Source organism: Vidua macroura, chromosome 3 (genome assembly GCF_024509145.1).
Source record: "Vidua macroura isolate BioBank_ID:100142 chromosome 3, ASM2450914v1, whole genome shotgun sequence".
Classification (NCBI taxonomy): Eukaryota; Metazoa; Chordata; class Aves; order Passeriformes; family Viduidae; genus Vidua; species Vidua macroura.
In genome coordinates this window covers 85137299-85379002 of record NC_071573.1, presented here as the reverse complement: position 1 = coordinate 85379002, position 241704 = coordinate 85137299, and the positions used below count along the sequence as shown (strand labels likewise).

Below are 241704 nucleotides of genomic sequence, written 5' to 3'. Positions count from 1 at the left end.
TGGGTAAGTTTTTTTGATGTAGATAATATTGTACCAAAACTTGAGTTGATTCTGATGTCAGAAGATTGTAGTTAGAGCTGGATTTTTTTGGTTGCCTTTTAAAGTTAAAAACATGGAAAAGATGATGAATATAAAAACTAGTCTTAATGAAGCAATTATGGCAAAATAGAAAAGCATTAAAATGGAAAGTAAGCCACTTTCCCCCCTGTCCCTGTCTGTTGAAGTGAAGATTTGCCAGCTTTCCAGTGTGCTGTGGGATGTGCTGCTCTGAGCAGTGTTTCTCTCCGTTGTTGGTAACTGCATGGTGTATGGTGCATGGGTTTTTTTTGAGGACAGCTGGCTGTCTCAGCTACCAAAGAATGAAAAAAACTCTCAGAAAAATACAGCACGTTAGACCAAATGTCTATTAACTTCATGCCATGTGAAGTTCATGAGGTTTCCATCATTGAAGATAATCAAGAACTTGCTTCGACATGGTCCCCGGTGACCTGCTGTAGTTGACCATGCCTGAGCAGGGTGAGGTCGGACAAAGGACCTCAAGCAGTCCTTCTGAAGCTCAAGGATTCTGTGATTCTCTAAAATTAAATCCAATAGAATTTACCCAAATCAGGGCATGTCTGTATGTGTTAGTTTTCCTAGGTCTCTGTCTTCTTAAATGAGGAATTCTTCATGAAATTGTCAAAATAATTTCCTGGATTTTTATTTTCATTCAGATATGTCATCAGGATAACAATATTTAAAGTGTTACAGTTCCATGTAAATATTTCAACATCCTCATTATTGTAATGCTTCACTATCAGGTACACAGAATGCTTTGTTTCTTGGGAACTTCCATTAGTATCTCTTAGAGCCCTGTTAAATAAGTATTGTACTTTGAATTCACATAATGCATAATCATTTTACTCAGCCAGATTCACATTCAGCCAGAGGTTCATAAACCATTTTTACTGTTGACTGGATGTCACAGTCAACAGTGTCAAGAGTGATAGACAACATCATTAGCAGTGGTCTTGACAGCAACTAATACTCTTGGCATGGGAAGTGATCATGTCTGTGCCAGGCTGCTTGCCAGTCTGAAGTCATTAATGGTATGTGTACTCAGAACAGCGACTCTAATGGCCTTTTCTTAAGGTCTGCATTATGGTAAATCCCATTGCTGTAATTCTAGTCCTCCTACCAGACCTCCTAACTGGCACAACTTGGAAACATAGTACAAATATAAGTGGTGGCCTCAAATGTTAGTTTCTTTTTAAGATAAATACTTTAATAATGCAAACCATTTTTACATTCATTATTACTGTTGTAGATTTTATTACATGAACCAAGCATATTTTAGGGGGACCTTAACTGCCCTTAGGAGCTTTCATCTTTTTGAAGTTACAGCAAATAAAGCACTTACCACTTCTGAAACCACATGTATAGATAGATCTCTGTTTCTGCTTCTAATATAACATGACAGACAATGCAAGGAAAAGTCAGTGTCTGAAAACTCATAACTCTGCAGGTGGTTTTGGAGTGTCATCCCTTTTCTTGTCATCTGAACTTTCTTCTTCTTCGTGCTGATAAAAAGTACTTTTAGTGAGCTTGTATACTGAGAAAAGCATCTGTAATAAATTGAATGGTAATCCTTTGTATCTTCGTCTTTCACCACTAACTATTGAAAGATTAGAGGTGACTAGTTTCTTGTTTTTAGAGAACAAAATTATTTTTAGAATAACTGAATCACTATTTCTCTCCCAAACCATAGGGCTTTAAAAAATTTCTCTATATTAGCACTGACAGCTGCTGTATTTATGTAGGTCATTTATTTGTGTCTTTACTTCTCCATCTCAAAAGGAGAAATGGAATAAATGTATCATAGAAGTAGGAATCTCCACCAGGAAACTCTAATCAGAGTTGAGTCTTTGAGTGAAGGCACCCAACTTTCTTCAAGCTGAACAAACAAAGTGATAGCAGTAAACTTCCCAGTTAGCTAAATTTATTGTTTGACTAGGCCAGACTCAGATAATCTAAAATAAGATAATTGTTTTAACTGGGGGAAACTCTGATCTGCCAGGTGAATCTTATTTGAGCCTCTTAAAAAGGTCCAACTTCAGAATTTTCCTGAGCCATGAAAATCATGCAGTTTCCTCTTGTCTCCAGAGCAGTGCCCTTCCTTCCAGTCCATCAGAGGTTTGCCTTGGAAGTCTCCCTGGCAGCTTTTCAAATTTAGATTTCTTCAGTGCCCTCCCTTTCTGATGGTCCATGGCAGGAGCTGCCAGTGCAGAGGAACTCTAAGGAGCAAAGCAGTCTCTTGTGTGGCCCTAGGGAAGTAGGTAGATCAACACAATGGGGTGGCTTTCCTCCTCTTCTTCACTTGCTTCCTTTCTGGGTTAAACACATACAGGGTAGGTACATGATGAACTGAAAACAAACTAAATAATTCTACCATCTGCTACAAGCCATCAAAACAGAAGTAGGATAAAATATGAATTCATAATAGCTTTAAAAATATAGTGCAATTTAGAGAGTAAGCAGGTGAATGTTTATGTAACTTAGCTTGCCATGGGAAAACTAAGTCAAGTATTTTTGACGTGTTAATGGTTTTACAGCTTCTTAAATAGAAATGGAGAAATTTATCCAGATACCATTTCAAATAGTCACTGTCATCATAGAGCTAGGGAAGGCTCTGTAGGTGCCTTTCTTCCTGAATAGATACAACTTCTGTAAATTGCAGCATATAGGTATTGCTGCTCTCTTTTCTTCCATAAATTGGTGGGTTTAATTAATCTTTTTGTTTCTGGTCGAGTTGCTTCTCTTTTGGCTGACTTCACTCCCTGTAGGAGCCTTTCTGTCCAGTGGTGCAGAAAACCATGTCTGTGATAAGAAGCTTGATGAATCACAAACAGGAATAATTTATACAGAGAATTGTGCTTGTATTATACAGGATATGCAAATGAAATGGGTCATGGGACAATGATTTTTGTAGTGGGACTTAGTACAGACACTCAGATGCAAGGCCTGGAGATCAAACATGATCTACAGTGGTGGGGGATATTGATTTTTTGGTTATGTGTTTACTTATGATAAGCTTGGCTATCTTTTAGAAAGTTTCTAAGGGACTAAGGGTGTTTATGAGCAGTGTAGTAACCAAAGGACTAGCTATTCACCAGACTCTTCTACATGCCTTTTTTTTTAAAAAAAAAATATTTTACAGGGCAATGATTTTTAGTTTTCTCTGCAATTTGTGTGTGTGTGTGTAAAATTTCTTTGGATTGCTTCTGAAGAAAACACAAATTTTGGCAAAGAACAACTTCTAGGTTTTCTTAGCTAAAATGTTAGGATAAATAGTGTTGAACAAAAAACATCTGTTCTTCAAGAGTGAAAGCTGTTCTTCACAATACGGGAGTTTTCTGTGGGCTTTGCCTTTCAAGTGTGAGATGCTTCTGGAATTCAGGCCATGGTTTCACAGTAGGCAAGAACAGGATAAGGAGAATTCTTGATCTTAAGTCATTGCATTAATACAAATTAATGTGGAAATTGGCTCCTTTGTATTACAGCACAATTTCAGAATCAGTAGCTTATGGAATGTACTTACTAAATAATGTCTGTCTAGTTGAATAGATTTAATTGTGCTTCACTGAGAAGGATCCTCTTTGAGGATTTCTTTCTTATCAATAACATTTGTATTTAGAAATATGTATATGTGCAAAAAGATTTAAAGTAATACTCTAAACTGCTAACCTAAAATTAAGAGTGTGGATATGGAAAAAAAATATTCATAAAGTACATCAGATGGGCTATTTATTGCATTATGATAATTCAGAACATATTTTTCATGGATTGAAAACCATTTTGAGAAAGCCAGGTGGTGCTAAAGTTGGGACTCGAGTCAAGAGACATCATACTTGCAAATGAGGGAAACGGTGATAAGTAACACAATGTACTGTTGGTAAGAATTGTTGACCCAATCTGCTCTGTGCTCTTCGAGTCATCCATTAGGTCTTCAAACTACAGCATGTTTCTCTTATAGCACATAAAGTGTTTTTTTGCCTGTTAACTGTTTGTTAATAAAGAATTAAGAGTCTAATAGTATAAGCCTAGAATGATGCCCTTTCTTATGATTTCAAGGAAAGACTATTTTAGTACTCCAATGGAAGGAATTTCTTTCTTGCCCTGATTGGAGGTGGTTTGTCCTCAATAGAGGGGTTTACAGATGTGCCAAAGTTGGTCTCCAATTCTATCAGTTCCAGCAGTCAGCTGAAGGATGGACACAACATTTGTGCACTCAGCTAAATATGACCGGAGCACATCCTTTTAGCTGTGCATATCCTCCTTTGTTTTTTGTTGTATATTGCAGTACTTCCTGCTGCAGTCTACAGCAGAGTTCAGTCTTTTCAACTATTTTGCAAAGAAAATGCCAGCATACTAAGCAATTGCCTTGCAATGTGCAGTATAGAAAACTGAATGTTGGTGTTAATAAATGTTGCCTGTGAGCCTTGGCAGTCCAGTGCTGTCAATTTTCTAGTAAACAGGAACCCAATGTAAATGATACTCGGGTTATTTTCAGCTACATCATTCAGCAAAGCTAGTGAGTAGTTAACCTTAAGGTATTTTTCCTAAGTCTCTCCCAAGCAGTTAGTGTTGCATGTTCAGTGCTGTCTCTTTGTACACCGGGTGCTGGTCCAGTGCTGTTTAACCTCATCATTAACGAGCTGAACTGCAAGACAAAATGAACCTGTAGCATGTTCACAGGTAGCACAGAACTGGAAGGAATAGCTGATGCATGAGATGAGTGTGTTGCAATTCAGAAGGACCTGAACAGGCTTGAGAACTGGGCAGACAGAAAATTTATGAAGTTCAACAAAGGAACACACAGTCTTGCATCTAGAGAGTAGTAACTATAGGCACTGGTACAGGCTAGGGAATGAACATCTTGAAGGCAGTCTTCCAGAAGAGGACCTGGAGACTTCATCCTTGGAAACCTGCACTAACTGACCCTGCTTGAGCATCAAGGTTGGACAAGAAAATCTCAAGATATCCCTACCAACCAAAATGATTTTGCATGAGAACCAAAACATATTACACATACTATTGAAGTGATATATTCAAGAGACAGAGAAGTAACAGAAAATGAAAGGGAGATTTTTAGATTTGATCTTAATAAAGTTTAAATTTACCATTTGGTAAAATGGAGGCTTTGAAGATGACTTCATTTCCTCCCCCGCGCTCCTGGAATCTTTTGCCTGGGGTCACTTGCATTTTCTCTGTCCAAGGGTTTCTTGCCACTGCTGGTGCAGCCATCCTTTATCCTTTATCCATCAACATTTCTTTGACAAGTGATTTCTTCTCATCTGAAGTTACCAGACTTGCTTGGCCTTTGGGTTTTGATGGGAGCTTCTAGATTCTGGTTTTTTTTATTTGTTTTGCATCCTTACTGATTCTAAACAGCTAAACAAAGTTTCTGTAATAAATTGGAAGGACCAGTTGTGGTTCTCTCCTGACCTTCCAGCTCAAATACTTTTTGCCTTCTGGTCCTGACCTTTTTCCCACTTTGTGATGGGAGACCTGGCAGAACTGAAAGAAGGTATCTTTGGGGTGAGGGAGGGAAACACAAAGCGAGACTTGGACACTGTGATTTGAGAGACAGATGGACTTAGGTGAAGGGGAATTGAAGTTAGGAGAATTTGTTAGTGGAATACACAAGACAGAGACATTTTAGGCTGGTCAGTAGACTTAGGGAAGATGTAGCAAGGTAGAGCTGTGGGACATTTGTATTTGCATAACATTGGTATATGTAATTTTATGTGAATTTTCTCTCAGACTTTGCAATGGTTTGCTAAGAGTAGGTGTATTCTACAGCCCTACCAAGAATATGCAGGGAAATCTTAAGAAAATAATGATTAAAAAAAAGCGGGAAGGAAAGTTGAAAAATTAAATAGAAGGTGGAAAAGCATAGCAGAATAAGCAATAGGGAAGAAATAGCACAACTGAAAATCAAAGGGATAATTAATGGAAGAAGAAGATGTCAGTAACTGGATACTGTGTGGGAAAGAGTTGGAAAAAAGCAGCTGCCATCTCTGTCTGTGAGAGAATCATGTTGAAAACTGCTCAGTTATGTGATTGCAGTTCCTCACTGTAGACATTTTCTGAAAAAAAATTGCTACTCCTAACATTTTAGAAGGTGTTATGGAAGGCTGCTAGGTTTTGAAAAAAGAATTTAAAAATAGTGGCAAAGTTTCCTGATTTATCTCAATTTACAAAGATTAGTCAGTTTTGAATGTGTGATCTATGTATGCATATTACCTGAAAAAATAATAGTCATTAACAAGTTCTTTTTTAGTCATTTATTTGCGCTACAGCGTTCTCTTCCACCAGGGTGTTGCAACATGCTGATTTTCCCTGGGGAGAGACTAGTGAAGTGAGAAAACTGGCCTTTTATATTAAAAAAAAAAAAAAAAAAAATCAATTTGTAAGCCTCTCATGTAAGTTTTCTGGTTTTGTAACAGTCTCAGTAGCAAAGGGCTGGAGTTTAACTCTTTAATACGTAAAGGTACCTGGATAAAGAGTAATGTTGTTTCTCCCAGAGGAACCACATGTAAATTCAGTGCACTTTTTCTTTAAAAATATTCTTAATAAGTGATCATGCATATGTGGATCAACGTGAAGAACTGTGTATTGATGTTAATTTCAAATTCAATTATTCCTTTTATTTTTCTTGCTTTTAGATGTGACTGATTGCCAAACTCTGTAATGTGTGTACTGATGTAATGAATATTTTTCTAGGTTCCGTGGGGTTTTCTTAGTAAGCTGACATAGATCTTTGTTAATGGGAAAACATTTAAATCCTTGAGAAGAATTTAGCCTCTTACAACAACCAAGTCTGGTATGATGTAGTGCCGCTGTTGGCATCCACTTGTATTTTCCATCATCAATTTATCTCATCATCATGTATTTTCTCTTTGTCAGTTGTTGATGATGATGCACTGTGTGATCAATACTAGGGCACTACATTTTTCTGTGCAGAGTTGAGAAAAGTAAAGATTTGTGTAACACTTAATTTTTAGCTGGTATTATTTACTGAAAATGTTTCAATGCCTTCAGAGAGCTGATGCTCAAGAAAAGAAAAACATAAGTGGTATAATATTTATTTCCACTAGCATTGCTTCTATTTTTGGAAGCAAGTTTCATAGAACTCATTTTACTGGAAAAGAATACAAATTATTGCCCCACTCCTCACCACTGCTCCTCTGTCATTTTTTTCCTCTCTTCCCATCCTGCTCTTAAAATTAGACTTCCAAGAAGTCTTTTAAAAAGCAGCCACTGGGGGACACGTTCATTATATCTGCTCCTCTTCTTGCTTATTGAGCCTTAAGTTAGATGATTAAAGTTGGGACAGCAGTTGCAAGCAATTGAATTGATGAGTTGGAGGAAAAGCTAGCAGGTGAATTCAGCAGGGTGTTCTTTTTATGATGTAGTTCCTTGATTACCAAGAAAACAATGCATTATATTTTTTGCACATAGTTGATCGAGATAGTAACATGAGCCCATTTCTAACCCATTAATCTGTAGAAAATCTGAAGCATGAAGAGTGGAAGTAGGTGGATGATGCTTTGCTCCTTGAGAATTTGGTTTACAGCCTATGAAGGTGATGTAGAAGGTGAAGTTGGTAGTTTGATTATATGAATGTTATTGACTATTCAATTTTCATAAAATTATCAATTCTATAACACTTGGAAAAAAAAACCCTAAACAAAGCTCTTGTCTTCCAGGCTGCATTTTTATCCATCATCCCACATAAATTATTCTGGATCGAATTAATAATGTAGATATTTGGTGTTTGAAAACAGAAGATGTATGCTGTGAATTAAAAAAATATGAAGGTAGTTATGTCAAAATAAGATGTTCACACAAGGCAAAATTTTGTTTCTTTTCAAAGGAAAGAGAAGTTGCTGCTACTGTTTTATAAATAATAAAAGGTTCTGTTTGCCAGAAATAGTCTTATGTAAGTAGGCCTAGCTATTCTGTGTATGGAATCAGACAGATTTTTGGTTTCTAAGTTATACCATTGCTAGTAAAAGTGGCTTCACATCTTTCCAGTATGGTTTGGATGGTGTAATGACATCAAACTGTAGGCATTCCTATTTGTGTTTGCGTACACAATGAAATTAAGAAGCAATGGATGTATACAAGTAGCATCAGGGCTGTGATGAAGTGCTCTTAAAATAAGCATGCACAAGTAGAACTGTCTGGAGATATAAAATATTCAACGGGTTGAATTAATGACCGAGAAAAATGGTTTGATGTTTTGGAAGTTTCTTTTTTAAAAAAGAATCAATTATGTATTAATATGAAGCTGTTTGATTAGCTGTCGGCAGCGGGTGTTCTCGCTGTGCCTGAGGCTGGGCCAGCTTACCCCAGGCTGGGGCACAGGATGGCAGCTCCTCGGGGTGCACGGTCCCTCAGAGGTGTGAGGAGGGCATGTCTGCTGTGCTGCAGCCCAGGGGGCTCTCCTGGGATCGTGGTGCAGGCAGCCCTAAGGTGGCCAGTGCCAGGATTTCCCTGGGCTGACTGCAAGAGGTGTTTTCCTGCTAGCCTAAAGCCAGCGCAGCCCCCGAATCCTCCTTCACAGTGACCTCTGAAATGCATAAAGATGGAACTGTGTGTTGTCATTTAAAAGTAACTTCTATTAGGAAAAAAATTTAAAAATAGATTTCGAAGGAAATAAAAATCATTACTCATCAAAAATAAGCTGTAATAGAAGATGTTCTGACATTCATTCAAAATGCTTTTTAAGGACTTTTTCTGCAACTTTGTATGAAACCCCATCTCTCCCCAAGTTCATTGTAAAATAAAACCTTAGCCAAAAGAAAGTTTCCATGTGTTTTCTCTGTGTGTGTGTATATATATAGCTAGTTAATGGTCTGTGCAAATAAGGACTGTACTTATTGCCTAAATGATCCATCTTGTTGATACTGCTGTGGAGCCTTATCTGTTGTTATCAGAGCTGAGCTCTGGAGGCTGGATGCTCATTTTGGTGAAATCTCAGCTGCCTTTTTTTCTAATAAATTTTTTTCTCCTTCTGACAGAACCCAGATCACACTTAAAGGGTTCAGTCAAAAATTCACCAAGTCAGTGTTAATGTGAACTCCTCTCACATGAATCTGCAAATGGTTTCCTTTTTCTTTGGTTCCTGTGTTTAAGACCAGTCCCAGAGAATGGTCTAAATATAGGTCTAAGGATCATAGAGTTCTGGATTAGCAAATGTCATGAAAGTGCCTCTGAAGTTCTGATCTTTCTGGGATATATATGTAAAATTAAAGTGTGAATTTTCTGGATTAAATTTTCCAGCTTCTAAAGGGATTGTTTCTTTAGTTTAAATTTTCTCCGTGGGAGCTGCCATTTTATTGATGCCATTTAGCAGAGGGCCCAATTTACAGGAGCATGCTGAGAAGTTTTTTTTTTAGAGAACACTGGATATCAGAACATTCTAAGCTATAAAACATCCCGCTGACTTTATTTTCTAATAAAATGTTTAAAGGTTTCTATATTAAACAAAATAGGTACCAAGTCAACACCCTGGGACTTCTTCTGGCTTTTTACTACGACTATGTACATGCTAGCTTACAGATGTTCAAAGCATGCAGGATGGTTTGATCAACGACTACTTCAAATCAGTGTTTTCTGGTAGTGGCTTTTATATGACGTGATAGTGTCACTGAATAATCTGATCCAGTATCTTTGGAGTATGTCTGGTATCGCCTCCTTTTATTTGGGTAGCAGCTACTAAGCCTAGTGAAGAAACAGAGGATTTAAGGCTTGTATTATCTCTAACAATATCATGGCATTTTTCTATTAAGCTTCTTTTTTTACTACTGCTGTCCCACAGGTGGTGCAGGCATTGCCCACATGCTTCTCCAGCCTTTTTCATCATGGGGTTGAGAAAACCTTTAAAATCCTTATTGATCACTAGGCAGATCAAATACACTGAAATTTATTTAGTATTCTGTAGTTGATGTGTATTGCCCTGCTGACCTTAGGCTAACTTCTTCTGTATAATGAAGGATGTTATTATCCTTCAGAACTATGGTCTTGGGTCAAGTACATAAAATCCAGGACAGAAACTGTCTTCAACATGTTAGAGGAAAATGATGAAAATGGACATACTGCCTATAATAGGATATTTGGAAGCTTTTCCTAAAAGTGAGGAAAGATACAACCAAACTTTAAGGTTTTCCAGAAGTACTGGTCTCTTTGTTCATGGTTCAGCCCATTTTCTCTGTGTTCCCTTCCCTTCCTCCTCCCACTCAATTTTTAATAGCATCAGATGTTTTCAGCAGTCACAACTTAAGATCTTCAGGTTTTTTGATTGATACATACCAGCCTGGAATTTCTTTTTTTAGTTGAAGATCTGCATCTGCCAGACATCCAAGAGTACTCATTTTGTGACTTCCTGATACAATTCAGGGAAAAAGGTGCTTTCCTTGAAATTCTTGCATGCTGTAGTGAAGAGGAAATGTCAGTCTAAACATGCCCCTTAGGTGTATCTCAGCAACTGATTATGAGTTAATAAAACCCTAGTTCAGGAGAACTGTTGCAGTGACCCAAAAACCAGCTCTCCTGTTGTAGTGATGGTGCCTGACACTGAGATAAAGAGGTGTTAAAAAAAGCAGGTGAACTGCTCCCCCTGCCCCACTGTTCTCCAGGATTTCTATCCAGAAGACACCTGCAGGGTTTCTGTTTCTTTATTTCTCCTTCCTGACAAGTCCTAGGCAGTGGGATCAGAAGGAGATAAACTCCACTTAGTTGTTAGGGGCTGTTGTGAATCTGAATTTAAGCTAAATAAAAGTTATGTGATTATCAAATAATGTATAAATTATACAGTTGTTTGAAATTGCAAAAATCAGGTAGCATGATTTAAACTATTGCTGAGTATTTTGACAACAATCAGTAAGGGAAGAAAAAGGATGCCCTCTTTAATAATCACAATCATGTCATGTCTCAGGTTACCTGAGACCTATTTTGGTTCATTAATGTGATAACATGAGTATCTGCTGAAAAGTAAGTGGGAAACTTGGCACAAAGTATGTTATATTATATATTCTTATATATTATATAGGAATATTATATGTTTCTTGGTTATTAATTTTTAAGATTCAGTCCATAGTTCTGATTCAAGAGTGTGATCTGGAAAAAAATGGGATGTAGAGAAATGACAGAAATTTTAGAGGTCACATCAGGACTTTGTAGAGCAATCTCATGAGTATTCTCTTGACCTTTTAGATAAATTTTGATTTCTTAAATTGATTTTATAGAGTGTATAAAGCTGTTAGTTAGCCTAGTAAAATACTTTTTTTTTTTTTAGTTTGAGAAAGAGAGAACTGTCTTCAAGTATTGTGTTTCTTTGGCTCATTTCTTAGCTGCTAAATGCTTCCTCTCTGGGTACAACCTTTCAAAGATCAGCAAAGAAAATACTAATAAGCCATGAGATGGTTGCTGCCAGTCTAATGTAATTCCCTTTGTAGTGAAGGCAGAACAGAAGCAGAAAAGTGCAGCCAATTCTCCACAGGATGGAGAGAATGCCTATATCTTGGCTTCAGTAAAATGGAAAGAATTATGGAATGGAATTAACTGATTATCTGAAAAAAGTACCGTATCTTACTGAAATTACGTGAAAGTACATAGGAACTTGATCACAGTGGAGAGACTGGGCATGGAGCATTCACCTGAATATGCAAACGGGCAAGTGGCTAAGTTAGCCAGAAGACACACGTATGGATAAAGTGCATTCTGCACAAACAGACATGGATTAACCACATCTGAGCCACTGGAAGATGTCATGCTGCTATGCATTCACAGAAAATATCTTTAAAACCAGCTTATCCAACTTCACAGCGATGGCTTTGGCATCAGAGAAAACTTGTTTGACAACAAATGTAATCCATCAAACTGAAAGGGATCTTGTTTAGATGAGAGAGACAATCCTTGTCCTTGGTCCAGTGGGCTTTTCAAATGCTGTTGGTTGATGAAATGTTAATTTTGTCAATAGGATCTTAAAGTCTGTAGTGACATGTGAAAATGTCAGTTTCTGAACCCCAGATCAGATAAAACCTGTGCAAAGTATGGAATTGATCTGAATTTTTGCTAGATATAGAACATATTTTAGAAATGATGCAAAGATTTTTTTGCAGTAGTTCTTAAAAATCTTGGTCCAGATGCAGCTAAGGTTGTGAAGGAAGCCTGTAAATGTAACAAGATTGCTTTTTATCATCTGGCAATCAGATGATCCCTGATGACTGGAAAAATGTAAGTGTTGCACCTATGTTGTTGAAGAACAACACCTATAAGGTTGTTGGTCTCTCCACAGTATTGGGAGATTATGGAACAAATTATTCTAGAGCCCATTTCTGAGCACATGAGAGACAAGAGAGTGTTGAGCATAGCTAGCATGGCTTTACTAATGACAAGTCATACCTGACCAACATAACTGCCTCTTACAAATGACTGGCTCTGTAAACAATAGAAGTGCATTGGATATTGCTTCAAATGTACTTCAGCAAGTTCTCCAGAAAAGTCTTCACTAGTATCCCAGTAAACAATTTGAGGACTGGTGAGTGCTGGTTGGATTGCTACATTCCAAGATTGGTGGTCCACATCCAAAATACAATTGACAACTGGCTACTTGTGCTATCCCTCAGGAACTGATGGTGGGGAAAAATGCTGTTTATTGGGACATGTGTCATAACTCCAGGCTTACCTGGCAATCACTGGACTCTTGGCTGAGCTTGGCTACCATCACTGAACCTGTTTTGATCCCCACTTTTGGGCTCAGGGCCTCTCTGCCTTGTCACTGAGGCTGCCGTGTCTGCCTGCCGGGTTGTCTTGCTCAGTGGCTGGCTCCCCTTGCTTTGCAGAGCTACTCTTGCTGCTCACAGACAGCAGTGCATCTTCAAAAACCATGCTGTTCTCAGCAGGGTGTTGGACTAGATGAAGGCCAGAGGCCCCTTACAGCCTACATATTTTTTTTTTTTATTCTGTGAAATGTGTCTGTGTTCCAACTTGCCTTTCTTACAGTAATCACATTGCTTTAAATAATATTGACTGCTTTGCGAGGCCTTACTTGTTGGTATTTAGTTATTTTTTGTTAAAATTAATATAGATTATCAGGCAGCCATTTATTGAGATAAAATGAACAAGGTGAGCTTCATTCTACTTTCTCTCATAATGAGATGTAGACAAAGAGAGAGGGCAGTGGGGCCTCTTCTGTAGATTACAATGGAGGTGTCTAGAGGAGTTCTGAAGGGACTACCTCCCACTCTGCCAGAGCTGCAAGGACAATAGTCTGCAAATTGTGGTGAGCAGGCATCTCTGTCATGATTGCTGCTTTTCTCAGTACAGCTTCGTTTTGTCAAGCCTCATGTCCTGGTGTGGCAGAGGAACAAGTGAGGTTTGCTGTACATGTCTTACACCTTGTGATGGGGTGGTGTTTGTGTGGCTGCCCCAAGGGATTAGCTGCCAACAAGGGAGGCTCAGTGTGTTTCTGTTCAGCTGTTAGCTGTGCTTCAGAGTGGGAGAGGGTGAGAAAGAGTGTGTGCTGCATAGCCTGCTTCTAACACCTTGGTCTCCTTACAGCAGCTCAGAGAAAAGGTGTCTACAGCCAAGCAGGTGTTTCCCCTATGACCAAACCCACATTATTTGTGCATGGCACAGCAGGTCTGCAGTTGCTCCTGGAAGCCAGGAATACTCAGAGTGAAAGTGACCGTGACACTTTTGCACCCTGCTAGCTCTGCAACTGGGTGACTGGGGCAGCACCCTCTGCTTGCTCCTCCTGGAGCTGGTTCCACTCGACAGGAAAGCAGATGTGGTAAGAAAAAATGATCAGATGCTTATAGCTGGTTTAATGCTGGCACTAGCCATGCCAGGCAGGGTAGAATCACTCTGCATTTTGCTGTTACCTTAATTCTGTTCCTACACAGTGCTAATTATAATCCTGATATGATCTAATTAAAGAAAAAAAAAAAAAAAACAAAACCCAATCATCGCTCCCTATACTGCCTGATTGATTCTAAAGCCATGAAAGATGAGCAGGCTTAGCAATTCTGGAGGATCCCTGCTGCAAACTCTGACACATACTTCATGAATCCTGGGTGGAGAATATGTAAGAATAAACTGGATTGGTTGTTATGAATATTGCCAGTAAAATCTCAATATTAAAAAGTATGCTTTCCAGACAATGTATATAAATATGTAGTTATGCATGTGATGGTGTGTACACAAATCAGCAGCTGCAGGTATTTTTGGGGGAAGATGACGGTGCAGCCATTTTTGTATTTGAAGCTTTTCTGAGTAGGGAATCACTTCATTTGTACTACGGTTTGTAATTCCAACTCTGCCACTAAAACCCAGTGTGATTTTAATGGTTTTTAATCTACATTTGAATATTCCATGCTTATTTGTTTTCACCAGAGATTTGCTATTGATTGAATTCTTAAATGGTGTCCCTGCTGGCAGAATTGCTTCCTACTAGTTAGCATCTGTCTGCCAGATCAGGGGCTCTGGGTTCATATCCTTGCTTTCACTGACACAAATAGGATGGCTTAGCACATCTTTCTTTTTTTGTCTCTCCGTCTTTATTTGTAGTTCTCCACCTCCGTAAATCCTTCTGTCTTTTCTCTTTCTTCTTTTCCTCTTAACTTCTCACATAGTGAAGCTAACAGAGGAGGGTGTGTGGGATGAGGAGTAGAAAAGGGGGAGAGAAAGTGAGAGGGAGAGTGAGGGAGACAAAAGGGAGAATGTGAGAGGTGAGGAGGAGGTGGTAATGAAGGTGGAAATAGAACAAAGAAGGAGGGGGAGCGGGTGAGTGGAAAGGGGAATTAAATAAGCAGGGCATGAGAGGGGGAGAGACTCTGCTTCTAGATTTTTAGACCAAAGGTATGGCAGTCTTTTTTTTTTTTTTTTTCCCTGCTTACAGGAGGAATAATTAGAGCAAATGTTGGTCCTGAACCTTTTCTGTCAGGCAGTTAATTTTCCAAAGCCCTGAATGTATCACTTTATTTTATTCTTACCTGCATATGTACAAATAGCCTGTATTATTAAATGTGTCTGCTCACTGCTCAATGTGGGGAAGTGGCTGCAGGGACGTTTACTCTCCCAGTTGTTGTATGGGGAATTTCTTTGACATAAAGATCCAGTTTTAGCAAAATTAATCTAAAAGAGTGTTTGTGTTCTAGTTACCTAACCATGGATCTGCTCTTATTAGCTGAGGCTTAACTTCTGGAGATTCTTGAAATCGTTGCCTTCTGGAAGCAAGTTTCCCCCACCAAGACCAAGCCATGATGGATGGCTATTCACAGACTGTTCTTTCTGTTCAAGGCCATATCTTTTTGGTCTTTTGGTCAGGAAGGCTTAGCCCAGTTAATTGCAGTTGTGAACGAGTATAGACATGGCAGGCAGTAACTTGCAGAGTGGCTCTGCCCCATCATTGCTGAGACATCTTCATGCATTTTCCATTCCTTTGTTCTGTATTGTGAAGCAACAGGGACATTCAGCTCATTGTTTACTGCTGATATTCTGTCCATTAATAGAAACTGTTGATTTCATTTGCTTGTAGTGAGGAGTTATTGAATATGTGCACCAAACAGTTATTCACCAGCAGCCTTCCCTATTCAACTTTATGGTGCTGAGCAATTACAAATTAAAATGGAAAGTGTGCTTTGGTGCTTTGCTTTTCTGTACTTGCAGTGATGTCTGGGGAAATACTGCAATGGAGAAATTCCATGTTGAGGTAATTCTAGAAATTATACTCACATTAGAAATCCCCAAACCGTACTTTATTTTAAAATGTTTTAATGAGCTACCATATTCAGTGCGTTAATCTGTCAAAGAGAAGTGCATAGGAATACATTTCAAACCTCAGAGCTGAATTGAAGGAACATGTTAGAGATGACATCCTAAGTTTTCATGATGGAAGGTATGGGTTGGTTCCTTCATACCTTTCTCTGTATTAACTTGCAGTAGGAAGCCACTGTGGACTTTATTGTGGTGTAATGAATTAAAGAAAATCTGAAATAGGGGAATAATTGTGATATTCTTTAGCAATCATAGAAATGTCTTTATTTTATTCTTCTGTAGTGACCTTCTGAGTTGACCTTCTCTGTGAGTCAGGCACCCACTAAAGCCTCCCTATTACTCCCTTCCGCATCTGGACAGTGGAGGGAAAATATAACAAAGAGTTATGGGTTGAGATTAGTACCAGAAGAAGTCACTCACCAAATATTTGAAGGTTAAAATTAAGATTCACTTAAAATAAAATCGCTGAATGCCACATTATTGTTTGGAGGTCTAAAACTTTATATAAAAATGTCAGAATTTCAGCTCATAGAAATATCTTTTTTCTGATTTAGGCTTTTCAGATTTTTTTTGTAGCGGTCATTTCAGTTCATACAAGATGGCAAGAAAAATTGAACAACAGATACTCAGGGTTTCTTTTCTTTATGGTGACATGTTGGATTTTGTAGGAGTTTGTCGCTGTCGAGCAGGACGGGAACAGAGAACTCCAGATCAGAAGGCAAAGAAAATGAGCTCTGATTTATTTCAAATATACTGCTCTATATATAGAGAACATCGAGAAGACTAATTTCATTGGTCGTAGAGTAAAAACATGTCACACCATTGGTGTGCAGTGAATGACGCACAGTGGCAGAGCATATCTATAAAAAATGTGAATAACAAGGTAGATTAGAGAATTATTTACATTCTTTCCCAACTGTTTCCCAGGCTCTTGCCTGGTTAGAAAACCTTTCTCTTTCTCTCTGACTGAGCTGAGAATATCCACAGGAGTTGAATGTGTGTGAGTTAAGATGAAGACCCAAGCCTGTTGGAGAACGTCTCCAGCAGTGGCACGGGGATCTCTGCCAGGCATATGGAAGGTTTGCCGGCGGTGCCGATTGTGACGGTGGAGCTGACGAGGGGCCGCAGCCTCTCCGCTGCTGGAGAGCGCGCGAGGGGAAGCGGAAGAGCTATTCATAGCCTGGCAGCGATGGCACCACGAGCTATAAACAAGAGCGTTCCACTTCAGTCAAGAATTCAAAAGCCTTTTTATGAACTCAATTAAGAACTTTTCTGACAGCGGGGACATACTAATTGTCTGTTGCAACCTCGAAGAAGGAAATCAAAGGAACTCTGCTGAAATTCAGGATTTGCAAGCAATCGACTTTTCTACCTGCCAACATCTGAAAGCTAAAAATAGGAAGTAGGGTGAAGGAAGGATTTCAGAATTGTTTCTAAGGAATTTCCAAGCTGAAGACTTCGGGATTTAGCTAGGGAACATTAGTAGAAGAAAATAAGGATAGAACACAGTGAAGCATTTTGCTGCAAGTAATAGTTGTATTTTTTTTTTGTGAAAGTAAGATAAGGCTTAGTTATTTAAATTCTATTGTGATTCACATTATCTAGTGTTTTTAACAGGATGGGGGGGTGGAATAGTTACATTAGAAGAGTGAGACTTCTTTCTTAAGGAGGGGCAGTTGATTTTGTTTTTCATGAAAAGAAGCTATTTTTTTGACTTTGAAAATTTTTCAGTAGTACAAATGGTCACATGAAAAGCATACACCTGACTGGCCAAGAAAATGATGGTGGTTTTTTTCATAAGAAATTATTTCCACTTTTCATTTCGCATTTTTAATTTTTATTTTAATTAAATACTTATGTAGGAATCTTCATCTGTGAATCATAAAAATGAGAGTTAATTTTTGTACTTTAAAAAATTTCAGATGTGCTTACTGAGAATAGGAAAGATTTTATGTGAAGAAAAGATTTCATGCAATTCTTTGTAGACACTACAAAGAAGAAAATAGGGCAGTATTTTTGGCTTTTTTTCAGAGATGAAAATACTGATGTAAGACTTTGAAACTTTCATTTGCTTGCATTCAATAGTATCCTGTTAAGTTTAATATGGAATATCTTCTCGCTAATGTGATATTTTAACTGAGTAACTGATATCTACCTTAGGAATGATGCAGCACCAACTGCCTTCATTCATCTTTATTTGTCTTGTTCTTTATAAACACAAAGTGTTTAAAATTAGAAGGTACGAAATACAGGGAGTTGGTAAGAGATAGCAAATAAATAATTTTGTAATGTATTTTAGACAGAAGGCACCCTAAGGAAGATGCTGGCCCTTTTTCAGATGTACAAAAATTTGCTAAATTTTTCTTTTTGTACATAGCGAAAAATGAAAAAGTGTATTTACATCCTATGAAGACAAGAAGTAATTTCTGACTGATAGTAATGGAACAAAATTTGTGACGTCACCTCCTCTGATAAATATTTTTAAATAAATAGGCCGGAATTATTTGTGCACAAGAAGACTGAAGACTTGGCTGCAGTAGTCTCTGGCTGGCTGATGATCTGTTTTCCTTTGTTACATTTTGGAATTAGGAATATTCTGTAAATTTATTAGATTCCTGTCACAGAGGCAGCATTCAAAAGGAGCACTTGGATAACCATGGAGGTTGTTGGACCATTAAGCCCGACATTCACCCTTGGCATTTGTAATACAGCATTTAGAAAAAGGATAAAGGAAGGACACGATTCTTAGGGCATTATATTTTTAAAGCTTGTTGAAAGGTCACAAAAGGCTCAGTTAAGAGCTACAATAATGTTTCAGATGCTGGAGAAACTACTTTGCAGTGGAGGATTTAGAGATTTTAATCTCTTTAGTTTATGACACAGAAGATCAAAAGGTGACTTAATTATAAAGTGTAAACACTTTCATACACGCACAGTATTCACCACTAAAAGCTTTTTAATCTAGTGGTGAAAGGCAGCTTAAGCACTGAGGGATTGGAGTTGAAGTGACTGTCCTTGGAAGCAGGGCATGCATTTTTAATGGTGAGTGTGATTCACCTAGTAGGTGTTGATCTCTCAGTATTCTCTGAACAAGACTTGCTTCTTATCTTCAAGTTAATGCATTACATAGCTTCAGATCCCATCAATACAATGTTACACACTTCCTGCACTCCAGGACTTACATAATTTATTAGTTTTAGTTTTGTTTTTCTTATATTTTCCTTTTTTTTTAAATTTTGATGTTTAATTCCACTAGAAGAGACAGAAGGGGCCATTTTTATTACATTAGCTAGAACTAAAGCTTTTGATGTCACCATGTTGCAAGAATGTTAATGAGCTCATATTGTACATCTTCCTAACTCAGGAACAGGTTTCCTAAGAGCACTAATAGATATTTTATGGTCTAGTAAAGACAACTCACCTAAACTTAAAGCTTTAATATATTTAATTGTAGGTGATGATAATATTTCCAATATAATGGTTGCAACCACTCCACTATTTCTCAGCCATCAGTCACACATATCACCAATGATAACTCCCTGGTAATCAACTAGGTAGTGACACAAAGTGTGCAAAGCCATGCTTCCACACTTCTCCAGGCTAAAGTAGTAATCCTTCCAGGCTCCTAACAGTGTAGTGATTTGGCTGAGGAATCCATATCAAATACCAAATAATCCCCCAGGTGACTAGATCTAACAAAATTACACAAAATAGATTACCTAGTAGATTTTGTTTCAAACTTCTTATCTAGAGATATCATCGTTTTAGTTCCTAACACTCTACTTTCTTCTAGTCTTCCTCACATAGATATTTTGGTCTTCTAATGACCTGTGACATAACTAAATTACAACAGCAGCGGCAGTGAGCAGAGGCAGAAAACCTGTACATACGAAAAATCTCATACATCTCAGTCCTCATCACAGAAAAATAGATCCTCTCTGTCCTTCAGTGTGCCATATCCTAAGTCACCACTTCCTAAAGTGCTAGAAATGGCATTTCAGATGGTGCAATCCTAGTAGGAAGATTTTTGAATATACACATGTTATTGGTCATACCCGGATATTATTTTGATAATCCTGCCAGTATATTTAGGGGAAAAAAAAGGTGACAGCTGCTGCTACTCAGAGATACCTACTCCTTGTCTGTTTTCAGGTGGGAAAATTACTGCCTTTCATCAGCCAAGTCAGATATTTTTGCCCCATCATTAAATATAACAAATTTTTCTGGCAAATTGTACCTAGCTTCCTACTTTCTGGCACGTATGAGGCCACATCAGTGACATGGTTGGATGATGTCAGTGTTCTGGGTCCAGCTCACCTCTTTGCTGTCCTGGCAACAGACCAAGGTGTGGTGCAATGCACAGATGGCTTGGTAGGTGATTTTCTTTGAAACATGGAAAAACTCTCAGTATTTTTACTGTTGGCCAGCTCCAGGAATTTTCTTGAAGCCTCCAGATTTTCACTTCTACTTCAGAAATGCACTGTGGCTGTTCAGGTTATACCTGACAGAAAGAAATTTTTAGTTGTTCCACTTGGGTGGAGGGAGCTGATAAGAAATTATCATCCATTTTGAAGGATCTAACTCTGGATACCCACACAGCTTCCACTCTTCATCATTCTGTTCAGCTTTTAGAGAATATGGTACAATGTACTGGATGAAAATGTCACTTGAGCACTCTTGACTCACAGCTTTGGATTTTAAGTTATGTACCCCATGTAAAGGGAGGGAGTGCCTTTTTAAACATGGCGCAGAACAAGACTGCAAAACAGTGGTCACATTCTGTGACTCTTCCATGTTGTTGTGAAAAATCTGTGAATTTGGCAGAAGGGCAAGTCAGTGTCATCAAAATGACAAGAACTCTGCTCAGAGGCTGCTGGCTCAAGCAATAAGAAGGCCTGATGTAAAAGATTGATATTCTTCCTTTACATCTAGCTCCATCTGGAAATCCATTTTTAGGTTAAGAAAATACTGAGTTATGACAGGAACTAAATCTTTACAGTGTTTGGCTCTGCAAAGGGTTATCCAAGGGGAATGAAATACTTATTCCTACTAGAGAGTGAGTAGGAGACTGATGATACGGTTAGATCCACGTTCTCTGGAACAAATTCCTGGTCACCCAAAAATTTTCAGCGCTTTGTGTACGGACACAGTTACATTGGAGTATCAGATTTGTACCTGGACCCTTCTGTGGGGCTGAAACAAATTTTCTGTAGGTCTGAGCTTATGGCATGTGATGGCTCAGCAGCCTGTGGACCTCTGTGGTGGTCCAAAATGATCAGGGACCCCGAATCCCTGTGACTGCACACTAATTAGTGGGCTGTTTTGAGAACCACTATGGAACAGCAGAAAAATACTAACCAAGGAAAAACTTTGGAGAAATGTCTCTCTGCCGAATTTATGGGTACTTCAGAGTAGCAGGCAGAATCATAAAACAGTTTAGTAGACTTTGTGCAGTGTTTCCCAAGGGACACTCACTCCTGTTATTTAAGACATTATTGGTTTAAAATGAGCCTTAGGGGTTTTCTGCTATGACTTAAATGGTAAATAGGTTGGCAGAAGCTTTTCTTCTCCTAAAATCATGCATATGATGGGTATGACTCCTCAGGAGAGAACTGCAGTGGGTCTGCTGGATGTGATGAATGAGCACGTGGTTACTGAAGCATCCCTCTTGGTGTCCTTCTGCTATGTTGTCCAAATGGCATTTTTCCAATATGCATTATTATAGAAATAAAATCCATATTTTAAAATATTAGCAGTACTGAACTGTGTGGACTAGATTTTTTTTTTATGGGAATGTCTTTTCATAAGAGTTTGGGCATAAATAGTTGTCTTGGGAATCAATTAAAATGTTGATAGATACAGGAAGGAAAGGAGAAGAAAACCTGAAACTGAATGTCATGTTTTTCTGTAGGCCTTGCTGTGGAAATTTAGTTCAAAGAAAGAAAATAGTGTACACTAATTTTGGACTTACACTATCTACTCAAGATCTTCATCAGGTGAGACAGTTTCGCAGAAAATTTCTTTGATAACATGGGTTTATTTCTTAGCCTGTACAGTCTTAATGAGCTTCAAGAAGCAAGGATGCTCATCACAAAAGAGGCTCCATTTTTCTACTCAAGACAATGTTCTTGAAACAGTTATGAGCAGTGATATTCTGGACAAAAGGTAGGCATTAAAAATGTAGAGAAAAATGCTATTGGTTTTCTTTCACAAATAGTATTTTTGAGGACATTGTTGCATTGCACAGTGGACGAGCACTTCTTGCCGCCTGCGAGTGCAACCCTGGTACCAGATGAGCCGGGAGCGTGGCAGTAAATAAAATAGCGAGGGTACAGCTGGAGAGCTCGAAAATCAAAGTTTAATAAAGTAAAATAAAAGGTGTGCTAACAATCAATGCACAACAAAACCATAAGCTGTACACTGTAGGGAGCTACTCCAGAAGAGGTCAAAAAGAGACAAACATAACCTTACATAGACATTGACTCAGGGCAGGGAACCAATGAACAAAGAGGAACAGAAGCAATGCCTTATATGGAACCAATCAGAGGGCAGGGTTCAGAACATAACCTTATTAGGAATAACTTAATTTACATAACTGTTCCCATCGTTCTTTTCTTCTCACCACCTTTCACCATAACCTGACTAGATGTTATCTATCCTGGCCTCTCAAAGGAAAAAAGATTAATGAAAATCTTTAGGAAAAGTTTTTAAAAGGGAGGCAGAGATTTGTGGTGTGGCTGTTTCACAGCCCGTCCTCTCCACAACGGGCCATCACAGACATTTAACTTAAATAGAGAGTAGCTTAAAAGAAGAAATGAAAATAAATCATAAATATAAAGAGCCTTGACATTTTTAATTTTGCCATGTGGTATGCTTAAAGCATAGAATAAACCAGTTAATGTTCTCCTTTTCTAATTTTCTAATTCACTAAGATGCCATATGCTTTTCATTTGTGTTTACTTAGGCATCCAGAAGAATGAAGAGAATTAAGTAATGCTGGAGACAAGCTTAATCATTATCTTGTGTTCAAGCAATTTGATGGTATATTTAAAATAGATGTGCGAGCCTTTTTTGTTCCTTGTAATATGGAAATTATAAAGGAAGGTGAACAGGATGATAAATTGGAGATGCTCTCAGCAAGGCTGTTAAATTATTTTTAGGTAGAAGACATACTGTACACAGTGAGCCTCAGTTGAATATAATTAATTTGAAACATTATCACTGTTTTGCTTGCAGTCCTATTGTATTTTTTTTCAGTTCTGCATCTTGCTGGCTCCTATCACACCCCTCACTGTGAGATCTTTTCCTGTTTTGCACACGTCCTGTTTGTTACCACCATATGGTAGTTAGAATTTCAGTAGCTTTGCTCTGTTTACAGACCACTGTGGTTTGTCATATTTTTGCTACTCACCCTGTATTGCCATCTGATACCTATCATCTGTTTAACACATTGGATGCCAAAAATACTCAGATTTCTTTTTTCTTCCAAATGCATGTATGAGAAAGACTGTTTCAGAAGGCTGTTTTGATAAGCATTGATCCCAAGTAATTTCCTGTTAATGTTGAACCAGGACCCATACCTCTCAACTTTCCCAACTTTTTACCGGGTGCCAGCTGACTAAAGGGATCTATTCCAGCACTAAGGATTTTTTTTTTTTTTTTAACCTTATGTGCATTGTACTGTTTGCAGCAGATGATATGGTGTTTAAACATATTTTCCCACTGTGTGACTAGCAAAACCAATATTGTCAGAGTATAGCAGCATCTATTCTTACTCTGGTTGCTAATTGCAATTTAGATAGGGTTGCATTAAGGAACTGTTTTTTAAATTGGTTCAGTTGTATAAATGGGCTTCTCTTTCACTTTCTTTCTCATTTGCTTCAATAATATGTCTACTGGTTAATAGTTCTGTATTCAGAACAAGAGAGCCAAATACTTGTACCTCTATGTGTGATTTTGTGTAGGTGCAAATCTCTGCCTCCCTTTTAAAAACTTTTCCTTAAGATTTTCATTAATCTTTTTTCCTCATGCTGTGATTCTTAAATTGAGCTTTTCTGCTGTAGCACCCTGCCTCTTTACCCTCATCCTCTTCTCTCTGTCCTGCTCCTTTCTTAATATTCTGAGTTTTATGGCTGGTTGGTTGCGATATGATGACCATCCTTAGAGAAAAAAGTGCCTGCAGTAGCATATTGTGTGATTCAATAAATTAATTCAATAAATTGAAGAGAACACTATTTAATTCTCTTTCATGTCAGTCTGAAAACAGATTAGGTTTTGTCTGTTCACAAAAATTTGATTGTGGTGAAGTTCAGCTTAAATAAATGATATTTGTATTCCATAATAAAATGAAGCGGATGTTTTTGAAGAGAAAATAAATCGAATCATTCTTTACTCATATATTTAATGTATTTTAAGGGACATTTTCTGGCAGAGACACTTCACAAAACAGTATTTTACTGCAGAAATTTCCTATGGAGCTCAGAGACTCCTACTTAAAGGATCACTCTGTGACATTAAAGCATTGTTATGCTACCGCAAACTGACATAGGTCAGCTCATTCAAGAGATAAGTTCTGTGGTCTTTTATACAACATGGGGAAGAGAGTGGGGTGATGGATTAAATTCAGTAATATTTAAGTGATCAGAAATACTGATAATCAGTAATATTTAAATAAATGAGGAAAATGAAGACATCACTTAGTCAGTTGATAAGGAAAAACATTTTAAGGGACTTTCCAGCAGTCTTTTTAGAAGTTTTTGTAAGAGAAGCTCTGTCTAACATACTTCAGGGCTTGTTCTTTTAAATACATAATAATGTGTATGAAAATTATTTGTATCTGCAAATGCAGTAATGTAAAAGGATATGCCCTGTAATGTCACAAATGGTCCTGGCATGGCTGGATGTCTCTGAGATCTTTGTTTTCTGCCATACACCTGCACTAAAATGGTTCTTCTGTTATGCTATATAAAGAAAACACAGAGAATGAAAACATTTCACTGAAAGTACAAAGGCAAATGAACATTATTAATTACCTCTAGTATTTTTATCTGTCTTCTCTTCATGTCAGAGTAAGCCCTGATTTCATAATTTAAGTAAGCCTTGCATAAAACTACTTTATTTATTTAAAAAAAATCAAACAAGAGAACCACATATATCTGTATATATATATAAGTAAATTATTGGTGAATAGATCTTTGCCTCTGAAATAGCTGAGAAGAGAAGAATAGTGAGATTACTTCCCAATTTTGTAGGGGTTAAATTGTAAGAGTGTTGTGAATTGAAGAGATGCTCTCCTTGTTGCGGTCTTGATGCCTAAAGAGGCTACCTGGAACAGAGGCTAGACAGAGTTAAAGGAATAGAGTAGGTATTTATTGAAAGGCCTTCAAAGGGCACACCTTGGGCAGCACAAGAGCCTGGCCAGGGCTCTGCCCAAGATGGACCCAAGGTGGACACAAAATGGACACCCAGTCATGAGTTTTCACACTTGTTTAAGTTTTGGTCCGTTTACCCTGTTGGGGTCAATTGTCCAATTACAGCTTCAGGTTATGAAGTCCCATCCTCCTTGGTTGCTCTCTTCAATTCACCATTGTTTACACTTCTTGAGCCTAAAGCTGCAACAGTCCTTGGTTTTCAAGCTGGAAAAGGATTGTTTTGTCTAACTACACTGTGAAGAGAACTTGCTAACACTTTACATGAAGTTCAGAGTCACACACTAAGGCAGTACAGAATCCAAAAAATATGAAAGCTAAAACTTAAGACATCAGTCTGATAATGTGGGTAGACAACAGAAAATTTCTCAGGCCTTTTTTACAGTGGATCTTATGGAGACTATTAAGCTGAAAAAGTTTTGGGAACTGAAGTTCAGTTTTAAAGCAATGTTTGTAGAAAATCAGATTCAGTTTTAAAGCAATCTTTGTGGAAAATTGTATTTTGATTTTGCCTTTTTTTCTAGCCTTTTTTTCCAGGAGACGCATATTCCTGATAAAATCACATACAAGCAATATTAGAGCTTTGTACTATCCTAGAGCTTTATTTCTTTAAATGCCTGGGTTTGACAGTACAAGTGCAAGAGATGCTCAAGCTCACACTTCTGCTGCAGTCAAATCCTCTTCCTCACTTTCTGATTCTTGTTCTTTTTTTTTTTTTCTTTTTTTTTTTTTTTAATCCATAAACATTAATGCAACTGTGTGGAGTCCGATTTTCTTTTTTTCAGTCGTGTCTAAGCCCACTGAGTTTCCTGGACTGATTGACTGTGTGGTTGCATGGGTATTGCTGTCCCTCAGTCATTATGGCTGTTTTTTCTGCAACAGGTATTGCATGAATAATGGCAAATAAATAATGCAGCTATTTACCTCTGCAGTTTTGTTGCATGAGTAGTTTCAGCAATCTTTAAAAAGCTGAATATGCTTATAGGTTCTGTGTTTATTAGGTAGACAATGCTTAGCCTGAACGTGTGTTTTAAAGCTGTAGTAAGAGTGAGACTGTAACATAGTGACATTTCTATAACTTTTTAGGTGTTGCATTTGGTAAAGTCCAGGCTGCTAGCAGTTCTGTATGAACTCATGAAATTTTTTTGAACTTTCTCACTTGGAATTGGTGACAATTTCTCAGAGCAAACCAGCTGCTCTCCTGCTGCATTATCTGTGTTAGAAGACCTGAGTGGTGAAGAAATTAAATGGAAAATGCAGCAGACCTGTGATGGTTACATGGGATAACTGATACTGGTGAGGTTGCCCACAGAGGTAAGAGGTGTGTCAGAATGCCCATACTGACCAAAGGAAGAGGCATTGACACGTTGTGCGGTGTTGTCACCACCCTTCTACTGGCTCTGGTCAAACTGTCACTTTGCCAATTGAGTTTGAGCAGAAGGCACTGATTCCTTCAGTACTGAATATATCTCAACATATAAATGTTTTTTAATACAAGACATGCACAGTTTCTTTATGAATTCCTCAGCTATGCATTTTTTAGTACTATTATGTGTTGTTTGCTTTGTTCTCTGGTTTCTCGTTTTTACCTCAGAAAGGATATCGGTCATTTGGGAGGAACTGTGGGAAGCTGGAATGTAAATTCCTTATTGTAGATATTGCACATTTTTGACTCACAGTTCTTCAGTTGTGTAAGGAAAAAGTCTGCTTGTGGGCTGTAGTTATTTTAAAAAGCCACCAACAAATAGAAGTATATGAAAATAAAGTTTTCCAATAATCTACATTAGGAGATCTTCCAGGAAGATGAAAAATTGCATTTTATACAAGTTATTTAATGAGCTCATTTATATGCTTGCAGAAAACCTGCCCTAAGTAAAATGTTAACTTGAAAATGACTGTTCCTGCTGGTGAAAAGGCACCAGATAAGAGCCCTGGGAATAAACTGCAGCCCACACCACTTTGCTGGTGTGTCTCTTCTCTGATGTGATGAGCAGGGACACTTTCTAGACAATGTGTGGGACATCTTTGCAACAGCCTGTACAGGCTTGTGAGGATGCTGCCAGGTAGTATGTGCTTGATAATAGATTATAGGAGATATTGGAATTAAGACAACTTGTATAGAGAGAAAATATATCTGCTACATGTGAACAACTTTCCAGTGGTGAAGGCCAAGTCTAATTTCCTGCGTGAGGTATATAAGTGAAACCTTTGTCTTGGCCAAGTCTGAATTTTATCATGATTCTCATAATAAAATTTTTCGTGGTTTTGCTTCTGCTGAACTGGTTTCACAGACCTATAGGAAAATACTAAGTCATTAAAAATGCATTGCCTCTCATGGACATGGGGAAAGCTCTGAGTATATTGCCTGAGGGCTGGAAAGCAGAAAGTAAATAAGTAGAATCATAACATGATGAAAAGAAGTTTTAAAAATTAACTTCATGTGTTTCTGTTCATGTTGGGAGATTGGTGCTACCATGCTGCCTGGAAGCACTTGTTGTGGACTATAACCCTTCTGAGTGGGGGTTTTCACAGCCTGCACTGTAAGTATTAGGCAAACAATAAGAACAGACAGGAGAGTCTGTATTGCCTGGCCTGTTAAGTAAAATTTTTAACATGCTTTTGACATATCTAATTTTTGTCCAGATCTTTGCAGGCATCAAGGTGAAGGAGAGTTTTAAGGAGGATAATGTGGTAACAGTGACGTTCCTAATATTCCCATGCTAGAGGCAACAAAGGGAACTCCTCAAAGACCAGATTGGATGGGACTTTGAGCAGCCTGGTCTAGTGAAAGGTGTCCCTGTCCATGGCAGGGGGCTTGGAACTAGGTGATCTTTAGGGTCCCTTCCAACCCAAACTATTCTGTGATTCTTGCTTGAAAGTTTAATTTGAACAGAAGCATCTCAGTACTGAATGAGAAATCATAGGCAGGATGGAAATTGGCTGTCAAAGTCTTTGAAGGTGAAGATAAGCCATTTATGTTTTATGCAGTAGAAAAGCAGATTCATTGGAGGAATACAAAGAAAGAGGTAAAATAAATTAAATTATATTTGTTGCAGAACTGTGATTAGACTATCAGACTGACAGGCTTGCACTGGTAGGAAAAGAAATTGAGGGATGAGCTGGTGATAGCTGCACGTTTAAGCTGGAAAGATATGAAATCACCTAAACTTCTTTGTTTTTTGTTTTGGTGGGTTTTTTTTGTTTTGTTTTTTGTTTGTTTCTTTTTTTTTGGGGGGGGGGGGGCGGGGGGTGGTTTGGGTGTGTTTATTTTGGTTGGTTGGTTGGTTTTGGTTTGGTTCGGTTTTAATTTGCAAAATTAGCCCCCACAACTTATGCAACAGTTTAGGTGAAGGTTTAAGTAGGTCTGAGTCTAGTGTGTAGCACAGTGGTTATTGGCCCTGAGTGCGAAACAGAATGGAGAGGGTGGTAAGTTGTGCTGGAGGTAGAAGGAATTTTCTGTTTCAATTTCTGAAGTTTGGCGTACAGGTCACCCTTGACAGCAGTCAGTATCCATGCCAAACACTTCAGTTTTGAGAGAGAGAGTCAAGTGTGGGGTAGAGAGACAGACCTGTGAGTTACAAGCATGGTGAGATTTGTGTTTGCACCAATAAAACAGGGAGGAAGAAGAGATCTTGACATGTGGAGAAGGAAGGGCTGATGCCCAGCCAGATTAAGGTGATTGCTGGTGAGATGAAAAATGTTATGGATGGCAGGTGACCACCAAATTGAGAGAAAATGGAGTTAATCCATAGTTGTGTGTTGACTGAACAGGGGAGAATGAAGAAAGCTTCAGGCCAGGTAAAATCTGAAATTTTGATGACTATTTATTGTTTTTATTATAGGATATAGAACACATTATATGTCTATAATAACTATTTTGCTATATTTATTAAAAATGTGTAGGAGTGAGAGACAAGACCTACAGGAAATGTGATTAGGGAAAGGTCAAATGGGTGGTAAGTAAAGTAATGGAAAAGTGACAAGTTGGACAGTAGGAAGCAGCAAGGGGACTAGAAACAGTCAGTATGTGCAGGAGAAAATACGGATATGGAAGCACTGACTCTACCATTTGAAGTCCTTTGATTAATGCTTGTATTTCTTTTACAGAAACATGGCCTTTTTTTACCTCTAAAGATTAGTTGATTAATCATATTGCTACCTGTTTCACAGCTTACGGAAGCCATGTCTTGCTTGCCTTTGGTTCTTAAGAAGCAGTTCACACTGAATAAAAAAGTAAAATAATAGCATTAATATAGAAATATTAACATCCAAATTCACAGAAGTCAAATATTTTGCAATATGAGTACATCCTGCAGTTATTTCATCTTTACAAAATAACCAAACCAAGTATTACCCATGCTAAAAAAGCAGCACACCCCCAAACAATTAAAAATATCCTGGACTTCAAATAGAGTAACACAGTAACATTGCTACATCAAGAACTTGGGAGCTTGAAGAGTTAGATATATTGTTACTATTCAGCCTTAACTTGTCCTACCTGTACAGAAGGTATAAATTTTATATTAGGATAATTAATGAAGTAACCAGAAAATATATCTAGACTTCTCCACTCAACTTCAGCTGTTTTTCCTTGTCAATACATGCTAGATTCCCCATAAACCCCTCATTTCTCTTTATTCAGACAAAACTATCCACAGTAACTTGCTAAAATGGCCTGTCTTGACTTTGTGGTTTAAAGTATGTATTCCCAAAACCCAGGACAAGTTGACAGCTTTTCCCAGCTGAGGTGCTGGTGGGGCTGAGGCCAAAGCCAGGCTCCCTCTGGAAGCACCTCCATGAGATGGGTGCTGCAGTGCTGGCAGACCAGCAAGGCATCTGCTGTGACTGAGGTAATTCCAGCTTTGCAGAGCAGCTGAACAACGTTTTTCAGGTCACAGCTTCAATGTAGATGCTTAAGGATCACCAACAGGTTTTTAGCTCTAGCTGTTGCCTTAGTGGGCATACGCAGTATTGCCGTTTGCATTTTAAATTATTTATTTATCATAAAAAAAGAATGCTAAGAACAGAGCTTGGTAAAACGCCTGCTTATCTTATGGAAAAACTTGTCTGAGCTCTGTGTGATGATGTGTTTGTGTGGTGTGGGTGAACAGGACAAAATCCTGCATTTTACTAAGCTTTTTTTCAGACATGCAGTAGCTGCTGGTGGATAGCTACTTAAGGCTATGTCACTTAGAAGGCGGCACTTTTTCTACTAACATGAACTCATGACAGGGCATAATATTTTTATAACATTACATCAAGTGTTTAATTCCGAGACTGAACCATTTGAGTTGAACTGGGAGAGTGAAAATGCGAGCTGCATTGCCACCTACTGGATTTCTAAGGAAGTATAAAATAGAATTTCATACTACATTTAAGGTCATTTAAAATGTAAGTCTGCATGAAAGAGACAGAAATCTTAATAATTTTTTTATAAAATCTGTGCCGACAGAACATATATATGCAAATGTGCTATTTTGAAGCTTTCTACTCTTCAGCATATATGTGCAAATAATTTAGATAGGTATTTAAAACAGCAAAATATAATTTAACACATGAATTTAAAACAGCAAAAGAAGCAATAATATAGTCTGCTAAAAAATTACAGCCTTCGATTGTAATTTAAATAATTAGAATTATAGGAAAATAAATATACATCTTGGTCCAGGTCCAAAGAGCCCAACAACATAAATGTTAATTTCTCTGTGTTTATGTAGCACTTTTTGATCAGTCAATGTTATAAATGGCCTCAATGTTCATTGTTTGTCCTCCTAATTACATCAGTGAGCTGTCTGAAAGGTTTAAATTATGTAAGGTATTTATCACAAGTGTTCTCCAAGGCTTACAGTTTTTGCTAAGTATATGAAGATGTGAGTAAAGCTTTGGAGAATTGCTTGTCAGTAATTTTTGTACTCGTTTACACTGTCAAAATAACATACTGAATATTCAAATGAAAATATGGTACATGTATAGCACAGCCGAAGCAGGGGTTTTGGTGAAATACCTTTGAAAAAAACAAGGGAGGAGGAAGCCATCATGTTTTCTTGGAGAAAAACCCAGCACTAACCTAAACATATGTTGAGTTCTATGTATATTGCAAAAATGAGCGGGTTAATTCTTTCCCTGTAGGCATGCAAAGTGCGCATTGGTTTCTGTGCACCACAGGTGGTGATGCTGACCCCTCATAGGTGCAGTAAAGTCCCAGGGCTGATGTCCCTCTCCAAGCAGCTCAGTCTCTTCCAGTATTTCAGCAACAGAAGAGTGTGGTTTAGTCATAGGAGATGTGATGTGCCCAAAGATTCTCCCATGGTGTGATCTTTTTTTGATCATGCATATGTGCCGTGTCTGTGAGTGTGAAATAGCAGCACCCTCCCCAGACACGTCAGCTTGTGTGGATGCAGCTCTTTTGTTCAGTGTGGTGGGAGGTCTGTACAAGTGAAATGCAGCAATAATGTCTCAGAGTAAGCTAATCCTGCAAGTGCCCTTCACTTCAGTAGCAGAACCAGATAAATGTTTGGGTGCATAATGAAAAATCATATGTGTCTATGCATACATCCCTCTTACACAGTGGTCTGGTTACTCTTTCTGTTAGAAGGGATTGAATTGGTATGTGCCTCAAGGGTCTGCCAAGCCATTTTATCATGTGCTGTTATTAGGTCTTAAGTCTAACCTTTAAGTGCTTGTCTACATTAAGGAATATTTAATAGATTTAAGTTTTCCTTGCATCTGATGAAAATGTGCTCAATAGCCTGGAAGTTAAGGAGCAAATCAAAATCTACCATTTGTATTTTAGTTCTTGCTTAATACTTAATATATTTCTATATACCCACAAAACCATTGAGAGGAATTTGCTGCCACCATTACAGAATAGCCAGAGATACAGAGATACAGTTTTTCCTCAAAAAGGTAGGAAAGGTGGTTAAAAAAAGAGCCAATTGAACCAGACCTGCTGTGAGCTGGGTAAGATTCTTTCTGCTCTGTGAAATGTGCAGTCATTTTCTCCAATTCCATTCCTGCTGTAGATAAAATGTCAGCGTTTCCTCAGTAGTGCCATGTATGATATGCAAGATAAGGGTTTCAAACCCCTCATAGTGAAATGTGTCTTATATGGATTCAGAAATTAACAAATCCATTAAAAAGTGATACTTATTTATAAATAACTTTAATCTCATCTCACTTAAGTTTTGCCCGGTCTGTAACATGTTCATATACCCCTTGGTGAGCACACAAGGACAAAAACATAATTGTATAAATGCTCTTCCTAAACTTCATTTGAGATAGAAAAAGTTCGAATGTAGACAGTCTAATTGGAAAAGAACAGGAACAGGGGCAGTGCTTGCTGGGATCTTCCCTTTCCATGTTAGTGAATAGCCAGGGCTTTTGGTTTTACTTTAGTGGAGGAGAACTGAATTTAGTTTCCATGGTTTTATTTTTTAATAGAATATTTGAAGTAATAAGAAATTTACCTACAGACCTCTCCATTATTTAATTGCATTCTTTAAGCTGGTTATTGTAAAAATTCCTGAATGTCCTCAGTTGTTTTTATGCATTATAAGTGAGCAGCTGTGTAAGATAAGTTAATTCATATGTGTAATCCAGTTATATGGTGAAAAGTATTAAGAGTCTCCAGTATTTTGCCTAATTCTTTGACCTACTTTTCTCATCTTACTCAATACTGCAAAGGTTTTTAAGCAGGTTAGTAAAAAATAAAACAAAACAAACCCCCTTGCTGCTCCTGCCAAGCTTTTGATTTGCATAAAGCATTAAGTATAATGCATCATGTTTGTAGTGAGGGAGAATAGATTATTTGGCTGCTTAGCTTTTACTGTTACTGCATTCTCACTAGAATGCACCTGTGTGATGTTACTGGTTTTAGTGTGAGCTGGTTGATTTATGTATTTACAAGCAATAATATTCCTGTCCAACTGAATTATATGTGCTTTATCACAATTCCTGTGAGTTAAGTTGAATTCTCATTTTTTAGGCTTGAATATCACATTAAAGTAAAAAATATCCACTTCACCAAAAAAGTATTTCATACAAAGAACACAGATCATTTGCATCTTAAAACTCCAGACAAGTTCACCACACACACACACACACACACGCCCACAGAAACATGGAATTGTGTCACTAAAAATACACTGGTTAAATGGTGTGAGTCAGTGCTAATTAAGGAAGCAGGTAGCTCAAAGCAGAGATAAAGGATATCACCAAGACCTCTATAGACAACACACCTACTGTTTCCATTTATTAAACTCAAGATTCCCTCTTTCTATTCATAATCTGTGTAGTTGCTCATGATTTTTAAATGTTATCCATGGAGATGTAGATTTGAAGCAACAGCTGGAAAAGCCCGGGTTCTACATAGCACAGTGCAAAGACCAAGTTTTGCCTTTCTGGACTCTCCTCCTTAGGCTGTCTCAGGTCTTTTTGAGCTGTGATTAGGAGGTGAGTCTGTTGTGTAGCAGCATGCTTCTCCAGATGGTGGGTATAGGGTCAGGGTGTTTGTTGTTCGGGGCAGCTGGAGAAGAAGTGCTGCTTCTTTCAAAACCAGTCTTCATCCTAGGAACCTCTGTACCTGCTAATGCTTCTTTATACTCATACAGCTAAGCTGGAAAAAATATCTGTAATGAGGAATAGCAAACTTTAAGCAGTCTTTCATACTTAACAAGAGACAACACAACAGATTGTTAAGATATAAATTTGAAATAAAAAGATGTTCTCATATTCTTGTGAGGTCAGTGTCATCGTAGACCATGTTTTGAAATATTTGTTACGTGTGTTAGTAATCTAGATATTGAAAGCACTGAAACTGGAGATTGATTTACATATTTTGATTACATCTGACATGTAAATTAAGTTGGCTAAAAAGATGCAAATTTGATCACAGAATTATTTATTTTATTCAGTACATGGTAGGCAGTTTTGTTTAGTATATGCATTTGGATCAATTTCTGGTCAAGTGAAATGATTTGCTTGTAATCTTTGAAGTAAACCTTCAAGAATAAAGATGTCTATTTTTTTTTTCCTTTAGATTGCCATATACGGTCTTCTGTGTGCAGTGTGTATTTGATATGAGGTACATGTAGTATTGTGAACAGGCCTAGAATATTATGTAGAGTTGCAAACTGAAAGAAATACAGGGTGGTAATCTTTCCTCCTATTCGTGCTATATAAACTTTTTTCTCATCTATGCAGGAGGTTGCATCAACAATTTGAAAGCTATAAAGAGCAAGTAAGAAAGATAGGGGAAGAAGCCCGCCGTTACCAGGGAGAGCACAAGGATGATGCTCCAACATGTGGAATCTGTCATAAAACAAAGTTTGCAGATGGTTGTGGCCATTTATGCTCATATTGCCGGACCAAGTTCTGTGCTCGATGTGGAGGTCGTGTCTCTCTGCGATCAAACAATGTAAGTTTTCTGACGTGTACTCTTAAGAAAAAGCCTCTGTGATGTTGTCATGCTGCAGATTATTCACCTTAAGTTTGGCATTTCATGCTTCATTTTATTGAAGTGTTTCATCCATTGTTTCATTATGATGTGTGTATCATACACGTAAATCAATTAAAATCATACAAGTAAAACAAATGTATTTAATGATTGCCAAGGGACTTGGGAATCACAGAGTTAATTAAAGCAAAAGAATAATTGTGTCTAGTTTTATGGAGTGACATCTTGTAGAAAATATACTTGTTTTTTCATAGAATAAAAGAAGAAACCCTTTTGCTCATAAATAAATCCTTATTGAAGCCTTATTTAATATTACAATTTTTATTTTCATAAACATTTATAGATTGCTTTTACATGAAATCAGTAAATTTTTTAATTTGAAAAAAAAAACCAAAAAACAACCACTTTTCTTAGCACAGGAAAAGTGCTATACCAATTTGTTTAAAATTTATTTAAAGAATAAAACTTCAGATTAATCTGGATTAATCATCCTACTTTCTGGTAGGTGAACTGAATGGTTCTCCCTCTGATCTGCATGAGTTAGCTGCACTAGCTTTCCACAAAACCAGATGTTATCCAAGAGTACTCTCTGGTCAGTCAGTCCCTTCCAAGCCTCTGACTACTCTCTCATGCAGGAGCAGTAGGATCTAAATTTGGAATTATCCAGTGATTATTTTTGGCTGGTCATCAAGGACTATAGTGTGTTATAAAACATTTTACACATCTCTTTTTATTACATGAACAGTTTTGTTTTCTGTCATGAGATGAGGCAACTTTCTCATGTGGCTTTAAGATGCCAGGCTTTTGTAGGGTAAATTTATAGGTGCTCTTGGTATCAACACAAATTCACTTAAAGTGAACACAGATTGTATAGCAGATAATCATGTTCACAAGGGAACTGGTTTGTGGCCTTTTCACTTTCTTTAAGATGGACATCAGCTGAATAGGCCTTCTGAAATTTCATGTAAACCAAAAATAACCTCTCAAAAAGATGTATTTCTTGGTTATTTTAGAGGTTTCCCATAGCCTTGATGTACCTGTGTGTCTATTAAATTAAATTCTCATTCTGAAGAAAACTACATAGGTCAACTGAACAACAATGTGCATGTATTAATATATTAGTAAAAACAGATGCATTGCATTGTGTCACCTGTAGATGGTGTCATCAGAGCAATTCTCTGAAAATAATAGTTTACTTTGATGTATTACATTATTCTATTAATGAGTGCATGTGATACAGCTTAACTTTATTCAGAAAAAAAATTGAATATATATTTTACCCATTTTCACCCCCTATTTCAAGCCACAGAAATGGAAAAGTGTCATTTCATTTGTAACTTGCATTTTGTTTCTTATATTGTTCATGCTTCTGTGGGTCAGGGTGGGAAAACGTGTTTTCAACATATGCAGTAATGTCATCTTTTTATTTAAAGCTCTCTTTTTTTCTTAATTTTGTGTTTTTGTCTCTTCATAGAGAGTTATTAGAATTGCATTTCTTTGAAATCTGTCTATTAATACTTGCCTATTTTATTCTTTATCTCTTCTTTTTTTCTTTTCTCTTTTTATTCTGCTTCCTTGGATGCTTTCCCAAAGGAGGACAAAGTGGTTAGAATCCATGCTTTTTATAATTTATTGTTATAATGTTGTTAGTTAACTGGGATACATATTAATGTGAAAAACTGAACTGAAATTTCATAATCACCCACAGGGGAGGGGGGAAAACCAGGAAAAACAGGAATCCTGACACCCAGGCCCTGCACGTCCCTTAGCTGAACATAGGCCTTGAAGACAGCTCAATAAGGAAATCCAAGACTGTTGTCAAAATTATGACAATAAAAGAAATTAAGAACTGAGAATTACTTATAGGCTAAAAAGTAGAGGAGCCAATAAATGTAATCAATTTTTATTTCATAAATACATCTTTAGTTAACAGTTTTGACTTTTTGTATGCAAAGTCCTTCCATCAGCTTCAGGAAATCTAATTTAGTCTTCTAATTGTAATTTTACATAGTTTGCTGTGTTTCACTTCTGGCTGCAGCAGATTCAGGGAATTCTTGTAAAATCAGCTTTTTGATTGACATTTTAAGTAATATATATAGGCAAACAAACTGGGCATAAGTATAGTGAGCAAGGTGGGGTGAATCCTTTTTGAATGCATAGTTATAATTTCAAAAATCTGCAGAACTTTTAGGATCAAGTACAGGCATATTCACCGGCATTGCCTGTGCCTTGTCCCAGATAGGTGAGGGTAGTTCCCTGTTCATCTCTGCACCCTGTGTGTGGCATCAGGTGTGGCAGTACTTGAGCAGAACAGTGCACGTGCATTTGCCATCTCTTCTGGGGCAGTTCTGCAAAAGGTGGTACTCCAGATTTTTAACTGGAGTATTAAGTGTGGAAATTAGCTAGCTTTTCTGGCACCTCAGCTGAAACAAGTGCAAATTAATTACAATCAAGTGTAGTTTTTGATGTGTTCTTCATTGAGTTATGCTTGTGATATGAAGTGGTGTTATGCCCCCATTTAAATATTAACATACCTGTAACCTGAAATTTAGTACTGTTGAATTCCCAGAGAAGATTATTTCTATCACATTTGAGTATTGCAATAGGTTTTTAATATTGCAATAGGTCAGTATTAATGCTACTCTGAAGATATATTCTGAAGACATATCTGACTTGTTTGGATTGTCCTAAATTCAATTAAATACATCCTTATCATTTGCACTTGTCTTAGTTTAGGTTTTCCTAAAGGTTTAGGTTAGTTTAGGTGTTGAACTCCAGTCTTCCACATGCCAAGAAAATGCCATAATAGTAACGTGTGGAAATAAATTGTATATGGTGTGATAAAGCTGAGCTATTTCTCTTTAACAGCTAAAAAGTTAATGATAATAACTAGTCCTGAATGTGTGAGAAACATGGGGATCACTTCTTTAAAGTACCATTGCTTTAGCAGTGCCTCTCTCTAAAAGTTAATGTAATAGATAGAATTAATTAATTTCAAAATATTAATACATACTTAAAAATAACATTTTTTAGAACAATTGGTATAATTAAAATAGAGCAACATGAGAAAAATACTATTTCTTAATTATTTTCAGTGGCTCAACATTCCTGACTAATTACATATAGCAAGTTGTGTAGAAACTTTTAAAACATATTTATCCCTCCCTTGGTGTCCGCACGAATTTTTTACCACAATAAATTATATTAATACAAAACACATGTGCCAAGTTTCTTCAAGTTAATTTTGCATCATTTGGAAAGGATGTTGAAGTGTGAATTACCAAAGTGTCAGCTCAGGAAAAGTCAAGTGTTAACCTAGATTCAAGGTGTTTCCTGTAGAGCTGGAGGATTAATGATACCACACCTGGGGTGTTGTTTCTCATGCATTACCCATCTTTTACAGATACAAACTGTGGTAGGCACAAAGTCAGTCAATCAGATGATTCATGAAATGGAGAGCTGCTTGTGTTAGAGAAGGCTAGAGAGATTAAGGGGACAAGACCTAAAGCAATTACAGTTGATACCTGGAAGTGTGGAATTGAAATGTAGAAATGCAGAAAATTTAAATAATAAGAATAGAGGACTGTAGCAGTCAGAGGCCCTGTGAGGCCTCCCTGGTGGTCACTTGCCTAAGATAAGAACTGTCAAGTCATGATGACTGGACCAAAGAAGCCCCTTTTCTGCATTCAGACCCTTGTTATCTCTCTGTAAGACCATAGGTCGTGTTCTCCTCAACCTTTACTGTTGGACAATTTCCAACACCCCTTACCCTATATAAACCCCCATTTCTGTCCAGTTTGGCAGAAGAGCTGTCACTGGAACCTGTCACAGGAGCTGTCAATAAAGACATCGCTGCGGAATCTCATACAGCCTTCTCCTCTCTCTTCCCTGCGTCTGCCGAGGCACTTAGCGAGCAATGAGCTGAAATCACTGAAGAGCTGAATTTACCAAAGAGCTGATCTCACTTAGCTGCTCGCTAAGTTTGCCCGTGGCTGGGAGCTTGCCTGAGGGACCTGGACAGGTTGTGCCTCTCAGCCCAGCGCTACCCGGGACACCTACGGCTGCCCGGGGTCGGACGGACCCTGCGACCCCAAGCCGCGTTAGAGGACAGTGAATACATGAGCCCAAATGTGTATGACTTGGCCCTAAACACTCTTGGCTTGAAAAAAGATGTTTACAAGCATAAAAGCCTTGAGAATTTATTTCATGTGGCTTACTGGAAAAAAAAAAGAGCCCAATAAAACTTTAAAGGCTAAATTTAATGAGGTTAGGAAAGGATTTATGTGATGTGGTTGCTTGTGGCTGTAGGGCAATGTACAAGGTTCCTAAGAGGTCCTTGCAGCTCTTGATTGTAGCTAAATATTTTAAAAATGTAATACTTTGAAGCTGTTCTTGACCTTTTCAAGTAAGTGCCAAATATTTCTCAAGGATTTTTTTCAAATAGATATAGCAGAATTTAATATGTTCTCTCCTCATTTAAAATCATAAAAGACCTTCTTGCTAACAAGTCAAATCCAATCTCACTACCCCTAGTGAGAGTTAGTAGGCATCCTAGGCTGATCAAGAAATGACTCCAGTACACTTCCAAAATTAATTGTCAGTAACTGGCATATTCTAGTGGCTAATGAGTTATATAAATTTCAATGATTCTTGTTCTAAAATGTCAGAATGTATATCAAATACGTTTCTTAAGTTCTTTTGTGCTTTTTGACTATTGGTTAGCTCTCTGCACTTCTGACCTGAGTTTGCTCTCATATAGTTGCAGGCAGACCACATTTAATGGGTTTAATTCAATTTTATGTGAGATAACATTTCAGAAGGAAGTCAGGTAGGTTTCTTTTCTTTTAAGAGAAAGCTGACACTTCTGTTTTGGCAGAATATTCTAGGTGATTTTAGTTCTTTATAGAGGGCCTACACTCTCATTTCAAATCCTTTCGGTTATGTTCCATACATCAATATTTTAATTGCCAAAATGGTAGTGGGTTTAAGTTACTTCCCTCTGTTCCATTCACTCTCCCCTGTGAAGTGAAATATTTTGGTTTTTAGGGCAGTGGAGAAGTCAGCAAAATGTCCAACTAGTTGTTGTCCATGGTTTGATAAGGAGTGGGAAGGGCCCAACCTCAGTCCCCTTGATGGCGTGGTTGCCACTGCTTATCTGTTCTTCTCTGCCATGGTACCATAACCTTGTAAAGCAGAAAAAAGACTGAAAATGCAACTTTTTTTTTTTTTCTTTCCTCATTCCTGTAGAACTTTTTCAGAGTATTTGGTTAGGCAAAAATATGTATTTCGTTTGTGATCACCTGATACATGTTTCTCCTTATAGAAAAGGAGATACATTTTAGGGCACAAAAATTAATGAGCAAATGTATTTTCTTTGGATCAAAATTCAAGTATTTTGTGAGGTGCTGTGGGTTTATTTGAACTAAGTGAAATTTGTATGACATTGACAAAATTAGGTGGAAGATCCATATTCCAGATTAAGCCATATAATTATCCATAGCAATCAGTCTACCATTGTGCAGGTTTCATTAGGATTACTATTTTTTTTAATTTCCAATGGGAAAAAATGGGAGCAAATGATAAAAGTAAATGTTGTCACAATTTTCCTGTGTTTTGCAGAAAAGAGCAGTTTGCTTTCTCTTTTTTCTATTTACATACGTAAAGGACAACTGGTGGGAAATCCGGATGTAAAATACATTATAAAAATATGAGAATTTATTTCACTGAACTTAGTAGTATGTGGTTGTAGAAAATAATGCTGATAATCAGGGCAGAAGAGAGTCCTAGCTCTGATCTGGCTGTCACTGAGATTGTTTTCATTTTAGTATAATGTCAGTGATTAATACTTGGAAAGAAAGACAACTTGGAAACATTTCCTTAATTGTATGTCAGGTGTTTTTTTTCGGGGAGTTTGTCATTTAGTTCCTTTAAATTATGCTTAAAATTTGCTTACATAATGGCTTGCTAATTTAGGCCTTACCAACTTGAGTACATATGCCATGCAATTCAGCTGTGTACTAATGCTTTAACAGAAGTTGGTAATATTGTCAGAACAAAATGTCTGGATTGTCAGGATTTTTTTTTACATCTCTTGAACAGAACTCCTAGGTCAAATTGTCCATTAAAAGGCTAATTTCTGTAAGCTCTGACTAACACAGCTGTAGAACAAAACAAAAAAATCCAACAGAAGGAGGTAAATTACATAGCAAATTGCAAATTGATAGCAAGTACATTTTCTTTCTGTAGTATTCAATGTAATTTGTTTCCCAAAAGATATGGGGTTTATATGCATCATGAAAGAAGCACTGCTTTTCAGTAATGCCTCCCTAGAACAGCTGTTTCAAGCAGAAAAAAAAAAAAAAAAAGCCAGCAAGAAACTGAGGAATTCTATTTCAAGTAAGGTGGGGATCACTGTCCTCTGCTTCTGGGTAGTTAGTTTGCTTTCAAAAAAGTGTGACTCTATAAAGTTTTTAAGGAAATCCTTAAAATTAAGGCAGATGATGCTAATGCTTTGAAGTTAACCAGATCAAAGTTTCTTCATTTAATAATGGGATTGTAGGAGAGTCTCTAGACACCTGAGTTTTTCTTCCACCATAGCCTTAAATCATCACTAAATCAGTAACCACTTGATAAAGCTCTGTGGTTTACCCAGGTTTAGTTCACCTGTTTGCCAAACTCTTAAACTGTGACTTGTCGTGTGATTCTACACTTTATGACCAAGAAAATCTATTGCTACTGCAGCTTCCTCTCTTTAGCTGTGATAAAGGGCTCCTGAATCCTTCACATCTGTTCTTGCTGTTGTCATGCAGGCTGGGTAACAGGAATCTGTGGATACCTGATATAAAAAATAGTGGAAATTCCATGTAGTATAATGGGGCCTAGAAGCCCCGAACTTTTAATCCACCACAGTGTTATTTCTTGCCATGTTATCCTATTTTCAGTCTTGTATTTTCAGTATTGTTGTTTCAATTTAACTGATTTGAGACTATGGGAGTTATTTTGATACCTTTGAGTGTAATAATTCCTTCCACTCCAAAAACTTGCATTGAAACAACAAGAAAAAATAAGATTGCAAAACTCAATTAGGCATTTCAGGAGAATCAGGAGAAGCTTTATTTTCCACCTCCTCTTGCCTAATGTCAGTTGTATATATATATATATATATATATATATATATATATATATAAAATAGGTATGTATAAGCATATATTGTATAGATTTTTCATAAGTGAATATACATGCATACCATATATGTGCATCCTACTACATAGCCTAATACAGGAAGTACAGGGCAACCCAATTTTCTGACCTTTGAAATCTGTTAATGATTCAAGGTATTTTATTCACCTGAGGAGTTATTATTTATGTGCCATTTATCTGGACAAAAACAGATGTTATGCTATAGCATCTGAGAAGGATTGAGGTTGCAATTTTGCCATCAATAATGTATATAACTGTAATAATAATGATGCATACAATTAAAATCCTAGTTTTGAAGGGAGCATTTCTTCTCTAATGAGGGTGTTTTTTGTAAGAGGAACCTTTTATTCTTATGTACATATCATTATTGCTGAATCATTATTAACATTCTCATAAATACTGAGTCTTATAAATATTTAAGGATTATACAGTAAATATTTCAGGTTTATATCTTTTTCCAGATTTTTTGGAATAGGGTTGTTTAGTTGCTGTAGGATGTCTGTTTAGCTTGGCCTGTGTAGATGATAATTTTCAAAGCATAGTCACTCCAGGAATCTCTTTATGAGTCCTTCAGTTCTTCATTACTTCAACGTGTTTCCAGTAATGTTACAATCAGTAGAAAGCAAACTCAGCCTTAAATCCCTGAAAAACCAGTAGATAGCAAGCTGCATTTTCAACTATGAGATCACTATAGCTATTTGAAACCGTCCTTGCATCCTTTCAGTGTATTATGCACATTTAATTGTGTTAATTTTCCACAATGTCCTATTTTTTTCAAATCCTGTAATTCATTCTATGAATTGATTTGAATTTATTGTTACTTCTTGCTAACAAGTCAAATCCCATCTCACTACTAAAGACTATTGACTTTATGGTGTCTTAAAATCCAAAACTCCACTGGCATTTTCATTGCCACATCAAATTTGCAATTGTTTTTTCTGAATTCAGTTTACCCTATTGCATTTCAAATTAAGCCAAAAATTTTCTTTGCAAGGTATTGTGTATTTACTATATTTCTGTTACCTTCATTTCTGTAATGGAATAATTTGTTACTTGTTGGCACTGCAGAAATCATAGAAGAGATTAGATATTTCTATATACCACATGTAATAAACATACTATTATTTTTTTGCTATGGAATGCAGAACTAATGTAAGCAAATACACTCTCTTAAGAAAGAAGATATAGAAAAATTATCTCCATTCTCTTAAAAATCTAAATTTTAAGAATATGGCTTTCTATAATATTTAGGTGCCTTAGTTGTGCTACAAACTATCTTTTTTCCGTTTATAAATAAATCATCTTGGTGATGAAATGAGTGACTAATCCAGAGACTGTGACTGGTGTAGGTGAATTTAATTTATACATGCCTAGTTACTTTGCATGTATGTATTATATCAACATTTTAGGGAGTAAGTTCATTTCATTGGGTAGATTTACAGCTCTTTGAAACTGGTGGTCTGCAATGTTAGTGGAGGACAATGGGGGATCCTGGGGAATCAATCCATCTGCATGTGAATGGGGTGAGTGTGGATATAACCCATTATCCAGTGTGCTTCTGTATGGCAGGCCTGATCACTGGAAATGAATTGTAGTGTGCAGTGCTTTGAAGATAGGAATTAAGTAAAAATGCCAGTATTACTGTTGACTATCATAAAATGTGTGTACTTGTGTAGGATCAGATAGTTAATAGACTCACACAGCATTTGTCCATGTGAGAGATGGCCTATCAGTGAAGGAGGCATCTGTCAGACAGAACCCTCAATGCCATAATTTTGAGCTATTTTTTGAATGCTTCAGGTAAATGTATCCAAAATTAACACATCCATTTCTGGATGGAGAGCCACATAACAATGTGCCATCTATGGGCAAACCAAGGGAGATGGGTTTGTGTTTTGTCATTTGCTGGTTCACTTGTGGTGCAAAAAAAAAAAATAGTTTGGAAGTGTAGAAAAATATTATCTGGAAGCCCTCCTTGCTGTGGAGGGCTAAAGAGAAGGGATCATTTACAAAGACAAACCAGGCAGGCAAATATTTCACACAATCCAAACTTTAATCTAATTCACCCAGAAGAAAGAAACCTTGATATCTCTTCTGATTGGTACTCTAATAAAAGCTTAGTTTTAGAGACTGCAGGTACTTTTTATTTTCTTTTTTTTTTCTCCCTTCAAAAGCACTGAGGGAGAGCAGAGTAGCAAACATGCAGATGTCCAGGGATGTGTTTAGGCTCAGGAAACTTGAAGAAGTGTGTTCTTCTGTGGGATGCCTGAGGGGATATGGTGCACCAGCAGAGCTGACTGCTAGTGTCCAAGCAGAACTCAGAACTAGTAGTCCTGTGGAAGCACCTGATAGGACTTGTTTTATCTGAGCATTGCACATTCAGTTTTTCCAGCAGTGATCTGTTTCCTAGATGCACTTGGGTATATTTTATTGCTAGAAGACAATCAATCCAGCATCATGTCCCTTATTTCAAACTGTGCCCAGCTGTGGTAACGGTGAGAAGTCTTGTAAAAGGATTCCATAAAATGGAAGATGTCTTCTAATTGTGCATCATCCTTCCCTAAAAGACTTGAGCTTTTGGCAAAACTAACTGAATCCCCTTGTTCAGCCTCTGAATACATTTGTTCTATGTGGTCACACAAAAACCAGCTCCCAGCTCCCAGGCATGTGAGAGTGCACTCATTTAAGCTCAGGCTGATTTGACAGCCCAGCATGTGCCCCTTAAGCCCAACAAACTCTTTACTTAATAATGTTATTTCTTCTTGGAATTTTTGTCTTTCGGTTTAAATCATTGTAGTCCTCATTCATGTAAGATTCTTCTATGTTATGGGATTTTTAATGTGATATATGGGGGTTAGGACTAAGTATGACTCCTAATATTTAAAATGTTCATAGCTATGTACACTGCAGAGGCAAAATTGTTTGGTTTTAGTAGTTTACAAAACAACATAGGAATGCTAAATAGAACTAAATTTAGTAAACTGAATTCCTGGGCTATTCTGGCACCACAAAACCAGAGGTATTTTAGCAAAAAAAGAGATCTTACTGCAAAGAGATTTTGTAAGATTTTTGACTTATTATGCATATGAGAAATCAACAAGTAGCTGAAAAAATTTCAAGAGAACAAAGTAATTATGAGGGATAAATGTAATCTGTGCTCTCTTGCTGTTTCTCTTTTTATCATAAATAACCTTAATCCCCATCCAGGATTAAAATTCAGTGTATTTTTAGCCATATAATGTCCTAGATAAAAAATACTTCCATCTATGTTTTTATATATTTTGTATTCTGGAGCATTTTGTAATTTTACTTAAGGGATGGATACTTCTGTCTATGCATCTCCAGTGCTGCAATTAGAGAGGACACTGGATAGTTTGTTATACATATACCTAAGGTACATGGTTTTATTAAGCATAATAGAAGTGTGTATTTCAAGCAAAGAAATCTATAGACAAAGTTTCTGTAATATTTTGTGAGTTTCTTCAAATTCCTTTAATATCAGGACCCATCTGCAAGTCAGCCTTCCTACGGAGATAAATTAAATCTCTTTCCAAAACTGTGATTATAAAATGATATAAAGTATCTGTTACCAGTTGTTTAATGACTGACCAGGGATTAAATGAAAATCTGGACAAAATGTAATCTGAGTTTCCTTAAAGAGCAGATAAAACCCAATAATTTTTTTTAGTCCAGATTGAGGTTTCCAAAAACCTGTGTGTTATTTAGGCTGAAGTTTAATCATGTACTGTGCAGTTTCAGGATTCCAGCTAAAACACCAGTCAAATAACTTACACACAACAGGTTTGTGGAATCTTTGGAGTTAAATGTTAATTTCTCAATAATCTATTATATTTGTTATTAACTTGTTCATACAAAACAGGCTCCCATAACAAAACACTTTTTAGTGGTGAGTTTTGGGACAGTTATTTGGGATATTGCATTCTAAAAAGTTGAGTATTACTGAGAAGTGCAGATTAATCATACAGATGAGCAGATGTTGCTGGGACATTCTGGAAATAGATGAGCATGGAAATGATGATTGTGTTGTCATGACTGGAAGACATTTTTGTATGTTGCTGGGATTTTAATACTGGTAGTGTAACTTTTTCTCTGCATCACGTGGTAAGTGATCAAAGCTCATACCTGTGTATGCATCAGCAAAGTTAATCTTCCTCTCTGCTTTTTCTTCTCTGACCAAATAACTTTTACAAATAGAGAGAGGGCAATTGAAAGTTCATCAGCAAACTGCTCTTAGGACCTTTGTCAGCCTGACAGCTTTACCCCTCAGGATAATTTGGATCAGTCCTTTTAGCTGTAAAGGAGCCTGCTTTTCTAGACTGTTTCAGGGACTCATGTCACTGCCTTTGTGGATGGGTCAAGAAACCACAGAAGCAGCTTCTTGCCCATGTAAGTTTAATGCAACAGAAATAGCAACAAGGGAATTAAACTGAGGAACATTTAATTCACTTCATGGTTTGGGTTTTTTTTTTGGTTTTTTTTTTGTTTTGTTTTTTTGTTTTTTTGTTTTTTTGTTTTTTTTGCCCCTAAGCTTTCAGCATAGATTTAAACATACTCTTGTGAATATCCTGTGTTGCAAGTTATACCCCTTCACTCCAATACCCCTTGATGTTTTCCTAATCAGTCAGTGAGTGTTTAGTAGAGCCTATTGTTCTGTGTTAGAGGAGCTTACCTCTTGGTCACTTGTGTAGGCTGTTAAAGAGGAGACTAGTAAAGCATCCAAAGGAGATTAAGTCAATACATTTTCCTGCCAGACTGAGTAGTCCAGTTCCAGATGAGAACCCCTACATTATATGTGAGCTGGGTTTATGCTTTTATAATACTTATAGGGGGAGATCAGTGTGCCCCAGGGTGCTTCAGCTTGCTCTGAACTAGACTAAATCAGCTCTGAATCTTTCTCAGCTGTGGCTCCTGTTTAGCCAGATAGAGCCCCAAGTCATCAAATGTCCTATAAGGTACTGCAGAGTTTTACTGTAGCTCCCAGCAGCTGCCCCTGAGAGTCAGGGTGGCTCTCAGGTAATACCTGTGTTGTACCTTACAGCTCCATGCTCATATTTTGGAAATGTTAGGGCATTGAAGGTAGGAATGAACGCCAGTGTTGAGGCAGTTAAATCCTACAGCAGATTTTCATCAGTTACAGTAGGCAATCATACAGCAGCAATGGTCTGTAGACACATTTAGAAACCTATATTTAGTCTTCTTTCTAATGAAACTCTACACACTTACTCTGAGTCTTCTGTGCAAACCCACATGTTCTCTCCTCTACAGGCAACCTGACAATTCATGCACCAGCTGGTTTTTTTTTAGCCTTTTGTCTCCTACGTGAACTGACCTCCTTAAAAGAGGGTATATGGACTTGTGCAGTCTGTGATATGTAGAAAGTTGTGAATATATTCTGCTGGAGAGGGTTCAATTTGGTTTTTTCCCCCTACATTACTGACAGTCACTGACAAGAAAATGTTGTATATTATTGAAAATTGTACTAACCCACACTTAAATTTTCAGTATTGTATTTAGGATATGCTTAGTCATGTTGGCAAATCCTTTTCCATTTTTTGAGTATAAATCTATTCGGGATGCTGCTGAAATGCATCCAGATGATTTTTTTCTCCCATTAAAAACTATGGGGATAAACTTAGGATTCCAAGAACTGTAGATGGGCTTTCAGTCATTCATAAAAAACTGTTATGCAGTTTGTTTCACAAATATAAGATTTACACATTTCTTCATTTTTTAAGTCTTTCTAGAGAACTTCTGTGGTGAATTGACCCTGTCTGGCTCCAACAGGACAAGGGGAGAAAATAAGATGGAAAAGCTCATGGGCTGCCATAAAAAAGTGGAGTTGGTTCACCAATTGCCACCTGGGTAAAAGAGACTCAGCTTGGAGATAGTTAATTTAATTTACTACCAGCTGAAATAGAGTTGGATTTTGAGAAGCAAAGACAAAACCTAAAGTACCCCTCTGCTCCTCCTTTCTTCCCAGTCTCAATGTTACTACTCCACTCCCCACTCCTCTGCCTTGTCCAGCCATGTGGCACAGGGCATCAGGCATGGGCTGGGACCAGTCCATAATGGTTCTCCTCTGTTGCTCCCTCCTCCTCCAGCTTGGAGTCCTTTGTGGGCCATAGTCTTTCAGGAAAAATACCTGCTCCCATGTGGTTTCTCCAGGGGCTGTAGCTTCAGTCAGGAAAACCTTCCTCAGCATGGTCTTCTCTGCAGGATGTAGGGGAATCCCTGCTCAGGGAACTACAGTACTTCCTCCCCTCTTCCTTCCCTCAGCCTGGGGCTGGCAAGGCCCATTTCTTTTTGTAGCTCTGCATACCATGGGATCAGCTTGCCATGTTCTACTTAATCACTTCCTCTTCTTTGGCCATAAGTACTGCTGTCTTCAGTGAACTGACTGGATTTAATCCTTGGATTTGATGCATGAAACAATAGCTTGTTTTCAGGGCAAATGATGCAGATTTTAAAAACATTACTTTGGAAGACTTTGCTTTTTTCTTAATTTTCTATTCTTTTTTTAAAAGCACATGGTTGCAGTCATCCTTATTCGCTTGCTTTCATTTCTCATTTTGTTCTCAACTTCTGTTAATTTTTCTGATTACAATTAAATTTTGAAACCATATCATGGCAAGTTTTGAAGCAGTGTTACAGGCTTTCTTTCCCTTATAAGCTAATTTATAATTAAATATTTCGTAGATAATAACACTGCACTTAGCATTCCGCTGTTACATTATACATTGTGTAATAAATTAGAATCATACAAAAGCAACTTTGTATACACCATGTGGATGAAAATTAGTTAAATGATGATCACAGAGCTAACTGTAAACTCACATCAACATAAAATGGCCGTCTTTCTATTTTAGCCCCAGAAAGATCACATTTGGGGTTTAACTGTTTTAACATTTGCTTTTAAAAGCCACTTGTTTGGAAGTGCTAAATTATGACTAGAAGAGCTTCCTGATGTACAACACCTTATATTACTTGTAAGTTAGCTCTGTTCTCAAAACACATCTGACACAGGGTGCTCTGTGCCCTTTCAGTCAGTTAAGACCTTGGGTTTGTTTGGTAGGAATATGCATTTTAGTGTTTTCTTAGATAATCATTGCCAAATAAAATCTCTATTTTTTTGCCATATCTATGTTATAAATGTAGCTACCACAATGTTTCTTGGCTAAGAAAATCACCTTTTCCTCCTTGCTTCTATTTTGGTTTTATTTTTCTGTCCTTTTAAGTATATAACCCCTCCAGAATATATTTTAACAGTAATTACTATTTCCTAGCAGTTTATCTTACTGAATATCTGAAAGGTATGTACTTTCTCAATCTTTTTCCTTTCTTATTTCTGATAGCTTTCTGGATGGCTGACTTTTGCTGCCCAGTAATTTCCTTTTTCAGTTTAAATATCACATATTATTGTATTAAATGAGTGCAAAGAACTTAGGTTCCTGTACTTCAAACAGCAAGGAAAGAGAGCGTTGTTCAAGATTAATGTCATATACAGCGATACTTAGGCTTCTGTGTAATAAACATTTTGGGATGGCTAAGTTTAGCAAAAATCATAAATGTTTCAAAAAGAAAAGCTCCTTGTTCTTGCACAGCAAGTGACATGGCATAGGCTCAGCAGCCCTTTCAAACAAAATGCTTGGATCTAATTACATAGTAGAGAGGGGGAGAAATAAAGATATGTAGATTTAGAAATTGAAAAGTCACTTCTGCTTTGATTTAATTTGGAAGACAGCCATTAAAATCATCCAGAGGATTTGGTACTATAGTCTGACTTAGGCAGAGCATGACCTTCACTGCAGATCTTAAACCTTTCTGTTCTGTCATAGTGTGCAAGCAGCAAATTCTTACAAGGGTAGCAATACTCTCATCACCTGTGCTCAGGGTAGAAAAATAGAGGCCGCTTCTAGTGGTTGAATGTTAAATTTCAGAATTTGTTATTTCTTTAAAATAAACAGGTGGGTAAAAAAGTGAAGCATTTGCAAATAAAGGACTGCAGTGCCACATGATTTTACAAAAGCTTCTGGACGTGCTTTGTTTGCATTTAGAGCTTTAGTGTGTCACAACCAATCTGCTGCTGTTTTCTGCTGTACACTGAGAGTCCTGCTAAGCTCGTTTGTAAGGGGCTTTGCCACAGTGCCCCTGTGTGTAGGCTTGGTAATGTCTTATGCTAATTATGCCTGAAGAGAGGTAAAGCTCACCTACAAGCATTTCTCGTAAAAGAGAAAGACAACCCTGAATCCCCAAATGCCTTCTTTCTTTTCTGAAGAAAAAAAACTAAACCCAAAGAAAAAAACCTTAAACCAAGAAAAGGAAGTAGAGTTTCCTCTGAAGTAAGCTTTATTTGTCAATGTGTCGTCTCTGCTCCAAATGCAAGAACTTTTGCTCTGTGACAACAAAACAATCCAATTTTGTTGCTTTTCCAGAACACTAGTTTCCTCATAATCCCTGATATTTGTCCTACTTTCTCCCTATTGTACATCTCTCATTTTTTTTCCTCAACTTGTTGCCTCTCTGTCTTTTCTCTTCACCCTACTTTGAACCTTTTTATCTCTTTGTCTGTGTCCTCTTGGACATTTGCTCATCTTGGCTACCTCATCTCACAAGTCTTCCCTTCTTCCCTGTATTCTTTTGTCTAAAGAACTGAAGTGGTTAAGGGAAAGTTATTAAAGACAACAGGGCCAGAAGAGCCTGACCTCCAGTAAACCAGTCGTATTTAAGCTGGGATAAACCGCTGGTTTTAGTATAATCACCTAAAACTTATAGAGACAACCAGAATAAAACTAACCTTATAAATATGTAGTCTACTGACCTGATTTCAGTGTAAAGTTAAGATCAATTATAAACTAGAGACAAATATAAAAGAATTATTAAACTCAGATTCTAGCAAGAGTAGATACTACTAAAATAATATATTCTTGAAAACCTCTCCCTGTGACTGTGGATGAGGGTGGAATTGTCTGATTTGTCTATTATGTCTGTTTTGGATTTAAATAACTGAAGTTGATTTGTTTGGCTGAGATCATTCTGCTGGCAGTGTTACATAATCTGAATTAAAAAAGCTCTAAGATGGAGTCACAAGAACATGCAAGGATCAAATAAAAACTGAGAAGAACAGTAACTGAGCATAGAATGTTTATAACACATCTTGGTGAAAATGATCTTTGCAGTTCACAAAATGGGCACAGTCTTTGAACCTAGCAGAAGGCTGATGTATCTGAAAGTTATTTTTTGATATACAATGTGATCAGAGGTACTCCTGCTTCCTGCAAACTCCATGTTTGTGTTTAGTGTTCAGCTACATCACATATGGCTGAATACTGAGCAAATGTCAGTATGCAGGAAAGGTGATCCAAGTTTAGGCAGCAGTAGATGGACCTCACCAGCTCTGGAAGCTGTTGCTATGGCAAAGCTACCTTCTACCAAGCAGGGAATAAGAAAGTTCTCTTAGTTGCTGACATGATTCTCTTTCTTTTATATAAGGGATCTAGCCGGCCATTAAATTTGCTTCTGTTGAACAGGCATGTGAGCACAAGTCCAGTTCATGGTCCCTGTATTTGTACCACCATGGAGTAGGCATCCCTCTATTTCAAATAATAAAGAGGCAAAATCTCCTTAACTGTTGCCTCTTCCCCAAATAGCCTGAAGTTGTCACTGCACTATATGCCTTTTATTTGTTTAGGAATTACAAAGCCTCATTAGATATCTGAGAATATACAGGTAAGTGCAGAAGATCAGAATGGTTCTCCTCATCTAGCAAAGTTCTGATCTCAAATTTTAACCTGTTTTTGTAACAGTAGCTTCATCAGATAACAAAATGTCATTATTGTTTGATTTTTCTAAGTGTATTGTTCTGCACTGCTTCACATCATCTTACCCTATTGAAACTTCCCTCTTTCCTTGTGTGGCCTGCCAGTAGTATTGCAAATTCAGAACAGTAAACCTCTGATATTAATACTGGGTATAGTCTGTACATTTGCTGTCAGCAATGTGCTGTTTAGGTCAGTTAAAAAATTGCAGTGTTCTTACACTGGCACAAAATTCCTAGTGCATTTTCCTGTCCCGTTTTCCTTTTCCTTATCTTTTGAATCTTCCATATTCAGACCCACAATTGTTTAACCCTTTCTTAGTCTCCCATGGTCTTTGCTTTCCTAAAAATCTACACTTTTCCTTACCAAAAACATTGTTTTCCCCAGTCTTTTTTTTTACATAAATCTGAAATATCCACTCAAATTTGTTGTAGAACACTGATATTCTCTCTTCCCCTTCCTCAAATCTTCCATCCCAGATTTACTGAGGTTCCTTTGTGCTCGAGCTTGGTAGCACAGATAGCACAGACTTAATCAACTTAGCCTCAGACTCTGCACCTGGAGCGAGAGGTGGGAGAATTAAAAGAAAGGACCATGGACATCTCAGAAGGTAGGATCAACAAAGATGCAATTTTAAAAAACCCAAACAACAAAAAAGCCAAAAAACCTGTGTCATCCTTTTGGTAAGGGAGTAACTGCAAATCAGATGTTGAGCAAACTCACAGTATGTTCTGTTTCCTCAGGATACTCTGGTAGCTTTTTTATCTGAGGAGATCAGGTTGCTGGTCTGTGTGAGGTAGAATATTGTACAAATAAAGTGTGTGTTTGTTTTAAACATAGAAGAAGTTGCTGTGATGATATCAGTGGGAAGAATCTGCTTTCTGTAATTATAAGTATTATAAGGATTATAAGCCTATAGTTATGCTTTACATAATTATAAGGATATAAGCATTTACATTCATAACAAAAAGTCAGGCTTAAGTATTTCTAGTTATGTGAAGAAAACTATAAACTTAAGGATAGATGGTGAAACCTGAATATATATAACATGTACAGGGCATAATCCTATTTGGTGCTTTGTCAAAACCCTGCTGGGTAGTAGTAATTGTGCCAAATACTAAAGGTACCATATGATGCTCAACATTCCCCAGGCATGAAAAGTTCTGTCCAGCTAAATTTACACCATGGTGCCTTTTTTTACCCCTAAAACTAAATATTTCACAAGTATTAATTTATGAGTTTTGCTCTTTTACTGAGAATTTATTTTCTTTCACTGAGAGCTTTCTTTTGTTTTCTTAAGAAAAGTTAAAACATGCAGGATCAGTCTGGTAGAGGTTTATAATGATTTTGTTTAAGCTTACATGTCCAGATTCTGTTTAGTACTGTTATCTGTATGTGATGTAAAAAAAGTAGCAGATCAGAAACCATTTCACATCTTTGTGCTCAGCCTCAGGAGGACTGTCCCAGAGAGTGGTGGTGAGCTAGGGCTGTGTGTGGAGCTGCCCAGGCACAGGAGGAAGCATATGCTTGCTGCCACTCTCCTCCTACTGTATCACTCACAAATTAGATGCCTAATTTCACAATCTGGTTGCAAGGCTCTGACAGTCTTATTCTAGGCTTTGTGTGGACTTGGGAGTGTGGGAGCTCTAAGAAAACTCAGCAGCCAGAACTTCTCAGCATAGGAGTTGGTGGGGAACAGAGGAAAATTCTTTCTAAGCAGAGTTCATGTTCATAAATCGTGATTCTCTGTGAGTGGAAAGATGATCAATCCAAGTGGTCAGAGAAGAATTCTGTCAAGCTGCATGGCAGAGATCACTGCAGTGAGATGATCCTACAATATGTCAAAAGTATGCTTTTTTCGTCTCCTAAATATTTTGTTCTTCCAAACAGGATTTTGGGCATTTGTTATAATTGACAGATCCACATGTGCTGCACATGCTTCCTTATGTTCCTTTGGCAGCTTGTTACATCATCTATAAAAATCTTTGTCTTAACATGATTTCACTCTGCTGTGTTTTCAGCCCATTCCCACTAGGAGTATTTCTTAACTGCCAGCCATTCTCTGTTGCCTTCTCTCCCTATTCAGAGCCAGTAATAATCCTCCTCTTCCTCACAGCCCCAGTGTTTTTGCATCATGTCTTCATAGTGCTCTGTTAGTCTCGGCTCCACTGTCTCTTCCTGTGGATCCAAGCAGTGTCTGTAAGCATTGCTCCTTTGTTCATTTTTCTTTCCCCTGAATTGCCTCTGCAGACAGAGGTGCCCAGAACAGATTTCCTGGTGACCCCATGCTCCTGGTGGCTGTCAAGGCCAGTATGTTCTTCTGATAGACTCAACAGTGATAGGCATTATACAGGTTGGGAACCTCAAATACATGTTTTAGGTAGATAGCCTCTCAAACCTAAAGGGGATGACATCAGCTGTTCACATCTTACTTCAACACAGGATAGAGACCTAATCTCTGAAATCTCTGGAGATGTCTTTGTATATATATATATATAAATATATAATATATATATATGTACAGACATATATGCTATAAATATAATACAACTTTCTTCTCACTATATCATATTGGAAGTTTTCCAGCACTCAGTCACTCCACCAGCTTTTTGACAGAAGTAATCTTAAGCTCTTGGATAGCTGAGGAAGTAGCTTTGTTCATGGTGTATGGTTTTCTTCTCTGGGAAGAAAATGGGGCAACATGCTGTGGGCTTTCCACAGCCCCTCACGTGAGCACAGATCTTCAGATGATATGTATGGATTGCTTTAGAGCAGAAACCTGTGTAGACAGTGAGACAAAAAGGAGGCAGACCTTCTAGCAGTAAAATATGTAACATAGCTGAAGAACAGTAAGGCTGTTATCAGTGCTTTATTCTTTAGAGTTTCACAGAGTTTTTGATGTTTGAAGGTGCCTCTGGAGGTCATCGAGTCCAAATCCTTGCCTAGAGCAGGCTCAAGTAGATCAGGTTTCCAGGACTGTGTTCTTTAGGGTTTTGAATGTCTCCAAAGATGTAGAATCCATAGCACTATTTTTAATATTTTTTGGTGTATGTCTAAGAATAAAAAGTAAAAATTTAGTTCATGCGTATCAATTCTTCTATGACCTGCACCAGTTTACCCACTCACTTTCCTTTCCATGAGCTTTTTATGAATAATTTTATGTATATATATAAAAGATGTATTGCAATACATAAAAGAAGACTATAAAAAGATAAATAACGGTGCTGTAGTGAAAGCTCCCACATAAATGATGAACATACCCATCCACGATTAAAGACAGTCTGGTTCTGAGCATTGCTATATTTTTACTGTGGTTTGTAAATGGACAAACAGAGTTGTCTCTGTTTTATGAATAGCAACCAAAACTTTATGTCAGTCCTGACTGTAAAGCTGTTTCATGCCATTGACCTTATTTTGTCAGATTTCTGTAATGTAAAAAAAAAATATTTGTGTTCTCTGTGTATCTGTAACTATGGGAACCATGAAGTGATTAAGAAGAGTACAGCTTCGGTGGCTCATCAAGGCAGCCAAATGTTCAAATAGATATACAAAACTTTTTAGGCTTTTTTTGAAGAAGGTTAGAAGAATACGTAAAAATTATCAGTGAGATAATAATTTCTAGGGTAACTTAATGGTCTGTGAAAAATGGATATTGATGTTACAGAAAATGTGACTAGCAATTCATGGCTACTATGTTATCAGAAGAAAGGAAAGAAATTCAGGCAAGAGAAACAAAGTTGAAAAAGTATCTAATTTATGAGGAAAACGACCTATAGTCTTGCTTTAGAAGATCACAGCTGTACCTATGAGAATGCAGTTTTCATGGTATTTTTTTAGTACCAGGAACTAATTTCTTTGTGTAGCAGATTTAGAAAAGGACTTGCAGGGGAAGAATATTTAAATTACTGTATGTAAATGTGCTGGTGTGAATTTTTAGACACAACTGCCACCTTCACCACTAGTGAGTTTGCTTTCTTCCTTGAACTCCAAAGATATTCTCAGAGAAGTACATTGCAGTAGTGTCTGGAACATGGCTATGTGCTGTTTAGAGATGATATTTCATATTGTTACTTTATAGTTGCCTAAGACTCTGAGTTCCAACACTCAGTTTGCTGCAGGATTATTCTAGATAATGTTTAATTTTTGGGTAAGTTGTCGGCAGCTTTCTGAAAGATTGGCAGCAGTAGTTGAGAGATTTTGGCAGAAGGGCATGTGAAGAAAGGTGTTTTTTCTTTTCTTTTTTAATCTTCAAATGACTAGTAACATTGTTGCTAACAGCAGTTGCAATAAAACTAGCCTGAAATGCCCTTTTGATGTTAACTCCTTGAATCACTGCCCCACTGCATCTTTTCCCCTTCCTATAGCAGCAGTTCCTATAGCAACTTCCACAGCAGTTTTTAGCTGTGGATTTACCTAGGCCAGGAACATGATTAGGACCAGTACATGAACTGTGTGCTCAGTTGCCTAAAAGTATGCATCTGATGCCATTTTTTATGCCCTATGTACATAAGACACAGACATATGGCTACACATGGGACCTAAATCCTGTGGCAGCAAGGTGGGATATGCTGACTCTACTGCTACAGGCACCGGGCTATCATTAGACATAAGATCTTATTTTATTTCACTGTTTCTATGTGAAACTGAGTGGAATCTCTTTGGCTGGAGACCTAAACACCTGACATGCCTATAGTAATTTCAGTGTAGACAGAAACAATTTAGGCATCTTACTTCAATCCTTATCTGTACACATAGAATCTCATCTGAAAATGTAACATCTCAGCTAACTGAAAGGCAAGCAGAAACAGAGTAGGAGGTGCAGTCTTTTGTGCAAATGGAAAATTCTGGTAAGGCAGAGTTCTAAACATCCCTCCTGGAAGCTCTCAGCCAAGCTTGTCAATGGCACCATAGGCTTTAAGGCAACAGGTAGTTCTGTGAGCAGCCTCATTTACTATGAAATTCCTTGTGGTTGAATTGCCATGTCGATTCTGTGACGCCAAAAGAGATTGCACTAATGAAATATTTATAGGACTTGTATAGAGCTTCATGTTTTATGTACCTTTTGAGAATATAATCATCTGAAAACTTCCATGCCTGTGCAAATTTTTATTGCATTTGTCCAGCGAGGTAGCACATTGTTGTAGGGTGTGGACAGAAAATAGGGAAGAACCCAATCAACTGTCTGCAAAATCTTCCTTTTCTTGCCAAACTGGAATAAAAATATCTAGCTGAAAACCTGAATTCTGAAGAAAGTCTGCTCTGGAAGAAGCAGATTCCATAGGAATGGAAGAACAGAGAGTACTAAATTAAAATGGCTTATTATCACTTTCCTGAGATGGCTGAGCCCTGTATGTCTGATAACCATCAGCATGGGCAAAGTGGTCCTCTCCCTGATTGGAGAGGTGGACAGCAGAGAATTGCATAGTCCTGTAGAGCCCTTCAGTCTAGGGAGAGGCTTTAGAAAAACCAGAACCTAGACTCCTCAGTTACTTCTTTACTAATAAACCTGGGACTATTCCTAAGTTTTAGAGTATCAGTGTGAGTAAACTGACACAAGGCTACTTGTGTAGCCTTGGTCTTCTGCCTTTAGCATTTTCTTACCAACTTTTCCTGGGAGGTGGGGAGTTGGAGTGTTCTGTGGTGCATCTCCAGGAAGCAACTTGTTTGGAGTCACCTTGCTTTGAAGTAGAGCAGAGATCCTAGCACAGAGACTGATTATTTTGTGTCATTTGGCTTCAGTGCTCAAAAATGTTTCTGTGCAAATCTAGTGTGCCAGTATTGGTGTCATTTCAAGATGTAATTTAATGGGAGATGCTGAGACAGTGCTGTAGGTAAAACATGCCCTTATCCCCATTTGCTTTTGTTTCTGCTCACTACTCATCATTCCCTCCATGAAAAAAATAGATGTGACAGGGAATGAAACCAGATTAAGAAAATACAGATAAGTTTCTGCAATGTTTTTAAATACAAGTGGCTCCTGGGAGAACCTGACTGACAAAGAACAGTATACAAGTGAGTATGTGGCAAAGGGAACCTTCCTGTGAGCAAGAAAGGGAGAGAACAAACCCAGATAGGAAGAAAGAGGAGGGAGTTGAGGAGAAGACCTTCCCTTTTGCTGAGCAGGATCTATTGGATGCACCCAGCTGTCTGTACATTTTGAAAAATATATTTAATATAAACTTGGACTCAGGAGCACACATTCATTAGAAAGGCAGAGTTGTTTATTTATTAAGATTTTGGACTAATGTAAGTATTCAAGCAGATTTCAGCTTTATTTATTTATATTTTAATGGAGTGAAGAGATCACAACATTTAGCTAGGATGTTATTGCAGAAATCATTCTGATATAGCAGAAGACATAAATGCAATGCTGTATAATAATTTCATGGTTTGCTGCATGTTTTTATGTTATCTCAAAAACATTAAGTGATGCATAAGCTAACTTAGTTTTGTGAATGAAAATTTTGTAGGAGGTAATTGTTATTGTTTCTTCTGTTTGACTTTCAAGAGATAAGTTGTAGGGTGCTGGCAGAGCTCTGCTGAAGTTAATGGTTCCTGAGGCAGTGAAGAGGGTCTGCCTAATTAGATCTGTCTGAAATAACCAGTGTCTTCTGAAAGTGTACAGAAGGAATGTACATTAAATCAACAACCTCAAAAAATGTACTGTGTACACCCTTCAGAAGGGAAATAATTTAGGTAGTGTGAAGGTTCAGTAAGGAATAGCTTGTGGCCTGCTCTATTACCACACTTGTTACCTCATTTGCTGCACAGGGATGAAGCAGGGTGCATGGGAGTCATCCTAACTGTGGGATTTCAATTTCTAAACTTGGGAAGCATAAAGGAGTGTGCTCCTTATGGACCCTCCTCAGAATCCGGGCTTGGGTGAAGTCTGAGTTTTGCCTGGCATGTGTCACGTAAATTTGGTATAATTTTATGCCCCACACAATGTGACTTTAGCCTCCCAGTGCATGTTTGGAAATTTCCAAAATTGAATTTGAAAAAAAGCCTTTTTTCTGCATTCTAAAGTGCAGGTTTGAAATATGTAACTGTGTAGAATTGTTCTTATTTTTGTAACTGAAAATGCTTTTTCTGTGTGTATAGTTATATATATATATATATTTATATTCCTTACTATGGGCTCTTTCAAGTTGGAATTTCATGTTGTGTTAGTACAGGAATACTGTTCCTCCTCATTGTGGATCACATTCAGCAGTACCTGTAAGAGTAAGTTTGAGGCATATTTTTTCTGTGAATGAAATACTCTGCCACATGAAGGCAAGCATGGGATCCTTCTAGCATGTTTTCACGCAGCCTGTCAAGTTTCCACATGAATCTGTGTGGGAACTGTTGACCCACATGTGCTGAGTCCTGTGTGTGCCACTGGTCTTTTTTGTTATGTAGCAGTAAAGCCCAGAACCCTTTGCTATGCTGTGAAAATGCACCTTTTTCCAGAGCCATGCATATGAACCCTTTGAATGAAAAACACCCTTTTACTGGTTCTCTTTGATAGCTTCACGTGTGAAATCGCATTGACGTGTGCAAGGATGCAATAAACCAGAAACAAACCCAGAAACAAAAACCAGACTCTGGATGTCTTGAATGACTTAATGTAGCACTTCATCAGAGCTCACTGTCCAGAGGAGAGTAAACAGAAACTATTTTTGAAGTGACAGGCCAGAGTAAAATTGTCTTACTGTCTTCATTTTACTGATGCATCACGTGGAGGTCCAGAAGCCACATTAGAGAAGTGTAATCCTTCATCAGAGCATTTGTTTGGTTGCCTAACATCTGTGGATTGTTAAGATAAGTTATTACACAGACCTGCTTTAGTTTAGATTAGTTTGGACCACATCCCAGTATATTCAATCAGGATATAATTCCTGCATGCTGCTGAATTCCTTGCTCCACATACTTCTCTAAAAATGTTTTTCAATATACAGTTTTGTCACTGAAACTCTTCTGTCACCTCAATTTTTGATTTTTTTTTCTCTTAAAGAAGAGCTTTTATTATTTTTCCTTTTGGACCATAAAGATCTCAAGGCAACTCTAGCATTTTTTAATTCTGGAAGAGATTCCTGAACAGGGGTGGTAGTATATAGCTTCTATGTGAGTATAATACAGATTTTCTACATGTGTAATCTGTGGTGATTGGTATGTATTGTGTCCATCCAAGAGACAGAGTTTAAAAATAGCTGTAAGAAAATGGGTTTGTATTTACTTGTCTACTATTTCTTCTTTCAGTAGTCTGTATTTTTGGGAGTCTCTTTGTGCATTAGCTATTCTTATTTGTTTGTATCTCATAATATTTTGCATAAAATTAATTACAGTATCAAAGGTGATTATGCAAATTAACAGTATTTTCTTGAATTTTATTACATAATTTATACATATTTAAAATTATTGAATGCATTAAGATGTAAAGGAAGTTTGTTACTAGGCTGGCATACATATTGCATACAAATTGCATATGTGTGCAATTTAATTAGGATAATTTACTTTTACTTAAGTATTCCTTATCCTTTAAACAAACTCTAGTTGACTAATTTTTTTATTTACACTTTTTTCAACCTTTCTTGGAAACTGATAAAATACAAGTAATGACAATTTTTTGTTACTGACCTTGGTTTATAGCATTGACATAGATTTTATACACAGACACACTTGCATGCACACTTTTGCTGTCTAATGAACTAACAGCTGTGGCAGATCCTATAAAAACATTTTAAAATGTGGGTTTTTTCCTTTAGTCTTGCTGGTTTTTTTGAATACCTGTAATAATAATCTGATAGACTAAAAGTCTGTTCTATTTAGAACACATAGTCTAATAAAGTGAATTGCTGGTTTTTGAGGTGTACTAGATGGAATAAATTAGACATTTCAGAATCAAGGGGTTTTTTTGTTTTTTAAACGTCTAGAATTTATCTTTGTCAAAGTTGCTGTTTCTATTATCCTACTGAGTGTTATTTGTCTTCATCATGATATATGTTTATGCCCCTATTGAAATAACTGTAGTTTTTTATTAAGGTTGGGTCTTTTTAAATTAATGTATTAGTAGATATTTTATTATCCTTCTTAAATAGAAGAAAAATAACAGTCATCTTTTGATAAAGGTACAATTCTGACAGAGGGTAAAGAGCTGGATGTCTTCTCTGTGTGGTTTGGTCAAACAGTGCAGGAATGCACTTGGAAGTCCTGATGTAGTCTTCAGACCTAAAAAGATAGTCTATTCTAGAGTGTTTTAAATAAATGTTAATTATTTTAAATATGTAAAATGCCTGAAGTTTTCATTGTGCCTTGTAAGCCATGCACTACCTTCACAAGCCAGAGAGTAAAAGAGCTCCATAATAGAACTTTGTCCTGTTTCGATTTCTTCCATGAAGTGTTTTTTCACTCTTCTTTTTTATTTTAAGCTCTGTATAATTTTGTGACTGTTGCATCATTCCTGTGTTTACACAAAATAATTCAAGCATATTTTTCCTTCCAACTTTTGTCATCCTTCTTAGCCTCATTGCAATTTTACCCATTCCTATATACTTTCCATATTAAATTACGAGATTCTCTTTACCATTTTCCTTAAATATCCGCTTTGTTTCCTCTCATCTCTATTTTTATTACTGAAAAAAAATCCTCTCTGTTCTATATCCTTCATGCATTTTGCCCATTTCTTCTTCTTTCTGAAAACTGCTTTTTTATTTGTCTCAATTTTTTCTTTAATTTTCACATACTTTAGTCTTGATTAACCATTTATTTTTCTCTGGTGAGTTGCTCCTGTACTTAAGACTGTATCTACAGTATACAGGCTGGAAACACAGAGTCTTGCTTTAATGTGTGTGCTCCTGTATATATGTGTGTAGGAATGAAACCCTCCAATTTAAAAAAAAATCTTAGGCACCACAGTCTAGGCACACAACTTAATTGTGATTTACAGGGACATATGTTTGTTAATTTATTATTTGCAGCTATAACTCAAAGAGATTATGATGATAATTTGCAAGTAGTACAAAATATGGTACTTCTGCATTCTTTTAACTGGTGTATTTATTTTTCTGTTAGTAGATTTCTTAAGGTTTTACTTTACACCTCTAAGTAGTTGCAGTAGGTGTAGCTAAAATCATTCACGGTACATAATGAATTTATTTGCAGAATAATGTGGAGTTATTTAATGTGAGAAAATTAATTCACAAGAAAATACCGTGTCAATTTGCTGTGACCACAGAAGTTGGGAGTTAGCTGGGCAGGATGCTGCCCCTTGAGGTACAAGTCCTGTTTACAGTCTGGTGGGCTTGTCTGTCCTGACAGTGATCCACACCAGTGGAAAAAACCCAACCCACTCCCCGCTGCATCAACCCCCACAACAAGCACTGGTCACGTTGTCGGTGTCTGTTCAGAGGAGAACTAGGGCTGGGCTGAGGGAGGATTGCCACAGGTAGGACTGATGTATATTGACAACACATTTTGGAGAAGCTCGCATAGCATGTGCCTGTAGGATGCTTGGCTCTAGCCAGTGCAGAAGCATGTTCTGGTCCTGTCATGAGCACCAGCCTCACTAGCTCAGAGAGCCAGAGGTCGTACCTGCTCGGCGGTAGTGAGCATGCATTCCAGGCTCTGGGAGGTAGCTGCACTGACTCTTCTTGTTGTCTTCAACTAGGTTATGTGGGTATGCAATTTATGTCGAAAGCAACAAGAAATCCTAACGAAATCTGGAGCGTGGTTTTTTGGAAGTGGACCACAGCCGTCACCCAGTCAGGACGGAACGCTGAGTGATACGGCGACGGGCGCAAGCTCGGATGCACCGAGAGAAAAGAAAGCAAGACTTCAAGAGCGATCGAGGTCACAGACTCCCTTAAGTACAGCAGCTGCCTCATCACAGGAAATCTCCTCTTCCAGTGTGCAGCCTGACCGTAGGAAAGGAGCAGAAGTGTCACAGCCGGCTATGGGCCCGGACCAAAAGCAAGCTTCAAGGTCTAGAAGTGAACCTCCAAAAGAGAGGTAATGCTTTCTGGCTAGATAGAGCCTACAATGCTAAATGCTAGTTCAGCTGGGCTGTCTGTATGTTGACTACTGTGCAAAAACAAAGAGTAAATTGATTTACTGACCAGGGAAGGGAAAATTTTTGCTAGAAAATACATTGTCTATTTTAGTCTGTGCAACAAAAATAAGAAAAAAAAATGTATTTTATGGATATTCCCATATACTTCAATGCATTTTGATGTACACTTTGAATATGGAATTGTAGGTTACTTGTAAATTTTAAATTTGACTGATACTTTAAAGTTATTAAGCAAAGAGCAAACCTTTAGCATTCTTGAATTTTTAAAGCAACACTCTCATGAAAAATCCGCACCTAAGAAAGCACCCTGTGGAATTTTTTCAGATAACCTTGTTCTATCTCTTCATCAATGATACTTCCTATTTTATTGTTAGAAATAATACGGTTAAAAGACCTCAATTACATGTGTGAACATTCGTGTAGAACAGCAATAGTACCATCTTGAATTCAGAGCAAATTGTTTGCAAGAATAAAGCAACCAGAAGCAAACTATTTTAAGTGGGTAAATGAGGTAGGTCCTGAGCTGCATTCCATGTGATGAATGGGTTGAGAAGCAGCAAATCAGGAGAGGCTAATGCAATGAAAAAGGTGCTGTTCTTTTGGCTGCTGCCTGGCAGATGGCAGAGCAGTTGAGGAGGGAGCCTGTGACAAAACAGGAGTCTGCCATAGAAGATTCTCCAGATTCTGGCCAGAATGGTTGATGATTTTTTTCCCCCTAGCTATGGGAGCTGAAAATAGATGATGAGCAGTGGCTAGTAACTTACTGTATGGGTGAGATCTGTCTGGGTTTAGCTGTACCAAATTCAGGTTAGTGCTACATATATGTATTGTGTAAGTGATGCCCTCCCATAATTCTGTTGACTTTTGTCCCTCAACACAGGGAAGGCCCCCAGAGCAGTTGTAACTTTTAGGGCAGCAAAACACTTTATATTTCTGCTTTGCTGCCTAAAACTGAGTTATTAGTTATTAGTTATACAAAATTAGTGTTCTTTACTTATCACTGAGAGTTTCACTTATCACTGAGAGTTTCAAACGAATTCCAAGCATTCTGATTAAAGACTATCTGTAGTAAGCTCAGGTCCCATTAATTACCAAAAACTCTGGAGGAACATGAGATGGGAAAAAAAAAAAAAAAAAGGAGAAGGGAACTTAATGTGGATGATGTCCAACTTTGTTCTTTGTGAGTGTTTTTGGTATGTAATCCAAAGGTGTGTCACTTGTGGAAGGGAAGATTCAGTGCCACAAAACAAAGTCCTAGTGACTTCATACCAGTGTGCATTCTTCTCAAATACACTGTATAGCTGTGTTCCTCCTTCTTCAAAATCAATGGATTCATATGTGAACTGCTAAATGAAAGGGCAATTGGAATGATGGGAGAAACAAAAATATCCAGCATAAGGGAATTTTATGATTATTTGGCTTGCTTATTGGCTTGCAGAATATGAAAGAGGAAAAAAAATTCATGCAGCCTCATTATTTATTGTTTTGTACTTATGTCTGCATAGAGAAATAAACTTCTCATTCTCTTTTATTACTGGAGAAAGGAATGCCAATATTTTATCTCAAGAAATCAATTTGCATTCCTTTACATGCTTCTGAAATGGACACTTCTTTTTAGACCTTCAAAGATAAATCAAACTAGTTTAAATACTATTTCCGGATATATTATCTTTTGCATTTTTTTATATCTATATTACTTCTTTCTGGAATATTATTGTTGTAGATACTCCATTTGGTGGTATTTATATCTATGCTGTCAGGGCACTTGAAGTGAATTGTGGTTAATCTGTAACTCTCATGACTGCTGCCAGAAAAATGGAGAACATACTCCAGTACTCTGTCATAATGCTGCAGTTGCTACAAAGACAACTCTGGGTCTTCTTACTTACATGGGTAAATTATCCATGTCAATATTCATTTTTGATTTTACTCATTAATAGGACCATTCATAATTTATGTTTTTGTGGACTCTGGAAGTTGTTTGCTATTGGAAAATAAAAATAAGATGGAAGGATTAATAGATTTAATTTGTGTTAATGGATTCAGTATTTTCTGTTTTGCCATAGCTTATCCTGGTTTTGAATTTGTTTTCCATAACTGTATGTAAGTATTTCTATTTTCCATTCGATTCTTCATACTGTACTCCTTTTTGTTGTAGGAAGAAAGCAGTGTTGGTTTCTGACCAGAATGGCAAAGGTGTAAAGAGCGAGCGTAAGCGTGTGCCAAAATCCTCACTTCAAAAAGAAGGACCAACAGATGACAGGGAGCGTAAAGAGCGGCATGAAGGTAGAAGGCTGGAGAAAGGCAAGTCACAGGATTACCCAGACTTGCCAGAGAAACTTGAGGAAGGCAAAGTGCCTGACGATGAAAAACAAAGGAAGGAAGATGAATATCATACCCGTTACAGGAGTGACCCCAATCTGGCAAGATACCCTGTAAAACCACACCCTGAGGAGCAGCAGATGCGCATGCACGCCAAAGTTTCTAAAGCACGACACGAGAGAAGACACAGTGATGTAGCTTTGCCACACACAGAAATGGAGGAAGCGGAGGTACCTGAGAATAAATTAGGAAAACGCTCACAATTACAGGGAACTCAGGACAGAAAATCTCTTGTGGAAACTCAGAGGTCGTACTCTATAGACAGAACAGGTGATGTAAGAATTTCTGTTTCTAAACAATTAACTAATCATAGCCCACCAACTCCCAGGCATAGTCCAGTTCCTATAGAACACGTAGAATACAAGAACCACGATTCCTTTATAAAACAGAGCCGCCTTGATCCTAGCTCTGCTATTCTCATGCGAAAAGCAAAGCGGGAGAAAATGGAGACCATGCTAAGGAATGATTCCCTTAGCTCTGACCAGTCGGAATCAGTGCGGCCATCCCCTCCAAAGCCTCATAGAGCAAAAAGAGGCGGAAAGAAAAGGCAGATGTCAGTTAGTAGCTCAGAGGAAGAAGGGGCATCAACACCAGAATATACTAGCTGTGAAGATGTGGAGATAGAAAGTGAAAGTGTCAGTGAAAAAGGTAAGGACTTTTCTGTATATTATGCACATGGCCATGATTTGGGGAAAAAAAAAAAATCTGTATTTTTCTCTCTCTTCTCCTCTTTTTAATCATACACTTTTCCCCCTTGCCTTTCTTTTTTTTTGCCAATTGAGAAGTGTCTTATACCTGATTACATGTGCTTTACAATGTTTCCTTTTGCATTCTTAGATGAGGTGGTTACAGGTAGCATCAGCTGATGAGTTTCCCTTTCATTCTCTTCCCTCTTTCACCTGGAAGTGACAGAATTCAAAGGTTCTAGTCTACTCTCTTGATGATATCTGTACTCCTTTGGTCATTACTTCATTCATTTTTCTGTATGTAGAACAGTTTTCTGTGGATGGATTGAAATTAAAAGTGACTTCTGTAACAAACAGAGGAGACCATTATAAAGCATCATAAGAAATGCAAATTTTTACTACATTTAATAAAATATCAAAAATCTAGCAGAGTTCATTGTTACTGAGGACAAGTAGATGTGGGGCAAAGGGAGTGTTATGTAGAAAAGAAATGAAAACTGACAAAGTTGTTGTCTAGATGAATTTTCTCTTGAGCTAAGAAGTATGTTTAAAGTCTTTTATTTCAGTTTGTCTTCATCTGTTGATGGTAACACTCAGCAGCAAGGAGTAAGTTGTAGTACACTGTGTGCTTTTAAACAAAGCCTTTCTTCTGGCTGAAGAAATTAATCAAATTTAGGAACTGTGAGCAGATAAAATAAGCAATGTCAGAAAAGACTGGCAGAATTTAGCAACAGCCTTATAATCCTGCTTTGTCTTTAGATGACAGTACAGTGAGATGAAAGCTTTCTGTGTCTTTGGAAGTAGCTTTTAGCTCCTTACTTCAGCTATCTGTGTTTGTACCTTGAAAGTTTCTTGCTGGTATTCGTACTGAAAATGCCAAAGGCTTGTCTGCATTGCCTTTTAGTTCCTGGCACTGTTTCCTGACACATCTGTGATTCATATATGTTAACTTGTCTGTCTGTCTTTATCTGATGTTATGGTCTCCTAGCATCACCTAAAGCTCCAGGAATACATAGCAAAGATAGCAGATTTCTCTCCTATCCCATCTGATTAACTGCTTGTTTTAACTTTCTAATCATGAGCTTTTCCATTCAAAATATGGAAACTTGCTTTTCTGCTCATTTTTAAGAAGGAATAGTGATCATACTCTGAAACTTTATTCCAGATTCCACTCAAACATAATAAAAAAACCCCTCACTTATTTGACTGAATTTTGTCAAATACTGGAATGTATCACACAGAGATTTGTACAGTCTCCATCCTTGGACGTGCTCAAAACCCAAATGGAGAAGGCCCTGAGCAATCTGCTCTGCTGGCACAACTTTTGAGGGAGGGTATTTGAACTAGGGACTTACAGAGGTCCCTTCCAGTCTCAACTATTCTGTCTTTCTAAAACAGCACATCTCTTTCCCTTATTTTGTGGCAATGTTTTAAGCTGACATTTGGATTTGTGTAATTTTCCCTGACTCCATCTGTTGGTAGTAGAAGTCAGTAATACAGCCTTTCTTTCCCATCTTTTTTGCTTTCATTATGTTTATCAGTTTGAGGTTGCTAATGAAGTAGACAGAATTTCCCATAATCAGTGTAGGTTATTATAAACTGAAAGGTTGTTGTTATGTAAGTCAAGTCCATGCTGAAAGTTACTGATATAATGACATTGATGTAGTTGGTGTTATTAGCTGCTTTCAGGCTCATGACATTGATCTCAGCTTTTGACCAATTTCCCAGTGTACTCTCAAAACATTAAGGCTTGAATTTTTTTCCTTTAGTGTTATGAATTCCAGAGAATTTCGAGTGTTGCTAAAGGCTTATGTTCTCAATGACTGAATCAAGTTCTTGGTTACCTCTTAGACACATATTTAGGGTCCCCCTTTACAGAGTGGACACCATGGTTCATGTCATATCAGAGTGCTACCTCACTGTATTTGAGTTAAAATTATTCATAGAATTATGTTAGGGACCTGTCTGACCACTGACCTCCACATACATGATTTATGTTGTTGAGCATTCCTTGGGACTTTGTATCTAACTGGCAGCATAAATGTGTGTGTGTGTGTGTATGGAGGGGTATTCAATGCATTAATTGCAGAGGTATATTTATTAATTTAATAGCTATGATATTTAGCCATTAATTTTTTTGCCTGATTTTTGATATGACTTTTCCATAACAAGGATTGTAAATGGAAAGCCTTAGAAGATAGGAGTGTATAGCCCATAAAAAAGAGATAGAAAATAGAATAGAAATGAGAAAGAAATGAAAATGAATAGAAATGAGAAAGCAGAAGCATTTCTGATACTAAAGTATCCTATTATTTTTGCAGTTACATTTTCATCAGTACTTGAAATACTCTGGAGTATTTAATAAAAATAGATGGAAAGGCAGGAGATTTTATTACCTAAGAAAATATTTTAGAAATCCCCCAGTACTCTAAAAAAATATACTACAGTAAAAGAATTTAGTTTTAAAGATATATATAGATAGATAGATATGTAAATAATTTTAAAATGTTGCTGTTATAACCCTGGTCATAATCCCTTTCTTTGCAATTTAGCAGCACTATTACAAACCAAATTTCACCAGAATTTCTTCAGTTCTTTGCTTGTAACTTGGGAGAGATACTGCATAGGTTCAAAGTTTATAGTGCTTTACTTTATAAGCCCAGGCAGGTCTGGAATCCATCCTCTCTTATCTAAATGTCAGCTCAGTCAGAAACCTGGTGCCAAAGTAATAGAGATGGAGTTAGAAACTTTGAATGGCCCTTTAAAAAACCCCAAGATCTTAAAAGTAATGTTTGCATTTGCTGAGTGCCAATATGAAATGATCTGCAGCTAAGAAATGAAGATGTACTATTTTCAGTTCTGTGTTGAACAAATAAAATAGAAGTTCCTGTAAGAAACAGCTTACAGAGGTGTTTAATGGCAAATGATGCCCCAGAGAAAGATACAGTACAGGTAGAGTGGATAAGACTGTATTGAAAATCAATAGCCAAAAATGTCATCTAAAGCAGATACTGTGCAAGTGTTATTTTTTAACATTTGCATTTCCTAGAAACCAATTAGTATTGCATTACCCTATCTTCTGAGCCCAAAAAGCCTTCAAAAAAGCAACCTAATCTAGCTAGTACATTCTCTGCTATTTACTGTAATCACTTAATATGTATTTCTTCAAAATTATTAAAAAATTATGCACAAGTACTGGGAGATTTCTTTCCAAAAAATAAATGTCTTTTGAAATCCACTGGGATTTTACTTCTTTGGTGGAGGATCCAAAGATTTGTGTCAAATTGTTTCCGTATTGGAGTAAATCTAGAGAAAGAGCTCTTTAGAGTGTCAAAAAAAAAAAAAATTGATGAGTGCCATCTCAAATTCTTATCAAATTATCTACACCCTTTACAGGACACTACAAATTGCTGATAATCATTTTCACTCTATTATTAATAGAGGCTGTAGAACTCCTTTTTCTGAAATCTCTAATAGTTGAACAATAGGGGGACTGTGTTTCCAGTGAAGTCCAGGCAAGGTGAAAGGAATCCATATAGAAGGCATAAATTACATTCATACTTGCTTCAAAGACAGACTAGAATAACATAAACCAGACTATTAAAAATTAAATACAGACCTCATTTTAAAAGTAATAGTTTCTGTCTACTGCCATCCAGTGAAGAATGCAAATTGTATTTGGCATAAGTTTGAGGAAAAAGTATTTTCTTTGAAGTTGAAAAATAAGAATTTGTGTAGAACTTAGTGTCCAGATGAGATTGTATAAAAGTTATTAAATCCATTGATGCATACAAAATCTACTTCAGAATTTGTCATGCAAGCTTTGAAACTGGAAGATAAAGTATTGTTGGAAATTGGAGCAATGTGGAGGAGGTACAGCTCCAGTACTGTCATGTAAATAAATGTTCTAATGATTTTACATTTTGCATACTTATTGTTCATATTTGCTTACATGTGTATTTTGTTCACACACTTTAGGCTTGAAATTATGACTAATACTCACAAATTGGTAGTAAAATGTTGAAAACCTAAATAAAACTCGCTCTGTATACTTGCTAATGGATTTATTTGGGAGTGAGGAGAGGATGATAGAATTGGTGCCTTCTTTGGAAAAGAAACTCCTGAAATGGTTTTCTGTTTTCTTTCAGTGAAGACATGATTGTTTCATCCATAATGCCTTTCTCATGGTACTGTGAGGAACAAGGCAACCCAATTTAATTTCATTTCATTCTTATGGCATTAATTTCTGGTTAGAAAATGTTATGGGCAGAGATCTTGCTGTTTTCTTGGTTTATTCCCAGGTGTGAGGCAGGGGGTTCTGAGCAGGAGGAGAGGATGTGGAGGTCAGGAGCAGAAAGGGATGCTGACAAATATTTCAGTGCTGGCTCAGCTCCAGGAGGAAAGGGTCTGGCCCCTTCCTCCATCCTTTTCTGGTGTTTTGAGGGTCCCTTCCAGTACTTGTGCTTGGGGATGCTCCCAGGGGAAGGAGAGAATAAATTATATCCTTGGCCCAGTGATTTGTTGCAAGCTCTGTAAGCATTGTTGACATGGAAAGTAGCTTGGGGGCTAAGAGAGAAACCACACACATGCAGTAGGGCCTATAAAAGAGCCAAAAGAAAACATCAGGAAAGGGCTGTAGAGAAGGGGAGACTGGTTTGAAATGTTTTTAGTTAAACTTTTTGACTGAGCTATTTTCAGTCTGGAGTGTAGGCAAGTCAAATTGTACTGTAACATCTGCTAGCATATTTTAACATCTGTTTGGAGAGTTGGGCATGGAGTTTTAAAACCAGAGCAGAATTTGTTTAAAAGTGTGGCTGAGATTTAACTTAGTGTAAAATAAAATAAATTTAACCTAGTGTAAAATAAAATAAATATATCTTACTTAGTGTAAAAGAAATACTTTCTCCTAGGAAGATTGTTGGTTTTTAGAAATTAGTCCAAATTTATCTTCTAGTCCTTTTGCAGTAATTTAGACCTACATCTGATTCAGATCTTAATGGAAATATAATTTAAAATTACTCTAGCTTCAGAGTTTTGTTCATTGCTAGCATTATTCAGTGCTATCAGTATTCAGTGCTTTTGAGCAGCTGAAATTATTTACAGTGCTTGTGGAGCTGTAAATAAGTGCTTGTTGAATTAGAGTTGGGCAGTAAAAAATCTGGTTTGTGTATATGAAATTACTTAAAGTACATGCATATACAAGTGAGAAGAGCTGAACATGAGCGGGGGAAAAAAGTTAAATTGTTTTCGAGATATCCTGCATTTCAGAGAAATATGTAACTATATAAATGAGGATGTCATGAAGATATGTTGCTGAATTTTCCTCTAAAATCCTAATACAGCTCTTTTTCTAGTTCACCTTAAGAAGGTTATGAGCATGCCAGAGGCAGTTCAGAGGAAAGAGCAAAGTATCACCAAGGTCGATAAAACATGATAAATCAGGAAAGGTGGGATGGATTGTGTTGAATAATTTAGGAAAGAAGTGGGGGTGAAAAAAGAAAACAGAAAGTTAAGGAAAACTGTAATCATAATTTCTTACTCAGTTGAAATGGAGGATTCCTGAAAATAAAAATATTTTTCTTCAGAGCCTGCACTGAGATTGCTCTATGTTAGAAGTGCTGCTGCTGTTCCTGTGGCAGGATCTGAGCTAAGTTGGGAACATCTGGGACTAAATTCACTGTATCCCTATCTGTACTTTTTTTTTTTTTTTTTTTTTTTTGGTCAGCCTGTGAGCCATTTCCAGTAGAAATTTACATCATAATCTGGCTTTGGAAAAGGAAAAAAGAAATGCACCTTTTGACTTATCAAGATGATGGCACAAACCATGAAGTCTAGATTTCTTTCATATTAATCTCAGTTGGCAAGACCTTATGTTTCTTTACTATTAATATGCCCTGTCTTCTGGGTTGCTTGATTTTTCAGAAGTTCATGATTTTATTAGTTGTTTGTTCTTTGTCGCTTACTTTTCTTCCACACATGTAATGAATGAAAAAGTTACAAATTTGTCCTGATAGGAATTTTTCCAGTAGTAAGATGATTATCTTTGTTAAAGCAGGGCAGATACTGAAGCATGGTTGGATTGGAATCTTCAAAAACACTTAATGTTTGACATCAGGGTACCTTTACTTTCAGGGGCTATGAGAGTGTTTGAACTTGTAGAGAAACCCAGGAGCTCTATAGGCTTCTCCATGAAAGGTCAATTCTCAAAAACATTCAGCAGTCAGTTTTTTTCATACAGAAGCCATTCCAGGTAGCAGGCATGAGAATGTGAGCATGAGCTCTGGGTCATGGAGCACTTTTTAAGTGTTTAAGAAGGAGATGAAAAAGCTTTTGAAAAGTTTGCCCTAATTTTGGCTGCTGAGCAGTACTTTTCAAAATACTGCTATGAAGTTATCTGGACTTAAAACTCAGTAACTTATCACATGGCATGGTGTTACAGCCAGAGGTTGATTATTCCCTACACTTTTGCCGCTCAGTATTTTTATATGCATTTATTTTTTGCATACCATAACAATTATGTGAACTTAGTGTTTACTGTTACTCTTTTGATCTGAGAAATTAGAGAAAAAGGTGAAATGTGAAAGATGAACCAAACTGAGTTTGGGAAAGCTGCTTAACTGGATGGTCTGTGCAGTGTATTGAAGGATGAGTTGTGGTCTTGGAACTGAGATCCAAACCTTTTCATTTTTCCACCCGTATGGGAAATCTGTCCCACTTTGGGTGCAAAATGAAAGCCTATGAAAGAAAAAGGTAAATTAATTACTGGCTTCTAGAATAATACGTGTACTGTTATTGGTTTTAATTTTGGTTAATTATAGAGTTAACTAGGAACAAACAAGCATCTGATTCTGTTATTTTCTGAAGATGTTCATTCTGTGTCCTTCTCTTAATGTATTCATTCTGATCATCCTATTGAATCCAAATGTAGGGTTATACTGTGAGGTACTGAGTATTATTGGTTAGTACTTTGTGCTAATATTTTTCTTATACCTTTCCATATATTTTTTAGTGTACAATAACACAGTTGCTGTAATACACAGGAACCCTTCCAGTTTCTTTCTTTAAGCATTGCTTTGAGTAGATAGATTGGTCTATATGAGTTTTCTAAAATCAGTATACTGATAAACAGCTCTAGAAAAACTTGATTGTGTCAGAAAGAAGGTTAATAATTATGAGATGCCTGTGTTTCCTTTGAATAAATATGCATGGTTTCATCCTGTTCTTGTCCATTTTGAATGTCCCTCTGAAAACTGTTTTCCCATATTTCCTCATGCGTTTTTGTATTCTCCTGGTGATTTCTTTGTTCCTTCTTTCTCCTGTACAACACATGAGCTTCAGAATCAGGGACTCCCAATCTATGCTTTGTAATCTCTTAAGCTGATTCTTATCTCCATTTCTCCTGTGATGCCAAGCACAACATGTGTCATGGTTTCAAACAGGCCCATCCCATTGGTGATAATTACTGACTAGCAGATGAAAGGGCCATTCTTTGACGTTTTTGGCCAAGTAATGAATTGTGGTACATTCTCAAAGTCCTCAAGAGAAGAGTGTATGGAAGCTGTCAAGTTAGGGTTTATCCTTGGCCTGTGTCCTGCCTGGTAGTAAACAGAGAGTGCTAGCTGGAGCAGGGCACAGCTGTTCCAGGGATTACTCTAAAGGCACAGCATGAATGACAACCCATTTGGCACTGGCTAACACAATGGTATAAGCTGTAGTCACTTGTTCCTTATTTATTTGTCTGCCGTTTTATTGCCTTGCATTTAAATTGTAAGTTCAGTGGAGTCCAGATTTTCTTTTTATGATTGTACATTGCCTAATTTTATGAGATTTCAGTGCATGACTGAGACTCCAGCTTGCCTTGATGATAATAAATTAGAATGTTTATTTAGTGCAAGGACATATTATTGCTAAGTACCTTTTTGGTCCATTTATTCTGAATCCTGCAGAATTTCAGGTTACGCTCTGGTGTCCTCTGACATGCTTGCATTCTCTCGTAGATAGCTGCAGGTTGCCTCTGTGAGCCTAAATGCCCGTTTTCACTACATAATAATTTGCTGCTAATCAGCTAAATTACCCTTTTATTTGCCTGTTTGGTTTTCTTGTCAGGTATCAAAGTGATTAATGTATGTATATTTCTTTGCTTATAAATATTGTGAAACTCTTCCTTTCATTTTTTCAGACGTTACAGCCTTTTTCATCCTTTGGGCTGGTGTCTTTTCAGTTTGTTTTTGGCTATTTTGGTTTTGTGGGCCATTTAGAAATGTTGTGGGGTTTTGTTTTGACTTTGTTAATTTGTTTGTTTTACTGATGGTGCCACCTCTAAAAGATACAACAGCATGATATTTGTGTGCATTGGACATTTCTGCTCTTTTCATTTTCTACACCCCCATCTCGCTATTTTTAAGACCTTAATGATTTTGACAACTTATCATGTTTGTTTTCTGGTCCAAAAAAAAGGACTCTTCTAAGGGTTTAGTTTAAAGGGAGACAGTTTTCTTTCACCATTCAGCTTGAAGATACGTAAGGACAGGGCAGAGTTTTACAGTTCTATTTTCAGTTTGATAGGTGTTTTTGTCTTTCCTACATAAGTTTGCTGTGAGAATAGAACGTCTGCAAGCACGACATGTGCGAAGTGCAATATGCAACAGTGATTATTGGTTGGCTTAGGCATGTAGAAGACAGCCAGGACCTATGTTCTGCTGGTCCAACATGCTGATAGTCAGTTCACCACTCCCTCTGTAGTTACCCAGCTGCTCTAGATGTTGTGAGTTGAATTGGTTACTTTTTTAGGTATTCCAGCACTTTAAATCTCTGCATTTGTACATGTCTAACGTCTTAAAAATACCTCTCTCTTATGCCTGAGATCCTCAGCATATACCCTTGACTGACTGCTAAAATTGTATATTAAGAGCTTTCTAATTGTTAAACAACTTCAAACTTCTTTTGTAGGAGAGTGGATGTCTTGGAAATACTGTGATGCTATGCAGTAAATGCATGCTCACATCAGAATTGTTTTAGACCCTCAAAATTAAATATTTTCTTACACATTCTTTTAAGCCATGAGGGAACTGCTAATAAAACATTATATTTAGAATAATTTCTTTCTACATTTTATTCCTCTCTCTCATGACCTTTTCTATTTAAAGAAAGAAAATATCAGCATTCTTTACTTTGTCACCTGTGTCTTTGCTGTACCTTATGTGCAGACTGGACCAAGTCTAACTTGCTCCATTGAGTAAATTGAGAAATATGTATTGTATGGTTCATTTGGTCCATAATTAGCATGGGATTATTTTGCAGTTTTCAATGCAGATCTTCAGAGAATTTAAGGATGTACTGAAATTCCATTATACAGAGGTTTTGATGGCATATCAGGTCCTAGCTTAATGTATATGATATTAGCTGTGGGAACTGTGTGTGGTAAAGGAATATGTAAAATGGTTTTATTCATAGAATGGCTTGGGTTGGAAGGGACCTTAAAGATCATCTGCCATGGACAGGGATCCACCCACTAGACCAGGTTGCTCAATATCCCATCCAAACTGCCCTTGAACCTCAGGGGATGGGGGATCCACAGCTTCTCTGGCAACCTGTTCCAGTGCCTCACTACCCACTGAGTAAAGAATTTCTTTTTAATATCTAATCTAAACCTCTTCTAGTTGGAAACTATTCCTCCTTGTCCTACCATTATCTGCCTGTGTAAAAAATCACTCTCCCTCTGTTTTATATTCCTTGACTACCTCTCAGGCATGTGTAATTCAAGACAAAATGTTTTCAGATATGCAGCAACATGTACACATTAATTTCTAGAATTTAAAGTTCCAGTATTTGTGACCTAGTCCTCAATTTTGTAATTATTTCCTCTGCAATATGGGCTTCAATTCTAGTTAGCTATACTCAAAATGATTGTTGGAATTCTATTTAAAGCAACTTGTCATGATATTTTACTAGTTTTCTAAAGAACCCAAGTTCTCAGAATTGTTTAGAATTTTCGTGGAATAAATTGGTGTAGACATAAGGGCACACATTTCTTTTTTCCTCTAAAATTCTGTGCTCTAGATCTGCTTATAAGTTGTCCGTTGCAAATAGAAATCACTTGCTGAATAAGACGTGAGCTTTGAAATTTGCTTCTTGTAGTAACAAGTCAGTAGTGCATATGTTTTAATGGTTGGCTTATTATTAATTTTGTTGTTTTAATGAAAACATAGGTACCTTTTCATTGGAAATGTAAACTCAAATATAAATGTAACTTGCTATAAATTCAAAGGAACGATTTGTATAATTGTTGGTTTTTATGACATTTGCTGGTTTTTATGACATTTATTAACTAAAAAGCATAAATCAGCTAATAAATAGAAAAATCTAAAAATATAAAATAAAATTATATCAAAGTTTAATATAGTTATGTTCTAAAAATAGGTAAATATTTCTACATTTTTATGCCATGCTATTAAAATAATTAGGTTCTAAGAATTTATTTTGCCCTGTTGCTCAGAGAAAGCAAAAACTCCAGACGTGGCCCTTTTTAAACCATAAGGCCACATGTTCTTAAACCATTAAAATTGTGCTTAATGAGCCACCAGATGGAGCAGTCAAATCTCACTTTTTTTATCAGCCTCTGTGCACAGAGACTCTGAGAGAGTTTCTCTCTCAGCACAAAGAGAATCTAGGAATGCAGGCACACTTTACTACTTGAACCAGTAATTTAAAAACCTTTTTCAGATCTTATCTGCATATGCAATTTTTTTTTCCATAATCAGATTTACATTGTCCTGTAGCTTTAGTGTTAATAGTGATGTCTGGGACATATTCTGCATGTGGAAATGGAAGCAGTTATTCATTTCTTGAACTGAGTCCTATCCTCGGGGGAAAAAACCACAAAACATAACAAGGGAAAGGTACTCTTGTTTGAGGACCACGAGCCAGATTTTCAAAATTTGGGAGGTTCAGAGTTACATATTTACACATGACTCTTTGTGTTTGTGCTTAAGAAATCTTGGTGAAGCTGCATATTCTATTCCTACTTACCCAAATTATCCTTCCAACCTAATTTTCTAATGCATAAGAAACAGTTGTTTAGGGAGACCACATTATCTGCTTCAGGAATGCTACAGTCAAGTGGCTTCAGGAACAAAAGGAAAATATAAAATAATGTATAAGAAGGAATGTTTTCATATTCTTTGTTTTACTGTAGTTTCATAGCATTACTAAGACAAGATTTTTCTGGGAGGTGTACAAGTTTGTGGATACATATATTTATATGAAATCGAATGTATGTGAGTCTGTTCCAGTTAAATACTTCAAGGATCATGATATGTAATTAACAGGGCATTATCCCAGAGGTAGTGAATAGAGCTACGTGTGAATATAAAATCCTGCAGATTTTTGTTTTATTCTTTCCCTTTGTCATGTTTTTGAAAGTCAGAATGTTCTGCAGATCGTCAGCAGGTGTCACAAGAGAGGAAATGTCATTCTGAAGCAGCTAGTTACGGTCCTTGGAGTGCCTCAGCCTTGCTCCTGCCTCTGAGGTGGGAATTTTAGATCCTGGCACTGGTGTGCTGTCAGTTCTGGGTAGGAGTGACACACAGCTTTGCAGAGCAGGAAGCTCATGTCACCTGTGCTCCCCAGGTGACTCTCTTTAACCCACGTGCACTTCATACAGTTCTCAGCTGAATTAGGAGGTGAGCAAAAACTTCTGCTCTGGCAGTGAATACTAACCAGTGTCATGAGCTCAGGGCTAGTGACTGCCACGTTTCTTTCAACTCTGCAAGCCCTGGGTCGTTCAGAAGTGTAACACCAGCTCTTGCCTGTCGTGCTCCAGAGCACTACCACAGCAAATTAGTGTCAGTTCATATCAAAATACATGGTATGCCTAGGAATTTTGTATTCTCTACAGGCTCAGATTTTAAAATACAGTATAAAAGTGACATGCACTTACAGATAAAATAGGACGTTACAAAGGAGCTCAGAAATACAATTTTAAATGGATGTAGGTTCTCAAAACATTCTGGTGTTTGCTGTTTCTGCCAATTTTTCTGTAACATGCTGAACCTTATCAGTGTACCCAGGTAGGTTCAGTTATCCCCCATGGGAGAGGCATTGTGGATTTGCCAGTAGGGGAGTTGTCACTCTCTTTAAGCAGACAATGTTTTGGGAAGGGCAAAGCAGTCCCCTATGAATGGAACTGGAACTGAATGTTTGGGAATAAATCCAGGTGTGCTGCTGCTGGCTTTTTTCCACAGAAAGGTTGCTCTGAAATCAGTTATGAAACAAGTTGGTTAATCTGTTCTTGTTACCAAGTTTTAAAGATCACTGCTAAGAAAGTCTTAGAGAATGACTATTCCTACAAATCACTGAAACACTTAGGAAGACATTTAATTTTTCCAGTGAGCAGTTGTTTTTTTCCTTAAACAAATGTACCATTTACATTTTGACTTCCCTTCAAATATATCCTTAAAAATTCTAATATATCCGCATAGTTTCCCTTAAAAAAAAAAGCTGCAACAACAAATATTGATATGAATTTTAGGCATGTTGCCATCATAGCATCAGTTATCTGTGCTATTGTGGACCTAATCTTACTTTGCCCTAGAAAAATTTTATAAGGATTAGGAATGAATTTTCTGACAATGCTTAAACAGCATGGTCACTGTTAAAACCTACATTTATATATGTTGTTTTAGCAATTTTTTTTTTGTTTGTTTGTCTGGATGGTATATAACATCTTAAAATAATAGAAAATGCTGCTTAATAGAGGTTCCTTTTGGAATGGTCAGTACATATAGCACTGCTCCTTTATTTTCTAGTTTTAAACCTGACATTTTCTAGAATTAAAGGATCTGGGCAGAATCTGAATTGTAGAAGGATTCAGAAATTAAATCATATCTACATCCACTTAGATAGTAAGGAAAATAAAAGAAAATCATGTGAGTTAAATTGTCAAAATTATCCTGAAATACAGAAACAGAATAAAATAGTAACACACAAATGTCTATCACCCATGGCTGTATAACCTTTCAATCACAGCCTGTACAGGAATTAGTTCAGAACATCTTTTGGTTTTTTACTTTGTAATGGGGGTGGAGAGTTTTTGAAGGGAGAAAAAATGTTGTTTTAAGGAATTTTTGTAAGGTTATGTGGCTGAATTAAATAAGCTGTAATGACATTGTCACCTTAGGTTGATGCTCCTAGTTTTGCTGTAGTCTGGGTTTGAATGGAATGCGTTTTGCTCGACTTCTCTTGGCAGGAAAACTCAAGTGCAGGTGGATGCCTGCAGCCTCTTCCTACAGGCTGAATAGATTGCAGCAATTTGGTTCTGTCAGTTCAAGCCTGTACTTGAGCATGGCTGACAAAAGTGGTGCTGGCATAGCAACCCTTCAAACCAGCTTACCCGGCATCAGGCAAGGAAGGGACTTGGAATATGGATCTTCCACATCCACTGTGCTGTGGGGCATGGGAATTGGGGAAAATCTAGCTCTGTGGAGATAGTAGCACAAAAGCTAGAAACAGTAGTTAAAGTTGGGAACAAAAATAATACTTTGATGCCATTGATCAGTAAATTGTAAAGTCAGTGCCTGCAGATTTGTCACCATTTAACTGAAAACGTCTGGCTTCAGTTAGCAATTGGATATCTGAGCAAATTGCTTGAATTAGGGTTTGTTTAAGATGACCTTTGGCTCTGAAAAATGCTATCCAGCAGATCTTTTATGGATATTGTAAGTGAATATGTTACTTACTGCCCTTGTCAGGAAGAAGAATACGCCACAAAATCCCCTTACACACAGAGGTCAATTCATTATCCTATGATGTCAGAGGAAGTCCAGAAATCTGTAAATCTGACAGTGGCTGTCAGACTTGCACTGATGTTCTCATTTGATTGTCAACAGATTCTCCTCAGTCAAGGCCAGTTATCAAAATGATGTATCTTAGGAGTTGTTGACTTTTTTTTAGCAGATAAGGTAAGTAAGATAAATGCATTGCAAAAATACTGAATCACGAAGGTTGGATAGCAAAGATCTCAGCCATTGCACCTATGGAATTGAAGGCCCAGCCTAGGTTTTCATCTTCCTCAGAGGAGTCAAGAACAATTGAGTCAATCCCAGGTGGAGGCAGAGGAAATGAAACATCAGTGGCAGCACAGTACTAAACCATTGACAGTGGAACTTGGAATGCTGGTTACAAAAGCCATAAATAGCAGGGTGTTCCTTTACTGGCTCTTTCAGACTTGTGTACTTGAAGGGATTCCTGTCACTTGGTTGTGCAGAAATGCTCTTTTGTCTGCCAGTCTGCTGCAAAATGGTGGGTGATGTTCTGTAAAACTTCCCCAGAGGACCTCCAGGAACGATGTGGTCAAGCCATGGGATGCCAGTGGGAGGCACACCACAGCCTGCTCCCAGTGTGTGCTTTTACATGGTGTTATTCAGATGGATGCAAGTCACTTCACTTTCACTTTGAATTGATTAGCTTGGATCAAAGTTTGAATTGAAAGCTGTAGAGCAGCAACAGCATGGTATTGATTTAGCCCAAACTAAATAAAAGACCAAACATATTAGCTTCAGCATATTATTCTGTTGATTTGGCAACCTAATTTCTCCTTCGGTGCTTTTTTAATTTTTATGTTATCTGCTAGGAATATAAACAGAAAATGCTTATACCTGAAAGGAGAGGAACTTGATGAGCTCTAACAAGTATGATATGTGTTTAAGGGCAGACCTTCCTTTAAGGAGCTATATGTCTTTTTCACCAGGCATTCTTAACCTCTAGTTTTCTTCAGTAGTTATGAAAAATTTCACAATTAGTCCTATGTGAATCTGTAACCCCTTCTTCAGAAATGTGTGAATTTATGCATTTGTGTATTTATGTATAGAAGTCTTTCTCTGGTAAATGGTCAAACATTTTCTTTGCAAAGTTGTAACTATTTTGCCAAAGAATGTGAAAAAGAGACTGAAAAACGTTCAGTCTCTTCTCTGGGCAATACTTTACTGAAGAGAAGATGTACTTAAGCTGCACATGTTTTAATTAGCTCAGTCTTAGCTAAACACTGTATTTAAGCCTATCAGAAGCAAGTACGTTTTTTTCTAATGAGTTTAATTCTGGATGCAAAGCCAAAGACTACTTCAAGTTTTCTACAATCTCAGTGGAGCTTTTTGTGTCTGGAGTGCTGCTAGCAGAGCAAAGGAAAGCCTTGTTTCTTCCCCATGCATCTTTCTTCTGGTCCTTTTTTATGTGTCTAACAATTTACCACCAGTCGAACTCCAGTCCTTTGTCCATCACTTGAGTGAAGTGATTAGGTCAGTTTTCCACCCACTTCACAGCTCACCAGTCAATCCATAGTTCTCTGATTTGAATGGAAGGATATTGTGAGAGACTTGGTTGGAAGCTGTGCTACAGTTACATTAAACAATATCTGCTGCTGTCCCCTTGCCTGCAGATCCAGAAACCATACTGGTCAGGCAAGATTTGCCCTTGGTAGAGCTGTGCAGGTGGTTCCCAGCCACCTTCTTGGCCTTCATGGGCTTGGGACTGCATTCCAGAAGGATTTGTTCCATAACCATCCCAGTGTCTTTTTCTTTCCCTGCTTGTAGAGGTGTGGAATGTGCTTTGTCTGGTCACTGTCCATCTCCCACAATAGCCAGGACCTTTTGAAGCAGATCAGACAGGGCTACAGTGCAAAATGTCACATGCAATACCTAATATTGTATCTAAGACTCCTGCAATTGTATTAGAATATCTTACCCACTGTAACTTGGCTTTGAGGTCTGGAGACTGCAATACAGATCTTTTTTTGTTGTTTCCCTGATTTTCTAATTTAAATTCCAACTTTAAGCATAGGGGTTTCTTTACTTGGATTGGTCTTTTTGTGGTACAGAATTAAGCTTGGGACCATTCTCTGACTTTCCTCTTTACAAAAAATTGTTGTGAAACTTCTGGTTTAGAGGACAGTTGCATTTTCACCCAGGCATAAAGGTGAACAGTATGTTTTATTCTTGGAATTTATTCTCTTAAAACTTGAATAATGGTAGAGTTGTGTGAGATTAAGCAATCTCATGCTTTTCTAATGGTCTTAGAAATTTTTATAACTGCAGGAGTATCATATACAAGTTAATATCTAGACCAGCTATTAGCAGGAAGATTATGAAGGGCTAAAATATGATGGTCAATATCTAACTATCAGATGTGTAGTGTAATGTGCCTCAGAAGATAGTGGCAATAAAATCATTTGCAAAGGTAAAACCCTGCAGAGATTACAAAGGCAATGTTATCCTGTGCAAAGTTTGAAAATGTGTTACAACTTAATTATGTATTTTTACTAGGAAAATGGAATGATGTCCTGTTTTACAGTTAGTTTCCTATGCTTTGATGCTATTAATGGTGTAAAAATAAATAGACCAACTATTAGTACTTTATTCTTAAGCTGTCAGGTGAGCCTTTGGGGGCAGCCAAAAGGCTTGATGTGTCTGGGGCTGGGAGGAATGAAATCCACCCTTAGGGATGAGCAATGCATGCTGGAGTTGGTGGTACTGCTCTTTTCTGCAAAATGACCTTTCTGACCTCAGAGCGTTCTTCTGTTGCTCCTCTCTTCCCTTATTTTCAGCAAATACCTGCAGACACCTCTGCCATCTGAGGGTGTCAGGCAGGACTTGGGCAGAACTCATGGCTAGAGATAGCAGTGGGTAAAATGGGCATCAAGAACTGCCTGCTAGAGGAGCAGGGAGGAGTTATCACATAGGGGAGTGGGAGACAGTGAGAGCTTTAATAACACCATGAGGCACAAACAACCTTTCTAAATGTGTTCAGGTTAGTTCATTATTTTTTTCACAGACACATGTATGCCATGGGAATGACAGGAACACTTGAAATAAGACAGAAAGCGAGTCCTATATAGTACAGTCTCATTTACAAATTCTGAGGTTGTAGCAAGCAAGAATTTTTCATCTGTTGATTTTTGTTATGACAAAATCCCCTGCCTTGTTTAGCATGTGCAGGTGAGGTGAGGTGCATATTAAGGACCCAGGTGTGCTGTGTTCTGAAAGTGACACAAAGCCCTCAATGCCTGCCCTGGCAGAAGAGGAGCTCATCCTTCAGGGGGGAATGCAGAAGGGTCACTGGATGTGCTGTGAAAGCATCAGGCACTTGACATACTCGGTCTTTTGTTTCTTTTGCAAGAAATGTTTCTGGCTTTAGGAGAAAGCTGGGTATATGTTTCTTGGTCAGTAGCAGATGATCACTGTCTCTTAAAATATATACAGACTGGACACTTTTCTCCTCCAAAAAACCATCTCCTATCAAGGCATTTCTGTGAATAAGGCAGAGTTAGACAGTTGTATGTTCCTCCTGCTGATACAGGAGTGCTACTGGGGGCACTTAAAATCAGCAATGTCCAGGGATATTCTGTGGCTTTTGCTGTTGACTGACATGGGAATGTGAAAGAGAGTGTTCAGTACCTTGGGTTTGATCCAGAATTACAGGGAAACAACTTGATTAAAAGTTTATTTTTATTATTACTAACAGATCCATATATTGTTAAGTATGAAAGAGCTGTAAGCTCTCATTAGCTTTACTATTTATATTTTATCCCTTCTAAGCTTCTCTTTGTTTGCTTTGCTTTCTCACATTTTAGTTTCTAAACAGCAGGTTTTTTGTATTTTGGATGTCCTGCATTGTATTTTGGAAGTCCTGCAGTATGTAGATAGGCTGCAGAAAACCATCTGTTTGTACAGAGGAAGGCTACCTCTGCCACAGAAATAGTTTTATTGTTGTATCATTTGTATACAATTACAGTAGATTAAGTACTTTAGTAAATTCTATTAGCTATAATTCTCTAATCATCTGGCTTTTGCAAATACAAGTTCTGCTTTTCTGTTTTATCTTGAACATGTAATTTGGAATACAAAATGTTATTTCCTGGGGGTTTTTATTTGGAGTATATTTTTCTTATATAAAATTATGTTTCCATGCACACATCTGTTACATATGAAAAGAATTAAATTATCCTATTAATTTGTAAAAAGTGGTAAGTTTTCTCAAGGGCCGTTTGTGTTTTTAGTGTGCTAGAAGTAAAACTGTAGCTTGGGATGTCTTACATAAATTTAAAAAACCACATTTCCAAAACACAATTGCTTTGGCTACGCAGTTGATTAAACTTGTTCAGTGCACCACTGCTGAATATAAATAATAACTGCAGCAGTGGTATTGATTACTTAGGTGCCTGAGCTTGTGTCTACTGTTGGCTTAAAAGCACTAAGAAACTTCTTTCCTCTTCTCTCCAGAGAGGAAGGAGCTTTCCCCCCCCCCCCCCCCCCCCCCCATCTTGTTTCCTAAGGATCCTTGATTCCGGATTCCTAAAACCATGAACTCTTTCTAAAGGCTGAAACTCCCTGCTGTCATTGCAGCACACTAATGCAGTAATCGATGCTTGCACTACACTGCAGAGATTTGTTTTGCTGACAAGAGCTCTCGTTAGCCCTGCTTGGTGTCACTGGTGTTGAATGTTTGACACTGCAGAATAATTTGGCTTAGGATCAGGACGCAAGGACCTCATGACTTCTTTGAGATCGTCTCCTTCACACTGAAGTGGATTTTTGCTGGCATTACGGTTTTGCTACAGTTGCAGGCTGGATTCGGCAACCTACTAGGTGCCAGCTGTGCTTTAAGTATTCTCTTGTTGAAGCTGCTATGTTTGCTGGGTTTCTTCAGTTTCTGCTCCATACGTTGCATTCAGGGACAGGTAAATAAGGAGCTATATAGTGCTGAGGTTTTAATTATTTTTTTTATATTTCATATTTTTAAACAGAATTATATCCTTTTATGAACAGATTTATTTAACTGCGCAGTTTTAGTGGAGATGTTGTATCCTCAGAATGTTAAATTGTTAATTGTAGCATATATTCAGCTTAAAGAGGGAATAAAGAACCATGTTGCTTTTAAATGTGTTTCAGTTATGTTTATATTTTGAAAGCTCATGTGTTAAACATAATTTGACAGTAGCAATGCTATATGGAATGAGCTTTTAAAAAAATCTGTGTTTGGAAAGTGCACATCAAAATAGAAATGTTTCTGAAAATAATAAAAATATTCCTATTGCATCATGACTTCTGCATTTTGGAGAAGTCAAGGATAACGAATTTAGAAATTTACTTCAGGAAACAAATGAAAATTCCTGTGTATTTTTTTTTTTTTTTGGCAGAAGACAATTGACAAGTCCTCAATCTCCTGAATTATTCTTTTCTTAGGAACTTGAAAAAGTTCAGAATGGAATGTGATTATGTTACTTTTCTTTTTTGCATATTATTTAGGGGGAAAAATCATCAAACTCATGTACATAGAATGAAAATATGTTTGTTTATCATAAGATGCAGTTATGTTATAATAATATATGGGTTATAATAAATGTACAGTTCTGGTTATTTTGTACATTATTTCTGCATGATTATATTGATGCACTGCACTTTTCTGCACAGGGAAGGACATCAGCTTTTCCCTTTTGTATTTGAAATAAGGTCCTCAGCTAAATCACTGAAGGGTCACAGGGGAAAGTGAGATGAAGGATCCACCACTGCAAGTTCCTTGGGGATTATGCAGTGTGTTGAGAATAACAAATAACTTTAAAATCCTATATCTAAGTAGTTGATAACACTGTCTATAAAAATTGATTTTGAAAAGCAGTTTTTTCACTAGAAAAATTAATCCTAAAAATGTATGTTAGAATAAGTCATGAAAGAGGTTTTATGCTCTTGAAAATAATGTTTTATATACTATATTTTAAGATATATATGTTAGAAATCTATTTAATTTCTACAGAGTTTAGAGGAGAATTAGAGTTTACTGAGAGCATAATATTGAGGGATGCATTGGAGAAAATATGATTTAATGTCAGTCAAAAAGATGGAACAGAAGCAGCAGCAGGAATATCAGCAAGACAGAATGCTGAGGTTGGGAAAGACAATGGTCAGCCTTCGCTCTCCATGGAGTTTAAAGGATAAGACTGGAGAACACCTTTGGCAAAGGTCACAGCCTTGCACTCTCTCATGCTTAATAAGTTGTTTATAGGTACATAAAGAAGCTAAATCCCTGTTTCTTCTTCAAGCTATTCACTGCGTAGATGGCTGTAAACTGCATTCCAGAGGTCTCCTGCACATCTTGGCAAAAGTAGATGAAGAAGGTGAAATGGGATTGGGGTTGAGAAATACAGAGCAGTGACACCCTGTGTTGTGGTGCTTCAAGGCTGTGCTGTGGGCAATGGGCAATCAGCAGCATGTCTCCAGCCTTTGGAATAGCATGGACCTGGCAGATCTAAAAGATGCTTCAGAATCACAGAGCCCCACACCCCCTGACTATAGAGTTACAATGGACTGTTAAACCAGGCTATCTATAGCTCTCTGTCCATTAAATGTATATCATCTCTCCCCCATAATGACTCTTCAGTATCCTAAATATTGCTCTCTGGAAACTGAACTGTGTGCTGCAAGGACAGAACCTGAGAGAATGAGCTGTCATCAAGGTCAGCTCTTATGTCAGGGTATTGGTTAAGTACAAGACTGCCCAAAAAACAAACCTTGATGGACAACAAAGCAAAACAAAGTCCACTGAATGAAGAATAAAACCTTAAGTTCCTCACCAGTGTGACCTTTGGAGGTATTTTTGTAGCAAAAGTAGGAAAGGCACTGAAGTCTTGGTCTCTGGCCAACCCTGTAATTCCCAAAAGGCAAGGATAGTGGTTTTCCAACAGCAGACAGGCGTGTGCCATCCTCTCCTGTTACAACTGAGATCAATTGCATCCCCCCCATCATCTTCTGCACTGCTAGTTCTCAGCTGGTGGATTTCTCCCTGTTTCTACATTTGTTTATCCTGGTCTGAGTGTGGAGCCATTTCCTTGTCTACTCTGAGCCTGATTTTCTATTTCCAGTTTGTTTTTTCTAGTTTGTCAGGACAGCTTTGAAGTCTAGTTCTGGCCTACTATGAAAAGCCATTCCTTTGTCCTTGGGGTCAAGTCACTTACAAGTCTAACATGTTTCTGTTTCATTACATGGAACAGTAGTGTGAGTGTTGACTATTACTGTGTTCCAGACAAACACTACAGGCCTGTTTAATGAATACTTCAGGGGGTATTTGTTATCAGTTTTAGCCAAATATGGTTAGAATATATGTAGACTATTATTTTCTAAATAAATTTTCACCCTAGGCTAGACACTTCTTCTGGTGTGGCTCTTAACATGGCATGCTCATAAACAAAACTCCTGCTCAAATGAAAATATTTGACATCTGCTGATAGAGCCAAATAGTAGCAGGTTCTTTACATAATATTCTAGATTGGCAACTCCTTGGTACTAGATGCTAAGTAGTAGGGACTAAATAGTTGCAGAATTATTTCAGTTGTTTTTTGCATACATTGCTGTTGGCATTTTATTTTGTGTTTCTACTTATGTCTTGTGTGCTTCCTGGTACTTGTTCACTGTAAGGTACACATGCAAAGGGAACTTTCCATTGATTCTTCCAGAAAATGAAACATTTATGATTTAGTTGGTCAGTCTTTGACTGCATTTCTCCCTCTTCTGAATTGGCCTGGTTCTACTTCCAATATTGGTATTATTTCTTAACTGTTTCCATGATAGCTGGACTCCTTTTGCTGTTGTGTCTGCTTCCTAATTTTCTCTAAGGTTGGAGTGTTTTGCTTTGATTTGGTTATTTGGCAATAGGATTCTATTGGTGGGTTTTTTGTTTGGTTTTTTTTTTTTTCTTTTTCTTTCTTTTTTTTTTTTTTTTTTCCTAGAAAGTTTTTGGCTTTTTTTTTCTGCTCAGCTTCATTCTCTTTTTGAAGATCATGAGTTTATTCATGATCACATTCTTAACTATTTCCTCTCTACTGGTGGGAAGCAAAGCTCCAAAGATCCTTTGCTTTATTGTTTTGCAAGTGTCAGTGATCTCTCAGAGTGCACTCCAAAGAGTCTCCCTGCAGTATTGCCCTCTGAACTGAAGAAACAAAACCTCTCATTATCTTCTACTGCAGCATAACTGAGGATACTCATGAATGATAATTAAAAACCCAAAACAAACAGAAACAATAACAAAAAAAAAAACAAACCAAAAAAACCCCAAAAGCCACCCCCAAATCAACAAAACACTAAACCAAAAAAAAAAAACCACAGTACTTCTAATGTGTGAGCTTTACAGCTTGCTGCTTTACAGCCATTTTCTTTTCTGTTTTCTTCATCCTTGTTAAAATTTCTAGCTAAAATTTGGGTGTATAGAAACAGCCTGGGGTTTGAGGAGAGTGTATTTTCAGCTTTGATTTTAAATGATAATTTGTTAATATAAATACTAAAATTAAAAAAAATTAAAATACTAAAATAAAAAAACTTAAGAATTTTTTAAATTCTCAGAGGAAAAATACCAAAGGAGACCAAAATGGAAATATTACCTTTTTTGCAATCAACACCTACTCAATTGGTTTAATGTGTACAGGAGATAGGGGAAAAAAACCTAAACCAACCCACAGGGGAAGAAAAATGTGTTGTGCTGAAGAACAGCATGGTATATTTGAAGTGCTGGGAATTCTTTCAAAACAGCAGAAAAAATATTAAGAACTTGTCAGACCTTTAGTGTACCAGGCAGCTGTGTACATACGTATCCAAAATTATGAGACCATTTGACTTTTTGAGATTACTTGCTATACATTTTTAAAATTTCATTATAGGCTGAACAAAAATATTATCAAGAAATCATATCAAAACTGAAAGTGTTAATTATATGAAACAGGAATTTAATGAAACTGTTGACACAAGTTGGTGTCAATATTGAATTGGAATTAAATAGAAATAATAAATTTTTTCAGAGAAGCTCTACATTTCTAGAAGGACATCTCCTTCCATCCATCTGGAAAATTAGATTCCACTCAAGAGAGCAATCCCACTCAGCAAAATCAGAGACAACAATTAGACAGCAAAATTTTCCTTAAATCTTTAAATGCCAGAGTATCAAAATCAAAATGTTTTTCTGCTGATTTTAAGTTCCTGATGCTAACCATTTTTCTGGTATCCTCAAGAAAATATTTTTAATCAACCTTGTAAAACGACTTTCAGATTAATAGAAGTTTGTGCATCTTGCTTAATATTTTACATCTCTACATCTGTCACACTTTGTCATGACCCTACAGAATATACTTTTGAGGACCATCCCTCTGTGAATCATACACACTCTTGGGCTCACATGCTTTCAATAAGAATAGCAGTTTAGATGGTCTCTGAGATAAAAATAAACATCTAGCTGGAAAGGTGTTGATGAACTTTTGAAGACTCTGGGTGTTTGAGTGAAGTTACTAAGTGTTGGCTCAGGGAGTTCATGAGAAGATTCCCTACACATTCAGGAAACTTAGAACAGCTTCCTTATGTCACTTGTGTCCATGTTAAAAATTTTGGGAACATTCAAAACTTCTCCATTTGTTTACTCCTAGATAGGTTGTGATTTTTGGTTTTAAGCTTCCATTGGCAAGATTAGTAACCCTTCCTTTCAGTGACTTATAAAGCCTTAAGACAACACTGAAATAATTTGGGTAGGAAATCCATTTTGTGAAACACAGAAATGGGCCCAATTGTGTTTGTGTTGGAAGGTCTTTTGGAAATCTGTCTTTTGAGCAACCTTCATTCATCAATGAACACAAGTGCAGTACTTCATTATAAAAATGCATATGTCTAACCTGTACACCTAGTTAAAAGCAAATCACAATCTATGACATAAAAATTCTTTGTTAAATCTGGATAAGAAACTAATTTTAAACAGATCACAGAAAATTGTCTTTGATGTCCAGACAAAAAAAGAATACATTGAAAAACTTTTTAATAATCACCAATGGGCAAATCATTCCTTTACAAAATAAAAAATAATTATGAATTTGCAAACTCTTGTAAAGGAACAACTTTGCAATGGTAATTAGGGGAGAAGTCAAATGGATTTTCCTTTTCACTGGATTTTAGCTTAATATTAGTGCCCTTAACTATCTACATAATATTTCTTCAGTTCACTACTTCCTTGCCTAATTATTTCTATATTTCTTGTTTGAAAATATCAATCAGCATCACTTTGTCCACAATGTAACTACCACTTCAAAAAAGGTTTCTAAACCAAGGGGATTGTTTCAAAAACATGTTTATTTTGTATGAGAAGGAGTATGAAATGTTCTTATCTTCTAAGTGCAAAAGTAAGGAATAACCATTTGTCTTCAGTTTGTATTGAATAAGCCAAGATTGTCAGTTATCTAAATCTGAAAGCCTAGTGCTTGATAAAGCTGTGTAGACCCTTTTCCAATGTTTTTTTTTGTTACTCAGAAATTTAATTAAGATACAGAAAAGTAATTTTATATCTCATCATTAAATGAGAATACCTAAATAAATACTGAATTGAGGAAGCGATTTTAGAGGCTAGTTCTAGTTTTGAGAGCTATGTGCCACATTTGTATCTAAAATAGGAGTATTATATATATAAATTGTCACTTCTAAGGTGTACTAGTCTTTATTTTAACTTTGGACTCTTACAGCATGTCAATATTCAGTGCTTAGGACATTTACCAGCAGGGAACTGAAGTCCAGTGCAATTATATATTTTCACTACAAAAGAAAATGCTAAATTTCACAGCCTTATGATGCATTCTTCCCACAAACTGCATGAGCCAGCCTGTCCTGGAACTGTGTAGATGGTAAAACACAGATCTTGTCCTGCAAGGATTTAAGTTCTTAACTGTAGTCATCTGAAGAAGGTTGGTTTGAGACTAAGAGATAATGAGCATTTTTGTGAAGCTTTCTATAGAAATAGGCAATAGGTAGCTTTTGAATTCTCTGCTTGCCATCTTAATGCAAGGGCTGTTTGCCAAGGCAGGATACTCACATATTTTCTTAATGGGGTTAGTTAGCAGCTTGAACTTGAATGATTTTAGCGTATATTGTTTATACACTGAATTATTTTTCTGATAAAATGATATCATGTTTTTTCCTGGGTGTAGAGGTACCTTCCTGCTTAACAGTAGGATGTACCACATCTGTAACAGCAGCTCACCAGAGAGATTGTCCAAGCAGCCAGGGATCAGGTTAGGAAAGCTAAAGTCCTGATAGAATTAAATCTGGCTGAGGACATCAAGGGCAACTAGGAAAGTGGCTACAGTGTGTTAGTAATAAAAGGAAGAGTAGAGAAAATGTGGGCTCTCCCCAGAAGGAAAGGGGAGGCCTGATTGGAATATGGAGAAGACTGAGGTACTGAATTACTTTTTCCCTCAGTCTTCACTGAGAAGTGCTCCAGCCACACTGCCCAGGCTGCCACAGGCAAAGGCAGGAACTGGGAGATCAAGAAAGTGCCCAGTGGAAACATAATCCTTATTTGTAAAAAGAGAAAAAGAAAAGGGAGGTGTTGGGAACTACAGGCCAGTCTGACCTTCGTGCCCAGCAAGATCATAGAGTAGATCATCCTGGAAACTCTGCTAAGGAAACTGGAAAATAAGGAGGTGATTGGTGACAGCCAACAGTGCTTCACTAAAGGCAAATAATGTGTGGCCAATTTAGTTGCCTTCTACAATGAGGTTGCAGCATAAAGAAAGAGTGACATCAGCTACCTGGACTTGTGCAAGGAATTTGACACTGTCCTATATATGGCATCCTTGCCTCTAAACTGGAGAGAGGTGGATTTTATCAACAGACCTCAAGTACAGACTGAGTGGAGAATGGATTGAGAGCAGCCCTTAGGAGAAGGACTTGGGAGGTGTTGGTGAATGAAATGCTCAACGTGAGCTGGCAGCTTGTAGCCTAGAAAGCCAAATACATCCTGGACTGCCTAAAAAGTGGCATGGCCAGCAGGTTGAGGGAGGTGATTCTGTCCCTCTGCTCCATTGTGGTGAGATGCCACATGGAGTGCTGGATCCAGGTCTGGGCTCCCAACATATGCAGGACATGGAGCTGCTGGAGTGAGTCCAGAGAAGGCTATGGAGATGGTCAGAGGATGGAAGCATGTCTCCTATGAAGACAGGCTAAGAGAGTTGGGGTTGTTCATCCTGAAGAAGACAGGCTCTGGCAAGACCTTCTAGTAGCTCTTCACTACCTAAAGAAGGACTACAACAAACCTGCAGAAGGACTTTTTACAAGTGATTGTAGTGATGGTACACAGGAGAATGGCTTCAAACTGAAAAAGAGAATATTTAGATAAGATCTTGACTGTGAATGGAGTGAGGTGCTGGAACAGGTTTCCCAGAGAGGTTGTGGATGCCCCATCCCTGACAGTGTTCAAAGCCATGGATGGGGTTAGGAGTAACCTGTTTTAGTGGAAGATATGGTTGGGACGAAACGATCTTTAAGGTCTTTTCCAACCCAAGCCATTCTATGATTCTGTGAGTTAATTAGAGAGATGTAGTCTGACTATTCAGTTTGCAGAGAAATTTTAGATGTAGCATCTGAAAAATATTTGTCTAAGTTTCTTAGTTATCTGATAGAACTTCTGTGTTAATTAGCAGCAGCATGCTGCTAATGGTCAATTAAGTGCCTAACATGGGCTGACTGACTTTTATCATTAGATTCTGCTTCTTTTCTTTAGTACCTCCTGCAAATCCAGCACATACGAATGTGAGCAAATTGCTGGAGCACATTCTTTGCTGAATAACAGTAGTCTCTGAATACAGTCTGGATGGATTTGGGAAAACATCTCGGGGTATTTTATCCCCAGTATTCAAGACTCTTTGGAAATCAGCATAACTGTTGATACACAATAACAGGCCCTCTCATATTTTGTGCTTGTTTTGGCTTTGTGAGAGGGACAAGGCTGTTTTTCCAGAAATTCTCAGCTTTTCAGGATCTTACTTGAAATCACAGTATCCCAGCATTAGCTTTTGGTATATAGTGCTGCTTTTGGAATAGTGCTGCTGAAGACAAAGTATTTTTGAGAAAATGGATTTTTGGTTGTATGAGTTAGCTTTTCCTTTATTTTGAAAGCACACATTTCAGATATAAAAACAATGAGAATTTATTAAGAGTTTTACTCCCCATCTAGAGTTTTGATGGAAGGCTGCAAAAGACTTATGGAAAAAGCTCAACACATTTGTATTCTGTAAGTTATTATTGTATCCATGTGCATCCAAGAGTAAAGTAATTGAACTGCAGCCTGTTAATAGGAAAAGCATTTCCTTGCTGTTAGGATACAACTTTTAAATTCTTCCCTTAGGAAACAAGGTTTTACAAATATATACTCTGTTTTACTCAGTTGGTCTTAAGGAAATCATACATTAAAACTGCAAATGCATTTTTCATAATATGTTTTAGAAATACATCAGTAATGTACAAAAAATAATGATACACTATATGTGTATTTTTATGAGGGCTTATTATTTTTAAGTTCATGTTTTTAAAGAATGGTTTAAAAAGTATTTAAAAGCAGTTTAAGCCTATAAAGCTATTATTTTCTCCTTATAAAAGTAGTTTTTTCCTCTCTTTAATGTCTTAAATTTTTCTTGTTTTACTAGTTATTTTTAATGACTTTGGCCAATTGAGTGTTCTCTGTGTATAGGGATTTTTGTTTTCAGTTTTGGTGAGGATTTTTTTGAGAAAACCTGAAATTTTGAAGCTTTGCTCTTAGTAAGTTCTTGCATGCTACTTACCTATTCCCAGATCTCCATAACACTGCTGCTGTGAAGTTATTTTGTGCAATTAAAGAGTGAGTTCTGGAGTGTGGCGGTGCAAGAATACCATAAATAGGCATCAGGCAAAGAAACAGCAATGGCATAGGATGACCAAGGAGAAATTATTTTCAAAGATATAACGGAGTACTGAACTGCAGATGTCCCTTGTATCAGTGTTGCTGGCATAAAATGTTTTTAATGTTTCATTTGGGGAGTTTTTTCATTTGTGTCTTAACTTTTATGTTCTATTTGATGAGTGTTTATGAATAGATTAACTGACATTTTCCATTGTATAATCTTTTTTATAGTTGTAAATTGCCCCAGACATTTGTGTGCCAGTGGTCTGTATCATACTGAATCTTAATGGAAATTTTAAAATTGAGTCATTTTTAAAGAATGTGTATTTTTCTCCATCCAATTCATATATTCTTGCAGCTTTTAAAGTATTACCAAATGGTAGACTTACCACTTTCAGTGACCTTCAGTCAAGATGTTTGATTTGATAGCTGCCTTTATAGCTTCTGAGCATATCATTCACGTTCCAGCTCAGTAGAGCTGCATTTGAGAGCAGAGGGTGAGAGAATTGGTGTCATGGCCAGCTGCTGTGGATGTAGCTGATGGCTTGGAATTTAGCAAAGCATGGGACAGACAGAAGAGGGAAAAAGGGATAGACACCTAAAGGTTTAGATGTGGGAAGGAGGGTGCAGGAATGTAGCTTAGCATCAAAGGTTTTGAGGCTAAAGAGGGATTAAAATACAGAAAGGACACTAAAGCCAGAAGCAGAAGCAGACAGAAGACAGAAAAAAATGGGCAGGGAAGAAAAGGCAGCAAAGGGTAGGTAGATGGTAAGAATAGGAAAATCAGCAGGTTAGACAAGACAGAAGATGTATGAGAGGATCTTGCTGCAGCAGGGACTAGGTGGAGAAGGATGCTAGATGCATGAAGTAAATGGATCTGCAGTAACCAGGAGGAAGACTGGCAGGGAAACTAGGAGCAAGTAGCTGAATCTAGGAAGGAAGAAGGAAAAGAAAGCAGGGAACAATGGGAGTGAGCAGAAATATGTTTGAGGACTTGGATACATTCGTCTGCATGCTGGAGCTGAACTATTGCTTTCCCTATTGCTAAGCAAATAACTCTGAAACAAGAAGACAAAGTGTGTTGTGTTTGGCATGTGACAGGCCAGCCCCACACAGGAGACAGTTCATTTTTGGTGTTACTGTTGAGTCCATTACTGAAACTTGGGGAGCTTTGTATCATAGAGCTTACTGCAGGTGTCAGTGTAGTTTGTGGGTTTGTTGTTCTTGTAATTTTGAAGTTTTTAGAGGCACAAGGAAGGATCCTAAAAATAAAACTGAAAGATCTTTAATGTGATTTAATGTGTTTTCCCAACCTGCAGTACTGCAGTAGCTAATGAAACCACAAACTGCCTCATGAGGTTATGCATATGATAGTAATATGCTGTTTAAAAATAAACTTGGGCATATGATCATGTAGATGGTAAGCTATTAAAGGTTGTATGAGTTACAGAAAATGTTACAAATTGTATTTCATAATTGGCATCTAGATATTTGTAGAGAAAAAATTAAAAAATCTCTACATGTGAAGGTATCTTCTTCTACCTTGCATGCTTTGTTTGAGTTTCTATTCGATCCACTACTATAAATAAACACAGACATCATAAAATAGTGTTACAGAGATCTCTTTTATAAAGTAAGATATTGAAGATACATTGCCAAAACTGCCCTCCTTGTCCTGATAGGCTGATGGCTTCCAGAGCCCTGTAATTCATGGTCTTTTTCTTGAGGTACACAGCATATAAGTTTGTCCCAAGTGAAAGAGAAGATTGCAGCCTTGTACCTGCTGTTGGTACTATTTGCTGTATTTGTGTGGCTGTTCCCCCTGGTACTCTATTTCCTACTCCTGTGCCTCTCGCTCTGTACAGTACCTGTTGTCACAACATTGATCTTTGCAGATTCTAGAGCATGGTTTACTGTTCTGTCCTTAGCTATAGCTAAGTGCCTATTTTGTGGAGTATTCCCTCTCGTGTCATCATTAGCTGTAGTCCTGTGTGTTTATTATGGAAATGGTGGGGAGGAGAATGGCTGTGAATGTGATGCTTTGGGGTCCATTTTTGGACTGAGCAAAGGTAAAAATAGACAGTGTGCACAACCAATTCTAAGGTGCAATTCATGAAAAAGCAGAGTAATTATAAAATATAATTATTTCATATTAATACACTATATTGTTTTCAAATTGATATATTGATTTGAATCATAAGAAAAGTTTTGCATTTCCTTCATCAAACGATTGCACTTTAAAATTAATGCATGCAGAAGTAATCATTCATACATCTTTCTCTGTTTGAGAGATTACACATTTCTTTCTATTCATATTCTTCCAGGTGACTTGGATTATTACTGGCTGGATCCTGCCACGTGGCACAGCAGGGAGACGTCCCCTATTAGTTCGGTAAGAAATAGAAAATAGGGATTCATAATCATAAGTTAAAATGTTTGCTAATTATTTCAGTTCAGCATAGATATTTGACTATAAGAAATCTTCTACACAAATCATATGAAAATTTGTTTTAGACTTCTAAGGAAATGGAAATCAGAAAGAAAGTTTTATCGATATGCATATTTGTAAAATTGCCTGAATTTTAACTTGAATTTAATTCCTTTATAGACACGGCACTTAATTTCACTATGAACCAAAAAAGAAAAAGCAGTTGTGAGTGTGATGCTGCTCTGGGAAAGATTTGTGATTTTTTTTAAGACTTGGAATTGGAAAGCATCATTTTGATTTTATTATATAATGAACCCTCATATGGTAGACCTGCATAACATATGTTATTCTAAAGAACAGAATTTCTGAATGTGCTTTTCAGAGACGTGCAATTTAAAAATAAATATTTCATTTTATTATCTAAGGCATATTGAAAATGTTTAATTGTATTGAAGTTTGAACTGGATTATAGTTCTATCTGTAGACTTAATGCAGAGATTTTCTTCCAAGAGGCATAAATATTTAATGTAGCCAGGGTCCAACAGATATACTCATGGAAAACTCAGGTGCATTATGTAACACATCTGAAGGATGTTTGTGTCAACTGTGACATGATGATGCAGTAATTTTATTGGTTTATACATATGCATCTAAATACATTTTTAAAATTCCAATTCAATTTAATTGCTTGTTTTTTAACAGCATCCCGTAACGTGGCAGCCCTCCAAAGAGGGAGATCGCTTAATTGGGCGTGTTATTCTTAACAAGAGAACAACCATGCCTAAAGAATCAGGTGCATTACTGGGGCTAAAAGTAAGTATTACATGATTTATGTGCTAAATGAAAAGAAGTTCTGCTGACCTTAGACATATAAGTGTAACACATTAAATTAGAGGACTCTCCAATCATATGGTCTTTTGACAAAAAATGTACTCTTCTCTTTTCCTAAATTTTGAAAGTTATACAGATAAATTATGACTATAAATACATTTACTCCTTCTAAACAGTCTTCAGTTGTTCATGACAAAGGGGCTGAACCATTTTGATTAAAAATGTATATTTATTCAGCTTCCTGTCTGCAAGATACATACTACACATGGCAATGCATTAATGGAGTCCTGCCCTTTCTAGCTCTGCTGTTTGCAATTTGGTCAAGTAATTAATCTTATAATTGACATACATAAATGTCATCTGGATGCAAATTCTTACAAGGTCTGTGTTCAAGAGCCAGACAACCATTTGAAAACAGAAATTTTGTAGAAAAAAAGCAAATATTTACACAAAAATCCTCTTAAATCATAGTAGGGGTTATATTAAATGTAATTCCAGTTAATCTAGCACCCCAAAATTTAGATATTGGCAACACCGTCCAATTGATTTAAATCCCTAATTTACATTTTTGGCTGACTTTTAGGTTCATGTGTCTAAATTGCCAGAACACTTAGAGAGAGTTCTGTTTCTGAAGCTAGTGGGGAATACAGTGTAGCAGTTCAAGCATTTCTCTCTCTGTGTATATTTTTAAATCTATGGAGCAACAAAGATGACTTTGATAGAATTTAATTTGGGTGTCCTTCCCTCTCCACTGACGACAACAGAAAGAATGCAAGATCTGAAATATTCCCACCTTGAAGTGAGATATTGTGCCATGGTAATACAAAAGATGAAAACAGCTTCACTCTACTAAATGTTCAGTAGTCTATAGTAAAAGCTGATCTTTACTGCCAGCAAACAATTCTATTTGAATATGTGAGAAAAAAAAGGTTGGTATAAGTAGGAAAAATAGATTGTAGAGTTGTAGAGTTTCTCTTTGATTTTTCAAGTTTCAGTTGTATGCAATATGAACTAAGACACTCACTGATAAATTTTACACGCTATCATATGACAATATTGTTGGCAGATAGGCTTCTGGATACTTTTTTGGTATTAAAGCCCCTGCTAGTTGTTGTGATTGCAACATGGGGAACTAATACCTAATGAACCATCATTCTATTTTTTCATTTTATTATAAAACTCCTATGGGATTTTCCTGACCAAAAATAAACCAGAACAAAAAGCCCCTCACTTGACTGGAGAGAGTAAGATAATTAAAGAGATAAGTCAGCAAAACTACATTTTCTTTGTATTTTATATAAAATCTGGCCTATTGAGGGCACTTGGTTTTTTTCTGATGTTCCTGATCTCTGTATCCTGTAGTCATCTTCAAGAACAGATCTCTTCAGTTTCAGTTTCTCTTTTGTTCAACAAAAGCCAGAAGTTGCTGACTTGTCCTGTCATGTTCTTGGATGAGAGTGCCTATGTTTTAGCAGTATCAAGAGTCTTGTGAACTTATTGCCCATATGTAATAGTAGTGTATTTGCTAAGTTTTCAATTGATGCACCAGCTGCATTTTGGGATTTCATACACTTGCGATTTAAATGTAAGTACATGATGGACAATTATTTGTAAAAAGTGCATTTGCCTGCTTATTTATTAAGTGTTCTTTCTGCAACAAATGTAGGTACTTAACAAACTGTGTAAGATTGATTAGTCAAAAACAGTAGAAGGAATATCAATTTTATTCATTGTGTGTCAGTTTTATTTCTTTTTGGCTTTAAACTTCTCTAAAACCCAAACTGACAATAGGTGTGTCTATGAACATTTCAGGTGTAATTTTAAAAATAATGTGAAAACTGATTAGTCTATATATTTGTGCTTTATGTGACACCTGGTTGATGGCTTGGAGACTCATAAATTTATGACTAACTAGGTTGTTGGAGGAAAAATGACAGAATTAGGACGACTCGGTGCCTTCATTACCAAAGTGAAGAAAGGTAGCTTGGCTGATGTGGTGGGGCATCTCAGAGCAGGTAAATCAATCAGTTGTGTATAAAATATACTGTCTTTTAGGAATGGCCTATTGAATGCAACCTTTAATTTATACTAACATTGTCACGTGTTATGGTAATGTTTTTTAAATACAGAACAATACTGTAATGTTATGAAATGCCATGGTTGCCTACATTTCTAGTTTATTATGAACACCAATTGCTTGGATGTATGAGCAAAACAAAAGACACTCCTGAGGAATGCTGGTAAGAGGACTGAGTGACAGCAGTAAATTTTTGTTTGCTAGCTCAGGAACTGCTTATTACACTCCACAGAAGCAATGCAAATATTTTTTTTTAACTGATTGTGACAAACAAAAATCACATCACTGAAGGATGACACACTGCATGCACAGTGGATTTTATTAGTGTTCCTTTCAGTGTTAACTGTTATAAATGAAAATGGAAAAGAAACCAAAAAAAGGTCCTAAAATATTTAATTTCTATTAGATGTATATATTACATTTACAAATAAACGGCTGTGCTAATGGCACTTTTCAAGCTTCTAAATGAAGTGAGAATTATGCACAGCATTTGGTTTTCATAGTCACTTCTTAATGGTTTATATTTTTACTACAGTTCTAAGCAACTACTTTCCAAATGCTGTCTTAGCAAACCAAAGTACCTATGTAGTGCCTTAAGAACCCAGAAGCTCCAATGCCAATGTGGATGGCTTAAGGATAATTGCCTGAAGCAGATAGTAATAAATAACTAGAAAGGATGATGAGTCTCTAACAATATTCTACTTTTTGGCCATTTTTAGTTTTTTTCTTTCTTACCAAATCAGCAGTTGTCTATAGATTTTAAATGCAGATTATAATTACAGGAAATAAATTTGTCTCCATTAATCTTAAACCATTTGGGCTGAAATCCTAATTTTCTATTTCTGGTCTAGGTTTTTGTGGGTTTATTAATGAAAGCTATTTTTAATTTCAAAAACTAGTTTTAGAGACAAAATTATTTGCCAGAAAAAAGATATTGTTTTGCACGTTTCCAATGAGTGAAAGTCTGTTCTTCCTATTGCACGGGACCAGAGCACACAAAAAAGGCATGGATGAGTCTTTGCAGTTAGAAAAACCACTTTTTTCCTTATAAAAAACATCCAAAATTTTGGTAGTTGATAAAACTTTGAGTATTTGTAAAAAAATCATAAATGTTAATAATTGCAAATATGAAGTCTTGCATGAGGAACAGAACATCATTGTGCAAGATATAAGCACTGGGAGCCAACCAGCTAAAAAGCACCTTGGCAGGAAAGTATCTGAAGGTTTCAGTACAGCTCTTTCATGATTTTAAATTATTTTTATGTTACTTGAAAATGTAGATTTCATTCGTTGTAAAAGAATATGAAAGTGAGATAAACTTCTCTTATATTCAAGGGGATGAAGTTCTAGAATGGAATGGTAAACCCTTGCCTGGAGCTACAAATGAAGAAGTTTACAACATTATTTTAGAATCAAAATCAGAACCTCAAGTTGAAATCATTGTTTCAAGGCCTATTGGGTAAGGCTAAATGCTTCCTTCTTTTATATTACTTTAATATTACTTCTGTTAATAGGAATCTTAAAGGGATTATTTGTGATTTAATTATTTTACTGCTTAATAATGGGATACAATTCTCTCTCTGTTACTGACATTCTGTATAGTCTGTTTTCTTCACTACCATTTACAGTCTTGTGCCTTTGCAGTGACGTAAAAGCATAAATATTGTTTTTTGTGTAGCTTTCAGCCTACTAGATCAGAATAATTTATAAAGGTCTTCATGAGTGGAAGGAAGCATTGCAGGAGTCTAGTAAGCCAATACTAGTAGGATTTTAAACAGGCCTTCTTTAAAAAGCTAAAAAAGGAAGCACAAAACTTGTAATTGAAAAGACTCTATTTACCCTGAAATGTTTGTTGTCAAACATGGAAGCAAAAGATTCAATCAAAAATTAGCATAAATGTGTTATGTTTATAATCTGTTTTTTTTTTTTTTTTAATTGTGAACCCAGGTTCGGAGTTTTGTGATAACAATTCTTATATTCTCAGTTTCCCGAATACACCTTAGAAGGAAAATAATATCTGTTCAAATTGATAAAACTGGGGGGATTTGTCCTGCATTAGTGATAGCAGTTTTAGTGATATCAGGAATGTTTTGAGCTAGGTCTTACAAAATTGAATATGAATAATTTATTGTAAATTCACATTTACCTTGTGAAACAGAGTCACATGATTTACAATAAGAAGTGATTATTTTGAATTTGCTATTTTCATCTTAATTATAATTTTTCTTGTCTCAAATATGATACTTTTTCAGTTTTAGAAACCAAAAACTATTCATTTTCTTTCTGACTAAAATATCCTTTTATGTTTTGATTATTGATTTTGTCTGTGCTATGTGAGTGTAGCTATATTTTGCAAATAAATTTTGCCTTTTTAATGGCAATCTCTATTTAAAGTGCTTAAAAAATTGACATTAACACGTAATTCCACCTATCAGTTTGACCTTGTAATGGAAAATGAAAGTCTGATGCAATAATAGTGGCTGTTAAATGCTATAATTACCATCTAGCTGAAAACTCTGGGGAAGTAGAAGCTTTATTTTGCATTTTTTGAGATAAATTCGGAGATATTCTTAAAAGAAAATTGCAAATTCAGTTGTATAGTTTTGTTATTAAAAATAACATGCCTTAAGGAGATTTTAGGAAGTCTAGTTTTTATATTTAAATCAGCAAAGAAAGAAATATGTTGATACTGGACATTACTTCAATTCCACATCTCAGTTGAAGAAAACATGGGAATAGATTTGTACAACTGTAGAACTGATATAAAAGGAAAGTGCTAGATTAGCATTTCAAACAATGGACTTTAGACATATTTATTGCTGTCAATATTGCAAATGTTTTGTGCCCTTAAACTTCTAAGGTAACTCCAGTATTAAAACAAATATGTCCTTTTAGTTTACAAATTTGATAAATCTATTAGTTTAGAAAAATTAAGTACAAGGTGAGTGCATTCCAGTGCCACATTCTTGAAGAAAAACTGGAAAAATACCACCCTTTTTTTGAAGTTTGTTCAAAATCAAAGAATGTTCCTGAATCTGAACAGTGGATTTTACGCTAGAATAGTGCACCCAGAAATAGTACCAATAAAATGTAAAGTTTTTCTTTGGATGACCCATACATATTTTTTTAATATGTAGTCAAAACCAGATAACATTAGATTTTGCTTTTGTTTTGAGATAAATGGCGTTTGGCATGGAGTTTATTTGCATAATAGAGCAACATTTTTCTTGTAGAGTTATATCTCTATAGTTTCTTAATTTTTTTTTCTTTTGCTTGAGGGTCATGTTGTTTTTTGGGGTTTTTATGAGAGCAAATAAATATCCCTAGAGCACAGACTTTAAAATCTAAAGACAGATCCCTTCTATCCTGCAGTAATGAGTCAAAGTCCAGTTGTTTTATGTCAGATTGGGATTTACCTGTCTGTCATCTGAAAATAACCAAAAATTTCAGACATTGTACAACAGACAAAATCCTAATAGTAGTTATCAAAAGAAAGAGCATACTGCAGAGGATTTTTTCCCTGCTTTCTTATTTCTTAATAATTATGATCTATGTAAATTGTCTTGCATAATGGAAAATTATTTGCTTGATTAACAGATTACTTTGATTTTGTCCCTAGCTCCACTTTGTCTTGTTTTCCAAACTGTGTGATGGTTTCAAATTCATGACAGGGAATTTTATTTCATCCCATCCAACACATCTAGTATGTCAAAGTTTGGTGGGTCCTTTTAGGTGCTGACTAAGCAAAATTGAAGTTGCTTGATACAGCATTAAGTGATAATCCATTACAGCAAAAATTCCTGTGAGGGACTAAGTTCCCGAAAGGCCTGAAAATGGTATTTCATCTACATAATTTAAGTGTTTTCATCTCTCAGTATTAATAATGCAAATAATGTACCAGCAGTTTTAATGGTCTTGATTTAAAAATTCCTAGCATATTAGGTCTAAAAAGCCCAAATATGACACAGTTTGCCTTAAGTGAATAATGGAAGGACGGTAAGCCCACAAATTAGACTGCCAGTTACAAAATTGCGGTCTAAACAATTTGTTCAGTCTTGTAAATTTGGATTTCTCTGTCTGCCAGCAAATGTAATTTTAAGTAATGGATAATTGTAGGATGTTTATTAGGGAAAAATGTGAAGCACATAACACTATTAGCAGCTAAAGGCATAACAACATTAAACAGTATAACCGCAATAGTACCGTGGAAACTCCATAGAAACTAATTGACACTAATTCTAATGGCTGCAACACAAGGTAGATAAGGAACCTATAAAAAGTAGAATTAATGGGTTGGCTATCTCAATATGAGGGGAAGAATTACCTATGAATATGCATACAATGTGAGAGATGGTTAACATAGGACAGCACAGAAAATCCTCTGGCAGTATACTTTTCGGAGAAGGAGCGTGACATGGTAACTAACTCACCATCTCTTGTGTGCTCTATGGGATAGTACAGGTAAAACAAATGTTTTTCAATTTGTCTCTGCTTTCTTTGTCAGATGCTAGCTATCTTTGCTTAGATTTCCACAGATAATGCTGCCAAAACTGTTGTTTCTCTGATATGATCCAGTTCCTCTGTGCAGCGTTGGTTACTGTGGTTTAGGTTCTGGAAAGGACGTTGAACCTCCATCATAAACCAGGCAGTGCTGAACTCCAGAGAGCTGCTCAAGTAATTAGTGCAAACTGCAGATTGATCTACAGGTTCTGATGGCAAGGAATGGACTTGGAAATAGCAGGATGAGCACTGGGGAGAGGTAGTCAGAAACTCTTTAGAAGCTCTCTGGGGTGTAGAATATGATACATCTGTTCCTAGAACAACCTAAAAAGTGTGGGTTACAACCACATTTGAATTTGGTTCTTCTTTAGTGAGCAACGGCTTGACTATATCCATCAGAGAAATTATAGCTGTTCTTGTGCAAAATAGTGGTTCTCACAAACCATATATCTGCACAGAGTAGTTTCAACCTAAGGTACAGTTTTGTTTCATTTATATAGTAATCGAGACACGAAAGGATCAGCCATAAGATAATAATATGTAATATCATGTAACACCACACAAGGTAGAGATAGAAAGACAAAGTTTGAAGTTGGCACCTCTTTACTGGAGGTGTGTCTGACACTACTTTTCCCAAGTTCATATTGTTCCAAAAGGGGAGTAAAATTTTGTTACTGTATTAGATAAGCAGTTGTGAAACTTTTCACTTAATTTTTCTTTGACTAGTCTAGTTTTGAATATTTTAAGTAATGAGCTACTCTTTTCTCTAAAGAGCTGTTCTGTAAATCATATATTAGAATATTTTCTGCAGTGCAAAATTAAAAGCAGGCTAGATAAAATTAGTTTTCTTACATGAAAAGTTTCAGATTATAGTTTCTGTTTAGAATGTTCATTCTCTAATTAAAATGCCAATATTTAATCCTCTTTTAAACTGTGTGGATCTGTTTCTCATGTTGATTTTTATTAAATTTTTATGTATTGGTTGTAATAGTGTGACACTGCCTTAGCAGAAATATGAATCAGTTATTAAGTTATTATTAATGTGTAATTAATATTTGAATTTTATTTTTAGCCTTTTTTTTTTTCCTACTGTATTGTTGACAATAGAAGAAAAAAAAAAATCCAAACAGAATTAGTTTTAGTGTTTTTCTTTAATCACACCAGGACTATAGAACTTGGCACTGTGGCTGGGACTTTCCATGTTGAAACAGTCCTTGCACATGTGAACCTTCATTTAGACATCCTAAAATTGATGTTATTATAAACAGTGCTATACTGCAGATGAGAGTGTTCATATTCTAGCACAAGAAAATATTGTGAACTTAACATTGTATTGAACAGAAAAAATCTGTTTGATTATGGTAAGTAAGTACTTCAAATGGATGAGAAATGCCCTGGAAAGTCTGACCTGAGAAAATGTTAAGGGGAAGAAGACAGCACAGCAGCCCTGCTGTGCAGCAGGTCATTAATCTGTTCATATGTTTGTAGAGTAGTACTGTGCCATGTCATGAATGACTAATTCAGCTATAATTCCATGAGTTTGAGGAAACCACATTATTCTTGACTCATGAAGTCAAGACAAGGAGAAGCACATTCTTGTTTAGTGATGTGAGGTTTAAGCTGATTTGAGACATTAACACAGAGCTGAAATAGTCTATTTTAAAACACAGGCACCACAAGTTTAAATTGCAGGACACAGAAAGTGACTTTAAGGCTCAGTGATTGGGCACCGTTGCACTCTTTTTCTGATACAAGTGTCTGTTTCTTTTTTGTTAGTGACTTTTACATAACTAGGAGTTTTAGTTTTATTGAGTTCCAAGTCAGAAAGATTTCTGTGTTTCACTGAGCAGACTGTCTGAATACCTTTAAAATTCTCAACTATAGACTTAAAATCTTGTAAATGTTCTTCAGAAATGTTATTGCAGTTCCAATTTTGGATTAGTCCGTGTGGATGAAAATACATTCAAGTAATTCACTGAAGAGTTTTGTTTCCATTTCCCTGCTCTGCTGCTTTGTTACGATTTGTGCAATACTAGATAATTGTTGCTCTTGTAAGGTATTTTCAATGATGGCTTGGAATAGAAAGAGCCAGGAACTAGCATCATCCAGATTTTGGTGGAAGAGTAAATTTATTGATGAGAAAACTCTGATAGATGTGTGGACTCAATCAATTTATCTTACTTATATCTGTATATGTGTTGGATATGTATGTGTTGAAAAATGTCCATACCCAGTTCTAATATGGTTTCATTTTCTTTTATCCTTTGGAGAAATGTATTATTCACTTGTTTGTTTAACATTGCCAATGATCTTTGTTTTTTCTTTTTTATTATTGTAAGACATTTTCATCAGTTTCATTCTCTGAACTCCTTGAGACGTTTATATAAAAATTACTAGTGAGTTAATCTTTGTCTTATTATTTTGATTTTTGTTCCTCCAAAAAAATAGTTGAACAACCATAGCTGTACTTCATTTGGCAAAGGAAGTACAGCTATGTACTGTATATTTTTATCTTCCTAAAATTTCTCTTTCTTTATTGTTCCAGTTGTAAAAGTATCCTGTAATTCATCCACAATGTTAACATTGTGGTGCTCGTATTGTTGTATCTGCTAGTTCTTTAACCTGAACGTGGTTTGTGTTAGTGTGATTTTCATGAATGGTAGTGGAAAGTACGTCTTGAAATATTTCCTCTTTCTTTCCTTGTAACCTGTTAGAACAGAAACAGAACCATGTTTTTAAAGCACTGTCCCAGCAATGTATTTGTCACAGCCAAAGGTTGTCTCCTTTGTTTCTAATTGCTATGCATTCACATTTTAGTGATATTCCACGGATTCCCGAGACTTCCCACCCCCCATTAGAGTCTAGTGAGTACACACTTTGTTCTTTTCTTTAAGCATGATCTTGTACCCAGCAAAACTATTTCAGCTATGAAATTTCTGAAAGATGATCTGTGGAAATTGCATTGGCTCTGAGGTTTTTGCATGAAAAAATTCAATGGGTTTTCGCCTTGTGTGTTAAATTTGAAACAATATGGATTTTATTAAACATATACAGATTTCAAATGCTAGCAGAATTCTATTTTTTCATTCTATATCTTGTGTCGTTACTACCAAAATAATAATTTACTTCCCCTAACATAAGAGAGAAAACAGGTATAAGGGACTGCCAAAGGTACAAATGGTGTCAGGATTTCACCTCCTGCACCAAGCAGAGTAAGTCCAGAGTTCTCATTTCTCTTTTTTTTTTTTTTTTTAACAAGAAAATCTTGGTTAGATTAATTTTTTGTTTATACTTCAAAAGACTGGTATTTTTTTAACTATGCCATTTGAATGTTTTCAGCCAGAGTATTTGAGGGCCATGGCTCCCAGTCTTTTCCCATCTGAGCCTTTCCTGAGATGCAGCTAGAAACCTTCCCTGGGACAGGGAAGGTGTGAGCACTTGTCACAAGCTCATCCCATTAGTGAGGGCTCTGTTTCACTAGGGGAGAACTGCTGGTGTCCAGCAGTTGCTGAAATATCCTCCATGCCAGATTCATGTCCTGCATGTCTTCTTATTAAAATTTCAGAGGCTACTGGGAATATAATCCATACAACAGATGTGTTTTCATCAAAGACTTAGGTTCATAGAATCAGAGTATTTTGCATGGGGAGGGAGATGTGTTATTCAGTCAGATAACAGTATTTTATTTTAGACATCTGCTATGGTTTGTCAGTGATGTATGAGGAACACTCTTTTTATATGTCTTTTCAAATAAACCAAAAAATGACAGGTTTAATCTGGGATGTAGGGGTAAAAAACCAGTTTTTTCACTCCCTTTTCTACATCAACTTTATACAATTCAAAGAAAAAGCACTTCATAATTTATCCAAATTTTGGAGGGTAAGTTCATGTGTTTCTCATGTGGTTTTAGGTTCAAGTTCTTTTGAATCTCAGAAGATGGAAAGGCCTTCTATTTCTGTTATATCTCCGACTAGCCCTGGAGCCCTACGGGATGCGCCTCAGGTCCTACCAGGGCAGCTTTCTGTGAGCATATTTTGTTTTTCTTGGGTTTTTAATGGAAATCTGTGAAGTGCTGGTCCTTCAGCCCTGCACATTCCCAAGGCCAGTTGGGAGGCCAAGAGAAATGTTCAGTGTTGGTAAAGATTAACATCTTTCAAAAGTTTTTTGACACCCTCTGGATGCACTAACAAGCCATGACTGTAATCAGCAGACATAAGCAGACATAAGATATTGTTGTCTTAAAAATCAAAGAGTGCAGGAATTTATGTTGAGAAGAGCCCATAAAAGTGCCTTGAAACTTGCAATTTTGTAGCTTCTGCATTGAAAATAGTGACTTTCCTGTACATGTCCAGTAATCTGCAGATTCAAGCATCGTATCACTGTTTTCTTTACAGGAGCATTTAAAGGCCTGTATATTTGTTAAGCATTACACTATTTAGTAATGCATTTTAATTTATATACATCTTGGAACTTTCTTGTAATACTAATTGAAGTCCTTCTTATTAAATATACTGTCAGTACTTAAACTTTGTTTTCTACATTCTGTTATTTCTTTATATTGATCATATTAATTCAGGAGTATACAACAGGGTTAAAATTTCCTAACATAATGATTCTCTCAAGAAATTATGTAGCTCTATATTATTGTTTCCATAAACACTTTTGAAAAGGTCACAAATCTGTGTAGATAGATTTCGACTATGCCTTGAAGATGCAGGCAGAGCTTTCTATTTAGTGTAGCTTTTAAGGTGCAGAGCTAAGAAATACTGGTTTAGGTGCACTTACAGTTCCAAGACTATGCAGTGAGTACAATAAACAATGGAAGTATAATCAGGCACCATAATTTTATTCAGCTGTGATAAATATAAGTCTTTGGTATATACCATCATCTTTTCCATCTAACCTTATCAAATATTAAGGTGTTTTAAATGCAATGTATCTCATTGTCTCTGGGAAAAAAAAAAAAAAAAGAACAGCGGTTACTTTTACATTGTGGTTATTTTTTATGCAATCTGAAAATTCTGTTTCTTCTCCATTTTCAGTAATGTTTTCTGGTAACTTTATTCCTGTAGGTTAAACTCTGGTATGACAAAGTGGGACATCAGTTAATAGTAAATGTTCTACAGGCAACAGATTTGCCACCAAGAGTAGATGGACGCCCCAGAAATCCCTATGTAAAAATGTATTTTCTTCCTGACAGAAGGTAACAGTATTCCAGTTTATAAAGTTACGTTTTAATTTACCATGTATTGAATCAACTTTTAATGAACGCTTATGAAGAATTCCTTTTTACAGTTTTTTATAGTTAGATTATTTATAACAAAAATTTACAATTGAATCATGCAAGTCAGTATCAATTTAACTTGGTAGTCTTCTTTAAGAATTTGATCCACTGTGCAGAAAGTGCTTTCTTCATTTAGGCATTATTGCCTAAGAGAAAATGAAAACAGTTACATGCTGATGAGTATTTTCTGATTTATCACTATGAATAATTTACAAAAAATATTTATGTTTCAGTGATAAAAGTAAAAGAAGGACCAAAACAGTAAAGAAAAGTCTAGAGCCAAAATGGAATCAAACTTTTCTCTACTCACATGTACATCGTAGAGATTTTAGAGAACGAATGCTTGAAATCACAGTATGGGATCAGCCAAGAGTACAAGAAGAAGAAAGTGAATTTCTTGGAGAGGTGATGCATACAATCACATTTCTTCTGAGTTCATTGTTTGGTTTTGAGTATATTTGCATATGTATTTTGTGTGTGTGTTTCTCTGTGTACCTTCAGTGTAAAATTTAAATCTGATGATTTTTCTGCTAGATTCTTATAGAGCTGGAGACAGCACTTTTAGATGATGAACCACATTGGTATAAGCTACAGACACATGATGAATCTTCACTACCTCTGCCTCATCCATCACCATTCATGCCAAGAAGACATGTTCATGGTGGAGAAAGCACTAGCAAAAAATTACAAAGTAGGTCCAAATTCCATTAAGGTCTCTTAAATTTTAAATTAAGAATGCTGGATATGGTGTAATGGTACTTAAATTCCAAATAAAATAAAAAAGATATTATTTCATAGTCTTTAAAAGTAATGAAAGTAATGAAAATGTGTTGCAGAAAGGCAATTTAAATTATGACATTATGACATGTTAGCCTTATAACTTTGATGTATAACTTTCAAGTGTGAAAAACTGCTGGAATTGATTTGGCTTTCATTAGTAAAACAAAATTGTTCAAGGATTTTTTTCCATAAATTTCTTTTTGAATAGAAAGATAAAGTTTATAATTATTGGATACTTCTAAAAAACTTAAAAATATTTTATTTTTTAAAAAGAAGTCCTTGAAGTCTTACAAGACTTAAAAACACTTTTCATCATAAAGTTAGTCTCAACCTCCAATATGCTCATTAAAGTGTACCTTTGCAGAAAAGAGAATTTGTATTCATGTATTTTGGAGGTACAGTTGTTTTCATGAGTCTGATTTCAGGTTTGTACGAGGCATGTTAAAAGGAGATATTTCAACATTGTAGTTTCTCTGTTTATTTAAACTAAGATTTACTTAGAAATATGAAAGATGTAGGGGATTATTTTAAAATGCATTTCCAAGCTATTTTTCTGGTTTTTCTCAAACATGGAAGTCATTCACTCCAGCCAATGCATAGGAAATCGGTGCACATTCAGGAATGAACTATAAATATGTGTTAGTGCTGTAATTGCTGCATAGATGCCCAAACGCAGGATATGTATAGAGAGACCAAATTAAAGGTTAGTTTTTGTGAGATACTTGAGCTTTTCTAAAAGCTGGCAGTGCTGTTTCCTCTTCCTCTCTCTCACCATATGTTGCCTCATCTCCTTTCCTGTTCAGCAAGCTGATTCAGCATATTCACTGAAGTAGCACAAAAGTGGTTTTTTTTTCCTTTCCTTGAGTTTTGCTTTTGGAGGCTTACAGAGATAATCTGTCCTAGTAGAGGATTACTGAGGACTTAAGGGGAAGAGAAAGGGAAAGGAGGCTGCAGCAGCTGTAAGATGTTAAATTGGCTCAGCTATCTTCTGAAACATCAGTTAGTCACTGCAGTTGAGTTCTCCTTCTCTATTGCTTTGGCTTAAAATCATCTTTTTGATTTCATTATTATGTTAAATGAACATATTCTTACGTATTATAACATGACCAGATGTTCAGGTATTTGTTTACCTTACTGTTGTGCAGGATCTCGGCCAATCAGTGATAGTGACATCTCAGATTTTGATGTTGATGATGGTATTGGAGTTGTTCCTCCAGGTGCGTGGATGAACAGCATGGTCCTGCTTTCTTTTTCTTCTACTTTTTTGCTTGTTTGGATTTTCTTTTCTTTATAATATTTTGGAATATTGAGGATACTGGTTTTGGAGAGTGCATTGTGGAAAAAACAGTTTTCCTGATTATTCCATGGTACCCGTCCCATACCTGATAAATTAAAAGATTCTACTATTCATTCATTTATATTTATTTTGCATATCACTCCTCATATGGGGCCCACTGGTTTGTTCAAATTGGTTAATTTCTTACTGGGTAATGCTCCAAGCATTATTTAAAATGCAAATTAAATGTAAAAGACTCCCACATTTTAAAATAGTAAAGATTTCATCTTTTATTGAAAGCATTTTTAAAATTATTTTGCTTTTTGCTTGAAACTTAGATTTAATGCAGTCTTCCATGGACTTTATTGATAATGCATGGCTATAGATTAAGATGCATGTAGCATGGCTATATTTTTTATAGTTTTCATAAGCTTTCATGAACTATCATTACCCTAAATGTTCATAAATATTTACTTGTAGAGACTGTCATGGTTTGATTTTTAGTTCAGCATTCCTACATACTGAAAATCTTGAGGATTATTTTGGATATCACGTTCTTCTAGTTCTCGTTCACTGTTGCCACAAGTCAGATAAATATGTTTCCCAATTGTCCCAAGCTAACTGAAGAGTCTCTATGTCTTTGCCAGCACTAAATCAGTTTTCCTGTGGATCTTCCTGATGAAAACCACTGAATTAAATCGTGGTGGGATTCAGAAAGCTTTCTATCTTCATGATCTGTGTTTAAAATAATCTCACAATTTATTTATCCACTATATAACTGCACAGATAAATCACATATCTTATTAAAGCTGTATCATCTTCATGTCACCTGAAACAAATTCTCCTTCCTTGGGTTCTTTTCTTATTTTATATACTTTGCACTTCAGTCTCTAAGAGAGAAATTAATTCATATATGCCTAGTTATGATATTTGATATTTTTACATCAGCAGAGAGAGTGAGTATTTAAAATGAAATGTAAATAAAGAGCTCTAAATATTTTTCATTACTTTTTTGTTTTGTTGGGTGGGTTTTTTGTTTGTTTGGAGTTTTTGTTTGTTTGTTTGTTCTGGTGGGGTTTTTTTGTAATTGAAAATTTAGATACTGGTATATCTTTGTAGACTTATGTTTAAAGTTTCAGTATATTCTATTAAAAACTGGGGCTTTTTTTCAGCTGCCAGTCCTTTCACGCACCCATTTGAAATAAATAATTTTCCATCTGACAGGAAGCATTCAAAATGGTTTAGCTGCATGTATTGGAATTTGTTCACTGGGCCAGCATTTGAGTAACTGATTCTTATTGACATTTCTTTGGACTTCGTGCTCAGGTGTGCCTTTGAGGAATGCACAGATCCAAACTTTCTCAGAGATCCTTGTAGAAAATAGCAGGATTTAATTTTTAAAACTGGATTTGCAGTGACCTGAGAGTCTCCAAGTTAAGAATTGAAGGGCATAGTGAGGAAGCTCCTTCTGAAGTCCACCTAATCAGAAACATTCTGCTGGTTCACTTGACCAAGCACAAATTTGTCCATTGTGAGTTTAATTGATGCATTTGTTTGGCAGGTCTAAGTGGAGTTCATCTGTTTGTGATTCCTGTGTGAAGTGGAAATGCATATAAGTGTGTGGGGTTTGTTTGCATATACAACCCGAAACCTTAAAAGGGAGTTAGACTTTAGGCACAGGGACAAAGAAAATTTGAGTCGTCAGCCACAAATCAATGAAAGCCTAGACATGGTAGGGAAATGCATTTTGCAATAAGACCTGGAAAAGGTTTCCAGTCCCAATGTCTGTTGAATTGTTTGAGAACCTTAGGCAGATTCACAAATGTGACTGCAGATCAAGTTCATATATATGCATTTCTACCCTCCTGTCCAACCTTAACTTGCCTCATGGCTGAATTGTCACACCTTTGGACTGCTCCCTTGTTTACACTGAATGAGTACTGCAGTATCTTCTCCCTAAAACAGACTTCTCTGTTAAAACTAAGCTCCATGCAAGTTCCTTGTCCTGCAGGGCCTTTACCCCTGCCCTCCTCCTGCCTTTCAGCACCATGCTCCTCACCAGAGTGCAGCCCAGCTCTCGTCTGGCTCAGATTTCTCACACATTCTCTTGCACAGCATGCATTTGGGAAGGAACAGAAAATACCCATATTTCCCTTTAATGTAATATGGTGATGCACCATTTTGGAATAGCCTCTATTGGCTTCAACCACATTAGTCTAGTTTTAAGATATTCCTTGTCAAGGGAAGTAAGAATATAAAAATTGAGTTTACAACATTTGACATGTAAGAAAATATTTCCCTTTAAAGATCTGTCCAAGCTGTAGGCTGCCAGTTTCTCCAGGAGAATCCTGGGGAAACAGTGTACAAGATTTTAATAATTTAAAGTAAACAACATCCACAGCCTTTCCCTCATCCAATAAGAGAATGACCTTGTCATAGAAGATCAGGTTAGTCAGGCAGAATCTTCCTGAAAGTTATAAATATTCTCTTTTACCTAAAGTATTGAGAAAAAAAAGGAAGTTTTTTAGCCCTCTTAATATCTCAAGATTTTCACAAAGGTTATCGCTCATTTTTAATAAATAAACACATAATTACAAAATGTAAAACCACAAAATTTCATCTCCATGCAAGCTAAAAACATGAAGGAAAATAGTTTTGCTAATTTAACTAACCTTGAAAATCCATAAAACTATAGTTTCAAATGTTTTACCAATTCCTAAAGCAAATGCAGTATTAGAAATTAGTAATAACAAAGAAAACTATTTTCCTAGAAGTATCAGCAGCTGCAAAGAATAACTTCTTGTCAGTGGAAGTAAAGATTGTTACATCATAAATAGTAGTACTTTAATAAATTCTAAAATGTTTTAAGAAAAGTATTTTTCCCTTGTTATATCACTGATTAATGAGTCTTATCTTTCATGTAATTATACCATCCTCATTTATTAGTAGTACCTTGCAGTGATATACCTATCCTTTTTTTAATCAGCTCTTACATATGTTCATAAAAGTTTATATCAACAGCTGAAAGTAACTTTAATTTGAAGCTCAGGTTTAACAAAAATGATTTGGACAGGGTTTTTGTGGTATGCTGACATTCGTTTACATGAGGAAAATATTCTTTTAAGTCTCTCAACCTCTGGATATATGAGAGATGCTCAAGCCTCTTATGTAAGTTTGTGATCCTGAGCTGTTCTTACACCAGTCACTCTGTGTCTGTGTTGTACTGCCCAGTACTCCATAAGGGTCAGTGAAAGTTTTAATAAAATCTGAACATGTTTTGAGACCAATCTGTTTAAGCAAAGCTTCAGTAACTTCTTTAATTAAAAGCAAAGCCAATAAAACCTGATATACAGTTGGCAGTATTCCCAGTGCTATTTTTAACACGCTGCACTGCTTATTCTATGGGTAACTCTTCAGAGCAGTTTATTTTTCTGTCACATGTAACCTGTATAAATGTATTTGCCTTCCCTCTGCAGCAGCAGGGTGACATCAATACATTACCTTTTCCTTGTCTGTATTGTCTTTAAGAAAAAATAATATAATTTTGGTATCAAACATTTGCTAGATCCATTTTCATCATCCATCCTGCATTCATTTCCTGTCACACCTGACAGTTTCCCATGAGCAACTGAGAAACTTCTGCATAAATTACCATCAGCTTGGTTGCTGCTATCATGCTGGTCCATGCAAAATTTTTCTCTGTTCACCCTGAAGAGCACAGAGCCTTTGTATTTGAGGATATGAGGAAATGTTGCTGTCACTGGCATGGTCACTGAAGGTATGGGTGTGATGTGACCAGTATGACAATTCTTGAATTAATACTTGGGATAAGAATGAATTACTGTCTCTGTTCTGTAAGCTTTGTGTACACACACTGCTTAAGTTTCAGGTATTGTTCCCGAGATAGCTTGGCTGTGCAAAGTATATAATATAAAATCATCTTTCTATACTAGAATTCTGAGTTTACAGGATAATCCTATGTGCAGGTTTTTTAGGGAGACTAGAAATGCTCTAGAAATATATTTTAAATTTAAATTTATATTTCATTTTTCTAAACCTAAGTTGCATGTGTTTTTGTAGAATTGCCTAAAAATTTAAAAGACATTTAGGATTCCTTTGGTTTTTTAGGTGAACAATATCATACATTACAGTAACTTTAATTCTAGACAAATTTAGAGAAGAAGAAAAATTATTATTTTGATACCTAAGCAAGAATTTATGAAGTGATTAAAGGATAATTTAAGGGATGACTTTCTATATTATTAAGGGATTTTTGTAATCTCATTTAAATGTCTGGAAATTAGCAAGTGAAGTCTGAGCAGATCTCCTTAGGTTCTTTTGGAAAGATAACAGGTACCTTTTGAAAACTGTTGTCTTACTGAGCTTCATTGTCTGTTTTAGTATGGGAGCCAAAATGTATAACAAGGCAAAGAGTGTGCTACACACAGAAAGGCACAACAATGTTGAAATATTGAAAATATGCTAACATTCTACTGGTTTTTTTTTTTAATCCTATTTAAAAATACTGTGAGAAATTTTGCCGCCTAATCACAGTATTTGGAAAAAATATTCTGCACAATATTCGATACAATATACTCTAAATCCTGCTAGTTTTTCTAGTAGGTGGCTTTGGCCAAGTTCAGTAGGAGAATATCTTTAACTGAAGCAAGAGGCAGAAAGATGCTTTATATATGAGCAGCCCTGTGTGAGTCTGTGCTGTTGTATGCAAGCATGCTTTCTCCATTTTTCAGATGAGGTAAACCTGCGCTGTTTAGATTCCTTTCCAATATTTTCTTATAGACACAAAATACCCAGAATATTCTTCCCCAAGTAAGAAAACTGCTCCACATCTTCCAGTACATCAAGAAGTCTCATTTTTTCAGTCTCTGTACATGTAGACATTTAAAGGTAATGCTAGTGATTTATTGTGCATGATACATCGGGATGTACAACAGCTGAATGATGACCTGAAAGTTGTGTAAGCATTTGGATAGCTACTCCTGGAAGACTAGCCATCTGAATTCTTTTTAAAGGCAGACCTTTATTCTCTAATTGCCTTTTGTTCCCCTCTTGCCAGTAGGTTATAGGTCTAGTACTAGAGAAAGTAAATCCACAACGCTAACTGTGCCAGAACAGCAAAGAACAACAACACATCATCGTTCACGTTCTGTGTCTCCTCACCGTGGTGACGATCAGGGCAGGCCCCGTTCACGTTTACCAAATGTGCCATTACAGAGGTAGGCATCACAAACGAAACTCAACGTGCTTGCTTTCACAGTTGTATAACTGTTTGTGTCATTATTAACTTCTCTCTTGTTCAGGACTTTTTCACAACTTAAAAGATTGTTTTTTCTATCTAAATTTTTTTAGTGCAGTATTTGAACTTGATATATGCTTTTATTATTCACTCAAGAGCACTCATGGGATGAATCTTAACTTTGTAAGACTTACCTCCTTTTAATCATACTTTCTCTGTGACTCATCATCTCTGTACCATAACTAGTACATAGGTTTGGAATTTTTTTTTCAGTCAGTGGCCAGATCATGTATGAAGCCACTTAAGAATATTTGTAGGATAATAATGGCATGTATAAACTGCATAATTTTTAGTGGCATTCTTTCAGAAATCATGTGTTAATAATTTATGATTAAAAACTTCCTTCAAACAATTTGTACTGTGATCCATTGTTATTAATGAGACAATGAGATTATCATACATATTTCTGCTTTTCAGGAGTTTAGATGAAATTCATCAGATGAGAAGATCACGTTCTCCAACTAGACACCATGATGCCTCCAGAACTCCAGTTGATTACAGATCCAGAGAGATGGATAGTCAGTATTTGTCTGATCAAGAAAGGTACATTGTCAGCCTGAACATGGAAAAAAGTTTAGGAGCGTTGTTGGTTTGCCTAATTTTCAGATTTTCATTAGAAATGTGACTGATAGCAATGGGGAAGGGAAAGAATTCATCACAACTGATGGATCTAGTGCCACTGTTAAATTATCTATACCTTTTGTTTTGGTAAAACTGTGTACTGGGTTGACAGCAGATATCTAGACAAATGATTCTTTTCTGTTTTTCCTAGATATTCTACTTCTTTTTCCCAAATGAAGCCCACAGATTTTTGCTAGAAAGCCATGCATCTTCATGTATGCCCTAGCTCTTCTTGTAATACTAGAATTTACCAGTTGTGCTAGCCAGCAAAATAGCAGACATTAATTCCTCCTAGCTGGGAGTTGGATGCATGTTGGTTTGGATGCATATGTTTATAAATTTTGGACACCTACGGGTGCAGTCTCCCAGCATGTTACGTAACATTCTGGTGATCTTTGTACGTTACCCAGGCATAGCAAGGATAGTTGCAGTACCAGTTGTAGTGTGCAAAAATTTCCAGTCTTAGATGTGCGACACACACACATCTCTCCCTGGAATACACGGAGTAGCTACACTCAAGGAATGCTTGGCCTCCCCTTGTAGACACTGTTTCAGGTGTCTATATTCTGATGAAATTGAAGAAATTAGAACTTCTTTTTAGTTTATACTGCAAAAAAAGCTTAGAAAGGTATTTCAGCTCAGCAGTTGTGAAAAATAATGATGAAAGTCACATAGATTATCAATCTTTATGGGATATTGTTTACTTTAAAAAAATCATATAGCTAGGCTATAATAGCAAGCTTATTACTCAGATCAGATCAATTGTCATAGTAATGTCTTAGATTTTTTTTTCTTGTCAGTAAGTAAGTACTTTTAGAACTAAGTATAACAAAATCTTTCCCTCTAATCCAGTAAGTACATTTTGTAGTGACATGAAAACATGTAAACATTAAACCATAAAAAAAATGCTTGTGGAAATCTTTGGCCAGATTTGAAGCAACAGAAAAACTGAATGGCTCTTGCAGTTAAGCTAGTTCAGTTTTGTATATGATCTTGCCTGTTTTGCCTTTGTAACACAGAATGGTAACATAGGTGTGGGAATTACTGAGTTGTCTCGTACATTTAAAAATTCAAACAGGCAAGAAGTGTGTACAGAATTGACTAAGTTGGATTTTTGTACAGAATTTTCCATCAGAAGTGAATTAAAATTGTTTTTAAATATAGTAGTCAGATTTGTAGTTAGGCTAATTCAAGTAATGTCCACTTGTTATAATTTTTTCTGTAATTATTTATTTTGGGCAGTGATATATTCAAAAGATTCCTGAAAATATTTATTGAATTGATTTCTTATTCATCAGATTTGAAGAGAAAAAGGCTTTAAAAAGTAGCTTTTGTCAGTATAACTATAGACAGCTGTCTAGAAATTTCTCTTTTAGTAAAGCTTCAAACCTGAACATAACTGGTGATATATGCATGGATTATAGCTGGAGAGGAGCTGGGTTTACACTGAGCCTTTTTCAGGGATGAGCAATGGGCTACTGGATTTGTTCAGAGTCTTCAGTTCTTTTCAGTGTTCACAAAACTTTTTTGGAAGTTTAAAGATCAGACATGAAGGATGTAGGTGGCTTATTTGCAGGATTTAAAGATGGGTCCATGTACCTAGTGTCCTTCAATAATAATCTTGTATGCAGTGGTCTCCTTTTCCCCATTTTCCTTTTCATCTTTTCCTCCAGATTTCAGCAGTTGTGAAGTCTGTTTAATTCTGGCAGGTTTTGCCAGCTTTCAGTACAAAAGAATAGCATCATATGAAAGATCCAAACCAGGTTTTGTTGAGAAAGATCCTCTGTCACAGCCAAGAATTAAAAAACCCCAACTTCATTAAATATTACGGATTAGTATCAAGAGTAGTGTAGATATTATGTGTTGTGCATTTACTGAACCCCTCACCCAAACACATAGATATCTAATGTAAACTTGGCTTGAAAGCTGAGGAATTACCCAATAATTTCATGCCAGAAATTACAGCTGCTGATTAGTTTCAATAATTTTTTTCAATGATCTGTTAATGGTTCAAAATCAAGATTAAATAATCATATAGGTCTTTGTAAAAATAGTTACTATCACTCTCTTACAGAAGCATCTGTTGCAATAAGTTTCCAGTGGAACTTATTTGTCCACTTCAACAGTTTTATATATATTTATATATATATATATATATATATATATATGAATATATATAAACTGTTAGGAAAAGCTCTTTATTAGGAAATCATTGCAGAATTTTCAAGAGCATGGCATTTTTCTTTTTCTTTTTTTTTTTTTGTGTTTCTTCTATTCCTAAGTAAAATCTGTTAATTATGAGTATAGAAAACATTTGTTTGAGAATAGTAATCTCTACTTTAAATGTCTCCCAAAACAGACTTAATTTATCAGAGAACTGCATATTCTCACAATATTGGTAATCTTCTTGATGGATTTTTTTTTTTAACTAGAAGATTTCAGGGTGGATTTGTTATTTTATATCATTTTTCAGGATGACTTTTTTATTAAAGTGTTTGCTTTGGGCCAATTACAATAGATACTCTTTGGCTAAGGAAAGGTAAATATTAACAGAGTACCCAATGATTTAATGTGGACTTTGCATCTACTTTGCAACTCTAAAGAAAATAGTAACTTAATCCATAGTTGTTTGCAATTTGGAAACACGCATATAAATTCTGTCAGTCCTCTGAGCTTATGAATAGAAATTTGGCTTAGAAAGAAAATTTTAAAATTCAGTTCAACTCTAGTACATATTGCTGCATCAAGCTAGTGGCTCCAGATGTAATTGAATCTTAAATGACTCACAAGCTATTATTTCAAGCTGCCCTGTTTGGAATTTTAGGTAAATAATGCCTATAGTGTTTCAATGAAATGCATCATTTTATAATGACATGAAGTGTGAAACACGTTGAACAACTGCTGCTTTATCTGTTTTGTAATATTTTCTCTCTTTTTTTTTTTTTTTTGCCATAGTACTTCATGGGATTCCCCGCTTCTTTTAAAATTAGCATGTTTCCATGAAGCTTACCTTTAATTTCATATTTACAATGATCAGAGTTTTGGAGCTTGGTCTTTCTGATTGTGTTAAAGTGCATAAAACTGCAGGCTTAATTCAAGGGATATTTCATATCATAGTCATATTTACCATAGGCAAAAATATGCATTAATTTTACCATCTTGCTGGCTGTAGTATGTGTTTGCTTACAGTATAATAAAAATAGAAGGCTGATTTTCCTCAATTTGAAAGAATAAGAAGCAAAAAGTCTGATGGCTGATTAGCTTTTTTGTTTGTTTCTATAGGATTGTCATTACAAAAACCTTTTAAAAGCTGTGAGTCAGAATTTATGTTTGGCCAAACACAATATTTCAAATGGACATATATTCACCCTTTAGGGTGACTGGTTATTCTTCCCATAAACCAACCTGCATTAAATCATTATCAAACCTTCACTGCTTTTACATGTATGATTTTGCAGCTTAGGAAGCCACAAAACCCAACACAAAACAAACAGGCATCTTTCTTTTTTTTTTTTTTTTTTTTTTTCCTAAAGCAGTTCTCCATTAATTAGTTCATGAGACAGGAGGTTATTAGAAAACTGTAGCCATTCTATGTTATTTGTTTCATCATGAAGGGCTCTGAAAAAGTAATTCTGAATTTAAAAGAAAAATATCACAGAAGGAGGTGCCACACTAAAATGAACTTGTTGAAAATGTAGCTATTACATGCATTTTTTGACTCATATTTTTTGAGACGTGCAGTCTTATCAGACTATCTATCTGGGTGAATGCTTCTCATTTCTTTTTATGTTTTCATTTGCTTATCATTGGCATAACCCATGTCATCTAATGCTTCATAACTATATCTGTTTCACTCACCACCCATCCTGTCTGTGCAGTGAGCTTCTTATGCTGCCCAGAGCAAAGCGAGGAAGAAGTGCAGAGTGCCTACATACCATCAGGTAAATCCAGGAGTGTGGGAATCATGAACACATCTGGTTAGTTGTGCGTACCTTTGTGTGCCCAACGTTTTTTCCATGGTGGTGTTTAGTCCCAGTATGTAAAGAACTTCCAAGTACATTGTGATCCAGATGTCAGTTGTTCTTTTCTGTCTGTTTTTAATTTAGATTCCGATGTCTGTGTCTGTTTTTGAGCCTCAGTAGTAAGGATTAAAGGAGTTGAAGAAACTTTGGTTTTGCAGTTGTATTTTGTGGTAGATTTTCTGTCTAGTCACAAAAGTCCTGATCTCCCAGTGCATGTCAGCATTGTAATAATTTCAGACATTGTTTTTTTAGTTGGTTTTGTTTTCTTTTATTTGCATTTTTATGTTTATATAACAGCCATGCACAATTAAACAATCTTTGCTTGTTGTGACACCTAATCTCATGCTGATTTAGTCACTTGCAGAGGAATAAATACTGATGTACAAGGACTTACTGGAAGTCCCAGATTTGAGGGGTTTTGTATTACTTGGTTTTACATCTAAAAATTGTTCTATATATTGGATCCACATGTAAACTTGTAGTTTGGGCCCATCTTCAGTCTTCATTAATCTCCAGTTCCAAAGCTAGGAGTTCCCTGTCTTACCACTTTCCAGTGTTGTGAAACTAAACCGGACTGAAATATCTTTATCTAAAAAATCAAAGTCTGCTCCCCCACCTTTTTTTTTTCACCATGTCTGTTAACTGTGTTAAAAATCCATGACGTCGTGTAGAACATCTTTCATTTACAATAAGTAAAAATGTAGGTTGAACTTAAAGTAGTTAACCATTCAACTAATTCAACCAGGTAGTTCTCCTTTGTCCCTTCAGGATCTGGGTGTTGATGAGAGTTTTGTGTCCATGCTAAATGTTTGAAATCACCAAATGTTAAACCATATTGTTTAGTGCTATTATTCATTTATTTAATTTAGGATTTTCTCTTACAAAGTACTGTCTATTCTTTTAAATGTCTTGGCTTGCTTTAATTTTCATCATCAAGTTTGAAGCAGTATTGAAGATGCTGTGATGGGGTTTTCTTATAAAGCAGAGTAGTATAAAAACTAAAATAATAAATATGTAAGCTTTCAAAAAAATCTGCATCAGTGAAGCTGTTAAATTAAGTTTTTATTATCAGTAGAAATATTTCATTCTTGTACTTCAGCTAAAAAGGCTTTTCCCTCAAGATTTTAATTTTAGGGTTTAATAATTTATTTAACTTCTTGCTATTTTTTGCCTGTTTATTGTCAGATAATAGCAATGTTTCCTGCCTCTTTCCCATGTCCTTTTGCTCCATCTTCTGTAGCTTCATCCTCTTCCTGCCCCCAGCCCTGTGCTTTCTCCTTTCCCTCTTAAAGATTACAATTGTTATTATAATTTTTCAATGGCATTGCTTAAAGTCTCAATTAATTAAGTAAATACAGCATTATAAACTTCTGGTGCACTTTGCCCAACAGTTTTACAAATCTACCAAACCAGTCTGGTCACAGCAAAAAGTTGTGCACAACTTTTTGCAAGTTGTGTCCTTTTTGCAAGGACAGCAATAGAGAGGTAATAGCTACACTGAATTCAGAGCCTACAGCACTTCCTTGCCTTTTTCTTTATTCCATTTATTGTTACAGTATTTTTGTGATCAAAAAACCCAAAAAATTCACCCTTAAAAAGTAATAGTAGTGGTACACTATAAAGCAGGATGGTACTTATAATAATGTATTGAAGATGAATATAAAAGCAAAAGATGACAATAGATTGAGTCTTTTAAATTTAACTCTTGAGGCTTATACACCCCAGTTCCAAATAATACCCTGAGACTGGCAATACACATTCTCAAAAGAATAGTTTTGAAAACAGTTTCAGCAAAAATTTGTTCTATGCCATCTTCTGTCCTTTCTTATTTCTAGTGACCCAACATTTATTCGTGTTAGAAATTTTATAAGGCTTTATCTTTGTTTTCTAGGCAGCTTGCTGAACAATGGTTTAATTAGTCCTTGAGACAGCTTCAGCTGGGAAAGAAATGTTAATGGTTTCATGTTAAATGAAATAAATTTGGTAGTCCAAGCTACAAAGTTAAGATATATGGTGAATTTAATGCACCAGTTGGGAATACTAGTCCTAGCTGTCCATCCTGTTGCTCTGTATGCGATTATTAATGAATAGAAATGGTGAAAAGGTGTGTACCTATGCTATAGATCATGGATTGCCACATTCCATGTCTTAGACCACCCCTGCTTTGGTACTATCTGCTCATTTGCCAGGATTGGCCTGATGACAGCCATTCCTTTATTCCTTCTGTGCAATGTTGCAGTGACCTCTGATAGAGAATTCACCAGTAGTGACCACTAAACCCATACAAGAAGGGTCAAAGCTCCTCTGTTAAATCCTTTAGGGTTTTACAAACACTGATACTTCCAGGCAGAGAGTTGATTCATCTGTCTGTGATACAGCCAGGTTTCTAATGTCAATCCTGCTGTGTTTTGGTCCAAGGCTTAACAGGAATCAAGTGTCCTATCAGGACAGACTGCTGCAAAACCTCAAGCCTGCTGGTTCTTCTTCTAGCAGTTCCATAGTTGTGCCCTAGTAGGGTATGTGGAAAATTGTTAGAATGTTGTTACTAACCCTTAACCATTAAATGGCCATAATTCCCATTCAGCAGCCACTGTCTGCCTTTAAATTTCTTTCTTGTTCAATGGATACAGCTGGCTGACAAAATAAACATTTCCTTCTCTAAAATCTATTATGATATTAGATGGTTGTCATGTGACATCTTAGTGCGGCTGATGTAGTAATTCTCCTAGGTTTTTTAATTAGGTTATAATTAACATCATTTTATTACTGGTAAATTTTGAAGCTGGTACACCACTTCCAAAAGACTTATACATTCAAAAAAGCTAGTTGCTAATACATCCGTAATTAAATTTTTGATACTATATATCCCTGTTTTAGTGAGACTTTCATGCTTAGCTACTGAAAAAAAAAAAAATCTCTGCAGGTCTAAGTAAGGTATCACTAAGAAAAATAAAGAGTAAATTTAATATCAACTTAAAACAGTGTATTTTAATTAAAAGTATTTATAAATGGAATATATATTATTTCCATTTCAAGGAAACATTTAAGCTGTACTAGCATTGGCATAAGTTCATGCACTTTATTAAGAAAAGGGTTAATACAAAATGTTTCCCCAGATAGCTGTCGCAGTACTTGAGAAAAACATAGATGAGATATCTACTCCTACAACTATGCAATATATTAGAATATTATGCATTTATTTTATGTTCTGGTCAGTCTTGGCTTGCCTTTACCTGTCTTTTTATTTCTGGCATGTTTTTATGTTGTCCTGTGTTCTTTTCTGACCCACCACATTCCAGAAGTTCTGTTAGGCACTATAAAACATTACCACCCAAGATGCCTTTACTAGAAAATGGTACTCATTGGAACCTATACAGGTAAGAAGTGTTTAGAGTCCCCTTTAAATAGTTAGCTTCTTTTTAAAAAATGAATTGACTTCCCTTGTTAAAGAAAAAAACCCAAAATGTTTCATATATTTTTGTGACTGAGAGATAAGGGATAAAATCCTAAATTAACTTAATCTAGTTATTTAAATTAACACCTATGTTACAAAAAAAAACCAAACCTAAACCAAACTACTTTGTATTAGTTGGAGTTGTTTTCACTGTTAAAATTATATGTTGCACGTTTTTCTCTATTGCATTCTTTTGTTTATGTATGAGATTTCTGTTACATGTTAAATTTATTTTCATTTTGTTTAAATAATTTTAATTTGCAAAGCTCAACTCTTCCTGCATGTGCTAAGACCAAACCCGTGATTAGACAGGATATTTCACTCCTTCATGATTGCCTTAATTTACGAATATCGAAATTTGGAGATGATCTACTGGTTAGGTAAGACACTGAGGATTAATCCCCCCACTTGTTTGGTATCTAATATGGATTTTGCAGAATAAATGAGCTTCACTGTAAAGGGATTTCACATGACATATAGTGGATCACATTCTTTTATGTTGGTTTAAAACTTACTGCTGTTAATAAGGATATAACTTTTATTGTTTGGTATTTTTCATTCCACTTTTCTTACAAGTGGATGCTGTTCTGTCTCATTCAGTTTTAAACATTTCAATGATATTTGCAAAAAATTTCTCGCAGCCTTTTGTTTGCTTTTGTTTTCTAAACAAATCTTGACACTGTCATCCAGTCAATCCTTTTACGTTTTCCTTAATTAAATCATTGTGATTCTACATTTTCTGTAAAGAGAGCATTATTTTATGAGTTAATATCTAACATTGTATTCCTTTCTTTGTTTTCTTTTTCTTTCTCTTCTACCATTGGATGCAATGCACTGGCACTAGTGAACTGCAGCCCTCCCTTGACAGGGCTAGGAGTGCTAGTACCAACTGCTTGAGACCAGATACTAGTTTGCATTCACCAGAACGAGAAAGGTATAAAATAAAAACTTATGAATTTCTTGTCATCTGTGCTGGTGATCTTTATAAGTTTTGTTTTTCTTCATATGAGTATTCCACATTCTTGTACATTCTTGTCTGCTTTGGTATTTGTAGACATTTTTGCTCCTATATTCATGTATGTCATGTAAATTGTGTGTTGGAGTTTATGACTGCTTCTGGCTACTTCCTTTGTTTTAGTTCAAGCTGATGTTCATTGTTTACAAAAGTCCTCAGTATGCTGATAATAGCATTGCAGTGTTAAGTATTTTGAAACTACCACTTGGTTGTGAATCTTCATCATCATTTGCTAAAAAGCATTACATCTGTTTTTTGCTTGTTCTGTGGACTGCTAATAAAGCGGTGGCATAAATTAGAAAGTACAACAAAGCTCACATTTCAAACCAGAACTGTATCAATACTGATATATTTTTTACAGAACAGCCAAACATCATTGCTTTCTTTAATCTGCTGCATCTGCTTTTGCAAGGTGGATAACTGCATTAAGGTTTTTCTTGCTCTGATATTATCTTAAGGTTCACATAAGTCTTAAGACATGTTTACAATTTAGATGAAATAGTATTGTGTCACATACATTGTGCAGCCATGTTATGGATGCTTTCTGTACTTTCACAATTACAAGAGCTTGATTCAAAATTTTAGGTGAATCAAATACTAATGGCATGAAAAAGGTGATTCCACAAGAGAACTTTTCATCACTACCCATGTTTTTGGCTAAGAATGATACCACTTTAGAGTGAGATTTTAGGCTCAATGAGGGCCATAATAGGCTCCCTTTGAGTGGGAATAGGACAGAATTACATTTTAGTCTGTCCAGTACATATTTAATTAGTATGGAAGTTAATAGTGCTTTTTTTAGTTGATCCACAGTGTGGTGGTTGTAACAGTTGTGTTATTTTCTTTATTGTGGGGCAGGATGTCTGAAGAAAGGCACTAAGAATGTACTTTCCTCTCTGAGACAGGGTTTCACTTGAGTATTTTGCTTGTCATTTCCCTTTCCTTTCTCCCCAATTACTGCTGTTCCTTCATTGGAACAGTGCTTTTTCTTAAGTTATGCTCTTGTTGTAGAGAAGTGACTAATGTTCTGCTGAGGTATCTCTGATGGATCTACAGTAGTTTATTTCTTTTTAGGTCTGAGCTCAAGACATTGCAGATAATATGCATATGGTTATTAAAAAACAAAAAAAAATTAATTGATGTAGAGCCACTCAGAATGAAATACAGATATTTTTTCTAGATCTTTTTAAAAAATATTGTAACATATTAATGACTGAGTGTGTACATACATACAGCTGCTTTCATCTACAAGCAGTTACTTAATGTAATTGCACATAAACGTGAGCAGTGTTTTCTGTACTTACTTCAAGATGCCACCCATCAAGTTGAATATTCAATGAAACATTAACTGGTAATTATAAACGATCTTGTAAAATTTTATATTCAAAGCTGTATCTGTCCTGATGTGAAGTAGTTCTATTATGCTGTTAGAATTCATGTCCAGCAGCCTCTGTCCACTGGGCACTGTGCAGAATCTGCATCATTTTGCATGAGCAGAAGGACATATATAAATGAAAGTGTTTAGTCTGTATTAATGCCCTCTGTTGCTACTAAACATGTGGTTTTGCCAAATCATCAGTGGGCCTGATCCAGAAAAAAATTGCCCATCACTGTGAAAGTTTTTCTTAGCTTTTAGAAGTCCTAAATAGGAGATTTTGACTTAGTATCCTTCACAGAGCAGAAAAGCTCTTGTTAAGGAAATTGATATTCAATTTTTTTCTTGATAATTTCATTGAAAATAATAACGTATGTGTGGCTTTGGCAGAGGATTTATTTTCCTTTCTTGTGACATAGGATATTTTCCTATAATATCCTATGACATAGGATATTTTCCTATGTAGCCCAAATTTTGGAGGAGGATGTTTTATTTAATATATAAACACCTTCAAATGAATCTTTTTGTTTTGGGGAACATAAATTTTAGATGATTTAATTCTCCTCTGTTGAATGTGGAATCTGCTTACACTTGAACATGAATTTAGTCATCAGTTGCATGAGGGGATAGAAGAACATGCATGAAGAACACAGAATTTAGTTCAGGGTCTGTAGAAAGCATTTTGGTTCTGTGCTGGAGAAGATGAGAACAAAAGATTTAAAATACAGTAAGACAAGTTCACCTTAAGCAGTAGGAAATCTCTCTGGGAAACTAATTATAATGAAACACTGAACACAATAAAAATTACAATGTACAATATGGAAAAGGTTGTTTCATTACTGGAGACTTAGAGGAGGTGAGACACATCTCAGGTCTAGAATTGTCCCATCAAAGAGAAGCACTCTAAAGTTTTATCTACAGCACTTTATCAGTATATTTGAGAGACGTGTGTTGAAGACGTTGTTAGTTGTTTTCATGTTGTTTCTTCTTCCTTCTTCCCTCCCCGAATGACAGCATTGTAGATATTGTTTAAAAGTCTAGACTTTTATGCCTCTAAATACAGACTTTTAAATATACCTTTGTATATTTTCTTTAACAAAATTAGGAATATACTTACCTATGGAAAATTAATTCTAATTATTCCCCCTATCCTTTTGACTCAGAGTGTATGAATTAGATTCTATTTGAGAACAAGAGCTAAAATAAAACACATTTTAAGAAAATGGTAGTGTTATAACAGATGAACAGTAAAGCCCTATTTCTCTCTGTCACTGATTTGCTGGAAACAGTTTTGGTCCTTGAACTTTATACAATGTCATTCATGTCATTTGGAATGGTCAGAGTAGTTACTGGTTTTTAAGACACTGCTTTGCCAGTAGAAGTCATTCTATTGACTCGCTTATACCAGCAGAAAACTACTTTCAGCTGTGTATATGAATTTGTGATATGAAAGTCTAGCTAGTTTCAGGGTAGCAGAACCAAAACAACAGTGAGGACAGAACTCCTTTTCTCCTCCTGTAAGTTCCATCATTTGACCAAGTAATGTCCATATAACCTGACTGGCAAAGTAACCTTGCCTTGACACAGCCCTGCTAAAGTTTTTTGCTACATAGACTGTTTTGTACAGAGTTTAATCCTTCATATACTTCTCTTTTGCACAGTATACTCTAGTACATTCAAAAATATCGATCCCCTACTAATACCTCTATGCAGTTGCACCATGCCTGCCTTTTTTTTTTTCTCTTCCCACCATCTACCCTCTATTTATTCCAAGATGCTTTGGTAATTTGTTTGTTTTTTTGTTTTCCAAAATGATTCTGTGGTTGAAGTTCCTTTGATGATCTACAAGGCATCTTTAAGTTTATAATATGTCCTCTATTGCCACTGAAAATGTTTTTCCTGCTACTATTTCATTATGCTTTGGGTTTTTTCATTATTATCCTTTTCACTGTGTCTCAAAATTTATGTTTTTTTTTTTTCCTTGTAAATTGGGTGCTATTTCTTTAGAATGGAGAAATTTCTTTTCAACACCCAGTCTCTGCTCAGGAGAACACTTAGACATGAAGTTCAAGGGCAGACTGAACTAATTTAGGAATGGTTTCTCATCATAATAGCATGTTCCCTTAAGATTGCAGTCAGTGATAGTTAATAATATGTAGTGTGGCTATTATTTACCCTCTAAATTTCTGTTGTTGCAAGCAGTTGTATGTATGTTAGCACGAGAACAGTTGCACTGATTGGTATTTCTGGTATGCTTTTGGCCTGAGACATCACTTAGTGGAGGTCTGAGCAAATAAAACTGAGGAGCACAGCCCAGGGATTAGGTCATGTACAAGGGCCAGGAAACCTGCAGCCCCACAGCTGTGTTAGATTTGTTCTGAGGTGCTTCACTGGAGTGGGAATCAAACCAGGATGTTTGCCATCAGCTGGCCACTACTATCTGAACAAGAGAAAAAGCTCAGCAGTTACCTGTTACCTAATCATAAACAGATACCAGGGAGGCTGATCCAATTAAAGCTTGTCCTGATTTCATGTTGATTTTTATATTGCATGCCCTTAACAGTTATGTCGAATACCCCCATTTCCATTTAAAAGCATTGTGCATTTAAAAGAATGTGCAGTGAAATAACTGTTTACATTAGGTCTGTGCCATGCTGTCTTTCTGGTTCTTTCCAACCATGTAAAGAAATAGGAAGTTACGTGTTGGTGTCGTACTGTGGCTCACAGTCATTCAGCATTCAATGAAAGGGAGCATGTTCTGAAAATTCCTACTGAATTACCTAGTTAATTCTATCAAATGCTCTTTAATATCTGTAGTGGATATCAGCATATTAAGGGCTTTGACTGAATGCACTGATGCATTAACATTTTCTTTAACTCTTGCTTTGGAGAGAAAAAGAAACTAACAACCTATTTGCTCTTAAAACATCTGAAAGATTTACCTAACTGTTCAAATAATGCTCATGTCCCTGAAACCTTTGTTATTTGCATGTTCCATAAATCAAACCCTTTTCCTTATTATATGGACTGGAAGAATGCCTCAGAAAGGGAAATATTAGATACTTGTGCTGAGTTTATGCAAACGTTTTGCTATTGTTTTGGTATTGTAGATTGTTATTCATACACTTATTGCATTACAAACACATGACATCCCAAAAAATATAAGCATCAGTCTATAATATAGTATATGTAATTCTGAATTGAATTTGCTTTTTCAAGAAACAAAATCTCATAATGCACCAGTTTTCATTCTCAATTCAGGTCCTTTTTGTTGACTGTGGTTGTGTAACATAATGTACTGGTATGTACTGCAGGGATAAAGAGAAATGAACAGAAGAGGATGCTGGCTGCACACACTTTCAGTGCACATTTTCAAATGATAAAAAATGATCCCAGCACTTGTACACAAATGTGTGTAGCTTAGTTTTATTTAAATAATTTACCTGTATTCTTTCACTGCATTCCAGAAAAGGGTGGCTTTATGCCCTAGAACTTTTATCATAATTAATAGTCCTATATTTTTACTGAGATTACGTTTTTCCATGTAAATAGCTAGGAGAGATGGGATTAGCAAAATACCAAGATAATGACGATCATGTGGTCTTTAAAAGTCTTTTCTAGTTTGGAATTGCAGCTTCCTACACAAATGACAAGCTTTTAGGTAGTCTAGCATTTGAGACTATTTGAAAACTTAATGGTATAGCATATAGAAGATTTATATTGATCTAAATTCTGCATCTTTGGGCACACCTCCTCTTCATTTCAGATGTGATGTTTCTGCATTAAGCAGCCTTAAGTAAAGTATATTTGGGTATTAGAAAGCTGTTAGAAAAAAATAATTAAATTACACACTTTCATTACTTTTTGGGGTATTTTTCCAGTCCCAAATCCCATATATTTAATTTTACCACAAACTAAATACTGTATTTTTTTCCTGTTTTATTGAACGGGCAAACAGGGGTAGATGGTCCCCCTCCCTAGAGAGGAGACGACCTACTAGTCCCAGGATTCATATCCAGCATGCATCTCCGGAGGATGACAGGTACTAGTCAACTCCTCCCAGTTGAAAAATGGCTTACTGCATCTTGCAGTCTCAGAGGAGTACACTGAAATTTAGAAGTGTGCATTTAGATGGAGACTTACAACCTCCAGAAGCCCAAAATAAAACAGCAGTTTAGATATCATCTCTGCATTTCGTTGAACTGTTATAAAGCACAGAAGGATGAACATCTTTTCAAATTTTCTGTTTGTCTGAATAGTCACAAGACACAAAATATGATGTCTGATACAACAGCACATCATCTGTGTTAATGTTCTTTAGTCTGTTTTTACCTGCTTCTGTAAATGGTGCTGCTGCTTTTACTGTGGTGCTTTATAATGTGATAAATACTTGTCCTGGAGCATATTCTTGTGTATATGTTTGTTTTCATTGCTTTTGATTTTCCTTTTTTTCAACAAACTGTTCCTAATGGGAAAAAACCCCACAGGCTGATATGTTGGAGGTCTCATTAACACTTTCTAGTTGATGTATGTAAAAATTGGCACTGTCTGTAAATTCTGTCCAAATCAGGATGGCCTCCATGGAGCAGGTTTCCTAATAAGGTAGGTTTTAATTAAGAACATCAGGCCTCTAAATTAATTTTTATGCTGAATATCACCTATGATTAATAGAAGCACCTTTGTTTTTTACTTCTCACGAGCTTTCTAATCACATGAGTTTTGGTATCCCATTGCTTTGGCAGCAGTAATCTTTTCTTTGTTATTTTATTTCCAGATAAATCTGGCCTTATTTTAAGCAGACATTGTAATTTATATTTAAGTGCAATTTCAAAATTTTTCTTACAGTATTTTGTGTTGCAGGAAGTGACAGGACACAAATTAATGTAAATGCAGATTAATGTAAATAATTTGTACATGAACTTATGAAGTTACATTTAAAACTGTAAGACTGAAATACCAGTGGTGCCAGTCCTGACCTGCTAAAGTCTACCCAAAAATACTGATATTTGTACTGTGATTTATCTTGTTTGCTTGATACTGGAAATATTCCACTCATATCAGGTGGGAAGAGTGTAACTGTGTGTGTGTAGCATTTGCTTTTTTAAATTTGACTTAAACAGCATTATAAATTACAAAATTAAAGTAGTGAAACATCATTTCAAAGCTGTCCTCCCTTACAGATACTGCATTTCTAGAAATTTTGCCAATACATCCCTTTGATGGGACAGCTATTAAGAGTTTAGAAATGTACTTTATATCTTTTAGGCATTTTTAAGTAATTTTGGTTCTCATTTTTTGAGTCAATGGAAAGATTGCCTTTGACTTCAGAGTATCAGACTTGAAAAAATCAGTGAAATAAGGTTTTCATCTAAGTACTGCCATTCTCAATGCCAAATAGTAAACCTTTTTACATCAGCTAAAATTTTGTGGAGAAAGGCTGAAATCCTCTAATGCCCACAAGCAAACATTTCACAGTGAAACATCTGTAGGATACGGAATCTTTAATGAGAAGGTTTTTTGAGATGGATAAACAGGAGTCTAATTTTCTATGTGAAATCAGTGCCTTCTTGTGTTTGTAAGTCTTGCATGCAATCTGGTCACCAAATCCAGTCAGGCACTGATGAACACAGAAGGAATTTAAGCTAACCTCAATGCTGATGAGTGTTTGCAGCCTGTAAGTTCCAGGATTTTCTCCGACATTAAGAGAAGTTCTGAGAACACTGAGTTTTTTGCATATCTGTAGAGAGAGCACCAGTGAGGAAATCAAAGGTGCTTTACCTTTGTTCTCTACTCTGTAAGCTTACATTTGATTAATCCACATAGTTATTGCAGTGGGCCAGAACTACTCAGTTCAATAATTAAAGTTTTTTTTAAGATATACTTGTGTCAGTTTGACAATTGAAGTAGTGGCTGTTGGGGAATGACTGATGGATCAACAGGGATAACAAACTAACTGCTTATCACAGTTTTTGAATTATATTTCACAGATTAATTGACTTTGACAGACTTCCTCTTACTCTTCATTTGAGTACAGTACAGATTTATATTACAAATGGGTCCAATTTGCATATAGAGTGGAATCAAGACCTATTTCTGAATACATTTCTTAAATCTATGACTTATACATTATTTCTGATTTTGATAAATTAATTTTTTGCAACATTGTATTTATTTCTAATTGTTATTAACATAAGTTGTGATAAAAGTTTTGGCAAGATTGTTCTTATGGAATTTGCTCACTTGCCATATCAGGAAGAAGTGACCCTTTGATACAATGATTAAATGAAGACACGAGTTATGTATTATTTCAGTGTTAAAAATTTGCAAATGTTTGCTTAGTATCATGCATTTCTGGGAGATATTTTAAAGGATAGTTTTTCTGTTGAATTGGATAGCATAACTCCTTTAAAGTTTTTTGGTTTTTCTATTAGAAATTAGGAAGTTTAAATGTCTATTGTCTACAGTGTAGACAGATGGGTATCTGAAGATCTGTGAAATTGTAAGTGATGATAAAAACAAGGTGAATGAAAGCTGAGCATTTAATGGTAGGTGAAATTTTTTTTTCAGACTGTTCATTTGGAAAAATTCGCATACAATATCAGCATATAACCAAGTCTGGATAAAATAAGCCTTAAAAAAAGGAATTCTCATATATATTCATTTAAGAAAAATAGTTTTTGTCAGTCATGTGTAAGAATGCTTGTCCCAGAGTCACCTGAAGCCAGCTGCAGAGCAAGTGCCCTCCTGGTACTTGCAGGTACCGTGCAGATCCAGCCTTTAATTAAGAAAACTTCAGTAAAACTCAGGAAGTATTGAACATGACATTCCTGGTGGCTTCAAGGCTACATATCACTGCAAACCACTGAGGGCTCCTCTACAAGACAGTAATAAATCATTTAAAAATACTGGACGCTGAATTGTATAACAATATTATGTTTTCATTTCAGAAGTAGTAATTTTTAATTTCAGTAGGAATACTGTCAAATTTCTGTGTGTAGATTTGTTAACACAGATCTGGTAGATACACTGAGGCACATAGAACTTTGGAACATGAACTGTAAATAGCTTGTCTGTATATAAAACAATATGTAGTGCTTACCTAAATATGATATTGTTCAATGATTTGGTGTGACAGTTGGAAGATTTATGATCTTAGAGAGAAATTTTAGCTATTCCTGACCCTAATGGGTATAGATGCAAATATATTACAAAACTTAGGTTATTAGTGGACCACAAATTTTGCTGAGTTTTCTCATTAAAGTTCAAATTTGATATTTGAAAAAAAAAAGTTTCATACATGGATCTTATAATAGATTTTGTTAAAAATTAATAATAAACAAGATGATAATATTTTTGGCAGATTGAAAGCTGTGAACAAATTCTGTGGCTTCAGCAGAAATTAAAATCCCATAGAAATTCAGAATTATTCCTATATACTTTTTATTTTTAAAAAATCTGGGTCAGTTATTCTACTTTGCTCTTGAATAACTGAAAATTGTTACTGTAGCAGACTGTGTGGCAATAGAACATGAAAGTTTCATCAAAATGCATGAAATTAGGAAATTTACTTGCATTTTCACAATTTCACAATATAATGACAAAATATGCATCTTCTTAAGCAAAGAGGTTTTTTATATGTTTATATATTCTCAAGAAGGATAATAACACCTATTAAATAACAGTGCTGCCATTCAGCATGTAGAGCATAGTGGTTTTTAAAAATACTTAAGAGGCTTTCATTCTATACTTCATTACATTTTAGACTGTTGATCTTACATCTCAAATTTTATAGCGTTTGGAATAGGAAAATGAGAAATACAGCTTTTTTCAATAGATAGTGACTGAATGCTTTTTGTTTATATATTTGACTGCATGTCTCCACCTTCACTGCATGTGACCATCTCTCTGTTTCTGCTCATTTCATCCAAATTCACATCCATGTTTCCAAATATTGTGAAGAACAAGGACGCTGGAGTCTTGCATTCCAAAACAGGACAGTGTAGACCACCTAAGTGCTAAACCTGGAGCAGCACAGAGGTATCCTTATTTACTCAAATCATAGATCAAAGTAAATGAGGTATTGCTTATCGTATATTCTTCATGTGCTCTGCATATTTCACACATTTTCTGGGTTTTTTTTCCCCTGGTTTTATGTACAAGTACATAGGTGCATGTATCATTCATGGATAATATTTTTTTTTTCTCCTATGAAGTACATTTAGGGAGTAAATCGGAGCATGTTGGGTTAATTGGAAATGTATACAGCATCATCTTAGCCATAGGGAGGAAACAAAAGAGAAACTGATTTTAAATAATTTCTGGTATGTGCTGCTCTCAAGGACAGCCCTGAGAGCAGAGAAATAAGTGTACTCAGCTCATTAGTGCTGTGTATTGTCACAGCAAAGCACATCCTGCTCTTGGCTTTTCCATCTGACTGAAACCACTCACTATGAGCTCTCTTTCTCCATTGTATGCAATGTCACAATCTTGGCAAGCAACATAAGGAGTAAGAGAAAAATAAGCCCCAAACAGAACCAACTAAACAGAAAATTAAGAGGGTGACATAATTGGAATGCTGCTGGACACAGTGGATATAGCCATAACTTTTAGAACTTTGCTAACTGTCGGTTTTAAGTAAAGCTGCAGCATTTAATATGTGTATTTTCCTCTGTATCCACTTTGTATTTGTCCTGGTAAAGAAAAAAATCGAAAAACAATGAGAATATACAAGAAAAAAAAATAGATTGAGGGCAAAAGGGATTTCTGTTTTTAATCTGACATACTATTTTTTGTGAGAAAATACATTTTTTTAAATTCTGAAAGCATCAGGTAATGACATCTGCTCATGCAGAAAGTATTTTGTCTTTTGCTGCAGTGTTTTCTTTCTTGTGGAATCTACTGCATCACAAGAAAATGCTCATCAAATATTGCAGTGGGTAAAAATAATGAAAAACCACTATAATTACGTTCTTTGGGCATAGTTTGGTGTCACAGTTGTTTAGGTCTCTTCCATTTCAGGCACTGGATTACTCTTTATAACCACAAAGGTTTAAAAGGAAAACATACCATACCATATTATTTTTGTCTCTCTGTTTTGCCCACAGTAATTTATATAGCCTAATATATGACATTGACTGTAACATTGCAAGATCTTGCATGTAATTAACGTTTGTCAGCATTTTGGTCTATGATTGACTAATCATCACTCCCTGGTTTTACCACTCCTGAAACACTGTATACACTTTTTCTTCTTAAAAATAATACATATTGATGATTTTCTGAGTTTTAAAGTGGTAAATTTAATTTTGCAAATACTAACATTACCATGGATAATACAGAAAATTTTGGAACACAAGACTTGCAGAGATTTACATATTATATTTATAGTCCTGGGTAATAATGGTGAAATGTGGCTTTGCCTTGGTTCTTATATGTATAGACTCCTATTACTCTTCTTTGTTCTTATTTAATATCAAAGTGAGTGCTTAGATTGTCTGAGGTAACTAGTGCTTCATTACCTAAATGTCAGATGAATTCTGCAAAAGCTTTGTGAAGGAGTTAAATAATTTCCAACTTACTTATATTGACTAGGAAGAAAATAGAGTTGGTTTAATCTGTTTCTAAAAACTTTAAAAGGTAATAGAATTATATTTTTGAAAAAACAATTTTTTATTAATATAGTGACAGCCTTTTTTAAATCTGATATCATGCAGTATTGGTTTTGATTTGAAATTCAGATTTAAAAGCAATTTTTAGATCTATTTAAACCTTCAAGTAGTACTTTCTGGTTCTTTCTGCAAGTTTTTTCTTCCTGCTGTCTACTCTGAACTTGTTTCTCATGCTGTTAAGAGAGGCCTTTTAGGGCTATGAGGAGTCATTGTTTCTAGTCAAATGCAGGCTGTGAAGTGGAAGCTAGTTGCTGGCTCAGTCAGGATTAATGTTTTCTTCCCTGGTTTGGTACCTCACAAGCTGCACACCATGAGCCTCAATCAAACCTAATTAATGCAATGTCTCTTAAACCTAGACTTCACCAGCCTGTTTATGATGATAGTTGTCACTTTCTCATCTGTCAATCGTTTCTTTTATTACCTTTATAATACATGAATAAATAATCTTCATATTTCTGTATTCTTTTTCTTCTTTGTTTATTTCTTTTCTGACATGTCATTTCACAGGCAGTCCAGAAAAGTGGAAAGATATAGCAGCCAAAAACAAGCTAGGAAAGGCCCTGCAGCTGAAACAGAAAGGTAGGAGTGTTGTTTGATGTGTATGCATCTCTTATTATCAGTCCAATTCCAGATTTTTGGATATCCCTCTAATACAACTTTCTTAGAACATCTGTGACAAAAAGCTTCCTTGCCATAATTTACAGTATTATATATTTTGTATCTGGATTATTGACACTTTGTTGCAGACATGTGGAATGTTTCTGGCATTCTCCGTCATTGCAGATAAGCTCAATGACAAAGACTAGATAGTGCTTTTCTGCACTTTAACATTGATTCTTTTTCCAAAAAAATCCTCATTTACATTAACTTTGAGGATGAAAAACCGCGATGGATTATATAAAAAGATAGACAGCTATAACAGATAAATAACTCAAAATGTCTCTGATCAAATGAATTTCACTTTAATATATAACAAATTTAAGTTACACATTTAAATCGATAATTTCATAAAATTAATATAAAGACTGGAACTTTATTAATTGAATTTTTCTGAATTTGTATTGTCATTATATCTTCTATACTTTGATGTTACAGTAGTATGGGGTTACATGTTCAAAATCCTAAGAAAAGTAGAAAAAATAGAAAAATAGAAAAAATAGAAAAAATAAAGATCTAGAAAAAGTGGAATAGAAAATATTAATAGAAATATATTAATAAAATATAATAGAAAGACAGAAACAATAAAGATATAAATGTAGAAAAAATAAAGATATATACTGAATAATAAGTACATCTAGTTAAGTTTTAAACCCTGTATATTGTATGCATTTTAAACCCTGCATATTTAAACTCCCAGTGAGGAGGGAGGAGATCCTGCCTTTGCCAGAAATTGATTTATGGTATTTTGATTCACAGAGGTGGAATATACATCTGTTCACATTGTGAGAGCTTTAAAACTTCCATGAACAACACAGACATCTCTATTTTCAGTGAAAATGCACATTATGTAGCAAAACTTAAGCACTTTTTTTTAGTTTTACTGCTTCTAGTCCCAGATAATTGTTCCTGATCCAAAAGCAATGGCTACATTTTCCTTGAGTCAGATGACTCTGTTGTCACAACAACCCAGGTGCTTTTTCAATTTGAGTCAGAGAGATTACTTAAATGATGACTGAAATCCTTGATATGATTGCATCAGGGACTTTTGTGCCATGGAGATTACTAAATCCTTTTATTTTTACCACTGTTTTTTCTGACTTCTGAAAAGTAACTGATGTCCAAGAGGTTTGTCTTTTTGTGATTCAGCAATAAACCCAGGGAACAAGAACATAGGGAAACACAAATTGTACTGCTTCCTTTTAAATCTCCTGTTGTAGGCTTCTGTTTCCATAAAGTGATTCACTAGCATTAGATGTGAGACAAAAATGTTTCAGTAAGTCTGAATTCTGTAGTTTGGTTCATCCATCATAGATGCAATATTCCACTAATGCCAGAAAGTTTTGATAATAGGACAGGCAATGAATTTTCCTGTCAAATATAACTTGAGACTATTTCTTCTTCAAATATTCATTTTTCTCTTACAATTGGGCTTTATTTTGCTATTTGCAAATCCTGTCTACTATTAGTTAAGCAGATTATTAGAATAGCCTGTTAGCATGCTGTCAGCTTCTCTGTAAGGCATTTCAACATGCTATGTAAGATTAATTTTTCCGTGTAGTGTGATAGCTTAGGAAATATATATAAAAGAGAGAAAGACAGCCTTTTGAAGATAGTTTTTAAAGCCTAGAAGTTTTCCTAATTCAATGAGATAAACCTTCTAGATAGGATTCAGTAAACTGTTCTGAAGGAGTAAAATTGATTACGCAAAAATAATTTTCTGTTCTTGTATGAATGAACAAAAATTTGTCCATCCCAATTCTAAAATGTTTTCTTTCAACCCTAACCCTAGAATTACCAGGGTTGGGATGAAATTACTAAATATATGTAATAAATATGAATTACTGTCATATTTTAGGATGCATACAGTCTTGATCTGTATTTTCTATATTTGGCATAGGACACCATTCCAGGGGTGAGCTGGATTGGTGACCCTCTCTTATTCTGAGTTTTTCTTTATAATTTCTTAGGTAGCAGCATGCTACTCGGGCGTGTCTGAGGCAGTCTGAAGTGAAAGGAATGTGAGTTTTCTTGTGTACTGGCAGAGCTGGAACCTGTGGCATTCCCCTGTAGGCCACTGCCAGCTGAATTAATACATTTGCTGCTTGCAGTGTCTCCTTCCTCTGTGCAGAACCAGGAGATACACATGTACATGCCCTTTGCAGTCTCATTGCTCACCAGGTAGCATTTTTTTCCCAAATTCCTTTTCTCTCTCTTCTTCTTATCTCACTTCTCTCTCATCTTCCCCCTAGCTTTTGTCTTCCATACTTGTTCCATGTTCCTTTTTGTCTCAATCTTCTATTCAGCCATTTGCAGGCTTCTTCCTGCAAGCAGCAGATTTTCTCCTAGGGCAGCAATTCCTTAGTGCCATGCTAGTTATTCTTCAATTGCCTTTTGTCTCTCTTTTTATTTGCACCCCAAGAGGCATATTAATCTCATTGTAATACCCCAGCTAATGCAAACCTTAAGCCTGATTTGTCTTCATTTGAGTTAAGCAGATCCTCTATCTTTTTCTTGGAAAGGGGGCATGTCTGTAAAAAGAGTATTACAGGAGAAGGAGATAAGTTTCTGGGTTGCAGGTTAAGTCCTGTCCAGTTCTGTAATCGCAGGACAGACTTCCCGTGTTTCACTGGGCTCTCAGCTAAATTCCTGGATATGGATATATATATATTTTTTTTTTTTTTTTTTTTTTGCATAGTAAAAGCAAACAAGAACTTTCTGGCACAGAGTAAGGTCCATATTTACCTTATGGATGTTACGATGTTTAGACATCTGATAGATGCTTAAAACCTGATTATGTGCAATAGCTGGCATGGATTACTTTTGTAGTCAGCATGGAGAAACAGAAATTTTTAGAACTCAGGTCATCTTTGTTATTGTAAGCATCTTTCAGAATCAGGAAATTTAGTATGTGTGAGAATATTATGGTTATCACTAGGGAAAGCCAGGAGTTAGGTGAAGAAATGTTAGGATTTAAGAGAGAGAATACAAGCTCAAGCAACAGAATTGGGTTTTTTTGCATTGTGGCTGGTCTTCCACAGGGACTGTTACTTATGAAATTATTTTGAATCCAAACCTGTTTGTTATCTTTGATAGGCATCCTTGTGTTATTTCATATATAGGGGCTTTTTTAGGATTACTTCTTAGTGTATGATAGTCATATGAACCAGATAGTTCCTTGGATACCTTGACTGTGTCTTGTGGGGAAGTTGTGCTGGGTGTTTGAAGGGAGATTTCATAAGTCAGCAAAAATTTAAAAAAACAAACAAACAAACCAAACAAAAACAAACAAACAAAAACCCCCAAAAACCAAACAAAAACCCCCAAAACAAACAAACAAACAAAAACCAACCCCAACACATCGCCCCACAATGAAACGATGGCACAAGAATTGAAATTTCTGATATAATTTCTGATACAGTAGTTCCATTCACAAAAGACTGCCCTGTTGGAAAGCCAAACAAGAGTAAAAAGGCACAGTTAGAATATTTTGGCACTCTACAAACTTGAAATGCTTCAGGTTATCTTGTAGTGTATGGAGTTATGGAACTAGCAATAATTATGCTCTATTATACTGACATAATCAATCATTTTACTGCATAATATGTTATACTTTCATTAGAGTTCCTTTAGAACTATGTTTCTATTTTAGTACTTACAGGTGCTTAAATAGATTTTCTATTTCAAACTGTAAAGGGAACTAAGGGAATCACAGGTGTGCTTCCATATTGTCCTTTTTTTTAGGTCACTAACTGAAATGCAGTTAATATTTTTAATAAAAAGAAAAGGTATGTTTTAGAAACAGAAATGCTTTTGTGGTAAACCCAGGTATTCATAGCCTCCTCTGTGCTAGTCCTTTTGTTGCATGTGCTGTTACCTTGTGTTTGCTGTGTTTCCACAGCAAACTCTGATCTTACAGGCTAAGAGGAAGTCAGTTGATCTACCTAGTGAAAGCCAACAGCTTTTTGAACTTGTACAAATGTGCTGCTTTAAATTACAATGATCTCTTTGCAGCTGGATAAACAGTGCTTATGCACTATAGTGAGTGTGACATTACTGTATCTGGCAAGGGCATTTCATAGTAAGCTGTCCTCAGCCATCTGCTTCTTCTCACCTTTCTTTTACTTTCTTAAACCTTTTCCCTATAGTTATTATAGGTGCCCATACTTATTTGAAATGTTAGGGTTCCAAAGGTATTTGATGTGCTACACTCATATCTGTGAATAAGACTTCAAGTAGCCAGAATGTTCTGAAACAGTGCTGGCTGGAATTCAGCCATAGTGATTTAGGATATTTACTTAGATAGTAGCAAAGTCTTGTGCACATTTTGCACACACACCCTCCCTTCCCCCATCCCAATACAAAGGTTGAAGGTCTTTTTCCTTCTTTGTGTTCTGAGGAAAAAACACATGCTGTCCTTTGGAAATACATACTTGCTGTCCAGTGTTCTTGTGCAATTATTGCATCAGCATAAAGGGAATACTAAATTTAATAAAACATAAAAGTGGCATTTTATATTGCCCTTTTACCAATGCAGGAGAATGTATATAAATTCTGAGTAATAACCATAAGTGGTCCTTAGAAAACTGCTTTTCATTCACTGGTTTTTCAATATTACTTCCTTAAAAAAAAAAACAAAACAAAATGTCAAAAAGCACAAACCAGAACAAACCCACAAATAAATAAATAAATTAAACAAACAAAAAACCAAAAGGAAATAATTTTTCTATAGCTGAAGGTAGTTAGAGAAATTAAATGTAAGACCTTTTAAGTTGACTAGGTATCTAGACCTGAGTATGTGCATATGGTATAGACCAAATGCAAACATTTTCAAACCCATCTTCAGTACCTGCAACTTAATTAGTGTTTAAAAATCAGAATATAAAATGTCTCTTCATTTGCCTTATTTTGCTTTTATCTCAATTTCATTTGCAGAACACATCAGCAAGGAAGTCCCACGCAGTCTCCTCCTGCAGACACCTCCTTCAGCAGTCGTAGGGGAAGACAGCTACCACAAGTTCCAGTAAGAAGTGGCAGTATAGAGCAAGGTATCAAATAATGAGCTTGTGATAGCTCAAACTCTTTGATTCCTTACCTTTCTTTACTTTAAGTCTTCTTGCATAACTAGATGTCCAATGCTATGATTCTACCAGTAAAGAAATAGAAGAGAATGAAAGCGTCTCTGTAGTTTGGGAAATCCAGTGAAGTTTGACTGGTGGTTTATTACATGTGGTTTAATTGTCTTACTTTTCTAGTACCCTTTCATGTTTAAATTTTCTTCTAGAGTCATGGTAGTTTCCAACATGTCTGGTATGTTATCAGCAAAAAAAAAAAAACAACCAAAAAAAACCCAAAAAAACAGGGGCAAGGATTTTGACAATCTTACTTATTTCTTATTTTGTGGTTTTTATTTATTGTTGTGCATTATTAACACAGATTAATAATAAATGTCACAGATCTGGTTTTCTTCTGGAGTTCATAGTTCAGTGAATAAAGAGAACAATTACCATTATCATGGGAAATGTGAGAGCACAGGTCACTTTCTTGCTTAAGAATGAACTGATCAGGCAAAGAGTGTGCTGCTTTTTTCTGAAAAAGACAATGCAGACCTGATGATTATGGAGGATGTTTCTTACATACTAAGATCAAATAAGGATGTACATTGCTGTTTCATTTTCTTGCAACATACTACACACAGAGAAAGAGCTGTTATGGTAAAATGAAGTGGTACAATGGATGATACTTGTACATTCATGTTTTCTTCTGTGTTTAAAAAATCCTGTTGTCTCATTGACTACAAGCAACAACTGAGATTGCCACATACTACAAGGTTTTCTTTGTGGAAATTAAAGAAATGCTTGTAATGATGAAATATTGTAGTGCATTGCAGAACTGTTAGCAGATCACATTCTTGAACAGATAAAGTTGCTGACCATGACCACCTTATCATAATAGATTACCAATTAGGTTTTCTTGTATGATGGCTTGCATTAATCTGCAATCAGTTTGCATTAATGTTAAGGCTTTGAGCTGTGATGGCGTACAAACCCCTCAATTAGCACATATAAAATGTACTCTTGTTTGATAAATGTGTTTATTTTGAATGACTAATATACTGATATAAGTGGCTTTTATTAACTTTAAACATTCTATTCTGGTTCTCTTGTTTTGTAGTGACTCTAGTACTGTCTGAATTTAGTTACAAACTACATTCAGAGTTTCTACTTCTGCATATTAGCAAGTTGGGAGCTTTATAGGGAAATGTAATAAGTAATTAATTTCAACTTTCTTCCATATTTCTACTTCAATTACAGAACTTGGTACAATATATAATGATGAATTAGCTTTTAATTTAATTTTAATTTGGCTTTATTTACATATTCATATATCATCTTTTTTCTGGTGTTGGTAACTGGTGTGTGAGAGTAAAATACCAGTTTATGTTTTGTTGAAGGCGTTGGAAATGAATGTAGAACTTACCGTGAAAATGAGTAGAAATGGGACGTGTACAGAAGAGGGAAGAAAAAATGAAAGTTGAGCAGAAGGCCAAAGATACTCTAGGTTTATAACGCTGTTCTTACCGTGAACACTTGTAAAGTAATGCTGTTTCAGTGAACTCCTGTTTACACTTGTGCCGAATGTGCTTGCGCCTTCCACATAAAATGTGCAGGTGAGATGCGCCGTGGTTGGTTTGTTGTTACACATCGTGCCGCCCGTCGCTGGGGCTGTTTTACAGCACATGGAGCCAGGGGTTAAAGAGATTTCCTTCTCTACACAGTGCTTTGGTTTCATCTGCATGACTGACCTTGCTTTTGAAAGGGAACTCTTCTTGCTTTACCCATGTTTAATGCTCTGCTCAGGCTCAGAACATATTTGCAGAGGAGTACTAAATTGCATACATTTTATAGTATGTGTTTAAAAAATTTTATAGTACGTGTCAGTATCTGTTGAAGTACATATGCTGGTATGTCTAAATTAATAGTACTGTTAAAAATTAAATTCACTAAGGCCTTAAGACCACAGTACTTGCTCTGATTTACAGCACCACCTCGATAATCCCTGTCAAATGAGTACCAGGGTCAAATGTAGTGACCAGAAGTGATCTGAACTTAATGTAGTATGAACCCAAAACATATTGAGTTCTGTAAAAGATTTACATTAACTGTGCTTGGGAACTGGAGTGTGTCCTTAATGGTATAAATTCACAGTCACTATAGATACAGGTGATGTCAAAATCTAGTGCAATATATCCAAATGTATTGGAAATACTTCAAAATGCATTTTCTTCCTATATTTTGATGGTCATCTTGAAGTTATGTGTTTCGAGGAAAACCTGCATGATATGCCATAAAGTATCATTTTTATAGTAAAGTACTTCTTTACATTCCATAAGAATCCTGTTGTTTTATGAGGGTCAAATACTAATCTAAATGTATACATCTACGAATCTAAATATATACATGTATGCATTTAAGTCTGTTACACAAGGCATAGTGATTGCTGCAAAAAAATTGCATATTTTTATATCAAGAATGGGCTTCTTATTTGCTCTCTTGCACATTCAGAAGACACAGAAGAATCCAGTGAAGTAATTTTATTACTCTTTAAAGTCCTCATTATGGAACAAATGAAATTTAATGAGCAAGAGACTGGTAGCAGTTTTCATGTGGAGAAACAGAGTAATATTTTTAGTACTAATCTTTAGCTATCAAGACTTGGCTGACGTTGTGTTTCAGACATTCCATTTTGTTGTCAAGTTTAGAACTAAACAAAATCTTGTTTCCTTGTCTCTACCAAATGATGTTGTCTTAGTTACTACTCTGGTTGGCAGTCTGCAGATCATAAAAATTCTACTTACAAGAAAACAAGGTAGTTTTACAAAGTCCTGAATAATACTCATAATTTCTTAAAAAAAAACCCCAAAAACTCACAGAAGTAATTGTTACAGAGAAGATGAAAGTAATGATCTGTATTCCGTTATAGAAACAGAGCTGATCAGGACGCTATTGATCAGGAATGGAGATCAATACTTTAAATGTAGCGGAAAAGGTCAAGTTTAAGGACTAAAACCTTTGAACAGTGTTATCATTCACACTGGCAAGAAAACATGTGAAAAAATAACAGGCTTCTTGGTGATTTTGTTCTGAAGAAAAGAGGAACTTTGTGTAGCTTTAGAGTGGAAGAGAGGCATAGTTATTTTCACTTGAGACAATACAAGCTAAATAATAGCAACTTGAGGGCGTGCAGACTTTAAAAAGTGGTTGCAGTTAAGATGGTAGGCTTCTGTAGTTTTTGGGCAATGGAATTTTTATTTTTATTTTTATTATGGTCATATTCAAGGAAGACATAGTTGTATTTCTTTCCATTGCAACCCTGTCAGCAGTATTTCTTAGAATGCAAGATTGGGATGTTGTTGTGTTGAAAAGTCCTGAGATGTTTCAATACTGAAAATTATTCCTGTATAGGTGTGTCTATGTGTGTTTTCAAGACATCACAATTTAATAGTAATTTCTCTAACTTATGCTACTAAAAAAGTGGTTTTGAATTTTCTTGTATTAATGAATGATTTTATGAAAGGACATAACCCTATGAAGATGTTTTGGCTCAGTGACTAAAGCAGTGAAATTCTAAGCCATGGTAAGGACAATGGTGTATTCTAAATATGTCATTCTGTGCTGGGTTGTAAGAGATTTGCATCACTGTTTTTGTATTTGCATCATGTTTGAGTGGAACTGTGCAATTGTTAAGAGGGATGGGGATTCTTCATTGACTTTGCTTTTTAGCTGTTTCTATAACAACTTTGTGATGTAGTTGCATGGTTTTTAAATTATACTTCTGTATAAAGGATGCATCTCTGATCTTTACTCAGTTCGTCATCTGTCATTGTAGCTATTGAACATCACAGGAATTCTTGCTTGAATAAGATTGGAGGGTGGGTTTCTACACTTTTGCATAATGGTTGATCATTATATTGATCAAGGAAGTGAATATTCCAGCAGATTGTAGGGTTTATATTATTACTCTAGCGAGTAAATAACAAAAGAAAATAGCACTGTTGAAATTTATGAACCAGCAATATGAATCTGCAATGGTTGCAGTATACCATCAATCTTTCAGGGCTAATTCGAGCAAAACAGGTCTTACTCCCTCTATCTGCCTCTATTTGAGTCTTCACAACATTGTTTCTTTTTCATAGCTTGGACAATGTAGTTTCCTATTTCAGAAGTCACATAATGAGAGTAAAGTTTGTGATAATGGCAATCTGTTTCCATGTAAAGAGCATCTGTAAACCTGACTGGAGCAGTGTGGTTGTGTGTGTTTCCAGCAGCATCTGGTTGCAGCAGTAGGGCTCACGTGGTGACACCGAGCAAAGCAAACGTGCATCCAGCATTAGGTGTTGCTGTTCCTTAGGTCATGTTGGAAAAAGCTTTGTACAGCACTTGTATGGAAGGTGAAGTGCATGTGTGTGTGTGCTGCTGCTGTTGCATGAGGGAAAACTACATGAAGACACTGCTGGGACTGAATGGGGATTACATGTATAAAGTTCATGTGTGTGATATTTGTACAATGGTGATGTCGCAGGGAACAAAGTATTTTGATGTCCAGTATTTTTTCTTTTAAAAATAAGAATCAGAATTTCTTACAGAAAATCAGTGTGTTGTCAAATAATACATTGAGTTGCAAGTATCTTTTTATATTTAACCCATTTAAGATCCCAAAAGAAAAAGAAGTGCTAGTGAAAACAGTTCTGTGGCTGTATAGTTGATCATTGAAATGCCATTGCAGTGAGAGTATGGTTGTGGTAATGGTAAAAGATCAAACCTTTTCAGTCAAAAATTTTTTCAAATCTATCAGTATAAAAATTGAGTGGCAGAAGAAAAAGTCCTTTCAGTTTTAGATTTCAGCCTATCAATGTTGTTTGTTTTGTCTCCATATTTCTGGTTTTATTTTTAAATTATTAGGTGGCACTGCATATTTTGAGGCAGCTTGTGGAGTCTTTACTCATGCTGGAGAGTATTTTTGTTAGCACTGCTAACTTTCACAAATGAGTTCAAGCCTCATAAGCTTTTATGTTTTCCTTAAAAATTGATTTTTAATACTCTGGTGGTTATTGAGTATTATCAATTTCAGTTAATAGAAAATAAATTTGTAACACTTACTATTGCAGAAGAGGTTTTAAATAGTGCTGTGTGGTTCAGAAATAAGAGTGATATTTAAAACAAGATTTTTATGTCACTCATAAATTTGGGTATGATGATGCTTCTCTAGCAGAATACTTAAAGACTCCACAATCTGGTTCTCTGTAACATCACTGTTCCTGTTAATTTTAAAGAAAAAGTCATAGGCTTTATTATTTGTCATTGTTTATCACTTTAATTTTCTACATTACTTTTACATATGCTGGAGTACTGCCTACTGTACATGCCATTGTCACATGTAACACATTTCTTTATCTAACTTTAAATTTGCTGATTTCTTTTTCTGTTTCCATCATTCCGTGCATTTAATTCATTGAAGAGCAAGAGAATTTTAACTCTCCCACAAAAGGTAAATATTTATGTAATTTTTTACAAATGTTTGACAACTGTTGATACTGGGTTTTCCTTCATTATATTCCATGTCAGTGTACAGGTTTTAGTTAACAGTGTTAACATACAAAAAGGTTGTTTCTCAAATATCCCTATTCTATCTGATGCCCCTCTTTAGAATCTGACAGCAATTTCTCTCATGATTTCTCACGCTGCTATTGAAATGCAATATACTGGATTTAACAGAGGTAATAATGATATTTTACATGGCTCAGAAGGTGCTTGATTGAGTTAATGTTCAGACAAAGACTTAAGATTTTCCTAAACTGTTCTTGAGTTCTGCACAGCACATGCTTCTAGTGATGCAGCCATGGTCCTTGGCAGCTGTGAAGGATGTTTCCTAGGTGTGGGCTTAGGAATAGTTAAAGGTGGTGATGGTCAGAAACTATTTTTTGTATGCAGAGACATTCTGAAGAATGAGCTGTGTTCTATTTGCATGTCATTCCCATGTCAGAAAGTTAGTCCTGTTGTAGGGGAGCTTTTAGGGGCAGACATACAATGCTCACCTCCTATGAATTTATGCCTGTGCTGACACTGGAGAATCAGTGAGCTCAAACAACAGGTATCTAAAGCTGTCCCACAAAATGAAAACTGTAGTCTGTTATATCTCTGTCTAAGCCATAATGCAGAAAAGTCCTATTTTTTTTCCTTTTATCTGAAAGTAGAAAATACTTCAAAATCCAAATGAAGCTTGTAGAGAAAAAAAAATTTAAAAACTCACCCACCCTTTTAATGTTAAAATCAAAATACTATGCTGCATAAATATTACTAGCACTGATTAACCTTTTCTAACCTTTATTCCTGAGTCTTGCTCATCTTGGGAAATTCTGGTCTGAATACAGGCTTGGGTGGGTCACAGCCAAACTGTGAATTGAACTTGAATCAAAGTATTTCCTGCAACTCCTTTACTTTCTGAAGGGATGAAAGCTTAGGTAAAAATAGAGCAACTTTTCCACTAGGTCTGAACTCCAACACCCATGTCAAACAAGTATGTTTTCATTATAATGTTAAAAAGAGATTAAAAAGAAATATGTAACTTAGGTGTTAGCAATTATATGTTATTTTTGCAGTGTTTAGAATATAGTATGAAATGTCTTAAGAAAGTGCTAAGAGTGGTTAATTTTACAAATTATTTCTGTCTCAGTATTTATATTTCTCTCAAACAGGACAGTACAAATCAATCTTACCTGTTTGTTGGTTATGCCTCTGTCAAGATTTGGGCTGCAGTGGATATTTTTTTGTTTAAAACAATGGACTTTATGCAGACAAACTAGACTGTCTCTAACAGGTTTGTAAAAGAGTTTGTTCCCACGAGATTTGGATGGATCTGGCTCAATATCTGGGCATGTGTAGAAGGTGGTGGGATATTTACATGCACAGATTCCTCTGGCTCAAGGGACCTGATGGCAGATGAAACCCAGGGGCTCAAAAGAACTGAGCAAAAGAAGAGCAGCCAGAAGAGTGAAGTGTCAGCAGATCTGGCTTAATTTGAACTGATTTACACTAGTAGCCCACTGTAACTTAGAAGAGGTAAAAAGAATAGACAGTAGGCGAATTAGAGATGAGGATGGGAGAGTTACAGGATATTTTGTAAAAGAAGACATAAGTGTGAGGGAGAGCATATACTAAGAAGTGGACAACACTGACGATATGAGTCTGCAACAAAGCAAACATCTGTTCCATGTAATCAATGGAAAAGGTTGCAATAAAGTCTTTAGCAGATTATGAAAATGCTGACTTTTTTTCTGCCAAAATCAGTGGTTTGGGTTTTTTGGTTGTTGTTGTTTTTGTTTGGTTGGTTTTTTTTTTTAATTTTAAGAGGTCTGTGTTTGTTTTCTTGCTGTTTCCTTTTACATAGAAGCTTCTCTGTGGATCACCCCTGAAGCTCTTTGAGAAAGAACTGAATGTTGCATCATCCAGTTCAGTTTTCTATATCTTCCTTCTGGAGCGAGTTGTTAATCTCAAGATGGCCACCATGCCTCTGTGTGTACTGAGAGATCCAAGCTCATCTCCCAGCTTGCAAATCTGACTATGTGCCTTGGCCATGCCTTAATTATCATTGGGAGGAGGTCCAGAGAACTATCAGCTCCCATGGAAAGGAAATCCATGCACACAAGCTTGAAATAGCTACAGCAGGTTCTGGTGAGGCAGAGCAGGGTTCAGAGCCATCTCCCTTACTAGATGCATGTTGCCATTAATTTTTGAAGTTGTTTATTCAAAGAAGTCATAGCAGGTTCCTCATCTTGGCAACAAATTGATTTTTCGGTGTTACTTACCTTATATTTCAGAACATTTATCTGCTTGTGATTTTGTATGCTTTTTAATTTTCGTGGTAGATTTTGCCATGTAATTTTAAAGCCATGAAACCTATTGGAAGGATAATTTATGTGCGCATACTGCAAAACTTGTCCTGAAGGATCAACAGAAATAAACTAGAGACTCTGTATTATTTCTGAAATGGATCATCCTGGTCCAACACCAGCATGACTTTTCTGTGCTACACAGCCATTTCTGCACTAGAGGATTCTCCTATCCAAATCTCATTGTTGCTTTATTTCCTTGACTTTGTTATGGACATAAGTTCTGCCTTATTTCTTCCTCAGCTGCCACTTTTCAAACCATTTTTTTTTAATTTTTCATATATAATTCCTCAAATCAGATAGTTTTCCCCCCCCTGATTCCCATTCACAGAGCATCTAAGTTGCTCAGACAGATTATTTTCCTAGCTTTTGCTGTGTAGAAAGTCTGTGTATATGCTTCTAGATGGCAGTACAGCTGTAGCTGTTTGTCACTGTTCAATCTTTCTTCTTAATATGAAGAATGAAATTGAAGAATAGGTCAGACCTCTCTTGTCTTCTGGAATAAGTGCAGTTCTCTGTTCCCTTGCCTGAACCTGTTGGGTTTGCCCCAGAAGCATTGTTATTATGAGATAAGTTTATGAGATAAATTTCAACTTCAACTTACTTTTCAGTACTTTGTTATGTAAGAAATCTTTGTGTCATTTTAGACTTCTAGACCTTTTCTCTTAAAGTTTGCATCATAAAGGATGTATGTGTGCTATATTCTGGAGTTACAGCTATCTGAAATCTTGATGCCAATTTCTTCCTGTTATATAGCTTGCTCTGACATTTAATAGTGCAGGTAAGACTTGGAGGCTTTCCAAGTCATACTGTTTGCCTGCACCTCCTCTTTCTGTCTTGACCATCTTGAACAGGAATATGAAGTGCCTCAAGAGAAGAGTATGCATTTGTTGCAGACTTCATCATTACTGAAAATGGTATGGCCAGTGCTAAGACATCCATAGGTTTTCTACCATCTAGAAAAGCACAGTACAGTTACTGGTTTGAATCACAGACCATGTAATGTCACCAGTCATTCTGGCATTAAGCCCATACTTGGCTTTGAGCAAGAATGTCCTTTTAGAAAGGTATTTTCACTAATGAATGCAAGGGATGGAAATTTGTTCCTGGGCTTAATCACCTGACTTTTTAAACCTCTATCTTATTGCTTATCTGATTTACCTACCCTTTTTTGAAATGTATGAAGGCATTCTTATTAGATGTTATTTATTGACAAAATACACTGTTTTCCAAAATTTTCAGAGTGTAGCAATATGAAAGAGGTGGATATATAAAGAGTTAGAGCTCAGGAATAAAAAAAATATAACTAGAGAGGCAGTTACAGCATTTTTGCTGTTTCTTGCTAGTTCATTTTTGCTGCCTGTGATACAATCCTTATTTAAGTGATCCCACATAAGTTCTATACATTATGCTGTTAGCTTAATAGATGGGTGTTTAAGGCATCATGTCATTTGGGAATTTTGCATCTAGCATGGAGTTTAAGCCCCCTCTTAAACCTTAAAGGGAGAACTTTAGACCTTAAAATTACTTCTGTTTCTTTTGCACTGGCCACTATTAGTTCTGCTTTTGTAGCTCCCAATGACTTTCACAGGTTTGGTCTGTTGTTGATACTAATGCAAGTTTAATTTCTTTTAAAGTCATATATCTTGAATTGTTAGATTCATATTTTCTGGATAACAGAAATATGCCATATGACACATTCTGTCTAGAAAGGTTTTATTAAAGAAAAAAAGGAAAACTTTATCTGCCATATTAGTGTAGTACATTGATTATTGTTATGTTATTTTGTACATAATTGAAAAGGTAGCATATATTCTGAACATTTAGGATCCTAGCCAGTTCTAACTTCTCCCTCAGTTAAACATCATTTAGGGATTGAAACATACCCATAGTAGTTTTCTGTGGCACCAGATGTAACTCTATATATCTTAATGTAATAGTCATATATTAAAAGGAATGTGACTAGCACATAAAATCTTAGTAAACAGATAAAGTCTTAGAAAAATTAAGTGGCTATCTCCTTTAAGAAAAAAACAACTGTTGGTCTGTCCTAATTTTGTTTGAGGGTAGGCAGGCTGAAAATATGATCTGTAGCTATTTTCTTTAGTTTATTCCATGCCTCTTTCAAGTAGTGTCCAACAGAATTGCATATTTTAGACTAACCCCAGTTTTATTGCTGAGTATGATGCTATACAGTATGGAATGGTCCCTCTGGTCAGTTGGGGTCTCCTGTCCCACCTTTTCCTTCTCACAGCCTACCTGGGGGCAGGGGGAAGCCAGGACAGGGCAGGGGGCTGCAGCATGAGGAACACAGAAGGCCTTGGTGCTATACAAGCAATGCTCAGAATTACTAAAACACTGGTGTGTTCTCAACACTTAGTCACAACTAGAAGAACAGGCAGCTGTGAAGAAAACTGCCTCCATCCCAGCCAGACCCAGTACACCTGGGATTACAGGAGTCAGATGGGTTTATAAATAGATTAATGGAATTGAAATATAACATTTTGATTCCATTCATATGTCTGTCTTTTCTCTCCTGCATGGCTTGATTGTTTATGTACATTATTGTTGCTAACCTTCACGTGGTTTATTAGTAGTAAGCTCTGGCTATAAAGTTGTGCTTTATTTAAGCAGTCTGATCAATGAGTTCTCTTCTCTCAGTTGCTTTTACACTGATTGATCTCACATCTGAATTATCAGCCCTTGAAGACATGAGAGTTACAGCTCTTTGAAGTGTGACTTCTGACACTAGAGAATAACACATTGACACAACTGATATTGATTGTAATTGTACCACTATTTTGGGACACTAATAGCAAATCTTCATTTTTTAATTCTAGAGCCACTCTAGAGTTGAAAGGTCTTGGGATTACTTTGATCTGTAAATTACTGTGTAGTTCTACCTCTCAAGACCTCCAGGAAAAGCGCTCTGTAAATAGTGATGTCCTAAAAGAAAGTAGATCCATATTTTTCTAAGAGACAGGCTAAGTACTTTTTATGTCAAGTTTTTGTTACCTGTGGTAACCAGCCATGTTCCAAGAAAGCAATGTGATCATATGGTGTTGTTACCTATGGTTGTTACAGTTTTGCTAATGTGCTTTTGCTCCTGTGTTAGACTTCTTTTTTGCTTCTTGTGATTAACATGTAAAGGTTTTCCCAAGCCACTAGTCAGGCAGATAAAATTTTCCATCATACAACTGAGCTACATTTAACATATGCTCAGATGTGTGTGGTAAATAAAGCTGGAAAGAACACAGTTGGATTTTCTAGAGTAGGTTCATGCAATTGCATGCTTATAAATAAATTCACAGCTAATTGGTGCTAAATTACATTGTACTTCATGCACAAAATCAAATTTCTCCATTAGAGAATTCAAATTTACTTCATTAATTGTTCTCACATTCTTTGATATAGTCATATATATATATATATATATATATATATATATATAAAGGGAAACTAGAAAATAAACATGTTAAGCTTAAGGATTTAAACACAACAAAAATCAAGAATTACAGAATTAAGGTTGAATATTTACTCAGTCTTGACTGAAGTAATAACCTCTGAAATAGCATTAAATTACATAATAGGATATTCTTTCCTGAGTATCATAGGCAATACAGGATAACATATCATATATATTATTTAGAATAACATACAGTTGGCAGGTTAAAGGACCTAAAATTCACACAATGAAAGGGTTATGTTCAGAGTAACTCTAATCTGTGCACCATCACATGTAGGGCTAAATTTTTAAAGGGGTCTCATTTTTCCCTCTGATTTCATATCCTCAGTCTATTTCATGCACGTATGATAGGATTAAGATACCCATTTTTTTTACTTCAGTCCCTAATTGATCTATCTTAATCCTTTCATATCTGTCCTTAAAATAAGAGGCCATCTTTAAAAATTTCACCTAAAGTGCTCAATTTTGCCTTCAGATACCTCCATGCAACTTCCATTGAAGTAATTGGAGCTGTGCCTGCATATCTGATGGTGGAACTGGACTCATTGCAATTAAGGTACACCTTTACTGGCATAATTAGTCATCTGGAATAATTGCTGGGCCCAGCGTGACATTCTGCATGTGCAGAATTTGCTAGATTGGACTCTGCAAATGGGAGACTGAAGATAATGCTAACTTTATTCCATGCCTTAGATTTGTAATTTTAGCAGAATTTTAATGTAGTTTGCTGTACCTAATTTTCTTATTTTTAAATAAGAAATGTGGAAGGAATTCACAATTATGCCTTTGTATATATTTTCATACCCAACCAGCACACAGACATTCTGTCATTTCCACGAGCATGTTACAAATGGTATGTGCAGGCACAGTTGTGATTTGTGCAGTAGCTTATAGTTGAAAATATCCAATCCTGAGTGTAGTGCTTTTTTTTTGCTTTTTTTTTTTCTGGCCTTGTATCTTTGTGCTGGCAAAGCACAGACAAAAAATAAATCTGTAAATAATGACACAGTGTATAACTAACAGCATAAAAGCCACACATGAGAACTTTAGTATCTCTTAATTGAAAATACATAGAGTACTTATCTTCCAGTACTTTAAAACTATCTGGTTTTTGTGATTGCAAGTTGATTACAGGCAGCTTTAATATATAATATAGGTGTCTCTCTCCTGTCACTGATCTGGGGAGGGGCTCTTTGACTCATAAAAGTAGTGGTTTTGTAGAGAGTAATAGAAATCCACGGTTGGCACAAAAGCAGAAGATTTTGTGGAGGTTGCCTCAAAATTAAATTTGTGACACATAAAAAATTCCAGTTTAAAAGAAGTTTTTCTGAGATGCTATAACCTGTTAAACCACAATGAACATAGTGAATACTCCTGTAATTTAGAATAGTTGCTGATAAATATTTGGGTGTAGTTCTAGAACTGTTAAAAAGCTGCAGTTTTCATGGTATTGATGTTACCTGTATTGCTTTGAATTTAAAATGCTACAAAGTTTAAGAATAGCAGAATATATAGATCCCTCTGAAATTTATTTACTACCACAAAGGTTAAGTTACTTGGAGGAAGCCTTGACCCAGGGGTGTTTCCAGCACTCTCTCTGTTAGTGCAAGATCGTCTGCCTGTGGCAGGCACAGCCAATATGAATTGCCATAACTTGTTCAAGTTGAAGATGATGCTCTTTATAGCACCACAACTCCTTAAAGGTCCAAGATATCTGTTTTTAAAGAAACACTGCCATATGGAAGTTGAAAACAGAAGAACAAATAATTATTTGAAGTAAAGGTGATCATTACAGAACAAAGTAGTGATTTTAAAGGAGGTCTTGTTAAACCCAAACTACTAGAAAATGACTGTTGTTTTGATATGACTGGTTGAATGGAGAAATCATTCCTCTCAAATAGTCTTAGCTATGTTTCAAGATAGTAGGAGGAGTTATTACTTTAAAATAAATTTTAATACCTGTTTCATGCATTAATTCTTAGAATGCTACTGTAATATTTTCTACATTTAAAAAACCACATGCTTAGATGATCATGGATTTACGTCCCCTGCATCCAGAATATTTAACAAGTGTATAATTCAGCCTGCCACCTAAATTTTTTCACTCTTTTCATATCTGTTGCACCAGCTTGATTATGTGTAGAAATTGGGATGTCTGCCCATTTTCAGGTAAAGACTCTCGCAACAAAAGTGGTTGATTTCTTGACATTAGTGTTCCTTTGTTCTGTGCTTACACCCTGCTTGTTCTACATGTGTGTACATTTCTTTGTTTTGTTGAAATGGAAATAAGCTAAAATTGTTGCTAAACCATTTGTTTTTCCCAAAACCTTTTCTCTATTTTTAATTGATTTTCATTGTGTGTTTTTGCAGCAAGCTTAGTAGTGGAGGAGCGAACGAGACAGATGAAAATGAAAGTGCGCCGTTATAATCAGACATCAGGGTCTGGTTCTAGCCAAGAACATGAGCATGAGCAATATACCAAGGTAAAGTCAGTAGTCTTGGAATGGTACTTTGGCTTGAAAATTGAAGGCATAAACTTGTTTATTTAAAATATTATATAACCTTCAAGAACACTGTATTTTAAAGCCTGACAGAAATGTCTTCAAGTAATAGCTTTTTAACATCATTTTTGCCCCCATCTGGTATGCATTAGAGTTAGTCTTTGACATCAACTAAAATGAATCTGTAAAAAACAAAATGTTTAAAAACTTCAGGAAAGTTTTTCAGAAAGAAAAAGTTCAGGAAAGAAAGATCCTTCAACGGCTGTTAAAAAGAAACTTATCACATCTAGTTTAGGAAGTCCTCAGACTTCCAATCCCTGGAGTTTGGAAAAGTAGTCCATGAAAGAGTAGGTTGGCCCTTGTTGCTGTCTGATGTGTAGAGAGCTAGACAGAACTAGGTCCAATTCCATGCAGATATTTTCATATTTGTATAATGTTTTTGCATCCTAATAATGTCAGAGATAAAGTATTTCCTTTCTTGAAGTACCTACTGATTACTTTGAATTCCTTTTCAAATAAAAGCATAAAGAGTTTCTGTGATAATGGAATATATTGAAATTACGTTAACAAAGTTTTGTAGAGGGATTTTGTTTTCTTGATAAGGCTAAAATGGCAGCCCATAACTTTTGTAATTTAAACTGTATAGGGTTCTAAGCAAACTGATGAAAATGTCTTGCACATCTGCACTGCTGCTTACAATTCAAGCTGTGAGGAGCTGGGTGCTCCTGGAGATATAGGTCAAAATAATGTATGTGAGGTACTCATCTAAAGCAAAATCACAAATTTACTTAGGAATGGTTAAATAGGAAATTTGGCAGATAGCTTTTAATATTTAACAGATTTGAAAGATTGGTTGAAGACCTTGTTGCAGACAACTTAGGAAGAACTTAAATTAACAGTTCTCAAAAGGAAGAGAAACAAGAGAAACAAGGCTTTAGATCCTCAAAGGCCAAATTGTAGGATATCAGTGCTGTTAAAAAAATTCAACAGCTGGGGTGGAAATTTCCAGTGAGATCCTCTATCAGAAGCAGAAATTTGTTGCATTAGAACAGCTCATTTGCTACTGGATTTGCTGTTACCTTCAAAAGAAGTCCACTCAGGGCAAGAGGGTGAGGTGCAGTGCTTCTCTGTGGTACTTCCCAATCACCTAACAAGGCAGGAAAAAATAGTCAAAATAGAGTTGATAAAATTTTCATTAGAGAGAGGTAATATGCAATCTGAAGACTTTTGCCAGGATGACCAAAGACCTTTGTTCAGAGTCAGAGGCCAGGTTTCTGAGTTACATTATATGTGCTTACAGATAGATTGAAGTTTTTGTATTTTTCATTTTGAAATACAATTTTTGATCCTAACTCTAATATCATATTAATAATATTAATATTATGATAACCATCATTTTGGCCCTCGATATGTTTTTCTTATTTGATCAGTGTAGATCCAATGTATGGTTAAATAGTTGTTAAAAAATATCAACCTGCAATGTTCCAAATTTCTCATATCCTTAGAACCTTGAGCTTTTTAGGATCTTCTTTCAGTTTTAAATGCATGTGGAAATCAAAATAGAAATCATGATGAGTACTAAATCAAAAGCACACTGAAATTATTCTATTCAGAATTTTGCTTCATTTCACTATGGTGATAGTCATCACTTAAAAAATGTCACCAAAGCAAACCTTATGCTACGGTCTTTCTCTATCCTGAGAAAATGGTGAAAGAATCAAGAAAATAACAGAGACAGATGAAGATTTGGACATTTGAAAATGTAGTACGTTATATCAGCTATTGTGGTAAAGCTGAGGACTGAGACTTCTCAGAATCAAAGACTGTACCCAATTTCTGCTGCCAAAATTTGTGAAAAGCCTTTGAAAGCTGCAGAAACAATACTTTACATTTAAAAAAAATTAAGTGGTATAATAGGCATTCTGGAATTGTGAAAAAGAAATATTAACTGACTATTAAAGAAATAGCAATTGCAAGTAGAGTTTTTCCCTCTTTAACCAAAATGCTTCTTTCTTTCCCAAATAGCAGTGTTTGCCCACTGCTCCAGAAAATAAATATATTTATTAATTATACTGTGCTGAACATTGGGAAAATAGTCCATTCTGCATTTCAGAGCAATCAGCTAACATGGATTTGATTCTTCCAATATTTTTGCATTTGCAAATTTGCTTGTTTTATTACATACAAAATTCTCTAAACCATTCAAAATTTTTCCTTCAGTATGGGACTGGATCATATTTGCAACAGTTAATTATGCATATACAAAATAATTCCTGAAAGTTAAATAAGTTTTCTTTTATATTGGAACAAGCCTTTTTTAAAGAGAGATATTGTAACTGGTCCTTTGCTATTTCCAGTAAATTTCTGATACATTGCAATTTTGGAATTTCTCCCACTCAGTTTCTCAGTTTTCTAGGTTCAGTAAGCAAGCAATAGTTTTCCAAACATGCACTCTGCAGGTTTCCATTTCGAACATCCATTAATGGATTTTGAATAGGTTACTGTCTGCCCTGCAACATTTGTGTACGTCTTCATGGCTGTTCCACTCTGTTTTGAGGCTTTCACAGAGCTCACATCCTTCTTTCCTTACAGTGCAGTGGAAAGACTCCATAATTTTAAAAACCATCAGAGATCTGAGGACTTTTAAAAGAGTTTAAAGAAGAGCTTTAAACATGTCTGCCTTCTTTCTTATATATTGGTAAGGCTGTAGTGCCTAGTGTGCACATATTTGTGCTGTTTCAGTGCTTGAGAGAATCAAAACATTTGGTGGCATAATTCTGGATTTGCACAGAGGTGAATTACATTGTAACTCAATTAGCCTTTTAATTCAAAATAGAGTAAGTTTTTTTATTCCAGATGCCACACAAAGAACACAAACACCATGCTTGCAGCTGTTCTGGCTTAACATTTTTTTGGAAATTCTGTTTATTCAAGAGAGTTCCTGATTAGAGCACTGTAGTATGTACTTAAAAAGGATATCACTCTATATTTAGATGCACTACTGACTTAAGACTATATGTGATTGAAAAGCATTTAGCTTAAAAGTGTAATCGTGGCATTTGTTCAGAGACACTGTGGATTTAACTCAATAGTTACTGTCTTTACTCTTATGTGTTAAAAGTTAATGTCTAAAGCAGGGTTTGGGTAGGATACTTGGGCTAATAGGAGACTGATTATGTTAAGTTTTACATCATACTGGGTAAGGCATCTAGGGCTGTATATATAGAATGCTTTTGGACATAGATATGGCATCTTCTTTTGGTCCCCTTCACCCACCTTGAAGAAAAAAATCTTTAATGTATGTCATATTAAGATGGCAGTCACTCCAGTGACTGGCTGGATTTCCTAAAATTTAGTGAGTTCTATTCATTTGATCTGTGGGCTTCACTGCAGTTTCCTCATGGTTTGACTTATTTTTACTGTTCCCTGATTGGAAGTTAAGCAGTGTTGATAGGAGTTGGATACAATTGTAGGAAGAGTTCTTTAGAATCACTGGTGCTTAGTGGCCTCTGGACCATGGCGTGAGCCGCTCCTAAGACAGAAGCTGGTGGGAGTCAGTGGTGAGTCCTGAACACCCTAAGGTGCTCCCTGCCAACTGCTGGGCTGTGAATGCCATCAGCATTCAGAGGAACCATATGTGAGCAATCCTAAAACTCAAGGTGCTTTGTGCAGGATTCAGTGTTTTCTGACAAAATTCCTCATTATACTGCCTCAAAAGATAGCTGCGATCTCAAGACTTGTGTAAGTCCCTGGACAAATCTGTGCATCTGGTCTGTATTTCTCTTTCCTCACGTTAATGACCTCATTTTAAACCTGTTTTATTTTCTCAATTCATTTCCTCATTTTAAGCACATAATGAGGTATATATTTGTTAAGGTTAGTCACCTGGGGCTTTTTCTCCAGTCAAAGGACAGCACACTCATTTAATTTTCAAAGCTCTGAATTCCTGTATTCTTTATGGTTTTGGGAGTTAAATCTAGGAATATAAATACTTTCATATTAGAAATACTTTCTAATATGAAAGATAATCCAATTATAATGGACTGTTAAATGACTTCTAAGATGTGTCTTATAATCAGTAAAATTGCTAACATTGTTAGTCATGAAGGAGCTGTAAAATTATTTGTGAAGTGCACTCTTTTGGTTTGTGTCTCTGCTCTTCCCATTGATGTTAACACATCTGCCGTTCATCATACCCCTTTTTTCTCCTTTTGCTGGTGAGAAAGAAGCAACAGCTCCACAGGTGGTAAAGTGAATGGAATAACTGCATTCCAGCTGTTTATAGATGTCAGTTTTTCTAATGCAGGCAAGGAAAGCACAGATATTTTTGGCATTTGAAACTAGCTGCTATTAATGTTTAAAAATCCAGACCTACTCTTTAGTAATTGCTACTGAAGTTGCTGCAAACTTCAGCAACTCTCCTAATGTGATAAATAGTGCACCTTGGAAAAGAAATGTTACATAAGCTTTAAGATATAGGGTAGAAAGAGAAGTGGTTGCACTGAAAATATACTTCATTTTGAAGCTTCAAAATGATGTAATGTTTAAATATAACATGTCAGGGAAACTTCTTGCAAATATATGCGCAGTTTCAAAGAGCAGCAGGTTTTTACTTTACAGTAGAACTTTATCATATTATTTTTGAGCCCAGTTGGAAACCTGCAGGCATTACTTCATTGCAGGTACCATATAAGAGGATCTTAGCCCATGTTATTTTTCTTCTGAAGTATACACTCAGGTGTATTGCAGCAGGAAAATATTCTAATTTTAATGAGCACTGCTTTGTGGAATAGTACTATTTACTTCTCTCTGTATTTGAAGGGAAAAATGGGTAACTTCAAAATTGCCTTAATTTTGTTCATCTGTTAGCTGAGATGACTGATTATCACATTATATCAGAGGTAGATAGGAAATCAGTAGGAAAACTTGTATGCCTCCTGTTGAAATTGGTGAATTAATTAGAAGCAGGAGGTATAAGAAGGAAAAGCTAAATCCAGAAGTAGTAGTAGTACAATGTAAACTCTGTAGCACTCATCATTAATTTGCAGTGTCACTACTTTTCTGCTAATCTCTGTTTCTGTGAAGAAAAAGGTTTTCAGTTTCTTGGGAATCACAGCCCTGGCATACAGTATAAAGGGATAGGAAAAGCTCAGCCATGCCATGAAAATCTCATTTAGGAAGGGATGCTCCATGTTTTTTGCAGTAGCTGTGTGATGCAATACAAGGCAAGTAGTAAACATGGATTCCGTTTTTTTCTTTATGTCCCTTCTCACTGTAAGATTCTCTGTTTACCAACATATGAAAAACTGTCTTTTAAGCCAGTCTGATATCTACAAAACAATTCCATTTTTCAGACTGCTTGACTATTGGGAGCAAAACAGAGTGAGAGTATCTATATAGCCCCTACTTACAGGATGATATCTGGGCGGGAGACTCCTGCACCAATAAATAGTTTCATATTGATACTGAACAGTCAGTTGATGAGGCTGAAAGCCACTGGTACACAAACTGGGCTTCTAATTTCTCTCTCAATATTCTAACCAAGTAAGCTGCACAACCATGCTTGATGCTTTCCCTCTCTTGCCTTGCCTCATCTTTCCCAGCCCACTGAGATACCTCATGAAAGATGGAACAAGTTCAGTACAAGTGAAACAGAGGGTCTTTTTCATTACATACCCCGTCCACCTGTTGAATTATAAGTTGGGTGCTAACAGCCAGATTCAGGTGTGCCTTGGAACAAAGGCCAGCAGCCAAAACCTCCCTCAATACTTAGGAGAAAGGCTTCCAGCAGGACAGCTTCCAGAAGTCACTGCATCTGGCCCCAGTGGTGCTCTGGTGGGGGAGTCTGCACGTCATGGTCGCTCAGGGACCACCTAACTCCTCTACCACTTCAGGTTCACTGTGTGCACTCTCAAACCAAAGGCCACAAAGAGAATATGGACTTTTTGGTGAGGAAGAGAAGTAATTGGACATTATAATTGCAGAGGGAAGAAGTCAGATTGTCTTCAACAAATACAAATAAAGCATATTTCTGAAGCGGTCTGCTACTATACTTAAGACAACCCATGCATTTGAGATAGATTGCTTGGTTATATTTTAAACAAAGAATTTTTGAAACCTCAACTTCAAAGGAATAATTTTTAGATATAATCTCAATATATGGGATGGGTGAAATCCCTATTTTACTGAAATCAACAGAAATTTTATTTTTTAAACAGATGATTTTGCATATTGCAAATCTGTTTAGCTTAATAGAAAGCCAGATCATTCCATGTGTTCAGATGGTTTTCATATTTTTACATGTCTCATTTAGAGTAGCTTGAAGGATTCTTTAGGAATTCTTTAAGAATTTTGCATAAAACATCAAGTCTGACTTGAGACTGGGGCAGTTTAACTTACACTGGAGAGAATTAACCATTCAGTTTTCTAGCCTCTGAATGTTTATATTTAGCCTAAATAAAAAATTTTCAAACTTGTATTCTTGCTCTGAATATTTTTTGGACTTTAGAAGGAGACATGATATCTTATTATGGAATAGGTCCAATAATAATTAGTATGCTTTTTGTTTCCATTTTGGAGTTGCCATTTTATCTTGCAGTCTGAAGGACAGCAATCAGCAAAATTGTTTAACAGACTCTACAAGCCATTAACAAAAGGTGATATTAATGAACATATTAGCATAGTCTCACCCCATTGGGCATTTATATTCAGTAAAGTCACAAGTCACTTGTAAAGAGAACCTCCCAATAAATTCCTGCTGTAGTTGAAAATATTTTTGAATATCATAGTACTTGATGTACCTTTCTGTTACCCATTTTCTTAAAGTTACCTTTAATAAACCAGAGCTTAGTCTCCTGCAGATGTTTTTACTCAGCCACTGCAAGGTCCTCACAGGTCCTCACAAACAGCTTAGAGTTTCTGCTAAGCAGTGTTCTAATGCACATCTGAGAAACACAGCGAAGCAATAAATTTATATAACCTTCATTTGTCCTGTAGATTTCTATATTTATAATTGGTGCTTAGAATTGCTTTATTCCTTCCCCTTCTCTACTCCTATTGACTTCCTCATTTTATGTTCAGTGTTTTACCAAGAGGTTTCCAGGTGTGCACAAGCATTGGTGCTGAAAGGCACTGGTGCAAGAGAAGGTAAACCTGGCTTAAGGAAAGGAGACCTGATATATTCATCTGTACAAACTCAAGCTTGTGTTTGCCAGGTTTTTGAAATTAAGTCATGGCATTTGCTGAGTGACTCAGCCAGAAACCCAGTGCCTAGTCAGAGTTTGTATATTGACAGACAGCCACAGATTTGTGTATGATTCATAAACAAACTTTTATGACTTGTAATTTTACAGAGCACAGATCTGGAAAATGAACTCCCTAGAGTCTCATGTCAAAAACTGCCTAGTGGTCCTATGTGTTAATAGTTTTCCCATAATATACCCTGGGAAGAATGCCAAGAGTACCTTCCTCTAATGACAGTGAGTTTTAGTTTTGTGAGCCTGAAAACTATTTGGTCCCCATATCTGTATGAGTGAAGGTTTAGATAAGTGTGACATTGCTAGGATTGAAACTTCCTTTTGTACCTGTCTGACTGATGATATGAGCAATAAGAGCATTATGTAAGGGTTGGTGTCACAGTTGATTTGAAAAGTGGAGTAACTTCTATGTCTGTCCACATATTCCTCCTGCTGGGTCTTCTGCTAGTTCTTAGGTATGTGCAGATATAAAAGCAACTAGATCAGGGAATTGATCTGCCTGGAAACAAATACTGTATTTACTAAGTTAGCCTTCTGCCTAACTAGTCCTCTAGTATCACAATACAAAGAGAAATTTTGAGATAGGAAATGTACTTTTTTCTTTTTTTATAGAACTTAGGAACTGAAATCAGTCCCTAATGCCTTCATGTAGCATTACATTTCATTCAGGCTCATATGCAGTTCTATGTGCAGGTATTTCATAGCATATATTTTTAATATTTTAAAAATTTTAAAAGGAGTCTGTAACCAAATGGATGGTGTGCATGTTCTTGAGATGTCTGTCTGCTGCATAAATATTTCATACAAGTATTTCACTATTATAGATCTAGCGTGCTGAAGAACCAACAGCCTATTTAATTTCCAATGCATTATTTTATTCCAGGTATCTTCTTTAGTCCATAAATAACATGTTTCATTTCTGTACTAGACATAAAGGCATTATTTAATGTAGGCATATCTTTGAATTTCATACAATTTTATTATATCTAAAAGCAGTTAAAGAGAATTGTCATACTTAGGTCATGTGTTGTCTCAATGAATTTATTCTGTTTTGATGAGACTCCTCACCCTTTCTTTTCTTGATCTCTAGTATAATATACAAACAGATCAGTACAGAAGTTGTGATAACGTCTCTGCCAAATCATCAGATAGTGATGTCAGTGATGTGTCAGCCATTTCCCGAACCAGCAGTGCCTCTCGCCTCAGCAGCACAAGTTTCATGTCAGAGCAATCTGAGCGCCCTCGGGGCAGGATCAGGTGAGTTCTCCATGCAGCTTCAATTGCATCACACTCCCTCTTTTATTGACTGCCGGAATACAAGCAGAAATTCTTGAAACTATATAAGCACAACATGAGAATTTGTGAAAAATGTTAGGCACATGTAAACTGTCTTCCATGATGGCCTAAGATGACAGTATTTTTGCAGTTGTGCATCCTAAACAGAAAGCAAACTTCCCATGAGGAGAAGATAGATTAATGTATTTATCCCACTTGAACCTGAACACAGGCTGTCCTCTCATTGCTGGCTAAGAATCAGAGTAATCAGTATGTCAGTAAGGTATCACAGCAGAAATATTACTAGATTTTTTTAGTTAAGCAGTTTTTCATAAAAGCTTGGTTTTTCTTCCTCAAAGTATTTTTCCCTACCTACATGCCCTTATTTTGCTGTTTTCATGTATATGATAAATTACTAGATTTGAAACTATTATTCATGTAGTAATTTTGATATTTTTTTGTTCAAAAGTAGTTTAATTAATTTCCGTTATCAATAATCAAATATATCTTTCATCCTTTATACTAATCTATTCTGGGGTTAGGGCTTTTTTAGATGCACACATTGAGTTTTGTTTTCATTTAACTTGATGACAAAACTCTCAGCAACTACAACAGCTCTAGGATTAGCTTGGTAGTCTTTGATTACATTTGCCAGTTCCTAAGCTGTTAAAAATTCGACTTTATGTGTTCTAAAACACAAGAAGAATTATGAACTGTAAAAAAAAAAATTATCCCTACCAAGAAGTCTGCCTAATGTAAGTCTGGAAGGCATCATTTACCACTCAGAATACTTCTAGACAGACTCGGTGCCTGAGAAGATCAGCTGCAGGAGTTTGGTGTGTTTATGCAAAAGGAAGGGATGTTTGGAAAACTCAGGAACTGGCCTCTATGTTTGAGCTAGACACACCTCATTTTATTTTCAAGGAATGTTCACAAGGGTATTTAAAGTGAATATTTCAGATTGGTGGAGGTATGCCCTGACAGCTGCAGTAATCCACAATCCAGCAGAACACTGCAGTGGAAGTGTAAATGTATTTAAAGTCATTTCAATTCATGTCTTTAAAAGCTGCATTTCATCATGTCCTAGCTTTTCAGTGTTTGACTCTTACAAGGGGCTTTTTTCATACCAAAATACCTTATTTCATAGGCACGGAATTTTTCTCAACTAGGTCCTCTCACAGGTCTTTGTCAGGTTCAACAAAAATAGGATTTTTTTCCCACAGATACGTGTAACAGATTTTATCAGAAATTTTCCTTGTGTTCAGAACATCTGATCGTAAATATCAGGACTGGGAGAGCCACTAACCTTGGGTAAGCCTGGCAAGGGTGAGACCTGGGCTCAAATCCTCAACCTCTTCCATTCTTAGGAGTAGCAGAGCACTTTGGGTGCAGGATTGGGTGACCTGGTATACAAAGCCAAGTGCCTGCAGTGGGAGTTCAGTTCAGCTTCACTCTAGGCCAGTAAAGTGAGATATAATTGGAATTCAGGTGCCTTCCCTTTCTGATACTGTCCACAGGATCCAGACCTCAGAAATTAGACACTTTTTGGTTGCTTGCTTTAATCTTCTCTAAATACAGGTAGTATTTCCATAGTGAACAAAATGTGTAGTAATAGCATACAATGCAATTCCTTCAGTAGAAATATGAGGAAGAAATTAAAAGATTGGGGAAAGGGTTGATTGTTTTAGGAACAATTTTTTTTCATCTTGAGATTCTTGCTGTGTAATTCCAGCCTTAAAAACTATGTATCTTCAGCGGAATTCACCTAAAAATAGATTTTTATTAAATTATTTTTTTTTAGCTTACCTAAACCACCATTAAAAGGAAGAAAACACCTATTCTCTTGGGTGGTTCACCACATCTTCAGACAGGTGTCATAGGCAGGGGAATCATCCTTTTCTAGAATTAGAAAATTAGCATTAGAAAATGTTGAAGAAACCCTAGATGACTTGTTTAGATTGGTTGCTTTAATTTTTGACATTTAAGATTAAAAGAATTTCTCTCAATTACTAAAGTTTCTTTAAGGTCAAGGAATTAGAAGTTTTAAGTTCAAGTTTGGTTAGTAATTTGAAATTCAAATTTTATTTTTGCCTCCAAAGAACCCAGTGTTAACATATATCAAATAGGATAGGATGGGATGGTTGAGCAGGAAGGATAGCACTTTCTGTCTACCTGTTTTTGTCATTCTGAAACCACCTACCCAGCATCATCTTCATTTGGAAGTGTGTCAGGCCAGTGGCCATGGCAACTGTGTGAGCATAATGTTACATTTAAGGACAAAGTTTGTGGAACTGTCTTTTCTATGCACCCACTTTTGTTCTCCAGATATGTTCTAGAGATGAACCTAGTAAGCATATAGAAACTCAAAGGAGGTGGCTCAGTGCTAGCCATTTCACTAAATTAAGTCATTCAACAAGTATCCTTACCTTGAAGAGTAGTCTGGGGTTCAGATTAGCAACCTGAAGTGATTGATGCAAGTTCTAAATATAAGCATATAAAATAGTTTCTTGCTTTCTAATTTGTTTAGCATTTTCAGGTATGTGTTATAACAAATGGCTTAGCGTGGATAAGCTACTCTGTATATTAAATTATTCAAAGCATCTTTCTTGTTACCATTTTGAGAAGTCTGGTTAACTGCCGTGCTCTCTAGTTGGAAGTGCAGAAAAAAACACCAGGAATTTTTGCTGTGTGAACAAAAAGTTCTGGGACTTCTGATTTGAATCAGAATCAGATTTGTGAATTTGAAGTTGGTGTGTATTTAATGAGTGAAGCCAAATTATCAGTCCTTCTTTATGGAGATTTGCTTTTATTGATCATGGTCTTTATGCATTTATAATGCAGTCATGCAGTACTTTGTGCCTGCATGTGTTGGAGATGTTACTGTGTATGGCTCTGAAACATTTCTCGCATCCTAAATGAAGCTGAAGGAAATGCTTTTATGGTTTAATGCAAATGATTGATAAGTAAGAGCCCATGATGATTAATCAGCACCGTATGGGCTTGATCAGACAAAGAAGGACATTTGCTGACTTAATAAAAAATTATGCCAGATTCTGTCATTGCATCACTTTTCATTTGTAGCCTGTTTATGCAGATAACCTGGACTTCTTGGTGCTGTTAAGTAGGGAGATGTCCTGCATGGTAAAGGTGAGGTGGAGGCTTCTGTTTTGGAGGAATAACAGGCTACCATAAGGTGTTTCATTTAAATACAATTTAATAAAATCTGCTAAATTTATGAAAGACTAAATTTTTTTTAAGGTGAATTTATCTTACTGTATCTGGATTTCAAACAAATTGCCCCTGCATTAGGAATATTACTGTTATCTCTCATTTTAAATTTGAAAACCACATCTTACTAAGAATTATGTTTCTTATCTTGATCAATGTGTGATATAATAATATAATGTCTGTGCCAAATTTTAATCTGTTTTTACACGCTTTTTTAAATTGAATGCTTAAGTGTTATTAAAATATTTTATATGAGCTTATCTAGGAAAGAGGATAATGTAATGAGTTGTAATAGTGGATTTAAACCTGTTCTAATTTATTTCACATGTTATGCCATGCCACTGAATGGCTTGCACCACAAACTCGTATATGGTTTTTAGGATTTATGTTCTCTGTATGTCACTGAAGTTTGTACTGACAGACTCTACCTGACAAGCATTTTCTTCCCTGATTTCCAGAAGAGAATATACAACTTTTGTGTAGCTGTTGTTCTTTCAGTACACTGACACTTAACTCCAATACACTTGAGCTTTAAAACAAGAATGACAGAGTAGAGAATTTATGATTTGGGATCAAGTGAGGAAGTGGTTGATGGGTTGATAGGCAATGGGTGCAGAGAGATGGAGGCAGCCAGGACTTCATAAACAACAAAACAGGGCAGGGAGGAGCCACCCAGAGTGTATGCACATGAATAAGGATGTGATTGAGAGAAGAGCATTTAGGGAAAGCTCTCATACCTTTTCTGGGAAATCAGCACAAGTGTATGGTTCTCCAGATGGCCTGTGCTCTAAAGCATGGGGAACAAGCAAGAGGAATTAGAGGTTTGCTGTGCAGCTGCAGGGCTATGGTCTCATCATGACCACAGAGAAGTGGTGGGATAGCTCATATTACTGTGCTGCAATCCATGGAAGCACAGGGCAGGATAGCAAGGAAGGATAGCAAGCCCTTTCTGTGAGAGAGCAGAATATGCAGGGAGCTCTGCCTGGAGATGGGTGATGAACCAGCTGAGAGTTTATAGGTCAGGATTAGAGGCCCAGCCAATGTCGTGATATTGTGGGTGTCTGCTCTGGACTTCTTGATCAGGAAGAATTAAATGAAGTCTTCTTCCAGTTGTTGGTTCTGATTTTCATGGAGAATGTAAACCATCCTGGTATCTGCTGGTGGAGCAATGCAGTAGGGCACAAGTAACCCAGAAGGTTTCCGTAGTACACTGATGACTGAAGGGAAAGTCTGGAGCAAGGACTCAGCAGAGAATGATCTCATCAAGGAACATTTAAATAAACTGGAAATGTAGCAGTTATTGGCACGTGATGAGGTGTACCCATGAATACTAAATGAGCTGTTGTTGACTGATGGCATTGCAAAGCCAGTCAATAATCTTTGGAACGTGGCACTCAGGGGATGTTCTTGAAGACTGGAAGAAAAATCATTACTGCTATCTTCAAGAAGGGAAAGGGATCTTGGAAACTATAGGCCTGTCAGCCTTAGCTCAGCCTCTGGGTAGGTGATGGAATAAATAATCCTGTAAACTGTTTCCAAACATATGGGTAGAACAAGGGGGTGATTGTGGATAGTCAGCATGAAATTACAAAGGGCAAATCAAGCCTGACCAGCCTGATGGCCTTGCTTCATTAGTTGACTAGCTTGATGGATGAGGGAAGAATATCAGATGTTCTCCATCTTGTCTCTGCTATGTTCAACACCCTCTTATAAAACACCTTCCTAGACAAACTGAGGAAGTACAGCCTAGGTAAGTAAACAGTGAGGCAGATTGGAAACTGGCTGAATGCCAGGCTCAGGGCATTGTGACTGTGACACAAAGTCCAGCTGGAGGCAAATAATTTATGGTGTATGCTTGGGGTCAAAATTAAGGCAGTGCTATTGAACATCTTCATTAGTGTTTGGAATGATGGAGCAGAATGCACCCTCAGCAGGCTTGCAGACAACAGAAAACTGATAGAAATAGGTGATATAGCAGGGGATGTGACACTATTCAGAGGGACCTCAACAGGATGGAGAAAACGGGCCATTAGGAACCTCGTTAAGTTCAACAAAGGAAATGAAAAATCCTGTGCCTGGGGAGCAGTAACCCCATGTGCCATTGCACATTGGGGACACACAGCTAGAACACAACTTTGCAGCTGGAAAGCACCTTTTCAGAAAAAAAACCTTCTGGATGCTAAGATGAACCTGAGCCAACAGTGCCTCCTTGCATTAAAGAAGACCAACACCGTCCTGGGCTGCATTAGGAAGAGTGTTGCCAGCAGGCTGAGGAACGTGATCCTTCCCACTCAGTAGAGCTGAGTAGCTCTGGTGAGACACCTCTGCAGTTCTAAGTCCACTGCTGGCTCCCCAGTACGAGAGACATGGAGCTACTGGAGCATGTCCAGCAAGAGGCTATGAAGATGGTGAAGGGTTGGAGTGTCTGTCATACAAAGGAGAGGCCAAGAGAGCTGAGTGTTCACCTTGCAGTAGAGAAGGCTCAAGAGAGCCTTCAGAGGCTGCAGTGAGGGACTGGAGAAAAAAGGCCAGACTCTTCTCAATGAGAGGATGAACACAAACTGAAATAAGGCAAATCACACTAAAACACAAGAAAAACATTTTTTTTCTGCAAAATTTATTAAACACTGGAACGGGTGGTACAGAGATTTTGCACAGTTCCACTATCTGGGGATATCCAAACCCCAGGCAGGTATGGCCCTGAGCAACCTGCTCTTATCACACCTGCAGTGTGCATGAGAGTCAGACCTTTCAATCTCCAAAAGTGTCCTCCAGCCTCACCTGTTCTGTGACTCTCTTTCAGATTTTCATTTCATGCTGCTTATTATGCTGTTCTCTTGCACAAAATGCTCAGTGTCTTTAGTTTGGAGCCAGGTGAAGTGACTGGAGATTTGCCATCTCACTGAGGACAAACAGCAGCATTGAGCTGCAGATCTCTCAAGATGATTTAGCCAGAGGTCACTCTCTGGATTGGAAATAGATTTTCTCCCACTGGTTTTCCATCCTCCCATGTAGTACATTAGAGCTAGTTTGATACAATTTATAGTGGTGAGGGGCTAGAGCGAGTCTGAAGGGTCTTCTGACCTCTTCTCAGGATTCCCAATAATGCTGCTTGTTGCACCATAAATGTATGTGATGTGACTGGTGCAATACAGTTGTTCACTCCTTCCTTCACCCTCTCTTTAGACCAGGGCTGCAGCCACCCTTCTCAGCACACTGATTCACTAAAATGCAGCACTACTGCACCACAGAGCCAGCTGAGCAAAGTTTTACTTCATGTCATAACAGTGAAGGAAAACAACACACCAAGGTTTTTCATGCATTTGATGAGACTGAGGTCTGTGTTGAAATAAAGAAACCCATTAATTTCATGTTAATTACAGAAGTAATTAAAATCTTTATATTGAATTTGTGCTACAGTGACTAAGGGTGTAGTCAAGATACTTTACTCATGAAAAGAATGAAATGTAAAATCTTTTAATTATTGATATAAATATTGCAAAGAGAACTAGTGGAGGCAACAACAAAAAACCACTAAAGCTTATTCATCAATAAAAGTAAATCACCTGTAAAATGGGAACAAATTGACAAGTAATTTCAGACTGGCTTTGTGGAGAATATTCACTATGCCACATTCATTATCTATACCTGGGAGAAGATACTAAAAATGTGTGGAGTATAACAGATCTTTTGTGCCCTGCCTAAGTTTGATGCCATATTTCTTAACAAACCAATGTAAGGGCAAGTTCACATTATATAAAGAAAGTATTGAGCTATATAGATTTGCAGTGGAATATGCAGTGTTGGAGCCTAGCATAAGAGGGAAGTGTTTGTGTGTACTAGGTAAAATTGGATATTCCTAGGGTTTATAGCTCTCCTTACTTGTATTCTGTATAAAAATAAATGTTATTTTAATTATTCAGGGTGTTATCAACCCAGATCCTTGTCTGGCAAAGGAGATATCATGTACTTGGAATCAAGGTGGTTCCTCATTCTTGGATTCTGAGAGCCTTCAAGGTGTCATAGTAGAAGGCATAGTAGATCATCCTGTGTGCTGTGGCACTGCCAAGCAGATTTAAAGAAACCCAAACGCCTGCATGCCTCGTGCATGCCTGGCTGTGTGCCACCAGGTAACAATGATCACAGTGCTCTGACGGTGTGCTGGGCCGGGTCTCCTGCTTAGAAGAAGGTGTTAGCTATGTATGAAGAGCTAGATCCTACAAACCTCCACAGCTACACAGACAGTGGTGTGGCAATATCAGTCTGCCTCACGTTGAAAGCTGGCCCTTGAATGGCATTTTCAAAGGGGTGTTTCCTGGGTTTCTGCTTAAATTCTACCATGTGCAGCATTTCAAAACATCACTATGGAAGGTCTGTTCCGTATTTCTCAGGCCTAAAGCACCACACAGTCAAATTACATACCTGTTGCAGTAGCAGAAATGATGAATTCTGCTGCATGTATATTCACTTATGAATGATATCAATGTTTTCAGATGTCACATTTCTAAAGAATCTTGAACCAAGTTCTCATTTACTATTTATCTTCCATATTATGCCTGCTTCAAAGCCTGCATAGCTCAGGTCTTGCAAATGTTTAGATGGCTGCAGTTGCAGTTTATCAGCTGGGCTATGGATCACCAGAATCAATGCTTCAATATGATTTGTTTTTAATCAGCTGTCAGAGATCCAGTGCAATGGTGCTTGTTGAAAAGTTGCTCATTTTCTTAATGTGAACTGGCATGACTTTGGGGACATAATGCTGTTGTTCTCTTTTCTGAAGTTTCCATTTTAATGGTCATAATACTAAGTTCCCAATTTATTTCTTAAGTTATGTCTCTGCAAATTTAACTTGACTTATGGCTATTTTTTGACCTGTGTATTTCTTTCTCATGACAAATTGTAGATCCTGCAATTTTCATGTGCAAGATTTTTTAAGATGATTAGGCTATGTTTTTCATAAGTATGAAATCCTGCCTCTTCTATGTAAATTTGAATTCCTCCTTTCTAAAGACCAGTCTACACTAATTAAAGTAATTTGCATATTTACAATGCAATATTTCTTTTGTATTAAAATATACAAATAACAGTCTTTTTTTCTGGATTGGAAATTTATGAGCCAAAAAACAATGTGAATTTCACAGGAAAGTGAAAACCCATTAAACTCTTTAACAAGTCTACACTCAAGATAGTGATACATTTTTACAGCAATTAACACACTTTTAATGGTTATTAATAACATGCTGTGGATCACATTAGCATAATGGTAACATTTTAAATCTGGGTTTAAAAAGAGCACTGGTTCATATCTTTATTTAAAAACAGGGAGGGGAGACTTCTGTGTGTGCTTAACAAACTGATACCTTAATTCAATTTCCTCCTAGAGGAATAAATGATCTTTGCCAACACAGAGAGGTATTTTAAACAAAATTTTAAACTTGTCTAGTCTTTATGTACACCAAAAACTCGAGCTGATGGAAAACTTGTCAGTCTTCATGTAACTGTATTAAGTAGCAATACTATGACTGTTACTTTGCTTAAAATACAATTAAAATGTAGAAACATGGATATAAGAACAAACAGTGCAGGCCTTGAAAGATAATACAGTTTTATTACAGTGCAAAATGAAATTTAGAGTTATTGCAAATTCCCTAGCAGGGTTAGCAAGGACTAAGAGCTTCACAGATGTGGACAATTGTGTTGTGGCTGTCATCAAAACTGATAAATGAAGGAGGGTTTTTTTTAAAACTTCAGGATGGTAATAGTGTTAATTTTTGGGAAAAAAAAAAAAAAAGAGAGTATTTACATTGCAAAAAGCCTGATCAAGATTTTGAGGTGAAGCCATAGAGATAAAGCCTTCTCTAAATTTGTTTAGAGAATTTGGCAGGAACTGTAGAAAGATAAAGAATGGTCTTCTCACTTTCCTAGTTTATTACTGCTCTGGGAGATCACTCTCTGCCCCATAGTTTTTATGTGATTAGTGACAAGTCATTCGGACATGTCTTTGTTGGTGGTCATATGCTGCCTGTTGCATGGGAATTTATTTTGTCTTGATGCTGTGGATTCAACATTCCCATCATGAGGGAACTTTGGAGCACGACTCACATGATTTTTTAGGGTTCTGGTTTGTTTAACCCAATGACTGAGTAAGAGATTGCGTGGTTGCTGAGTTCACCACACAAAATGGGATGATGGCACATGAAAAAAGCTTTCTCTGCAAAAGCAGAGAGGATAGTGAGTGTTTTGTGGCTACAAATGATAAGCTGGCCATCTTTTGGGGGGTCATAATATACTAAATACTTGTGATGGGACATTGAGAGGACTTGTCTTGTTCAGTTTCCACAGGAATTTTTAGGAACTGTTTTGTTTTTGGAAAGAGTGCTAAAAGGAATTTATTCCTCAGTTTTCCTATTCTCTTTCTACTTCGGTATCACCATGAACTCTTTCCTTACAGGGATTATTGTCCATTACAGCTCTTTGTACTCCAGTCAGGTGACTTTGTCTTGAGTCATGCCTGATGGCCAACAATTGCAGCCTCCCTGCATCCTGGACAGCCTAGCTAATTTCTCCCAAATGCAGAACAGACAAGAGGTGCCATTCCTGGGACGTACTCACTTTGTGCCTCTGACCTGGAGACAAAATAGTAATATCCAGGAAATGTCCAATCTATTTAGCAGTAGGGCCTGTGAGTGAGTGCAATGTCACTTTGTAACAAGAAAGTTTCCTGGTAATGAAACAGATCCCTTTGAAATCTCTTAAAGAAGTTGTTCTCTTCTCTTAAAGAAGTTGTTTTACCAAATTGACAGGTACTCAAAAGAACTGGCAAGTACTGTATTTGTGCCAAATAGAAGGATCACCTCATTGGAATCTTTCAGTTAGGCATTAGCCACTTCTCAAAGTGAAGTGAATTGATAATTTTGGTTTTGTTGTTGGTTTTGGGTTTTGTTTGGTTTTGGTTTTGGGGTTTTTTTCTTGTAATTTCCTTCAAAAGGGCCAGGCAATCTGCCATAGTATATCAGCTTGAACTTAGAATAGATTAAAGAAGAAATTTGACCATGGGCAGAAACCAGGCATGAAAAATTTCTACCTAAATTTTTCATGTTTGACAAACAGAATAGATATAGGTAACAGACAAGGCAATTTTTGTCTAAAATCTCCACAGTGCAAGCATCCACTGCAACACTTGAAGTAAATTGCCAATCCTACTTTGTTTCTGATTATCCAAGTCACTGCAGCTAAAAACTAAACTCCAAAAAAGTTTAATTACCGTGCACTTCTTTAGAGAGAAACACATTGAGCGTGTACTGTGATTAGTTAATATTGCTGCTCAGGTGATCTGTCTTGGGGCAAGGACAGGCACTCTGATGTAACCTGAGTCACAACTTCTACATTTTTCAGGGGGAAATAGAGGGCAGTAACCTCCAAATTATTACCATGAAGGCAATATAAATGATTTTAGATAAGCTGCTTAAAAAATATAATGTATCCTCTTTACCCCCAGAGTGTATTACAGATGGAAACTTCTGGTGCTGAGGTCATTTATCTACAACACCAAGGTGAAGCCAGAGTAATTAATGTTCTAATTATTCATTATCTAAAGATAATGATTTTTGAAAATCCATCATTATAAACTGCTTTATGTATCTGTCAGAAAGGGAGGGAGATGGAGTCTTTAATCCTTTCAGAACATCTGTACATGAAAAATGTACTACGGAGCATTGCTGCTGCATTTTTAATTATCTAATTATGTTTCCTCTTTTAAAGAAACTGTCACATCACCAGCAGTCTTTCTTAACTATTTCAAAAAGACTGAAAAATTATTTTAATTGGTTTTTTGTTTAATTACTGCAGTTGATAAAGATGAAATGTAATCCATAAACTTTTAGTTTAAGTACATTATGCTAATATTTTAAACAGGCAGTACTTGTTATTTTTAGATTAAAAAAACGGATTAAAATGGCAAAATAGTTTTGGCCATGGCTCAGACCTCAGAGTACTTCTCACTTTCTTTATCTTCATCTCAGTTTACTATATTTTTAAAATTTTATCTGCACTTTTTTTGTTAGTCCTGACCTTGCACTGTCCCATTTAGCTTTTCAGATTCTCCTCCTGCATTTCCTATTTTGTTGCTATTGCCTGTTGCTGTCATCTACTTTTGAAAAGGAGTAGTGAGCAATGTATTTCATATCAATGATGTAGCATTTTTTACATGAAGAGCAGTGACACCACAGGTACTTCAGTACCTCGTGCTTTAGAGGGAAAAAAGCCAACAGGCAAAATAGCATTATTCCTGAATGTCATGCAAAGAAAGAAAAACTGGTGAATTCAGCCTTCTTGATACTGAAAAAAGCTGCCTTCAGTGTTGGCCTGCACATCTTTGTGTTTATCAAACACACACACACTCCCCCATACACACCCGATATCTATTTTCTTGATACAGCTTGATTTAACATTTACATCCTTCCTATGTTTGGTACAGTTTAACTGAATATATATGTGACTATATGCAGTCAAGTTTGGGTCATTTGAGCTGTTTGTCCTTTGATTCACATGAGCCTTTCCACATCAGCTTTAATAGCAATACTTAACCCTGAGCAGTGCCCCTGGAGTGGCTGCTTTTGTGTTGCTTTCATTTTATGACTCATGTCATTAGCTGGCTTCAGGCTGATGGTGCCTTGGGTATGTGCAGGCAGACACACGGGCTCCCACATACAGAGACAATTGCTCTGCTTGTTTCAGAGAATATAAATTAAGTTGAAATGTTCATGGCAAATAATAAAAAATCTGCTTATCTTTTGCTTGGAAAACAGTTAAAATCTGCTTATCTTTCATAATGTTCAGGCTTACTTTCTGAATTGTTATTCTTTCGTTTCATAGAAAAATGCTAGTTTTTCAAGTTTAAAAAGTAGAAATCCGTCAGAGCTGTGAAGCTGGCACAGTTCAGTGGTCAGTGTGCTCCTGAGAAAAACATTGTCACAGCCCAGATTCTGATATACTGTGTTCCAATATGGAAATATTCTGATCTTCCAAAGTAGGATTTTAACCAGTTAAGCTCCCAGAGGAGGTTGCTGTAGTGAAATCTTCCCCAGCCCTTACCTCAGTGGGAGTGTGCAGATTGAACACAGTGGGGCTGGGGATGTGTCATCCCAGAGGGAGCAGCTGTGGCACTGAGTGGCACCTGCATGCAATACAGGAATATTGTCAGCAACAGATATAACTTACAAATTACTGATCTTCAAATATCTTAATACACCAATAGGACTCTAGTATGGTGATTTGACAGCAGAAGCAAGTTTTTTTTTTGTGATTTTAATAGCTATTTCATAGGACATATTTCACCCTAGGACAATCTAATATATGATCAATGTGCTTGTTAAATCAATATATAGTTCCAGTTGGTACAGACTGTACAAAATTATTATTTAATCGAACCAACTTTTATGGCCTAAAAAGTTCTTTTGACTAACTAGAGAGAATTATAATATAGGATATATGTTTGTCCTTTGGTTTGTAAAGCACCATGTTTCAATTAACTTATTAAATACTAATGAATATTTATAAATATTTATTTTAAAAGTTACAGTAATTTATCTTGCAGCAAAATTTATATATCATGTAAAATATAAATATTTTTTTAGAATGACAGAAAGTAGTAGATAAGTGTTTTTATTTATTGATTATATATCATATAATACTAATAACAAGACACTTATTTTTAGAAATGTAATGTTTCTTATTATAAAAATATCTTCCCTTTGGTCCAGAGCTATTTTGTGTTTAGATTATTAGTATTCACAAGCTACTTCATTGCAAAAGGGTGCCACAGGGGCTATGAGTTAGTACGTGGTGCTGCACTGGCAGGAGAGAGGGGAGGCACAGTAGCTTATGCTGGTGGGGGCCAGGGATTCAGCTGGAAGATTCAAGTTGCTGCAACTGCCTGAAAAGAACTCACAACATCATCTACACAGCAAGGAATACAGGGCATCATTTATTTACTCATGGCTTGCATTACTGGGAAAATGGCTGGAGTAAAAATGAGGGCTCACGAAAATAAACACCTAAAATATTCTTTTATACATCATCAGTAATTCGAAGAGAATGAAGGAAATGCTGTAATTTTAGCAATGGCTAATCATTTCAGATTTTTTTTGTGAAAGGATATACTTCCAGAGATTATATAGGTGAGTTTATGGACAAGCATTTTTCTAGTTTTCTTACCACTGTCTTACTAACTTTCTTTTTCAGGTGGAATGTGCAGGTATTTTATGTAATTACTGAGAGATTCTGAGTATATATCTATATACCAGTTTTCTCAAATCAAATTATTTCTATGCTTTTATGAATCTTGAATACATATATTGTAGTTATCTGTACATAGAAAGACATATCATGATTTAATACAAGTACTTGGCTTGATTTCAGTTCTATATAGTTGAGTGTGCTGTACTTTAATATAAGCAAGTACAATCCACAATGCTCTTATAACATGCTCATCTTAAAAAATTTGTTTCAGGGTTAATTTTTATGCTAGTTTGTAAATCAAACTACTCTTTGATTAAGTTTTTTGTCTTAAAAGCTCATTCTTCGTTCCCAAGGATACAACTTTCAGGTAGGGGCAGCTTGCAAAACTGAATGTGTTGTTTCTTTCAGAACTCTGATGGCTGACATGTGAATACAGACTTGATGTTTTGTGTAGTTCAGGTACAACTGTGGATGGATTTGTCTCAACTGAATAAGTTCTGGCAGGAAACATAAGCATTTTTCTCTTGGTGGAGGGAGCAGTGTTGTCCCTGCTGATTCAGGAACCTGAGGGTAGTGTCTGACCCCAGTGCTGGGGAGGCTCCTCTGCTCTTGCTGGGGTTGAGGGGGGTTTTCTTTACAAGTTAAATTGAATTTTAAAAAGTTAGAAATCCAATGACTCTTTTTCTATGCTGAATATCTGTGAAGTGATACACAGGCCCATATATTTTGTCTGTAAGCATTCTTAATATGCACATCACTTATTTTGTTATGACTGTAATTAGAAATTCTTAGAAATAACATAAGACTTTTGCTGAGCCATTCATCAGAATTGCTAAAGATCATAAAATAATTGTAAATAAAAATTTAGTGAATTAATTAATTTATGACTAAATGGACTATACTGATAAATATGTTACTCTTCATTATACTTCTACAGAAAACAGTATTTATTTATTGTGTTATGACAACTAGGTTTAAATAAAATTTAATTTACCAATTTTAGCCACAAGCCTGCAAAAACTTGCATCTGCATTTAAATAAATGGGTTAATAATCCCAGCAATTCTGGAAAACAAAATAAAAACTGAGGTGTGTTATTATCAAAATAGCTAAATGCAAAGGGATATATTCATGCAGGTCCTTTTCTTGTTTGTGCTTCCTAAATTAAACTCTAACTGTAGTGAATAAAGCAAGAGTGTGAGTGAGGAGCTTTTTCTTCAAGTGATAATCAATAATGTAATGTTAAAACATTGTGTTCTAAGGATAATCAATTAGATGGTATATGAATGCTGAATTTTAAATGCCCATTCTTTTGAGACTGTTTCAGTTAATGAAAAATAATAAAGTAGCACAGGGATTAGATGAACACAAACAAATTCTGTTTGCCTCGTAATGACAAGAGGCAGCATTGCACAGGTGTAGGATCCTAGGTCCTATCCCATTATGCCCATTTCTAGAAAATTAATGGCTATTTTGTACTAGTACACTAGAACATATTTCCTAGGAGAGTAGGACTTCATATTTGAAAGGTAAAAAGAGGTATAAGATTAATTTAAATTCTAAATTTCTCTGGTTTTTTTAAATTAAGATAAATCTTCTAGTTTCCTCTACCTGTTGCAGAGAATCAAAAATTAAATTTATATGAGTCTTTGAAAAAAGCAATTTTCTTTATTATTCAGAAGCTTTCTGTGTTCCCTGAATTAGTGAATTCATTGATCAAAAATGTTTTTTTTCCAAAAGTTACAATACTACCTTTTCTTATTTCTCAGCTGGTGGACATCACTGCCCCCTAAATACATATTAAATGAAGTGCAATTAGAGCATTTCAGGTAAATTGTAAAAAAAAAAAAAAAAAAAAAGAAGTGAAGGCTGGCATAAAAACATCGTGATTTTAGTATTTATTATATTCATAAACACTTGAAATTCAGTAAAGAAAATTCAATAATATGGCAAATAATTCTTCATTTGCATGGCAGATTTTATAGTTCATTGAACTTTAGTGCTGGAAATTATAGGTTTATAGATTAGCATGTCAGCAGAGCACTTGTTAATATAGTTCAAAAATCAACAGATGCTCTCAAAAGAAGTATTTTCAGTTTCTTTCCCCTCTCTTACTGACATATTGATGCATAAACTCAGGAATTGACAGAACTGACAGCTCCAAGGCTCAAAAATGGGAACAAAATGACAACAGAAAGCTTTGTGAAGGGGCCATTTTTGGCAACACAGAGACAGTCACTGAAATCCAATTCCAAGTGCTGTTGGAAAGAATTTATCCACATGGAAAGGAGTTGTCCATGTCTAATCAAAGTAGGAAGTAGAATCCCTCAAAGTGAGGCCTGTGTGATTCTGCCCTCTCCTTGAAACACTGAAGAGTCTCTTTCTCCAGAGAAGAAACCGTTAACAGTGTTTCCTTCTATCACCCTAGAGGCCTGTTCTTTGATACTTGTGTGGAAGATGGTCTTTTTTAAAGAGGTTTTTTTTTTTTTTTTTCCCATCTAAAATTCTTCCTAGAATGATTGAATATGTTTATGTGTGCACTCACATTTATGTGAGAGAGTGTGTGGTGGGGAGAGTGGTGATAAAACACAAAGGAATTCTATACGGCAACTGTAAAATACATATGTCTTATATTTTTGCCTTGCAAACCCAAAAGCCAGTCAATAAAGTTTCTCTGGAACGGGAGGGAACATAACAGAACCTGTTTTAAGCTCAGTGTACCTCAGGTAGTCCACTCAAATGTGTTGAACACTTTGGTGCATCAAGCAGCTTGTTCTGTTGGATGGTACAGGTGGGTTTTTATCTGAGCTTAACAGGAGCAGATTCTAAGTGCTGAAGATAGTTAAAGGCCTATGCAGAGGTTGATAGTGATCTTTCTATTAAGTGTTGTCTAGTCAAAGACTTTACTTTTCCAACTACACTTTCAACAATTTTTACACTGTTTTAATTATAGTTTAGGGATACAATTTTTTATACTTTCCTGGCTCTGTCTTGGGACAGGACCGATTCAAACTCCAGCAGGGCTCAGTTTCATAGAAGTTACAGGATTTAATCTTTTTCCCATTGACCCCTTCATTTTTCCCTGGCCTGATTTCCTATCTGTCTGAAACTTGCCATGACATAAAAAAGCCTCTAACCCCACTCTATCTAATTTTGACTGGGGGAGAGGTATGAGGGGTGGATGGGAATGGGGGACAGGAGCAGGCCATTGCATCTGCTGAGGAGAGAGCTTGTTGGGAGAGACTGCAGGACTATTGGTTAACAAATAAATTTTACTTCAAAATACTGAAAAACTGAAAAAAAAATTCCTAAAATAGCGTGTTATCAGTAGGTCTACTAATCAGCAATACAAGGTCAAGGAATTTCCTACATGCTTGCCTTATTTAACAACTGTGTCTGAAGTGAGTCTAGCTGCAACTTAAATTTCTGCATCTCTTCAGAGTGACAACTAACTTTAGAGCTGGGGCTTTTCTTGGTCACAGCAGACTTAGGACTGGGTATTAGTATGTCCTGTGTGTATTTGAGACTGTTCTCTAAACTTTGTGAACACTTTATCCTGCCTCTATACAGTGGAACAGAAAAAGGATTTGTATAGAAACATTCAAATGCAATTCAATAGCTAAAGGAACTCGATCAGAACTGCCAGAGTGATTCTTTTTTCTATCAATCAATGAAAATTCTAGTGGGTTATAAGGGATTTTGCCTCAAAATTATTTTGCTTTCATACTGTGATTATTGCACTTACCTTTAATGAAGTGAGAGACTGAAAACCTAAAAAATCCTACATATTGCATGATCTCTGTGAAAAGTATGAAAATTTAGATTATACCTTTATTTCTGTTGAGTCTTAAGGCTTTGGTGAACAGCACTGATAAGATGCATGTGTTAAACTACTACGCCACGTTAATTTTCTTTGGTTGTAAAATTGCTGTTTTATTTGTTTCTGTATTGTGGGGATATAGACAGGAAGGCTTCACATAACTTTTAAGTATCTCTCTGTTGCTCTAAAAACATGGGGAAGTGTTCATTTTATTTGTTTCCCTCAAAGTGGAGGACAAACAATAGTATTGGAAATATGTACTCCGAGGAGCATCAAATTAAGCTTTTACTTGTGAACCAAACAAATGGAAATATATCAAAACTTAAAATTAATTTACTGATTAAAAAAAAAAAAAGGCTTTTGGAAGTGCTGTTACACAGACAAATTAACATGTTTGTTTTTACTTTGTAACTGTAGTACATTTACTCCTAAAATGCAAGGCAGACGGATGGGGACTTCAGGGAGAATCACTAAGAGCACAAGCGTGAGCGGAGAGATGTATAAGCTGGAGCACATTGACGGGAGCCAGTCGGACACGGCTGTCGGCATGGTTGGAACAGGTGGGAAGAAAAGGCGTTCCAGCTTTAGTGCCAAAGTGGTTGCCATAGTGTCTCGAAGGAGCAGAAGCACATCTCAACTTAGTCAAACAGGTGAGTGAGACACACACTCTTGGGAAACAGGACTGTCACCAAACATGGTTTACCATAATTTCATCTGTGGCATCTGTGTTACATGTATATGCATATAGACCGCTCGAGAGAGAAGATTTTCCAGCTGTAAATAAATTTCTGAGATATTAATTTTCTTTGATTATTAAACATCTGCAAGAAACAATATACAAATGTCTTTTAGAATATGTGCTGTAGTTACTTTCTGTCCTGATCAGTGAAAACCGTTGTCTCTTAGAAGCCCTGTTTACAGGTAGGCCAGGAAATGGAATGGGACACATGTCAGTATCAGCCGTGCATAACCACTTGCTAAGACCAGCTTTTTATGTGTAGGAAATTTCTTTTAGCAGAAGATATGAATGTGGAAACTGAAATCTGAGCAAATGAATGGCAGTTATGCAACTCGAATCACAAGGTTGTACCTGTAGAGGCATAAAATAAGTTTTTAAAAATTACTTTTGCTTTTTGAGTTGAGAGTTAATCTAATACTTTATTTTTTTGTAAGTAATACTGGCAAGTTGGGGTCAGTGATTTCAGAAAAATTAGATGACAACACGATGCTTCATTAGGAGCATAAGCCTTCCAACTCTTTATTGTGACTCCAGAAATCTTAAAAGCTTCATATCAGCATACCCTCCAGGAACAAATACCATACAGAAAGATAAAAAAGGGAAGAAGAGTGTTTTAAAGTCCCTGTCCTGCTCCTGAACCCCAGTGAAGACTTTTGCTTTTGTCTTCAGTGGGAGCAGGACCTGACCCTAAGGGTCCTTTCTTACTAAGAGAAGGAAAACAAAGAGGAAAAGCTTCCACCTAGCATGCAATGCACTCATATATCAGCATTCCTTTCACATAGTCAGGGTATCTAAACTAAGGTAAGTGACAATATTGTTTATTTATATCATCAAATACTTTCCCCCTTTCCCCTGGTTTTCTTTGGTTGCCAGATGGGCAGTAGAATTGATCCTTTCACAGTTAAAGCTTGAACCAAATGATAAATGAAACTGATGTAATTGAAGCCCAGAACTGTAATTAATATTGTGTTGTTCAAGAATGCACTGTGACTAAGTATGAGACTGGAATATAGATAGTTGTACACAGTAAGATGCTGGTTTAGATGCATCAGAATCAATGGTGTGCTCTGTAAGTAATAAAAAGTGGTATTGTCATGTAGAAAGGATTTCTATGCTGATATTTTAGTCCACTTAAAATCTGAGCTGTGACTCCCAAGCACTTCTCGGTATCATCTATTTAAAGCTCATATTTTCCTAATCTTCATAGAAAGGTACTATAGTTCTCCAAGTTTTGCTTGGTGTAAATTTCAAAACAATAGGAATTTTGCAAGGAATGGAACTTCTAAAGTTTTAATGAAACTCAAAGAGCAAATCAAATATGAAAAACATGATTAAGTATTATTCATGATTGTAAAACAGTTCAGAATCATCTTTACCTTTTGTTGTTGTGACTCAGGCTAAGAGTATTATCTATGGTATAATCAGAGCAAATAAAAATGTGTCATTTTTTGTCAGTCGCTAATTTTGAATTTTGTCAAAAATCAGTGAATTAAGTTAATGTATTTTTTTAGAACAATATATGCATCAGACTTGATAGAGCTTCCAAATGACATTGTTGGAGGCCAAGTACTTGTCCTAAATCAGGAACCCACTTCCCTTCTTCCCTATATTATACAAGACGAGAGGAGAAACCTAAAAATGTCTATTTCATTTTAATGTGTTGTGCAACTTACTAATCTCTCCACTATTGAGAATTATAGAAAAATTCTGTTATGACAATATAATACATACTAGGTACTTCTTCAAAATTTATTATGTGAAAATTGTTTCTAATAGTCAAGGTCTGAAGTTTTGAAACTGATGTGAAAATGTATGGGCCTCCAAAAGTGTTACCAAGTAGGAACTTCTGGGACAGATCTTCAGGAGCTGGAGGTGTGGTGTTGATGCAGTATATGAATTTTAAAGGAAGCATAAAAATATAGAAATAAATGTGTAGCCTTCATAGGTTGTTCGGGTTTTATTTCTATGACTTGCATGATTATAAGTAAGGGAAGCATGACACACAGTTATTTGTTTTTGAAAACTCAGAAGATCAGAAATAAAAAGACAGAATTTTTTGAGAAGCGTAGCTTCTATATTCTTATGGTTCGAGGAGATCTGAAATTCTAGTTTAGTGCTGTCTTCAAAGCCAGTAAAGTTTATTGCCATCTCACTTTTTTCACTTGAAGAAATGGTCAAAAAGGGCTGAATTTTACTTTTGTAGATAATTCTTCCTTTTAACATACTGCATGGGCTTGATGTTATATAAAAATGGAAGTGGTGTGTATGGAACTGCTGCAAGGTAGCTATTATTTATAAGATTTGATTTTCTATTCAGCTGAAAAAGGAGTGTGTGTGTGTGAGCCTGTGCATACATGTTTGTGTCTATACATACACACAGGGATTTCTTTGTACATACGGAGCAGATCCACTTGCATGTTGAAGTTAGAAGGACCAGTAATCATTATTTTACACACCCACTTCAGTGCTGTTGGAAAATATTTATTCAGAATATGTGCCTTATAGATGATCAGTGAAAGAATTGTTTCTATTTTTTTGTAAATCTGAAATGGAATTATGTATTTTTGCTGCACCTTCCTTTTATGTTTAAGATTTCATAATACTTGTAGTAACTGTTCTGTGAAATCCCTACTTACTATGTATTTATTCATTGTGCCCACAAATCAGATCAATTAGATAGTTCACCAGAAAAAGCTTTTAATCTTCTGACAATATTCCTAATGAAAATCCCACTCTTCTTATCACAGTTAAAAAGAAGAAAAGAAAAAGATAAAAAAATAAGCAAAACTCCCAAAATGACAAGAGAAAATTGAAAATAGCTCCAGGCATACATAACCATTTTAGCTGTAATCCAACTTTTCTATCTTTTTTTGTCAGCCTTATTTTGATAAATAAATATATACACATATACAGAATAAATATGTAATTTCCCATTTTCTGAATACAGCAACTAAACTTTTAATCACAGGAAAATTATAGGAAACTAGATTAGGATAAGAAGTCATCATCAGTTGTCTTGATTTTGTGTTACAATACTATTCCCTTCTACAGAAAATCTTATCTTGTAGTTTACATATCAATGACTGGCTGAGGCCAGTATTGATCATAGTACATTTTGATTTGGGGCTCTAGGTTTGTTTTGAATGAGATGAAAACTTCTGTAATAGGAAGAATTTTATCACGGAATTTGACCATATATAGAGACATAATAATGCATTTGGAAGTGGATAGAGGCAATAGTGGGGGGTATCATCAGTAAAATGAGTTCTGGAGAGAAGGAAAACCTTAATCTTAGATAAAAAGAAGTATTCCCATCCTTGGATCCCTCTCAGTTCTTCTGGTACTTGCAAATACGTGCTTTAAGAAAGCAAAAGAATTCCTCCCTTTTGCTTTCTACCTCCTGGCCAGCAGATAGTGCTTCAGAAAGATCATCTATTTGTAGAAGCACATTTTTCTTCTCTTTAAGTGCCAACAGCTTGCAACTATTTTGACACAGATGAGAGTGGAAGAGATGCAGAGAAGGAGAGCTAAGAAGCTTAGAAGAATGGGCAGCATTTCTCATTTGACATTACACTGATACCAGGTCAATTTTCTAAATGAACATACCTTGCCATGTTTATGGTGTGAAACAGAATGAAATTTTTCTATGTAAGAACCAAAGTTATTTGCTTTCCATCTTCTGTTGGTGAAGTTCAACATCAACAACCTGAAATGAAGCCATAGGCATTAATGCTTCAGAGACAGATTACATATCATGAAGCACAGCTGAAATCAAGTGTTGTCACAAGGTGAAAACAGAATGAAGAAAAATTCTTTTAATTTATGTGTGTCTCTGAAGTAGATACTTGGAAGGAATCTTGAAGTGTTTGTCTGCTTCCCTCAGGAAGTAACTTGAAACCTGAGCAAAAACACTATCTTAGAACATATTTCCCTAGAATCTCCTGCTAAAGTATATTTTCTGTCATTTGTTGTAATTTGCCCTGTAAAGAAGTGGCTTTCTCTGTGTTCTTTTGAATTAAACTCCAAATTCCCAATTTCAGATAAGATTGTATCATCTAAGTGAGGAAATTGTCACTGAGCAGTAAAGTTCTGATAGATGTGCATCCCTCAGTACATCTTTGCACTTTTTGTGAGCTCAGTGCAGCTTAAAGAGCTTTTCTTCATCCAACTGATTTGCCCACGTTTCACCTTCCAAGAGTGGTCTCAAGGCGGCTTTCTCTCATGGTTGGATGACTGAAGTTAAGGTAAAGATTTAGAAAATAAAACCTCATCCATTGCTCTGTTGATGGAGAATATAATGATTCACTGAAGATACTTAGTGACTGTTAACAAGCAGTCAGTGTTGTGCAAAAAAAAACCTTGCTTGGGAAACATGGAAATTTAAGCAAAGCAATGCTTAAATTGAGCCTTCCAGGCTCAGAGCTGCCTCATTTCAGAGTAGACACTGCCATTAAAAAAAACCCAAACGAAACCCAAACAAACAAAACAAAAGCAAACACAAACAAACAAAAAACCAACAAAACAAACTATCAAAACCCAAAACCACACATTCCCCCCACCCCCCAATCTGTTAATCTGTTCTTAATTTTCTCAGTCTTTTTTTGTTTGGAAATACTGGTAGAACTATTTTTCTGTCCATCCTTGTAGTAATTTTGTGGTAAAATGAGAGAGTTCCTACAGGTCTAGTTAGTATGGACAGAAAAAGCAGATAATAAATAAGAAATAAAATATGCTGGACAAGGCTTTTGGATGGTTGGCCTGGATAAGGATGGTTTGTTTGTTGTCTTTCTTGAGAACACCATTGCTTCTTTGCATAATTGTGTTTCTTTTTTACAAGGGTAGTGACAAGCTTTTCATGCAGTGGTCAGGCTTTTTTTTTTCCCCTGACATTTCATATTGATTGCTTGATTGATTGAATGACAAGGATACATTTCTGATCATGATTCTTTTACATCATAACATGGCTTTATTTTTTTTTTTTTTTTTTTTTTTTTTAGTGAAAGAAATTGTGCTTATTTGATAAGAAATAAGTGCTAGACAGAAGATTGAAATAATTAATTTATCTAGAATTCAGTAAATCATTTATTATTAATAAACTGGATAGAAAGCATGGGAATCAGTCAGGAATACTGGATGTCAGGAAGAAACCAGCTAGGAGGGAGGCATCAACTGGTTTTATCAAAACAAGCCACAGAATGTGCTAGTTGAATTTTAAGACAAAACCCACAGGCAGATTTTGTTGATATTTTATTAGAGCTAGTGTTTATGCTGCTAGAATATGATGATGAAAGTGATTTAGAAAGTATGTCAGTGCCTGGTAACCTAGGGGAAGGACTCTTGGGGATGGTCCTGTGCTGGGCCATGAGTTAGACTCAATGATCCTTGTGGGTCCCTTCAAACTCAGCTTATTCTGTGAACTTTCTGTAATTCTGTGACGGATAAAATTGAGGATAGAATAGTTTTTCTGGGTAGCACTCACTGTATCACAGAATGTTCACAGAATAATATGAGTGAAAAGCTGTGACAATTCAGATTGCAAGTTCATTCCTTTCGGAATGCGTAATGAAAATTTTCAGATAAAAAAAAAATGCAGAGGAGTTTTTGAATCTAAAAGACAGCACTATCAGAAACTGCTATAATAACAAATAGGTATAAATTGGTTACAAATAACTTTTATATTTATATCAAAATTGCAATAAAGTTTCTAATAGTTAGAACAGAGAGAGAAGTATCTTAAACCTCTTCAGAGCATTTAACACAATAGGGAAAGAGCCCTTTTTTCTTGTTTTTTCTTATCTAGCATAATACCCTTTTGCAGTTTTCATAGGATTTATTTTCTGATATTACTTTCTTTGTTTTGCTGTCTCTTCTTCATTCAAGTGGAATGCTACAAGATACCAGATTTTCTAGCAGCAGAGTCAGAAAATTAGCTTGGAATTCAGAATTACAATGAGTCTTACAGCTACAGCATTACCTCACAGGTTTAACCTGGTCTACTGTAAATCACATGTTGTTCTCTGTTTTCTTAGAGGAGCATTTCCAAGTATCTGCTTGTGTTGGGCATTGATCTCTGCAAGAATGCTTCATATTTACACATGAGCTTCCTTACCTATAGCTATCTCTGTTTCGTTATCTTAAGTCTGCAGGGTTGCAAAATCTTTTCTTTAACTTTAGACTGTGTGTACTTGAAAAGTAAGTTTCAGCAGCCTAGCAGAAGTGTGGTGGTCTGTCCTGCAGCTCCCTCATTAGCCTTGCTTGTCTGTTCAGTGTTATCTCTGTGAGAGTCTTCCCTATCTGGGTTGGGTTTTTTTTGCCAGAGCAGCCCCTTAGAGCTTGCTCTGCATAGTTGTGATGATCTGTGAGGATAATGGCTCTGTTGCACTAAAAGAAGGATGTAGGGAGATTGACATTTAGAAGGATTTCTCTTTTCAGCCAATCTAAAAAAGTCTTTAGTGAGGCAGCAGGGATGGTCATGGTGCCTTAGGGATAGTGACAAGATCTGGGCTCTGCACCTGACACCAAACAGGAAAGAGCAACCCCGGTCCCAGCAAAAACTCTGAGATGCTCCTGCACCCAAATGTTTCTGCAGCAAGGGGTGGGGAAGAGGGGGAGGGTGGTGAGCAAGCAGATGAAGAATATTGAAAAAAAAGAAAAATACCTGATTATTTTCATAAGAGGAGCTCTTTCTTCTAGTAATGATACTCAATTCTTTGAAACTCTTGAGTGAATGTAAGCATGTTCTCTTTTATTTACTGTTGCCGTCTTGCTGAGGAATTCACTACCCTTAATAGAAACACAGTTCAGTTCCAGTTATTCATCTTCCAAAAGATTTCCTAATAAGGGCTAGTATTTTCAAAGTCCCACTGCTCTGTCAAATTAGTGTTACATGTGGTTCTTTTCCTTTTTCCTGAAATGCAAATTGTGACTTTTTCTCCTTTATGCAGTTGCTTGGCTTGTACTCAAAAGTGTTGCTCTGCTTTTGTATTTGCAACTTCTCCCTAGATTTTTAAATAGAGATATAACTGCAACAATAACTGTTCTTAGGACTATTTCCAATCTATAAGTAGTGTGGGGTTTAGGAAAATCTATAGCTTTCCAAAAGCATAATCTTGATTATGCCTAAACTATGTCATGCATGTCTTGTATAGTTTCAAAATATGTCAAATATATTTAATAAGTGTAGCTTCACTGCTATGTTTACATTGTATTTTCTTATGAAAGGTCTTAGAAAAAGGCCTACTTATAGTTCTGACTGTATTTAACTGCGCTCTGTTTAAAGAAGATTTTTATTTGCTTTCTTATCTGATTCACACTATGTTCACAAGCTTTACTTTGTGCAAGTATAAACAGAGTTGAAATAATACCAAAATTATGACAGAAAAAGGAAATAGAGTGGTGCCAAAGGACTACCAAGAGGGAAGAAAATTGCGCTATCTTCACATTAAAAAATTCTATGTAAATGCCTCTCTTTAAGAGAATGTCAGTTTAAAACTTGTATTTTATTACTCTTCATATGCTTCTTGCCTGATTAGATCCACAGATTGTGTTCTGGAACTTGTAGAATTTTAGAGTACCTGCAGTCATTCAGAGGAAAACTGCACTTCCTCTGTGGCACAGGAATTCATTCCTTTCTTATGGAAGAATAAAGCCCTCTTGGTTTAGAGTCAGATGGCTGAGCTTAATTTCGATATATGTGATTTTTTTTTCTTTCAGAAGCAGTCCTTTTCTTATCTAATATGAACCTTGATTTTTTTTTTTTTTTAATTTAGATAGCCTGTTCAACACAGTATTTCAGATACAGGTATCATATCTCTAAATCCAGTAGGGCCAAGAAATTATGTAGTTTGGCATATTTTAGAAAATAAAACTGACTTTGTAAAAATCTTGAAGATTTTTTGGTTTTGGTTGGTTTTTTGGTGGGTTTTTTGTGTGGTTTTGTTGGTTTATGGTTTATTTTGGGGGGTGTGGTTTTAGGGGAGGTATATTTTGTTTCGTTTATAGAACATTAGAACATTTTTAAAAATCATATTTTTGTTGATAAGATTTTGGGAGGCTGAGTTTAAAAAAAGGTTCATTTAATGAATCCAAAGAAGCATTAGATTTAGAGACATTATTTTAATCTTATTAGGGTTTTTATATGTGAATGGGAAGATAAGCTTTGAGAGGTTTTTCAGTAATTTTTTTTTTTTTTGGCTAGGAATAGAACTATTAGCAACAGAATGCAAATCAAAAGCAATAAACCTTACCTAGGACAAAATCTGTTGTTTCAAGGAAAATAATAATGATCATTATAATAATAATAAAGCTTGCTGCTTTTACTGCAGCTGATTGTGTTACTGTATTTATAAAAAAAGCTGTATACATATATAAGGTAGCTGTATAAGTCTGCAATATAGCTAATGGCCCTGTACCATAAGTAATGAAATATGTAGAACTCAATAAAGTTATGGAAAAATATTCATATAATTTTTTTAATTATGAATTTTGCAAGTTATTAAGGAAGATGAAAAATTATTTCCAATCTAAAAATGTATTATTTGATCTTGAAAGGGCAAAATTTAGCTTGAGTATTTCCTAAAATATGAATAAATATGAATAACATTTTTAATTAAAATGCTACCAGTGTCAGAGCAGGTATCAGTTCACAAAATGTTTCAGTTGCTGAATCTTTTTTTTTTTCTTTTTTTTTAATTTCAGCTGAAAACTTTCACCCAGCTTTTCAGAGCCCTCTTGGTATATAGACTCTCCAGTAGGAGCTTTGCATAAGGATAGGAAAGAGTCTGAGCACACCTAAGGCACACTCTCTTAAAAGCAACTCCCTTCTGCAGTTCTCTTCAGATATCAAGAAGGGAGGTTGTGTTCAGCTGGCTGAGGAGCAGCATTGCAGGACACAGATGATAAACAGGGACAGGCACTGGCCTTGGACCCACAGGCATCAGTCAGGCAGTGTTTCTGCTCCCCAGGGCTATTGGCCAGTCCAATGCTGTCTTTGTTTCCAAGAAGAGAAGGAGCAGCAGTTTAATGTAAACTGTGTGACAAAGGAATTAGATCTCTGATTGTATAATTTTTATTACCCAGAGTACTCTTCATACTTTAGATGGCATGTAAATTAAATTAACATAAGTAATAACCACTTTGGCAAGTCTTAAAATAGAACAAGGATAGAAGAGATGTAAACAAGCACCTCATATTACTTGCTAGTCCAAACTTGCTTCCTAACAACCAGTCTGACATATAAAAGAGAAGGGAAAAGGGGGATTGAGGCACCCAATTAATTTCTTCTTCTTCAGTACACAGCTTGGCTCTTCAGTGGCATCTGCTTGCACTTCATGCATAAACGTGGCTGCTGTGCAGTGGCTTTTGTCCCCTGGAAATGTCTGCTCCCTGTGCTTGTGAATGGCTTTCACCAAAACATACCAGAAGTGATTGCTTTCTCAGCAAGTCAATCAGAATCTAGTGAGAATTTTACAGGTTCATATTTGAATAGATAATTTTAATTTTATGCTGTATTTTCCTTTGTACATGTACTGGTATTTAAAGTATTTAAATTAAATTTGGAGTGACTTTTGACCACTCCATTTGACTAGACAGTTTGTTGCGTGTTAAATTTTCTTCAAATTGCCAAGAAAAGACAAAGAAAAAAAACAATCCCAGGAAGTCAGAGATGATCAAATCTCTGAGTGACTGGCATGTTGTCAAAGTACAAATATTTTTTTATCAACTGTGGCATGTTTTTACCATTTTCATTAGGCTTTTGAATGTTCTGCCAGCTTTTCTTTATTTTGATAAGCAGTTTTTAGAAGTGATTTCCGTCTAATTTCCAAAAGGGATCCAATAGTGCAAAGTGCTGTTTGTTTATATTTCTATTGATTTCTCTGGTTGTTTTAGGTGCTAAATATGTCTGTTATTTGGTATAACTTACTCTGAGTACAGCATAAAAATACTGTGCAATGCTGAAGTTGAATTGCTGTTTCCTTTTGTACAAACCTCAGTACAGTTACTTACACCTCAGTAACAGTATGTGTGGCCTCTGTGTATCCTCAGGTCTGGCTCAGCTTGCTTGAATTTACTGAAATTGGACAATTTGTTTAGATTTTCAGACTGAAGTCTACAAATATTTAACTGCAGTGCCATAGAATTAAGACATTCAAAAGGCTAAAAGATTAAACTGCAGTATTTGTTCAATGAACTGTTGTGGTTTTATCCTCAAAGTTACCTTGAGATTTGCTTTGAAATTACTTAATATTTATAGACATACTTGATGCTCACAGACAGACACTTACATATAGTTTACTTAATTTACCCATACAGCCATTTTTCATATTGCAAAAATTCAGTTTCTGGTGTCTAATCGCTTCAAAAGGTTCACTTTACCAGGAATCTTAGAAATGAGATGTTTTAATTCTTGGAAGCTCTAGATGTCTGGCCATCCTAACAGAAATCCTCTGTCTGATGGAAGCTTGACTCTGCTTCAGGTTGAGCCAGGTCAGTGCTAAGCCCAGAGGAGGCAGTTGTCTTTCTGCTTTAATTCTGTGATCTGTGAAGCAGAGAATTTTCATGGTTAGATAAGATAGGGAGGGTGCCCAAAACAGTTCCTGCCTTTGAAGCTTGGTTTAACTGAGTACCTTTGATTTTATGTAGTGCTTGGAAAATATCTGTGTGAAACACTACTAAAAGTCGGGGGGGGGGGGGGTGGTGGTGTGTTAATAGTAGATTTTGTGTCTTTGGGAGAAGAATCAGTGTCCTGGGAATCCATTTATTTGTGATGACTTCTCTGGTTTCAGAACAGAACTTGTCAGATTGACAAGTTATTTTAACACATATGCATAGAAATGGATTTCCTGTTTACAAAGCATGTTAAAATATCCAAAAGCTCTTCCAGGCAGGAATATCAGGGTTGCTGTTTTCATTGCTTTCACATGGCTCTTGGTGGCTTTATTTATAGTTCTACCATTTGATTAGATTTGATGGTGTTAAGTGTTCTCTCTCAGAGCATCGCCAGACTTAAACACTGAATTAATTAGAGATAGATGTGACCTAGGATTTATGTATAAAAGTTGATAAGTTTGACTCATTACTCTGTCTTTAAAAGTTATTCTACTAATGATCTTCTATCTGAACAGCTCTTTTCTGGAGTTCATTGTCAGGGCAGGGTGAGGAGATTTCTTTGACAAGGCTCATCTGCCTTCTCCAGTCTGGACTCCAAACATTACCTGGGAAAGATGTTCAAGGGACATAGAAACAAACCTCCAGGTTTTATACTGGTAGGGTTGATTTGCTTTTTGCATAATTAAGGTTTTCCATTGAAGTAGTATTTATTGCTGGAAAGGAAATAATTCACCAGAAAACCATTTTGAGGGAATCAGTTGTCTTTAACTTAGAGGCTATACTATGTTAGGGACTTCTTCTGACTAGGTAGAGATACTCCACTGTGAAGGGGTCACTTCAGAAAGGTCACACACAGGATCCAATCTAGTAACCAAACCCTGTCTCCAGAGTATCAGTAATGGTCCTTGTGAGGCACAACCACCCCAAGAGCTGGCTTTGAAAGAACTGGGTTGCATTTATATTGTGCTTACTTTTTTCCTCGAATGTTAAAAAATTCACAGCTCTGGCTACATATCACAGCAAGAGAGCTATCATCTCTAGCATGTGTTGGAACAGGCAACTTTAATATATTTATGCAGGGATTATAGTCATAGATCAGGAATTAGGTCATAGGAGTTGAACCTTTGTCACTGACTGGGGAATCCAGGAGAAAAAGTGACTGAGAAGGTGGTGGAGAAAATGTGATGAGTTTGAGTAGCAGTTTACAGTTTTCTTTAAAAGCATTTACATAGTTGCAAATACAGTTTTATTTATTTTTGCACAAGAAGTATTTTTATGCTCCACGCCTGCATATAGACCTTTACCCTATACTGTGCTTCATGGAGATAGCTTATTTATTATGCTTCATGTTTATAGCTGACTTGGGAACAACATCAAGACATTTGATGGGATCCCCTTTTAGCCAAGGTGCACGCTCTCCTAGTCTGCCTCACAGTAGTTTCTGGTCCAAAGTTTGCCCATGGCCAGAATCCCAGGAGAGTGACTTTCCACAGTAATTTAGATTTAGATTGTAGCAGGCTACCACAATATTTTTTAAAGTTTAGTGATTTGGACCAGGGAACACTCTGTAAAGAGCAAAAAGCTCCTCTCCAGTCTTTGTGGTCCAGAGACAAATCTTTCTGTGTAAATGCTGGTGACTGAATATTTAACCTAATGTATTGTTCCATTTTTAATTTAAAAAATAAAAAACCCAAGGATGCATCTAGAAAGACTTAAGCACAAATCTTCCAGCCAGTAATTCCCACTGCGTAGCTCTTCAAGGAATCCCATGAGTCCATTTCTCTCTGATTGTGTTTGTACTTCAGGACTTGGAGAGGGATTGTAGGATATAGAACATGAACCCTGTCCTTGACAACTAGAAAGGCACCATTTTTCAAAGGAGTGGACCAGGAGCTGTAATCAGAAAGGGTGGGAGTAGTCCAAACAGGTATTAGGTGTCCACAACACAGCTGTCAGTTCATCGCTTCAGGCTTGCTTTCTAGCCAGCAGAAAGAAATGTTCACTTCCACACATGGCTTAACCATCCTCAAGTGAATGTCTGAAATAGTAAAAACTAAGTGCCCCCTAACATGTCTGGTTTTCTGTATATGTTTTAAAAGGAATCTGGTATGACTAGCTCCTGTGCAACATCTATAAACACTTGAAATTTAGTGAGCTGAGTCCTACTTGGCCTGTGCCCAGCCCTCTTTATTTCTGCTCCCAGCCCTTTCCTTGGTCCCCCTCAGAAACAAGGGCTTTCAGCTGCCCCAATCCTTCATGTCCTGTAGCTGAATCCTGCAAGGTTTTCTGTTGCCTGTCTTGCAAGGAGGAGAGGCACAGGGCAGAGTTGCTCGGATAGAAGAGGTCTTCCTTAAAAAATAACCGCCTCTGGGCTACACAAAGTAGCCACATTCTTGTTCTTCCAGCTCTACATGGAATAAGCAAACTGTGTCAGAGCACCAGGCTTGAGCATGATCTGGCTGGGTGATGGCTAAGTTCAAATTACAAATGCAAGAGTGCCTTTGGCACACTTATTTTCCACAGGTACAACTGTCTTAAGATTTCTGATTCTATTTTTTAAGTCTTCCTGAGATGCTGAAGTCTCTATCTCATAAGTGGTTTCTCTCATTTGCTCTGCTGATTGCTCAGCATCCATAAGATGTAAAGTCAGCTTTCTAAGAATCTGTGTGAATGCTAGATGCTGTGTGAATACTAATCAAGAGGCACAGTTATGTGTGTGTCTGTGTCATATTTTTGTATTAATTGTTTGCATGAAAGGAACCATTAATGGGTTTATGTTAAAGAAAGTGAGGTTGCCAGCCTCAGAAGTAATGCCGTGAAAAATCTTTAAGAAGTCAATTGGTTAATTGTTTTAAATGTGATCAAATGTCTGGTGATCACCTTAAATATCCTACATTTTTCTGATGAGCAAATGTCATCATTAAAACTAATACTGTGTAATTGCTATGAATCTTTCCAGTCAAAACAAAAACTGAATAACCATGTAGATGGAAATGACACAGTGAATTGTAAATTTATTGCAACTTGAATTAGTTGTGCTCTCAGCACAACTGTCATGATCCAAGCCTTTCATACATTGTCATCAGTCAAGCAGAATATGTAATAATAGCACCTGTGATACAGTGTTTATGATGAAAGTGTAAGCACTTTAATAATATTAAATTTTGGTGTACTATTAATGAAAATATTACTTTTTTCTAGGATATGGTACTGCCAGTTTTTGCATGCTGGGAATATAATAATGCTCTTAGTCTTCAAAGGGCAACTGGGGAGCACTGCAAGCTGCAATGTGCTGTCACTCACCCAGTGCTGCCCTGTGCCTGGTGCTGGTACACTGAGCAGTGAATATGTTATCTTAGTCTTACTGGGGGGTTGTGTGTCATTGCTTTTGTCAATACTATGCTTTCTTAGTATTGTTTAAATATTACTTTTTGCTTATAGTTGCATATAGTCTGTTGCTAAAAGAGCAAAAAAATATTTGGACAGCATGAAGTTTAGTTGAGTTAAAAGTGAGGAAGAAAAACGGGAAGGCAAATCAAATGTCCAGCTGGATCAGTGATTGACCCCATAAGGGAGGCTCAATGATGACAGAGGACACTGAGAGTAATCTCATCAATGCAGGTGGATATCTCAAAGATGGGTGTCAAGCAAGGAGTAACAGCCATAAACTAAAACATAAGGAGGCCCACCTCTGCATGAGGAAGAACTTGTTTTCATTGAGGGTGGCAGAGCACTGGCACAGGCTGCCCAGGGAGGTTGTGGAGTCTTCTCTCTGGAAATACTCAAAACCCACCTGGATGTGTTCCTGTGTCACCTGCTCTAGGTGACCCTGCCATGGCAGGGGTTTGGTCTGTATGATCTCCAGAGGTACCTTCCAACGTCAACCATTCTGTGTCTCTGTGATGTCAGTTTAGGGTGACAGATGTGACATCTCCTGACTTTCTTCTCATGGTTTGCTCTTTATCTGTGTTCATGTGGTACCCTTGACTACAGTGTTGACAGTACTAATGACAGAAGCCATATGCCATAGAGTAGTAGGATCATCAGTTTTTGTTAAAAGAACTATGTATGAAATGAAGTTGCAAAACTGAGAAGTGAACATTGATGCTTTGCATTGTAACATTCTTTTTCCACTTAAAGAGCTTCCCACAGGCGTGCCAGTCAACATGTTAGTGCACAGGTAGTTTCTCTTTATGCATAAAAATGGTCTCTGTTGGGGGGATATACTTATTTTTAAGAAATCAATTGGTCTTGAGAGTTTGATGCTTAAAAATCCCATTGATTTCAAGGCTTAAGAATTTAGCAGCCCGAAAAGACTGTTCTGTAGAATAAATGGACGACCTTTTGCAGATTTTTTTTTCTGTTGTTCAAAGTTATCTGTTCTCTTAGAGTTGTAGTAGCAGTATAGCAGTCATCTTGCAATCCCAGCTGGAGCAAGAACTGCTATGGCTACTATGTAAATATGTACTGTTGATCTTTGTAGTGCAACTTATTTTATGTGCTCTTAATTTATGTTCTGAGTTTTATAGTTCATGTCAGACCTCTTTAACAGTAGTGATGGTTCTTTGTTCTGTGCATTGTTGGCAGCCATAGACCTTAAAGCATTTTACAAAGGAACGGTAAGTGCCATTGTCCTATTTTATTGAGGAGCAAACTTCAGGACTGCGAGTGATCCACTGAAAATCCCAGTCTGCAGAAGAGCCAAGACTTCCTAAAAAGCTTACAACTTTAACTGCAAGATTAAAAGATATTTGTAACTGTTTGTTTACCTAGGAGCATGTGATAAGAGAAACAGTAATATAGTGTGCATGTATGTGTGTAACCACTTGTGTGTAATCTTTAGACAGGGGTATTATTTTAAGGAAATAGTCTGTGGGACATTAAATTTCCATACTTTAAAATGCATCTATATATCACTCACATATTAAACATGTTTAATAATGTTTACAATATAAACCAGGACAGTGTTAGCTTTCTTGAAATTGGGATCTGTGGCTGAAAACAATATAATGTTTGATGCCCAAACATGCTAAAGTAGGACTCAGCTCTGTGCTGCTGGGGTATAATGTGGGCCGGCTTCATTTAGATCTTCATTTCTTGTGTCCTCCCAGTAAGAATGTTTCTGTTTGGGGGATTTCAATTAATTGCTCTTTAGAAGTTACTTGCTTTAAGGGTAAATACCACAGACCGCTCCTTGCAGTGTGAAGTGAGCTAAATGAGCAAGTAGCAGTACCTGATTACTTGATGTATTTTAGTGATATTATAGAAGGTATGTTGACCACAAGCTGAGTCAGGACCTGACTGTAAGAAGATTCCTAAAGTCTTTTAAGCTGGGAACTCAGTTGAACTATGAAGAAATGCATAGGATATGTGAACAGCTCATTAATTAAATTAAAACAGATTCATCCATCACTGGGTTGCCTTGCAAATGTGTATGTTTATACTCACATCCTTTTGACTGTTCTTTTAGCTCATGTTTTGTACTTCAGAACATAGCATGGTGACATTTGTTATCCTACTTGATGGCACAGTGCTGAACTCTCTGTAACAAGATGTTTTCATTGCAATTGCTAGGTTTTTTTTTACCAAAATAATAATGACCACTGTCAAATTTATCCTTACAAAATACCTGAAAATACTGTGGTTACCTGCCTTGCTGAATAGGAAGGTGGTATGATAAGAGATCACTTAAGTGTACACAAGGTGTTCTTCTTTCCCTTTGTAATTCTGAAGAAAAGCAGACCAGAATTTCACCATGATTCTGGGTTGGTGCTTTATTTATCATTGTGTTCTTGGGATGAATAGAACTGAACATAATATAAACTCACAGATTGAGAGTTATATTAAAAAGAGTTGTATTAAGACTTTTTATATAAATCATATCCTAGTAGCAAATATTTCAAACTTTCAGGCACCATTGTGCTGGAACAGGAGTTTATAGGCAAGTTAACTTTGGTTTCTAAAGTGTTTTATTTTCCTCACTGTTGAAACAAATAATATCACATTACAAAGTATTGGAATTTTCTCCAAATATGATGTATTAAGTATCCTCATGATGGTGAGGTCCAGTGCTATGTATTCTTCATGGGGAATAGCCCCATGGAGATTTATACATGATGAACTTGGACTTGGTGAAAATGATGAATATCTAAGACAAGAAAATTTTTTGTGAATATCTAAGACAAGAAAATTTCTTCTGGATGTAGGAGAAAAGAAAATATTTAACAACACTATGCACTTCAGATTTTTTCTAAATAACTCATGCTTTTATATTTCATTTGATATAGTCAATGACTCTGTGTAGCCCAAAGTTCCTTTGAGGATGACAGAAAAGTTAAGGCCTTTGAAAAAGTTTTGGTCTTCACTGGGCATCTTCCTTTGTCCCAACGTGGCATTACACATAGTGCAGTCTTCAGAGAAAGATCATCACTGGGCAAGGGTTAGAAAAAGTGATTTTACTTAAATATTTCGATGGAAAAAAAACATAAAGTAGTCTAAGAATTTTTCTGACGATGTATTGGAAGATCATGACTTGAGAGAAATGCTTTCAATTTTCTGCTACAATATGTTCTTGTTAAAAATTAAATACATATATTAGAAGCTGAAGAAAATAGAGATATCATGAATAAAAATATTCTTTTGAAAACAGTATGCAATCAGGCACATTGTATGAAAGGATTATTAAGTAAAATAAGTTTTGGATTTGAGTCATTTTTCAGTGACATTGGCTTCTGTTACCCCTGAAATGCAGATTAAAATTCATTTCAAAAGAAAGTGGAGATTGTGTTCATTACATATCTTCAGTGCTATGTCAGTAATAGGGTAAATCTTGTGATTGCAGAGTCTTTTTCAAAAATATTCTTTTTCTAATACCTGACATACTAGTTTTGATATTTTTCATAGCCTAAAGATGATGTGTTTAATAACATATAATTATGGTGATATAAAGGCTAGAAAACAGTTATTAAAATATCTATGTATGATATTTGACTTCATTCAAAGTCACTTTTATGCTGTTCTTATTCTGGCAGTAGCTATTTAATTTATCAAGGAGCTTCACAAAATTTCTGTTTTATGATATTTGCATGCTCTTGATGTCATTAATTGTGATTTTATTAGAAGTTGGCTACCAATTAGATAATTGTATTATGTCCTATCAGACCTTACTAAGTCAGGAAGGTAGTAATACCAGCTTTATATAAACAAGACAGGCTTTATGCACTTTTTATTATTTATTCTTTTATCTCATATCTTCTGTCATATTAGATTCTGTTGTACCCATGGAGTTTTAAAGTCTGACCTATTATAGAGGGTATAATAACAAAACTGCATGTTTCCTTAAATACGATTTCCTAATAATAAAGCAAGACTGTGCTCTGATCTTAGATTTTACCTTATGTGATTTTGATTCATTGTGTACATAGGAATCTTTTTTTTTCTGTTAATATATTATGTTTAATCCTTATTTTGACAGCATCTTACCTGCATGGAATTTATGTGTCTTAATTTTCCCTGCTATTTAATTGGCCATTGGTATTTCTATACCAACCTATACTCAACAGCAGCTACCCTCTCACACTTCAAACACACCCATAAAGAACCACTCTCATTAATGATCACAATAATCCTAGGCACAAAATAGAGGTTTATCTGTTGGTTCCAAGAAAAAATACTATCTGAAATGATTTGTGTAATATAGAGATAATAAGAGATTAGTGCATCTGTTCCAAAGAGCCTGACCTTCAAACCATTAGCTCTGCAAGATCCAAGCACCATGGTGTAATCCTGCTATGAAAGGCAAGTTTGTTTTACTTCTGTATTTTATGATCTTCATCCATGAGCTAATATATATTGAAATCCCTGGAAAGATGTAGCACTGCTTGGCTTGAGCAACAGAGTCTAAAGTTACTGTAAAAGGCATGTTTCTGTTTAACCAATAGTAAGCCTAGAACCATGAAAAAAAGGTTTGTTAATTGTATTTTGATTTTATGCTGTGTATTCTGGGGAGCCATCTTTTTCTCTGCTATCCACAAGTAAATTCAGAATTTGAAATCTGTGGTTCAGACTGGCTGATTGATTATTGCAGATTTTCATGTTTGTTATTATGATGTGGATTTGAAAATTTCCCTTTGTACAGAGCTGTGCAATTTTCTGCTGTCCTTTCTCATTTTCTTTGGTGCTGATGCTGATGTGCAAGTTTTGTTTTCCTGTTTATTATTAAATGGTTGTTATTTCTTCATCTGTGGTAGGTTTGTTAGTGCCCTCTATATCAATACAGCAGGAAAATTTAATGCTCAATCATAGTGTCTGCTTTTGAGTAATACACCGGGAAAAAAATGGCCTGTTAAATAGTTCAGAAGTAGTGAAATTAGCTTTGTATTGTATTTTTGTTATTAGCATACATGGAACAACATTTCTGAATATTGTATTAGTTCAAGACGAGTGCCTTTGATCCTCAAACTTACTAGTATTCATGCACAGTTGCATTAAAATATGTATGTCATATAATTTTCTGTTTTAGTTGGCACAGCAGTTTGGAAGTGTTTTCACTTCAGAAATATCTAGAAGTTTGGGGGGGAATAAGGTTTTTTTCTGTAGAGATAGGCTGTATTAGCAGCACTTTTTTTTTCCCCATCTCATTCTGCCTTGTGTTCAAAAGGGCTTTAAAATTTTGTAAATGCTCACTCTCTGCTTCTATTTATTGGACGTAATTCAGATGCTCTCAAATATTATTTTATTATATACATGGCTAATTCTCCCATGTGCTTATATTTCTCTTAGCTTTTTATCGTGTTTGTAACAGATTATTTATATGATAAATCTCTTATAAAACAAGCTGACAGTCACAATAAGAAAAATCTTGCTTTGTAGTAAAAATTTAGTGTAATTTACCAGGGAAATCAGAGAACAACTCTTCCTGTATTTGGCTTTTTTTGCCTCGTGTCTGTTGACTCTTGTCTCATCTGCTTCTCCTTTGAGAAAGGCAAGTGCTTCCTTGCTAAGCAAGGTTTGTACCAAGAGAGGAGAGCTGGGGAGAATGAGAAATGAGCAGCCTTAGGCACCTGAAAAATAACCTGGAATTGTCTTTGATGGCAAAATGCAAGGTGCTACAGAAAATCCTGCTGTCTCACACTGCTCCCTACCTTGCCCAGATATCAAAGCAATACTGATGACAGGTTTTGTTGTGCTGGTCTCTGTCTGTGGCACAGCTGAACTTTTGTATCTTGTCTGTAGTATTTTCCTCAGAGCATTTTTAATAATGAACATAAACCAGCAATATTGGATGCAAACCTTAGGATTTCATAGCAGAGTTATGCCAGAGCATTCATTTGGGAAGTTTGGCTGAACGATGTGTCTCTGAAGCAGGTCTTTGTGTGCAGTTGTCCACTTTCAATAATATAAACACAAAGGGAACAATTATATCTTAGAGTTATGCAGTGTTTATCTAGCACAGATCCGCTGCCCAAGGCGTAGATGTTTTTACCCACAGATGGCTGTAACTAATGCAAACCAGACTGGGCGTAATGACACAAAAAGCTCTTGGGAAATGGAAACGTTAAGTGACTGTCCCCCTCACTACTTACCTGTCTTAACTACTACTGTGAATAAAAAGCTGCTTCAAAAGATAAATTTTTGCACCAGGACCACTATTAACTGGATTTGAACTCTAGTTGATCAAAAGAAAGAGCATCTCCTGAGTTTTCAGCCTCCTATCTGGAAGTTATTACCTGGGCTGATCTCAAAGGTGAGAGCTATTGTCTGTACGTCATCACAACCTAGTTGGGTTGGAACTTTTGGTAGTTACATTTTAAAAGAAATTCAAAAGCAAAGTAACCATTAGTACAGGTGCTTTGGCTGAAAAAGAGCGTGGTTATAGTTTACTATAGCTGAAACTTCAGTGGGATCACTGATGGTGGTACAAGGGACAAGGTTGCAAAAACAACATGCAAAATTTTGTCTAAATTTGTAGGAAGTTTAAATAAAAGTTTGTTTGAGGTGTGGTACGTTGGAGGCTATCCAGAAAAATTTACTTTGTAGTGAGTTTAATATTTCAGGATTCAGTGGTGGAAGAAGAAGCCAAGTTTTTGGTCAGCCTTTGTGTTACAAATCCAGAAGAATAAGTCAAACAGTTTTAATCCTGGGAAGGGGGTTTGGCTCTGCAAATAAGAAATATTTGGAATGATTTTTCCTGGGACTATGAGAAGAAGCATAAAGGAGGAAAGGCTGTAACCCAAGGAGCTTTCTGAGAGGCTGTAGAGCCATGGAGCTTTCCCTCTGTGTGTTTTTATTTCAACTTTAAACCTTGGTTGAGTTGCCCTAAGCAAGAACCTGTGTGGGAGGAAACATCTGTACATTTGACACAAGTGCAGTGCTTTGTTTAACACTGCTCAAGGTGGCAGGCAGATCCTGGAGCCTTTGCCAGGTGCAGGCTTAAGACAGGTCTTGGGAGACTGACATGCACACATTAGCAGCTCCCAACGTCAGCATTTCATTCCTCCTATGCTACTGTATTGAGATAATTCTTTCCATTTAATCTTTTTTTTTTTTTTTTTTTAATTTAACACACATCATAGCATACAGCTATGTATTTTTGGAAAAGGCAATGTCACCTTCTAAGCATCATTTCTGAAATTGTCAAGATAACTTCAACTACTGCACTAAATAGGAAATCTGTGCCTAAGCAATGAAAATACATGGACATTTCTGCATAGGAGTGACATGAGATACACTGCATCACTACTGGGGAGGATTTTGAGTTTGTCACCTCTACAGTATTTGCAATCTTAAATCCTGTTATGTGTTTATTAGCTGAAATGAACAGTTTAATTTGTGGCATTTTTCTCCTTAATTATTTTATGATACTTGAAATAACCAGAACCTTACCATAACTTGAAGATCTACAGAACTGTATTGTGCACATTTTAATTATTTTCTTCATTATAATTCTGTTTGAAATAATCCCTCTTCTTTTGTCTTGACAAATGCTGAGTAATTTCCTTTTTTCTTTCTGGCTCTAATCACCCTGAGAAGGCAAATTGGTACCTACAATTTCAAATGCCAGTTGATAAAGGTGTGTTAAATTAATTGATTCTTAACCAATTGCAAAATGAAAGTATAATACATTTTCAGAATAGAGTATCAGAGAAACGGAAAAATTTCACATAGAAACAAATATTGCAAAGTCTGTTTCCTCAAAAGGAAGTTTAAAGATGAAAGGAGCAATTAAAAAATGAAGTTCTGTTCTCAGAATGCACATGGGTATTTCCGAGGCAGTGAAACTTTTTTCACTCTGCTGTGCTCAAGTCCCTCTAAGACAGTAACATCATTTAGACTTTTCTGCTGCATAACTGTAACTTAGTATTTAATATTAATTTGGTGTTTTCTCAGGTTTGCAGTGCTTCAGGTGGTTTTGTACCAAAATTCATTCAAAATGAGTCGAAATCACCAGGACAGAGAAATGTTAGTCTGAATTTATCTGACTCCTCATCAAATTTTGACCAGGAACATTAAAAAAATGCATTGACCATTTTTTGGTCAAGAATATTTTGTGCTCTTCTCAGCTTGCACATAACTGGAATATGCACTGCTGAGTAAATTTTTTAACCTTTCAGCAATATATTATGAAGTGCTAGCTAGCATGTAGTTCAGTACTTTTTTCACTGCAAGGCCCTGTAATGTAATCACAGTTGTATAAGGAACTTGTGAGTGAAGCAACTTGATCATTCCTCGCAGTGCTGCAGTGCCAAGTAGTTACAGGATAATGAGGGAGAGGCAACGCCAGGACCCCAACGATTTATTCTACCCAGAAACCGCACGAGTTATTTAAACAAAGGTGAAGCTGCTTTAGGTGCTGGCTGCTTGCTAAGGATTATATCATAGCCAATGTTTAATTTTGCTTAAACCAAAGGTAAGCTTGTATTTTCTATATTTTCCCATGCATGAGTCTTGCTTTAGCAATGTATGGTAGTCTGGAGTTACAACTTTGCAATGCTACAGTCACTAAAGAAAAACTGGAGTCGTGAGATAATGTTGATTTGATACATTAGAAATTATCTCTTAAAGGGAGGTTAGGAGTTGATGGAGTTGATGGTAGTAGTAAAATAAAACTTAGAGTGCTTGGAAGTTGCAGTTGGAGAAAATCGAACTAATGAAAAGGTAAAGCATTTTCAGATTGTTTCACTTGTTTGTAATTGAGGTGAAAAGGAAGGGACTGTTTCTGAAGCTGTAATGTCACCTGATTAATATGCTGTGTAATTGTATTAGGGTTGAGCTATTATCCAGAAACTTTTCAACTGTACAAAAAAGCATGTAACATCTTTTTACTGGAGGATACTTTATCACTAGTGGTTTTGACAGTGTTTCAATTTACAGGTTTTTTGGAGGTTATTAAAATATTTAGACTTTGGGCTGATATCAGGTACAGCACGTAGTTCTCAGGAAAATTTTTGAAGATTCATAGTACAAGTAAATTTCTTTATTAGTGATGCTTTATGAATTGTCATAATGGTGGTTTCATCTTGTAAAATATTGTCTTTTATTAATCACAATATCATGTTTTAATAATAAATACTGAACTACTTGTAATTGTGAAGACTTGCTTAAAAGGTCTCAAATTTACTAAAATTGTAATGGCTGCCTAAAACCACAAAAGACATCAAGTTACTTACATATGTATAAGTTCCTAATGAAATGAAATGTTGGTTTAGTTTATGAAAAATCTCCTTTTTTTTTTTTTTTTCTGCATTGCATTTTATTTTCCTCTGCTGTATTAATTGCAAGCTGTGCCCCAGCACCCTTGCCTTTGACAAATATTATCTCTATACCATATGTCAGTTCTCTGAGAGGGCTTGGCTGTTTATAAATAATGTTGTAATATAGGGCTGTGTTTTAAATTAAAAATGTTATTGTTGAAGTACTAACAGCTCTTCTGAGCTTCTTATTTCCCTCTGTCTCACATTCTCCTCCCATCTAACAAAAAGCCAAGAGTATATGAGAAAGTGAGTGCTTGATATTTTATAAACTGTTTATATAGTAAATAATTTGTTGGAAACATGGGTTTGTTGTTTTAATAATTGAATTTCATTGAAATAGGCTTTAGGAGATAAAGAACATGGCATGTGTACCTATTATCAGCTTCACTGAGATATTCTGGTTTTATATAGCTCTTTGCATATGTGTGAAGAAGATAATTAAGTTGCTTTCATTTCTGTATGTTTATAATGTATGCTTAGCACAATCCCAGAAGTACAAACTCATTGCTATAGATCATCTTTGATTGCCTCATTTAGGCTGACAGACAGTGGCTCTTTTCTCTTCATTGCAAGTATGTGGACAAAACAATTAATCTTCATAAAGTAATTTCAGAAGCCGTAACTGATCTTTTTCTGACCAGACATCCTTGCTTTGCCTTAAGATACATATGTCCTGGTTAAACACAGGTTTTCTTCACTGACATGAAAAAATCATAAGTATCAGAACAAACATATAAAACACATGCTTGTTTCTACTTTTCTTTTTTTATTTTTTTCAGTAAATACGTCTAAGATATCTAAAGGAGATACAATTTGTAAGAGCAGTTGCTTAAAGTTTTGAGACCACTGTGAGGTAGTAAAAAATGGCCTGATTTTCCACTTGTTTGCTTTTGTTTTGATGCTTTGCACTATTCCTGTAATTTGCTGTCAAAGTGCTACTTCTGTTTCATGCAAGTCAGTAGGAGTTGTTGGATAAGTTACTTTGAAATCTGAAACTGTTAAGAGTGTGATTCTTCAAATTTGATTTTCAGTGAAAAATACAGTCAAAAGGTGAGATTCTGCTGTACACTGTCTAAAATGCTATCAAAGCATTGATACAACCATTGACATCAATTCAGTGAAGTCTCCTTTTCTTAGGATTGGTGCTTTTTGTTCCTTTGCTCTACGTATGTCAGAAAAATATATCATGTATATTAAGGGACTAATGGCATTATCTTTTGTGTATTATCTGAAAGTATTTATTGGGAGTGAAAGGTGTTTGCCAGATGAGCTTGTGACTTTATAAATACAGTTGTGAGATACAGTTTATTCCAAACTTCTGATAAAACTTCTCAATGAATTGCCTCAGCTGAAAAGGTAAATATTCTTTCGAGAAGGTTTTGTAATTTAGATTAGTATAAATTTTTTCTTAGATTTGTTTTAATAATTAGAAATGGGAAGAAGTATATGATGGTTTATATTTGGATTTTAAAACTCAGGATCTAACAGAATATCAACATCATTCTCTGTTCTTTGAATATTTTGTGTGCTATTTGTAAGAAACACTTAAAAGACAATTACTGCAATATTTCACGTCTTTTTACAAAGAGCATTATATTCAGGAGAGTATTACACAATACACAGAATTGAAAGTAAAGGGGAATACTGCATGATATAAAGTCTAGAAACTAGTATTGTTGAAATTTGTATTTAAATGTCAAATTTTTTACTATTTATCTTCTGCCCATGGTCACTATGCACTTTCAGTCTTAGTGATCAATGTACTGCTGAGTTCATCTGAGATGTACACATTTAAAAAATCGAATGCTCTTTGAACAATTTATTCTTTGTCTTCTGTCTCTGTTTTAGGACCATAAGCCAAGGGGCACTTTTTTAATGTTGTTGTTTAAAAGCACTACATGCAAAGTGAGGGGGATGCTGCAGAAATTGTAACCCAGCAGGTCTCCAAGCACCTCAGTTTTAAGTTGTAGAAATCACTAATACGTCAGAAAGGTCCAGAAGGAAATGTGCCCCTTGGCTTTTCTTTTTATAGATCTTTGAGGTTGACCCTTACTATTGCAGTTGGCATAATCTTATTGGTGTCTCACAGAGTCAGTGTACAAACCAACCATATGGTCACAATCCTGCCAGGTTTCTGTCAGAGCTGGCTTGGAGCTGTAGTCTTTTTAGGCTTTCTTTGGATGCAAGAGCAGACTTGATACTGCAAATGAATTGCCCTTGAGCCATGCAATGACACTTTTTGTGATCCCTTTCCTTAGCGGATTTAGCAGTGGTGTATGCTTTGTTCTCTGGTGTGTTCTTTTGAACAAATCATGAGTTTTCATATACTTGGGTGCTACATGTGTGTAAATTTGCTTCTTTTTGGGGTGCTAACCAACTAGTTGGCCTCAGGTACAATTCTGGCCAATGCTCACTTAAGGCACCTCTCCCCATAGGCAGCACATAGAGGGTCATGTCAGGATTCTCTTCTGCCCTACAGTGGTCTCTAGTACTGTCCTATTGACTAAGCTGCCAAGCTCATGTCCTTGCACATTCTTGTATGTCCCCTAGCCTTGACCCATGCACCTTGGCACCTCGGATGAAAGCTTTGCTCCAGCAGCCCCTCTCATCATTTCACACTTCCTGAACTGAAACAAGAGCAAAATGTAGTAACTGCCTCCAGGCACCACACGGAGCGCAGAGGAAAAGCCAGGCCAATGGTGATGCCATGTACAGCTATGCCTTTGCTGAGAGGGGGGTGGGAGGGGGGGAATGTCTGGCATTGTCCTCTCTGAATTGGATTTACATTTAGAATGTAAAGCTAGCTTTGAGGTATCTGTAGTAGGCCACCTTAAATCTATAGATTATATTGACCCTCTCACTATAATTCTGTTGTCAATAACTCCTGGCTCCTAGACTTCAGAGTGATTAGGACATACAGAAATTTGGAACACATCTGATGTTTTGATATTTTGTGCAGATATAAGGTAGAGCACAGTTGTTTTTTGCTGTGCTTGCTTACTCAGGTCCTGGTCTTCATTAACTTACTTTTGTCAGGGGAAACCAAAATCAGGGGCCAGTTTCTTGTCAGACCAAACAGGAATCACTAGAGACTATATTTATAAGTAGATGGAAATAGCACATTCCACATGCTCATCAGCATGTTATAGCAGGACTGCTACAACAAGCCTATTGATTAATTGCAAAATGCTTACAAGCTGTGTCTATTTTGTAGCTGCAGGTGGCTGCTTTATGATGCTTTGGCATTAATTATTAAATCTGCAAAAATATTCATCATAATTGCTTTTTAGTAGTTTTTCTCTAGCTTGTACCTGTTAAGCCAGGTATTTACACGTAATGTATGCACATCAGTCTGCATTCCTGCATGCAGAAATCCTTACACAATTGACACAGCAGAGAAGCACACAGACCATTGGAGTAAATTTTACGTCTAAATGATATTCCGTATAGAGACATCCTCAGTCTGCACAATGAATATTGTGTAATATACACAGTGCATGCAAATAACTGCAATGTATTATAAAATGTAATTGTACATACCAAACTAATAAAGATTTGGAGCAGAATCAAGCATTCTCCAATAGACACCCTGACAAGAGCAGAAAATCTCAGTATGTCATAGCATAGATATTGACCTTGAATATTTTATGAACCTCTATTATTCATGTAAATGCAGCATTCCAAAGATATATGCAGAGCTGTTAGATTAAAAGTAATACAAGAAGAAAGTGGAAGTTTTTTAAAAGAAGTATTATCAACAGCAGAGAAAACACTGGTAGTTGTTTGGATCCCTTATTTCATTGTGCGGTCAAGGCAGGACTGGAATTGTACCCCAGAGTGAGTTCACTTTAGCAAGGCACCTTTGGAAATAGAAGCAGTTCCCAACACATCTGCATGCTAAGCACCTCCCTCCCTCATAGAACTAGGTTTTGCTGAGAAGCTTACAGGAGCAGACTAACAAGATAAACCATCTCTTGATTTTTTGTGTTAAAATTGCAAAAACAATGTATTATGTAAGATATGAGATGCATAAGTGACCAAGGTTAAAACTTCCAAAACCTGTGCAACAAGTATTTTGATGCTTATCAATGGGCAAAAGCAATTTTCTCTATGCCCTAAAACTCTTGCTGTGTTTCGTCATTCTGTTGGATTACTGTTATATTTCTGATTGTACTTCAGAATATTAAGACTGAGGTTATAAAAGTGAATAAATTGGAGGATTCTAGTTTTCCTGGGAAACATTGTGGGTATTAATAGCAGTTGTAAGGGGAGGCAGAAGGATGCTTTTGATTCTTCAACCTGAAAATGCTGATGAGAAAAGAGAAAGAAGTAGAATCTGGGACTGTAAGACAGAGAGCAGTGACTTGAAAAGTACTTGGAAAACGACAGTCTGGTACTTGTAGCTCAGTGAGACAAGGTTTTGGCCATGCACAAGGATTACTACTTCAGGGTCTGTGCTTTTCAAATCTGTGGAGCAAAGAAGTGGTTTAAACAGCAGTTTAAACTGCTGTTTAAACAGCTGTACCAATGTTGTCCATGACAATGTAACATTACTCTTAAAAAAAAATCCATCTACTATTTTCAATCTCTACTGTGGCTCAAAGCTAAAATATTAATTTTTATAATTTAGTGAATGGATATTTTTACAGTGATTATTTCTATGACAATATTCGTTATCTGTCCCAACAACCTGGCTCTCACTGCTAAATTTCAGCACCCACCATGTTGTCCAGGTGGTCCAGAACAATATCTTTACCAATTTGTGCCAAGACCATGATGGTCTTGTAGCTACCTCTAGAGTCTTCTCATTTACTTTTCCTGATCCCTGAATACTCATAAGCAACCCTATTCAGCTGAACACATTTCAGGCTCTACCCTTTTATATCCTCCAGGTCATGCTGCCTGATCTGGCTGGCTCCAGAAATGCAGGCAGGGGGTAAACTCCATAATCTCACATGCTTTGTAGGAGCAGATGGAAACAGACACACTTTCAGAGAGGTCCTGGCAAGCGAGAGAGAGAGAGAGAGAGAGAAAACAATATGTGTGGAAAATGCATACCTACAGAAAATGTGAAAATCCTGCTTTGAAGTACAGCTCTGTATGTGGCTTATACTTCCTAGCTGCTTTTTGAGTTATTTTTTGAGACTCATCCTGCCTATCAGCATTGATATGCTGAACACACCCTCAGTTTTTAAAGAGAAAGTTCAGGACCAAATGTAGGTTTCTACATACCAAGTCACTGAAGCTGCAGCAAATCCCTCCCACAGGCACCTGCACTGTGTAAGAGTGGAGCCCGGTCTGCCTGGTGTACCTTGCCTACACTACTCTACCTCACATTTAGCAGCACTGGTTAATGTGTTTTCAGCTGACCAAGGACTGGCAATGTGGATGATCTGCAGTGGCCCACAGGAAAACCTCAGAGCTGTTGGCCTCAGAAGGGAGAAAGGATCTGTGGAAGTAGCTGATCTCTTCCACACAGAGGCTTTTGGGTGCGGCTTAGTAGCCATAGATAAACAAACCCCGGTCCAAAAAGCTTAAGAGGGAAACCTCAGCCCCTTTCACTGTGGGCATGTCTCCTCTGAGCCCAATATAGTAATTCTTTCACTTTGACCATATTAGCTGTTTCCCTGAGAGCTTTAAAGAGGTTACTCTTACAGCTGCAAGGTATGATTTCTCCTTGACCTTGGCCAGCTCTGCAGACCCAAAGAGCAAGGGCCAGCTAATGTCCACAGCATGTTTAAACACCCTGGGGAATGGGCAGGCTGTGTGGGGGCTACAAAAGTCTGAAGTTTTATTGTGATGAATAAGATCTGTCAGCTTCAAACATCAACAATGTGCAACAGGAAGGTGAAAATTTTTTCAGAGCAATTCAGTCTCTACAGCAGGTGGAGATGGAAGAAATTTTTGCTTTTTCATCTGTTTCCCTGAAAAAAGTTGCATGCAGACTTTCCAGGGGTGAATAAAGGAACACTGAAATGGAGGAGTAAATGCAGAAGAATGTTGTAGCATGTACTTATGTGAAACCTTGTCAAATCTACTGCCTTCTGAGAGAAAGTGATGTTACCCATTGAACTTTGGATACTATTTTGAACTAAATGAAAAAGACCAGGACACCGAGTTTGAAGACAACACATGTTATTATATCACATGGGAGCTTTGGTGGAAGAAATTTAAAGATCATTGAGAACAACTATCATCATCTAGAGAGTAATTTCTGCCATGTGACAGCAGAATTCACTCTAGATCAGCCATAACATGTAGACAACCTGTAAAGGACTGGAAGCTCTTCTTGCGCAAGAGAAGCATGAAAACTTCTGGGTGAAAATCAAATTACATTTTAAAGGACATGGGATAGAAGCTTGACAAATGGATGAAGTCTTTAAATTATTTCAAAATATTTACATTACTTTCTAATCCTACAGTTGCAAGCCTAGAGTCTGACTGCCCAGAGAGGTTGTGGGGTCTCCTCACTGGAGATATTCAAGAACTGTTTGGACACAATCCTGTGCAATGGGCTCTAGAAAGCAGGGAGGTTGGACCAGATGCTCCACTGTGGTCCTGTCCAGCTTAACTATTCTGTGGTTTCCCAAACAAATTCCCCAAGAATTATTTCTGTTTCGGAACTGCTGAGTTCATACTTTCTGTAAAGTCTACTGTTTACTTTGAAGACATTTTGTGGTGAGAAGTAAGATAATGTCAAAGGCATTATTATATTTTCAATACTAAGTATCTTAGTATTTAACATTTTTCTGTGGAATGCTTGAAGGATTTTTTTCCTTTTTTATTTTCTGTGAGAATTGTATCTTCTTTTGCAGCCACCCAACCTAGCAAGGTGGCTAAAGGTATATTACCAAGTATGTGGTTAGTAGACAGTATTACAACCTGTCTACAATTCCAGCTGTGTAAAGGCTACGAACAAGACATCTAATTTCAAATAGTTTGCCCTAATGAAGATCTTCAGGTTGCAGCCTTTTAAAGAGAAGTCGTTTCCAGTTTGTAACTGAGGAAGACAGATTGCTTCTTCAATCAGAATAGTCTTTTTATGTTAGTAAATAGGAATGACCAAGTCAGATCACCGTTCTTGGGTGAAAACTGCAAGGGAAGGCTTTGCTGTAAGTTATTCTAACTGTTGCTTCTTTTTCTCTCCTTTCAGAGGCTGGCAGCAAGAAGCTAAAGAGCACGATACAGAGAAGCACAGAAACAGGAATGGCAGCAGAGATGAGAAGTCGTATGGTTCGACAGCCAAGTCGAGAATCCACTGACGGCAGCATAAATAGTTATAGCTCCGAGGGCAAGTAAGTGGCATTAAAAATATCAGTAAAGCAGGAGAAGTTTCTAATGTAGTAGAAGTTTCTGTCCCGTTACTTGGGATGTCTAGCTGAAGGGAATGTCTCTGTGTAAAGATTCTTCCTCTTGAAACATTTGAAAAACTGAACTATTTTAGGTACATAACACAAATTTCATGGAAATTGAAATTGAGACAGAACTTCTTAAGAGTTCTTATTTTCACTGTCACCCAGTGAGGCATTTTGTTCATCAAAAGACAACTAAATTAAGACCGCATTGTTCAAAATAAAACACAGGGATACTTTTTCTTTGAGATATGTTTGGATTACCTCAGTGTTAAACTTCAGATGTTGTATGTGAATCCCTGTGATATGAAACTCTGTTCAGTAATACTATATACAAAGAAGGTTTAATTTGGAGTTGTTCCAAGTCTCTTACTAAGAGCTGTAAATACAGAGCCCAGCTGCCCCATCAGCTGAAGTCAGACAGACAGCTGTGGGGAATGGGGCAGCTGTTTCCATTCAGTGCTGAACAATTTGAAATGTAGGAAAGAAGAACAAAGGCAGTTCTGACACAAAAATGTGCAGGAATATTCCAGCATCCTCACAGTTCTCATGGGACTCTACTGCATGTGTGTAGTGGTCACCAGGGAATTTTTTTGACAATGACTCCCCAAATAAAGGGGGAAATGGGGGTGGGCAAATGCACTTTTATAGACCTTGAAAAAAAATGAGAGATTTGGACTTCTTTGGCTTCACCTTTTTATATGCTTGTGCTTTAATATGTGTGTTACCACAATTGCTACTGCGTATTGTATGAGGCACAAAGAGCCAAGATTGCTGTGGTGATGGTGGTAAGGATCTGTGTAAAGCTGCTTCCATCATCAGATCTTCTCACTACTCTAATTTTTTTGCAACATTGGGGCAGGTTGCCCAGAGAAATTGTGGATTAGCTCATCATTGGGAGTGTTCACAGCTAGGTTAGATGGGGCACAGGCATCAGAACTTGATGATTTTTAAGGTAGCTTCCAAACCAAACTATTCTATGGTTCTGTGACAATGCTATGAATTTTAAGAGCCATGTAAGAAAAACAGGCTCCATCATGACTAATTCAAAACCAAAGCAGATAAAGATCAGATGAAGAATGAGGGACAAGAGTAAAATATCACAATGTTTTCCCCATTATGATTCCTTGATTTTTACCCTTTCAACACTCCACCCTGCCATCCTCCTTCCCTTCTCTATGCTGGAGTGTCAATCTTTAGGGCACCAGTTACTCACCTTGGTGACAAAGGGCCCAATAAACTGGACCCTTTAGGGAGGAGCTGGGGGAGCCTGTTTCCCTGGTTAGCAGCGGAGAGGAGAGGTGGGAGCCCAGCACCAAGGGTGAGGACATTTTCAGTGGAACAGCTTAATACTCTGTTCCACTCTCATTGTGTGTAAATAGATTTGGCAGGGCTGGGCAGCCAAGGTCTGGATCTGGAGGTCACAGAAGGCATCTGCAGGACAGAAAGGTAGAGCCATAAACTGCTGATTTGAGAATCAGCCTCTGAGTAAGGCAGTGAGGAAAGCAAGCTTGAAAAGTGAACAGAGTGCTTGCACCCTGGGTACCTTGTCATGTTCTTTTGCTTGACCCTTAACTGGAGTTTAATGAATTAGAAGTAATACACATTAAGATGAATGTGTACTTACAAAGTTCATTATCACATATATAGCCAGAAGTGTGCTCTCAAGTGAATGTTTTCAATGTTGTTAGTCAACTTGTGGCAAAATGTAACACATTTTGGGAAAAAAGGCCAATGAAACAAGCAAGAAACTTCTCAAAGCAGACGCAAGAGTGAAAGGATAGTGCCACTGGGGAGATAAGCAGATCGTATCTTGGTGTTTTACTGGAGACCTTGAGATTCTTTTCCTCCTCCATCTAAAGAAACCATATTAAAAAAAAAAAAGATAAAGAATTTAAAACTAAATTTCTGTGAAAAAGCTTAGCTTTTGGAAAACAAAGAGTTTTCTAAAGAAAAACGCTGTGCCAAGGGAACGGCATGAAGCTGAATCAGGAGAGATTTAGCTTAGATGTTAGAAAAAGTTTTTCTACCCAGAAAGTGCTCACAGCAACAAGCTTGACAGAGTTCAAGAAGCAAGCATTTGGACAATGCTCTCAGGCACTCGGTGAGATTTTTGGAGCTGTCCTGTGCAGGGTCAGGAGTCAGGCTTTGATGATCCTTGTGGGTCCCTTCTATCTCAGGCTATTCTATGATTCTATATTTTCTGACCAGCTTCAGTCACAGACAATCAATAAGTTTAATGCAGGCATAGAATGAACATTTAGTCTTCAAGAGAGGAATGGACTTTTTCTATGCAACTGCTGGGTTTGCAAAGAACTGTGAATTGAATGGCTGAAGCACACAAGCCTGACGTGCAGAAATCAAAGCTTTTAACACTAGATGCTTTTGGTTTTACTAGGAAGTTTGTTATTATTTTTGCAGTCTAATAGGGAATTTTATTTGAGGAAAAGAGGACATAGAGTGGTGGATGGCCTGCTGGGGAATACGTTGTCTAGACTTGGTTCAGAGTCTGTTCTTTTATTTCTCATAATTGTTATAAGGAAGTCAAAGCTGAGTCTTCCCACCATGGATCACTCCTTCTCTCTCTGTTTTTTTTCTTTTGTTATTTTTTGGAGACTGTATATCTATTAAAAAAAAAGTGGGCACTATGGAATATAAGAAAGCAGCTTGGCTAAGTACACATTATAGCATCATAGAATAGTTTGAGTTGGAAGGGACCTGTAAAAGTCATTTAGTCTAACCCCCTGCCCTGGGCAGGGCCATCTTCAAAATGAGGTTACTCAAAGCCCTGTCTAACCTGGCCTTGAATGTTTCCATATACACTGTGCTGATGTTACAGTTCAGTTTGTATCATGACAGAGGGGTGGGTAGCAACTGCAGATCCAAATTTGTCTGCCAGAATATTTTGGCTAGAGAGTGGCGTTAGGTTTACCTCTAATCACCACTACTGCTACTACCTGCCAGTTTACTGCTTCATTAAACAGCTGGAGCAATCAGATTAATTTAGTGTATACATCTGTTTTGCCTGTTTGTTCTAACTGATGCTGATGGGGTTTGGATCAATGTAAATCACACACTCACTAATGAAGAATAGGCTATGCAAATTCATGAAGCTTTTTATGTTTTCTCATACAAGGTCATTCTTAGTCTATTTACCTATCAAGCTCTTCACTGCTCCTGAAGACCTCCTTAGCAAGACCTATTTTATGGACTATTTCAAGCTGATGTGCAGTTTCTCTACACTGCTTTGGGGTCCATGGGAAACATCTCATTCCTGACACTGCAGAATGATTTGTGGTTGTGCATCCTGAGCTGCTTGCCTAGTATAGCAGTACTTTTGAGGTAAATACTGTAGGATGACAGAAGTTAATCCTGTTCTTATACTTAACCAGCTTCTATTTTGTTTCAGCTTAATATTTCCTGGAGTGCGGCTGGGCGCTGACAGTCAGTTCAGTGATTTCCTCGATGGACTGGGACCTGCACAGTTAGTGGGCCGACAAACACTAGCAACCCCTGCCATGGGTAAGAATGATATGTTCTCCTCTGTTAAATGAATAACAGGACAATTAGCTAATGCACACACTGCCAGACTACAGCAACAAAAGGACTTTTACCAAGTGTCTTCCTTCATTGTCAACATGAAGGTCCCATCTGCAGTCACTGGTGCTCCTATCATGGCAGTATCCAAAGTGGGGTGAGAAACTATTTGCTCCATTTGAGGTACTGGCTTATCTTACTTGCAATTTGAAGATAGGGGTTTTACAAACAAAATTTGTGGCTTCACAAAATTATTGTGGCTTCACCAATTATAGCTCACTGCAAAATCTCAGCTGTTTACAGTTCATATTTACTTGACACAGAGTATATTGGATGTGACAGAGGGTTTCTGGCCAAACTGCACTTTTCCAAGTTTAGTTTGTCTCACTCCAGAAAGTGAAACTTCTGGAAACATTTGTGATGACCAATAATCAGTCACTGATAAAGCCAATGCTTGTCATGAGAGACACAAAGTCCTTTTCTACAACAGCTGCTGGGGTTATCTGTGATCTTCTCTATTTTCCAGACCAGTCTGTAATTTCCTTTAGCATCATTAGCTGTAGCTTCTTTATGAACAGGGTATGAGTTGTGTAAGGAGTACAAGAGTGCAGGACTGTGTAAGTATCTTTGGACACATTTGGGGTTGGAGTTTTTTGGGCTTATATATAAGCACTTCTTAGACCTGCTTTAGGATGTTAATTGAGGAGTCCTTGATCCACTAGTGTAATAATACTTCTCCTGATGGAAATTATAAATGGCCAATGCTTCAATACAACTGTCTTGGTAAACCAGTAATTCATTTCCCAAACAGAGACACCTCTGAAAAAGGAGAGAGAAAAAGAAAAAAAAAGTTGCAAAAGACAGTGTTCCCTTCTCAACTTATGAGCAGAAGGAAAACTATATTGAGAATGCTCTGAGGACCCTCTTAGGAAAACTTGCTGTATAAATCCAAATGACTGCTACTAAAGCATTCATAAACATCAAATTTATTAAATTAACATTTTTATTATTATTTTAGAAGAAAATGTATTAGTGAGATTATTTGTCCAATAAATATCTAAATGGCTTTATTGGCATACATATAAGTGTCTACATTTCTTCTGTTTCTTTATTTTAATCTTGTTTTGCAACTTAAGATTTTTCTGCAGATAACTTGAATAAAACGTTTATTTTGACTTTTTTTAGAACTCCATCTACTATAGGCTCAAATTTTGGCCCACTAAAAGCACTCCACCATGTTTTAAAACAATTTTTAGAAGATCTGATCTGTGGTATCCTTTCATTAGTGATGATCTGAAGATGTTTGGATTATCGCTCCCCCTTCTGGTTACCTGTTGCATGTTTTATTTTGGATATGAGATACAGAAATGTGCTCTTAAAACGGCTTGTTGGAATTTTCCTCTGAAATACTTTTAGTGCAAACCATGACTGGTTTTATTCAAGCAAAGTTTAATTGATAAAAAAAGTCTTTGTTGCTGTTTTGTCATACCTCACATACCAAGGTATATACACTGCTTTAATATGCTGTTAGAGAAACATGTGAAAATCTCACACCCAATTAATTTCAAAATGCTGTTTCTCTAAATCCAGACTCCAAATTCTATAGTTCAGGATCAGTTATTTGTGATTTTTTTTTAGATAATCAGAGCTTACATATCAAATATATATGCATTCATGTATTTCATGGATGAAGTTCATTTATTTGCTCAAGTGTCATGTAGCTGCTCATGTCATACTGTGCATTTTTTATTCTAAATGGCCTATTTTAATCTATTTTAATCTAAGTTAAATTTCTACTCAGTTGATTCCATGATATATGAAAGCATAGAGATACAATATTTTGAGCATCAGTACTTAGTTTACTGCCCTTGTATTCTATTGATCTAGATCAGAACAGTGCTTGGTCTCAGAGTAAGCAGTTTCCTTTTTCTGCAGGAAATGTCATTTGTCAAAACTCAGGCAAGGAAACCAGTTTGACTGTTTAGAAATGAAAGTAGTTTCTTTTTTTAACATGTTGTGACATTTTAGTCCCACCAAAAATGTGTGTGGAATATTGATAAAAATGGAGAAATTGTCACCTGTGTGCTTGGTGAAGACTTTTGAAGAAAAAATACTTCTTTTTAGCTGGTATGAACTGTATACCAAAAGAGGGAACCATGCCCCCTAAATATATATTATTTAGTCCTTTTTTAAGGATAGAGAAGCTAAAGGGATCATCAGGAGACACAACAAGCACAGTAATACAGAAGAATAATATAAAACTAGTCTTTCTCTTTCTCACTCTTATACCTTATCTCCTCTGTTATGCTTCTCTAAAATGTGGGCTTCTTTCTTCTCCCTATCAGGTGACATCCAGATTGGAATGGTGGATAAAAAAGGGCAGTTAGAAGTAGAAGTCATTAGAGCCCGTGGCCTCACACAAAAACCTGGCTCCAAATCTACCCCAGGTATGGAAAAAACTGTACACAACAATGCTTCAAGAAGGGAGCAGCTTGTGCTAGTGCTACTGTCCGCGTCAATAATTTACATAATGTATATTGTAATAATACTGTGTCATTTTATAAGGACATTTGTTGAAGCTCTAGTGATTTATAGAAACAATTATTAGAGTTGATTTAGAATCAATACCCCAGCCACTGCTTATTGTAACTCCTGGAACAGTTCTTTTAAATAACATTTAGTGAAAATGGTACTTTGCAATCTCTTTAGGAGCTAAAGATGAAAGAGCAATTTGTGTCTGTGTCATTGGAGTGGCAGAGTCTTAAAGATTCCTTTTGCTTTGAACTATGTCTGACCCCTAAGCACTCATAGAGAATCTAGAATAGCTGTCAGTGACAGCTAACTCCTGGAAAAATAAAATGTTTTTAAAATGACTGACATGAAGTGTTGTGAGTAACATCTTAGATAATTACATTGAAAGTTTATAAAAATCAAATTGATTTCTTGTGGGCTGTGCCATCTTTTTTATGAATATAATTGTATTCAGATTACATAAAATGAAAATAACATGTGTCATTTTCTTTGTACTCTGCTTCCTTTTAAGGCATTTGTTTTCCATTTCAGATGTGCACTTTAAGTCCAAACATAACATTCCTGATGTTCTGTTTGCAGCTCCGTATGTTAAAGTGTATTTACTGGAAAATGGAGCATGTATAGCTAAGAAGAAGACAAGAATTGCAAGGAAGACGCTTGATCCTCTGTACCAACAGACACTGGTTTTTGAGGAAAGTCCACAGGGTAAAGTCCTTCAGGTCAGTTTCTTCTTAATCCCATTTTAGGCTGTCCTTTGGGGAATCACTTGCATGTTTACTTAAATTTAACCAGTATGTGTAAATCCATTCCAACTCACTAAGCATTTAATTCTATAAATACCATAACGGACATCCTTGTGGCTTGTAGTTTCAGACTTGAAAAATGTCTTACTGCATTAAACATTTCTCTTCTGTTGACTCTTGTTCCTGTCCTGCCATGAGGTTTTCCCATGAAAGGGAAGAAATCATTCACTCTTGAGAATAACATTTTCCTTATGCTAACACAAATAATAGCAAGAGCAAACATACATAACCACATGTTTAAGCATATAACCCTGTATAAGCATGGATTTGGGGACAATCATGAACCTTAATTTTATGTTCTTCCAGGTAATAGTCTGGGGAGACTATGGCCGAATGGACCACAAATGCTTCATGGGAGTTGCCCAGATCCTTCTGGAGGAACTGGATCTGTCCAGCGTGGTAATAGGCTGGTATAAATTATTTCCACCTTCATCGCTAGTGGATCCAACATTGACTCCCTTGACACGTAGGGCTTCCCAGTCATCCCTGGAAAGTTCCACTGGGCCTCCCTGCATTAGATCATAGTAGCAGGTGCTGTCTATTCAAAAACATCACCCAGGATAACAATTGGAACCAGATATTCACATGGTCAAGAAACACTATTGGAGAAAGACAATCACTTCCGTTTTTGCTTGTAGTAGTTATCCAAACATATGTCTGTCTGTTGAGAGATGGCTTAAATTGGCAGAACAAAGGTATATCACATACAGCTAATCTATTAGCAGCTACCACTGATGCTTATAATGATTAAAAAAAAAAAAAGAAAAAAGAAAGGAAAAAGAAAAAAAGAGAGAGACATTCAGATTCGACCTAAGTCAAAGATGACCCAAACTGGAAGCTCTCACTCTGTTAACAATGTTGTTTTTTCACATTTTGAGAGAGCCCTCAAGCAGTGTTACCTTCCTGGTGTTTCAGCAGTTTTTCTGTACTTGTCACTTCCACTAGTTTTTTGCCACGTGATTCTGCTAGTTTTGTAGAAGTCCTCACAATGCTAACAGAGACCCTTCCTTTCTTTTTCTAAACCAAACAAAAAAGGGCTGAAGCATATCTCTGTAAGCATCGTTAAAGTGTTCAACAGCCACAGTTACAATTCCAGCGAGTTCAAATCTTTCCTCAGTTCTGGTACTTACAAGTCTTTCATGTGGGAACCCAGAACAAATGACCAATCTAAGTTATATTCTTAAAAATAAAAATCATCACAGTGCCACTTTTTCTTTGTAAAAAGCAGATATGTTTGCATTATATATATATATTATAACTTTTCTGTTTATGATGTTTTGCATGGAAGAATTTTGAAGAATTCTGCAACTACTGCTGGGGACTGGTATAAAGCAGCTTTAGTCTTAATTTTGACATTGAATATGTTACTGGTAATGCAATTTTCCTCCTAGAATTGGAGAGGAAATACTTATGTTTCTGTGTATAAATGTATATTTGACTTCCCAAAATGTTGACCAGGAATGAATTGAGCATATGACACTTTCAGCTGTACCCAGGCTTCTCTGATGTGTGTCGCTTCAGACGCACCTGTCTGCCCTGGATAGAGCATGGTATGAGTTGTTCAATGTTTCACTGGAGATTCCAGTTGAAATATTCTGCACTTACTAATGTTTTTACCAAATTTTAGTTTACATTTCTTTGAGATTGATGCAAGCACAAGGCTTGATTTTTTAACGCAAGATATCTTACTTTTTGGAGAAAAAAAAAATCAAATTTCAATTTGCTTTTTATTCATTTGAGTTCTTCTTGGCCTTGAAATCCCTTGTGATATTCTGTAAATGTGCAAAGAACTGCAGATTCCTGCAGGTGCATTGATATGTTTCCCCTCCTTTTACAGGCCATTCAATTTTGTGATCACACAAATAGAGCAGCATGACTTGGAACTGTTCAAAGCTGCATGCACGTTTTGTAAAAAGAGATGAAAAAGGTTATTTAATAATGTATGTTAGTTCCACATAGGCCAGCTTGTATGTTGCATGTACTTGTACAGTTTGCTCGTAATTACTATACTGAAGTAACCAAGAAATCTAAGCCATCCATTTTTCTTATAGACATTTTGCAGGTTTTAGCCAGGCTAGGTCTGTGGGTCTGGTGCTAAATGTCTATAGATGGACTTTATTTTTTACCCTATGGAAAACGTGATGTAGTACGGACCAAATTCCTTCTAATAACTATTTTGGTGTAGAATCCTACTGTGGGGCTGTAACACATGTAGAAACTGTGTACACACTAGGTTTTAATTCATAGACATACTGCCTGCACCAAGTGAACTATTTATTATTACTCAACACATGGGAATTATTCTGCCCATCTTTCCATAGGGCACAGATTGGTTACTGCTCGACCTGCTGAGCAGGAAGAACTCAAGCATTGGTGCACTACTACTAGATCCTGTTCTGTCTTAGTGGACAAAAACCAACTAGCTATAATTCGATAGTATCTTTCTATTTTGACCACTTGTCTTAACACTCCCCTGTGCTTTTAAATGAACTTCCAACTCATGTTATGTAAACATGTTTAATAAAATTTCCTTTTCATGTCCAGTGTAGTAGTTGTGCTCTCTGTATGTTCTGAGGTTCATCTGTGATTCTGCTTGCTGCAGAACTGTGTGATACGTGTTAAGGAACAGTAAAATAAGTAATTTCTATGGTTCTTTTGATTGCTGTAATAGTGTATGTTGAAATCTGGGGCCAAAAACTGAGGCCTGGTGAAAGTCATGTTTGGTTGGCTTCCTTTTCCCTGAGAAAGCAGCCAAATTGTGCTCTCATTTGTTGAAACAGGCAAATTGAAGTTAAAAAAAAAAATAGCCAAATTATTTCTTGAAATGTAGTAGGGCAGCGAGGTGATACGAGTCAGGCACCAGGGCTCCACGGCTCCACTTGATGTGTGCTGAGCCTTTAAGATACAAGAACAACTACTGACCTTTGGCACTTTTTAAAACCATGGACATACCCTTCTATTGTGATGCTGTTATGAACAATGCTTTACAGAAATTTACCTGAGAGCAGAATTTGGCACTAAAATTTTGCTAGAGAAGAAAAGATTATGTATTTATTTTTAGTTTTCCATGTCCCACAGATATCTGATCACAATTTAATAATAACATAAAGACAGTATTGCCTCACTTTGAACACTTTTGTTTATTACTTTATTTAACTTAATACATGGTTAAGATACTGAAAAAATGACTAATTAAACATGGTAAATCTCTGAACAAAAGGCATGTTATTCTGTGTGGTGGGAGCGATCTGTTTAAATATGGAATTTTTCATTCTGTTGCAAAAAGCCCTCAACTTTATTAACCTCATTACTTTGACCACTGTGTCTAATACTAGGATACCTTTTCCTTTCTGATCCTGAGAAATAAATGAAGTCCAGCATTGCTGATCTCCCCCTAGAGGACAGAAAATATAGCAGCAAAAGAACATGCTAAACTCTTTCATTTATGGTGTTTCTGATGAACAGGGATCGTAAATGCCAAGATTTTAGAAATGACATAGTAGAGCATGCTAGGTCAGACAAATTTTGTGCTGGACTCCTTTCCCAGGGACTGCTATCTTTTAAAAACTCATTGCTGTTGTGATTATAATGCATAAATAAATCAGCTGAAGTTCCCTCTTGGTTTTCCCTTAAGAATGCAGTACTGCCTTATATATATGTCATACAGGGGAAGAGGAAAGATGATTAAACTCATAATCCCTATCATATAATCACACAATTCTTTTCTTTGTGATAAGTAAATGTTTTAAATTTTATATTCAAATGCAAATTTATGTCCCTTTTTGTGGGCAGAGGAAGAAGCTTTTGGCCTTAACCTTTGTGTTAGAGAGGCATCAGAACTGCTGTGAGTGGATAGGAAAAAACAGAGCTTCATGACCTCTTATTTTCATAATTCACAGAAAAATTACATGTCCAGTTTGGCTGCCTGTTTTCTCAGAAGTCAGAGTCAACCCAGATATGGGTTACAGAAGATACACAGAAGACAAGTTCAGAGAGGGCTTTCAGTGGCTGTTCTGTGTCCTCCAAGGTTTTACTTATAGCCTGTAACTTGTCCTCTATGAAGATGTCTGTTTGCAGGTCCTGGGTAGTCATTTACTCCACTATCTACAGCCCATTTCACTCAAGGAAAAAGAGTTCTAGGATTTCTACTCTTCTTTTGCCTTAAACAAAGAAAGTCATGGCAGTCTTCCTTTAAAGCCCAAAACGGTGATTCCATCATACTCTATTATAATTCTGCAAGCATAGCAGAAAGCAATCTGCAAGAAAGTTTACTGTTGTTAAAGGATGAGATTTCTTTCTCAAGCCAGGTGATGAGCATTCTGGTTGTTGTAAGTGATTAAAAACTCTTCTAACAACTATCAAGAGTAGAGTCTCAATACTTCTTCCAGTCCATTGACTACTCTCTAAGAGAAGAAGAAAATGCACAGGTCATGTATGAATTTTCTCAGTGTCTGCAGGAATGACCATGTATTCTGGTAGTTAAATACCATGCTTATGAAAGAGGTTGTGTGTAGCAGGCATGTCACACAGATCAATGGTCTTCCGAATTTTGTGATCCAAATTCCCCCCTTGGGTGCAGAGACAGGAGGGGAAACTGCCTTCTAGGTGATGCTAATGATTCAGCTGCAGACCCTGGTCTAATGAAATGCTCCTTAGTTAGGTATTTTCTAGTCATTGGTATGTTTTGAAGCCATAGTTTTGAACTGGGACATAAAACCTTATACATTCTGCCTTGTCAAGTCAAAATGTCTTAGAAGGTACTGAGGGAAAAGGCATAAAGCTGTCAAAATCTGTAGAGTGCAGTTTACCAATACAGAAATTCAGATAAGGCAAATATACAGCTGTATGTTTACCTCTGCTAGTATAAGAACCACATTCTCAAGAGCCAAGTCTTTTGGAGGTTTCAGCTGCTTACTGCTAGAAGAGTGACACCTAAGAATTTCACAGAAATTTTTAGATTGCCTCTGGAAAAATTGCCTTCAAAAGGTGATGAGGAGGAGCTCATTATTAGAATGCTCATTGGACAACTCAGAATTATTTATTCTGATTACTTTTAACATGTCTACAGCTTCAGAGCCCTGCCAAAATGCAGTTACAAATCAATAGTGGCCTACATGGTAAAGCAGTGGTCTGTAGTGAAAGGCTGTGTGGTATCACCCTCTGTGTGGATTTTCACTAAGTCTGAAATCATTCATGTCAGTGAAGACTGAGTCTTTTTTTCACATTTCCTTCTCATTTATATCAGTGAGATATACTGTGTGACTTTGAGAACCTAGTCATGGGTTTCTGCACTCATCATTTTGTGATTAATTAAATGGGGGTAGGTGTAATTCTCCATTTCAGAGATATTGCATAAATACAGACAGAGCAGAAGATAAATATTCAAAAAGCATTTCTGAGGTCCTCAGGGATATAAATGACATAAAAAGATTTCATCTTCTCCTGGCTCCCAAAGCTGTTTTCACACTGACAAGTATCAGGAAGGAATATCTTCTGTATTCAACCTTGTCACCCTATTTCAGCTGCAGCCAAATAGAAGTTCCTGAGCCAAAGCAAGATGCTGAAATTGTTTTCCTTTATGCCAACACCTATACAAATAATTTTTAATAGACAAGATGTCTCATGTTCCAGACTCCTACTCTTCAGGAAGTACAGCAGCACTATCACCTCTGCATTTCCAGCACCTTCCCATTGTCTGGTCTGACTGGCCTAGGCTGCTTCATTGCAGCAAGTTTTCACAGAACCAAGATGCCCATGTCTATGCTAGACCAGTGATTATAGAAGGCAGAATAATAATTCCATTTAGAACAAGCTCATGCAGAGGGCAGTAAGACAATCCTAGATATTTTAAGAACTCTTGTCATGCAATTTAAACCAAAAATTAAGATTTCAAATTCAGCAAATATTGTAAAATAGCAATTAAATTAAATGTTACAGTATATACCAAAAATATTTACTTTAAAGTATGTTTGATAACTATATTTGCATGCTGCAGAAAGAGTGTCCACTCAGAGGGAAAAATATAGCAATACTACACTAACGTGTAAGAACAAAAAAATCTAATTCAGAGAGTGAGAGATAGCTTAGAGGGAAATGTTTTCTAAACATTAGTTACTGAGCAAAGTTAGAAGCCAAAGCCAGCAGCAGCATTATACTTGGACTGCTGTCTGTTAAAGCTGCAGCAAAACAGAGAGCCCACAAAGAGCATCCTCCAGTTTTAGAAACAATACATTTCTTCCAGAGTGACGGACAAGGTCTGAGATTAAGTTAGCAACCTTTCAACCCTTGAGTGTATAGGAATGGCAAAACAACACACACACACACACAAAAAAAAGGCAATTACAATAAAAATAAATTCTTAAAAAACATGTAATACTTTTTTAGGATTTTGAAGGCCTGAGAATGCAGCTCTGAACCAGACAGAGAACATCCAGTGCTACAGAGGCAGCTTCTTCTAATGGAGCAGTTTTCATGTACAGCTTGGCCACGCTTTTTTCTTTGCAGATGGTTTGATCTGGTCTGGTCTGGTCACATGCACTGCCTGTGAGATTAACTTTAAGGGGATGTCAAGGTGGGTATATTTAATCTCAAATTCTATGTTGTATAAGAGATTTTTTTGCATCAGCTCTGATAAAGCTTCATGTATGATGTTAAAGAAGTCAGGTGCTCTGTGATGGGTAAACCAGTAAGTCAGAAACAGTTCCCCACGGAAAGCAGAGAAGAAGCTTGGAAAGCGTAGAGGGGGAGGAAGGAAGGAACAGAAATGGTGCCTCTGTTCACCTGGGGGGACCAAAAAGGGAGACCCAGGGAAAAACTTATGGCATAATTGCTTGACCCCTCTCTTTTTGATTGAAAGCCTCAAAAAGAAGTGCCACTCCTTGAAACCTTATAGGTGCAGTGCACATCTTCCTGAAGGGTCAAGGGATTTGGCCCAACTTCACTGCTTTGGTATCGGAAACAGCAGGGCTTGTCAAAAAGATACCATGCACTGTTAGTTGACAAAGTGGTGTTAGGTCACAGGTTGGACTTCATGATCTCAAAGGTCTTTTCCAACCTAGTTGATTCTGTGATTCTGTTTTACTTTCTGACAGATGACTCTCTAGGAGTTAACCAGGATGGAAGAATTAAGTTGATGGCACAAATAAACTTTTGAGTTGCTCTGTACCTAGTCTCAAAAGGCACATAAAGTCTGTAATTGCTAGGAATAGGAAGCATCAACAAGCTTCTCACAGGCAGCTTGAGAGTAGCTTGTTGACCTCTTTTGCTCCTTTTTATCCGGTAGGGAAAAGGCCCTGAGATTTTTGAGACAGCTGAAGTACAGTATCTGCTCTTCTAAAAAATATAAGAAATTTTCTTATTCCCTCCTCTTGCCCTTTTCCATCATTGCTCTTGCAAAACTGTGAGGCAAAATTTAGTGGAGTTTGGTGACTGGACTCAGCTTTCAGTTGTTCTGTTCCAGAGCCAAGCCTATTGGTGGAACAGACCAGCCATTCATATTAAAAACAAATAATGCAACCCTCAGGCCTTTTTCATTCATCATGTTCACGAAAAGAGAAGGAAGAAACACATCAAATTTTCTTTTGTTGAGGAGCTCAGAACAGAATTAAATTCCTGCGGCACCAGACATTGCTGCTGTGCTATCCATATAAAGCTTCAGCTCCACTATACATGCAGGCTTCTTTGTTAGATTTCTGTTATGCCATTCTTAAATCATACTTCCATAAAACAAACCCCAAAATGTAAAGGAGGAGACAGAGATGTCACCATGGCAGGGCTTAACCTTTTCTCTTTGTTCTTTATGTGGGTATCTCCCCCCCCAACCTCCCAACAGCATTCATCTTAGTCTTGTTCTCCCATCATTTTTTTGTGTGATACCAGCTCAGAGCTGAATCTTCTTGTCTCCAAAGAATACCTGTTAGATTTGACATTTACATTTCTTCAGAGAATGAGAGCAAATGGAGGAAGTCAGAGGAAGACTTGAATACCTCACCTCTCTGGGGCGGCTCTTCAGTTTGTACGTGGCTGCTCTCACAGCTGGTTTAATCCCATTATTTCCTCTCCTCACATATCTCATGCACACTGCATTTTTATGGACTCTCTATTTGCTTTGTCTGTGCTGTAGAACATGGAACTCGGCCACTGATTTCAATGAAGCTGAACCCAAAGTGCTTTTGTGACAAAAGGCGCCTGACACACACAGTGCACACAGTGTGGCAAGGCTCTTCTGGTGACACCATCCAAAGCAGGAGGCCAGCCAGCCATTCCAGCTATGCAAAGCATAGGGCTTCATCTGCCTTTCAAGGAGGCAACGATCCGTGCAGCAATGGCAGAGGTGACAGCCTCTGTCTGTGACAGGAGGACATCGCCTGGCTCGCGGATGAGCCCTTCATTTTTCATTTTCATAATGCAAACGCCCTAGCAAGAGCAAAAGCTGGCATCGTCTGGAAATCCGCGGCTCCAGAAGCGCAGCCGCACAGCAGGGCTCTGGGCCGCAACAGCCCAGGCGGCCCTGGGGTGGCTGAGGGGCAGCGGGATGGAAAATCCGCCGCCACGGGCTGCCCAGCCCAGGCCTTGCAAGCACTGTTAGCAACGTAGAGACGTGAATCTGCTCGGGGAAACGCACTCGGAGGGCAGCGCGTGGCTGCCAGCAGCGGAAAAGGCCAAAGAGCCGACAACCCCGTACCGGGGGTGAGCGACGCTCGCCGCGGGCGGGACGCCGGTGCCTCACGGCCGGCCCGGCCCGGCCCCGCCCGCCGCTCCGCCCGCGGCCGCCGGGGGGCGCCGCAGGACCGCGGGCAGCGCCGCGCGGGGCCGGGCCCGCGCTGCCCCTCGCCCCTGCGCGGGCCCGGCGGGAGTGTGGGGAACGGGCGTCAGCCTTTGTCCCGCGCTTTTTATGGGAGAGAAAGAGAAAAAAACAGCTGTGTGGTTTTTTTGGTTTTTTTTTCCCAAGTGTCGGATGTTCCCTAGGTGTGCAGTGAAACCGGGTGTGTGATCACTGGCTGTGCCTCTGTGCTGGTTACACGTAAGAGCTCTCAAAACAGTCGAAATTTCTGAAGGGGGAATCATAAAGCATACAAAGAAATAATGGTTATATTTAACAGTCCACCCTGATCTCTGATTCAGTGGTGATTATGAACTCACTTAAATCAATGTAGTTCCTCTAAGGAGTGTTTAAAAACCCATTTTTCCCCATTCCTGCATTATTAGCAGTGGCTGCTCTGACAGATTAATGTCAGGCTACCGTGTCATTCAGCGACAAGGCTCATTTTGTTTTCCAAGTGCTGCTTTTATTGTTGGACTGTGCTGTACCCTCACTACACCTTCATAAATTTCCAATTAAGCTGCAAGTCAGATACATCAGGAGAATTTCTTGTGACCAACAAAACCTTGTGCAGGAGTATTATTAAACTTCAATGATAACCTCTTTAAGGAGAAAAAAGAAGATATTACCGCTGACAACCAAAATGGTTTGAAAACTCAGGTACCACTTATCTAGCTGCTAAGAAAACTAAGTCAACAAGGGCATAAACCAAAAGATTTTGCTCCATCAGAGCGGACAAAAAAGCAGGCTGGATTTGGGGAAGCAAGGTCTAGTTTGACCCGAGCTGTAAAGAAGCACTCAGCACCATGAAAGACCTAAAGCAGAGAACTGCACAGGACTGTTTTGTGTAGCACCATATAGCCTAGTGTGGCCTTTAAGTTGACAAATGAATGGATTAAAGTCTACGTGCCTTCAGCTCACCAACATCCTCAAACAGTAAAAACTAAATTCTTCTGGGATTTGGGCTCAGTCTGACCTGGCACAGAGAACCTTACAGTTCAGCTGAAGGCTATCAGACAGTGCAACTGTGAAAGGGCCAAGCCCTAAGGCCCGTGCTAGAGCTTCTCTACACAAATCTCAGTGGGGTAACAATGCAGGACCCTGGCTTAGGACTCTAACCCAGCTGTTGGGAATCTAAAAAGGGAGCACAACTAAAAGAATGATCCTCATCTTGTTATAACACTGAGAGTGAACAAGGAACAACATGCTTTGCTACCCCCCTGATTGTTTAGCTTCAGCAACAGTGTTCTGTTAGATGGCAGTGAGAGAAGTGCTTACTTTTTATAAGTGCTTACTTTTTATGCTTTAGAAGATCCCAGGCATAAAAGTCTGCAATTGTAAACCTACCATATCTCAAATTAGCTAGTGTGACAGGGTAGCTGGACTCGGTGTCAGTGTCACACTAGGTCACAGGATTAAACTTCATACACTTAACCCTGCATTTCCATTTTCTTGAAGTTCCCCTCTCCTGTGTAAGATGCAGGACATCAACAGAAAGTGTCCTTGGAATTCTTCCCCCAAGCTCCAGGAAAAGAGGCCATTCCAGGGGACATAGCTGGTGTGTCCTTATGTCCTGGCAATGCTTGGTTGCTAGAAAAGCTCCTCTAGTTAACGACTGGCAGAGCTTACAGCAGCCTTCAACCTGCTATAACATGCTCTGAAGTGAGGACAGCTGCAGGCAACACTTACTTCTTTTGAACTATGCTCCAGTCTGATGTGCACATGCTGCCCTTCAGCAAGCTATCACAATTGCAGGCAGAGAAGGGAGGGCCTTGCCTGCAAGCTACAGCCTCCAGTTGTGAAGCTCTCTTACTTCCTTGTGAATGGGGCTGGTGAAAGCCTGCCGAGTTGGCTTCACCTGGGTATGTGAGCAAGATTCAGCAGGACTTGTTCACAAAAGTTGACACCGGACCAAGCCCTTCAGATGCACATTCCTAAGCCCACTCCTCCCCTTTAGGGTATTTTATTCGAACCACTCCCAGGTTTCCCCCTCACCTTAATTACCTTTTTGTAGGGATCAGCTCTATGTGTGTGTGCATGCTAGTGCTAGGAAGGGCTGTCAGTGTAGCTTTGCAGCCCAATCTCTTCTATGATCCTGTGGCTTCAGGCTGCAGCTTTTTTTCCCAGTGCTTAAATGCAACATGTGGATATTAGGCAAAGGCAAGAATTTGCTTTCTCTTGCACACATAACAAGGAAATGTATTTGCTTAAATGCAACACGTGGATATTAGGCAAAGGCAAGAATTTGCTTTCTCTTGCACACAAAACAAGGAAATGTATTCTGCCCCACCACAGGTGCTGCAACCACAGCTGCGCTGCTGAACCAGATGCACTTGCTGGCCTCTGCCCCTTCCCTCATTGCTCTTCCTCCTCTAGAGCCTCTAGACAGCAGTCCCAGAGTGGGGGCTGCAGAGTCTCTCTCTTGAGGTGGACAGAGGAACCCTTGGTAAGTGAGCTGCAGCCACGTGCAGAGCACTAGAGATGAGAGCTGGCATGATCCCAGGCAAGTATTGAACCGAAGGATGTTACAAGGCAATCTGAGGAAACACCTCCTTGGAAGTACACTAATAGACTGGAGTTAATGGTCCTTGTCTCGCAGCCCTTGTAAAGTCCCACTGGAAACTGGCTACGCTAAGAGGGCCTAGGAGAGCAGAGACACAAATTGTTAGCTCCCAGCATGATTCAGAAGTATCTGTCCACATTACTGGTGTGAGTCAGAGCCTAGAAAGATCTTTGTGATCTCTGAAGACAACCCAAAGAATTCCAACCCTTGAGAAATAATTTCAGACATTAAATTGGTCTTGTCTCCAGATTTGAGCTAATATTTAGCAGATGCAGAAGTCCCTGGATGAAGGTTAAACAGAGTGGTTGAACTTACCTTGTCATTGGCTTTCTTCTTGTTGGTTGGTTTGGTTTAGTTTTGGGGTTGGGTTTTTTAAATGCTTTTGTGGTGGGTTTTTTGTATCTTTTCGTGTTCCAAAAGGATTGAAAAGAAGTGGAAACGCTAACGGGTATTTTGGCTTGTTCTGCTATGTAGAGGGTTTCTGTGCCAGTTACCTAGGAAACTGCTGTAGGATTGAATTTGGATGGATGTGTTGTCAACTGCAAGTGAGTACAGTGGCTTTTCAAGAGGTGGGGAAGCGTGTAAAATGCAGAGAAAATATAAATGCCTGTAATGTGATTCCTGGGTAAGACGGTGGTCCTATCTTTTTGTCTGGCATTTTGTAGGCACCCTGACAGCTGCACAAAGGGATCGCAGATGGAGTACATGGCCATGCCTTGGCACCTGAGCTTGAATGCTCTCATGTTTGTAAGCTGGGTTAGCATTCATCTAAATGTCAAACCATGACTGCAAAAAGAGTACTAAGGTTGCTATTAAGCATTTTGCCCATTTTATTACAACAGAGTTATGATGATCCAAAGAAATTACAGCCTTTCTAGACATTTGAACTGCAGCACTGCACAACCATTTGCAGAAAAAAAAAAGTAGAAATAAAAAGAACAATCAAAGACATTTAATGATTGAGATACATCTAAAGGCTTATGCAATGAACAAAAATGTGACTGCAGAGCTTTTGCTGGAAATCATCAATAATTGGCCTTTTTAATACAGCAGCAAAACTATGAAAAAGCAAATAAGTGCTTCAGTCTGGGGGAATTTTACTGATTTCTGTCAGTTCTGCCATGATGGCTAAATCTACAAGTGGTTACTTATCTCACTTAGGAGCCACAACTTAGAATGGTCCATGGCTGAAAAAAAATTAGCAAAACAGTGGGGATTACTTAGAATAGAACTCCCACCATTTCTCCTATTCCCTCCTCCTTTCCAAAACACACACAGGATTAACATTTGGGTTTATACTGAACACCAATTTCCTTGTATTTCTCCTACAAAGTGCACTTCAAATGGCAAATGCAAACTCTTAGTAGTTTATTCATGTTATGACAGGTGTCATTACTTGGCAGAGCTACATCTAATCTTCAAAGGTTTGGTTTCTTCCCCCGCCCCCAAGCAGGTGAGCAAGTTTCCAGCCTGGAAAAGACAGGTTGTGCTGCTTGTTTTGGGTTAGGCAAGTGCACCAGGTAAGAAGAAGCATTGCCCTTGTTTGTCTGGCTAAAGCTCTGAGGCAGAACCTGCTTCAGAGCCACTTTCTAAGACCAGCTTGTCTCTGTTCCCTACAGCTGTGCACCCACCAGTGTGCTTACATCCCCTGCATTTCTCTCTGCAGATGCTTCTCTCCTCCCAGGGGTCTAAAATGAATGCTGAACTTAGCAGCTCTAACTTCTGGTCTGACTCTTGGGTTGGGAGTGAGTGCTGCCCAGGCTCTACCTTCAGGGCAGGATCAGTCCCTTGGAGCTGAGGGTCAGCTTCTATTGCACTGCCACATGTACATGACTAAGAGCACCTTGTGGGCATACCTGGACTCTGCCCCTGCCTGTACTGCTTACCAGGAAGCCAGGCTGTGTGGGCCAGCTGCTGCTGCTGTCAAAAAGAAGCTGTGGTATCTCCGATGTCTTATCTGCTGCTTATAAGAATATAGACACCCCTGATCACTATTTCTTCAACAACATCTTTAACAATATTTACATTGGAGATTACCCAAAACCTACAAAACTGCATGCTGATGAGCCTGGAGGTGGCTCCAGTTCACTCTGTTGCATCCAAGTTTTTCCTCTGGCGTCTATCTTTGGAGATGGGCTGAAGTGACATCCAGAGCTGGACTCCCTTCCTCCCTGCTTGAGCAGATGTGCACACAAACCTAAGCAGACTCCTCTATTTCAGGCCCATCTGTAACCTGTGTAATGAATAATGTACAATGAATTTGTGGTCTACATGTTTATTAAGTGACTCAGTATTTCCAGTGGAGATTTTGTGCTCATGTTTTACTCACATCTCAAAACCCACTCACTCTTTTATTATCCCCAACAGCAGTAGGTGATAATAAATTATACAACTGCAGATGACGGTAACTATATCAACAAACAAATTGTATCAATTTTCAGTGTGAGTTTAAAGCTTCATTTACTGGTTGTGCAAACTCTGAAAAAGGAATTTGGGAACGCTGCTGCTGTTATTAAATGTTCTAACCGGGCTGTAATCCAAACCTTCCATAAGGCGTCTCTAAAGAAGATTTTTGCCTACTGTGTACCACTGCTTTTACATACGAGATTAGGGATTTATGTACGTAAGAGCAGAGAGAGAACTGTAACTAACAGAACAGTGACAGCTCTCTTTGTTACTCCATGGAAGGGCTGAAAGACAAAAGGCAGCAGTGGTGGATTTCAGAGCTAATCCCCCTCCACTGCATTTGTAGAAACACATTTGTTCTCTCCGAAAAACAAAGGCTTGTAGAAAAGCGTCAATCAATCAACACTGCAGCTACATTCTGTGTATTGAAGCAAGCTCATATGCTCTCTAAATTACTCTGGATCCTATTTTAAGCTTAATAAACTACTCAGTAATTTGTATGGCCATGGAAAGATGTGAGCTTATGCCACAGCAGCTGTTTTGAAACAGCCAAAGACCTGTGGCGAGGGATTGAACAAAACTACTTTTTGGGAAAGCAGTTGTAGCTGTATTTGGCAAGTTACAGTATCCTTTCCAAAAGGAACAGAGACCGTTTGTCGGGAAACGCATATCTATGTGAAAATGGTACACTTCAATCACAGGATAGAACGCTTGGTCAAATGTAAGTGCAGCTCACCATGGCACGTGGTGTATTCTTGTTTCAATTGAAAACTTTCCATTTTCAGTTGTTTATACTTGTAGGCTATGTGGGAAAATAGGCCTGGATCTCTGTCACTTGCCTGAGTAATGCTTACCACCTAGGTGCTGGATGGAGCATATAGGTGAGACAATATGACTGAGACTTTCAGTGAGAGGAGACCATCCTGCAGGCTCTGAATTTCTCCACATAATGATCCTGACCCCTCTGGGTCTGGGACAGGCTGAAGCGACTCAGAGCTGACTAAGCTGCTGCGTGACTAAGCCTCCTGGACCTCACTAAACTCAATAACTAATACTTTTAACTGAGCTGCTGATCACCGTCCTGACATGCCAGCTGGATTTTGCATGTTTCATTGCCCATAAATATGGTTAGGACTGTAATGAACCTTTTCCGTCTGCTCCTTTTGCAGTTGTTCCCAGGGATTGAGAGGAAGCCCTCGTACAGGGGAGCTGTGGAGGTTTCAGCTCAGAAAGCCCTTGGAAAAGGGCCCTCAGAGAGACTGAACTTAATTCCCTCCCTTTAATTGCTATTGGGACCTGGCGAAAGTACATATTTGCAATTAAGTTTGGCTGTTAAAGTGTTCTTGGAGCTTGGCACCATTAACTTTGACACTGAGAACTTGAGGCCAGACCTTAGAGCATTTCCTCCTGCAACATGACCAATGTTTGCATGAATAAGACCAGTTACAGATATAAGTCAGTTCTTGTTAATCTGATATTTCTTATCCATGTCCTATACAATCCTCTGCATGTTTTTAAAACAGCTGTCACTGCCCACTGCACTGGCAGTGCCCAGTAATTGCTCCCCCAGCCAACCCTCCTGCCTCAGACCAGTTCTGTGTTCCCTTTGCTTCCCGATGTCTTCCAGCTGAGGAGCAGGGCTCTTGTTACTGCCTGTACCCCTCTCCAGCAAGAACAGTCTCAGAGGAGATTGCTTTGTGATTAATTTACATGTCCTTGAATTGGGGGAAGGGGGTTGGGGTACTTAAAGCCAAGCCTGGACAAATTTACTTTTTCTCCTTATATCTGATTCTCTTACAGTATGAAACTTCAGAAGTTCACATTTAAGAGAACTACCCTACATTTAAGTAAATTACCCTACATTGTATTGAAAAACATAAAGATGATCATTTGGAACAACGTAATATGTTCACCTTAATTTCACAACAATATTTCCTCTAGAAGCCAAATACATAAACAAGGGGAACTGTTACAATTATGGATGTAATTTTAAATAAGCTTTTTTTTTTCCACCCCTGGGTTTTTGGTCATATCTTGCCCTGAGTTTATATGTCCTTTATATGAGACCTTTATTTTCCTGACAGACTCCTCATTTGATCTGTCTTTTTCGATGTTGAATGCAAGAGAAGTGCTCAGAGGTATGGAAAGTTACTCTTCCCTATTACAATAATGATATGTAAATACATGTAACATCCTCAGCCCCCTCTGTAAATAGATCTGGGCATGTTGCCCTTACCTTCCAAGGCTGCTGTTACTAAAACATCTCACACAAATGTACACTCACTTTGAACAGAAATGGCCTTCCTCATTTGCTTTAGGGTGGAAAAGGAACAGAATGATGCTATGTACATAAAACCTGGTGAGACCACACCACCAAAACAATTGAGAGAGCATCTTTGGAACTCTGCCTTTACTAGTACAGGAAAAAAGGTATCTTCTTAATCTAGGTTCACTAACCTGTTTTCAGAGAGTTGTGAACAGCAGGTTGTTTAGTTTTAACTTGGGTCAGCAGCTCAAGTTCAAATGTTATTGTGAACCTGATACTTTAATCTGGGGCGAGAACACTCAGTGCTCTGAGGAGGCAGGGGAGGTTCTGCAGGAGGGAATTGTGGTGATAGGCTGCAATATGCTCCCATGGGGTCCCAGGGAAGCAAAGCACTGCAAATTCTTCCAGCTGGATCTGTGACCATGCTGCCCCACCCTGCTGGGACAGGCTGGAGCAGAGCTCAAACATCCCCTTGGACAGGTAGCAGGTAGAGGGGCTGGCTCTGGGAAGCCATGCTCCTGTCTTGAAGTCAGCTAGCAAAGAGCAAAGCAGCCCATAAGCCAGACTGAGCTGATGTGTTACACCCACAGCCGGGCTAGGTGGCTTAACCACTATAGACTCTCTTTACTACAACAGTGAAGGCAACAAGCTTTGACATAGCCATCCCTGTGGTGGGTACTGCTGTGAAACTGCACAGGACACAGCCCACCTGAGATGAGAAGGACATCTCTGAGGGTTCAGAAATGCTCAATGTCACTCTTCCTGGAGAAGTGGTAACATCCCTATTAGGTAATGAGGAAGTGCTTTCAGGAACTTCACCCTAAACTCTCTTGGAGTCCAGTTTTTATTGAAAAGTATTTCCCCTCCTGCTTCTTTGTCAGCTTTAAACTTCAAATACAGAGTTTTAAGTGGTTCAGATATGGAGCTAAGAAAATAATCTTTCTTTGGAGTAAAATTTAGGGTATTCATTTAACTGCATTTACTTAAATAACAGCTGTTTTTTAGTCAACTGATTCAATTTGTCAACCTCCATCTTAAAAATTAAGAAATTAGGGATAAAATAGTTTATTAATTAATTCTTACTTAATCCCTGTCTGGTTGATCAAACTCTGAGCAGGCAGGTTGGTAAAACCTTTGGCAAGCTGACGGGTGATAAATTCACCTGTGTCTGCTCAACAACAAAAGCACTCAGATCCCTCTTAAAATAAAAGGGGTTAAAAAGATAATAGACTTCAAAATCAAGAGGGTGAAGATGTACTGTACTGCCAGCAAAGACTAAACGATGGCCATGCCACAACAATACCCTTTAATCTTAACATACAAGGTCAAAATCAGAACATTAGCCCCACCGCTGTATATCTTTTACTAGGAAAGTTTCCATTTCCTTCTTGACAAGTACGAATGTCTGTAACTGGCACTGTGAGTATGTGCCTTTTTTCAAGCCAACACTGTTTGTAAAATTTCTTTAAAAAAACTAAACCAGGAGTTAACCCCTTATTAACTTGAATTGGTGGAATCTTGATTCAAATAACTTCTTTATCACATTGTTTTCGCCAAGTGATTTTTCTTTTCAGCAACTTAAATTTAAGTGACATGTTTTTTGACCAGTGTGGCATATTTTGCATATAGTTTTGCCTAATTGGTACTTCAGTCTGTAAGCAAATACTATTTCTTTTCTTCCACATTCATCCATCTTCAGGAAAATCTGGTTTTACAGCCAAGGTTTTTCGGACTTAGGTATTCTATTTCACTGTAATATGATTGTGTTAATGCCAAGATGTGTCAATTGCCTGAAAATATTGGTGTCTAAAGGGTTTGATTTTCTTACTTCCCTATAATTAAATACTGCGCAGATGGGGTTAAGGATTTATTTAGAATAACTGATTTTTTTCCTTCATCTTTCTCACTGTTGTTTTTCCCCATTGTGAAGTTTTGTGCCTATTTTGCTTTCCTGTTTTTATTAAACTACCTGGGGGCCACTGAAACATTATTCAGTTGTGGGTCATCCACTCAGGAATGTTAGATAAAAATTTCTGTGAATGCTTCTATAGAGCTGATATTCATTAAAAATATTTTTTGAAGTATGTGGTAACAGATTTCAAATTAGTCTGGAATTAAGATAAAATAAATAAAATATTTTTGTTGATTTTTTTTTTTTTGTTAGGTGGTTAACTTCAAAGACGATAATTTCAAATATTTTGATGAAATAGTTCTTGTTTTCTGAGTAGCAGGACTGTGCACATCCCAGGATGTGCTAAGAGATGGGTTGTCCTGGGAGTGGGGCATGCTGGGTTTTTTGCTGCAAGGTCCACTAGCTTTGGTAATAGATGACAGTAATCTCAGGAAACTACCAAAGCAAAAGACCTATGGTTCTGACGTTGCCACTGAATGGAAGTGGATTGTTTAATTTGCAAACTGGCTTTTCCTCAAAAGTGCCATTTTGTCCTCATAAATTTTGGGAAGAATCTGAAGAACGTTGCCAAGAGCAACCACTACATCTTGAGGAATTGGAAACAAAATACAAGAAGAAAATAGAACAAATATTCCTTAAAGGAGATTACGGTACTGCATTCAGTGCCTTGTAAATAAGCACATTACAACTACCCTGGTTATCCATCAGCAGGTAAATGCCCTGGAGCATTAAATGTCAACTAAAGTTAAACTACATACTCAGTGTCCCCTCTAACATCAGTCTGTGCTAACACCGTTAAGGGACAGGCAGTGTCAACAGAGCACCACCCACTTTGCTCTTTCTCCTGTACTCCATCAGACAGTGAAAAGAATTTCCTGACATCTGCAATACTTTTCCCAAAGTGAGAATATATTTCCCTTTGATCTCCTTCCCTCTGGGGCTATACAGCTGGCATTGGGTAGAGATGGGTGAGCGGGGAGGCTCCTGTAATCATGGCTCACTAATTCTACAAATGTCATAGCTTGGGTCAAATGTAGCTGAGAGTCCCTGACACAAAAGGTGGGGATCTGTGATTTGATCTGCAGTCCTGTGTAACCAGTGTAAATTTCACTGAGGACCTGAAAGAGTCATCAAACATGGACATTGACATGGGAGAGAAGGATGAAGGGTCATCCAGAAAATAATTCAAAAATTCAAACTGGTACTGTTCTCTGTCCACTCAGCTGACCCCTGTAGCTTTCTGAGTCAGTAAGAGCAATGCAAAAGAGAGGCATGTAGTACAGTGCTGTCAGGTATTTTAATGAATGGCCTTATTGGGCATGAAGGACTGAGAGATGGCTCCTACCCAGTATTATGACTGGACCCTCCTGATTGTCCTTCCATATGACAAATGACTGTTTCTCTATTGAGAAATCAATTTATAACTCACTTTCAAACTCTGCTACTTTGGCTCTATCTTTTGCTCTTCAGGCTCATCCCTATTAAAAAAAAAAAAAAAAAAATCCAGAATTATTTTCCCATACTTGGACAGCTATATGGGCTGACACTTCCAGACTCTCTCCCCAGAGCAAGTTCTCTGAATTCATACAGCTCAAGTGACCTTTCCAGTTCACAGAAGTGACTAAGATTCCCAGCAGTAGTGCAAGCGTTGCAATTGGATACACATCTGTGCATGAATACATATTTATACACAGATCTATACATATATTATACACACACACAGAGAATATGTATATGTGTATGTATAAAAATACTGCTTGGAATTTCAGCTCTTATGTTCCTAAGCTCTGTGTCTATATAAGTTATGGAAATTCTGGCAAAAGTCAGAAAGTGACAAGCATATTTTACATCCACACAGCTCATCTGTTGAAGCATGATTTTAAGAGGCCCTGGCTATTTAAACACTTACTGTAAAACGAATGAGTAAATGGGTTTCTGGATTAGGATTTTATTCAGGTTGTAAATTTTTAGAGTTTGGGACTGTTTGCCTGATTTTGTACACAGGCAATAGATTTTGGTCCCTAGGAGCTTTCTCTGAAGGAATAATTATAACCATTCCAAGAACTGAGAAAATGTAGTGAAAATTGCTATACTATTTATTTTCCAGTTTAATTTAGTGAAATTTTCCAGACAGCTCTTCAAATAATAAAGCAATAGCAAGTACCTTTTTAAAAAATAGTAATTCTCCTTTGATAGGCTTCTTTGACAAATTCTTGAAATAAACCATCCAATGTCTCAGGGCAGAGAAAACTATAGGTTCTGTTACAGATTCAAGTTTTACTGCTTTTAACAGACTAAGTGGCAAGAAATATTTCAAGACAAAACCCCATCCAATCTAGCCAATACAGTCTTCCTTAAATTGTTGATAACATTTGATAAAACGCTTTTTTCTCTTGGGTGAATGAGTAGCTCTAATGGGTGTTTCAGCATTTGCCTCTGGTTAAACTCTTTGGGACACTGTTCAGTTCAAGAATGGCAAACCTGAAGCTGAATGTCTTTAAATCTATAGGTCTTGAAGCTCTGAGCATACGAGAGAAGGCAGGTCAATGTAGTCAGTGGAGCCTGAAGCTCACCAGCCATGGGAGATGAAATCCAGATGTCTAGGGAGTCGGAGTCACTAGAGGCACCACAGACAACCAACAGCTTCATAAGGCTGGCAGAACTAATGTGGGATGTATAAGAGACCATGTGGCATATTTGCTTGTGCTTAAAACAACATTACTTAACTGAAACCCAGCTGTATACCATATACCAAGACAGGCTCCAGTGTTCTGCTGGTTAAGAGCTTTGTTCTGTTGCCTGCCTGTACCTGTCATTTCAAAGCATTTGAAGAGCCTTAGGGTAGCCCAAACATTGGTAAGAGGCCGGCAGATGTGACACTTGCTGTTCTGGAGGAGCAGCTGGAACAGCCAGCTCATATTAGGAGGGCATTTCAGTTGCCCATCAGTGACGTGTTGAACTGCTCCCTCGATCTCATGGCAGTAGTGGGACTTGAGACCCCAGTACATCTATAGAAGCCTTCAATTATCTAAGTGGCCTCACAGCCCTTTCTGTACCAGTCTGAAGTTTTCCAGTAATGTTTATGCAGCTACTTCATTCTTCTACTATTTATCCACCTGCTGCCCTGCATTCTCTCTCCTGTGTATATGTACTTTGGCTTGCGTATTTTGCCCAGACATTTTTAGACATACCCAGCATCTTCTCTGCTGGCTCACATACTCAGTCCATAAACTTTCCTTGCTGCCAACCAGCTTCCCATCAGAAACTTTCCACATGGCTCCCAGGCAAGGCATGAGGAGCATTCTTCCTCCCATCCCACTTCTCTTCCTTGGGGAGACCAGAGGCTGGAAAGCAGCAGAGGCAGGAGCTGGAGATACCACCACATTTCCTGACAGCCATTCTTTGCTGGGCAAAGGGCATCAGAACAGCTTCTGCTGTCTTTCTGGTAATAATCTCATACAATGTATAAAACACAGTACGTTTGGATTTGTTTCTGGGGAAGAACATAGGTACAGTCTCTTGTAAAATATATATTGTACTTAAAGAGATCGTTAAATAATTCTTGGCCTTTCTTTTCCAGGGAATTAAAAAATGGTTAAGTTGGTATTACTGGCCAGGTCAAGCTGGGCTAAAAAATACTTAAAATAAAATATATTTACAAAATTCTGTCACTTTACATCTACATGTCTATATATTTATTCAAATATCTGTCACATTGCCATTGAGGCAGCAGTCAGTAAGTTTGAGCTCTGTGGTTGAATTCCCTGGAGAGATTAATTCTAGCAATAACT

At 36.8% G+C, this 241704-nt stretch overlaps 2 protein-coding genes across 4 annotated transcripts in view; both read left to right on the top strand.

Moving 5' to 3' along the window:
• The window catches only part of LOC128804590 (regulating synaptic membrane exocytosis protein 1-like), a 110309-nt gene extending 73944 nt beyond the window's left edge, over window positions 1–36365 (top strand). Inside the window, exons 2-3 of the mRNA XM_053972464.1 lie at window positions 34458–34671; window positions 36304–36365. Coding sequence (XP_053828439.1) covers window positions 34458–34671; window positions 36304–36351 — 262 coding nt within the window. The 3' untranslated portion in view covers window positions 36352–36365. The remainder of the gene's footprint in view (window positions 1–34457; window positions 34672–36303) is intronic.
• Window positions 36366–62397: 26032 nt separating this feature from the next.
• RIMS1 (regulating synaptic membrane exocytosis 1) lies at window positions 62398–222488 on the top strand. Of its 3 annotated transcripts, XM_053972461.1 has the most exons (32): window positions 62398–62735; window positions 64955–65826; window positions 95909–95976; window positions 96715–96825; window positions 98759–98858; window positions 100256–100379; window positions 105760–105816; window positions 106238–106284; window positions 107331–107443; window positions 108493–108623; window positions 108938–109109; window positions 109239–109395; window positions 110630–110701; window positions 115838–115997; window positions 116495–116620; window positions 120577–120639; window positions 124020–124097; window positions 124441–124554; window positions 125019–125108; window positions 130523–130606; window positions 134524–134601; window positions 136740–136811; window positions 141825–141937; window positions 147408–147437; window positions 155675–155787; window positions 164152–164318; window positions 182040–182272; window positions 212875–213016; window positions 216483–216595; window positions 218956–219057; window positions 219722–219861; window positions 220252–222488. In XM_053972461.1, the coding sequence occupies exons 1-32, from the start codon at window positions 62398–62400 to the stop codon at window positions 220468–220470; spliced, it is 4599 nt and encodes a 1532-aa protein (XP_053828436.1). In that variant the 3' UTR covers window positions 220471–222488. The 3 variants fall into 3 exon arrangements, with proteins under 3 accessions (XP_053828436.1, XP_053828437.1, XP_053828438.1); XM_053972462.1 differs by lacking the exons at window positions 62398–62735; window positions 64955–65826; window positions 95909–95976; ... (18 more) ...; window positions 136740–136811; window positions 147408–147437 and having other exon boundaries at window positions 141573–141937; XM_053972463.1 differs by lacking the exons at window positions 62398–62735; window positions 64955–65826; window positions 95909–95976; ... (21 more) ...; window positions 164152–164318; window positions 182040–182272 and having other exon boundaries at window positions 141788–141937.
• The last annotated feature ends 19216 nt before the right edge of the window (window positions 222489–241704 follow it).

What these genes read in the sequence shown, in the direction of transcription:
- RIMS1 (XM_053972461.1), top strand. Translation starts at nt 62,398, where the DNA reads ATGTGGGTATGCAATTTATGTCGAAAGCAACAAGAAATCCTAACGAAA. An exon ending in GGTGGGGCATCTCAGAGCAG is followed by an intron (nt 98,859 to 100,255) that starts GTAAATCAATCA and finishes CTTATATTCAAG; the next exon opens with GGGATGAAGTTCTAGAATGG. An exon ending in AAAGTGAATTTCTTGGAGAG is followed by an intron (nt 109,110 to 109,238) that starts GTGATGCATACA and finishes TTTTTCTGCTAG; the next exon opens with ATTCTTATAGAGCTGGAGAC.